Source organism: Colletotrichum fructicola (assembly GCF_000319635.2).
Source record: "Colletotrichum fructicola Nara gc5 chromosome Unknown KSG_Nara_v1_contig06, whole genome shotgun sequence".
Taxonomy (NCBI): Eukaryota; Fungi; Ascomycota; class Sordariomycetes; order Glomerellales; family Glomerellaceae; genus Colletotrichum; species Colletotrichum fructicola.
The window spans coordinates 3,894,756-4,153,587 of NW_027094056.1; the positions used below are offsets into that span (position 1 = coordinate 3,894,756).

Below are 258,832 nucleotides of genomic sequence, written 5' to 3' on the forward strand. Positions count from 1 at the left end.
TGGTGAGCCGGCGAAGCGGTTCTCAGTCGGAATTGGATCGCATTCACGACGTTTGGAGAAGACTGGTGATGTTTGAGTCGGAGTGTTTTTGGCAGACGCGGTCGCAGCGGCGAGACGTGGCGACGGATGCTGGCAAGAAAAGGGTGTGTTGCTTTGGCGGGAGGCAGGTACAAGATATTGAAAGAAGTTGCAGGGGGGCCTGTGATGTTCAAGAATTCCCCCAAACCGGCGGCAGACCCGATGGCAAGGATGAGCGCCCAGATATCCGCAAGGCGGTTCGCACCTGCAGTCTGCAGTGGTCAATCGTAGTCAAAGTCAATCGCGGGAAGGAGGAGCGGCCTTCAGCAGGTCAGGGTTCATTCACCTCTCCCGGTCTGGTCAGGCAGTCTGGGGAAGAGGGAAGGATGAGGCAGGCCTGGCAGGAAGGACATGCATGGTGGAAGTCAGGTATTGGCAGGCACGGGTTGGCTGGAAAGCTCGTATTCTTAAGATGATTCTACGGCGGCAACACTGGGCGGGCTTCCTGGTTGGAATGCCCATTGCCATGTCATGGGCCTGTGGACAGCACTGCGGACGACTGTGGATGTGGACTGACATGGGTGGGTTTGGCCGTTTTCCCTCTGCACCATCACTTGCCCGAAACTGGTCGAAACCAGGATGCGAGCAGGGATAGCCCTCCAAAAGGGGACAAGACGGTAGGCGTTTAGCGGTGTTTTTGTGCACATATCTCGGCCTATCGAGCAGCCAGGCAAGGAATCTTATTACTGCGTAAGTGCAAATCAAATGGACCTGGAAGTGATGGGCATCGGGAGCACGGAGTGAGCAAGCGACCGAGTGGTGCAGTGTACTGCGGTAGGCAGTACGGCATCCGTACCTGACAGGCAGTTGGCAGCTGCAGCGGCGCGCAGAGCTCGGGAAGGAAGCGCAAAGAAAGAATTGATTAGAGAAATAAAAGAAGGTTGGCGCCATCTTCGCACGTGTAAACAGACTAATTCTGACCTGGCTATCTAGCTTGTCAAAGAGATACGAACCGATGGCGTTCAGAATTCCTGCTTTGGCTGCATAACTAGCTAGTGCCTACCTTACTTAGGTACTCGTACTCAAGCAACCACCTCAACACTACCTATGTATTCATACCTACCTTATGTAAGAAGGTAAGCCGCCTGAGTCTGGACCTGATTTGCACCGCTCTGCTGCAGATACGCGGACACACACCTAGGTACCCGACGAGCCATCGCCCGGCGATGGCACCCTGTGCGGTGCCCGTCGGTCGGTCGATTCCAGGCACTCAGCGTTTGCTGCGTTGCCCTGTACAAAACCCCCAGCGGATCGGTCGGACCGCAACGCGACGAGGGTGTGGTGATTGCCATTGCCACCACCATCTCTGCCCGCTTTTAAGCTTGCTGCTGGCGCTTCCTTCAAGGTACCTACGGATACGTACCTATCGAAGAGGTACGTATCCATTCTCTGAGTTGTCGCTGGCCCATGCGCCATCGTGGCCGCACAGGTGCATCTTTCGTCCATCTTTCAACCTTTCAACGTTATCTTATCTTTCCTTCCGCTAACGCAGCTGCCTCCTGCCAGAATCATGGGATGGGATGGGCCAGTCTGGAGCCCAGCCCTGGCTATTCCCCTCCACTGGCGGTGCTGATTGGCGCTTTCAGCTTCGAGATAACCTCATCGCACCCTCTACTGCGGATACAGCAGACGAATTCGCCATCGGACCTGCGAGCCTGGAATTCGACACCTCTGTCATGTCTCGATTCGCATGCACAAATTCAAAGACCGTTGACCGGACTGAAACCAGCCACCTGACGACTGCGGTCCACTTGTCGCCAAGCTGGAACACCATTGCCATAGCGCAGTTTGCGGCATCAAAAAAGACACCCGTCGAGAAAGCAGCGGCCAGTCCATGGTCCATCAACGGATGCTCTTGTCTCACAGTTAGTGTTACGCGCGCTACTCCAAGCTCACCGCGGCTCTGGTGTTGCTCGAGTGCCAACCAAACGCACTCGGGGCCCCCAATCCTTCTGCAAGTCCGGCAACGTCGGGCTTCACTCTTGTCCGCCGTTCCAATCCAAGACACAAAACCCCTCGCACCCCTCACCCCACCACGGCGGGAAACCAGCATTGTCGTTCCACCCAAGGCCCATTCCCAACCACCCGGAAGCTTGCCAACAAACGTCCACCGCCCAATCTGACCGTTTTCTCTGTCCAGCAATACCAAGCCGGGATAGCCTATCCATCGCCTCTGCCAAAGACGGTCTCTTGGATCTTGGCTCCATCCAACTCCTCACCGCAGATCTTCGTGTCCATCTCCCGACCACTCGTCTGCACCGTCGCCCCGAATCCTACCTTGAAAAGCTCCGTTTCCCTCGTTGCGCCTCGCCATTGGCTGAGCGACCTTTTACCACGAGGTCTGGAAGTCTTGTGGCTCCTTCCCTGGTCTCGACGCCGCTTGCCCTAGAACCGCCGCCACCGTTCCACGAATGGTAGTGGCGGCTGTGTTTGAGAGGTGCACAATGGATGCATTTTACCTAGGAATAGGGCGAGTCAGATCATGTCCATTCCTCAAAAGCGATGCTGATGACGGAATCAAGCAGGTCTCAATATTTGCATTCGACATCTTCAGAAATGCATCGGCCGCAAATACCCGTGCTTCGTGGCTGCGCTAGTCGGCGTTAGTCTCACCATCAAGCATGCCAAATCGTGATTACGCAGAGACGGTTTCCCAAACATGACTTCACCATTTTGAACAACGCACAACCCGTGGAACTGTTCTTTTCAGTCTGGTTTCGGCTACACATGAGGCTATCAATAGTTTGATGACCATGATGTTGACACATGCTGCGCAAGACGACGTTGCTCGATCCGGCGGACGTATAGCCGATCTCGTCGAACAAACACATGGACAACCGCGTTGAACTCGTTGAAATGCAATGTTACTTGCCATCCCTCTTGCCGTCCTCATTGTCGTCTCTGTTACCCCATCCATTTTGGATCATCAGACGTATCTGCGCGAATAACAAGACTCTGCCAGTTTATCTAGGATAACCACATGTAGAGGCAGAGGCAACCTGGAACCGAGAGCTGCCAGTGGTCATCGAACAGAGCCCCGTTCGCAAACAAGAAAGCGAGTTGAAAGATTGATGAGTCGTCGGAACCGTGAAATCAGCTCTGTCCTCGCCCGTGGGTAAACATCCGGTGTGGTCATACTTACACAAGACTTCTACCAACAGCAACTCAACATCCTTCTCAAGTAAACTGAAGTCGTGTTTGAGAATCACTCCGAAGTCCTTGCTCGAGTCTTCTTTGCCTGGAGCCAAGTTTCACCGCATTATCTTGCTAATCCTTACAAGCACCGTTCCATCTGTGATCTGCTCAATCATGTCGATCAAGTGCACGAATTCGTACCCCCTCCTAAGCCAACCCAGACGCCTAGGAAGCCCTCACAGAAACTGCCCTCGCAGCCAAGGAGCGCCCTTCTAAGCACCTCTCCTAGCTAGAGGAAGTCCTCAAGCCTAAGCCCCGGCTGAAGACGTCTTTGCCTGGATTACGCCTGACGACCTAGTCCAGCTCCCCGAAGTACACCAAGTGGTACCGGCTGATGCGTCCCAAGGACATGGCTTTGTGCTTCTCCGCTTCCTCGCTGCAAAGTGCGAAGCAGATGAAGCAAAGTCTCTCGATAAGGTTACCGGCTCTGAGGTACTTGAGCTTCTCGCCCTGGGAGCGAGGTTCATGGCCTTGCATGGTACAGTTGCCAGACTCCGTCTCTCTTCTCTCGCTGATAGATCGATTCAGGGGCCTGGGAGTGTAATCTCAACTGTTGCGCAAGGCTCGAACCTCTTCGAGGTGCACCCCAGGTGACAGCGGAACCGTTTTCTGCCGCACAGAGCTTGGTCGTAAGATACCATATGCTTGGGCCTGACATTTGCGTGGCTGGAGCATCGCCGTCTCGGGGATATTTCTCAGTTGGCAGTCATCAGCAACCCCTGGGGCTCGGTCTCATTGGCATTGTGGCTTGAGGACATATCTGGCCCGGTTTGGCGAGCATGGCTTCGGTTGGTCTTATCCCGGCGTCCTATGTCACAGCCAGTTCGAAGCGTCCATCTGGATCTACAAGACTCAAGGGATTTGGGTCAATGTTGAATCGTGTGAATAGGAACCAGCCGGGATGGCGCCCTCTTCTAGAATCAGCCTCCATGCTCGAATACAGACTCGTACCGTCATGGACGTGCCGTGATTATTTTCGGTGAGGGAGAAGATGCGCTTCAGCATGGTTCCTGGTCTCCAGGTTGGACGAAGCTGACGAACGTGGGGCCACGGTTGTAGATGTCGATGGTCGATGGCTATATTTGCTGAACTCGTATTCATCAGCCCACGGATAGTAATCGCCAAGTTAGAACAAAGATGTACGCAAGAGAGAGAGGAAGTAGATCCAAGGGGATGGCGCGGAGCGACATGGACTCGGCTGCAGCGATGAAGGGACGGGTCAGGCTGGATGAGAATACCAGATGGTTGCATATGACGTTAGCCGAGGAAGATGGACAGGCAGATATAATTATATGCCCCAACGGCGCCATGTAACCCGCTTTTGTGCTCCCTATTCCAACCTGCTTTTAGCTCCTGCCTATTAACCCAAGAGTCAGGCTACGGCTGAGACCATCACCAGTGTAGCGCTGTCGGTTGACTCGCCTCCAGGAGGCCAAAGCCAGGGAGAAGGAGTAGTCTGAGAAGATGGGGCGCGATGGTAGCTCGGATACGGCCTCTCCTGAGAGCGATGTAGCACATGTAGCACAGTCTCTATCATTTTCGCTTCAAGCGGAGACGCCTGACCAAGTTCATGCCATCTAAATAGCAGGCAGTTTCTTTGGGGATTGATACCACCAGCCAGACGCCGTGGAGTCGAAGCCACTCTCAGACTGCGTAGAGGGTACGACAAGGCTGGCGACAAGAGGGATATCGGATATGACAGAAGCATGGCCCTGATTCGCGGTGCAGACGTCGCTGGGTGTGATGGGCTCGTTGATGGTGTGTCCATTGAGGATCGGGCGCTTGGCGGCCTGTCACATAGAACGTCTTTTTGATTCGTGCATGCTGTCAGCGCAACGATGGTCGGCGTGTAGCTATATGAGTTGGGCTTCAACCGTATTGAGAGGTTTGACAGCTGTTTGACCACCTTGCACCGCTCCCTCGCGTCACCGTCCCAGATAACCAAGCTCCTTACAACGCATCCTCGAAGGCGCCCGTTTACTGCAGGCTCTGACCCTATGACTGCTAGTCATCTGGTCGCCGGCTATTTATGGGTTGAGGCTGAAGCTCAGGAAGTTCCTGTGCAGGGGTTATGGGTGGTCTCCTCTCCTTGGCTGCTGCCGTGATGGCGTAGGCCGAGGACATCAAGTCCGCGGTTTCCGAACAGCGGGATTTGCTTTCAAAAGACAATGCATGGGGTACCGTAACCGCCTGGACTCCACATGAGTCTATTGCAGATAAGGTGTGTGCCAGGTGTAACCCGAGATCAGGCGCTGCTTCACCGATGCTTGATTCGTTGCCACCGTTCTCGTGGTAACGTCTTGTGGAGATTGCGAAGGGCCATATCGCGACATCCATACCGGTTCCAGCAAGATACGGATGATTACACCAATAAATAAGTGTTACATCCCTCCTTCAAAACGGTATCTCGCTACGTGGGGATACACGCAGGGGGGGCCGGGGTGGCACGATAGAGAATCAGGCTGCGCGGGTTTTAACATAGATCAGGCTGTGTCTTTTCAGTGTATAAAGCTCGTTACCCCCACCATCAAAATCTGAGGCTTTTTCACAGCAATTCTGACAGCCTTCTTTCACCGATTCCCCCACGCCATCGTTCTCCAAAATGAGCGGCTCTAGCCTCAGCCGTTGGCGCCAGCGTTGGCTGGTCGCTCCTATCATCCTCGCCAACGTGCCTTCAACACTCGCTCAGGGGCAATTCGAAAACTTCTTCCAAGGATGGGATAGCATCATAAAAGAGTCTCTCGATGAAAATTGCTCCAGTCAATTGAACAATTACAAAAAGAACCCTGATACGAAATGGTTCGTCGTCGACTATATACTCGACGATTTCTCAGAATCTCGAAAAGCAGAAGGAGCCGCCGCTGCACTCACGTTCGGCATGGCGCCGGTGGTTCTCCAGAGCATCGGGCCCAACACCTCCGAGACGAGCCTCTTGTTCATGCGTCGGCCTCTGCTTGCTTTGCTCCTCGCCATCTCGTCACCCTGGCCGCGCAACCCAAAAAGCAAAATCCACGACAAGATATATGCAGGAGAACAATCGACGGCGACGACACCGTCTGTGAAACAGTCAGAAGATCAGCCCGACGAGTGGCCAATCTGGCCTGACAAGGAGAGCAAGGGCATGGCAATGATGGTGTTATTCGTCGAGTACGCGCTGGCGCTGGGAGCGGCAGCCAATGTGGCGTTGCTGTCATACCAGCTCGGTCATTTGGCGTTCTTCGCGTCGGCGAACAACACATATGACCCCGTCCTATTCACGTACTGTTCGCTACTCATTCATCTCGTTGGTATATTCAGCATCTTTCTGAACTTCCGGGTGGACGATGACGATGAGGACATGAATTGGTTTGAACGGTGGCTTTTTAATGAGTTCCAGCTATCTGCTTACAACGCCCCGTTGCGACTCAGAAAACCGAAATCGGAAGTTTGGAAACCTTTGCGGTTGTTCATAAAATGGATTCTGTCAATTGCGCCAACCTTACAGGTGCTCATGGGAACAATCATGTTGTCTGGCTCGCTCCTTACCGCCCAAGGCGATGCCCGTACCTGCCTGTTCAGGTACATTGGCAGTACAATCGTTGCTCGCGGTCTGGTCGAATACGAACTCTGGTGTTTGATGCGCAAAGACGATGATACGAATGGCAAGCCGGGCACCCATGAGAAGACCGAGACGGGATTCTCAAATGCTCCTCTCATCCGCAAATTAAGCTGAGAACAGTTTTTGGTCCAAAAAGACGTTTCTTACTTCTAGAAAGAGTTCGGGAATACTGTAGGAACAATGGAATTCGGCGGACGGCTGGGTGGGTGGGTTAGGTCTTGGAGCGACCTGAGGGGATTCGGAAGCTTCTTCACCAGCTTCTTGAGACAGCCTGCGGTCGTCGGCGTATAAATGAGATTCACGTACGCTGGATTCAACTTGCGGCAGCAGGAACATATGTCGTGGATAGCTATCATGATATTGATGGCCGGGGGGACGCATCGTTGCGATTAATAGAGACTAAAAGATGTCGAACAATACAAAGCTGCCGATGCACCTCAACCAGCCTCACACCGTCCTCTACCCGCCCTGTCGGTGAACTAGCTCTGGAGGATAACCTTTACCTTGCGACTCGAGAATCATCGACATCTCCTTAGCCATCCTCGAGACCGAGGATCCGCTAGCCATAATCCGCGACGCTTCTTTATATAAACGAGGCACGCTGCGGCCGCTGTGCAGGAGACCGACCCCAGTGATATGAGGTCTTCTATGGTTTCTGACCTCCAACCAGCCGTTCAAAAGATCCGCGTCAACGACTTGGTCGAGCCGGATGATCTCCGTGCTCGAAGTTCCGACGCTGACCCCGCTTCCGGCGGAACTGGGATCTTGCTCAAAGATATCTGCGTACACCACCATGTAGAGCACGCATATCAAGACGCTTAGAATGTCAAGTATTGTCGCAACTCTGGTAGTGCGGAAGTACTGAAGAACCTGCGCTGCATAGTACAAGCAGTGCCTGGCTCTGCCGACGTTCTGCGGTATGATGTCCAACAGTTCGGACCGGGCGTTGCTGTGGCCTGCATCTGTCGTCTGCCATTTGCTGTAGGAGTTGAGTAGCCGCAACGGTGTAAACGAGCAGATGGAAAGAACTCGAGACAGCAAGGCGAAGTCGTTCGAGTTGGTACCGGCGTCCGTTCCACGCAGTACCTGAGAGCACCCTACTTGAGACAACGCATCGAAAGCTTTCTGGGAGAGCATTGTCCCCATTCCTAGAGCTAGACCGGGTTGACTGGCAGTACTGCCGACAGAGCCAAGTCCCATCGCTCGTAGCAAATCGCTCTCGGCAGCTTGCTGCACGATGGCCGAGAGCAGGATTGTAGACTTGGCCGGTTGGTCCAGACTTGTCGGCACTACATCGCCGAGACCAACGCGTGCAATTAGAGCACAGATAGTTGATGAAGGCTGCGGTGGCGGGTGAAGGTGCCACTGCTCGTAACTCGATGACCAGTGCGCATCAGCTGTGGGCACCGGAGTTTGCAGCTCGGCAATTGAGAGCAAAGGAGGAAGCATGAAGAATGTTGCCTGGAGGCATTCCCACCCTTTTTGTGTAAGTCAAGTCGCCGAGGGTGGGTTTAATGAAGATGACTTACTCCAAGTAAAGTGTATGATCCGACGTTTGGCTTCGGCTTGAATCCACTGGGACCATGCGTGGTTCGCGTCTTCAGCGGATGTATGCGTGTGCATCAAAGTGCCCTCTCGAGACAGAAGTTGGCGACACAAGGTGACGAGGATATTCCGGTGGAATTGCACCTCCATGACAATGTTCCACTCGCCCGAGAGCCACTGGCTCTGATGAAACAGCAATAGAGATTGTGCGCATGTCAGAACGTCATGGCTCGAAAGCTCTCGAATCTGCAACAAATTGAATGTCGCATCAGTACGATATCATGAGGAATAGTTTGATGATGGGCCTTACGTCTCTTTTCAGCATGTGCTGGGCAATTCGCTGCAGTAGTAGAACATGATCTTGATGGTGGTGCGCTAAGGAGTATCGACTGCCGAGACACACCACACTGAGCACCAGCTGCCACATCTCAGACGACGCCTGGAATGTCGGTTTGTGTAACAAAGGCATGCGTGGATGAAAGTGCTCAAAATACAATTGCATATAGGTATCAAGGTATCGCAAGGATGGGAAGTTGGCGTCAAGTCCCTGGGCTTCGTGCTGTGGTAGTCGGGCTTTGATGGCTTGGATCATGTGTGCTCGCGTTTCTGCTGTCATAGGAGGTACATGAGGAATGTGCTCGGCGATCAGGATGTCTTCTTCTTCTGCTGTCAGGTTGTCTGGTACATTAAAGACCTCAACGACCTCTACGCCTACTCTTGGTGTTGCTTTGGCTCCGAAGCTGTTCTGCACACTCTGGTCATCCGCAGATTGACCGATGGCAGCCAAGGCGGCGTCTCCGAAGCAGAAGTCTGTCGATGTCCCAGGCCCAAGAGAGGGCACCGGCGAGAAAGGAAACAGGAATTGCGCCGGGGTCAAGAGGGCATCCCAAAGAAGGTCTGGCTCGAGCGAAAGCTGGTCTGAGACGCAAGATTGCGAAATGATGGGCTGCAGGTGCTGGCGAGGCGGAGAGAGGGCGGCGGATACGTCGTCATCGGCTGCAGGTTGCGCAACGAGGATAGTCTCGTTGTCAACACAAGCTGGTTGGTACAAGCAGCGACGACCTTTGTTTGTACAATTGGTACAAGGTGCCGGCCTGCGACCATCGCAGCGTTGTTTAGCTTTGGCGCAGGCTTCGCACGCGCGACGTTGGTCTCGTGAGGAATTATCATCATTGGTTTGCGTCCATTCAGCGAGGACTGCAGTGCCATGTGTGCGGACATGCCGTTTCAAGGTGTCCCTTTTCCCGCCGAAAGTCAGTCACAGACACACGAGACATACAACATGTTGAATACGGGCTGTCTAAGGCACGGAGAATACATACCTCCGGGAGAAGGCTCTCTTGCAGATGTTGCATGTGTGAGAAAGACGGCCGGAGTGGCGGTCCAGATGCCGACTTAGATGTTCGCGTCGACGGAAGGTCTGCCCGCATTCGGGACACGGCAGTGATGCGGAGGCGGAGGAGGAGGGGGAGGATGGGGGGCCATTGTCGTCACCGATGCCATCGGCAGCGCCATCGTTATCGGTGTTACCGCCTCTATTGGCAACTGCGGAGGCACGCGATCGCATGTTGAACGATGTAGTGAAGTGTGAAATTGCGGTATGTCTGCGGAGCAATAGGGGAAATGTTGGGGTTCCGAAATCTCGGGGCGGCGGCGGGGGTGGGGGAGCCCGAAATATGTGGAGAATGCGGCGGGGCCGCGGGGGTGGAGGGACGCCGAGAAGCGACTCCCGTCTTGCACTCTACCGACCGCCACCGCAACTCGTTAGTGTTGAGGAGACGAGGCACACTCTGTCTCCTCAATCAATCTCGGTAACACTTGCATCAGTAGGTCAGATTGCCTCACATGTGAAAGAAGCCGGCACAGCTGAAACGTTATGAAAGACATCGTATTGCTCTGAAGCCGTCAGTTGAATCCTTTGTATTTTAATCATGTTGCAATTTTCAGAAGAGTATATCCAATGTACCTAGATGCAGTGCAGTCACCTTGGAACCCGTCTTCCTCTCGACCGCTTGCGTAGCTGGGCTTACATCCACCGTCCACGGCTTGATCGGCGCCTCATCGTGCAAGCACCAGATCACCTTCTTGGGCTCTCCCAGAAGCTTCGACACTTGTACCGCGAACTGCGCCGCCGACCCATCAAACGGCCGCCCGTTCAAGTTTGCCCGCCCAGCAATCGCCTGAATGAGCACGTCTGGCTGTGGCTGCACCGTCTTCAATATTCCATCGTATGCGCCCAGATGCCCGTTCCACAGCAGTGTCTTGCCCTCTCCAAACAGGAAGTTGTACATAAGCTGCCCTCCGTCAAAGTGAGACATACATGCCCTCGCCGGACCGTTGACGTAGTCGACGAATGAGCGCATGCCCGAGTCCACAGCGTCACGAGGGTATGTGGTCGCCGATCTTGAGGAGGCCGTATTTCATACCGAATGTGATATCCAGTGTACATGCGTACTGGCTTGCTCCTCCAATGTATTCCTTGCCCGTATCCATGATCGCAGGCACATCTGCATGCGAGCCACCAGGCATCAGACAGTGCAACGAAGGCCAGACATGGACGGAAGCCGCGGCCAGTTTACCATCTGGAGCCGCAGGTGCGCCTGGTGGCCCAGGAGCGATGTCAACTTCACCACGAGCCGCGGCGCGGCGACACTCAAGAGGGAAAAGAGGAATGCGCTCGCCACCAGATACCGGGATCAATTGGTCCTCGGGCACTCCAGCTGACCGAAGGACGTTAATAGCTTCGCCGTTGGCAATTACATGCGCTCCGGTTTTGATTGCGATCTTGTCGGCTCCGGGAAGACTGAGAGACACCTAGTGAGCCGGTTTTGTGTGTGCGAACTGATATGATTACAATGCTAGCGTGACACTCACTGGTCAAAATGTGCGTGGGAGATGAAAATGTAATCCGCTTCAGTCACATCGTCGATAGCCAACACTTTGGGCAGGACATCTGGTCGCTCAAGCCATGTGTCCAAGAAGATGACGAGGCCGTTGGCTTTCACGCGAAACGTGGTGGCACCTGTATAATTAATGAGCCTCATGAATCCCGGCTGGGCAGTCAACAGACACTGAATGTGGTGGCAACTTACCGAACCACTCGATTGTTGCATCCATGCTGTGAAGTTGTTGCCGGTCAGCACCGCGGAGTGGCGAACGAAGCAAGTTACAGTTCAGATTGAAATGGCTTCGTCTGGATTGAATCTTATGCATCCACCTAAATATAGCCAGGTTGGAATCGGAGACCCTCCGGTGACCAGGCCCGGGGACCCCCGCAACTCCGCACCGCAAGACGAACTTGTCCCACACTTTCGGGTTTGCTGAAACTATCCCGTCCAACGCAGCCTTTGTGACTACTAAACGACTTTCAGAATCCTGTTGACAAGCCGTGTCCAGCCATCATTTCTGGCTTGTGTCAATGATCCTCGCCAAGCGACAATCCCGTCGGGCCTCACAAGCACACCGCCAGACCCGTCTACACCGCGGTACTTCTCCCATTGCCCAGTCTCATCTTGCCATTCATCTTGTCCAAAAACCACCACTTTCACCCTGTCGTCGTCGATCCTCTCCTCTAGCGCATTCTCTACGAATAGGGTTAGTGCGTCCAAGTCCAAGAGATCACGCAATGCCACTGTCCTGTCGTCGCGCGTCACCCACGCATGGGGCAGATGATGCCCTGGAATCGTCGACATATAGTACGTGTGATGTACTAGTGTGCCGTCTGCAAGCTGTTGTCCTCCATGTGTCGCTCCACCTTCAGAGTTGATGTCTGCGCTTGGGTAGAACCAGCCTACTTCGTACCCTGGTGCCTTGAACTCGGTATTCAATGCTTGCGATGCCAACTGGATAAGACGCTGCTTTTCTGCATATTCGGGGTGTACTTTGTCGAAGAATGCCGTGCCTGCCGCGAGGTTCTCAGCCTGACTCTGCGACGCGCTGACGCCCATGACACGGTCAATCTGGCCTGAGTGAGAGCGCATGTTGTTGAGACTGGTCTGTCCAACGCGTTTTCCGACCTCTGAGCGCTCCTCGTAATAAGTGTCAAGGAGACTGTCATAATGCCTGCTTGAATCCTTGAGAGCCATGGACAGTTTCCACACAAGATTATTTGCGTCTTGTATGCCAGAGTTCATTCCCAAGGCTTTTCCAGAATCAGCATTGTTCGAAGATCATGTCATATGTGACATCAAATGCGTGTGGTTTACTTACCGCCCCATGGTGGAATGCGATGAGCGCTGTCGCCCACCAGGAAATGACGTCCGACACGCCATTGCGATGCGTAAAGAGCATTCACCGTCCACTCGCTTAGGGAGATCAGCTCCATGTTGAGGTCCGGTATGCCGATGGTCTTCCTCGCTCGAGCCAGTGCCGTCTCGGCATCAAACTTGGTTGGGTCGTCTGCTGCCTGGGCGCAGACAAACATCCATTCCTCTATTTCTGGACTGGTCATCGCTTCTGGCCAGGGTCCCAGCTGATAAAGGTAGCCGGTGAGCGTGCTGCCCCCCATCGCTGGGTTCGTGAACCAAGTTATGAAGTTGCGGTTATCGGGATGTAGTGCTCTGATCGGAGAGCGAATATGTGCGCTTATCATGGTCAAGAGGTCGCCCTCGCCGCTCCACTCGAATCCCAGCTGGGTTGTGAACTGACGACCGCCGTCCGCAACAATCACGTACGTCCCTCTGTGCCGGGAAACGTCACCCGTGCTGCGGTTCTTCACAGTAACTTCCGCGAAATCGCCATGATCCTCTGTCGTCAACACCTCATGGCCGTAGAAGATTTGATGAGGATTCAACTCCACGGCGCGTCGTTTCAAGATCGGTTCCAATTTTATCTGCGGCAGAATGCAGTATCTCGACGGGCTGTGCTGGGCGTATTCCGCTGCGTATTGGCCGCCTCCCCACGCATCTCTGGAGAACACTTCTTTCCCCTCTTCTCCAAGCGACGTATACCAGGCGGTTCGTCCGGCTATCTCGGCCGGTGCTGCAATGGCGTAGACGTCCTCTTCAACTCCCATGACACGAAGAATCTCGGTCGTACGCTGGTTGATGCCGCACGCTTTTGGATGGATTGAAGTTGACGGATGGCGTTCGAAAAGCATATTTGATATGCCTCGCAAAGACAGTAGTATGGAACATGTCAGGCCAACTGGGCCGCCACCAATGATGACAACAGGAACGACTCTATTATCTCCTTCACTGGCCATGGTTGCAAGTCTCACTGATCAATTAGCTGAAACATGTAGCGAGAGCATGCTAACGATATATCAGATGTACGAAGAAAGCGAAGGTTAAAAGAAGTAGCGCAGGTGTTCCGTGGCACACCCCGCACGAGAGAACTTGCCTCACTACACAATACGACGCTGCAAGGAGATTACGAAAGCACCGTGTCATTGCTTCTGTTGATGAAGCGGCGGGGTTCCCCGTTTGCTGCGGAGAATATTCCGTTGCGGAAAATGTGCAACAACACATGAAGCGGGTGTTCGTTCCTAGGACATCCGTCGCAACATGGTGTCGGTAAAGCAAATCCCTCGTCATGCTACACTCACAGCATCCTTCGCGTTTATGTACACATTGACTCAATTGCTAGATACAGATCTCTTACGTGCACTACTTCTCATGCGATACATAGTCTACCTTCACCACGGTTTTCAAGCCAACAGTCTCCAAGGCTGAAACAAACCATCCCATCGCGGTCAATGCCATTCCAATGAAACCTATGATCATCTTGCCCGACACCGTCGTCAAGTCCAGCGAGGTTACACTCTCACTGGCCTTCACCATCTTGAATGCGCGTGGGTACATCTCCGCGTCGAATGTGCGCACCAAGGCGGCAAGCTCTCCATCAGACAGCACGTCCTTCTCGAATGTTGCTTGGTGAAAAAGCTCGACAAGATTTCCAGCATCAGTCAGTGCCTGGTTTGCACCCATACCTCGGCCCGGCGTCATTGGATGCACCGCGTCGCCGAGGAGGATCACCCGCGAATTCTTGTCGATACCATTCCGCCAATCCGTCTTAGGCTTGAAGGAGCTGGTCACAAGACCTGTCCGGATAGCCTCGGTCGCCGATCGTATGATAATTTCCAAAGGTTCGCCGTAGCCCAGGTCGTTTCGGAAGTAATCTATAAGGAGAGGAATTATTTTTTGAGGGTTCGAGCCGGCCTTCGCTATCAGCTCGTCTCCCCGAGCTCTGGGTATACCGACTGACCAGAACAACGTGTATGACTCTGTATCACCGGTATTTAGGTCCCTCTTGGCGTCGTAGACAGATGAAAATCCAGCAACGTCTTTGCCGCCCAAGAACATCACCGAGCCAGATTCGACGAGCGACTCGGGCAGCTCATCCAGTACGGATCGTGAAATGGTGCCGCGAGACTGAATCAAGGTCATGGCCTCCAGCTTAATCTTGTTATTTAGGCCAACCTGCCGGTTGACTTGGCTGCCGCTACCGTCTGATGCGATAAGAATGTCGGCCTCCTGTGAAGCTTGGCCATCGAAGTACAGCAGCACGCCGCATTGCTCGCCCGGCATGAGCTCAAAGCGAGTGAAGGTATGGCTGAAGTGAACCCGCCCTTGAACGAGTAACGGCTGCAGGAGAGCACCACGCAGTCCCGTTCTGGGTATAGGCTGACTCTTGGGATACAACTTGAGATCGCCTAAGCGTAGGCGAGCCGCGAAAGTCTTGGGGTCAACAATCGTGGGCGCTTCCGCCTGATCACCGGCCCAAACCTCGCGGATCAAGGACCAAAGTTCAGGGTCGGAGACTGTCTTCAGAGCGTTCAAGCCATTGGCGCTGATGCGGAGCTGATACCCGCCACGCTCTGAGTTGAAGGCAATGGTATCACGTTCGAAGACCTGGACATCGAATTTTCCAGCTGGGTCTTTCAGCAAGCCGTTGGCGACGGCAAGTCCAGAGATGCCTGCGCCAATGATGGCGACTCGAATTCTGCGATGATTTCCTTCGTGAGGAAGAAACTTGGACGAGGCCATGGTGACTAATATGGTTAAAGTGAATGAAAAGGCTATCTGCGTAACAACCAACCGCGGTAGTTAGAATGAAGAGACATTTCCCATCTCGGAAGCCACGAGGTCTATCTAAAGTAATTATCGCCTGTGCCAAGAGGCCCGCATTGTGGTCTTGTTGATTGCTCTGGAGGTACGGCACAACACCACATCGGAATACCCCACAATGCGGAGGCATCCGTATGAAGCACGGAACCTTGGACGACGGCGTCATGTTCCTCTCCTCACCGTAAAAGCATCCACCCACCGTACGAGGGCTTCTTGTGTGCTGCCAACACCCAACGCATCTGACGTCTGGAGACACGGAACAGCCATGGCAACAATCAACATTTCAGGAATAGCCGTACCCCGCCTATGCTTCGGAGTGGGAACCCTCATGAAGTGGGCACCCGGCCACACTCACCCACTTCCTACGGACAGCAGCGTCGAAATTCAACAAGCGATTTACGCGGGCTTCCGCCACTTCAATACTGGCGATATCTACACCAACAACGACAGCTTTGCGAAAGTCCTCCGCCACAGCAATCTCAAACGCTCCGAGATCTTCCTATCCCTAAAGATCAACACCTACGCATTGTTAGGATGTCAAGGGCGCGATCACATGATCCAAGCCGTAAAGCAGGAGGTTGAGCGGTTTGGGATATTAGAAGGTTATGTCGACATTCTGCAGTTGCACTTCCCGCCCCGCGGTTACGCTGGGAACATGACAAATCGCGAGGCATGGCGTGTGCTGGAAGATCTCAAGGATCAGGGAATTGCTCGCATTGTTGGCGTGTCGAATTGGTATGTTGTCAATAACACGACCATGTGATGTAGGAAGATCAAGGCTCACGAGCGCGACTTTTAGGACCTTGCCCGATTACCATGACATCTTCAACGCCAGAGACCTTAAGCACCCTCCGCAGCTGAACGAGTACGAACTCAATCCATTCTTGCTGTCTGACCCCAAATTTCGGCAACTCCGCGAGTTCGAAGTCAAGCACAATGTTGTCGCAATGAGTATGAACACCATCCAGCCAAGTCTTTGGGGAATGAATCTCCCAAGCTGACAGCCGCGCAGACTACGGGATTTTGACAGCCGTTAACGGTCGCTTGGCTAGTCAAGATAGCACAGCATTGTTACAGAAGTTGGAAGAGCAGTCAAAGCAGACGAAGCTGTCCACAGCTGATCTGCTGCTCAGCTGGGCATACTACCGTCTTGGCGGCATTCTCGTGACATCTACATCGAAGGCAGATCGCGCTAAAAAGACCATCGAGCTTCTTTCGGCTAAAGATGCGCCAGTCGATGGTCAGATCTACGAGGAGATTGAGAAGGCAGCAGCACTGGATGGCCCCGAAGGTAAGGTATCCTATGGCCATCCTCACATGGAGAAAGCTCGCCAGGAGCATATGAGCGCTCAGAAGTAGGATAAGCAAGTAGTAATATCAATATCTACACCTATTAACTCAAGATGGCCTGGACACCCTATCCTTCCTATCCTTCATAGTCATTGAATCACACGTGAGCCTTCAAAGCATGTGCGCCATTAATCGACACGTTTCGCTATCGTTGTGTCTCCTACTGTTTTAACGTAGGCTATGGAATTTTCATGATATGACTTCAACCCCGCGTTAATATTCTCTTCTACAAGAGAGTTCAACTACCCCACCGCCACTTGCCTTGAGAGTTTCGGCACCCCACCACATCCTGCGACGTCACTAGTGTTTCCCCGCGCACTCATTTCTCAGGAACCATACGTTATAAGCTTTGCCTACACTACGAATTTCCAAACAAAGCATCTCCAGGCGAAAATTGCCATGTCTTATCTTGTGCTCTTTGGTTCCCTCGCGCTCCTTGCCATCAGCTGGCTGCTCAGCCACATCCGTTCATGTCTTTCACTCCCTGGAGCGTACGGACCTGCACTCGCCAAATGGACTGACGCATGGTACATCTGGAAAATATGGCAGGGCAAGTATGAGGCATACGACATCGAAGCACATAGGGAAGGCTGTAAGTGACTACTACTCACTTCCTGGCCCGTTACTCATGACCACCAAAGCCAGGAAAATCGTTCGCATCGGGCCTCGCATGTACAGCCTCGATGATCCGGCCATGGCCCGTGTAATCTATGGCATCTCATCTCCTTTACCAAAAAGCAAATGGTACGATGCCTGGGGAGATCCTAGCATCCCGAATCACAACCTATTCAGCGCGCGCGATCACGCCGTGCATGGCCTCATGCGCCGCAAAGTCGCCAGCATGTACTCCATGTCGACAATCAAGTCCTACGAGCCCTATGTGGACAGCTGTGTTGCGCTTCTTCTGAAGCGTTTCGATGAGTTCGCCGAAAGCGGAGAGACGTTCGACCTGCAGCAGTGGATGCAGTGCTATGCATTCGATGTGATCGGTGAGATCACGGTGAGTTTGGTGTTGGCTTGTTTGCCCGATTGCATCAATTTTCTAAATTTCATAACAGTTCGGCAGACGAGTGGGTTTCTTGGAATCTGGCGGACAAGATGTCGACGGCATCATGCGAGGTCTAGAAAACGCCAATGCCTTTTCCACACTTTCGGGCGTCAACGCTGTCCTACTGCCAATACTTTTTATCCTTTACGGTAACCCTGTTCGTGGTATCGCAAGTTTTGCGCGAAAGCTCCAATCTGAGAGCGATGAAATTGACATCAAGGAAAAGCATGGCGGAGAGACCTTCCTGGCAAAAGTTCAACGACTGCAAAAGGAAGACCCGGAGGAATACGAAAAGTTTCGTATTCGAACGATTACTCTGACAGGAAACGTCGCAGCCGGTAGTGACACCACAAGCATCTCTCTAACAAGTGCGCTATATTACCTCCTCACCACCAATGGTGTCGCAGAGCGCTTGTACGAAGAGCTCGATTCTCACGGCTTCTGCTCTAGTCTCGACGAACATATCACTTTTGACCAAGCCCAGCAACTTTCGTACCTCCAGATGGTCATCAAAGAAGCCCTGCGACTCCATCCAGCCGTCGGCTTGCCCATGTGGCGCGAAGTCGTAGGGTCAGGTCTGGACGTCGATGGAACCCATTTTCCACCTGGGGTACGTCTTTACAACATGGCACAGCCGCATGAAAATTTACTGACAGCTTTTGACAGGCACTCATCGGTGTCAATCCATGGGTAGCGCACCGGAACACAGATGTCTTTGGCACGAACGCCGCAGACTTCGTACCAGAACGGTGGGATCCCAATTACACCTCCTCGGAGACATTGGCGGCCATGGAGCAGTACTACCTGCCTTTCGGAGCGGGCGCAAGGACCTGCATAGGGAAGCATATATCCCACCTGGAGATGGTGAAGTTGATTCCAGAGCTGGTCAGACGGTATGAGTTCAAGTGTATTAGTGGGGGGTTGAAGACAATGAATAGGTGGTTTGTTAAACCGCAGAAAGTGCTCTTCAGCGTCAGGAGGAGAGGAACCAGAGCTTGAGTTTGAATAGCACAGTAAGGTATCTACAGCTTGTCTAATAGTCAAAGCGAAGTTAAGAAGTCCCCATCCATTATTGCGGGTGGTATGCTACTGTCTTAGACAACTTCCGCGTGGCCTTCTACTATTCCAGTGTTGTAACTGAACATAAGTTAAGCTCACAAGCTAATTCTAGTTTCTCTAGGTCAAGATTCAAATGGCTCGATGTCTGGAGAGCGCCTAAAGTGTACGTCTTATTAGTTTGTTGTGCGATTTAAGCGAGCTGTTTGGCCAATCTGGAAAACCAAGCCACCTCACATCAAAGACGACAACGGGACAACGCTCGCTCTCCGTCTCTCCCCACCGGGGGCTCCCCCCATCGCAAGTCAAAGAGTTCAGCACATCCTTGCTCATCCCGGTTTCTGACCTGGATGCGGCGCGTCTCCGATTGCGGGGGTGGGGGGCCCGTCTTTGGAGTATCGCAAAACCAATCTGGGGATTGCGGAGTTCTCAGTAAGTAGTATACTTTATAATACGTGGAAAATTGTTTACATCTCAAAACTTCAGATATTTTCATTATCATTGTATGTTGAACTACGAAGAACTTAACACCATGGCACAAACTGCACAGCCGTTCTCTGTACCCGTCTTGTTTACCGAGCTCGACCATGAGCCAAAGAATACCTGGATTGCCTATGGCTCTTCTGAGAGGCGAATCATCTCCAAAGGATGGACCAAAGACGAGGGTCGTAAGGCTTTTGCCGTCGATACGGTCTGGGAGAAGGATGTCCGCATTCCGCTCCGAGATGGTGTCGAGCTGTTGGCTGACGTTTTTCGTCCGCTGACATCTGACGACAAGCCTGTCCCAGCCATCATGCCCTGGAGCCCATACGGCAAGACTGGAACCGGTATGCAGCAGCTCGACATGTTCCCGTGGAGAGTCGGCGTGCCTCGCTCTGCGACGAGTGGTCTTGAAAAGTGGGAGGCTCCTGACCCTGCTGAGTGGGTCGCCCGCGGTTACGCTGTTGTCAATATCGACGCTCGAGGGTCTTTCAAATCCGGCGGGGATCTTCACGTGTACGGAACCCAAGAAGGCCGTGACGGATATGACTGTATTGAGTGGATTGCGCAGCAACCATGGTGCAACAAGAGGGTCGCCATGGCCGGGAACTCATGGCTTGCGACAACGCAGTGGTTCATCGCTGCTGAGCAGCCTCCTCATCTGACTTGCATGGCGCCTTGGGAAGGGCTTGGAGACTACTACAGAGAGTCTATATGTCGTGGTGGCATTCCTGACCATGCTTTCTGGGACGTGTTGATGGGGTGGGCATGCGGTAAGCGTTGGGTGCTTCTCATGTGGGTGTTATTTGCGAGCCTTTTCTAACGTAAAATTTGTCATAGGACCTGGGATGCGCGAGGACGTTGGCGCGATGGTGGAAAAGTATGGTACTTGGAACGACTATTGGGAAGACAAGAAGCCGAAGCTCCGCAACATTACTGTTCCGATGTATGCCACTGCCAGCTTCTCAACTGGGCTACATACCGAGGGATCAGTCAGAGGATTCCAGCTCTCTCGATCATCTGAGAAATGGTACGTCTACCGTCGGGGTGAGGCGCATTAATATCCACTCTAACTGCTGAAACGCCGAAATAGGTTGCGCTGGACGGCAACCCAGGAATGGCACGACATCTACAAGCAAGAGAATCTTGACGACTTACAGCGATTCTTCGACAAGTACATGCTCGACAAGGACAATGGCTGGGAGACTACGCCCAGGGTCCGATACTCACTGCTGGGCTACAATCGGCCAAGCATAGTCAACGAACCGGCTTCGCAGTTTCCGCCGGCCAAATTCAGGTACGAAACCTTGTTCCTTGATGCTACAGGCGGAGCTCTAGGACACCGCAATCCCCCAACTGAGAGCGCGTTTGAATATCAAGCGGATTCGCCTTCTGACGATGGATGCTCGTTCATCCACACCTTCGAGGAATACACTGAGCTGTCTGGTGTCTCGAAGGCTAAAGTGTACATGTCAACGATTGATCATGACGATATGGTAAGTTTTCCGCTCAGGGGGGCCATTTGCGTGCGTAAATCGTAATGCTTACATCTGAACGAACTTCTACAGGATGTCTACGTTGTGCTACGCAAGCTGGATAAGAACGGCAAAGCACTGTGGCACCAGAACATTCCCATGGAAGACCTCCCAAAGGGCACAACAGTTGACGATATTCCGAACGAGAACATCTGGTAAGTTACAACCGTGCTTGAGTTTATCATCATAGTCAGAAACCATACGCCTCAGAACCCTCTAACACAGGCAAATTCTCTGCAGGCGCTACATTGGACCCAACGGCCGGCTTCGTGCGTCGCATCGCGCCATCGCAAATGAGTCGCTTGAGGGCCTTGATCAAGATGCATACATGGAACTAATGGGACCCGCGTACGTGTACCATCCACATACCGCACCACAAGCATTACGCCGCGGCGAAGTTGTCGAGCTTGAGATTAGTCTCTGGTCTGGTGGTATGATCTTCGATGCTGGAGAATCTATGAGGCTCGAGGTCAGGGGTCGTCTTCCAATTGTGCCCGAGTTTGAAGGTTTGGACAAGCGCATGGTGAATTACAATGTTGGGCGGCATAGGCTGCACACAGGTGGAAAGTATGAGTCTCAGTTCTTGGTGAACCTATGGAGGAGCGGCAAGTAAGGGCCAGACAGATTCGGTGTTTTGCGTAGCTTATTTTGAGTAAACATTGCTTAGATCTAGCTATTCAAGACATCTTTATACTGACTTGCATCTCTGTGTTTTCCAAGAAGGCGGAATACACCGATGCCGTCGGCCATCAGGTTGCTGAAGGGTATCGGCATAATTCTACCCGACTCACGGACGCATGACAAGATCTCAGAGAAGCTCCTATTATCTTTTCGTAATTTAAGTGATGCTCTACGCTAGTCATCCCGAACGATGGCTCGGCGGGCATTTGCCACAACCTTTCGACACCATATTCTTCGGCTGTTCATAATCCTATCTTGATTATCGCACCGGAACCCAACTATTCTGTGTCAGTACTCAGGGCCGACATAATGCGTGGTCCTTGGAGAAATTCACTCCAAAGGTACTTGGTTTCGGCATGGGCATATGGGCCGGAATGAACGACATTACGGCGGCTTGGCATGCCGGTGGCATAAGATGTCTAAATCGCCTACAGCAACAGTGCCATGGACTCTGTAAAGACGATTTCTTCCCATCTTTGAACTAACACATTGGCGTCTTTCACTGGAACATTCATGAACCTAATGGGGGCGGCATTAGCGGCGACGATCAATTCAGTCACCATTCATAGTCAACTCCAACATAGATATCCGCCACATATGACCATACCCATTGGAAAACTCGGGATCCCGTCCGCTCTCCCATAGATAAGCCAATGAGGGCTGGAGTAGTAGTCGGGTCGGTGACGACCGGCGAATGCCCGGTGTTGTATGTCTTTTTGCTGCGTACGTTAGGTACTCAACTGAGTGAAGGTACTTCAGGTGTCAGTGCCTTCTTTTCGATTCATGTCACAACCCGGTTAAACTTTTGTCTTGGATATGATGTCTTTTGAAATAGATCTCAGCTATATTTACTCAGAGGTTGTGGTTGTAGGTTTCAGCATCCCTTGTGGACAAGGAACTTGGCTGGCCACGATCACAGGGAACCCTAACCCCCTTAGTGACGTGTCACTCTTTTCTCAGAGAACCTCGAGACTTGACCGCTATCACATACACGACTGAATTAGGGTAAATAGATGTAGATGAGCAAATTGCTGCTACTCGCGTCTACGAATCCTAGCAAAGTGGATAATTTCCCGGGCCACACAGCCCTTCACTCGGCTTATCAGCACACCCAGAACGACTTGCTTACGTTCCCAAGGTCACATCTACAATTATGGGAACAAAGTGAGAATGACTGAATGATGCAATTTTGGCTAGAACGAAGATGGTATATAGGTGACTTGAAAAAAACAAATGAATGCATTTAGCAGGTTTGGCAAACGTTGCCAGCGCAGACCTGCCCCTTGTCCGCGCACGACTCAAACTGTTTATAAATGGTCAGCTTGACTGGCTCTGTCACTCCACGCCATATGAGTTGATGGACTTACATAGTTCCATGTCATTTTGTCCCTGCCTGGGAAGACATTGCACTGTACAATGTTGTTCCCAGAGCACCCAAAGGCGTCCTTGTACACGCAGTCTTTGCCCTGATCGGCCTGCATCGCAACCGTTTGGCAGTTTCCGGTGTTGCAGACTTGTCCTTGATCGGGGCATGATGTCTCCTGCGTAGAAGGGTCAGCTTTGGTTGTTCTTGTTGGAGGGCGGCTCGAAGCAGGGAGCTTACAAAGTTCCAAGTCATCCCAGTGTTGCCTGCGAAAACATAGCACTTTACCACATTGTCGCCTGAACAGTCTATGGCATCCTGAACATCGCAGCCTTTGCCTTGATCTGCTGCCAATGCGGCCGTGGCGAATAGTGGGAGGAGGAAGGAGAAGCGCATTGCGAAAGTACGATGTGAAAGAGGGCAACTGTTCAATCAAGAATGACGAAGTGCAGTAATGACGATGTAGTTGAGGTGATTACGTCTGATCTTTGTGAATGCGGAAAGTCGGGCCCACGCACCTGGGCAGGCCATGTTCTTTAACTCTCTTGACCGGTACCATCAGAGCAACTCCCGTAAACTAGAGTTTGCACAATTTTCGACAACACATCGAATTTGTCTTGGCATTCAGGTACAATCCCATTAGTCGGATAAGCCGACGAGCATAATTGAAATTTTTATGCATAAGCGAGTCAGGAACCGTCAACTGCCTCGCATTTTTAATAGGGGAAAACGAAGATCATAGGTGCATTGACATAATTTTCTAAGGCCTTTCACAGCCACGTTGATTAATTCGAGACTCGAGTCAGTTATGAAAATGTCTATTAGATTGATCTCCTGACAATACACGGCTCTAAATGGGTTCCCCGAGTTTATTCTACCTCAGCGAGCCTAAATTACAGGCTAAACTTACCTCTACCAGTGCTTCAGACAGAGCACATAAAGTCTACAGCTCAGAACCCTCCGTTTGTGCTGAATCATGTTGCTGTCGAGAACCGATACCGAGTCTTTGGGATAAAGACATAACAACTGGCACAGCACATCACCAGGTCTTTCAGCGCACATCTTGTCTCTCCACAATTCAATCCATCTTCTACTTCTAAGAAACATGAAGCGCCATATCGAACTCAACAGCTTGCGAGCCACTGCCGCAGCCTTCCTTCTTGTTCAAGGCGCCAACGCCGGCAAGGTCTACTGCGCCAATGCAGAGGAGAAAGTCGTAGCCGAATCAAATTGCGACGGCACCGCACCACCAGGAACCTTCTACATGTTCAACAGCGAAGAAGAGCTCGGCATCGGCTCCAAAGTTTCACTAAAGAACGCCGAAGTATACGACAGCAACGAAGCGTTCGAGAAGCGACACGAACTATTCCCGGCCGACGAGCCCATGCAAGATCTCGAGGACAATGGTTTTGGGAAAAGAGCCTGTGGAACCGGAGCTGGAGGTGGTTATCGTGGGGGTGTATTTGTTCCTATTATTGTTCCCGTTATTATTGGCGGTTGAATAGGCTCGTTGCGCGCCTGTCCAACACACAAACTTGTCCCCTCGCGCTTCAGCTGAGGATGGTCAACCGAGCGATACCCCTGAGTTGAAAAAGCAATACATCTGATTCTTTTTTATCTTCAAAGTTCAGTGCCACAAGGACAGAACGTGACTACCTTCGCGGTGATATCGTATGATTAGTTAGAGACAACCCCCGTTTACGCTGTTCTGTTCTTAGCTAGACCGTTGAACGCCATTTCCGTATGCTGCCGGTCGTAACGCATTCAAGAGGGCATTTTACTACGTAAGGCCGTTTGTCTCCGGCCGTTCGTCTCATATTCGTCTCATGTTCGCAACTTTGATGGCACACTGATCACCCTGCTGCCCTGCACTGCTGCGGTTGCAGGGCCCAAACGGCCCCCACGACATGAGCACATTTAAGCATTTAAATGCCCACTTGCTGCAACTTTTTTGAAAATAGTCTATTTTAAGGGTCTATCAGAAGCTGAGCTGAGCTGAGTCGCTCGTGAGTGGATCGAGTTGTGAATAGTGTCGCGATTACTCGTCGCCCACCCGCAGTAGCCCTGAGGAACTGTCAAGAAGGAGCTTAAGGACAAGCGACGCTTTTGTCTCAACAACTCCACAACTTTGTGAGGTATACGAGCCAGTCTTCAAAACCCTTAAGTGAGACCAATGTCTGCCTGTAACCACCAAAGGGTAAGGCTACATCATCAGCATCGACGGAGAGGGCAGGCCAACTTGGATCGACATAACTGTCAACACCACTGACTCTGCTCCGGCCGCTATTCCAAAGCGCGACGCTGCCAGCAACAACTTCCGCGCCAACAAGCGGTACAACTGGCCTTCTGGAACCTACCCGTGGTGCCCCGTTGGGTACTGGTTCTTGGAGAACGACTTCTACCAGCACGGCTGGGACGCGTTCTATGCTCAGTGGCAAGTGCAAGGCGAACGGCGATCACAAGTTTCCGAAGAACACCGTCTTCGCGAATTACCAGGGAACCTCCGTCTCGTACATGTGCGCGTACACTGCGAACCCGTGCAACGTCAATGAGTGGGCTGATGCTGTCGGCTGGGCGGCTTCCAACTGCAAGGGCCGCAGCAATGGTTGGATGGAGCCTGGTATGTTTTCTAGTCAATGGTTCAACACGGAATCATGAACATTGAACTGACCATTGAATACAGGATATCTCCATGTCCCTGGATGGAACAAGGTACGAGATGATGAGATCTGGAAGAAGTTCAAAAGTCAAGAGAAGCTGATTACGGTTACAGAGATACGGTTATGCCAAGTCGGGAGCTTCAATCTGCTAAAGGGGGTTTCCGCCGTAATAAACCCCCTTTAAAGTAAGAATAAGGCAACCAACGCCCGTTCTAACGACATTGTCAGTCGGTACAGATGATTATCGTTCACGTTGGTGCTTGTTCCGCACATTTGGAAGGGGTTGGATGGATTCAAATATGTGACTACGCCGAGCCTTTAGGGTATGTGTTTCTTGGCAGAATTGGCACTACGCCCGAGACAACTAGTCGCTAATCGTGTTAACTGCTGAATGTCATACAAATATGCATGCTCTCACCCAAGCTAGAACTCCTGTGACCATTAGAACACTACCTGTCTTTCGGGTTGATATGTACTGGATGTGATGAACATCAGAAGCGGCCTTCCAAACTATACACACCGACGTATCCCAGGCCTTGTTTCAGTCGACACAAATCCCTAGTACTTCTTCTCAAACTTCAAATCAACAACATCTTGAGGCTTGATAGCCTTGACCCTGCTCCCTCGGATATCCGTCCTGTTGAGCAACTTCTCAAATACAGGGGCGAACTCCCTGCTAGTGGTGATCGGGAAACCGTGAAAGTTCGTCACGCCCGGGTCAACCTCGAGCTGAACCCGATATGCGAGGTAGACTTCGTTAAAGCGGATGTTGGTATCCTCGTTTTCGCGAGCCGCGGCGACGGCAAAGCTGAACAGGGCGCCCTGGGTCACGGCCGGGGCGACGCGAAGGCCCCACTCGCCCTGGGCGCCGGTGCACATCGTCCAGGTGGTCCCAGGAAAGCCTTGATCGAGCAGGTAGGGCACAGTCGCGCGGTAAGCAACTGTATCTCGCGTGAATTAGTTTCTGGTATACTTCTTCAAGAATTGGGCTTTTGAGGGTGTACTGACTGATGTACGTCTCAAAGTTCGCGGTCATACTCGCGCGGAATGCGGCCACGTCAAGATCCAGAATCTTCGCGTCGGCATAAACCCAGCCAGCTAATGGATATGTTTCAGCTCTATGGTTTAGCAGTTGAGAAATCCGTGTCAAGACTCACGCGAGGCCCAGACATGTTGGAAAGGAGGCAGCTTTCCCTCCCGCACTTGGTCGATCACCCCCTTAATCGAGTCTTCTGAAGTTGTGTCGGCCTCGACTGTCGTGATACTCTCGCGAGTGCCGACGTATTTGAAGATCTTCTCTGCGCTTGCCACGTTACGTACTATGGCAATAACATTGTGCTTGGCGTTAAGGGCGCCGATAATGGCGGCGATGCCCATGTTGCCCGAGGCGCCAAAGACGAGAACTGTTTCGGTCATGTTGTCCTTTATTTGAATGCGGTGATGGTAGAGTGTGTGCTACTGTGTGCCTGATGATTTGAAGTCCATCTCAGCGATCTCGATGAACTCCAGGCCTTTATATGACCTCACTCCCGCTCACTATCACCATCGCTCAACCGAGTCTCTCGCAAATCCGGACGAGCCGCCGGATACGACTCAACTGAATACTAAGCAGCTTACACAGCAGACGGCGCAACTCGGAAATTCGTCGATGGTGAGTTGGTAGGTTTTAATTTTGCAAAGTATTCCTCGGTCTTTTCGCGTGTTAGCAATGGCCGAAAAGGCCGTACGGTGGTGATTTGAGTGCTCGTAGACCGAAATGTCCGTGCTGCATAGGTTGACGCGGTTCGCAAACACGCGGGGTTCCGTGATTAATAATGAGTCATCTTACTCCGGAGGCAGCGGTATAAGACGGCGCAACCCTACCCAAGCATGAACAGTTGTAAAGTCAGAGTACAATCGTGTACCGGCAAGCGTTTGAGGGCCGTGACGAGGTCTGCCGGAAAATTGAACAGTCCCCCGGCCATGCTCAGACGAAATCTGGTTGAATATCCTTGCGGAAGGGTACAAGTTCATTCGACAAAGCTTTCAGAACGCGTATGGAATCAGAATGGCGCGTTGTCGGTAACTCTGTGTACAGTTTCGAGTTCGGCATCCCACTCCGTTAGTAGGGCCCGGTTCATTTCCCCCGGTGTGAACGGATCGGCACCCGCTATAAAGCCCCACAGGGACCGACGCAGCTCCGCCGGCCGGGCAGGCAGCCAAAGACATGCTGACCTTGGCTAGCTCTAAGGAATGAGCAACAACAATGTATCTGATCGTTTCTCCCTAAAAAGCCATGGAAAGACGCTGTGGTAGTATTCGTGGGAAATAAATAAAAATTCAATCCACAATGTCAGAGCCCTTTGAGCCTGAGGTGTGAATAGCGTCTGTGAGTGTTCCAACAAAATGTGATATCAGTTTCTGGGGGTACACCTAATAATATTCAAAACTACTAGTCAATCGGCTAACTTTACTCAAGTCCGGGGCATATCATCTACGTGTGACGTTACATACTTTCAATCCTACGACCGATCATATGTCTCCTTTTTCCATTTCTCGACCAGTGCCTGTTTCTTCTCTTCGCTCAGTCCGGTAATTCTACTGAAGTCGTAGCCCTCTCGGGGCCAGTAGCCGTCAGCACCTGCCAACCAGAGGTCGGCTCTCTGTCTTTCAGATCGTTGGACATCCTCGTCGGTCCAAGAGGCTCCCAGCCGTTGGGTGGAAGGCCCTTCTCGTCTAATCGCCGAGGATCTGCCTCGCAACCGTATCTCGGGCAGCTCATCGACATCCCACATAACGTAACCACATTCCCAGAAGCCTTGGTCCAAGGCGTTGAAATTTGTGCTCCAGATTCCATCGGTCCAGTGCATGGCCAACCACACGCGGAATGGAGTCGAGGAGAGTGAATCTTGTGGACCATCCATTGGCCGGGCTACTAGATCTAGTTTGCCCGCTTGATAGATTTGAGACAGCTCCGCATCCTCTACTATATTAAGAGCAAACAGCATTTCCTGATCGTAATAGTCGTCTGCAACTACCGTCTGACACAGCTGTTGGAAAGGCTGGTAGTCGCCATCTACCATCTCAAAGTCGAGTAGATCTAGCAGTTTAAGTCTTTGTTCGTAAGTTTTTGCGTTCATGACCGACACCAGAAATGGAAGACCATTGCAAAGCTGCAACTCAGACGTAAGCTAAGATGTCTATAACTAGTCTCTGGGAGATTGAAGACACGGAAGAACTTGGTGCATAACTCACATAGCTCTGGACTCGGTCCAACTCCTGAGGGTCACGCCGCCATTGCACGGGAAGTTCGCCCCACACGACGTCATGTGCAGCAAGCTCATCGTATGCTCGGGTGCTAGTTAGTGATATTGAAAGCTGAAACAATACCTTCTACACATACCAGTAATGACCTTGTTCTCAAGATAATGGTACACGCAGATGAGTTGCTCGTTGACCCATGGCGAGAATTCTGTGAAGAAAGGATGTCTATGGCCGAAGTTATAGCCGAAGTACGGGATTAAATCCCTTTTAGAACCCTTCCTCCCGCAGTATAGGTTACACATGATTTGGTAACGATAGAAGGCCCTGTCCAGACGGAACGTTTCCCGCGGGTTTAGGTGTCCCGCATGCTCCAGCTCGAATCTTTCGACAAACGCGGGAATCGTCTCTCTGGCAAAGCCATCACGGAGAGACTCAACGGCCGCATGGTTCCTGCTAAGGAATGCGTAGTCGTCTAGAGACAGATCGATGAGAGCTGCTGCGGCACGGCGAGGCTCAGATATGCCCCGGGTGAGATCTCTCAGCAAACTATCGATGTCATCTTCAGCATCGCCGATGAGCTTTGTTGACCCGAGAAGTGCAAGAGCGAATGGCAGTGTGATGTCAGGAATCTGATTTGCGATGATGCCGCGAACTACGGAGTGAATGTTGTCTTTCAGAGCATCGTGGAATATGCGATGGCTTAGGATGGCGAGCCCGAGCTGTTGGATAGAGGGCAGGTGGGTGAGAATGATGGCTACCACATGCAACGGTACCCGTTGAAGTGGACTCGATGCCATTTTCAATAGATGAGGCCCCGTGAATTTTGCCAAGGGAACGAGCAATGAAAAAGAGACGAAGGATGAAAGCGGCAAACAAGATGGGCTGGGTACGAGTACAGAAAGCGGCAGGCTGTCTGAGTCAATGCCGACACAGGCAGCAGGCAACCATGCCAAGAGCGGGGAGGTGTTTTTACTGCCGGCGAGGTATTCACTGTTTGGTTTAAGTGAGGCTTAGAACAAACAGAAACTGGATAGCTGATTGGCTGCACCCCGGCCATAAACGCTTCTGTCTCACAGCGATCTTGAAGTCGTCCGACATTTTTCAGCTTCTTGCCCGCTCAAACTGTAAAGTCCAAAGATAGGCCGAGTTTGATATATGAGTAAGAAATCTAGCGATTAGCTTGCTGCTGATATTTGGAATATACTTCTAAACAATCTGAATAACTTCTATATATAAACGGTTGATTCGCATGAGAACTCAGGGAGTGGGACGAGTGACTCAAGAGATGAGACCCGCGATAAAATTCACCAAGGGGATTGCCTACAGTCTCGGTTGGCGTTGTGAAGGCCTAATTCTGTCAGTGAAGGGGACGGGGTTATGTGGTGACCGGTGAGAACTGGCCGCAGCCCCACTCCGACTGGCGGCTGGTAGATGTACGGCATTGAACCATCATTCCGAAGCCCCGGGCGAGGAAAAGGATCGTTGAATTTGAGGACTGCTTCTGCAAACCACCAAGACCCATTATGGAAGAACCATATTAATGAGAATCGAGACGGAGATAACGACGACGACAACGACTGTAGAGATACAAAAGAAGCGGAGTAAACGTTTCCACCATAGCACAGTGAGAACAGATGGACACGCCCTCCTGGATAACCATCACCTTCAGCTTTAGGGTAGTGAGGTCAGTGTTTGCGTCCGATCTAGTTTCAGCTCTTTGCCATGGACAGGCGGCTAGGTCATTCCAATCGGCCACGTCTTTCTACGACCGGTTCTTAGCGGGTCATCTTCGACCAGTAGCAAAAGTTCTCGCTCCGGCCGACGACGCTGGTCTCCGAGTCGCGGCTTTCTGGGAGATCCGCCCGTGTTCGGGTGAGATCTGCTACCCGCCGAGCCAAGATCCGAGTGATCTCGAGAGATTGGGGTGTCAAACCCCGGTTGATGCGACGTTCGAGGGCGGATGCATTGCTCCGACCACTAGTGAGTACTACGCGGCAAGAAGACAGGAGCTTCCCCTCGCGATAAGCCATATGGATCGACTCGAGACGACGGAAGATACTTGCGAATATCCGCAATGAAATGAAATGACCAGGCAACTAGCTTATGTTTGCGAACAGCAACTTCATGTTCACTTGCGAAGCCGAAGACATCTGCCGTCATTACTGGGTTTGTCGTCAAAGTCTTCAACAACCAAGCTAGGCAGAGCCCCAGTTAACTCTGCATAAAGCCCGATTCGACCTCTACTATGTACACAACCTTGGGGGGTTTCCATCGTCTTTGTCATCGTTTCCGCGCAGCGCCAAAGGCGGGCAAATGTTCCGCAGCAAGCCCAGTCCGTTTCCTGTGGCTGGGAGAAAACGGCAGCCAGCCATCTCCAGTCGACTGGCCAATTGCGTCAGCGGATCGTCAGGAACTGGATCTAGCGTTTAGAATGTTGGCGACGGGTGGGTGTCACGGTGGAGAATCACGGAGCCGAAAAGTGGACATGGAATGTCATCGTTGACCAGGCAAAATGTGCGGCGTGCCATCGTTTGCCCATCTCCGCGCAGCAGCTCAAAAACTGGAGATGATGGCTCTCGGTGTACCGCTAGCGATATCGGGTCCGACCCCGCAGGCCCCGGCAACCGCGAACCGACAGCCGCTAAGCCGATCGACGCGGACGTCGGGGGGGTCTATCCGTACCCCACCAGTCCTGACCGAGCTGACCGACGACGTTTGTCCATGCTTTCGCGGGAGCGATGGGAGGCAGATTTGGGGTCAAGGTTAAGCGGGCATGATCTGCGAGCTGTCAAACTTGCTGCTGTCGAGGATCCTGATCCAGAATATTGGGTTCATGTTGGTTGGAATGAAGCGCGGCTTTGTAAGACACGCAAACGCCACATGTGACTGCGCCAAGCAGGACGTTGGACGCGGTGGGATCACGACATTGTCACCACCGCAGACAAGTCTGTTGGAGCCAGATATCTCCCACTGCTTCCCTGTATGATACAGAGCGGTTTGCTTCTTGGTATGTCTTGCCAAGGCGAGTAGCTCCTCGGTGCTCTTAGCCCATCCCGCGAGATGGGCGGGAGGAGGTTGAGTTGAACGGGTGGTTAGCCCGCAGCCAAGAGACTCGGCACCAGCACGCCAGACGAGGCTGGGATTGCAACTTTGACGAATTCGCTGCATGTCTCTTCCAACAAACGTGGTCATGCTTCGCAATTGGCTTTTGGGCTAAGGGAAGACAGCGTGGCGCGGGGACCCTGAAGGACGAGTTCGGTGAACAAGCCACATTTGGCGGGGTAATTATCTCGCTCTATCAACGCACCGCAAACCAGACCCCGGCAGGACACCACGTCGTTGTCTCGTCGTCTGATCGCAGCTGGCGCCTGTTAAGGTTGTTTCTCTTGCAGCTGGCTAGGCGTAGCTCAGAACACAAGGCACAAGCAACCACAAGGTGTCGTCTCTCTCGCGGCGGGCTTACAAACCTTTGCACCCATTACCAATCCGTCGTGTCTCCGGTGTGCAACGGATGGATGCCGGAAGACCGAGCCGCCGCTCACGAAGACTTGCGACACAACAACGGAAAGGGACCCCACGGCTCCATGGATCTCCCATGGGTCGTCATCGGGGTTCATTGTGTCAGCCATGCGTGGGTTCAGACTTTTTTATCCCTCCCGCGGCTGCACCACGAAAATGGCCATCTCCATTGGGACGGGGAGGATGGATCTTACGGGCACTTATCGTGGCGATACATGACTTATGCGTCGCTACAGAGTGCTAAACACGCCGCCAAGGGGGGGTACATCTGCAAGGTAGCGATCACGTCATTTGAGCTAAACAGCCTCCATTTTTACCTTGGACAATGGGCATGCAGCACCAGCAACCGCAGACGACAGCAACGCCGATTTCACGCCGGGGGACACTTGAGGGACGATTTTTTTTTTTTCTCTTTACGTGTTGAGCCCGCATTTCGCATTGAGGAAATAAAAAGACACCGTTGCGCCCCTCTGCTCTGCCGCATTGTCTCTTCCTCCTGCTGGTTCTCTCCTGTGTCTCTGTCCTCTTCCTCCTCTGCAACTCTCTCTCGACCAAGCCAATTGGTTGTACTGTGTCTCTTCTGAGCTTTTCAGGAGCTTCGTATACCCCCTCTAGCGTCTTTGTTTCTGCTCGATCCCGAGTCTTGTCTTTGCCCCGCGCAACTACTCTCAACACTTCACATTCACAATGGCCAACTCTCCCCACGGCGGTGTCCTCAAGGACCTCTTCGCGCGCGATGCGCCGCGTTCCGCTGAGCTGCTCGCCGAGTCCGAGAAGCTCCCCTCGCTCGTCCTGACCGAGCGCCACCTCTGCGATCTCGAGCTCCTGCTCAACGGTGGCTTCTCTCCCCTTGAAGGTGCGTTGTGTTTTGCTGCTGCTGCTGCTGCTTCCTTGCTTGTCTGCGATGGTGGGGTTGTTGCTACCTGCTGCGGCTGCCACTGGTGCTGCTGCTGGACGGAGACGACCCCGCCATGATTTTTTGGAGGGGCAATTTGTGCCCCACGATTACGTTGCGCTGTGGAAAAAAAACAGTGGGAACTGTGAACTGACCGAGGCACTCCCGCATCGCAGGCTTCATGACCGAGAAGGACTACAACGGCGTCGTCAAGAACAACCGCCTCGCCGATGGCAACCTCTTCTCCATGCCCATCACGCTCGATGTGTCCCAGAAGACCATTGACGAGCTCTCCATCAAGCCCGGCGCCCGCATCACGCTGCGCGACCTGAGAGACGACCGCAACCTGGCCATCCTCACCGTCGAGGATGTCTACAAGCCCGACCGCACCGTCGAGGCCATTGAGGTCTTTGGCAGCGACGACGACACCCACCCCGGCGTCAAGCACCTCTTCTCCAACACGGAGGACTTCTACGTCGGCGGCAAGCTCGAGGCCATCCAGCGCCTCGCCCACTACGACTTCCTCGACCTGCGCTACACCCCCGCCGAGCTGAGGCTTCACTTTGAGAAGCTCGGCTGGAACAAGGTCGTCGCCTTCCAGACCCGCAACCCCATGCACCGCGCCCACCGCGAGCTGACCGTCCGCGCCGCCCGCTCCCAACAAGCCAACGTCCTCATCCACCCCGTCGTCGGCATGACCAAGCCCGGCGACATTGACCACTTCACTCGCGTCCGCGTCTACAAGGCCCTGCTGCCCAGATACCCCAACGGCATGGCCGCCCTCGCCCTGCTGCCCCTCGCCATGCGCATGGGCGGCCCCCGCGAGGCCATCTGGCACGCCATCATCCGCAAGAACCACGGCGCCACCCACTTCATCGTCGGCCGCGACCACGCCGGCCCCGGCAAGAACAAGAACGGCAAGGACCACTACGGCCCCTACGACGCCCAGCACGCCGTCCAGAAGTACTCGGACGAGCTCGGCATCCAGATGGTCGAGTTCCAGGAGATGATCTACATCCCCGACCGCGACGAGTACCAGCCCGCCAACGAGATCGCCGCCGGCACCCACACCGCCAACATCTCGGGCACCGAGCTGCGCAACCGCCTCAAGACCGGCAAGGAGATCCCCGCCTGGTTCTCCTACCCGGAGGTCGTCAAGGTCCTGCGCGAGCAGAACCCCCTCCCCGCCCAGAAGGGTTTCACCATCTTCCTGACGGGCTACACCAACTCGGGCAAGGACCAGATCGCCAAGGCGCTGCAGGTCACGCTCAACCAGGGCGGCGGCCGCTCCGTGTCGCTGCTCCTCGGCGAGACGGTGCGCTCCGAGCTGTCGTCGGAGCTGGGCTTCAGCCGCGAGGACCGCTTCCGCAACGTGCAGCGCATCGCCTTCGTCGCGTCGGAGCTGACCCGCGCGGGTGCCGCCGTCATCGCGGCGCCCATCGCGCCGTACGAGGACGCGCGCAGGCAGGCGCGCGAGCTCGTCGAGAAGAGCGGGCCCTTCTTCCTCGTCCACGTCGCGACTTCGCTCGAGTACGCCGAGAAGACGGACAAGCGCGGCATCTACGCCAAGGCGCGCGCCGGCGAGATCAAGGGCTTCACAGGTGTTGACGACACCTACGAGACCCCCTCCAAGCCCGACCTCGTCGTCGACGTTGAGAAGCAGACTGTGCGCTCGATTGTCCACCAGATCGTCCTGCTCCTCGAGAGCCAGGGTCTGCTTGACAGATTGTAAAGGGAAAGCGCATTCGTTTTTGGGAGGGGCATAGCGTATCAGAGATGAAATGAACACACACCGGGTGGGCAGAGACTTTTGTTCACGGAGTTGATGAGAAAAAAGACTTACATGGATATGGGTTTTTAGAAAAAGCCGTTGGGTTTTGTGTTTTTGGAATTTTTCATATATAACATACACTTGAGATGAATATCATGGATATGGATATGGATGGCATTTGGCATCTAGGTCAGAGTCTCGTCCTTTTCCGCCTGGAGGTGAGAAGAGGGAAGAGATTTGAATTGACGAATATGATTGAGCAATTGTTAGTATTCACGTCTCTTGCTGCATGGCGATGATATTTTAGAGTTCCTTATCGCGATCGTCTTGTTTAGCCTCGCATTCGAGTTCCGATTGTCGCGGCGATCAGATTTGGTAAGCATGGACGACACGGCGTTGCAGGGCGGACGGACGGACCCTCGCAGGACAGGAACCCGAACGATCGCAAACGGCCGAGCTCAAGTGCATGATGCATTCCCGCCGACGGGGGTTCAGAGACGTGAGTTCAGAGACGTGAGTTCAGACTTGGTGGAGGGTGGAAGTTGGTTCGGTTTGAGGTGTTGGTGTCTGTACTGCTGCCGTGTGCGTGTGGTGGTTCAAGGTTAGAGTGATGGTGGTGATGGTGATGGTGGTGATGGTGATGGTGGTGATGGTGATGGTGGTGATGGTGATGGTGGTGATGGTGATGGTGGTGATGGTGATGGTGATGGTGGTGGTGGTGGTGTTGTGGTACGGCCTGGCTGCAGTGGTGGAGTGGGGGAGACACACGGTTGGGCGCTTAGCTTGACGCGGGTATTGGGCGGGAAGGGCCATTCTTGGTGCCCGACGATGGGGTTGGCGCATTCGTTGGCGGGTAGCAACACATGGAGAGGTGGTATTGATGGGATGGGCATGCAACCGATGTGAACTGGTGAGGGGTTTAGTTAAGGTGTGCTTTATTTTAGGAAGCGGCCTTCTTTTCGGCGTTGAGGGGTAGTTCCGATCTTGGTGATCATGGGTGGTGGTGGCCTGCTGTGCTCTTTGAAATGATGGGTTTACAGAGACAGAGAAGATTAAGACTGCAAGACAGGTGCTACTGTCGGTGAAGCGAGACGAGTGCTTCGGGATGGCAGGTGAGAGAGCTGTGTGAGGCAGATATCTGATGGTGTTTGCCGGATTAATACCATGGTACCAGAAAGAAGCTACGAGAGCTGTCTCGCGGGGTGTCAGACCCGTGGCTCGTTTGCCTTGGGCCGAGACATGGCATCGCGACCATTGACTCAGCTGCCACTTACCTACCTACCTTAGACCTGTGGCTTCGATCAGGAACAGATAGTCATCTGCTACCTTACCCAGAGACGTTCATGGTGTAAAGCAGAGTAGCCGACAGCTCCGCGTACCTGACGTGGGGCCCAAGACCAGTTGGTTTGCAGCAAAGCGATGCGATGTACGGGCCAATGATTTGCAGATGCGATCCAATGGGCGGTGTCCTGCTTGCCTGCCTGTCTTACCTTGGCCGTAGTGTAAAGCATCTGTGCCTGAAGCTTCTCACCCGTCTCCAGGTGTGTCTTTCTTGCCTTGACCAGCAGCTCAGACGGGGCTCAGGAACGCAAACCCACGGGCCTTTTCCGCCATCCCCGGAGGCTTCTTCAGATTCAGCCAATGTTATGCCTTTCGGAAACATGCGGAAAATGCGCCACTCGCTGGGCTTCCTTGGTCGCCTTTTTTTTGCCGGCGACCGTCCACTACCTGCCAGCCACGCCCGTCGGATGAAGGATTACAGTGTGCAGTTTGCAGTGCGTATGACGATGCGGTGGTTCAGTGCCTGAATTGATTGACCTTTTTGCCGGGTGACTTGGATCTGGGCCAGGCCCGAGCTTCTGGCAGTGACCGTTGTGGGGCTCAAGGGACCTCACCACTTGAACCACTTCACCTCTCACACACACCACCACTCAGCCCAGTACGGATGCACTAAACCTGCGACTCTGCCGAATGCTCAGCCCGGGAAGTTGGATGCGCCCGCCACGTCAGGATCTGGCCACTGTGCAAGTCAGCTGTTCTGTGTCTGTCTTATGGTTTGTTTCTGGCGGGAGTAAAGAAAAGAGGGAAGGAAAGCAGTTTGCAGCCAACAGCCAGCAGCAAAGTGAGTGACTTGTGTCACCGCCCCAGCCCTTTCACATCCTGACGGGAGGGACAAGTTCCCACTCGCCCCCACAGCCCAGCCCGTCGACGGCCAGGTTGCCAGCGTCTAGTGTGCAGCATCTTCCCACCGCCCACCGCCCTCCGCGTCCACCCCCTTCCCAAGTGCATTCCCAAAGTGCGTTCCCTTCCCTCTTCAGTGACGGGTGATCCACAGTTGCCGGCCCTGCCCAGCCTGTCCAGCCTACCAGATCCGTCCCAGGCATCGAAGCCCGCAGCACCAACGCTGGCAACGCAGCAGGCGACAGGGGTTGTTGCCTTTGCCTTTGCAGACCACTTACCACAAGAGAAAGGACACTCACTCGTGGAAGGTACGCCAGTACGGATACAGTACAGAGTAAGGTACTCTGCTGTGTGCTGTTCCATTCTCATTTTTTTTGGTCGAATCACACCCGCCCAAGCTGCCTTGTGTCAACGAACACCTCCTCCCTCGCAACCGCCCACCGCCCATCGTACGTACGGCTCCTTCTCTCCTCCGTCTTCCTCTGGCCGCTCTTGCCTCGTTCTTGAAGCTCTGCTACCTCACCATACATCATCCCGACAGCTGAAACCAGCCTCGACGGCGAACGTCACTGACGACGGGACAGACACTAAATCTTCCAGAACCCTGAACCCTCGACCAACGCTCGCTCGCTCAAAACAGGGGGGCTAAGGAAAAAAGTCACCGCAATCCCCGGTTTTTAACGACTGCCGAGTCGCCTTCAACCTCTTTTGATCGGTGAACCCCAGACCAGGTCCTGCCTGCTTCCTACCCGCACCTCTTCACAAACTCGTCCAAAACCTTGACCTCGACGACGGATCGCCCGCCGACGGGCCCCAAAACCTTCCCACCCACCACCTCCTCCCTCGACAAACAGGTTTATTCAATCCCTCCTCACCCGTCGCCCGACGACGCCCACGCCCACGCCTAAGCCTCGCCGCGCAGCTACCTGAGCTTCCGGGCTCGCATCCATGCGCCAGCCACCATGTCTTCCGTAAACCGTGACGTCGATACCGTCGTCGACGACGTTGACAAGCTCCCCCGCGAGAAGAAGTCCTCCCGCAGCAAGTCGGAGCGCAGCCTCAGATCCGACAAGGGCGACAAGGAACACCGCTCCTCCCGTGTGAGCTCACGATCCTCGAAATCGAAAATGGTCGACGGCAGCGGCCTCGGAAGCGATACCCACTCGCGTTCCCACTCTCACCGCCGCCACCGCACCCGCGAGGAACGAGACCGCGATCGCGACCGCAGAGACCGAGACCGAGACAGAGACAGAGAACGCGGCCACGACCGCTCCTCCTCCATGACCGACCTCGTCCCCGAGCTGGCCAGAACCTCCCTGACCAACTCTACCGATCGCGTCTCCGTCCCCTACCCGACCTTCAGCAAGGCGCACAGCAAGGAGGCTGTCCGCAGCAAAGATGACGTCTCGGCCGTCGCCGAAAAAGAAAAGCAGAGAGACCCCTTCACCCCCGAGGCGACCGACCTCGGACAGAGCGATGTCCACCGATCCAAGAGCGCGAACGATGCCTCGCGCAAGGTGTCGACCAAAGAGAGGCCTCCCAGCCCGCCCGAGACAGACTTGTCCGACAAGAGACGATCTGAGACGCCCGAGTCGTCGCGCAAGGAGCGTTCAAGCTCAAGATTAACCGAGAAGAGGGATAGGGATGACCGACCGATCTCGCGACTGAGCGGCCTTTCGATCTCGCGGTCCGGATCTAGAGCCGACGAAAGATCCCGGGTGAGCTTCAAGTCCAAGAGTAGCAGTCAGGCGACCTACGTGAAGTCGCCCTCCTTCCCTCCCGGCGTGCAGGAGAGCCTCAACATCAAGCCGAACAGGTCTTCCTCCAAGCGCAGTTCGTCGAGCAAAAAGAGCCGACGATCCGATATCCAAGATGGCGACTCGTCCCCGGAGAGCGTTATGGATTCGTCCCCCAAGACCCCGACGCAATGCCCGAACTACCCCCCGCCCTTGCCGCCGGATCAGAAGCCGCACCCTGGATTGGCTCAAGTGTATGCCGAAGAGATCACGCCCTCGGGCACCCCGGCGACCGACCTCCCTGGACCTCCTCCCCCGCCGCCACCTCCTCCGCCTCTGGACGTCCACGAGGCGCCTAGAGTCGACTACCTCTTGCAGAACGGCGGACTGCTCCAACCTCTACCAAAGACGTTTTTGTCTGTTCTTCCTCGTCAGAATGGCGCCAGGCCTTCCAACCCCCCTCTTGTTGGCGCACAAACGCTGTTTGCGCCATTTTTCAACTTGCTGGATCAGTACAACTCGGTGCTCAACAGAAATGGCTCAGTAGCTGTTGCCACCGGTCACCGATCGGTTGCTCGCAGACTCCTCGACCGCCTTGAGAATGTTTTCTCTCGGGAGCTGCCCGAGTATGGATGCACCTGCGTTTTGTGCGAGAGAGGGCCCGATATCCAGCACCGCGGCCTGGGTTGGGGCGAGGTTCTTGAGTGGGTTAGCGGTCGCATCGAGCTCCCACAATGGCCTCCCTTTGACTTGGCGACCTTGGGGTCTGCCGCTGCGGACATTGCCGCGGATCTGCCCCCTCGTCCCGACTCGCCCATCCAGATCGACCCCGATATCGCCGAGGAGTTCCGCGAGCACTACCTCCAACGGTCTAAGAAGGTCAGGGGAGCTGTGGACAAGTGGTTGAACAAATGCGGTGACTCGACCGCCCCGACGCCACAAGACGTTGACGACGACACACTCACGTTCGCCATGCTTACGAACCTGGACCCTGAGGATCAGCCGTACTTCAACGCCATTCTCACCGGCTCTAGCCAGCTCAAGCCCACGACGAGAGCCCCTACACCCTCTCACTCTCACCGTCCCCGCCCCGACTTCGTCATCAAGGCTGGTCTTTCCCTCCAGCGTCTGTATCGCTTGCAACAAACACCCCGCGATGCCGAAGTCGCAATGTACCTCGTCAAGAACCCTCATACCCACGATCTTGTCGTGACAATGTCCGATATCAATACCCAGGAGTGGGAGATCTTGACTTCGGGAAGATTCGATGGCTTCTTGTGGTCTGGCGCCGACGGAGACGACGTCAACACCCCGATCGCCGACTCCCGGGGCGCCACTCCCGCGAGCGGCTACTTCCCCTCTCGACCTTCGACTGGAGGGCCTTCTCGCAACGCCACCCCGTACTCTCGTGGAGCCACTCCAGCTTCCTTCGTGAGCGGTATGTCAGCCGCCGCGAACCGTCAGGCAGTGTCCCGTGACGAGGAGATGGAGATGGCCGTCTTGGCGGAAGTGGAGCGTGAGATCTACCAGGGTATGGAGGTGCTGGAGGATGCCTTCGAGGCACTTCACCTCAGGGCGGAAGTTGTCCGGACGGCGCTGCGCAACAGAGGCGCAGGCCTCGCGCACAGCTTACAGAGCCGCCGGCGTATCGATGTGCTGCCCGGCTCCGGCAACTCCCAGTCTTCAGGCTACGAGCGTCCGGGATGGGCCCAGGGCGATCTGGACAACAGCGATGACGACTGGATGGGCGGCGACGACTTCGAGCTCGCTCCCGACGATTCGGCCAGCAACATCAGCAGCTCGAGACACCGCCGACCCAAGCGCCGGACGGAACGGCGCACACCTGCCCCGATCGAGGAGGACGACGAGGAAAACTGAACTCGAGGATAATGAAATGCGATTGTTACTGCTCAACTTGTTTTGAAGTCAAAGTGAGCGGGCGTCATGAAAAGCTGCATGTGCGGGGAATACCAAGGATTGATGAGTAAGGACGCCTGGACATGATGGGATGAAGTGGGAAGTCATGCGATGAAAGTTTCTGTTGGAATCTGCTTTGTTTTTTTTTTGGTCACGAAGTGTTCATCCCAGTGTTTTGCGCCGGGGAAGATTCGAGATGCCTCCCGGTTGGATGGGATGATGACATAACGATGGTGGTGGAGGTCTGAACGAAAACGTTTGAAATTGGAGGTTTGAATTTTCAGCGAGATTGAACATCTCGCGTTGCGTGGCATCCGTCTGCGTTTGGATTTCTCCCGCTCCCCTCTCACAAACACAACACTACACACATACACACCTTGTTCGTAAAGCTGAGCTCGGCTATGCCGGGTCTTGGTGGTAGCTGCATGGTCTTGGAGTCTAGGTTCATTACTGCCCATCCTGGGCCGGATTCTGTTGGATTTTTAATGACAAAGTGTTTTGAGATGAAGAATGCTTGCTTGCTTTGATGATTGGATTCGTGATTGTGAAATGTCCATGGGTTGAGTAAGGGGCGGGCGGACGGACGGACGGGCGGATGGCCTTACTTGGGTGCCGATGCTGCCTTGGTTGCCAACTCCCGGCGAGAAGAACAAGATGGCCCAGTGGTCGGGACAAGCGCAACCGCAGCGCCCTGGTGTTGCCATATCTGATCGGTGGGAGGTTAAGGGTTCAAGTGGATTCTTTTTGGCTTTTTTTGGTGGTGTTTTTAGTTCTTTGCTTGTGGTTCGTCTTGCCGCCGCGATATGCACAGAAAGATAAGCATAATCATGAAGACAAGTTACCAAGATGAGGATGGATTTGGATGGCAAGCACTTTGAAGTAGGAAAAAGCAATACGCGGTATGGACTAAGCTTCTAAAATATATTTGCCCCTGTTATTTGAAAGCTGTCGTAATCTTCTTGGGGAGGGGCTGCGCCGTATATCCACGATCACACCTGCCCCTTGTGTTCAACGCCAAATCAACGCCGAACTCCAAATTGTAACTGTGCCTCCTAGCGTAGCCATATTGCATCGTTCTAAGTGGATGCTGAAGGGTAAAAAACCGAAACCTGATACATGAGAAATGAAAGCTGCAAGATGGAATGAAAACGCGCGGGAATTGCTACCCTGGGTATCGAAATGAAGCAATACTGTCGAACGCTGGTGTGAAGTATGTTGTGAATCGCTAGATATTTTCATCGGACCTTTCGAAGATATTTGAAGAAATTGAAGCATCCCTGCGTGAGGAAGTAGCCGAGAAGAATGAACGTGTGGGCGACATGTAGAACCATAAAAATGCTGAAATTCGAAAGCGTACCGAAGAGCTGCGGGAGGCAAGACTCTCGCTCGCGCGTAGGAACCTCGGGTTCGCCATGACTGGTTAGGAAACTGTGAGCTGCTGAGAAACGAATGACTGTGAGACTGGCGCTCTTACTGTACCGGCTGCATCTCAACTCCATCGGCGTCCAGTAGTGTCTTCAGCGCCGCGATGGTGATGTTCTGCTGCTCGAGGGCCATGTCTAGGTCGCGGCGTGCAATGTCGAAGGCATTGCCGGCACGTCCGACTTCGCGCGAGGCGTGCTCGACAGCGAGGAAGGCGCGGCGGAGGCGGTCTTGGTGGTGGTGGTGCTCCTCGTCGCGGAGCTGGACCTGTGCGGTGACGGCGGCGCTCATATCTGCCATTTTGGACATCATGTCGTGGAAGATGGGGGGGAAGGACTGGTCTGAGGTGAGAGATTGGGATCGCATTGGCGTGCTGGGGATGGCGGCGGAATGGGGAGTGTGCGTCTCTGGGATAGTTTGGTCTGCCGAGGGAGTGGTGATGGGTCTGGCGAAGTTTGCTGAAGGGAACCGCGTAGGATGCGGTGGTCTGGTGAGGTTGTTGAGGGAAGACGCTCGGTTGTTTGTGTTCCGAGTTGCAGGTGAGGAGGTGAAGAAGTTCTGGCGCGGAGTGATGCCTTCGCGCCTTTGGGTGGTGCTGGAAGGGAAGGTCTGGTAGTTGCTCCTTCCTCCAGGAGTGAAGCACCCACCTACATTGAGAGGATCGCCTGACAACATGCCTGTTCTCTGTCTCTTTGGTTGCTGATTCAGTTCTCCGTGGTCGTCAGCCGAATTACGCTTGGAGGCTTTCATCTTTGGAGGGGGCATTTCTTCCTGCCCGTCTTCAGTCCTCGGTCCCGGGGTTGATCTCCAGAGCATGTCCAAGCGTGGACAGTCACCTGGGTCGAATTGATGGTTGGACAAAGGCGCAGAGCTCGACGGTTGGGATGGTGTTGGCGAGCCACTCGCACAGCTCTTGAGGCAACTTGCCGTTGTTCATGATCCTCGTTGCCTCGAGGTCGATGACGGACGGCACGTCATCCAACCCGCGTTCTCCATCAGGACTCCAGCGTCCCATGAGAAAAATGAACGGCTGCTGGAGCTTATAGCACTTTGGGGTTTTGGCATTCCATCTCACGGCTTCGAGGTTGTCTTCGAGCTCCGCCCGCTCAGGGGCGTCATCGAATGCCGGATTCTTCTGGCGCTTGGCCCATTCCATCCAAGGTATCGGCTCCTTTGGAGCAAGATCTTCCTTCTCTTGCTCTGGTGGAGGTGGAGGCGGAGGACGCAAGACTCTTTCTATCGCAATCAGCAACGGATCGGTGCATGCGCTGGGCTCCCAGCCTGCGTTCCTCAGAAGGCTTGAGATGATGTCGGGGAATTCGCCGCCATTCATGATTCTCACTGCCTCACAGTCCACCGGCGAAGGTGGGCGCAGTCTGTGGTTCTGAGAATTGCCTAGGAAAGCCAGAAGTCGCTTGTATGACGGCTCCTGAGCGACGAGCACTCTCTTGCGTATCTTGTCCCAGGAAATGGTGTTGATGATTCGGCGGAGTTGGAAGTCCAAGTCATGTACTTCGGCGTACTTTGGGTGCATTTGGGCCTTGGCCCATTTCAGCCAGCCTTTCTTGCATCTTGGGGGATCCTGAGCAGAGGTTGCGGGCATGGTTATGGATGTGCTGTCAGCAAGGGCCTTGGAAAGAAGCTAGAGAGAGGAATTGTGCTGTCAAAGAACTTCGAAACGAAACGTAAGAGGAGTTCCGGTAAGCTCCAAAGGCATAAAACTGAAAAGTAAGATCTGTCTTGGATGGTACTGGAGACGGAGGTTTTGCTGCGCAGGTAGAAGACGATGTATGAGTAATCAAAATGGCATGTTTGTGTTAAAGAAAAGACTCAACGGTGGTAAGAAAGTGGATGATGAGAAAGGGAACTTTGTTGAGATGCGGCTTATGTTTCAAGATGCTCGGTCGATAGATATGTAAGGAGTGACTTGAGTTAGAATGTTTGTTGTCGTGGAAGGAACTGGAAGAAGGAGTGGTTTGAAAGACGGAAGAGCACGCCTCTCCTTATGATGAGGACGGTTCGCACCTGCTCATGTGGTGATGAGTGACCGAATAGGTCGGAAACATACGTCTCGTGTGATTTGATGCAAATGTAATGAAGTAGATGTAGTCCATAAGGATAGGTTATTTCCTTGGAAGTAGAATGATGCGTGGAAGAAGCTGGTGGGCGAGAGTTGGGAGATAGGCCGGTGTTTGGAGGATGTGTGATGGCGTAAGCTGCATGAGTCTCTCGGCCTCCTGCCACTTTTATATCATTCTTCCGGACGGACTCACGGGGCAGGCTCGAGGACGACGACGACAACGACCGGCAGTCATGAGTGACGGTACCGCCTGCCTCCTGGTGAGAGAAATGGCTGCCAGCCCTGTTGATCTTGTTCCTGTTAAAATTCTTGACGCTCTTCATATCATCACCAATGCTTTAGTAATGGCTATACTTTGGCTCCTGGTCGACTCTACTATCATGCAAGTCACAGGCAAAGAAGTTAGCACTATCTGTCCTTTAATACCCAGAGTTCACAAGCAGTTTGCTATCCTATTGGAATTCCTGGGAAGGTACCTACACCGTGTCATCCTGTTGAAATGAGAGTCAGCTTTCAAGAGTAGTGTTGCTAGATCCACGGGCCTTCTTCTGTTATACAAGCGTCCACAGATTGTGTCACCGGTAGAGGCGCTGGTATACTGGGCATAGGTTCCAGGGAGTAGATACCTGTTTGCAATTGATCCGTGCCTCATCTGCATTCACCGATGCTGAAAGTATAAGAACCTCTGCCTATTACGGAGGGTTTGACCTGCTTTGTCAACTGGATATGGCTCTGTCACCTCTGAATTTGAATACTCTGGAGGATGCATAATGTGCCATGAAGGCTACCACGCGAGACCCCGGCTCACTCATGTGTTCATTTTCATCCGTCGGGTTCGTCCCACTTAATCTAAGAGCTATGAGAACCAGAATAAGCCCATGACAATCGCAGACTGTCCAACGCGCTAACATTAAATCACCATCTACAAATAGATAGATACAGCACTTAGACGGGCAGAATTTGGGATATAGTTAGCGCCGTTCTTGATTCCGGTGGATCGCGATGATTGTCTTCATGTATTGTCCCTACTTGAATAACAGCGGTTGCTAGATGGGCTATACATGACCTTTCTCTATGCTTCGTAAATACTTTTAGTTTACTTAGAGATTTCCTCATATGCTTCAGTCGTCTAATTATCACTGATATTTGATAAGTGAGGCAGGATTGTTGCTGTCTTCGACCTCTTAAGTATGCTAATACGATGAAGGTAAGTAACTCTGAGGACAGGGTATAAATATAGAACAATTCAAGAGATTCTGGAGGGACCAAACCGGCCAATTGATCGGACGCATCTTTATTGGTGTCAATCGACCCTAAAATTAACGCTGTCTATTGGAAGTCTGTCCCTCTCCATCAAAATCAGAATCTCTCCAAGTGTGTCTAAGCATGGGTTGGCATCCTCGATCGTCTTTGTCACTCACTTGGCGTCGGGTATTGTCAACGCATTCAGACGAACATTATCATTATTCGTCTGGTGCCCCACGCTCAGGTCATAACGGGGAAAGAGAAGGCCCGCATGTGGTGCGTAGCGCATCAGAGCAGCTGCAAGGCTGGCAAGGGCAAGACAACATGCCCAATTGCGTTTGTCGCCTAAACACTTGCAATGTCAAGTTGACGTGGATTTATATACCATGTCAGGGCCACAGAGTGACATTCAGCCAGCGCCTGGCGATCCGCTTGAGATTCTTTTCCGGCACCTACGGGGTCTCGCTAGGGATATAATCAGGATGTGTCAACCACCTCAGAGTGCGTCTCCAGGTCAAAATGAAATTGTCTCTTTCAGCCTGGGCGAGTCGCTGCTTTGTGCCTTGGTCCGAAGATGTCCAAGGCCAGTTGCGTAAATCCCAACTGCTATGGACCTGTACCCTCGGTTTGACCTTTCATGGTCTATCATCGGCGTCTCTTGAGATGTATTCAGATAGTTTTAGTTAAAGGCCGAAAGGTCGAAGGTTAGTTCACACGAAATGAGGAAGACCAGTCGGTACCTCGAATTTCAACAGTAAGCGAAGGCAGCAAAGGTCTTTTGATTATCTACACAAATAATCCGATTCCGCTGGTTCAACAATGCATTCGCCTCCAAGTCGTACCGCCACTTTGCCGTCCTGGCCGACGGAGGAGGCGTTCTTCCTGGCGACATCCCAGTCGACGCCGAGACTCTCCAGGAGATGCGCAACGCCTACAAGGCAGAGCAAGACCCCTACCAGGTGATTGGAAAGTCTTCCAACATCAGACTCCAGGTGATAGCGGCATTTATACGAAGTTATCGTCGGCACTCGTGTCCGTCAACGTCGTGGACTTCGGCAACGGCAAAAGCAAGCTCTATAAAACAACCGGGCCTGACCGATCTGACTGATTCCACAACGCAATTAGTTCATTGTAGACTGGTCATGACCAGTTCTAAATACCAACTGGATTCAAACACATCGTAATTCTTGCGATTGCGCTCACCCTTACTAGCCTCAGATGCAAGATGCGGTTGGACCCTATCCATCGTCACCATCCAGACAGTATTCGTCCCACACATTCCACGAACACTCCAGCCGTGAAGCTTGTCGCTCAAAACAGGCACAACCACACGGTACCAGGGCCCATATCCGACTCCGTGTCTTACACCGATGTTTTCCCACAATCATTTGGTGCGATGAAGAATCTAAACAGAGTATCCCCCGCTAGCTCTCTATATATGACGCTGTTGCTCGAATACCCACGAAGCGTCAGTTGTTTAAAAGGCAGCGATGCGCTCCCTACCCAATGCTTTATTCGTAGACGCAATGGCGTCAACCCAAGTCTTTCTTGCAGCCTATGGCAGATGGTGAATTCCTCAAGTGTCTGAGCGACATATACATGACCTCGTTCGTATTTGTGTCTGAGCACTCGGCAATGAGCCGCCCGTATCGTTCGTGACTTTCGTTGGGCTGTTCATCAACGCATACTCGGTTGATCCCAATGCAGAAGTCGAATGCTTGAGGCAGTATCTCGCGTATCACGAAGCGAAACGTCATCAGCTTGATGGTGAGGTAAAAGCCAGTGGAAAGTAGACGCCAAATTCGAAGAAGAAAAAAGCATTCCCTTGTCCAGCTCGTGCAGAGAATGCACCGCCAGGCACGCCTTTATACAAAATGTAGGTAACCAAACCATTACCATCTCATGATAGACAGCAGCAGAACTCTGATCGTGGCCCGCAGCAGGACCAATCAGCGGAGTCCTGTATAGGTATCCGACACAACGTACCCTTCCAGACACGAGCAGAAATATGTGGTTATCACGAAATCGAGTTCTGCGGCTCATCATACGGGAGAACATGATCCAGCTGTCACAACTTCTATTCTTGAAAAGATCCGCCGCTACATAACAGCATGCCCGCAGTCTCTTACTGATTATCCATCGAGAATACAGCCACGGCGATGACTTCTAGCAGTCTAAAACCGGAAACCCAACTATCTAGGTTGGTAGGCATCGGTACTCGGCCCTTTCCTCGTGATTTGGAAATCTAGGCAGTTCCGATGTAGCAAAAAAATACAGCCCAAAACATCGTTTTGCTGAGTCCAATCCATGCGCAAGAAAGGAATAATCTATACTCAAAGGCATGCCTGCCACTGTTTTCAAAACAAAGGGGGAGGTGGTGAGAGATTAACAAATCCGAAGAAGGCGTGCGAGGAGAAAAACCAAAAATGAAATCGAGCACGAGGATTCGAACCTGGGCTCTCGAGGGGATAAGCACGATCTCTGTGTTCAGCTGGCATACTAGTTCTACCATACTGGGCATATTCACGGCCATTTATTCCAGCTCGGTTGTTGGGAACTCTCGGGCACTAACCTCCTGAAGTACCTAGTAGCGCTCCAAGGTGAAGTCCGAGGTGAACTTTGGGGCCGGCTGCCTCAGCCTCCAGGCTGCAATACCTCGGGAGTTAAGAGGAACTCATTCACCCTGCGTCTACTGTTACCTGGCTTCTGTCGTATTTTCCTCACATTCGCTCCGAAGATGAAGTTTTGGCCTACGCCCCAGTCACACCACGGACCCTTCACACATCACACAGACAATCATCATGAACGGCAGCAAGGATTGGCTATAAAAGGAGGACGCAACGCTGTGCTGCAGAAAGCCTACGGTGGTATCCCTGAAAATAAAAAGACGACCGATCGAAGACGGCGAGAAAACAAATACAGAAGACCATGTCCACCCACCTCCCCAACGCCGCCGCCCCCTCAGTTTACGCTCAATGACCGTGAATAAGGGAAAACAAGGTGAGAGTAGAATAAAAAGCCAATGGTCCGAATATTCTCGCATCCTGCTCGCTAGATACCTGAAGAGTGGGAAGTAGAAAGGGGGAGCGTTCCAGCCGCACGAGGACGCAAGCTATATATGTGCCCAGGATATGCGCGGTTCATATGTACGGTCCGACCAGGGTGGCAAGAATGTACAGAGCGAGAGATGGAAGATCCGCCAACGCCATGATGCTTTTTTGCTTTTGGAAACACGCTAAAGCGAAGAACTACGACGGCGGGCCGTCTACTCGTCGTCGAAGATCTCGTAGCAGTTCTGCAAGATTGTGTCGACAACCTTGATTTGCCAGCCGGCGTCGGCAATGCTCGTGCTCGGGTCGGTGCCCATGACGGTGGGACCAAAGATGACGGCGAGATTGTGCGAGTTCATGCGGTTGACGTGGGAGTTGTCCATGACGCGGTGGAGGTGGAGGGTGAGAGAGCGCAGGGTGGCGTAGTTGGGGTCGGGCAGGCTGTTGATGATTGCGTGCAGCGAGTCGCGGCGGACAATGTCATCGTCGTGTTCTGGCAGTGTTAGAAAGGGAAGACTTGGTGACATTGGTGAAACTTACTGGCTGCCTCAATCAACTCGCTGTGATGCTCCGTAGTAAGCAAGGGGTCAGGAAGATCGCGGCAGAACTGCTTCAACAGGCCCGTAACACTATTGACGTCGTGGTAAAAGTTCTCTGGATTCCTGAAATCAAGCGCAGGGTTGCTGGAGTCGGTATCGAACATGGTCTTGAGCTTGTTGATGTGCGTCAACGAACCAGACTGGCGGTAGATACCCTCAACGCCAAGACCGTAGAGGTCCACTGCCTGGATACACTGATAGACGACCATAGGCACGGGCAGACCGTCCCGCTCATACAGGCGGGACAAGGTGAGCCCGAATACGGGCCTCGCGGGGTTGGGCGTTGGTGCCGAGTTGTTGCCGGCAAGAGGAGGAGACTGCCTGTTGTACGCTTGGTATTGAGGAGCTCCGGGAGGCGGCCCTTGGGCAGGGTGTTGCTGCAAGGGGTTACCCTGCTGCCGCTGCTGAGGTGGCTGCTGGTACTGGCTTTGAGCCGGCGGGGTGGGCTGCTGTTGCGGAGGGGGCGTTTGACTCTGCGAAGTCTGGAAGGGCAAAGCCCCGAGCTGTGGCGGGCCCTGAGAGGCAACGGTGCTGCCGCCGCCATTGTACCGCGATTGCAGAACTCCAGAGTTGCGGTTGGCCTGGAATTGCTGCTGCTGGCTGGGCTGCTGGTTCAGCATGTTGCTGGTGCTGAAGCTACGGCCATGCTGCTGCGGCTGAGGGGCGGACTGCTGCTGAGACGAAGGACGCTGCTGTTGAGCTGCCGGCATGCTAGGCGGTTGGAAGCTCGACGGGGACTCGGCGGGCGGTTGAAAGTTGTTTGGCCTGGCGGGAGGCGGCATTTGCTGCTGCTGCTGGTTCTGCGCAGGCGGCGGACCGCTCGGCGTCATTTTCGGCACGTTGGAGACCGAGGCATTTGGTTGGTGGCTCATGTTGGGATTGCGAGGTATCGCCAAGATGGGATTCTTCTCGTACTTGATCTCGTTGTTCGCCGGTAGCTTGGAGTGGTGGCTCATCAGAACGTCGCTCAGGTCCTTCTCGTTGTTGATGGCCATGACGGCCTCGCGGAGACTGCGCGGTCCTCCTCCAGAACCCTGTCCCTTGATTGGGCTAATACTAAGGCCGTTGCTCAAGAGGAGCTTCTCGCTGAAGGACGCTGCCAAGATGTTAGCTCAAATCGGCCAAGATGATCAGCATCACCTACCGAATTTCTGCATCTGAAGTGCCAGCCCGGCATCTGTGTCCCTAACCAGATCCTGGAGCGCAGCAATAGCCTCGGGTCTTGTCCTCGCAATCAACTCGGCCTTCTCGCTCTGCAATGTCTGAACCTTGGCCTGGTAGTCCTGGTCGGCAGCTTGTGCCTTTCTCAAGAGATCCTCCTCGTGTTGCGGTCCCGACTTGGCCTTCAAACTGAACATCTTTCCGCTGTTCCTGCTGGTGTCGCCGGTACGGGCGCGGTCGTATTCCTCCGCCAGACTGTCGTACTTGGCCTTTGACTTGCGCATAGCGGCCTCGAGGTCTGCCACGCGATGCTCCGCCGCCAAGCCGTTCGCCTTCCATCCTTTCCGGCTGCGCTCGGCCATGGCGGCCATCTCGATGAGGTCGTCGTGCATTTGGTGCAGTGAAACGGCAAACTGGATGCCGTTCTCGGCCATGCGCTCGTGGATGTACATCATTTCGGTGTAAGCCTGGGCAAAGGAGCCTTGCTTGTGTTCGGGCTGGTGCATAGTCTCCTGGCTCATGCGGGACAGCTTCTTCATCGCGGACGCGTGTGTTTCTTCGATGTGTGATCGCTTCTTGAGGAAGAGGGCGAATTCCTGGCGGAGTATGCGTCAGCGGCCGCAGCGACTCGCGAATGGACCAGCGTTGCTCACCTTTGCAGACGCGATGCTCGCCTTGAGTTGGTTCAACATGGTTGACACGCCAATCTGCATGCTTGTCAGCGTCCGGATTGTGGGAACATCGCATGCGGCCGCCTTACATCGGACGACAGGACTTCTTGGACCTGGCGCGAGATTTCTGGGTTGGGCGCCGAGGGTGTCTCGGCACTGGCGGCGGCGGCGGCAGCGGAGGCGCCGTTCGCGGTGCCATTTGCGCCATTCTGTGGTGGTGTTTCTGTGTTTCCGAGCGACATGCTGCTCGTTCTATCGCGCTGCTCTTCGTTGGTTGCAGGCAGGTTGTCGTCGGAGGGGGAGCGGACGTCGGCCATTTTGAGGGATCGGGAGAGTTTGGCAACTCGGCGCAAGTGTCACGGAGTGGTAATACGAGGATTCGGGGCTCCAGTGGCGACGGCGGGAGGCTTGAATCGGGGGGTTGGACGAGGAAGTTCCAAGAGGTCGATGGTTTCGAGCGTCGGACGTGTGATTGCTCAATATGCTGTGTGGTGGTGTAGTCTGTGTTCGCCGAGGTGGCAGTCTCTGGTCGAGGCAGGTTCCCGGGCGCTGGCTCTTTGGGAATCTGATCAGGTGGAGAGGCAGGGGGTGAAACGGGGGAGATTCATGCGAGAAGGGAAGCTCGAAGACGGGAAGGATGGGTCGTCCAATGTGACTCGTGAGTACGGGGAAGTGATGGGTATCGTGTGGAAGAAATGTGGCCTCGAACGGTGCACACGGATGAGCGCGGCGAGAGGTGGTGGTGGTGGTGGTGGTGTGCTGTGTGTGTCGAGCTGCAGTGACCGGGGAGCACGGAGGACGGAATAACGTGGGACGAGAGCGACGAGGATGAGGACGAGGACGAGGGGGATAAAGGCCGCTAAGCAGCTCGAAGGCAGCCGGGGCGACGGGGGTGGCGCCTGAGGGGAGCTGTGGGTGATGGCGAGTGGGCTGGACGAGGGTTGCTCTGCTTGGTACCTTACCTGGAGCCTGGAGGCAAGGCAAGGTACGTCAGGGTCCAGCGACCACCAGATAAGAGTCCAGACAAAAAGTCTACAGAGACGGACGGACGGACGGACGGAGAGCGGGAAAAAAACAGAGAAAAAAGAGAAGTTGATCTGGAAGCAGCATGGAATCTGCAATGGAATGTCTCGGGTTCGGAAGACGAGACGAGACCAGACTACTGTGCCTTAACCTTAGCGCAGCCAAACTCCTACCGCAGTACTACTAAACTTTGAAAGAGAGAAAGCTGCTTCCGCTGTTCCCTCTGCACGTCGCACGGACAAGAACGTTCAAGGACAGTCAAATAGGTAGGTCTGGCAGATTGACATTGGACGCTGCTGCAGTCAGCCCAGCTGTATGTAGCTGTTGCAGCTGCAGTTGGGCAACCGTGGTGCTTTCGTCCTGTTTGCTCGGCAGATGCAAACGGAACCTGCAGCCAGCCTTGCGAGACAAGACAACACATTGAAGCGAGCTGTGTTGGTTAGCTAAGATATGTCTAGCAGTTTGCGACGCGCGGATTCGGAGGCGAAGCACCACCGAAGAATGCTGATATGCGCCGCCGGAGCTGCGACACAATCCAACACGTAAGATGAAGTACATGGTTCATACAAAAACAGAATCATAGACGAATATCATTGTGTGTGTGTGCAGGAGGGCATAACCAATTGCTTCCTTCATCGGGCACCAACCTCATGAGCCCGCATCTATGAATAGCGACAGATAAACATCCATGATCCAGCAGACCGCGCGCCCTCATTCCAATTCCTCCACTCTCCAGGCTAAAACAACTCATCGAACATTTTAGAGTGGTTCCCATCCGCCAACACCACAGACCTCGCACCACCACCGCTGCCAATCGCGGGTGTCCTACTCCCCTTCGAGTCTAGCCCCTTTCAGTTGAGAGCTGAGCACAGCCACCGCTGAAGAATTCGGGGCCCGCGTGGGATGGCCCGTCATCATCTGCATTGCTGAACGACACACACGCACACAAACCTGAAGCAAGCCGCACGGAACGGGGGAACCAAGCAAGATGGTAGACCAGCGCAACACAGACTGCAGCAGTGTCGCAACAACGAACCAAAGCTTCTCCAACTTGATGATCCTCTTCAGCCCAGTGACACCTCGCTTACTCCGGGAAGCCAAGTCCAACATAATAAAGTTCGCAAATCTCACTCACGGTCCTGTTCGCTCCCGGCCGCAGTTTAATTGCCATCAGGACGACCCTGAGTGGGACCGTACTCCAGCTTCAGCCTGCCTTCAGGGCTCGTATTCCGCGACTTTTGAGTTGCAGCGCTCGCAGTTGTTATCTGATCAACTCGGCTCAGGCTGCCATTGCAACCCGCTCAACTATCATCGTGTGCTCAGTCCTCTCACTCAACACACCTCAACCCACCAAGTTCTACAGGCGTCACACATGCATCATGTTCAGGCACCCCGTCACGTTGCTCAACGCTAGCAACCTCCCGCGCCTCGCCAACCTACCTTACATAGGTTCCTTCATGCAGGCCTCCGTCAACTCGGCAGAGCGAACCGCTGCATCTTCACAAATCTCCAAACCGGCGCCGTCCTCTTCCTCTTCGTCCCAAAACCGTCCCCTCGACGTCGATCTTGGTTAAACTGTATCAGCCCCCTTGTCCCAGAACCCCGGCACCACCACCACAACCACCAGCAGACAAGCACTAAACCCCCGTCTTTCTCAGACCACAGAACCACAACGTTCAGACCACTGCAACCGAACAGCTTAAACGGTTCGAATCCTCCTCACTTACAACCCACCCCCACTTGCTCGGCACTTTTTTTTTTTAACTTCTCGAACAACCAAACACTCGCCTCACTTAACCATGTTAGCTCGCAGTCCCGTTCGTCTAGACTAACCGCATAAAAAAAGTGACAGCTCACGGCCCCCAAGTGGCGGTCGCAGATCCAAGCACCCTGCAGCAGTCGCTAGAGAATGAGAGCAGAGCCTCAAGAGCCACTAAGGAATAACCCTATGGTCATACAGATGGATTAGGGGGTTATAACCTGCGTGAAGTGTCTTGATTAATCTATCTACGAGCGCCGGGCGTGCCTGGCTACAAAAACGCGTAGGCGATCCCTTACGTGACATTGGCCAAGGGCCGACTTCCGTCTCGCGAGAGCGGCTGGAACCAAAAGATAACATCCGTCAATCAACATCCGAGTCAACCTTGTGTTCTTTGGCCATACAAAAACTCCGTAGGCTCGCGTCGGGCGGCGGTGAAGCATCACTCTCTGAGCGAAACGTTGGTAGAAAGGTCTGATCTGTGTCGGGACGAGATGTTTTTTTTTTTGTTTCTCCGAGGCAAGTTCGATATCCCAGTGACGGCCTCGAGCATGAGCCGTGCCTGCCTTCGCGTCGATGGACAACAAGCGTGGCCCGTCGCCGACTTCGTGAGCTATCAGCTTTCCGATACTATCATCTCGTGTTTGTGGACGACCTTTTCGGGACGTTTTGGAATTGTTTTGAATTTCTTGACAATGAAGGCTATGCTTTGCATCTCTCGTAGCTTGAGTATCCCATATCATCCGACCATTGAGTGAAAGAGGCGACCAGCGAAGGACTGATCCCTCGGTTCGTTTTGAGAAAAATCGTCTCGTACGGATGTACGCTGAAGCCGAAGTATGCTCCTTCTCTAAGAGTATCTTGAACATTCGGCATAATGGAAGCGCAGTATGTCTCGGGATCGATGTCTTTGTGGAAGGACGTCAGCATGGCGTCTGCCTTGTAGCCAGCCTTCGTGATGATCGAGGTGCTTCCTATCTCGGCGTGGACAGCCTGGTTATATTCGTTGTAGCAGCCGCTCAGCCCAACACCGTCGTCTGGAGTGCCCCAGTAATCTGATTCGGAAGGCTTGCTCAATTCCGGGTCAAGGAGTAGCCCCATGCCGATCGTGTCTGTCGCCCAGATCATGGATTGAACATGATATCGAGGGGAACAGTTGACAGTCATTCCAACAAGCTACGTGCCACGTCAATTACGCTGGGATTCAGATGGAAACAGCGGACCAATCAAATCGATTACCTTGACTTCATCTGTAATAAGATCAAGATACAAGTCGGACCAACAACTCTTACTCCAGTATGGAAGGAAGGGACCCCGTATGCTGGCGTTCATGGTGATGAACCGGTCGTACTTTTTCCATAGATTGTGTGATCGCAGAACCTCTCCCATGGCTCCCAAGTCGAAGCAAGTGTTGTTCCTACTGACGACCCGAATATTTGGTTCTGTGCGTGGCACCATCTCGCTCGCATCCGTCTCGCCATTGAAAATGAAGACGAAATCAGCAGCTGAGTGCAAGCCATGCTCGATAAAAAAGCGGATGTTCTCTCGTGCTTCGTCGGATTCGTAATACGTATAAAGTACCAAAAGTCGATTCGGCGATTTCGTTGTGTCCGGTGTCTTTGGGGGTACGGGAGCCTCCCCATGAGGGTCCTGGTAAACTTGCTGAAGCGATCCATACTAGGAGAAGTCAGTGGTGAATTATGAGCCACGTACTCAAGACCGTGAACATACTAATGACTCTGTCGGCAAGGTAAGAAATAGCAGGGCTGCGGCAATCATCAAAATCATGATTGCGCGGTAGGCAGCAACTCGATAACCTATGTTCGAGAACATTGGAAAGACCAGATAGCCTATGCTATTTCCCCGGAAAGTAAAAAAAAAAAAAAAAAAAGAGCCTCGACAAAAAGAAGTATATCACATGCGGCGAGGGTGCAGAAACGCAGCCTACATATGAGCCTTCGATCTAAAAGATCCCCGACCATACCACGTTACGTATCGCTAGCGGGCATTCTTTCCTCGCCTCCTTTTTTTGTCCTTCCTTTTTTCTTGAACAAACTCACTCAAGCGACTAGCCACGCCCTGAGGAAAGTGCGCTCACTAATCTTGACATCAAAAAGGGGGCATTCTTTTGCCCCAACTTTCGAGACGATACATAGCTTGAGTTGCCCTTGAAAGGGGCGTGTGGCTTGCGGCGGAATGGATGATGTCCGATCCAGCCATCAAGAATCGTACAATACAAACCTTGAATTTTTGTTAGCGCGGTACTTCGTTAGAAGACTGTCTCTCTTTAGCGCCTACTTCAGTCTGTAGGAAACATTCTTTTGTCTTGGAGATAACGAGGCGATTCAGATAGAGAGTGTAATCAACTTTCGAGGATCGTATTATCCTCTTCCCTTCTAACTTTTGCTTCGCAGTTTGTCGCCTGGAGGCGCACCTTGTTGACTGCCTTATGACTCTCACGGGGAAATACTCGAGGGCCAGGATGGGTCACAGAGAAACCTCTATGGTCACTTATGGGGTATATGAAATCCAGTTTATGCGAGAAAGACGGTGTCAACTGGTTTGCCAGGAGAAGAAGGGTCAGCATACCACCGTCTACTATCACCCAACACATACACAGAGGAGCCAGAGAAACAAGGGGAACAAAATCCGATAACTCTTGTGCTGTCGTTGATCAAGGGAGGGATAGACTCCACCAATTGACTGCCAAGGGAGCTTTTAGTGAACCCCGGCCGCCCTGGATTCTTTCCGCACCAACAAGGCGTAAATCGAGGCGTAAATAAGCACGCGATTCCCATTCCGAATCAGTAAATTGATTCTAGATTCATTAGTGGCCATGCCGGGAGACAGGTGAGGAATGGCAGCACGACAGCCTCATGCCAAATGCGTGTGTGTGGAAAAGCCCGACAAGGGAGCTGAAAAAGAGAGGACTTAGGAGACGGCTGATAGCACAAAGAGGCGCGTCCTCCGTCGCGCCATCTGATTACAGTGCTGGCTTCAAATAACAAGAAGAGACACACACAAGAAGTATAAGAGAAGTGGGCTTAAAGCTCGACTGGGATCGTCGAAAATCCATGATTTGATTGCATAAAGTATCAATCCCATTATTGCTGACACATTCGCCCGGTTACAGTCCATTCTCTTTACAGTTCACTTGTTCTTACCATGGTCTCCATCGTGGGGTTCAAGTTAACCAGTAAGCATCCTTTTTGGGACCATGGCAAGTTTAAGCGGAAGCATCGCACTCAGTTGATAACATCGTCGTTTTCATTTTGCTACTGACAATCTGGAAGATATTCAAGGTACGACTTTGTTGGATCGACCGGTCCTTCTTTTGCAATCCACTGACATGGTTTAATCCAGGAAAACACCTCGGAGCACAGCGGCTACCTTGCAAGGCGTGGTGGTGTTCAGAATGTCCTCGTCGGAGACGATTTCTACACCTCAGATGCTCTGAGTGCACGTCAACCCCGAGAAAGCAGCAACGTCGCCGTCATCATCGAGACGGACATCACAAAAGTGCCTAATCTGGTGCCCATCGTACTTCATTTTGCCATGGTGCTGGGACCTACCTGGCCGGTAGTTCTCATGACACTTGAAGCAAATTGGAACCCTCCCGACTCTCCCGCCTTCAAACGCCTGATGGACGACAACCAGATACGGGTGATATTCCTTCCATCAGAGACAAGCTTGTCAGAGCACCACTCGGTTTCTGTGTTCCTCACATCACCTTGGCTTTGGGAACAACTGTATTCCTTCAATCGGGTGCTGTTGTTTCAAGCGGACAGCATAATATGCTCCAAATCTCCAATGAAAATCGAGGACTTCTTCGAGTGGGATTTGATTGGGGCTCCCATCGCTCCTCAATTCGGCCACGGTTACAACGGCGGCTTGTCGTTGCGTAACCCGAAGTTGATGTTCAATATTACCAGTGATCCAGACGTTGCTCTCGGTGCAAACGAATTTGAGGATCAATGGTTTGACGCAAAAGTCAGGGAACGCAGTGGGAAGTTGCCAACCCCGGAACAGGCCATGAAGTTTGCGGTGGAGACCATGTACCACGAGAAGCCTTTGGGATACCATCAACCACACCGATGGCAACAGGGAAATCTGGACGAAATAGCTGAGTGGTGCCCAGAGATTAGCTTATTGCAAGGAGGTGGTCATTTCTTCCGGTAGTCAATAAGTCGGGTTGCAATAATAAAGTTAAGTTAGTTAACAGGATGAAATATGTCGTGACATTTTAAATCAGTTCTCTGGTTGCTACCTTGCACAGGATCGGGCACGGAGTGGTGAGAACATCACGATTTGGAGCAACTTCTGCTCCCCACTCCGACACACCCTTTTTTCTTTTTCTTTTTTATCTCTTCCTTCCAGAACCGCGCTGTTTGTGCAGCGTTCTATTTCCTGCTCAATTTTCACAATGTCTGGTATCCAGACCTGAACCTATGAGCATCAAAACATGCATCTATTGAATGAACAGGGAACCTAAAACCTTAAAACTACCGTGGGCAATAAAGGGATAGAAATCATCCGTGCATCCTCAAGATACTGCATAGTAACTGACACAACCAGTATCAATCATGCCGAAGATGCATTCCAGCAACCATCCAACCCCGTACTCGTCGGCATTTGGCCCCATCCAAGGAACCCCTTCGTTCGCTCCTCGACTCCTCTCCCAGGGAAGAACGAATCCAAGTCGGTTGCGTGGGAATCCACCCGCCTCACCTCATCAGTACTCGAACGTGAGATGGTCTCTGCTACCAAAAGCATCATGCTCCCAGACCGATGTGCCGCGGATTAACAGAGATCTGATATAACACACCATCGCCGTCGCCAAACCACCTTCAGGCGAGCGGGTGCATGATCCCCCAAGGAAGCATATGCGCATAGGGTACACCGCAGACGCCAGCCAATGCAAGCAAGCAAGCCCTGGCTCTCCCCCTCACTTGCGAAAACCTTCGAGGGTTCAGGGCGCAGTCAGTCAGCGAAACAGCAGCTTCGCAAATCGTGAACCACCCGAAAAAACGCCCGTCATCTAGCAGCGGCGGCCCACTACATGCCGAGCGTGACAGCCGTCACCGTCTCATGTCTCTCACATCGTGCGGTACTCCACGCACAGGCATTACATTCAGCAGTGAGATGTTAGCGATCACGTCTGAACAACAACCCGGCTCCCGCCTCATCTTCCGATTCGTCTTCTATGCCAGTGCCATAAGATGGTCGGCCTCTCCCAGTATTACGCCGTTCCGGATTCCCACGGGACTTCACCGCCAGTATTCCTCAAAAGCTTCGCGCCATTCAGACCTTCTGCATCAGCAAATGCCTTCTCCCCCTTACCAAGTATCCTCCCAAGATGACCAACCCTTCCCACACCCTCAGAAAAACACCAGGTCCAAATGCCTCTTGTCGTCCGTGTACCTCTCCTTCAGCTCCTTGCGCGACAGCCACCTCGCAAGCGGCATCATCGTGTCCTTCATGTCCATCACCCCGCGCTTCTTCGAGTCGATGTGCGACGCGTCGACGACCACGCGCTGCACCTTGTCCAGGCACAGCGCGCCGTTGTCCGCGAGCTCCATCAGCCGCGCCGGCGTGCCGACCGCGATGCCCGTCCTCGTGCCCTGGAGGAACTTGACCTGCTCCTCGACCTTCATGTGTTTTGCAAACTGTGATAGCCGTTAGTGAAACCGTCGTGATTAACAAAACAAGGAGAGGGCAAGACTGACCAGCTTCGCCACGGTGCTCTTCTTCGTCTGGAACCCCCTCACGGCCCTCACAATGTCCGCCGCCCTCAGCCCCGCGCCCGCGACGATGATGGTGTGCGGCGTGCCCTTCTTCTCCGGCGCCGTGGGCAGCTTCTCCGGCTTCTCGGCGAACTTTTCCAGGAACGCCGCCAGCTTGTCCGTGGACCGGGGTTCCGTCCATGACGTGGTGTCCTTGATCGCATTTGCTGCGTGTGTGTGTAAGCGTTGGTACATTCTCTACCTCTCCTCGCGTGAGAGGAACATGAAGTGAGTGAGATGCGACGGAGAGAAAAACTCACCTGAGAGGGACAGATCGGAAATCTCGACGGGGCTGAGGTCCGTCGCGAACCGCGCGAGCTTCTGCGCGGTGTAGTCCGCCAGCAGCTGGTTGTCCATGACGGCGAAGGACTCGTTGATGCCCAGCTCCTCGTTGAGCAGCGTCTCGTCGACGGTGTAGGCCGACTTCTTCTTCTTCTTCTTGCGCTCGCCGTCCTGGTCGGGGGCCGCCGCTCTCTTCTTGGAGTTGGACATGGTTTTGTTTATTCGGGGAGGACTTTCTTGCTGTTGTGGTTTGGTTCAGTGGCGAGGTGAAGTGGAAAATTGCAGGTCAATGATGGATATCAAGATCTTGGTGAAGGTTGTTGAATGAGACTGAAGGTGTCGCCGCTGAGACGAAAAATTCAGACCCATGTCGGGGAAAAATCAGTTTCGCACTGTGGGACCACGCATCTGGGGGGTTGGAGCGTGGACCAGGCCGCTGGACTTGACCGCTAAAAGGTGCACAGTGCGGCAGGTAGGAAGGCTAAAGCGGCCGGTGACATGCCGTGGCAACTCGACTTCGTGGACTCGACTTCATGTTGGCGACCCCAAAATCAGGCAACACCTCAGACTGAGGTTTCGGAAAATGACACTGAGTCCGTTTAAAATGTGATTCTACAGATAAGATAGTTTTCGAAATTTGAAAAAAGCCCGAGTACCTTGAACAATGAGTGGTCTACGTAGACACAGCCAGCCGGCCATCGTCTAAGCCAGTCAAATGAGGTATAGAAACACAGATATCCCGAACGTATGAGCAGCATGCCCGAGGAAATTTCGGCCTGCTCTTTTCATCTGAGGTTATGAACACATGGCTCTCATAAAAGCATTAGATATTTCATGGGTTACCTTTCACATTTTCTGCGTATACGTAGCTGTACCATGCAGTATTCTTCACGTTTGCAACCAGCCTAAAGCCAGGAGAAGTAGTGGGAAGAAAAGAAGCAACAAGTGACTTAATGAGAGCCGATGCGAGGCAATGATAGCTATGAAGACCATGGAGAATACAACAGAGCCATATGATATAAAGCTCATATAGCACAATCAAAATGCGTAGTCTCTCCACTGCAACCAAGTTCACATACTAGACCTTCGTACTCGCTCCACTGTCTTCTAGCACTCGCAACGACAGCCTCAATTCTCACCAGATAACCGCAGAATGTATAACACCGGCAGGTATCAGTACCTCCTCATTTGCCAACAGTACTACCCATGCAATGCAACCACCTCCAAAAAAGCCATGCATCACCACAAAACCCCCGCCGCCGCCGCCGCCGCCGCCCATCCTCCGGCGCGAAATCCCTACCGGAACCGCTGGTCCCCACACCCAGGCCGCCGAACAGGCCGCATCCACCACCCCCCTTTCCATCTGGTGCAGCGTGCCTCCGACCGCCTCGGCGGCCCCCCACAAAATTTTCACGCGCGCTGGGCTGCTGGGGCTCCCTTATCCCCCCACTCCGACGACTCAGATAAGAGATTTTTTTGCCCAGCGCCGTCTCGTCGTCCGCCGGCCTGCCTACCTTCGTTGCGTCCCTCAACCCAAACCATTTTTCCTTACCAAAATTTCCGGGGCGGCATTCGCGTTTCTATACTCCACCAAGTCGGCCGAACACGTCCTCTCGCAGACCCAATTCGTCTCTGAACCGATTGAATCACCCGCCGCCGGTTAAGACACCACAATGGCCTCCGCCGAGCTCTCCAAGAAGCGCAAGCGCGCCGACGACGACGCCGCCACCGCGAAGAAGTCCAAGTCCGACAAGAAGGACAAGAAGGAGAAGAAGGAAAAGAAGGCCAAGGCTGTTTCCACCGAAGACGAGACCACCGCCCCTGCGACCGACGAGTTCATCGCGCTCGAGGAGTCCAAGAAGGACAAGAAGGAGCGCAAGCGCAAGGAGAAGGAGGCCCGCAAGGCCGCCGCCGCTGCCGAGGAGCAAGAGGAGCCGGTAGACGTCTCGGCCATGGACGTCGATCCGCCCGCCGACGGCGAGAAGAAGAAGAAGAAGGACAAGAAGAGTAAAAAGGCCAAGACGGAGGAGGAGGAGGCTGCTCCCGCGGAAGAGGAGGTGAAGGAGGAGAAGAAGAGCAAGAAGGAGAAGAAGGACAAGAAGAAGGAGGCCAAGGCCAAGGAGGAGACCAAGCCCGAGACGAACGGCGAGGAAAAGTCCAAGAAGAAGGACAAGAAGAGCAAAAAGACCAAGGAGGAGCCAACTGCCCCGGCACCGGCGCCGGCTGCCGAGGAGCAGGCGGCGGAGGAAGAGCCCGCCGAGGGCGGCAAGAGGGAGAAGTACATCGTCTTCGTCGGTGAGTCTCTCCCCTTTCCAAGACACCTGCGAGCACTTCCCAAATACTAACCACACCGTCCCCAGGAAACCTGCCCTACACCGCGAACAAGGAATCCATCCGCGCGCACTTCTCCGCCTACAACCCCTCCGCCGTCCGCTGCCTCAACAAGGACAACAACCCCAACGTCTGCCGCGGCATCGCCTTCCTCGAGTTCTCCAACGGCTCCAACATGCGCACCTGCCTCGACAAGATGCACCACACCGAGTTCGACGACGGGCTGTCGCCCGCGCGCAGGATCAACCTCGAGCTTTCGTATGTACTCCCGTCTCCCGTCTCCCGTCTCCCCTCTCTGTCTCTGCCACAACGGAACCCCTATGCTAACCATGACTCCTTTCGCACAGCGCCGGCGGTGGCGGCAAGAGCAAGTTCCGACGCGAAAAGATCAAGTCCCGCAACGTGCAGCTCGACGAGAACCGCGTGAAGCGCATGCAGAAGGAGGAGGAGTACAAGAAGCAGAGGGTGTCGGAGGGTGGTAGCAACACCCAGCAGGATAGCATCCACCCGAGCCGTCTCGCCTTGATGCACCAGTAATTAGTTGGGAGTTTTCCGCAAAATGTATGATTCATAATTAGCAGCAGGTGTCTGGGCAGAGACAGAGAGAGAGCTCTTGTATACACTCTTGACAGCTTCAGGCAGGATCAGGATTAGGACTCAGAAAAGTTTTTTTTGTTTCAACGGCACGCAGGGCAATTCACACACGTTGGTCTCTAAGCCCTTTTTGTTTTGTTGCAATAGCTGCAGGTTCCAGTCTAGATACCAAAGGGCACTTGCAATGACAATCAATTCTCAAGGCGAAGCTCGTATCCCGTCCCGACCCCAATATCTAGTTCCTCCATGAAAAAAGAAGTGTGTGTGTGTTTGTGACTGTGTGTGCTATCTACAGAAAAGCTTGGGATATCCTTTGTGTGATGAGATGCAAAGCTTGCCTGCTACCAACGAACCCCCTCCCTGACATTTGCAGCAACTCTCTTTGATCTTTTCCGATGATAAGGAGGGAAAAAAGAGCGACAACAAAAAACCACCACCATTCCTGACACCGCCACACCTATCTGAAAGATACTCTCATGTCCAGCACACACAAGCGCGGGCTGAGCAAGTGTGTAATAATCGGGGGTCGTTGCCGTCATTGCAGGCTATGCTTAGCTCGGCCGTCATGTGGGGTGCTTCCGAAAAGTATTGGTTGTTTCCTCCAGGATAAGCGCAAGGCGCGGGTCGAGCAACATGGTTGAGCCCTGACGGTCAGGTAGTGAAGATCGGTTCATGTAATCCACCCCGATACGCCGTTTCCAATGTTTAACCCGCAACGCTCAAGTTCAATTGACGTGTTCACAAAATCGTGCACTTGGACTTCTTCTTCTGCTGAGGAACAGGCCTGGGGTTGAGGACAGCACTGGGAGGAATTAGCAGGTTGGTGGTGGTAGGCTGTAATTATTGAGACGTACCGGATAGCCTCGTCGAAAACACTCTTGAGATTTCTCTGCGTCAGGGCAGAGCACTCCAGGTACTTGTGTGCCTTGATTTCCTTGGCGCAGATCAGAGCTTGATCGTACGACACTGGCTCCATGCGCTTCTGGCGAAGAGACTCGAGGGTGTTGGGGTCTTCTCTCAGATCCAGCTTGGTGCCGACGAGGATGATGGGGATGTTGGGCGCGTGATGGTCGATCTCGGGGTACCACTGCGCATGATTAGTGCTGATCTCCACGCGGTGAGGCTGCAGGATGTCATACCTTGGCCTTGACGTTGTCAAAGGATGGCGGGCTGACGATGGAGAAGCAGATGAGGAAAACGTCGGTCTGGGGGTAGGAGAGCGGGCGCAGTCTGTCGTAATCCTCCTGACCGGCAGTATCCCACAATCCCAAGCTAATTGGCTTTCCATCGACCATGACACTCGCAGAGTAGTTGTCGAAGCTGTTCCGGTTGTTAGATTGAGTCTTGCCGTCGATCGAGGACGCGAGGCTTACACAGTGGGGATGTACTCGCCGGGGAAGGCGTTCGTTGTGTAGGAAATGAGCAAACATGTCTTTCCGCATCGTTAGCTGGCAGTCGGAAGACGCGATGCTGGTCGAGACTCACCTTTCCGACGGCACCGTCACCCGTCACCACACACTGAGATGATCATTAGCCTTTTACTGCCACCGGGCGCTGTCGAGATGGCGATCGCGACGAACCTTCAGCGACTGAACTCCTGGCTGAGCCATTTCTGTGATATTTTGAAGAATGCGTGATTCGATTCTACGACAGTATCTAGCGCGAATAGAGTTCGCGGGTTAGGAAGGGCGGCGTCGAATTGGGGACCGATCCGAAAGGGGAGACGGCGAGATCAAGTGTGACGCAAGGTTGCTGAGTTGGAGGGACAAGGGAAAATGGCTGGATGTTTCTCGGCAGCAGCCCTCGGACCTTGGTGCTAGGAGCTCGCAATTATTGGTGTGAGGTATAGGATGGTCTGGTATAGTAAGGTGCGGGATGGCACGATGTGGGCGGCGACGAACGTTGTGTCGAACAAACGGAGCGGAATGCGTTGCAGATGGTAGGGTGTCGATTGAGCGAGTCTCGAGCGGTCGGTCAGCGACGGGAAACGATGGCTCTGTGGGCGGTCGGCGGGAATGGTGTGTGATGTAAGGTAAGGTGAGGTAGGCAGAGCAAGGAGAGAGGCAAGATGCAGAACAGAGCAGAGCAGACACAAACTGCGCGGCAGCAGCCTCAGCAAAAGACAGTTGCGGAGTCTAAGCTCTGGTGGGTTCCCTGGGCTGCATAAAAAGTCGAGGTCAGAAATGTTTTGACACAGCGGAAGGAATTAGTGCCGCAGGAGGTGAAGCTGGAAGGGTGATAACGGTACCCTGTATATCTAACCTTCTTCTCAGGCAAAGAAAGTGGGGATGGGGGCAATTGGGAAACCTGAGGGAAGGGAAGTGGAGGGGGTCGGGGTGGGAATCGGTTTAGGTAGAGTCGCAGCGCGGTAGGGTCGTCGTATGGTCCAGTCTGGTCTGGTCTGGTCCCCGTCTGCTTTGGGTGCTGACCTGGTGCGCGGGTGGTGCGGTGCTGTGCTGGGTGTTGGTGGTGCTGGTTGGTGCTGATGCTTGGTGTTTGGCGCTGGTGGTGGCACTCGCTGCACAGTACCTGCTGCTGCTGTCTGAAGTAGTGGCCGGGGCAGGCAGGCACAACCAGGCAGTCGATTGGGGGTGGGAGGAGGAGCGGACGGGCAGGAAGGGGACAGGCAGGCGGGTAGGCCAGGGGGGAGGAGAGGCGAGGGTCACGAAGGATAATGGCTGGAGGAGAGAGAGAGAGAGGCAGAGGTGAGGTGGGATAGCTTACCGTTTGGCAAGAGGGAGAGAATGACTCTGTTGTCGTGCGCAAGTCAGTTGGATGTTGGAGTTTGGCCGTTGTTGGAAAAAAGGACGACGGGCGAGATGGATAGGTAGATGTCGAGGAGACAAAGGCGACGAAGCAGAAACAAAAGGCGAGAACAGACGCTTCGAGTGTGGAGGGGGAAAGGATGGGAGGGTGCTGCAGCAGTTGGTGGTGGTGGTAGTGGTAGTGGTGGTGGTTAGAGACGGCGACAGCGAGCAGACGGACGGCGGTACAGCCAGATGGAGTGTGGACCAGGTACAGAGGGCAAGGGGAGCACAGCGATAGGTACCCGGGACTGAAGGGAAACAGCCGTACAGACTGCTACCCAGGCAAAGTACACCCAGCAGAACTGCGTAGTACTTGCGGACCCAGGCAGGTTCGGGTTCAGGATGGCACGTACCGGTGTGCGGTCTGCGATGCGATGCGATGCGATGCGCTGCAGCGTGTGGTGCGGTGCGGGCAGCAAGGAGCTCCTGGCTGCAACAGTTTCGGCGTCAAGGCGCTTTATCCCAATGGGAAGACGAGAGGAGACGGTGGCGGCGAAACGATGATGGTGGTGGGCAGACAAACAGAGCAGCAGAGCAGCAGACGGATTGCAGTGCAGTCTGGTAAGGCAACGCAAGCAAGGCAAGGTATTGTATGGCAAGGTACCTAAGGTAGGTATGGGGAAAAGGGGACCGGACGAATGATGCAGATGCAGCCCGGCGGCAGAGGTAATTAGGTACTTTGGGACAGTGTACCGTACTTCGTAGTGGATGAGGGATGCAGCAGATGCGGATTGTGGTGCACAAGGCGAGACGAGGCGAGGCGAAGATGAGACCAGCGGCGCGCTGATGACTGTTGCTGCACGGCACTGGCCTTTTGGTAAGGCAAGGCAGGGCACGTAGCCACCATCCAAGGTACCTTATTACGCGGGCAGGTGAAGAACGGCGCTGGTTGATGATGCTTGGTTTGGTTGCTTGGGTGCTCGAAACCACCTTACGCAGTAGTAGTAAGTATTGGTCGGGACTTGGTATGACTTGGGATTGGATGCTGCGCTGGACTGGAAAAGGAGAATTGTCTCGATTGGTGATAAAGATCCGGCAGGCGGGCACGGTGCCGGAGCCAGTGTGCCAGGAGCAGGACGGGAGGGTGTGGAAGTGGATTTCAGGATGGGAATTGAATCTTTACGTACATCACATCCCACACTACTGCTGCAACCTGAGTGGATGTCGATTGTGCTTCTGTGGCCCTGTGGATGCCGATAGTCTTAAGTGTGGATGATGTTGAAGACGTTGAGGCCTGGCTGGTGGTACGAGGACCGAAGCATGCGCCGACGTTCTGACAGCCTTGCAGAGTCTGCCAATTGCAAGACATCTACGGATAAGGTATCTCACCTGTGGAAGACGAGAGGCTGGTTGTGGTCCATGTGAATCAAATCAAAACCGGTGGTTGGAAGTCGCGGTGGAGGCCGTTCCTTCCTTCCAGTCGGTTAGGAGAACCGTAAGGCATCTCGAGGCGCATCCAGGCACAGACGCCGATGCTGGCCACTCAAAGCCGACAATGATGCTGACGATGCTGCAAGGAACTAACTAACCTTACCTTACCTCGCTTTGGTTCGATAGTGTAGCCTCTTAGCACCGGATATCAGAGACGGGCGACTGGAATTGGCAGCACACTGGCGGAGAAAAAAACAGCAACAAATCACGGCATGAAGCTGCATTCTTGCCGGTTCACTGGCTGGCAGTCTCAGGCTTCTTGCTGGGAAAAGTGTTCTACAAAACACCCCGCTACTGCCGCTGCCACTGCCGCCCGTTCTGGGTCTGACTGCACTTGCAGTTGAGACTCGATCAAGATTTTGTCGCTTTGATTGGCTACAGTTCAACGACAGCCATCTTGGAATGGACAAATGACGGTATCAAGTCTGACGGCGCGCGATTCGGGGATACTCAGCAACGAACCATGGAACAATATTGACGTTGACATTGGTGCAGTGCGTCTGTGTGGCCTACGGCAATCTACCACGACGGCTTCCACTTCTCGAAAGCTGTCCGATGATGGCCGCCCAAGAGAACTCTGCTGTTCATCAGACCAAAGTGTGTTCAAGGTTAGCCTCTCGCAATGTGTTTCGCGCCAACCAGCTGTCATGAGATTTATAGGCCATGTGCGATGATGCAAGCCGACAGTGACACTGACAGACGCGATCCAGGAACGCAACGACCTGAATGGGTGACAGTCCACGTACGGCGGCAGCGAGGTGGTGTAAGGCAACACCAAGCAACAGGAGGCAAGTGCTGGTTGCAACATCCAGCATTCTGCCTGTGAGCTGCCACTAACTGGACTGGTGGTCGCCGCCACTCGTCGGCCACGAGATCGGATGTGTGTTCCATGCGCACTGGTGAATGAGAGCCTCGATACTTGATCCCTGAAGGCCCCCCATCGATCAATCTTCACTCCTCCCGTTTGTCTGCCAATGGCCGGTTTCTCACTTGAATCGGGGCGGACCACCGTTTCTGGGAGGCATGGGAGGGGGTTCTTTCCCTTCGCAGTGTTCTTGCTGGACATCCATGGCAGGGAGGCCAGCACCAGATAAGCGGGTCTGTGGCCCAAAGGGGCATGGCTCCGGCCCGTCCATCCAACTGGGAGACTTTGCGAGACTTGCGAGGGGTTGGTCGTGGTAACTGCCAGTCGCGCCAACCGCACCAGAAACATGTTAGCACCTGCCATGTGCTGCCTCCGGCTCGACGTCGCTTCAATGTTTCGACGACTCGTCGCCTCTGCTCTCCTCCTCTCTGCTCCTCTCCCAAGCCTCCTTTGTTTCTTGTCCGTCTCCATCGCTGTCTCCAGTCCACCACGGTCCATGGCCATCACCACCACCATTACTACCACCATGAGGACGGCCAACGAAAAAATGTGCCATGTCTCCAGCCCTTCTTTGCTGCTGGTTTGGGGGGCTTCTACCAAGAGGGTGAGGAGGAGGCGACGAACAAAAAAAAAACCCAGACCAACAACAAGAGGTCCGTCCCCCTCGCCGCCCGCCCCAGACTCTCTTTGAGTGAGTTCAAGCGCCACTTGACGCATCTCTTGTTACAATCTGCAGTCTCTGATGGAACACCCGAGGAACGTTTTGAAGCTCCTTCTTTCCGCCTTCCAGCCCGTGTCCACCATGCCTGCTTTCAAGGGGTGCCCAGTCACTGGCCACACCATACCTTACCACAACCACTTACACACCCGCCCATCTTCATATTTCACCTTTGCACGCGAAAGACGAGGCTCCGCAGCAGTGAGATTGACGAGCCCAAGGCGGAAGGACCGCTGGTCTGATTTGCTGGGAATTGCAACGGTCCATGGCTCTATTGATTCCAACCGCCGACCAGCCCACATACCCGACCGGCCATGCCTCGTCGTTCGTCCGCCAGGCACGGATATTGAGTCGGCTCCATCCATCATCCTAGTCGCAATCCCCCTTCGCGCCACCTCTTCGCCGTCCACTCCAGTCATTCGCTGTGGGGGCCCTGTCCGCCGCTGTTCCGGCCGTCCACACCAGCCGCCTTCGGAGTCCATCCGGCTGCCATCAAGCACACCTTGTTGCTGACTTTCTCTGATCCCGCCAGCCCGTCCTATGTCTTCCTTGCCCAGCAACTCCTGTCAAGTTGAAAGAAACAATCGTCAGATCATCCGTTTGCTTGGCGGCTACATTCCCGGCCATCACGACGTTTCCCTGGCTCTCGAGAGCACCGCCCTTGGGGCCTGCTCAGGGCTGTCATGGAACGTCAAGAACCAGGGCATGTGTTTCCTCGAAACATTCAGAGGTCTCATCCGTACCTCGTCTTCGAACCGACCCAACTTGTTGCGTGCCGCACAGATCACTTTCTCACATGTAACCGCACCTGTTTCCTCATGCGCCTGATTACGCACTACAGCACCACGGACGTCGTCACATCGCCGTGGCTTGCATGCGAAATGCACAGCATCGTCGGCCTTGCAGTCAGTTCGTTATCTGCAACGATTATCGAGATGAGCTTCGCAATGCTGCATTCGCCAATGCAACCTGACGGTGGGCATCCGGTTTGAGAATCGGAAAACGACTGGCATTTCTTCCAAACGGGTTCTAGTGGCCTTCTATGGATGCAAGGTGGTTGCATTACACTTTGCGAGCTAGACGAGCTGTCTTGCTTTGCTTTTTCTCAACTTCTTTGCTCAGCGAGCTTCACGTACTGCGCCGCAACTTCCTTTACTACCTCCTCAGCAGTTGCAAACCTGCGTCCAAGTAGCTTCTCGCCGTCGGAGGCATCCGTCGGAATGCTCACAGTTGGCTGCACGCCGCTGTCACTGAGAATGCCCTTTTCAAACGCCTCGGGGAACGCCTTCTTCGCGATTTCCCTTCCCTCTTCGAAATCGAGATGTTGAGAGAGGATGACAGACTGGCCGCCCGAAACAGACGGGGACAGCGCAATGACATGCGCGTCTGCTAGATCACCAACCGAGATGTAACCCGTGTTAATGGGGTAGTCGCGCGTGCCGCCTACTAAGAAGTAAAGCAAGGCATTGTTGGAGCCTGACAGAATAGCTTCTGTCGACGTGGCAAGTTCCTCGTGGCCCAAGACCCAGCCGGGCATAATCGATATGAGGTCAAATGACGGACGGTGCTCCTTTATCCAATTCTCAGAGGCTTCGAGGGCGGCAGTCTTGCTGGCGCTGTACGGGTCCTCGTACGGAGGAATGGGCCACGGAAGTCGGGATTGTCCGGTGAAAGCTGGTCGATCCAAACCCTCGCCCCGGAAGCATGACCTCGGCATGATGGCCACAATGGAGCTTGTCACAACGATCCGCTTTACTGTGTCGTTGGCATGCGATAATGCGCTCTGAAGCATGCCTAGGACGCCTTGCACGGCAGGTTCGACGTAGATCTCGTCTTCTCTTCCCAGGCCGCCGTCAGGTTGGAACTTGACCACGGGAGACGCACAATGGATGATGTATTTGGCGCCCTTGACTGCCTCATCGAAGGCGCCCACTGTGGTAAAGTCCGGGACGACAGCCCATTGTAGCTGTGAGTCTGACGGTTCGAGGTCACGCAGACTTGGCGCTGCTAGAATCTTCTTGATGCCTGACTGGGACCGAACGGCACATCGAACGCGATATCCAGCTCTCAAGGTTGACAGAAGTGTTCTGAAGCCCACAAAGCCGGTTGCACCGGTCAAGAGTACGAGATCGCCTGACATTGTGTAGAAAGAGGGCGTTGAACAAGATTGTTCAACACGTAGGTCTGGTAAGTTTCTGGCTGCTGTATGCGTCCATATGGTCAAGAAACGCCCCCTCAACTAATAGTCAAATATTGTTTAGGGTTACAAGAGAGGTAAGTAAGATATGAGATCTGGGCATCTGTAATTCACTACACTGGCCAAAGAGCGGACATACCGTAAATACGGCATAGATGAAGACAACGTTATGGTATCAGTCTACTGGATTCCTCATCCTCACACAGAAGTCCATTTTACTCCAGCTGAATTTGCCTGGAGGAGATGTCGTCGTATTTGTAAGACACTGGCTTCATTGGCTAGTGAGACCCCGACCTGCAGCCGAAAATTTACGGGCTCCTACACTGTTGATGCAACATGCCAAAGTCCGGATTGAACTGCGTGAGAACAGACGGCTTTACTGCTAAGTCCGAGATTGAAGACCATATCTTGATTTTGTAAGCGAGGATGCTTGGTGTAAGCACTTATGGTGGTCTACGCTGATGGGATTGAGGACCGACCCGTGTTGGATGGCATGGAAGTTGGGGGCGATTTGCACCAAGGTTTCGGGAGTTTAATCTTGACTGAAAAGATCCTCCTAGCAGGGCTGAGTGTTCTTTTTTTGGAGTTCAGCGCACTGAATATGTTCGCAATGCTGATTTTCTCGAGAACGAGAACGAGATGTGGGGAGTGAAAGACGAGGTGGTGTGGTGTGGCATGATAAAGGCCGCGAGGTAATCAGTCTTAAGCTTAGTTGAGACCTATCCCACTAAAGTTTGACAGGTCGGCGGTGGAAACCGCAAGGTCTGTAGCGACCTCGGGCTGGAGGTGCGACGAAACGATGCCGAATCGATATCATCGGAATGTTTCTCCTCAATGAAGCACATGTCGTCCTCGGAATCATCTGCCCAGCTTAGCTCCATCGTCAAGACCTCAACGACTCAAGAATCGCCCCTCGTTTTCGGGTTCCAGAAGCTGTACGGTCGAAGAAGAAAACAAGAAGCCGCAGGTTATTCCAGAAGCACAACCCTTGCCTCCGATTGACTTTCTGCTGCACGAACTTCAGTCAACCCTTAGTAATGGATAGAGTTCTCGGCGCGCCGGACAACTGAAGCCCGGCCGGAAGAGATCCATGTTGATGGAGGTGAGGCGTGCCGGTGGGTGGGGCCGAGAGAAAACATGGCCCGTGCGCACCCTGCTTGTTTGACGACATCCCGTCGAAGCTGGGCGCGTCGATTCAGTCGCGTCTGTGTCTGGCCGCGGGGGATGTGAGTGAACTACCAGTATTGCAATCCACACACCGACGACCAACACAACTCCACCGGCACGCTGACTCCGTATCGCGGCCGTGATGCCACGGATTGAATCAGTTTTTCAGCTCTAGGCCTCACACACATCCCCCTCCTACAAAGCTAAACCGACGACGAAAGCGAGGGTGTAGCACCCCATCGCAACACACACACCGCGACAATGTCGTTCAACACACCCACCACCGGCCGCGACGGCGCCTCCTTCCTCTCTGACGACGATGACCCCCTCTTCTCCTCCGCGATCATGGACACGCACACAGGCCGCCTCAACGCAGCAGCACGCACCCCGACGGCCCGCGGCCGCGCCTTCAGCCTGGACCCGCCCTCCAGCCGCGCATCCCTGCAGACGCCCTCGAACCCGCCCCCGCTGCGCTCCTCGCTGCGTAGCTCGGCGTACCGCGGCGTCCCCGGCACGCCGGGCCTCTCGGCCTCGGGGCGGCGCAGTTTGGCAGCCACGCCGCATGCGCGGGCGGCGTACCGCACGATCGACCAGCGGCGCGCGGCGGCGCTCACGCCCGGCGGGAAGAAGCGAAGGGAAAGCATACGCCCGAGGCGGGAGAGCATGTTTGATGTGCTGAGGGGTCTTAGTAGGGTGGCGAAGCACGATACGCAGGCGATCGCGTCGAGTTCGTCGCCGAGCGAGAATGGGGCGACGGGGCGCGCGACGAGTTTGCCGATTCGGAACCGGAGTTTTGCGTATGACGAGGAGGATGATGATGACGACGAGCTGCCGATTGATCGGCCGAGGTTGTCGCTGCCGCTGGATGTGGACGAGGATGATGATGAGGATTTGGTGCCGCCGCGGCTGAGCGATGTGAATGACGAGAATGCGACTATCGAGTTCTCGCGACGGGCGTACACGGAGCAGAATAGCCGGCTGTCGATGGGGGATGTGAGGGAGTACCGGGACTATGGGGATTTGGACGATGACGATGATGGGGGCGGGTTTGACCCGGGCTTTGTTGATTTTGACGAGGACGGCAGGGAGAGGGAGCGGAGTCTTGAGAGGTGAGAGCCCAACGATTATTCCAAGAGGAGGAAGAAGACGGTGATGCTGACGATTATGTCTAGGATCGAGGAGGACGCGACGAGGCGGGAGACGCTGATCCCGGCGCGGGAGAGCGACTTCGGGTTCCAGGTGCCCGTGGACGCGGACGCGGACCAGACGACGTTCATGATGGCCGTCGAGGGGCAGAGCTCGCCGGCGCGGCCGCTGCCCGAGATCACGGACGAGCAGCCGTCCATTAACATCGGCCCGCTGCCCGGCGACCAGCCGCCGCCTGCGTTCGGGGACTTTGAGGACTACGGGCCGGCGTACGATCTGCGCAGCTCGAGCCCGGAGGACTACGGACCGCCGGCGCCGGAGGAGGACGGGATGGACCTCACTGGCGTGGACGCGGATGCGACGGAGGAGGAGGGCGGCGAGACGAGTGTGCATCTCGAGCAGAGGCGGAAGCAGCTGTCGAAGAAGGGGCTCAAGCTGTCTAGGTATGGTGTGGAGTACCCCTCGCTGCCGCCTGCGGTGGTGAAGAGGCTGGCGGGGACGTTTGCCAAGTCGAGCGGCATCACGAAGACGAAGATCAGCCCGGAGGCGCTGGCGGAGATTCAGCGGGCCTCGGACTGGTTTTTTGAGCAGCTTGGGGACGATCTTTCTGCGTACGCGAAGCACGCGAAGAGGAAGACGATTGACGAGAGTGATATGCTTACACTCATGCGAAGGTATGTTGCCCCTGAGGAGAAACATGGTGGCCCCCGTTTTGGGTATCTACTTTTTTTCTTCGTCACAGATTTTACATGTGTGGTTCTGATATTTTACATTTACAGACAACGCCAGACCAACTCGACGACCACGCCCTTCTCCCTGGCACAGAGACATCTGCCCCGGGAGCTGTTGCAGGAGTTGAGAATGCCCAAACCATTACCGCCCGCTGAGCCTAGGAAGAAGCGGCGCTCCACAAAAGGCGGCGGCGAGGATGGGAGCTGAGACTGATTGAGTCTAAATCTACCAGTGCTTGTTCATGCGAACCCGGCGGGAGATGTCGGAAGCAGGCTTCTTGACGACCATCCACAACATGATGGACGTCGCAAAGGCGAGGCCATACCTATGATTAATGTCAGCATATACCTATGGAAATCAGGAACGGAAAGGGAGGAATACCATGTAAATATGTACTGGGCATGGTTGTTCCGCAGGTTCACTTCTGCGGCTCTGCCGATGGGAATGCCCCTGGACTTGAGGTCGACGATACGGAAGAACTCGTGCTCTGCGCGAGCGTAAGCATGCTGTACAAAAGAACGAATCACAACAAAAACATACCCATAGTAGCCTCAATCCATACCGGTTGACTGCCCGTGAGCTCCGCCATCTGGTGAACGTCGGGGAAGAAGAACTCCCACCTATCCGGCCTGTTCTCGGGCGTGAACATGTTCTTCGTCCACGGCTCCCGCAGCAGGCCCTCGACGGTGACCTCCCCCCGCGGCAGCCCGTACGGCCGCTTGCCCTGCTCCGCCATGGCCTTGCTGATCCACCCGCGGTTCACCAGCACCGTCGTGCCGTCGCCCTCGCGCTCGAGCGGCGTGACGACCATGTAGCCCTGCTCGCCCTCCCACATGCGCGGGCCGATGAGCATCTCCTTGTCGTGGCGGAAGCGGCCGGTGGCGTAGACGCGGCGGTAGTCGAACTCGCTGACGGCGTCCGGGTCGATGCGCGGCGGGAGGGGCAGCGGGTCGCGGACGAGGCGGTCCTCGTACTTTGCGATCAGCTTCGTCTTCCAGTCCAGGCGCTGGACCTGCCATGTGCCGAGGACGAAGGCCGTCACGGGGATGAGGGCGAGGATGATGAGTCCCGGCCCGTGGCGCCGGCCGGTGCGGACGAGGTCGGGGGGGTTGTCTACTATCGAGTGGAAGTCGGGGCCCGGTTGGACGTCGGCGCGGCGGGGGGTTGTGTGGAATGGGCGGCGGGAGGAGGGTGCTGGTTGAGATGGTGGTTTTTGGCGTGATGATGCGCGGAGGGCGATTGACTTTAGGCATAGGTTTGTCGTGGGCATTGGCGCCCGGAGGAGAGCTCGTGGTATTGGCGGCGGCATTGTGACTGTTGTTGGCGGGAGGACGACCGCTGTGTTGGCCAAAAGTGAAGCTTTCCGCAAAGCTCTGAATGAGGTCAGGACGATTTGGATTTTTGGGGTCTCGATGTGCCCCCCTGTAAGGTACCTCCAGCAGTTGCCCCGAGAGGAGCTGCAGCGCGGGAGGTTCGGTGGCGTGGCGTTGGGTGTGGGGTTCCCTTGGGGTGGTGTGTGTGGTGTAGGCCTTGCCGGATTGGTGCTGTCTCGGACGGAAAGCGGAAAGGGAGGACGCAACGGACGACACCTTGTCCCTTGTCATCATTGCATGTGCGTTTTTGATATCTCGTCTGCGGGATCACATTCACTATTACAGTGTTTGACTCAAACTGACAGACGAAAACTTGCGGTGAATTTCGAAGCTTCAACGGATCATTGCGACTCTGGAAGCGTTTGGAGAAGCTCTATTAAAGGCAGCACAGAGCTGTTCACATCTCAAGCTTCAGATTCTCCAGTCTTCTACGCCCCAACATTTGCGCCAACAGCTTCGATATCGCGCCATGTTCTTCACGGGAAGCTTGCAAGAGGGCATCGCCTCTGCGCTTCAGCAGAGCAAATGCGTATTTTGCTTCGTGACAGGTGAGCTCAACCACGCCGACGACGCAGCGACCACTCACTCACATACCCACAGATGAGCAGGAAGAGAGCCAGCGCTGGGAGACCGAGTATCTCACCGAGGACTCTGTAAGTCTCTCATCTCAACCCATTTCAGCCATGATCTCACACATACCAGGTCGCTACTCTGCTCCAAGATGAAGCAGTCGCCCTGCGTCTGAAGCAGGGCTCAGAGGAGGCAGGCTTCCTGGCCGCCATCTTCCCCCTACCCAATACGCCTACCGTGGTGGTCATCAAGAACGGCGACTTGAAGGAGTACATCGTCGCAGGCACCACCAAAGACGAGTTTGTCCGACGTCTGACGACTGCGTTCCGCGGCGCTCAGGGCCAGCCCGCCGCAGCGCAACCTGCCCAGCCGGCTCCCGCCCCGGCGCCGGCAGCTCAGCCGGCCGACGACCTGTACGACGAGGAGCCATATTCCGCCCCTCAAACTACCACCCAGACCCAACCGCAGACCACTGAACCCACCTCGGCAGCAAACGCCCAGACAGACCGCGAGCGCGAAAACGCCCGCGCCCTCCAAGCCGTCCTCGCCGAGCGCGCCGTCCGTCTCGAGGCAGAGCGCGCCGAGAACGAGCGCAAGGCCAAGGAGGCCCGCGCCGCGAGGGCGGAGGCCGACAACTCCAAGCAGGCGGCGGACACCCGCAATCACAAGGAGGCCCTCAAGAAGGCGCGCCAGGAGGCGGCCGAGGAAAAGGCGCGTATCCTCAAGAAGATCGAGGACGACCGTGCCGAGCGCCGGGCCAAGGCCGCCCAGCGGGCCGCGCTGCGGGAGAAGGAGGCCGAGCCGAAGCTGGGGGACGTCGCTGCGGCGCTGACGAGGTCTGAGTCGAGCTCCCTGGCGCCGGGGAAGTCTGCCTCGAGCGGTATGACTGCCCTGCAGGTGAGGCTCCTGGACGGGTCGACGATCCGCAACCGGTTCCCGAGCGGGAAGAAGATGGCCGAGGTCAGGAAGTGGGTGGACGAGGCGCGGACGGATGGGAGCAAGGAGCCTTACCGGTTCAAGGTTGTGCTTGCGCCGCTGCCTAGCCGGAAGATTGACGACACCGAGGAGGGCAAGAGTCTTGCGGACTTGGGGCTCTCGCCTTCGTCCACGCTGGTCCTGGCGCCTGTCGGGGCGCATGTTAGTGCGTACGAGGACGAGGGCTTGGGAGGCATGCTGGTCACGTTCTTGATGATGCCGCTGTCGTTGCTGCAATGGCTCTGGGGACTGATTACCGGTGTGTTTTCTGGTCTCGGCAGGAGGAACGAAGAGGGGGCGGCGGAGCCGGTCACGGTTAGAGAGCAGCGGAAGGGCAGGTTCTCGCAGTTTGAGAATGCGGATGATCGGAGGGGGGACCAACAGTTCTACAACGGCAACTCGGTAAGTGCAAATTTCCACCGTTGGGAGGGCACGAGGCGGATGCTAATCCTTGCAGACCAACTTTGAGCCACGACCTGACGAGAAGAAGGATGAGTGAGTGGGCGAGGTCACGACGAGCAACAACTTGGATGAGGTAAAAACACAGGTTGGCGAGTGGGAATTTCCATCTATTGTACACCTAGGAGATGTAATATACTTTCGAGAAAGCCCCTCATTCTGAAAATGCTTCCGCCAATGCAAAATGCCCGTGATGAATCAACCCCATTGGAGCAGGCCTTGAGCCCACACGCTCCTTTGTTGATATTTTGGTTCCCATTTCCGTTGTGTTACATTAAGTACATAAAAACATCCGACGTTAACTCGGCATCACCCAAGTCGCCCACATGTCCACCACAGAGAGCGGACCGCAGATCAGCACCTGAGCAGGAGAAGCTTAGTATTGGCTGGCGGCAGCCTGGCAAGCCTTGAGCTGCTCGAGGTACCAGTTGCAGATCTGCATGTTGCCGTTCTGCTCGTCCATGCACTTTGTGAACTGCTGGGTGGCGCCGGCGCAGTTGTTGCCCCATTGGGAGGTCGTCTGGGACTCGGCGACGGGGGAGGCGGACTGGGCCTGGGCGGGGGCCTCGGAGGAGCCGCCGGAGAAGAGGCCGCCGATGGCGTGGCCGACGGAGGAGCCGATGGCGACACCGCTGGAGGGGTTGTTAGCATTCTGTCATTTTCTTTATGGCTTTGGGGCGGGGTGAGGTTCTGGTTTCGAGGTTTGGGCAGGAGGATCTCGAAGGACGGGACGGGACGTACGCAGCGGTGCTAGCCATCTGGCCAAAGAGACCGGGGCCCTGAGAAGGGGCGGCGGCGGCCGGGGGAGCGGCGGGGGGAGCGGCGTGTTGAGGGGGAGCGGCCATCGTGGTTGCAGGGCGAGCTTGGGTGGGAGCGGGCTTGGAGGCCGGGGCGGTAGGGCGCGAGGGGGCGCGGCCGACGGAGCGTTGACGAGGCATCTTGGATGTGTGTGTGGTGGTGGTTTGTGTGGTAGAGACGGGTGTGGTTCGTTTACGGCGGGCGACGGTTGTTGATGTCTTGGGGATACGTAGATTTTGGCGTGGATTGGGAGGGAAGTCGGCAGAAGTTATGCGCCGGAAGGGTATGCGAAAGGTGGTTTGGAGCTCGGCTTTTTTTCTGGGCTTTCGGCCGGGGGTGGCGAGGTGTGGCCAATCAGCAGAGGGCGAATTCGGTCGTGGTCCAGAGCGTGGAGAAGGGTCTTGTTTTCTTGTGATTGGTGGGTATGCTTCAGAGGGACATATCGTTAAAAAGGGGTGCATTGAGATGCGGTTCTGTCTTTGGCGATTTCATTAAGTGATTCCGTGTCTATCTGAGGGTATAAACTTTTAATATCGATGCGTGAATGATTCCTTCCCCCCTTGCAATGTGCTGATTCCCTCTGCCTGAAGCCGAGACTAAAGCTCGTATGTCCGTGTTGCGGCCGCCTGCTTGCCACCTGTTCAGCCGCAGGATCCGGCGAGCAGTCTCCCACGCAGGCACCCCTCGTGACCCTGAGTCACATTCTGGATCCAGTCCAACCGAGTGCAATTCCTTTGCCGCAAATTTCGCCAAATAATCCTAAAGCTGCTCTCAAGACTTGTTCTTCTTGCCGGAGCTCTTTCTCCTCGAGTTCCTCTGCTTCTTCTCTGGGCCGGAGGAGCTGGCTGACGGCGAGTCTGGCGCCGGTCTCTTTGTCTTCTGCATGGAGTTGAGAAGCGCCTTAGCGCGCTCCTCGGCCAGCTTCTCCTCTAGCTTCTTCTTCAGAACCTTGTCGTCGCCCTGGTATAGTCAGTATGGCTCGCCGAGCACATGTGATGGAAACAGCTCACCAGATCCGCCTTGAGGATTCTCGTCGCCGCTTCCGTGTTGACAGTCATAGTCCGCTGGGAGGGGTTCTGTGCTTCCTCAACCTGCTTGATCTTGCCAAAGTACTGCTGCACGCGCTTCAGTTCCGTCATGACATTGTGATCCTTGGCGTCGACGCCTTGAAGGCGGAGGGAAGCTGTGAGGTGGTTAATTGATGGCCTGGGAGAAATGAGGTGCGTACTGACAGAAGAGGAGGGACTCGATGGCGTAGGCGGTAAGGGCGAACATTTTCGCTTTGTCGAGAAGGGGCAGCTCGCTGGACATTTGAGGCAGGTCGGAGACTAGGGGCTTAAGAGCATCCTCGAGAGAGTCGATGTGAGTCTCGAGCTTGTCGAGCTCATTTGACATATCCTTCATTGCCATCTTGAAATTGTGTCCTTTCAGATTGAATGATGGCGGTATTTCTCTGATGAGTTAAAGAAAGCACCAAGAAGAGTGAGCAGCGACGCGTTGATACGGAATGTCACCCTGATTGAGACCGCGATGAGATTGACGTTGAAAATTCAGAAATCCGGTTATGGAAGGATGATCATGCATCTAACGAGGCGCTGGGGTACCTGCAGGGCCAGTGGGCCGGGCCTGAGAGCCGGGAATCCACGGCTCCCACGTTGAGCGCCAAATTTTTGAGGTCAATGTCCCCGTCATTAGTCTTCGCCGCCTTCCAAACCCGATAACAACCCTCGGTCTTAAAGTAACGAATTGGCCGCCCCTCGCGCTCCGGGGCTCCTCGATATACACGACAAAATATCTTGGTGGCACACGCAAGAATCACGCTCCTTTTTCACCTTGCGAATCCGACGTACATCGCGCAGCGCATGCGCCGAACCCACCAACCCGTCACCGTGGCAGTCACTTTGGCAAGCCTTCCGAGACCGCGGCTCTCCGCGCGGATACCTAAAGCACAGTCAATATGGAAAGCAGGTAGCACTTGCGCCGGCCGGGGAGCCAGATGCGTCTCGACAGACACCTCGAACAAACTCGGCCTGGGGAGACCAACCCATGGCATTGCCCCCGGGAAGGTGGCGCCCAACGAGATGATGGCCACGGTACCTGGTTCCTCGACACTGGGTGTGCCAGAAGCGACGAAGGAGAAGTTTAATAAAGTCTTGGGTCTGCAACCAGAGCAGCATGAGAAGGAGCTCTACGCCATTTTCAAGGCGGATTCTTTGTCGAGGTTCTACGTGCCTGCCGTAATGATGGGGCACGACTCACCGCCGCCGCCATCGTCGAGGATGGTACACATTCTGGGGGCAGACGAAAAGATAAAATTCATATCGCATGCGCTACACGGTGTTTACGACTCGGTACAGACGCTCGATATACCGAAGGACACACGCTATGTGAACGTCACTGGTAATGTGAGCAGAGATTCTAAATGGAAGGAAAAAGCACCCTGGAGTGATCGCAACCATGCGTTTGCAGAGCGTTCGGAGTCTGTCGAGGACGACGGCCATATCAGCAATCTTATCGTGGGCGGACGACCTGGCCAGGTACTCGAGGCGCTGGGCAAGGTCCGGCACCGCGTGGACGACCGGACCGCCATCTGCTACATGTCAGACGGGCTTGGAGTTGCCGAGGCCGCGAATAACAAGTATTTCAAAGATGAGGAAAAGAGGCCTTCCATTGTTCTCGGGCATTTCAGCAGCCCAGTCGCATACAACAGGAATTCCAAGTCGGTGCGGGTTATGCATCCAGACTACGCCACATCACTCACGGGGGTGCGACCGCTCGTGGAGGGTAGAGACGAATACCTCTCGGAAACGGCATGGCTTAGGACGCAGTCTATGCTGCAGAAGTTCGCGACGGCGGACTTGCTCAAGGCCCAGGGGATGCAGCTCGAAAACTGGATGAAGGTCAAGATCCCGGCGCTGATGTTCTCGGCTGTCGCAGAGCCGATCTGTGTGCTTCTGGATAGGCCGTACAAGGACCTGACTAGAAACCGCCACGCCAACTTGCTGATGGACCAGCTTTTGGAAGAGATCGCGGATGTGGTGGCGATTATGCCGGAGGTAAAGCGGTCGCCGGAGCTGCAAAACATGCTACGGAGAGGGTACATGAAGAAGATGATCATGAGCCAACTCTGGGGGAAGAAGGATGCACCAAGCAGGATGGCATTGCAGATCCGCAGGGGGGCGCTTACGGACATCGACTATCTGAATGGATTCTTCATCCAGAGGGGTGAGATGGCGGGCCTGAAGCTGCCTGCGAACAAAATGGCCGTCAGTATGGTCAAGGCGAAGCATAAGACCGTCTGGAGAAAAACTCAGTCGTATGTTCATGTGGAAGAGACTTCAAGGCGGTAGATCACTCATAGGCATTTGGGCATTTTAATAGCGACATGATTTGTATGATTTTATTGGAAGCAGACGAGACCAATTCTGTTAATCTGACGAAGAACGCTATGTTGGATATGTCCTGCCAGTGATATGTCACTGCGTCGGCTGGCGGTCAGACCACCCACGACCCCCCAAGCAAATTGGCTGTGAAATTTGTAAGGCGCCAGTTGAGCAAGGTAACCCCGCCAAAAAACTGCCGTCAGGCAGGGCGGCCCCGCGTTTCCTTGAACCAAACATCAACACCGGCGCAACCCACGCATCACTCCCCAGGAAAATGGACGACTCCGAGCTTGACCAGGTGAGCGCACCCCCCACCATTCCGCAGCTGCTGTTGTGACGGGGCAAAATAAATGCTAACACCACATGCGCGCCACAGATTCGTAAGGCCCGCCTCGAGCAGCTCAAGGCGCAGGCCGGGGCTGGAGGAGGTTCCGGCGGCGGCGGCGGCGGTTCCCAGCAGAAGCAGGCCGAGCAGAGGCAGTACGTCATTCCGTCATTTGCTTCCCCTTCATTCTCTTTCGCACAAACATTGGCTGACTTTACGGACGCATGATGTAGACAACAAGAAGCCGAAGCGAGACAACAGATCCTCAACCAGATCCTCCACCCCGAGGCCGCGGACCGGCTGGGCCGCATCCGCCTCGTCAAGGAGCAGCGCGCGCAGGACGTCGAGAACAGGCTCATCATGCTCGCGCAGTCGGGGCAGCTGCGCAGCAAGGTCACCGAGGCGCAGCTCAAGGAGCTGTTGGCTGCCGTCGCGGAGAACAAGGAGGAGGAGAAGATTGTGGTCAGCCGGAGGAAGGGATGGGACGACGACGACGACGACTTGCTGGATTTGTGAGGGGGGCACACGAGGAAATTCTTCAGGCACGACGTTCTCTTTGGGGACAAGGGCGCCATACAAAAGTCAGGCATCTGTCATGCAACTTGCCGCACACGAGATGGATGTGCCGGCGATGGAATGGCGTTATTAGCATGCTGCAACCGCAGATTGGTTTGCGACTATTGCAGTGCACCGCGAAAACTACAATTTTAACCTACACTACAAATACATTGCTCGTCGCGATTCCCGAGAGGGAAAGCTATGGACTCGCAGCCGCCTTCTCCATGGCCTTCTTCCTCTCCTCTCGCTCCTTCTTCCGTATCGCCCTCATGTTAGGCGGCCTCTCAATCCCCAGCTCCGCCCTCAACTCGTCCACGTCCCGCTCCATCTGCTCCTCCCAGTAGACATTAATAACCTCCTTCGCCCTCAACCCGTTCCTCACCGCCCACGGCCCGTAAATCTCCCTGAATCGCCTGCGCTCCCCCTTCTTCATCGTGACGTAGCTCATCGTCGCCAGGCCCGTCATGGGGATCAGCGTGTTCGCGAACTCGAACGCCTTGAGCGCGACCTCGCCCTCCCTCACCACCGGCAGGCCCGTCAGCGCGTGGTAGAAGTCGTGGCACTCGCGGTAGCGCTGCATGACGTACGCGCACTCCGGGTCGTCGATGAAGCGCACGCTCGTGCGCATGTCAGGGCTGACGCCCTCGGCGTCGAGCCAGCCGACGTAGGCGCGGCCGACGCTGTTGTCCGGCAACTGCCGCAGGCGATCGAGGTTGAGCGTGGTGGAGGTCATGCGGGGCCGGTCGCGGAGGATGCGGCGGCCGGTTGGGTCGGCGAGCATGGCGTCGCGGAGGCGGTAGATGAAGTAGGGTGTTGCGGTGGCCTCGCCGACGGCGGCGATGAGGTCGGCGCGGTACGGGGAGAGGAGGGACCAGATGCCTGCGCCGATGGCGAGGGAGGCCTTTTCGATGCGGTTTAGGGGGACGTGGCCTTCGTAGTTTGGCGGCGGGCGGTTGAGGACGGAGAAGGGGCGGGAGGATGGTGTTGTCGTTGTCGTGGCGGCGTAGAGGGCGGGGAGGGCGCCATTTGCGCGGGGGAGGGTGCGGAGAGCTTTCATTTTGGGGGTGAGAAGTAATTGAAGCCGAATATGATGTGCAGAAGAAGCGTTTCACGGCAAGAAGGTGGGATTGGAGCTTTTTGGAGCTGTGAGCTCAGCTCGGCGTGGTGGTGGTTCGATCACGACGTGCAACTTTTGGGAGCTCGGAAGATGTCAATTACCTCACAAAGTACCCCCGAATGGCGTTGCAGAGGGGCCGAGGGGTCGGGGCATCGGCGGGGTTTAGCACCGACCTGAAATGGTGGGTGGTAGTGGCATTCCAGGGTACCTATTTTCCGATAAATTCAGACTGCGTCGAGAAGAAGCCAAAAGTTCGGATTTGGCAAGCTTTCCTGGGGCGGCAGGGCCCCGCAAGCGAGGTATGATTGGCCAGTCTGGTTTTTGACGGGTGACCGTCTCATCTTGAGCTTGAGTCTCTTTCAACACTCCATCCATAACTTGCAAGCTTGAATGACTCTATTCTTGAACACCGTTTTGATTGCGAAGCTGTGATTTTGATCTTATCAGCCAGCCATGTTATGAACGATACTCCGAAGCATTGTTCGTGTTGATATACGGTTGCCGTGTACGCTCATTTCAGAGACCGGCCGGTGTAACTGGAACTCATCCAGACCGTTTAAGAGTCTTAGTTACACGATTGAAGTTGGCGGCTTGGTGGGCGTTTATCCTCACTTCTGGGGTGTTTCATTCAATTCAGGGTATCCCGTTGAGGACCATCTGTCACGGACGACGGACAGGAGTGGTTCCAGCTATATTTCAACACTCGTCCACTCATCATGGACGCCATCGAGAACCTCTTGGCCTGGGCAAAGACCCAAGGCATCGCGATAAACAACGTCGGGCCTCGAGCTCTACCCGGCCGCGGCATAGGCATCGTCGCAACCTCACCCATCAAAGTCAGCCTCCCCTCATCCTCGCCCGCACCGTCACTAACACAACTCCCCAGAAAGACGACGCCGTCCTCGACGTGCCCATCCCCTGCCTAAAAACAATCGCCACAGTCCCCAAATCCGTATCCCGCCTCTTCCCAAAAGACACCGCCGTCCACGCCCTCCTCGCCGCCGACATCGCCCTCGACACCTCCCCATCCTTCAAAACCTGGTCCGCCGTCTTCCCGACGCCCGCAGACCTCGCCTCCTGCCCGCTCACCTGGCCCGCCGCCCTCACAGCCCACCTGCCCCCGACAGCGGCCGCCCTCCTCGCGGCACAGTCCGAAAAGTTCGAGGCCCACTGGTCCCTCGCCGCCGCCGCCCTCCCGGACCTGACCTACGCCGCCTACCGCCACGCCTGGCTGCTCGTCAACTCGCGCACCTTCTACCACGTCACCCCGCGCACGGCCAAGCGCAGCCGCGACGACCACATGATCCTGCAGCCCGTCGCGGACCTGCTCAACCACGCCTCGCGCGGGTGCAACGTCGCCTTCGACACCGAGTCCTTCACCATCCGCGCGGACAGGGATTATAGTCCCGGGGAGGAGATCCACATCTGCTACGGGCGGCACAGCAACGACTTTTTGCTGGTGGAGTACGGCTTCGTGATGGGGGAGGGGGAGAACGAGTGGGACGAGGCGTGTCTTGACGAGGCGCTGCTTCCGAGGTTAAGCGCCGCGCAGAGGAAGAGGCTCGAGGAGAGGGGGTTCCTGGGGAAGTGGATGGTCGATGCGGAGACGGTGTGTTATCGGACGCAGGTTGCGTTGAGGAGTATGGTGCTGCCGGCGAGGAGGTGGGCGAGGTTCGTTGATGGATTCGAGGACGGGGAAGCGGAGCAAGCTGAGGTTGATGAGATTTTGAAAGAGGTGCTCGTGGCGTATGACGGGGAGATCTCCCGCAAGGTTGAGCTGATAAGTAAGCTGGAGGAGGGCGAGGGGTTTCAGCGGGAAATGCTTGTGATGCGGTGGGGGCAGATACAAGAGCTCGTCCGCACGACGATAGAAGAACTCAAGACGAGATGAAAAATGTGAATACAGTAACTTTGATAAGCAAACGCAGCCTGGATGTGTGTACAAGGTGCGGTTTGTTCAAACAACTCTAACGCCAGGACCGAGCTGCCGGAAACCATTCTTCCCATGCAATCAAAATTCTAATAGTACACTTTGTATCCGATCCTGTGACTTAGCAAACGAGCAGACAGCATTGGTCTCATTTTATCCAGCTGTACATTGTGCTGGGACTGGTGACCTGTTCGCGAGCAACACTCCATTATTCGTTGAAACTCTCCCATTGAGGTCCAAGACACTAATTCGAGGTGGGGCGTGGGTGAGTTGCCGAAGAGCCTTTTCTCCAGGAGCCCTACTCCGGCCGAGGTCTCTTTGCACCGTGAGGGTTACCCCAGTCGTTGCCTCCGCCCTGGTTTCCTCCAAAGAATGCTGGGTTGAACTGTTGGGGCATGCCATGGAAGCCTGTTTCGTCGTTAGCGAGCGGCTCCCCACCGTCGAAATGACTGTAACTGAAAACAAAACAAAAGTAGGTTTAAAGAAAGCTTGAGCTCGTCCAGGAGGTTGCCTGGAGCCTGAAAAAGGCATGGCTGTCATGGCTCAGGAGAGATTCTGGCCAGCCAGTCTTTCAGACGTCGGTTCCTCAGGTCTGGTAACTCCGCTATTACTTCCGCTGCACGTTTGCTCCTCAGGTCTGACGTCTCCGCTACTACGTCCGGTGAACGCTTCCGTTTTGCAGGTTGCCAAGGATTGGGATGAGACGCAGAGAGAACGGATTGCCCGGGAGCGGAAGAAGAAAATAACGAAAATGGCCAAACGCTCGGTTCGGATGGAAAAGGGGATTGGCCAAGGGGAAGAGCAATTGAAGGTGAAGGACGAAGCTGAAATCCAAAGGGAAGGGGAGTCGTACCAGGCATTCCGCCGCCCATCATGTTCATGTTGGGCATACCTCCCATCGGCATACCGCCCATTGGTCCCATACTCATACCACCCATTGGGTTGTTCATGCCGCCTCCACGGCCGCCGCGCATTCCAGGACCGCCGCGCATACCTCCACCGAAGCCGCCGCCCCGGTTAAAGCCGCCGCCGCCGCCGAAGTTTCCGCCCATGCCGTTGTTGAAGCCACCGCCCATGTTGTTGTTGAATCCGCCTCCCATGCCGCCGCCGCCTGAGAAGTTGCGGTTGAAGCCCTGGTTCATACCCGCGCGAGGTCCGTTAAAACCTCCTCGGCCGCGGTAGCCGCCGCGGAACTCGCCTCCCATCGAGGAGCCTTGGTTGTTGTAGCCGCCGCGAGAGGATCCCTGGTCCTTACCCGCGCGGTTTGGTGCATCCTTAGGCAGCGTACGGAACGGGTTGACGTTGGGGTTCGAGTAGGTGACGTTGTGCTTCTTTGGGACACCGTTGACGCCATCTGTTGATTCAATCGCATGCTTGGCTGCTGTTGCTGCTTGTTGAGTGGTAAACTCGACGTATACTTGCCTTTGGGAGAGTTAGCCAGCCGACACCCCCTAAAGGACCTCTGCAACCTACCCTTTGCTCTTGCCGTTGACCTTGTGCTCACTAAACGTTATGTCCTTCAGCTCGTCTTCGCAATGGCCTTCTCTACACCATCCCCTAATGTCATCATCGGTGTTCCACCAGTTGAGGTCAGAAATCATGATGGCCGTCGTCGCACCAGGGTCGATAGGCCGGTCGTCGCCCTTTCTCTTGACGCCCTGCTGAGGGGCAGGTGCGTCCTGCTGGTCCTGCTCGTTCTGGTCGTGATACTCTTCGTGGCTGTCGTGCTTCTGCTCCGTGTGGTGATCGTCGGCGTGTCCGTTGGTGGCACCTCCATCGTAGGCCTCAGCGTTGCCGTCGTGGTTATCTTGGGGCGCGTCGCCGTAGATGTCGATCTCGAATTCCTCTTCAGCCATGGTGCCGGTGGTATCTGGTAGCCGTGAGTTGAAGTAGAGAGCTTGGTTGTGGTTGTAAAATGGTTGTTATTAGTCTGCGAAGATACAGGGACCGTCTGCAGTCTTTGAACGGGATCATCAGCCGCTGCCAGGTACAGGGTCATTGCCAGAAGAAATCTTGAGCCAAATGGAACTCGAGCAAAGAACAGGATGGAAGCAGAGAACAACTGATACGTACACTCCTCGTTCCGCAGACAGGACAGGATGGGAAGAGGTTGGATTGAATGCCCCAAGCCAGGAGTCCTCTCCCTTTTCTTTCAGCCAAGTAAAAATTGAAGACGAAGCTCTGTGCCTCGGTCTTCCGTCTTCCCAGAAGGCGTGATAATTTGTCTTTCCTTGTTTTTCCGGCCCCAGAAAGGCTTAGGTACAGGCAAAAGATAGAAGTTGGACGAGGGAGAGAGGTGGAAACAGGATCCCGAGATTCCAGAGTCCGTTTGCCCGTTCTGCCACCGCCTTTTGGCCGTCGCCTCCTTGCGCGTGCCTGCCCGTTCAACGTGCGGCCGAAGCTGTCAGCCGGGGTGGTTAGTAAGGGATCTAGGAAGCCAGTTAAGGTTTCCGGGCGAGGTCAGCAGCCGCAGGTGCGTTGCTGGCGACTCCGTCTGGTATTTTCAAGGGCGTCAAAGCGACGCGTCGGATTCGATAACGTGTGCTGGATCGGTATCGGCCAGCGGATGGAGGTAAAGTCGTCTTGGTGTTGACGCGATGAAGAAATGCAGTTGAGGATGGAAGCCGGAGGAGCGTTTGGAAAGAGAAGAAAACTGGGGGAAGCTCCTGAGAGAGCTGAGGTCGCATCCTGAACCAGGCGGAACAAGGCAAGGGCCACGGCTGCCAGGCTGCGGCAGGCACAGACGCCGCCGGTGGATGCCCAAGTGGAGCCCGTGTCCAGCTTTGAGGTGCTTAGCAGTAGCGGTACGTACCGCAGTCACTAAAGCACCTTATCATGTGCTGAAGACGCGGGACTCTTTGGCTGGACCAGGCCCAGTCCAGCACTCCACTTGTCCACTGGCGGGGGAAATCCAGGGGCTCACGAGCACCACTCCACTGAAGGAGGCTCCATTCGCGCAATCAACCTTGCGACACCTTAGATAAGCAGCCCGTGGCGTGTGCATCGGGGCCCGGCGCATCATTCCTCCACGCCTCCTTTATGGCAATCTGGCTTCCTGCCATAGCGGGAGCTTAGCCCGAAATTTTGGGACCCTTGGTGACAGCGCGTGCTCTCTCTCAATTTAACACATCTCCCTTCGCCATCGACCTCTCGAATCTTCCACCCATCCGACCTGCACGTCTTAAACACTCGACGTCGCGCCCTCCTTTAGTCCACTCGACAGTTTCCCTTCTATATCGCGACCCATTGGGATTCTACTGCGACCTTTACCCCGTCTTCTCTTCTCGATACCCACGCGCTTCTATCCACAATGGCCGACCAGGTTAAGGAGATCCTTGAGGTTCCCTCCGAGTTCGCTCAGGACGGTGTTCAGTTCATGAGGAGGTGCACCAAGCGTACGTAGCGCATCACAGTCGCCATCTCGTGCGCCAATTGCTAACGTGTCACTAGCCGACAAGGTCGAGTTCCTGAAGCTCTGCCAGGCTGTTGGTGTCGGTTTCCTCATCATGGGTGCTGTCGGCTACATCGTCAAGCTGATCCACATCCCCGTCAACAACATCCTCGTCGGAGGCGCATAAACGGCGGAACGTTTCGTCAAGCGGAGGCACCAGTAAAGTGGACCAGCTTCTCAAACCAAAACCGCGTCGACAATTGTTGTCGGCCAAGATGAACACGTTATACGAATAGCAAGGGGTTCAAAAGCATCGCACGGCTAGATTGCAATACAGCAACTTCGAGAGGCGGAAGACGCATGCAGCGTCAGGAGATACCCCGGACCCAGAGGCTTCATCGATCATGTATCATTGCCAAAAGAGGGGTTGACATTTGTGGAGGATGTACAAATAATCGAAAATAATCATCCCATGCCGCCTTCTACGCCAGTGATGTGTGCTGCAGGAGATCTACATGTGGAATCCGACGTCGCCTACCGGACGCAGCTTCTCGTCCAGACTACGACCCATCTCGGGCTCGGCCTCGTCGTCCTCGGTTTCGTTGTATGAATGCAAGGTGCACGTTCCATGAGCCATATTGAAGCCGTTCCAGGCGGAAGCTGCCATTGTTAGCTTCTAGGCTGTGAGCGTGGGTGTACCGTTACTTACCAACGAGTACTGGCGCATTGGGGTGCCAGCTTACGTCGCGCACGCATGTGTTCCACCCTGGGAAGTCATCCCCGTGGTAGATGCGATATCTACGCTCGAGAGGCCGCGAGTTTTTAGTCGCCTTTCTTACATCAATCGTGCCCGCCAAAGTAGCATCCAAGTTCCAGATGTACACCTTTCCGTCCTGACTGCCAGAGTAAACGTATCGCGAGTTTGTGCTGGACGGTGGCGAGAAGTGACAGCGGATCAGTGTGCGCATCACTCGATGGCCCCTGAACGTGACAAGGGAGTTATCGTTGGGATGGGGGAACCAGTCCTCGTCCCTGTACGTTCCCCATCTGTAGTCGAAATCGCTATTGCCGGTTACCCTGGTGGGGTTGACTTCGTCGTACTTGGACATGGACATGACCATTCTCAGATCCCAGAGCTTCATCGTTTGATCTTTTCCGTTGCTGAGAATGTATCGGCCGTCGCCCTTGCTGTCGATATATGTGAGACCCTCGACGTGTCCAACGAACGCTCCGGCAGGTCTTTGGTCTCCCATACTGCGTCTGTCCCAAACCTTGATGGTTGCGTCGTCTGAGCCGGAGTAGAGAATATGCGGGGAGGATTTATCTGCAAAGCAGACAGCGTTGACGTCGTCCTCATGGCCAACGACGTTGTGCAGTACCGTGCGTGACTCAATGTCGTAGACGACAATAGATTGCGTATTGGTACCCGCCACAAGCTCTCGACCGTCACCTGAGAATCTGACCGACCAGATTCCAAAGGCGTGTCTCGTGCGCCATCCCTGGGCGCGCTGTTGCTCTACACTTTGTTGGGCAAGGTCAAGCGTGTACGGATCGCCGGTATCGTTAGGATCCGTAGGCGCAAGACATACGTTACTTTGAATGGATGTGTAAGCCAGCCAGCGGTTGTCAGGGCTGAGAGAAGCGTCTGTCAAAGTCCATTGGCCCCAGGGGTAGGTGACCGTCTTATAATACTTCCAATCGTACGGATTCGAGGTGTCATACATGCGGACCTTGAAATCATGACCGCATGCGTAGAAGAAGTTGCCGTCGTCAGAAAACTGGCCAGAGTAGACCGGGTCGTCGTAGTGTACAATCATCTCGGGTGTTGTTGATGGAATCATACCCTGGGCCATGAGGTCTTGGTTTTGTTGTCGGTCCCGTCTGCCACCGAGTCCCAGCTCGCGATCAAGCATCCGCCTTGCCAGTTGCTTCTTGGACACGCGGTACTTGTTTGAACCAAATGCGCCAGAGTGCATCAGCTTCGTGCCCTCGTCGCTCGGCACCTTGGGAAATTTGACCGGCTCCCGAGGCCTCCTCCTGCGTCTTCCGGCGCCCCACGGGTTCACATCGTCGTCCTCGTCGTCTTCATCAACACCGCGCAACGTCACTTCCCCCCTCTCAATCAGACCAAGCAATTGGGCCCTTGTTAGAAAGCCCGTTCCGGTGCGCGCACCCGCTGTTGTGTCATGTCAATCAAGGTGCCAAGAACTGGTCATGGGAGCAAGACATACTCAAGAGAGCCATAATTCTTGAAATCGTATTGTCAGGTCCAGTTTCGTCATCGGCATCGTCTTCTTCCTCGTCATTCTCGCCTGCGTTCAAAAGCATTTCGACCTCGACGTTGCCGTCGCCACCGTCGTCGGCATCTGCGGGGTGTAAGCGACCAGGCCAACGAAGCTCGCAGCATCTCAACGCAGGTGGCAATCTGGCTCACCATGATATTCACTTTCATCGTCGTCCTCTTCATTAGGCTCGTCTTGGAAATCAGGGTCATATTCGTCATCGTCATTGTCCATCTCGTCAGCCTCCTCGGGATCGAAGAACAGCCTCCACGTGGGTTCACCGTCATCGCTGGACGGCGCCATATTTGGAGGAGAAGGCGACCGCGAGTCACCACCGAATCGAGGCATTTCGAGCCAATAGTGTTCACGGAAGCTCGGATTACAGCGGATGATACAACGGAGCTCGGATATGAGACTGCCGATGTGTGATGGGGGTTGACAGCGAGAGCGTATGTGACAGCTTCGCTATCGTCTGGCGCGCGAGAGGTCCTATGGTGAAATTCAGGTGCAAGTGGACGGTTGTTAGGTGAATCACGTTGAGAAGCGATGCTCGGTTTATGTTTCACGAAGAGGCGGTCGTTGACGACATCCATAAAGAGTCCCGGGGTAGGTGGGGTTCCCTAGCAAGTCGCCGGTCGGCGGAGATAAGATAGCGAAGCTGCTGTAAGCTCCGGCACTCAGTGCACCAGCAGCTGGAGCTTCTGCGACAACCCACAACGATGATGCTGATCCGGTACGTATCCTGGAGCCCGTTGTGGCCAAGCAAGCTCTCGGAATTCTGCGAGCAAATCTGGGGTTGGTTCAATGGATGCAACCCGGTCCACGGCTGCATCCACCTGTCAGGAAACACGATGAACAGCAATACCTTATTTTCTCAGTTAACTGTGTCCCTGTCCATAAGGCATTGGCAGTCCGAAGTGAAGGCAGTCCTGTACCTCTTGCGCGTCGCAGCGGGCCAACAGCAGCAGCATGATTTGCAACGCCACTGATGAAGCTCCGTCCAGTATCTGGGACGTGGATGACCGTGTCCTCTACCGAGTTATCCCATATAGGCCCCCTCAGTGGAATGGAACGACTCACCCGCTGCAAGAGGCGTGTTCTAGGGGGCCGCCGGGGCCCGCCAACACTGGACAGGTTCACAGTTGAACCTAAGACTGAAGTCGCCCCTTGTGGGGCACGTTTAGCCCGTCGGAACATGGGGGCACCGCGCGGCGCGTCCTCCAAATGGCTCCCCCGTGGCCGTGCAGCAGAAAGATACGTAACAATTTTAGAAAACCCGTGGCTTAGCTGCAGTCGCATTGGCACAGTAAATCAGAAACCCGTTGCCCTTTTCTTGCTATTGCCCCTGGCGAGGACAGAAGAATTTCTGGGCATTCACCACACTTTCTTTCACATCCCACCCTATTGCTCCCTGCTGCTGCTGCTGCTACTTCGAGGCACGATCCCTCGAGAACCACTTCACCATGAGGCGACCCTCTCCTCTGCTCCTGCTCCTGATCCCTGGTCTTGTTGCAGGCCTCTCCGTCGACACCGCGGATAAGAATGTCGCCAAAGCCGTAGCTTCCACCGACAAGTCTACAGACAAGTCCGCCGATGCGCCCGTTGGCTCGGCCAAGAAGACACGATACGGCACCGAACACGCACCCGTCGACGGCAAGGATGGCATGCCCCATCAGGGTCCTTGGGTCGACAAGAGCGACGGCGACAAGAAGTCCGCCGACGCCGATTCGAAGAAGGGCCTTCCTCCCTTGAAGGGACGCCCATCGGACCCTACTGTTATCGACGGACAGAAGATTCCCGAGTCCAACGATGGAGTCATGGACGATAAGACCCGTCAGAAGCCCAAGGAGGGCACCACCGGCACCGAAGGAGGTGTCAGCGAGAAGGACAAGGCGCGCAAGGCCGCGGAGGGAAGGACAGGCGGAAAGGTTGACACAAAGCCAGTAGCTCCGAAAGAGCAGCCTCCTCTGCCACACAGCGAGCAGGAGAAGGTTCTGAGCGACAAGACCGCCAACAAGGATACTACCAAGGACAAGGAACATGAAGACCGCTACACGCCTGAGCACGTCGCCGGCCTTGAAGTAAGCTTGTGGTAGCTCAGCTATCTTAAGCGCAATGCTGACACGTCCAAGAAACCCGCAGATCTCCCCAACAAGCTCGACGACAAGCCCAACCCGATCCCGAACTCGGCCCACAAGGATCATCTGGATCTGCCGAAATCCAAGGGCAAGTCTTCCACCTCCGCCGGTGAGGCCGAAGAGGGTGTGATCCAGCCCTTCCACTCCTTCGTTCTGTCCTTGACCATGATTCTGGTCTCCGAGGTTGGCGACAAGACCTTCCTTGTTGCTGCCCTCATGGCGATGAAGCACGACCGTATGGTGGTTTTCTCAGCTGCTTTTGGCGCTCTGCTGGTCATGACCGTCCTTTCTGCCGTCCTCGGCCACGCGGTTCCGACTTTGATTCCCAAGCACATCACGAGCTTCCTCGCCGCTGCTCTGTTCTTCGTCTTTGGCGCAAAGATGCTGCGTGAGGGTCTCGGCATGGATCCTAACGAGGGTGTCACGGCCGAGCTTCACGAGGTCGAGCGAGAGCTTGCTGAGAAGGAGAAGGAGGGCAAGCGTCGCGGCTCTGCCGTGTCCCCCTACGCTCTGGAGATGGGCCTGAACGATAGGAAGTCGAGATCTAAGAGCCGGTTCCCCTCGCCTCCTCGCTCACCGTCTACCTCTCCCGCTCGAAGCCTGTCTCCGGGTCCTGGTGGCCTCCGGGGCTCCCTGCAGGGCTTGAACAACCTCCTCTCTCTTCTTCTCAGCCCTGCGTGGGTTCAGACGTTTGTCATGACTTTCCTCGGCGAGTGGGGTGATCGCAGCCAGATCGCCACGATCGCCATGGCCGCCGGCCAGGATTACTGGTGGGTCATTCTCGGTGCCATGGTCGGTCACTGCATCTGCACTGGCGCTGCCGTTATTGGTGGTCGTGCTATCGCAGGTCGCGTCTCTCTGAAAGTTGGTAAGTTTTGGTGTCTTTCTCTTGTAATGTTTCCTGCTAACATTCTCAGTCACCGTTGGCGGCGCCGTTGCTTTCCTCATTTTCGGCTTCATCTACTTCATCGAGGCCTTCTACGCATGATTCGTCCTGCACCCAATTTCGACTCCTAAAATTCCTTCTTGTATAGAATACGCATTCCACACGTTCCATCAGCCTTACTCTTAGTGTAGTCCATACAAACGACGCACTCCACATTCGCTGCGTACCAACTTTTAATCAGAAAGGTCCTCGGTTGATTTCTACTATTCGGCGCGGGAAAGGTACGAATCACATGGCTGAAAGATCACACGAGACGTCGAGTCTGCCTTATTGTTCTGGATCATACATATGAAAGCAAACGGTTAAGGGGAGGGGGCATCTCCTTGGGAAATCAGCGTTCGGCTGCCACGGAAAGCAAAAAACAGAAAGAGGTGTGAGAGAGGGATCATGTATAATAGCGACAGTGCTGGCCATAGGGGCATAGGTTGGGAGTTATCAGGAAGAGGAGCCATTGGTGTCGTGGCCTCGGAGGCTCCAACTCTACACAATGTATTGACGTTATCTGCACAACTCTGGCTTATTTCTGTGAGCTGTTCTTGAATTTGGATCATTGTGGCTTGGATGGTATGAAGACCTATGTAACAGGGACTGCAGTATCCAGGCAACGAAACGACGGGAGAGACGAATAACCACGAGCGACGACTGTTTTCATTGACTTCACAGAGAATACACCATGACGCACTATCCGGAGCTTGTCAGGAGTAGCTCGAAGCCATGCGACACTAGAGTCGTAGTCCAAGGATCCGGTTCCTGGAACGTACCAACATGCTGACAACCATGTTGGTTCCCTTTCTCCCCCACCTTTTTTCGACGTTCATCCATGGCAATTGAGTCTTTCGGATTACAGCACAAAGACGACACAACCAACCGTGGGCTTCCTTTTAGCGAAATCAACCTACTTCTGCATATCTAAGTTGGAAACTACATCACCAATTACCCACTTTTATTTTCCCCAGACTGTGACCTCACCTCTCTCAAACCAAAGCCCGCAACTCAAACTCCACCAAGGACCCGAATGCTCGGGCGGACATATTTCTTCCGCGCAGACATCGACTTCCCAAAAGGCGGCGCCCCGTCGACGAAGCACTACACCAGAGACCTCGCCGCGCGCCGCCCCGACGATCCGAGCCCGCGGCTCTGCGCGCGGTGCCAGGACTGGGACGTCCCCGAGTTCGCCGCGGGGCGCGGAGCTAAGGCGCATTACTATCTCCCGCTCGCTGCGGTTCTCCGGGCCGGGAGCGAATGTCTTGTTTGTGCCGCTGTCGGGGCGGCTGTGGAGGCGAGGAGGAGGGCCGGGTCCGGGTGTGAGAGGGAAGAGTGGTTGAGGGCGGCGAAGGTGGAGGAAGTGTATGTGGCTGTGCAGGGGCCGTTTTTCCTGGACTCGGGGTATAAGGTCGACCAGGAGAAGAGGCTGGCGGACGGGGAGGTGAGGTTGTTTTTGGAGGTGACGGTGAGTCTTGTAAGGGACGGGGGAGGCGAGGTGCCGGTGCCGTTTGCTGTGACGCCGCAGTTCCGGATGAAGTATTCTGCGGGAGGGGACGAGGTGCCGCGGCTGGTTGGGGTTGAGGAGTGGGAGGTTGAGAAGTTCAAGATCGGGACGTTGAAGGGATGGATTCAGCATTGTGAGAGGTGGCATGATGCTTGCGGTGCTGAGTATGCGTCTACATGTGAGTTGTTCCCTGACTTCGGGAGGGAGCATGGATGGCTAGCTGATCATGGGGGGTATAGCTGAGTTGCCGCGCGGGTTTCGCGTGATTGATATGCGGGACATGAGGATCGTACAGCCGTTTGAGCCGGTGCGGTTCGTCGCGCTGAGCTACATGTGGGAAGCCAGCGAGGGCGCCGGGCACGCGCAGCTTGTGAATGCCAACGCGGAGGATCTCGGGGCGGAAGGCAGTCTCTCGGCGGTCTCGCTGCCTCGGATCATCACGGACACGATCTCGCTGTGCAGGGACCTCGGGGAGCGGTATCTGTGGGTGGACCGGCTGTGCATCGTGCAGGACGACGAGCGGTCGAAGCCGGACCAGATTGACGGCATGGATCGGATTTACAGGTCTGCGGCGTTCGCCATCATGGCCGCGTTAGACGACCGCACGGGGAAGGGGCTGCCGGGGTACATTGACGAGAGGAGGCCGCGGGCTTCGCTTTGGGGACCGCCGAGGAATCGGAACAGTCGTCGCGGGATCGATCCGAACGGCGTTCAGGCTATCGTCGACCCGTCGCTATGGAACAGGCGGGGATGGACGTTCCAGGAGAGGCTATTCACGAAGCGACGGTTGTTCATCACGGAGTATCAGGTCTTGTTCGAGTGTTGTCGCGCGCAGGCTGCGGAGGAGCTCACGTGGGGGCCGCTTTTGAAGGATGATCCGTATTACTCGCCCGTCGAAGAGGCCGGCCACGAGGATGATCATGATTGTGGCGATGCCGATGCAGATGCCGGGGTCAGTCACGATGGCGAGAAACGGAAGAAGAACAGACACTCGTTCGGAACGGGGTTCTACTGCAAGCCGAGGTTCGGCAAGTCCACCACGATCCAACTCCAAGACCACATCATGCTGGCGGATTACTGTCTCTGGGTGGAAAACTACACGCCGCGCGAGCTCTCGCACGGGGACGACGTCCTCAACGCCTTCGCCGGAGTCGACAATGCGGTGAAGAAGGCCATGAAGACGGAGGTCATGTACGGGTTGCCTGCGACGTGTCTGCCGCAGGCTTTGATGTGGAGTCACACGGGCAGGGCGGCGCGCCGCGAGGAGACGGCCTGGATCCCGAGCTGGAGCTGGGCGGGATGGGTCGGGAAGGCGGGATACAGATGGATTCACGGGGAGGAGAAGCTGAACGACTCCAAGCTCGTCCGCGTCGTGACGCTGGTCGCGTTCCACTTCCAGGATCCGGGCCGCGGCCTGGGGAGGGTGGGCGTCAGGGAGCGATGGCTGGGCATGGAGATGCGTAAGATGAACATCCTCAGCCCGGACAAGCTGCCCAAGCTGCAGCGGCGGATGAGCGGCGGCAGGATCAGCGTGTCGGAGGAGACGGACCGGATGTACGAGGAGATGTGGAACCGGTGTCCTCACAGCCCGTGGGAAGCCCTCGCGCGCCCGGAGCTGGATCCCGCGGCTGTAGAGATTGCGGGCGACTTTCCCGGGTGCTTGGTGTTCAATACCACCGTCGCGTCGTTGCGGATTGGGCGTGATCGAAGGTCAGGCATGCGGACGGCGGGCGAGTTCGAGGACGCGGAGATTCTGGACGTGATGGGGCGGCAGGTTGGGTACCTTGACAAGATGGACCCGGAGTGGATTGCCGGGCGGAAAGGTAAAAGAGATCGCAGGAGAATGCTCGATTTCATCGTCATCAGCGCCGGGCTGCAGGAGGCTACCAGCGAGAGAGGCCAGTGGGCGTTTATCGAGGGGCAGTTTCATGAATTGTGGCAGTTTAATGTCATGCTTGTTGAGCGGCTGCCGTACGAGCAGTTTGTCGCGAGGAGGATCGGAGTTGGGTGTGTGAGGGTGAGTCGGTGGATGGAGTGTAATCCGCGCTGGGAAACTGTGGTGCTATGTTAGATTATGTGAAAATGACATCCCATTGTACGTTCAGATGCTCGGTGTGTTGTCGAGGTAAAATCCGCTGCGCTGACGATATTGGGCGTGTTGGACCGTTACCCTTGGTGATCGCGGCGCTAACCTCAGAACGGCGGATGCTGCCGTCTACTTGACGGCTTTCGAAGCAGCATCTCTGATCTGAGTGCTCAAGTTCTATCAACGTAGTCTGACATAGGCACGAGACGAAGTTGGACTCGTAGGCTGAGGGAGGTGGATGGCAATTGCGAGTGTCGGGAGTTCCTTCCTCAGACAGGGACGACACGGACTACGACGCCAGGGACGACAGACAGCAACAGCAGGTACGACAGCATGTTCCATTCATTCGACAAATCAACTACAATAACGCGTACTTGACATGGTCTCAAGCGAGGTAGAGGTTGTACACAACCACAACAACATCCACAGGTCAGGTCTCTTCTTCGTACCACTGCTCCAGGCAGTGCGCACAATGAAAAGGTTGTCTTGCGACAGGCAAAAATCAAAAATTGCACCCACGATGGCCCCGAAGGACAATCGAGAGAGGTCGACTCCGCGATGTGCAATGCAGGCCTCCCTCTCTGCCGCCCGGATTTCTTGATCCCCAAACGGCCAGATAAGGTAAGTATGGAGAAAAGAGAAAAGAGGAAAACAAGCAAAGACGCGCGAGGGGGCCACATATTTATAGACTTCGTGAGGACCCAGCTTCGGATATTGGATGCCTGGGTGGCCTGACTCGGGGCTGAACCACCACGTGACGCGATCGGAACCTTGCTGTGCGGGTGACGGTTTGGCCAATTGGGGAAGAGAGGGTGGGTCCAAGTCGTTGCTCATTTCACTTCGAGAATGCTGGGGCCTTATCGCCGATGGGCTTTCAGTTACTTCCACACAAGGTTCCCTCTGACCTCTCGTGGAGATGAGTCAACCGCCATCGTTGCAGGAGCTTTTGCCTTTTAACTTGAGGGGCTTGGATGTTATCGAGTTAGAGTTGCTCAGAGATGACTGACTGGGCCAAATGCAAAAGCTAGCTAGGCACCCAACTCGGAGGCAACAACTATTCAAGGGGCTCAGTTTGCACAACCTTCTTTCTATTTCATGATGGAATCAACCTTCACATTTTCTTTCTCTCATCGCCGTTAGAACGGTATCGTCTGGTACTGGTTTAACGAGACTTTGAGGATTGTTCATTGCGGCGTCGCTCACGAGCAGCGTGGGCGAGACCGACAGGCACACTGTTGTCAGCTTCTGTAAAGTGGCGAGTAAAAGGAAGGAGGGACTGACCATTCATCGCGCCATGAGGTCAGTTCCTTGAGCTCTTCGGTCAAGCCCCCAGCCCACTGGTCATGTAGCTCAAGTGCGCGGCGCAGGTTCTTGTCAAACTTGTCATTCTTTCCAAGGTAGCGTTTCAGCTTGCGCAGCTTTTTCCCGTTGTTCGCATGCCAGTGCAACATTTCGCGCGTCTCATTCATAACTTTGATAACTCGATCAACAATATTTTCTGCCGCTGTAGCCATATGCTCATATTGACGGACTGGCCGGTACGACGCCAACCATTCGGTGTTGGCTGAGATGGCTTCGGTGATCATTTTGTCGATGTCGGCGACGATAGCGTCAACATCATGATCGGATAGTTGAGACATGGATTTTGATGAATGTCTGTGTGTGTTACGGTCAGCTATCCGACAGTAGGGTCTGCTAACAGAAGCTGGGGATTGAGACGTAATAACAGTACACTTGGTCGTGGTCTGAGTCGTAGGTCGTAGGCTGATAGTAGATCGGTCGTCAGAGGCTAAGGTGATCAGTCTTAGGCTCAACAAGTAATTCGCAGTGAAGGTAAGCTGAGAGTATCCGTGAGGATGAATACTAAGTTGATTGCTGAAGAGCTATGGAAGTCTGACCATGAGCCAGGCTCAGGGTCATACTATATATATAAGTCTATATGAACAGTTCTGCTTGTTCATGAGCGCTGTGCCCCTTGTCACTATGAGCGCTCATTCTAGAGTGGGATGAGCGCTCATTCTAGTCTCCACTGAGCGCTCATTGTGGGTCCCTTATCTATGCTCATTCCTTATCATCACGTGACCTGTACCATAGTTCTTCCGTTCCTGAGTGAGTCCCTGTTGTTCCCGTGATCCTGCAGAGTACAAATGTCCTGTCCTAGCCGCCCGACGCCCGAGTGGGTCGCGGTTAACTGTTATCCATGCATAACGGGTCGTAACACTTAGCCTCTGACGACCGATCTACTATCAGCCTACGACCTACGACTCAGACCACGACCTCAGTGAACTGTTATAACGTGTCAATCCCCAGCTTCTGTTAGCAGACCCTACTGTCGGATAGCTGACCGTAACATGTGCCTGTCGAAAGTATAAGGAGTTGTGATATTGAGTTGTTCTAAAATAAAGCAGAAAGCTGCGGGTTATTAGTATAGGTACTAGTAATACCTTCTAACTAGTTAGTATAAGGGGCTATAAAGTATAAGTAAAAAAGTATTATATATTAAAGTTATAAATATAACTATAAAGGTAGTAATATAGCGTTAAGAGCTAAAAAGATCTCTATTTTCTTATTAATTAAATTTTACTATAACTATCTATATTAAATAGTAAGTATAGTATTATTTTAATATTAATAATCTTTTCTTTTTATTATATATTATATATTATATATAATATCTAGTTAAGATATAAGTAAAAAAGTATTATATATTAAAGTTATAGATATAGCTATAAGAGTAATAATATAGTATTAAGAACTAGAGAGATCTCTACCCTCTTATTAGCTAGATTCTACTATATCTATGCTGGGCGGTAAGTGTAGTATTATTCTAACATAGGTCTTTAGTAGAGCAAAGGAGACTTCTCAAGAGAACCCGAAAGTAGCAGAGTGGGGGCGGTTGTGGTCTAGAAGAAAAAGGTAGTTCTAAGCAATGACGCTAGGTTGAAGATCTCAATCAAGGATTGAAAATTTGCGAACCACTGTAATAGCCACGGGTCTTGGTGTCCGCGCAACTTTGTTTCAGCAGAGCAAGTAGGACCAGCAGCGGCGTTGGCGCTAACTTTGATCTGAAATGCCAACCATCCAGGTTGCAACACGAGGTGAGAGAAAACAAGAAAAGAGAAAAAGAAAAAGAAAAAAGCTTCCATTGTAGCCTAAAAGTTATAGCTACGAATTCTGTTTACACCCAGGCCACTCGAACTAAGGATCATCAGCTTTCATGAAATAATGGTACACTCTGACACGCTCATGTCATATTGATGGCAAACGTTGTTGAAATTATATTTTCTGGTTGATCTAAAGTAACATTAGCCGCATTTGCCTGTCAATCTAGTAGGCATCACGGGCTGCTCGTCAATGACAACTCCATTACAAAGCTGTTTCCATCAAATGAGTGTGTGATTTGAGACACAATACATCCCGTTTTCTGACATATGAGTATTCCACCTAAACGGCAATGAGTCCGCCCTCAATGACATCCACTAGAACGCCCTCAATTTCTGGAATGAGCCCCTCTTCCGCCGGAACTTCCGGGATGTTGACGGGATCAATCGGGGGCTCAATGACCGGAGGTTCGATAACTGGGTCACCAGCCGGTTCGATGTTCAAGTCTGGCTCAGGGCCTCCCTCCGCAGGGTCAACAGGTTTTCCTTCGACTGGCTCCCCACTCTCGACAGGCCCAGATGGCGATAGCTCGGTTTCTGCATCCGTCGGCTCAGGAGCGCTGCCTCGAAATTTCTGGATCAAGTTATTGACGCCCCTGAAGAGAGCTTTGAGGCCCCTCCAAAGAAGAGGAAGCCCCTTCTTGAGGAGCTCAATGACCGCCTCGCCCACTGCGGCAAGGTCGAGGCCTCAGTTGGCCCTTGGCTGGACGAGACAGCACTTGCACTTGCAGTGGGTTCTGGGAATTTCCCCAAGCGACCCCAGATATTGGCGTCGCTAGGCTGATGGCGGCCTTGGGCCCAGAAAAAGCCTTGGAATTGAGGGCCGATGTATGGGTTTGCGATTCCAGCGCTGGTATCGTCTTGGCCCTGAGTTGATTGGAGACTGGGAGAGGTTGGATCACTTTGCGGGTTGAGACCGACCATGCTGGCGAAGGTGATCTGGCCGTTGCTGGTGTTGGTGCTGTCCGTCCATGCGAGGGTGAAATTATTGAATGTGTAATTGTTTATCTGAGTCCCCAAAACTGTGACAACCCCGGCTTGGATGACAACTCTGGGGCCGGTGGAACCCTCGTCGATGAACTGGGTGTTGTAGTCGCCCTGCCAAAAAGACAGGTCGTTGGCGGAAACGCTTGCCAAAGCGGCATTCACATCAGCTAGATTGGTATCATAGCCTTGGCTTTGGATGAATTTCGTCACATCATCCGAGCTTGGAGGTGCGTCGTCGGAGCTAGACACGAACTCGTTCGTGTAGGCTTGATAAAGCGTTTCGTTGCTTCGCAAGGCTTGGACGAAGCTCGTAGCCACGGGGGTTGCGGTACCGGCAGTTGAAGACATGTTTTCAAAAGTCGATTTATGTTTATCTGAAAAATGTTTGTGATGGATAATGTAGTGTTGTTGATGAAGAGCTTGGGGAGAACAGACATGTTGGGCGCGACTCCATGCCCATCTTTATAGATCTGTCCCCCTCCATGCATGATTTCCTATACGGGCAACGTCGCATGGACAACGGTACCACCAGAAAGATCCCCATGAAGCCCAAGATCTGCCAGATCTCCATGTGAAGCATATCTGATTGCCGCCAGACTAGAGAGTTCGCAGTCTCACTTTCTTATTGCTTGTCTCGGTGACGGTGTGGGGCATCGCGTCACATAACGCATTCAGCCTCAGCAAGCACCAGTCTAATGAGAACTAACAGGGATTCCGAACGCCAAATTTCACTTGAACCGCATAAGGCTGGCATAACTAACTGATATTCTAACACAACTCGCCCCTGCAAGGAGTGTGCTCTGCGACCCCCTAGTTGAGGAGCTTCCAGGCGCAGCCGCACCAGACCCAGCTGATTGTGGTCGTACGACGACGCACCGAATACGGACAGTTAAGCAGCAAACAGGCTTCAGCTATGAGAACATTCTGTGATCGGGAGGGAGCTGAAAGCTCACGAGACCAGCGAACACAGTTACGCATGCAGATTCAGCTGCAGAATACGACACATTTGTTATCGACAAACGGTAGCAAGGTACACGCGTACACGTTGCGCCATTCAGTCTAGGGGATGGCACACCGCGGCAATTGAACCTCACCTGGTACTTTGTTTGGACCTAGAAGATGTTCTGATTCCTGCCTACGTTGAAGTACGGGGTACTCGTCTATAATCTTCCAAGGTGCTTCGGTTCTTACGAGTCCGGGTAAAATATTACGGAAATAGAACTAACATCACATGAAGTACGTGACGGACGGCGCTTGATCGGGCATTGCGCCCAAGTATAGAACGAACTTATTGAAGAAGTGGCGCCCCAGGAAGTGTAACTGGAAACAGAGACCTGGGGCGGTCGTAGCTTGCCGCTCATCACTCACATCAACAGAAGCAGGCATCTGCAGTTGTATTCATCTTCATTCTACAAGCAGACTGGAGGATGCATTACCTCCAGTAGTTGTCCAATTTGTTCACTGATGCGTTTTGCAATCACTGTTCGTTTTGAAAGCTTACATAGGGGATCAAAAGCTGAAGACATCTGATTCAAAAACAGCGAATGTCTGCCATTAGAATGAATATTTAGGAAGTGCCCCGGATGTTTCTATCAGGAGATTGCTTACACATTGCATGAAGGATCTAGACCGAATGGCCCTCATCACCTTCATTGAATTGTGCAGCTGAAAGACGTCTTGTCACACCCAAGGTATGAATCACAGCCGAAAATGGTATGTGATCAGAAATCACAACCCAGAACTCTGTTTGCATTCAGATCTTTCGGGTCAGGTACCTCATCATCCTCCCCGAAATGAGTGTACCAGGCCAGAAAGTCCGGGGTGGTCTCAAATATGTGCTCACCATCAACGGCTGTGCACAAAGTGTACCTCCACTGCCAAGCATCCTCGTCACATTGACGGCAGTACAGGATGCTGAAGTTGGCATCAGGTCCGGTTCCCGGCGTCCAGCCTCCTGCAATCTTCCAGGAGCTGCCGAGGCCCGCATACTCCTCCAGTTCCTCGGGCGTCATGACTGTTGAGGCATACTAGCCCAGGTACCGTCTACACCCCCACCAGAAAGCTGGCTGAGTTGTGTTGCGCCAGAAAGGTATGCCGTAACCGAGGACGCCGTCGACCAGCCCGGCCAGGGTGCGAAAATCTTCTGGGATAGAGATCGTCTCCCGTACGTCCTCTCTTGATTTCAGCTTGAGATTCTTCTCGATTTCGTCGAGGTACTCCCGTCGCTTAGCCTCACGCTCCTCGTGACTGCCCTCGTGCATTACGTAGGTGCCGTCAGCCCCGATCTTTGGAGCGAGCTCGTCGTAGCATGTTAGAACCTCATTTGGCTCTGAAACACCAAAGTCTGCGAGCGTTGTATCGAGAAGTGAGCCCAAAGCTTCCAGGCGGAGCTCATTGAGATCTTCGTCGTCTTCCAGCTCATCGGGTTCGGCTGTGGCGATGAAGGGTACGTAAACATCCAGAACGCGGCGGTTTTGTGCTGCGATGAACGATCGGTAGGCTGCAAGCGAGGCCGCGATATCTTCTTGAGATGAGGGCATGTTGTGAGGTGGATCAACGCCGATATCTCGTTCAGAAAAAGAAACAAGCTTCGATCGCGGTGATAGAGAACAAGTTCGGGCGCGTATGATGTTTGGTAACAAAAGAGCTAATGCAGATAATTTAATGACCCCACATCGGACGCTGATGCCTGCAACTGGTAATAGTCTTCCATCGTTGATGATAAGATCTCGGGCTTCATGCTTGCTGAGGTCGACAACGCGAGTTGCCTGGTCCTGTTAGGCTGTCTTCCACTGACGCGGCATGTTACTACTCCAAATTTTACAATGAAGCAGAAGTTGCTGATCGCTTCAACTTGATCGTATTTTCTATCTTTTCTGTGTTGCCTCAGGCTTGCTTCTGATTGCTGGAAACGAAATTGCGAATCAACTGGAAACCAACGAGAGTCGTCTCATAGCCGCCAGATGGGCCCTTGCCGCTGTGCCGCATCGAAACTGCATGATTTTACGAGTGGCTCGCTACCAAAGGTAAAAGAATGCGGGTTTCTGCAAGTGAATTGCAACAAATATGCATGGTGTCTTCAGCCGAGAAGAGGGGAACCTGGAACCAACAAGGCCGAGTCTCCCAATGTAGCCACATCGCCGGACGGCAGAATGAGTTATGATCTGACTTATATACGCTCGAAAGAATTCTTAGCCGCTTAAAAATCAAGATTCCTTAGTTTCTCTCTTGCCGACAACCGTGCTGTCTTTTCCCAATATGTCTGACCAAAACGTTACAGCCAGAGCTGGGCTCAGCAATGACGCTCTCAACAAGAAAGAACGACCAGCTCACGCTGTCAGTGACGATAGCAACGGTGTGCTTGCTGCCGACGAGGTCAAAAATCACATCACATGCTATTGAAGCGTAAAAATGCTGACTCGCTTGACGATTAGGTCGCGGTTGACGATGTCTCTTCAATCAGCGGAGTAAGCGATAGCATCTGACACATTATGAAAGCACGACGTTGAAAAGTATTTTACACAGGGAACCTTCGTCTCTTCAACAACTAGCGTAACTGGCTCCGTTCTCGAGTATCGACAAGAGAATGGACGGACTTATCACGCGTACAAGGAAGGGAGTAAGTCTCTGTTGGTCATCAGCTACAAGAACGAGGTCTGACCTACCGAATTCAGAGTACATGGCGCCAAATGACACCAAAGAGATCGATCGACTTGGTAAAAGCTTATGATGTTGCACACGTGGAGCGTTTGTAGCTAAGAAACCGTAGACTTACAACACAACCTGTTCATTCGCACCTTTGACGACCGACTTGGAACTGCGCCGCCCAGCCAGTCAGGCTCTAAAGTTGGGCGTGTATTGGATGTTGGTACAGGCTCAGGCTCTTGGGCCATTGATTTCGGTGATGAGCATCCTGAGGCTGAGGTTGCTGGATACCCGATACCCCCTTCTCCATGATGCGGAGTACTGATTTCTCACAGGTTCTCGGCATTGATCTGTCTGCCGTTCAAACGACATTGTATGGGATCCCCTGGGCCCTGAGGAACTTCTCCCGAGTTTCATTCCCAAATATTGACCCTTGTTCTAGCGTACCGCCAAACGTGACTTTCATAGTCGACGACATCGAGGAGCCGTGGACCTTTTCGCAGCGTTTCGATTACATACATAGTCGAACCATGACCGGAAGTATCTCTGACTGGAAGAGATACGTCCAGAGATGCTACGAGTAAGTCACATACCTAGGCCAGCATGCCACGCTAACAACACAAGCAACTTGAACCCCGGCGGCTACTTGGAGCTCAACGATATTGATGCTGCACCTGTCTCAGATGATGGGACCTTGACTCAAGACAGCGCGATTTTGAAGTGTGCAGACCTCTGCCTGAAAGCGATGGTCATCTTCGGATCGCCTTTCCAGGAGTTTGGTCGTCTCGAAGGGGTCCTGAAAGAGATTGGGTTCACCGACGTGCAGGTTCATCGCTTTAAGTGGCCGACCAATAGCTGGCCTAAAGATCGGAAGCACAAGGAGATTGGTGCCTGGAACTATGAGAATATTGCGCCCAACTTTGACGGGTTCATCATGGCTCCCCTGACACGAGCCCTCGGCTGGACGAAAGACGACGTTGTCGCCCTTGCCGCTGAAGTTTGCAAGGAACTTGGCGACAAGAGCATCCACGCCTACTATAACATGTGAGTGGCAGTCGTTGTTGAAGGGAAAGACATGCTGCTAATTCGGGTAGTTGGTCCATTCACGGAAGAAAGCCTCTGTGAGCCAAAGGAAGTTGGTTCATAACCGAAGTTGGGAATTTGACCAAATGATGATTTACCGAGAGGCCAATGGGTTCGGAGAAGCAAGCTGCTTGTCAATCAAAACATGTCAAATGTATTTCACTTGGATTCGGACCAGATGTGCGTATCAAAACAAAACGTCGAGAAATGACAGCGATTATTGCGGACCAATGTCCTCCAGGGAGATGATGTAAGTCTACCTACTTCAGAGTACTGATAATCAGGCAGACGAGTCTAATTAGTCAGCCGAAGGAAATGCTATCTCATCACTGTAATTACAGTATTTCTCTCCGTCCTCGTCATCTGTTGTCTCATACGCCAGCATAGCAGAGTTCCTACCTAAAGGAATCCCCTTCATACTACGAAAGGCAACTTACGCAGAGTAGGCTGCAATCATCTTCTATCAGAATGCTCCGCAGCTCGGCTTTCACCCCTGACTTTGACCCCAATCCTCATCCGTTCACGTCGTCCTACACCACAACGCCATGTCTCACCTCAGCTCCAAGCAACCAATCCCCATTCCTGACACCTCACGATATTTCCGCCATAATCTCAACGCATCTATTCTTCTCCAATGGTACACGGGCGATTGGTTTAGTGGTATAACGATCCCTTCGCATGGGATAGGTCCTAGGTTCGATTCCTAGATTGTCCATTCTTTTGCCCCTCGTGACGGGGCTTTTTGCTGCCGTGCTCCCTGAGAACGCCACAACGCTGTTCTCGACTTCCGACTGGACCAGAGCTCCCCGAATGCCCTCTCCGGAGCATTCCTGCGCATATGAGAAGCCGAAAAGCATTCTCTTTCATCAAATGGGCGATTGGTTTAGTGGTATAATGACCCCTTCGCATGGGGTAGGTCCTATGTTCGATTCATAGATTGTCCACGCATTGCTTTTTGCTGTGTTTTACCCGTGCCTGGTGGTATCTCGCTGAGAATGTCAACCATTTGAAGCGGCTAGGCACGTGGTATGAGGCTTTTGTTTCCAACAACGAATCATCCGGCGATCGGGCCTCCTTACCGGAATCGCATTTGGGTCTAAACCAGGTAAGGATACATAGAGCAATCAACAGATGACGGTGAAGGAGCTGCGAGTGCTGTACTCAACCTTTACCATATAGTTCTCGAACCATCATTCTTTTTCTCATAGCATTCATCAGGATAAACGAACAGCACACGTCAGGTCTGTGGCAATGGTAGTGACCGGTCTCCTGAAGACACGTACTTCACCAGCAACAATGACAGTCGTGCAGCAGCCTACGAATGCCGTGAACAGCTGAGGAGAACTTGAGCCCATGCGATTGGCTGTGCCAAAACACCGCGTTCCTCGCAAATAGCTAACCAGTATATACGTCTCCTAGAAAAGATCGCAAAAATGCCCAGGTTGCGTTGTTGAATCAGTGACTGAACCTGACCACTGTGGTGAGTTGGTAATGCAGATTCAGCCATAAAAGCGCATATGAGCTGCATCAGATCTGACAGCAAACCAAAATTGTTGTGATTGTTGTCGTTTTCTCTCTACATTCGCTGCATTCGACAAGGGAGCCGTGTATAAATTACGTGCACGTAACGTGCCAGTCGAGATCAAGATCCGATCTCATCTATCAGATTCAACTACCACTTCTTCGAAGGTTTGGGAAAGAATACGCTCCAGACGATGGCAGTGATCTATAATAGAAAAACGAGAATGCCTATGAAGCGGTGCGCGGCAGATATTTCATGAGAAGCACCTCCGTGGAAGTTTGAGGAAGGCTGCACTGCTGAAGTAACGTTGAGACTTCGTTTATAACATCGCATGCACTCGGTCTTTATCGAAGCTAAATCGTAAAAGGGAGATCCATAAGATACTAGACTACTACTACTTTAGCGTAGTCGCACAATGTTTGTAACGCGTATAGAGAGCTGCGATCCATGCCGAGGTTTTATCTCCAATAACGAAGGAAACAGATATCTCAGGTGCTGCATAGGGCTCTTCTGTTTAGCAAGACAGCGTTTCTAGAGCTGATTTGAGACGAACGCAATTTAGACCATGTCCCATCACACACGAGAACCTGTCACAAGAGTCATTCGGTTATACTTGAGTGAATAAACTGTAGAAAATACGGATACCAACCGGCAAGTCCGAACGGCACCCTCAGAGCGAAGTATCATATACCTAGGGGAGAGACTTGCCGGCTAGTAGTCACTGCTCACTTACCAACTACCCAGCAGATCGTGATTAAAAAGGGACCAGAGATGTGATAGCTGCTACCAACTCCATCGCAGAAGGCGATGCCTGGTTTTATATTACATCCCAGCTATCTAACGCAAATGGCACTCACGAACAATACACGCTTTCCTAGCTTATAAGACGCAACATCTCATCTATCAATCTCACTGAAACGCGCAATATCCTTTAGCCTGTGGATCTCAGAATATCGTGAGTGGGCTCTCCTGCCTGAAGTTGAAGCGGTAATTGACCTAAAATTGGCGACGGCAAGTGAGGAAGAGAATGGCTCATTCTATACCGCGGGGTTCGCAGATGTTGTCGTTCATCTGGACTTCAAGGCGAATAAACCACGAAATACAAGACAGGAAGACAGTACAATTGCCTCTGACAGAATATCGAATTGATCGAACAGACTCTACGCCTACATCATCCTGAGAAAAACCATCCTAAAAACGGAACTATTGAAATTCTCAAGCTCTAATACAGTTCCTGATGATACGCTGACACCTATTTTCTGTGTATCTTGCGTGGTATATATTTAGATACACATCTCCCTTCGAAGATGATTGAGCCCCAAGATGAGCTCGTTTACTTCGTTGTTGTGACTGGGATTTCATTTCTTCCCCATGGTAACGAAGATATTTTCAACGGCGGCAATCGCCAACGCACCCTTGGCAGAATAGCAGCTCGCGCTACTGGTGTCACGGAATGTGATCACAACACTATTCTATGCCGTTTTCCGTTCCGTATTCACCTCGAAATAACCTCACATTGCTACCGCATCGTGTCATCTATTCCTCTTAAGGTTCACGGATTCGGGAAATACTCGCTAAATACAACGGGTGGCTGGAGACTCTTGAGCAGCCTCCAGTGTACCGATCATTATCACAGATGTCGTGGTCACTGTGGATTTGTAATGAAAAGAAGAAAGAACGCAGACGAGCAATTCATAATTTATATTGGACAATGTGAGGTATGTTTCTTTTGCAACACGCGTGCCCCTGGATCCCTAGCGTTTAACCTCTGCCACCTTCACAACCCAACGTTCCAAGGCATCTACAGATGTGAGCACCTCCCTTCCTAAAGTGTCCTTGCAGCAAAGCAACAGGGAATGTTCTTCAGCCTGTACCAAGTTCCTAGAGGGCCGTTCTCGACAAGTCAGCTACACTAATCCACTCTAAAAGTGTGAGCAGTTGTGATCACGGCTCCCCCTAATCACAGGAGAGATACATCTTCATCCATTATGTTCTCTTTCGTATCCGCCTGAGGAATAATTCAACACTGCTACGACATCTTATCGCCTGTTTTCTTGACCCTCAGTGTTCGCAATCGGGGGATTCTCGCTGAAAACGATAGGTTGTTGGGATTTCCTACGCATTCACCAGCGCAGTGAAATTGTTGGGATGGGGAAAAAGCTAGAACGAGACGAAAATACCGTGATTTATACCCAAGAGTATCAGAATCAAGTGCCCTCCAGCGCAGACCGGCCCTTACTCATTCACCTCCTGTGGCTATATAATCCCACCACACTCTTATCTTTCCTGCTCCCAGACAATCAAATCCAGTCTTATCCTCATAAATGACACTAGTAATGAGAAACAGGTATCAATCAATCAAACCCTGGAGGCAATCACCCAAGTTCAAACAAGCAGAACGCCATCCAACCACACCTCTCTCTGTTCCGTAGTCATCCCCATCCTCCGGTGCGTATCCCATCCATAATACGACAAAGTCGACGACACCAGCTCATGATTGCATTGCCACGATAGCTCGTCGCTTGTTGATTCTCGCTGTACATAAGAGGCTGTGAACAGTTTTGAGCAGAAAGCAATGAGGCTATCATGCAATTCAAGAGAGGAGAAAGCATACGGGCAAGTCACATTTTATACCCGAGAGCGTCAGGCATATTTCCTCCTTCACATGCCCACTCTCCTCCCATATGTCTTCCCCTTCACAACCACATCTTGACAGGCTTCATTATCAAACTGCGGGTACACAGTATGCCTTCTATTGCGAGAATGCTACTCTCACGAACACAAATGCAACTCGTTCTTCACTCGATTCTTTGATGAAGAGAAGTATACAACCTAGCGCTCAACGGCGCGAAGCTCTGCCGGGGCAACGAGCCCCAATCCAAATTAATCAACGTTCCCTACAATCACATCTTGGCCTGCTTCTCCCACTCATCGCCGTCCTTGGTTGCGTATCCCCGTCAGCTATTGCTTGCTCTTCAAATCCATCCATCCCAGCTTCAAGACTTCACGCAGCCTCGGTTACCAGGCGACAGCTTGTTGAGCACAACGCGCAAGTCCTCAATTACCATTCGAGCAAGACTCAAGGCAAATTGACCCTCAACGCAACAAGTCAGAAACCTCCCAATTTATACAAACACCCAACACCGAAGCTCAGCTTCCCTTTAACACAACCATAAGGAACATCAGATTCTCCCGCCGAGTATTAATACCAGCTAGACCCCGTGCTTGATTTGAGCTAGCCAGGAATCATTCCTTGGTGTTCGGAGGGATTCTTGGGGACCGAGCTCCATTGAAACCTAACAAAGTACATAAGCTCTCCAAGCCCCTTGGTATCTGATTCAGGGCGCAGAGGGCTGACAGGCCTCCTTGAATCGCGCCTTCTAACCCGTAGCCATCCCCGTTCTCGGTCACGTATTCCATCCGCAACCTGCTACGACGCTGACACCCGTCCACTCGCGAAGATGACCGTGAGACCCTCACACCAGTTCTTAGCCGCCACATACTATTGTGCTCAAGGAACTTTCCCGCTCTCTGTACAGGAGACCCATGATTGCGTCAGTCCCAAACAGAAACATACAACACTTCCTCATTTATACAAACACAACGCCTCAGAAGACTAAACTATCCCGCAACGCAACCACGGGAACACCAGACTGACCCGCCAAGTATAAAAGACCAATCGACGCCCATTATTGTCTCCCAACAACCAGCAACGAGCCGAAATAGAAGCGGTTGTAGCATAAGGACTTGCCCGGTTTCAACGGACTCCCACGAAACTTTCTACACGTAGAGAGGATCACAACTCACTCCCTCCAACATCCCTTCAGTTGCTTCCTCATCCCCCCCTATCCATCATTCATACCCTCATATCTGCCCGCGAATACTCCAAGACCAGCGCCTGGGTCACGCAAGACACCCACTCACCACCCCTTCCCAAGGACCGTAGCCGTACGCAGGATGGTGTCTGCATGTTTTCTACGACACTTGAAACCCGACTTGGGACAACCACCCCGCATTTTGGCTGTCTTGCCCATGGCTGTACGCAAACTCAAGGGCATTTATACACCCACCTACTCCCTCATTCACCTCACACCCTCAAGTCCCAAGTCTTCATTACCATCAAGCATCATCAAACACAAGCAACTCATACTGGAACGCCATCAACACCAGCACCAAGCCAATCTCCCAACCTACAAAAGCCTAAACCAGCCCGCTCTCCCCTTTCCAAGCACCCAGCAATGTCCGTCCAAGACATACGTGTTGATCGCCAGTGAAACCTGAACTCCTCGATCCCGCGGGCTAGCCAAAGAGCACAGCCATGACCTCAGGGCGCTAGAACAACATGTAACCGCATCTTCACCTTCCACCATCCACACCCTCGTATCCGCCAAGGAATACTCCAACGATGAAGCATCGTTCACAAGAACTACCCACCATCGTCCCTTACCCAAATGACCACATCCTAGATGACGATGTCTGGTCCACGACACTTTCAACCAGCATCTTCCAAAGGAGACAGTAGAACCGACCCATCGTCTTGCCCACTGCTTCACAAAGACCTGAGGGCTCTTATAACAACTACCTCGGCCCCTACTGATTCTCACTACAAGACCTCCCGGAAACATTCACAGTCATCACCAAGTAATTCATCTAAGGACCATAGAATACCCATGAAATATGCTGGAGTCAAGCTTTTTGAAAAGAGGAACAAAGAAAGGATACAACTCGCTCGCCCGCCTCCGCAAGAGCATCAGAACACAACAAGAAGCCACATCTTCACCTTCCATCATCCATGCCCTCGTGTATCTGGCGATGAATCCTTGAACAGCGAAGCAGAGTCCACAGGAACCCATCTCACCATCCAACTCCTAAAGGAACGTAACTATAGGCAGCATGGCGTCTGGCGAACCGCTCCCATCAACAACCTCAATGTCTACGATCCCAAGACAGGCCGATTGCTTTGCCAATTTCTGCATCTAGACTAGAGGGCTTGTATACCCCGACCGCCTCAACCCTACGTCGTAACTTTCACTCTCATCCCTCTCAATGCCATACCTTGTGGAAACATTCACAGTCGTCACAAAATAAGTCATCATTACGATCATAGAATAGTCATGAAATATGCTGGAATTGAGTCGTTAAAAGTGAGGAAAAAAACAAAAGGAACCAACTCATGCTCGCCCGCCTGTGCGTCACTGATACAAATGAATTCCCAACCACCCCTTGCTCGCTCGACCACTCATCTCAAGCCAACCCCAGTCGACGCCGGCCATTTTGCCCATCCTGGTATCAAAAGCAGCCTTTCTCTCTCGTCAATGTTTCGCAACCACCCTAGTCGTGGTATGGGTTTCTAGGACCGCGAAACAGCGGAACCCCGGTATTGGATGGTATCTATGATGAATGAAATTTCCTCCTCGTCCTCCCTAATAACATAAAAGATGATGATGCAATGATAATGTAATGTTGTATGCGTGTGTTTCTTCCTCCATTCTCGTTTACTGAATCTTGATGGCCTCGAATAAGGTGAGGCTCAACGCCGTGTCGTTTTCTCCAATGTTGGGGGTCGGCTCGCTCAGCATCTCCCATCTGCGGTAGGTGAACGGCGTGAGCTTGTCGGTTCCCTGCATGGAGATGGGAACCTTGAGTCGCGGTGGACCGGCTTGCTGCGTGGTGGGTTGCTGACGGTGGGCGAGCACGAACTGGTCCGTCGGCGGTGCCATCTGGCTGAAGAGGTATCGCAGGCGGGCGTCGGAGGACGCAGGATTCTGCGGCGTGCCGTTCGTCAGCAGGACACGTACGCACTGCAGGCGTGTGTCGTCGGGCAGGCAGTCGACAAGCAGCAGGGCCAGGTCGAAGACTTGCTGGCTCAGGGGCCGGCCGGTCTGGGGCTCTTCGAGGGCAAGTCCGTCCAGCTCGAGAGTGAGGCCAGCCAGGACGATAAGAATCCGTCCGCGGATTTCAAAGGCGGTGGTGCTGGTTGGAGGCTTCATGTTCGCCCCCTGGGCCGGGACAGGTGCTGCTTCGTTGGCGTTTGTGTGAAGAGTGATGAACTTAAGCAGCGCCGGAAGCCAATGCCTGAGGATAGAAGCGCGTAGCTCCCGCTTGCCGTCACCGCCAGCTGCCAGGATCTCCCAAAGTTCCGATAGCTTCTCGACCATGCCGGAGGTAAGTTGGGAAGTCCTGGGTGCCGGGCGGCCGCGGACAATCGCCTCGACCACAGACAACAGACTGCCAGCAAGCTGGATGCTGTCCTGGGAGAGAGGGTCGGAAGCCGAAGGGTTCTTCTGAGACGGGAAGAGACCTAGGAACCGCAGATGAGCCTGCCTCTTGAGGTGCTCCGTAACCTCCTCGTTGAGATAAGGCAACATGCTCGTCCACATGACGTTGTTCGCAGACACAGCCCGGTCCATAGCGCGGGAAAACATGTCGAACTGCGACATCGCCTGCTCTCCACCTCCCGGGCTTGTAGTGGTGTCTGCGGGCAGGCCGATGGACAACTTTAGCTGGCAGAACGGGAGGGTGAATTCATTGGCGAGTTCAAGCACAGTCTCGAAGCTAAGTGGTGTTCCGTCTTGAGCTCCCGGCATCAGCAGCTTGGTCGTGATCTGCGCGAATAAACCGCTCAGGGCAGGGTCGGCTGTCTTGGTTCCCAGCGACTGAACCACGGACGGCGCATCCAGCAAGACTAGGAGCTTCAGAAGCTCTAGCATGTTGTCTCCACACGCCGAGTTCGACAAGGGCAACGAGATCCCGGGTTGACTTTGCAGGCGTGCGTATTCGACAAGGGCGTTTCGAACGAGGATCACCATGTCCTTGTGGTTCTGACGAGGCGCAACCTTCTGTTGAATATAAAACCGATACGTCTCTTCCGGAGTCAAGGCCGTCTTGAGTGTAAGCGGCATGACGCATAGGCTGAGTACCTCCTGCATGTACGTCGTCGTGCTGTTGACGGGCGCTGCAGGGTTGCGGGCGACGCTGCTCGAATCGACGGTCGTCGTGGTGAGGAGGATCGGCAGCGTCAAGCAACCTATGCTGATGAGCAGCGGGTAGATGTCCGCAAGGCCAGGCCGGCTCTTGAGCGCGCTGACGTGATGAACCCAGTCGGTCATTCGCAAGTCGAAATGCTGGGTGTCGAAGATGCGCAGTCGGCCGAGGAGTGCGCTATAAGCACGCTGCCGTTCTGGTGAGTTGGACCATGAAGATTCCAATCGGCTGACAACAGTCTGGAAGAGACGGTCCATAGTCGGTCGGTCCACGCTCGTCCCGCTTGTCAACAGTTTCTCGATCTCTTCGTGCAGTTCCCCTTCAGTGTCCTGAAGCCTGCCAGCCATGTTATCGGACACGGGCGAACAAGCGTCGATGGCAGTGTTGCGGTCACACTGGTGGAGTTCCTTGCGCAGATGCGTAGCCGTGTTCGTCAGGCCTGGCAGACGAGCCGCGAGGTTCGCCAAAGACGCCAAGAGAGGCCGAGCGGCGACACCCTGCTCTTCTCCCACCACTTTCAGTCTTTCCAACAGCACATCGAAAAGCTCCTTGCCCACGCCCAGAGCAGCGAAGATCGGCAGGTGTACATTAACGGTATCGGCGCAGGAAGCGAGAATCTCGGGGTTCGACACACGAATAACGACCTTGACAATTTCAGCCAGTACGGAAAAGTCCGAAGCAGCCTCCAGAACCGCGCGGGCAAAGTTAAACATGGGCACAGAAACCTGGGGGCCGTTCTTGGTCATGACCGTCTCGGTCGTGAAGATCTGCAAAAGTCGAGCTCCAACCTCGGTCTGAAGAGCACGGTTACTGTTAGAAATTAGACGGCAAAGTTTGCCCAGAGAGACGGGCTTTCGCTGGAGGATCGGATCCCCAGGCGGAAGGGGGAGGCCCATGGCATGTTGAATGCATTTCAGGGCCGTGTTGATATCTTCTGCTTCGTCGTTGACATCGTACGTCGCTCTTCGAAGCAAGCTCGCTCGCGTTGCCAGAGACGCTGGGTCCAAGGCGTGAAGCGGCAGGTCCACCAGCAGCCTCGTTGCGCATGAGCCCTCTCGTTCCGTGTCGGAAGGTTCCCGAAGACCACCTCGCGCAATCAACCAGAAGACATATCCTTGAAACTGAAAGTCCCCGCTGCGCGCGATTTCTGATACCAACATGTGGAACGTCTTCTTCGCGTTCGGCTCGGTCGGCGGGCATTTGCTCAGAAATTCTAGGATTGCCGTTGTCACGTCTAGTCCGGTCGGAATCCAGGCTCGCAAGAGGCTGGCAGTTATGTAAACCTTGGCAGCGCCGGGTCTGTGAGGCGAGGTGCACCATTCCAAAAGCGTGCGCACAATCATGCTCTTGTCCTCGCTGACGATCCAGCACTGCGTAGCCAGGTCGGCTGTGTATATCGTTTGAAAAGTTGTATCAAGTTGTTTGACAAGTATCTGGCGGTTCGCCGGCTGGGAGTTGTTCGCCGACGCAACCAGCTGTTCGTTTCTCGAGTTGATCGATTTGAATGCGGTCTGCGCAAAGTCGTTGTCGATCGGGATAGAGGCGAGGAGTGCGTCCCTGTACTTGAACCAAGTCGCAGGCGCAACAAAGTTGTCTGGATGAGATGATACAAGGGGGATAAGTAATGATGTTAACCTCATGGTCAATTGGATAAGAATGTCTCGGTCAGGGTCGTTATGAATCTGTATCCGTTAGATATGCGCGCGGGTCCATGAACGAGCAACTTACCGTGTTGAGATGGCCGAGGAGCGCATTGACTAGTCTCCGGCCATATCTTCTCAAACGAAGCAAATCTTTCCAGTAAATCTGTGTGATCAAAATCCACATCGGCAGCTTCGCCTGCGTAGAGTTTTCCAAACCAGACACGAGCCAGTCCATGTAGTGGTCGCGCTCGAGTAATTGCTCGGCATATAAATGTGTCGCGAGTCGAATGCTGCAGCTTCGTTAGCTTCGCCAGCCAGGGCCACCAAGAATAAACTTACGCATATTGAACCTTGGCCTTCCAGTCGTTATCGCCAAAGGCCGTAGATACTCCCTCGACAAACTGCTCGACAAAAACCGTCCAATCTCTTAGCCACTTTGCCTCGCCAGTGACGACGAAAGGGCCGTTGGGGCCGGTTCCTTTCCTCTTGACTGATCGGATCTCGTTCGCGCCAACGCACTTGACCAGCCACACAGCCCTCTCCGTCGGCACATTCTTGTTGAGGCAGTGGTCCAGTAGGACCTTGCCCCTGATGCCGTGGGGGATAGTTCGGCTGAGGCGGCGCAACGATATGGAGGGGTTCGCCAAGTCTCTCAGCCACATTTCTCGCTTCGTATCGGTAAGTGTGACACGCGGTGGCGGCTTGAAGGTCGAGGGCGACGAAATCTGGCCATTCAGTTTCCGCTGGTTCAGAATGCCGGTGAAGATGTTGGAGAGCAAGTTAAGCCCAGTCTTGTGCTTCAGGGCAGGGAACAGGGCGGCCTTGGCGGACGTGGTCTCGGCCGTGGTCGCGGGAGGCTTATCGAAGTAGCCGTTCTTGATAATGGTCTCGGACCACTGGTCCTCCGGATGGTTGCCGGTCCACGGGAAGAAGTCGGCATGGCCCAGGTCTTGGGAGTCGCGCGCACCGCCGCCGGCGCCAAAACCTTGTTTCGCCGTCGCGTCGGATCGAGGCTTGCCAAAAGGCGCGTATCGGGGGGCGGCGGCGGGAGTCTCGAGGTGGTAGGGCTTCGGGCGGCCGTCTTTCTTGACTGCGACGACGGGCGCAGGGGAGTCTATGATGGGTGTGGGGACGACGAATCGCGGTCGGCGTTTCGGCATGGGCATCGGCGGGTTATCGACGTCGATGGGTTGGCCTTTTGCGGAGGCCGGCGAGCTCGTGTCGGTGAGGTTTGAGGGCTCGTTCTTGGGCATCAGGCGGTTGGGGGTGAGGATGTTTGGCGAGTCGCTGGGGTGGTGCTGAGGGAGCATGGCGTCGTTGGACAACTCGAGCTTGAGGCGGGAGCCTCCCCTCCGCGGCAGGGTGCCATATCTGTTCTGGGCGACGGCGGCATCGTTGTCGGCGCCGGTCAGGTCGATCAGGTTCTCCTTGCGAACGGGCGACTGAGGCAGATACTGTTGGGATAGGGTGCGCTGGTGGGTTGGCCGTTGGACCGACAAGCCGGAGCTGCTGAGGGTTCGCTGCTGGGGCGGTCGCGGCTGGACGCCCATTGGGGTCCGGGAGGTCATCGCAGGCGGATGGACTTGAGCGACATTGCTGATGATTCGGAAGAAGTCTTTTGGTGGATTTGGGGGGGCTCAAGGCGGGATGGATGGTTGGCAGGCTGGGATGGGATTGTGTGCGGCGATGAAGGGTTGTCGTCGTGATAGGAAAAGGGAAGGGGGGATATCGGTCGATGGGTTTGGGTGATGTCGGGGATCTGACGGCGTCAGCCGCGCTATCTGTGCAGGGCCTTGGGTCTGGTAGGGAAGGCACAGGTACCGTACCGTCCAGTGGTAAGCAGGTGCGTGCGTGCGGTGCGGCCAGAGCCCGAGATGCGCGCGGATATTCCACGCCTGGCACGCTGTGAATTGAGTACGGTACGGATACGGGGGTTCGGTTCGGGGAGCAGTGCGGCGTTACAGTGGGCCTCTGGTGTTAACCTGGGAGGTGACTTGGTGAGTGCCCCAGCACAGTGGGCGAGGGAAGTTCAGGCGCAGTATCTCCGAAGGTTCCCGCGCGTGCCAGGTTCGGCTTGTCAGATGACTCGCGACGGCCCGCTCGAAATCTTGTTGCGCTCAACGTCGCGTGGCGATGGCGGAGGTGGTGATGTGAGGGGAAGAGGAGATGTCTTGATGCAAGAGAGATGGAGAGGATAGATGGTGTGTGAATGTGACGAGCTGTAAGTGATGATGGCGGCCGGCTGAATACCAAGTTGGGCAACTAATAGAAAGAGACAAGTTGGATCATCAATCGTGAGGGAAGGTAGCTTCAGCCTTCAGTCAGCCCAGCGCAATCAAGTCCGAACCCAGGGTTTGGTTGGTGGTGGGTGGAAGATGGGAATGCGATTGGGATTGTGATTGTGATTGGGGTTGGGAAATGTATGGCAAAGGGGGCACACCACAGTGGCAGCAGCAGTAGACAACAGCAGCAGTCTCCATCGGCGTTAACCCGTGTTGGTGGTGTGTCGGGGTACCAAAGTAAAAATCGCTAGCCGTGGGGCGCCACCGATGCGATCTGCAGTTCCAGCGGGACGACGTCGCGGTTTGGGACACGGCCTGGGGGGAAAAGATTCCGAGCTCACGGACGATTCCTCACATTACGGAGCATCCGTAGCTTTGAGTCTTTGGTTGACGGGGTTGAGTTGGGAGGCGTTATTTAGTCTATTGGGCTATTTCTGCGTCATGTACCTTCACCTCATCACCTTCAGTCAGCAACTCGTGTTTACTGCATAGTGGTCTCTCTGTCGTTCGGCTACTGATACCGCAGAGTGTATTACCGAATACCGATACGCAACCTGCAAAAACAACTCGGTGGCAGGAACGAACTCCACGTCCTCAGTCACCTCAGACTCAGCATCCGCTAGCAGGCCGTGGTCGCGCCAAGCCCGTGTGGGCAGGTTCCTCCTCCTGGGCCGCCGTGCCTTTACCACGGATCCCATTGGCTCCTCCGCCAAATGTCGTACAGCTGATTCGCCCGCCGCACCGCACCGCAGTCTGCCAGTGGCAGTCCCTGACTTTTGCCGGGCCCTGGCTGGCTGTCGCGAATCCACTCCACTGCCTCTCCAGTCTCCACGCCGGCCAACTTACCAAGTCTCGCTGCTCCGAACATTGCCCGGACCAAGACACCAGGTCTCGGAGCATGCAAGTCACAGTCACAGTCGAATCGAGAATCAAACACATCTTCATCGTCATCCTCATTGTTCTCCAAGCAATCTGTCATCCTCACCAGACACAACCTACATTAGGTAGCTCCTGCTTAGATCCAAACTCTTCCCAACGTTAAAATTGGAAGCTGACAGAGCGTACCCCAGGCTTAGTCAAACCATGCCTTACTTACCTAGGTATCTGTATCCAGGTAAACTGCTGCTGCCGCCGGCCGGGAACCCAGGAACACCCCCCAAGCCCCCGGGCCCCCCTTCAAACCCTCTCTCTCGGCAAACCGTACCGCTGGAATGGGACTGGGAAACCAGAAACCGCAGAGAGCACGCTCGCGGAACCCGGAGAGGGAAAGCCGCCAACGAGAGAAAACTTACCTACCTTACTCTGTAAACACTACACCTACCAAAACGCCTCAAGGCCTGGCCCGCGCCCATGACTTCAAGCTTCCCCTTTCGGGACGCCATCCCTCGCCTTCTTGTCCCCAGCAGACGCCACCAAAGCCCACAGCCAGCCAACCACTCGCTCCCAACACCGCATCGATCACCAGTCACCAGTCACCACCCATCGCTGGCTGTCTCTGTTCATCTGCATCCGATTTGCCCTGCAAACCTCCGCTGTCGTTTTGTCTTTGCCTCCTCCTGGGTGGGCAACATACGACGAGCAGCAACATAGCAAGGCCCCCCCAAAGACGAAAACATCTGAGCGGCGCACCGCCGTCAGGGAAACGTTGACGGCACAGCCAACAACCACACACAAACACCCGGCCTTCCTTTTCCCGCGTTTCGTCCAGAGAATCCAAAATCCCACCGGTGCCCAGCCAATGCGGACGTCGCTATATTACCCTCGGCTTATACGATCCCCATCCTAGTTGTTGTCCCAGGTCTGCTTGCCCCCCTCCACGAATGCCTACCACGAATGGCAAGTTCGGTTTCTTTTCCCCAGGTACCTACGTACGGAATCCTCTAAACTGCTGGCGCGAACGAACCAGCCATTGACAGCCCACCCGTCGGGGGGGCCTGTAAACGCAAAATCGGACAAGACCAGACCAGACCAGGCACCGGGCCGCCATGGGATGGGGTGGTGCGCCGCCGTCTGTCTCTGCGTGTATCGTGCTAAGTTGGTGCTTGGGGCCCTGTCTCGATATGGCCGAATCGTCGCCAGGTGTCACGCAATCTGCCATAGTACTGCATGCGATCCGCCGCCAATGAAGTGCCTCTCCCACGACGCTTGCCGAGCCGGTCCAGTGCCAAACAAACCACTGATGCACACAACGATTGCGCATCGGGGATCCCTTCAGCTGACACCCGCCGTGTGACCCCATCACCACATCGCACTTGGCAGCGTGCCTGGACTTACTGTCCAACATCGTGGAAGCCGGTGTGAGGTTCACTAAAGGCGAGACGGTGCCAGCTGGATGCTCTTCGTCCCACCACGGCCATGTCCATGTGGCATGCCGCGCTGCCCGACTGGGACAATGTCTCGCTTGCTACCTGATTTAGCCAGCGGGTATTTGGCCCAAAAACACATGAGTGAAGTGGCGGCATACCCGTTCAAAACCACAGCAAGTGGTCGACGTTGACGATGATGATGCCCAAGACAGTGACAGACAGCTCGGCAGTCCAGCTGGCCCACTCGTCGTGTCGCTGCAACCAGAACCTGTCCCGGTACGCGCACCATACAACGCAAACACACCGCATCTCTGGCCGACGCACTTCGACGGGATCACCTTCCATCCGGCTGAAGGGACCTGCAGGGCCCGTGTGGGGGCGGCCTGGAAGCAAGCACCTCAAGCAAAGCAAATGCTCCTGTAGGCTGTAGGTCGGCCGCGGCGTGCCTGCAGCAGCAGCAGCAGCAGCAGCAGCAAGGCGGCCTGCGTACCTATCTTTTCCCTGGGCATGCAAGTCTGCCTGCCTGCCTTCGCCAGCCTGCAGAAAAGGTGGCCCGCAGATGACGAGACTTTCCGCCCAAGATAACAAGACCATCGTAAGAGCTGGGCATGCAGGCCGCTCAAACGACACCAGGCCCCCGAGAGAAAACCCCCGGTGGGCAATCTCGGAGAATGCGGAGGAGTGGCCGCTGACCAACGACTACATGTTTTTGCTGATTTTGTGTTTTTGGCCTGCAATATGTAATCAACGCTCTCGAAACCCAGCTTTCCGAAAGATGCAAGTTCCGTAATGTCCATAGTCCGCGCCCCTCCGCAGGCCGCATCTCCCGAAGCAAAAGGCCCCGCAAAACCGGCCCCCAAGATTTCTGACACTGTTGGATTTCGCGAAGCCAGACTCGCACCTCGTCGTATCTCGCACCGCTCCATCTTCACAGCCGCAATTTATCCAACTCTCGCACCGCGGCAAAAAGCAACGAACGAGAACAACCGCATCCTCGTGAAAACCCCCTCTCGCAAAGCAAACCGGGTTACGCCCGGCCCGCGGCACAGCTCAGGCGGTGCTCCCCGTCCGGTCTCAGGCCAAGATGACGCCAGAATCTCAGAGTGGTGTCCCTTCGTTATCGGAACCTCACCCGCGCAAAGTATCGTAATCTTGTCAGATCGGGTTGAGCAGCGCGGCGGACGGAGGCCCCGCCCGACGGCTCGCGCGGCCAATTGCAACTGCAGCGACCACGCCCGGGGTGTGGCTGTATCCGAGAACGTGGTCGGCTGAGCGGGGGAGGCCAGCCGGCCGCCGGGCTGCTTCCCCAGCTTGGGAGGAACGATGCCTAACTTATCAGGCGTGAGGTTTGTGTGATTGCGCCTGGGGAGCTGGGGAAAGCTTCACCTCGCAAGGTAGCAGCACGTGAACATCGCGACGACGTGCAGCAAAGCTTCCCTCCTCGTTCCATAACCACCCATTTCCGCACCAAATCCGCAACAATGGCAAGCAAGAGGGATATGCGCCGGCCGGACCTGAGTGAGCACTTTCCGCACGGCTCAATTGGGAGATATCGCGATGGTTAACCTGTGATGCGTACAGTCGTCCCCTACCAGGAGCCCCGTGCCAAGGGCGAGAACGCCGAGTTCTCGTCGACGCTGTCGTCCACGCTGCCCATGGCTGCGATGCTCACGCGCAACAAGTTCATCGGATGGTACGCGAAAATACACCTTTGATTCGCTTGCCGGCCCCTATTCGATATGTGGCAGGTCGGGATGTCTGGACAAGTAGCTGACACGATACAAAAATGCAGGGCCTCCGTCGTCTTTTCCGTGCAGACCTGGCTCGGCGAGAGCGAGGAAACGAAGAAGAGCTCCGCGACGCCGGGATACTTCTCCGTCGGCATGTCAGGTACGTTCCCCTCGCGAAGCAACGGCCCGGATGACGGATAGCTAACGGGCGCGCGACAGTCATGGCCCTGGCCGTCACCTACCTCCCCATGTTCCTCCCCCCGCCCGTCCAGCGCGGCGCCGCCACCGGTACTGGGCCCGCTGCCCCCGTGCCCCCCGCGTAGACGACGGGTTGTGTATGATTATCACTCCGGACGGGTAGTGCGAGATGCAGACGGATGAGGCTTTATACGGTGATACGGCGGTACGATATCATGGGAGGGCTTTTTGTCACGGAAAAAGCATATAGCAAGTGCGGATGACGAGATGCCGGCACGCGAGAGGGAGGGAGTCCGGCGGACGATTTGTAGCATAACACCTCACCGGGCCCACGCACCGCGTGGCGCCGTTCTTTTGGTACAGAATATCTTAATAGCAGCAAGCAAGCATTGAAGCCATACATTTCTGTCAAGCGGATTCCCCGATTGCGCATGTGAAAGTGCTCGCGGTGGTATGGTTTTGGGTGGTTTCAAGGGAGGATGTATCTTATGTCGTCATACCCTTCGCCGTCAGAGAACAAGGCGCAGCCTTGCCTCAGCTGCGACGTTGCAGGTTCAACCACCAGATCTGCCCAGCACAACAACAAAATTTCGGAATTTGCGATAAAGATCCGTGAAAGATGGGATCCCAGGTCATAGTCGAGGCCTCCGTCCTCGCGCAATTCGACGCCCTCGTGCGCAAGGGGACGGTCCTCTACAGCGACGACCTCAAAAAGATTCACCACCAACATGGCGGCTTCGAGGTAATCCATCACTCCCCATCTCACGTACACCAACCTAACCAAGGCAGTTCGAATTTCGCCTCACATCAGCCCTGAAAACCAAGCCCGCAGCCGTCTTCGACAACTCGGAGCTCGACGCCGCTACCACGCCGCCCAAATCGCCCTCACCCTCACTCGCCACCGACACCAACGCCATGGAGCTCGACTCCGAGGGCCAGATCCCCGGCGGCGACATCTCCGTCGCGGGCTTCGTCATTTCCCCCGTCAACAACACGCACGTGCTCATGTTCAACAAGTTCTGCGCGTACAGGCCGCATTTGATCCTCCTCACGGCAAACGGCTACCGGCGGCAGTTCGAGCCGTTGGGGAGGGAGGATTTAGAAGCTGCGAGGGATGTTCTGCGCGGGCTGAATTCGAAGGGGGGAAGTGAGTATCTTGTGATTTTCAACTGCGGGAAGGACGGCGGGTGTTCAAGGCTGCATAAGCATATGCAAGTCATACCCGCCCCGTCAGATTTCCGGCTGTGGCCTGATGAGGAGACGTTGGAGGCCGCGGTGCCGTATGAGTACCTCCTCAAACGGTTCGAGAACGGGGTTCCCGGGGGGGAGGAGGTAGCTGGGATGTATGGCGAGATGCTCCGCGCGGCAACGGCGCTGGTGCCTGGGCGGGAGGAGGTTGTGGAGGAGGACGGGGTTGCGGTGCCGCATAATGTGGTGCTGAGCGAGCGGTGGATGGTGGTTGTGCCGCGGACGAAGATGGATGTGGACGGGGGCGGGGTGAATGCGGCGGGGATGCTGGGAATGGTGTGGGCTTCGGGGGAGGAGACGTATGAGCGGTGGATGGGGCTGGGGCCGAGGGAGGTGCTGGCGGAGGTTGGGGTGAGGAAGAGGTAGAGTGTGGAATGATGATAGAGGGCGGAACTCGTACAAGATACAGGATGTAAGCGATATTAGAGCAAGTAGACGATAGAATGGTTTGGATTAGTTTCTCAGCAGCGAAGATATATGTGTCGTTATAGAATTGCTTCCGTCAGCTCTAATCCTTCTCGGTATATCTCAAAACCCAGCTTTACAAACTCCCGCCCTCATCGACAGCAAGAGACCACTCTCACGACACCCTCCCTCTCAAATAAACCCCAACCCTCACCCTCTACAACTTCCCCTTCCTCCCCTTCTTCTCCAACACAACATACCCCGCCTCCGCCCTCGCTAGCACTACCCCCTCCTCATCCACCATCTCCATCTCAACCACGAACGTCCTCTCCTCAACCTTGACCAGCCTGGCAACAACACCAACCACCGCCCCCACCGGCACCGCCCTCCGATACTCCAGCTCCAACGTCCGCGTCACATGAGGTAGCATCTCCATCCTCCCATACATCTTATTCACGAACCCTACCGCGCCAGCGCACTCGTCGAAGATGGAGGCCACGACGCCGCCGTGCACGCGCTCGCGCTCGAGGGTGCTTAGCCCGTGGGAGAGCTTGAGGAAGAAGCGGACGTGGGCGATGTACCGCTCCTCAAGGGGTGCGGAATCGGAGGGCGTGGAAGAGGGAGGGGGGTGGAAGCAGCCGATGAAGTAGGGGATGGTGGCTTTGCTATGCAGGGTGACGCCCCAGAACTCGGAGGCGCGGAGGGAGGGGTCGAAGTGCCGGGTGATGGGCGGCATGGAGATCAGGCCTGGCTCGGAGAGGGTGGCGGAGACCCAGGGGATGGTGTTGAAGTAGGCGATTTGGTCGGCGTAGGCTGGGTCGGACATTGTGGTGGTGATGGTGGTATGTGGGTGATGCCGTGGGCGTTTCTGGAGAGAGGGAACTAGGTTCGTCTTATGTTTCTTGAGATAAAAGTGAGATACCGTAAAGGAATGGACGGTCTGGCGAGGATATGTTCCCGGGTCTGCCGTTCTCAAGTATCTACGGCTGAGGTAGCCCGGCGAACCGGCAGTTGGCCGTCGGGTTCGCGGAGTACGGCAAAAGCCCTATCGGTGGGTAACGGCAATTGAAGAATTGCATGACGTGGAGAATCGCGATATCAGAGTTTATCCTTGGCAAGAACTCTGATATATCATATTCGGGGGTGTTCAGTAATCTGGTGGTTTGAGTTGTGGAAGTTGGGATGGCATGTCTTGAGATGCGAATTCGACAACTCAGGTGTGATGAAAGACTTTGGAAAAACATCTCGGCTTCGATCTCATCGAATATTGGCGATTGCAGCTTGTATTCCACGAGATGATAGTTACCGTCTGGCTAGTTGCTCCAGCCCATGTGCTAGAGTAATGTGTTGCAATTATACCTATCATCTCTATTATCATGAGTAGCTTTACTCATGGTTATTGCTTTTATTGATGTTACTGCCGTCCTTGTCACCCTCGTCCTCCTCGTTGTCCCCGCGGTCTCTTCCCATGCCGTCTTAGTAGTGCCCACGGTTGTTGACATTATTTTTCCTTTCCACTCGAATATCAAGAAGCATCTGCCTGGATATGAGCAATGAACGTGAATGAGGCAGTTTTCAATATCAGGCACAATACGCTGCCACCGCTATCAATATTTTCATAATTATAACTAGGTTGTTATAAATCAAAGCCTTCAAGGCCTCACGAAAGCATCTGTCTTCCTCCAAAACTCCTCCGGCGCCTCGATCCAAGGAAAATGTCCAGCTCCTGCAAGAACCTTGATCTCAGAATGTTTGATACCATCAGCAACGGCCTGCGCTCCCTCTCCGCTACAGACTGAATCTTCCTCTCCTTGAAGAATCAGCGTCTCGGCCTTGACCAATCCAGCATCCTTGATATGAGGCAGCTTATTATCCTCAGATATATCATTACGGTTTGTCTGCCACGCTGACGCAGTCGCGGGGTTCTTGCTCGCCACAGGCCCAGCCATGTCCCATCTCAGGATGTCAGCGTTCTTCACATCAGCGAACCACCAGACCAACATCGTGTCGAGAGACTCTCTGAAGTGCTCATCGTCCCTGGGTCCACCGGCCTTCGCGATTTCAATCAGCTTCTTCTCGGAAGGAGCATACGCCTCATCATCCTTGCGCTTCTCCATCCACGCCCTCACATGTCCCGGAGCGCAATCCATCACCTGCGGTGCGATAACAAGAAGTTTTTGGACATTGTCTGGATATCGCTGGGCATATCGCAACGCGATGGCACCGCCGTGCGAGTGTCCGATGAGAAGCGGGAACGCTTTGAGGCCGAGGTGAGAGCGGAGGTGTTCCAGATCCTCGACCATGGTCCTCGCGTTCATTGTGGATGGATCTGCTTTGCTTGAGTCGCCATTGCCGCGGGGTTCGAAGTACAACACGGTGCGGTTGGCTTCGAGGCGTGGGCCGAGGCCGTTAAAGAGGTAGGATGCGGAGAGACCCCAGCCGACGGACTGGATGACTGCGAGGGGGCCGGCGCCGCGGACGAGGTAGCTGAAGCGGATGCCGGTGGCTTGGAAGAAGTGTTGGCTGAGGGAGAGTGGCAGGGGTGTCATTGTAATTGTTTGCTGCGATATTTCCCAGTGGAGAAGCAGAGTTTGCAGTTCTTCTTGGCTTTGCGTGGTCACTCGGCCTTCTTTTTACCTGTGATCCATGGCCACGAGGTGCTGAAAAAAGAGCGGTACTCTTATTTTAGCTTCTGGAGAGGGGGCTTGCCTGTGGCAAGTTGTATGGCTACGCTAAAATCTGACAATGTCTTTTTACAACGTGGGAGACCTATCCCAATGGGATTTGACGTTTATTTGTCACGAATGTGACAAAACTATGTACGATGTAGGAACACAGAGTCCAACGTGATGTATGTATATTCAATACGAAGAGCGAAAGACTAGAAGAAACTGAATAGTAGTGCCCGAAAGATTGAGTAAGATCTGAATGGAACCCTCGAGATAAGATTAACTCAGATCGTTGACCCTACGAATGACATCCTCCAGAGCCTCCTTGCAAAATATATTCCAGGTCAAAGGAAGATCCTCTGTCCTCCTCGACTCATTGTCCTCTGCCCTTGCTAAGACATCCTTGAATCGCTGTTCCAGGCGCTCGTAAACGCGGGGATACTTGGTATCCGCTGCCAAATTCTTGAAAGCCACCTTCATGTTGTTAGAGTTATTCAAATGGTTATCCGCTTTATTCAAGAGCCAACTGGAGAACATCAGCAAGCCAGCCAGACCCGATGCGGCGGCGGTGGCGACCGAGCTGCCAGACTCGTGCCAGACAATCTTCCCCTCGTTATTTGAGAATGGGACGTTAGATCCCGGAGTAAGGAAATCAACCTTTTCCACATTTACCCACGCCATTGCGTCACCTGTGTTGGTAGCACTGCCAATTTTAATGCAGCCTCCAAAGTCACCTGGGTAGCAATAGTCCTTGGTCAGGCTTCCCTGGTCACTGGTAGAACAGAGCATGACAATGTTCTTGCTCTCAGCAGCCTTCACCGCATCCTCGAGGCTTTTCATCTCGGCATTCCCTGGGACCGGAGTTTCGATCGTCCAGCTCATTGAGATGATGTCGACATCGCAGTCTGTAGCCCATCGAATTGCCTGTATGAAATTGTCAGCACTTCGAGTCGAATTTCGCCTGTGTTCCAATAACACTTTACCTCTGCAGCCGATTTGGCAGTAACATGCCGCTGGTTGCTCCCCAATGTTTGCCGCTGATCAAGCCGTGCGACATACAGACGTGCCATGGGGCACAACCTGCATATGAGAGTAGCCATACACGTTCCATGGTTGCTAGAAGAGACGAAATACGGGCTCATCAACTCAGAAGAGTTGGCATACGGGCAGAAAGATTTTCCAATGGCAATCTTGCCGTCGAGACTCAAGACGGATGCATCTACACCGTCATCGATGACAGCAATCTTCACGGGGCGCACCTTGGATGACCAGGGACAGTTCTCCATCAGCTTAGAAAACTTCACCAAGCATTCAATCCATGGATTTTCGCTACTACTCGGTAAGCAAGGGGCTGACCGATGCGGAAAGTACTTACGGCTGGAGGTATTCTGCGCTACTCTGAAACTCGGACGCATGGCTCACATCATTGTTATCCAGAATGTGTCCTACGGTGATTCGACCATCGCTCATTGTTTGTACCTTGGCTTTGAAATTGTTTATGTTCTCCATCAAGCGTTTGTGATCTTCGTAGCCCTAGACAAGACTTGCGGTTAACGAAGTATAAGCAAGCAATTGGGGTTCATCTTGGTTTTACCTCTCGGATACACAAGTTCACCTTTTTGAGCTTACGATACTTTTGTTAAAACATGTGAGGGTGACTGGAGCTGGCCGACAAACTAACCTCCGGAAAGTGCTCCTTGTTTGGTAGACCCTCAAGGCTTGCCCACCCCATCAGAACAGCGTTGTTTCCTGTGGAGTATAGAGATATTTCTCTTACGACTTTAGTCGATTTTCGGATGACTTCAGTACTAAGATCCAGCCTCTTCCAGTCCCATATCTCAACCTCAAAGCCGTTCAGAGCTTCCTCAATACTGGAGTCAGCGTGGCAAGGGTCTTGATCGTCTAGCACGATGACTTTGACAATTTTCTTGACGTGCCCGTACATGCGTAGCCACTGAAACACAGGAACTAGATCAGAGCGCCCGCGTTTGAGGGAAACTTGCTTCCTGAGAGAAAAAAGATATTTTGTTAAGCGTAGTGTTCATTATCATGGATTAAAATAACCTACTCTGACTTCTTCTGCCTCGGTGGAGCCTCCATGGCGAGTTTGGGAAGAGCAACATACTTCAATATGCTCTCGAATTGCAAATGCTTCGACAGCTGGTTAAGATAGTCTCTTGTGATGGTATCACGCCCCAGCCCCCCCAGATCGAATTCAATGTGCTTTTCTAAAGAAGCGGTCAGCCGATTGGGACCTAGCCCAGCGTTTTGGCTGGTAGAAGCGGGCGAGACGAACCTTTGCCAGTGGTATAGAGACACTTCATAACGTCGTCTCGCGCAAAGTTTTTGACACAATAAGAACGAATGTACGAAGCAATTTGGTCTTCAGCTATAGCTTTTTGAAGGCCACTCAAGTCAACAGCGGTTTCGTCCTGGCCAGATCCTGGCTTTGAAGTCTGTTGAGAACCTTTTTCAGTGGCGTTTGCCTTCTGGAGCTGATAAAGCCGTTCCTGGTAGGGTGTCCGATTTTGCAAGTTGTAGCTGAACAAAACTCTGTGATGGCTGTCGATGAGCTTTTTAACGGCTGAGAGGACTTTATCGGTAGGAGAAAGACCTTCTAGGATCTTGGTTGATTGCCCCCCCCTTTGATTCAAACTCCCCCGAACCATCAGACGCAGCGTTGACTTGTTGATCTCATCTTCGTCATCAGAAGGCCCCGAGCTCTGATCTTGTGAGGCCACGCTGCTGCCATCCTCATCGCCATCTTCAGATTCGGAGTCACCATCGTTGATCTCTGCGTCCAAGTCTACCGACATACAGGCATGGAGAGGCGTGTTGCCAGTGCCTGGATGTTTACAGGTGAACATGGTAACGGATTGAGCGCACTTCTGTACCAGGCGCTCCAGTGAGGAGGAGGTCTTGTCGACAGCAATATGGAGGGCGTTTCCCTGCTGGCCTTTCTCAATCAAAACTTGATTGATGTTCATCAGCTTTGGAAAGCTCAGCACTGCCTCGATGAAGGCAGTGTGATCTTGCATCAAAGCTAGGTGAAGTGGTGACATCTGGTACGTCTTCTCCTTCACTTCAAGAAGTGTGTGGTAGCTTTTCAGTATCCAGGCAAGGAATTCCCCGGTTTTCTCGTCGGTCCACTTGAAGCTTCTGTCCTTCTCCCACTCGTCCTTTCTCGCTAGAACGCATAGAATGTTACTGGCAGACTTCTTCTCCCACTTGCTCTTGTACTTGCTCTCGAAAGCTCCAGCCTGCTCTTCGTCGTTGAAGTCCGTTTTCAATGCAGCCGTCAGGATCTCCTTTGCATCTGTTCTTTTCTTCCTGACTCTTTCCGGCTCACCCCTACGAGTCGTTCCGGCGGACTTACTGTCCTTGTTCTTGCCTTCCAAGAGTCCAGCTGGTGCCATGGTGTCGATAAGTAGGGAGACGAGTGATTTCAATTTGGGATCGTTGCATGTGGCCTCTTTGGTAGGTGATAATTTCATGAACACCGGAAGCCTCGCCGACGGCGATGGCGTGGAGGGAATGATTGATGGGCGAGCGCCATGAATGGATCAGGCGGCCGGGTCCCCTAGACGCATGAGACACCGATACCAACGCACTTGAATACAGTCTGTACATCACTAACGCCCCCGCACCGAACCTGGATGCCAATACTGTCCTATTTTAAGACAACGAAAAGAAGGCGACCAACGAGTTCAACAATACAGCCGCCGAGTCCACCATGACTGCATACACCTGCGCATAATCCCTGTCAGGCATCCTCGTAATTTCTCTTGTGGGATGTGTGGAGACTCCCAAGACCTTTCCAGTTTGTCTGCTCTGGGGTTTTGTAGTCTCGTACCGGTTCGCGAAAGCAAAAGAGTGACGCATATATATTGACAGGCAGACTAGAGCCACTTGCGTTCCAGTTCCTCCCTTATCGAGTAAGCCTTGGTCAAACATACTATGGAGCCTTTCAACATTGTCCTTCTCGAAGAGGGAGATTCTTCATCTGCCCTCCGCACCCGAAATGCGAATGGCGAACAAGCTCGGAACCTCCTTATCGACCGTGGTAATTCCTTGATCCTGCAGGCTTCTCTGGCCACTGTCAACCATGGTGACTTCACTCCTGATGGCGATGCGGCCTTTGGCAAGGAAAAGCACATCGAAACGTGGTTCAAACTCTACCAGAGGCATACAGATTTCTCCACTGAAAGATACCCAAAGCTGGACAGTGGTCTGAAAATAGCTTGCTGGTTTGGACTCGTTGACCTTGCGAAGGAAACAATTCAGCAAACGAAAGCTACGGAAGGCTGCGATGAAAATCTGACCCAGGCTCTTGACTTGGCTGCTGGTAACGGCCAAAAGGATACCGTCGATATACTTCTTGAAGCTGGTGCGTTGTGTGGAGATGCGATGTGTTGGGCAGCCGACGGCGGCTTCCTCAACATCATTGAGACACTTTACGAAGCCAACAAAGACACGGTCAAAATGAACGATAGATTTGAAAGACCACCGTTCTTACTGGCAGCGCTAAGCGGCAACGAGAAGATCGCAGCGTATCTTCTCGAAAAGGGGGCAGATTATGACGTCGTTGTTGGGTTCAACCTCACAGCACTTCATTTAGCCGCCACTACTGGGCAGATGGCGATTGTACGCCCATTGATCAAACTTGGCGTGGACGTCAAGGCAGTCTCCGGCATCGGCGATAATGCTCTACATATGGCTGCTGCAGGAGGCTTCGACGAAATTGTGACGCTTTTGTTGGAGAAGGAGGTTGACAAGAATGGGCAGAATAACGCTGGAAAGACTGCCCTCCACCTAGCCGTTTAGCACGGGCATTATTCGACATGTGAGGTTTTGTTCAAAGCTGGGGCAGACTTGAAGATCACAACCTGCAACGGGCTTACACCAATTCATGTGGCAGCCGAAGAGGGGTTTCTCGACATATTGCATTGGCTGCTGGTATCCGAGTCAAAGAGTCTCGACAAAGTTGACGTCGTCCCAAGCGAAAAGAATGAAGAAGTGGAAAAGAGTCAAGAGACGGACGAGAAGCGAGACGAAGACGAAAATAAAGAGGGAAGCGACGTAGCTTCCGTAGTCGATCATTTCGACGAGGAAATTGGCGTGCTTTCTCCTTTGCAACTAGCGGCTTCCAAGGGCAACATGGACGTTGTGCGTGAGCTACTCACGCACACGAGATACAACTCAGGGTGGGATGTATCAACTTCACTTCTTCTTGCGGCTAAACAGGGCTTTGTCGAGCTTGTTGAGGAGTTTCTGAAGTCCGAAAACATAACTGCAGTTCGAACCCCCAAAGGTGAAACAGCGCTACACTTGGCGGCTCATCAACAGCATCACGAAGTTGTGTTGCGCCTCATATCAGACGCACCCAAAGTATTCGGAGTAAACGAGAAAGATGCTTCCGGATTGACCCCATTAAATTTTGCGGCAATGTCTGGCAGACTTGTGACGGTTCAGACACTGCTCAAGCGAGGCGCCGGAATAGACGACGAGGCCATATCTGGCCAGACAGCCCTCCATAAAGCCGCTTTGCATGGCCACACACTCGTCATCCAAGAGCTTTTGCAGCATTTTGGCAAAGACAATGTCAGAAGACAAGATGTCGTTCTTGCCCAAGACGAAGAAGGCAATACCGCCTTCACGCTTGCGGTAAGCCAGGACCACTTGGACATCACAAAAGCTTTACTCGAAAGCTTTTCTTCGTCAAATAGCAAGGCCACCAAATTACAAGGAAAAAGTAAGAACGCCTTGAACATTGCTGCCAGAAATAATCACGAGAAGGTCGCTCAATTGTTGCTGGACCATGGCTGGGATATCAGTGATAAAGACGAGGGGGGGCTTACAGCGCTGCACCACGCTGCTGCCGCAGGTGGTGTTGAATTGATCAAGCTCCTCCTTGAGAAGGGTGCTGACCCAAACACCGCGAGTAATCGCGGCGAGAGGCCACTTCATGGAGCAGCGGCGCCGACTCCGGGTGCTGTGATGGCTCTTCTCGATAATGAGGGCACCGATATAAATATATCGGACGACGAGAATGTGACTCCACTCTGGCGTGCATCATGGAATGGCAAGCTTGAATGCGTCAAGGCACTTCTTATGAGGTCACCATATTTGGATCTTCGAGATGACAGTTATGGATATACCGCACTCCATGCAGCCTATGACAACCCGGATATCACGAAGCTTCTTCTCGATGCAGGGGCAAATCCAACACTACCCACTGCCACAGGAGAGCCTCCGCTTGTGTTTGTCGCAGACCAGACAAACGGGCTCAAGACCGTGGAATATTACCTTGACGCCGAAGTAGACCCCAACATTCGAAACACTAAAGGACTGACGGCTCTTCACGTCGCAGCAGAAGCAGGCCAGCTTGAGACTTTGAAGCTTTTGGAAGCCAGGGGAACTGACATAAACGCTACCGGCATCAAGGGAGAAACCGCGCTTCACCTTGCTGCGTATGAAGGCCACTTGAACGTTGTGGAATATCTTCTGCAGAGCGGTGTCAACATAAATCAACTCAGCGAGAGCCTCGGAACACCGCTTATCGCCGCAGCAGATGGAGGCGGTGCTTGGGTCGAAGTCGTCACAACATTGCTAGGGAAAGGAGCGGAGCCCAATTTGACTAGCATGAACTTCAAGCATCACACAGCCTTACAGGCTGTCGCTGGACGGTCTTCTGACGCAATGCGAGCATTGTTAGACGCTGGCGCCGATGTAAACGTGGTGGGAGGGCACTACGGTAGCCCTCTTTGTACCGCCGTCGCTGCTGGGAATAAGGACAATGCACTCCTTTTGCTCGAGGCCGGCGCGATGGTCGATTACTGTGGAGGACCCAAAGGAACAGCTCTGGAGTACGCCCTTTCGCGCGGCTTTTGGGATGTTGCAGATCTTTGTCTGGAATGGGATGCGGGGGTAAATATTCTCAGCCGCGGAAAGCATGGCACCGCTCTCATCGCCGCTATACATGGTGAAAGTGTGGATAAAGTCAAGCAACTGTTGCAGCGTGGGGCTGACCCAAACCTATGTGCCAGCTCTGGCGAGTCACCAATTCAAGCAGCCATCCGCAAAGGTCGGGACGACATTTTCGAGGCAATCCTGGAGGGAGGAGGGCAGATCTCCTCCAGAGATCAACATGGGATGGGCCCAGTTTCTAATGTCATCATCCACAAGAGCCTCGGGCTTCTTTCGTACTTGTGGGGGATAGAGGGCATCGACACCAACGAGACTGATGCTGTCGGCCGGACACCCCTTATGCTGGCAGTGCTGCAAGGTATCGACGTTGTCCAACAATTGCTTAGCAACGGTGCAAACCTCGATCTTCAAGACCAATGGGGAAAGACAGCGTTGATGTACGCCATCACTCGAGACTACCCGACCTTGGTCTCAGAACTGATAGTGTGCGGCGCAGACCTCTTCAAAAAGGATGCTCGAGGGCGTGACGCACTGTACTGGGCATGCTGGTTGAGCAGTCACGACACGTTCAGTCAAGTGCTGCAGGAAATGAAGACGCTTGATCCACTTGAAAGCAGCTTTCAACGAGCGATCAATGCCGCAGTGGCCTCCGGTAAACCTGAAGTTGTCAAGAGGCTGCTTGAAAACATGCGGAACATCCGGACGCAGACTGACGATGACGGTTGGATGATTAGCCATGCCGTCTTGAGATATGACAACGACGACATTGGAAAGACCGTTAAGGAGGCTGTGATTGAAGCAGGAGAGCGGATGGCCGAACCCTTGTCTCCTACGAAGCTACCACGGGAATGGCACGAGATTGATCTGTCTGCGGCACTGTTCCGAGGTGAAGATGCTCGAACCATCATGGTCTCCAAAACATGTACGTTGAGGACTAGTTCTATTCATTTCTCGCAGCAAGTTTTGAATTGAATGCTGATAATTTGTCACAGATCGTCCGCTCAAGTCAGACACACTGAAGGGCATAGCACGAGCTGACCACCCTATGTGGCCTCAACAAGACGGGGTCTACTACTTCGAAGTTTCAATTGAAAACGGAGGGAACAACAACAAAGGGTGAGTCAACTCTTTAACACATAATGTGTTGTATATTTGGAAACAGCCTTACTAACAAGTGCTCGGCGTGAAGGCGTTTCGCGGTTGGCTTCTGCAATGAGAACGAATCATTAGAGAACGGATTGGGAGAGACGTACGGATCATGGGGCTACTTTGGCGACGATGGCGAAGCTGTCTGCACTGACAGCACCACTCAGTACGGTCCTCTGTTCGGCGAGGGCGACGTGATTGGGTGTGGCGTCAACTTTGAGCAGAACTTTGCTTTTTACACGAAAAATGGTGAAATAATTGGTACGTATCATTGACTTTCTCCTTCTCACCCATCCAATCCGCAAGGTGCATCTTTACTAAAATACCCACAAGGTCAAGCATTCGCCAATGTCTTTGGCAAGCTGTATCCTGCCATCAGTGTTGACGTGAGATTGACGGAATGTGCTTTTTCGGCGAGGTTTTGGGAGGGTGGAGAATTTGGAAATGAAGATTTCAAGTTCAAGGGCCCCTTCAACGACCAAAGCACCTTCCAAAAATCCGCAAGACCTGTTACAGAAGCCAATACTACCAATAGCCCTGAGTCTGACGCAGATTCTACCAGTTCGGAAAGCTTTATGTCGGATGATGAATGATGAGGAATCCATCGGGATACACTGTCGTGCAATACGTTTCTAAGCCATATGAATAGTAATAGGACAGGCCGATGAAGAAATTGGGGCTTCGAACTGAGTTACCACTCCCACAGAATTTCCGTTCAAACAGCACTTATTAAGTTTATAACCATCCATATAAATCTACAATTCATTGTCTTTTGCTTTCGTCCACATAGAGCTGAAAAGATGACACGAAGCGGGTTGCTCCTCAGCTAGTCATTCATGCAGGTTAGATGCTCCAATCCTACTAATACCTGACATCAAATTGGCGAAAAGTTGACACAAGATGTCAAGTGAAAAAATCGACAGAGAAATGTATCGAACTCTCTAACCGCGCACTTGCTGAACAAAGGCTATACTATCAATGTTCATGACCCGTTTGCAAGCCTCTCGTGTCTCTTGGAAACCTTGGGGCACCGATTTCTCTGGCCGTGGGATGCCGTCCCACTGAAGCCGTCAAGGATTTAGAGGCGGCGAATTGCATTCTGGCGGGACTTGCAATGAGTTCAAGGAGCGATGATACGCCGAACACGCCAAAGCTTACATTTACCTCAGGACCAAAGTTGCACATGCAAGTAGGCAGTTGAAGCCCGCTGTCCACTACCAAATAGACACGGCACTTCAGCAATCTATGATCCAGTAAATGGCTTCCATAGAAGATGAGATCAGGCATTCGGAAGGCTTTGAGCAGGTCCAGTTGCCCCTCAGCGCTGTTCAGATGACGCAACTGGTGACAGGTGGTCCCATTGTAACGATCAACGCGTCCGAAGTCCGCATCGATGCCATGATTGCTACAGTAAAAGTAATCCAATCCCTTACCCTGCGAGTTCTGACGCCTGTCGCTCTCCAGAACCATGCCTCAGTCTTCAGCGGCCATGGGAACCCAGCCAGGAGGGATATACGAAGACCTCCGTTCTCTCCAAACGTTTCCACCGCGGCCGGCTTTCGTTGGCTATGGAACGTGGTAGTTCTTTCAATCCTGGAGGTCACTGAACTCAAATCTTCGGGCTGTTTGTGGTGGATCACATGTGGTTTGGCGGGAAGAATGCCGTTCCATGCGGCGTGCAACTCCAGGTGGGCCCGAAGAAAACGCGCCGAGTCGGATAATTTGTTCCTATATATTATGATTCAAGGCCCTCACGTACGGCCGAGACAAGAATGCCAGTCATTTACAATCAGAATATGCTTCTGGTCACGATGTCCACCAATCCGCCGCGGCACCGCCGTCTGAACACCAACTACGAGCAAGATGCTATTGGAGCAGTTTTTGGAGCAGTTGTTGGAGCAGACAGGTTGCTTCGCCTAGCCCAACCTGACCTGGAAACTGTTCTCAAAAAGATACGGGACTTTTCGTTTGTGCACTTCAGCTGGCATGGCGCCTTGATCAACAACGACCCGAACAGAAGCGGGCTTCTACTCGTTAAGAACGAAAAACCTGCAGATCTGACGAGTGCCAATCTTGAGGAGATTGAGCTCAAAGAGGGCTCTGTAGCTTATCTTTCAGCATGCTCTATAGCCCAGCAGACAGACAGCAAGCTTGCCGGTGAAGCCATACTTCTGGCTTACTCTTTCCAGAGGTTGGGCTTCCAGCACGTCACAGGGACCATGTGGGGAGCAGACGACGCTGCAGCCAGGGAGGTAGCGAGGAGGTTCTACAAGAAACTCATGTCCCCCACTGAAAATAGAATGGGCGACGGACAGCTAAGTGCGGCGACTGCGCTGCACGAAGCCGTTAAGGAGTATAGGTTGGCATCTCCGGGGCAGAACTGCGTGCTTAAGTGAGGTCCTTTCATTCATGTTGGTATCTAGGAAAGCATGCTATGTAAGGTATGTGTATGCAACGAATCGTCGTATAGTCGATGGTAGAACCGCTGTTCATGAACGCTTGACTCCATAATCCAATCAATTGTCACCCTTTCCATGCTTGATAATGCTCCCTGAGAGTAGTCTCCAGAGGTCGATACTCAATTCCGAGTTCCTTGATACTCCGGCTGTTATCCACGGCGAACTTGGTACCCAGGTTCATTGATATCCACTTCCTCGTTAAGCCAAAAAAAGGTCCTATGACGCGAACTAGAAAGTCAGGAAGAAGGTGGTCTGAAATGAGCATTGATTTACTCAGCCTCCGGAACAGCTTTGACATCTCCAGAAAATTGGCCATGTCTCGTGACGCCACGATATATCGACCACTTGCTGTGGGTGTTGATGCAACTTTGATATGTGCTGTAACAACCTCACGCACGTCTACTGTCGCAAAATTGAGGTTGGGTACGCCGAAGAACAGCTTGCCACTGAGAAGCTCGTCGATCAGAAACAAGCTGCCTGAGTCTGATCCGGCAGACAATGGCGGTCCAAGGACTAGTCCTGGGCAAACCACAACAAGATCCCATCGGCTTTCTTCTTTGGCAATTTCCCAGGCTTCCTTTTCTGCGAGTACTTTGGAGTAGTGGTATGGGTTGTGCGTTACGGTGCTGGTCTCGTTGAAGTACTTTTCGGATAAGGTGCCTCCCATCTTGTCGTTGACGTCCTCGTAGTCCCCAAATATGGCCCCGACTGCAAACACAACTTCGAAGTCAGCAGCCTGTTCTTACCGAAACGACGTTGCTTTCGTCGTAGAAAAGTGGAATGCGCGGACATACTTGTAGATGTTAGAACAACACGTTTTACTGACGTTGTCTCTTTGACGCTTGCGAGTACATTTCGGGTACCTTCCAACGCCGGTTCGACACATTCCTTCTGCCCGTCCTTGATCATCTCCGCCATCATAAATGGTGATGCAACATGATGGACCACCGAGCACCCCTGCATCGCCTCCTTGAAAGATCCAGGCTTGAGGAGGTCGGCCTCGAAGAGCTGCAATCGCCCTGCATGCTTTTCTTGAAGACCCTTGAGAGAGGCTACCTTTTTGGCATTTCGGAGGCTTCGTACTGTCGCGTTTACGCGGATACCCTGCGATAAAAGTTCGTTGACGAGATGTTGTGCGATGAAGCCGCTGCCGCCGGTGACAAGGTGCGTTTCGGCAACTTCCATGCTGTATCAAAGAAGACAACAAAATAGCACTTTATTTCTTGGTGGCTGGCCTTTGCGTAATGGTAAACTTTGGATGAATTCTCACATCATCCTATTTTGCACAGAATAGCCTTGTCTTTTGTTTGTCGGACGAGCGAAGTGTCTTTGTTCTGGTTGAGAACCACTAATTCCTCGGCGCCCGCGGATAGCCGATCCCAGGGCGTTGCCATCACAGGGAGGCATTCTTTGGTGGAACTGAACGCCTCTTCCGCATAATACGATATGCTCGGGTTGCTCTGTAAGATCCGCGGGTTGACGCCGCGATTATGAATAGAACTGCCATTGTCTCGTTGCGTTTTTACTTGTGCGTGTCATCGCATCAGTCGTCGCGTCTCGCTGAATGATGCGGTTGTCTCCGGCATTGTGACACACATCTGCTTTCTCGAGGACTGTGGGAGGATTGTACTAGCTGGCCGCGGAACACCGAGCGTCATTTCAGATGGCAGTAAGTCGGCAATTCGTTGAGAGGTTTGAGGGGCCGAGTACCCGAACCCCTAACCGCGTACTACATCGGCCGAGAAAACTTTTCAAGCGCAGCCATTTTTATTTATAAATCAAGAGTATTTACCGCTAGAAGTTTCCGCCATCCCAGATTACCATCAAAGGCCATCTTGTGGCATCGATCAGTCGTCAAACCAAGATGACCGGGCTCCATTGTGGATTCGCACTCGTCCAAGTCTCGGGGCTAACTCTCCCGAGAGCCAGCCTTGAGTACAATGAACCTTGTCTGGATCCCACCATGACAATAATCGCCCAGGGTTCAAAAAGTTGAAAGTATGGATACTTCCCTGAGAAAAAGACACGTTCTCTGTCAGCACTTTTAAACATGTGACCAGCAGCAAGAGCGAAAACAGGGTATGTTTCCTCAACGAACTGCCTCTGAGCCAACCCCCTGTCCATTAACGCAGTTTCTCCAATGACTAAGCCCTCTTCGGTGTATATACCCATTCGAATGGCTGAAGTCTCTTGACTCTCTCCATCGTCCCCGGGCAGGGCTCTGAGTCTAAGTAGAGCCACAGTAGTGTTGAAGACCAGACAATGAGGGTGCTCTTCAGCCATTCTCCGGGTGTTATCATCGATATCAATGTGTTCGAGGGCATTCAAAGGGCCATGCACGCAATTGTTCCAGGCACCGATCGGATCCTTCCCAGGTCTGCTTTTGCTGATGGTGTCGCCAAGTATTTGCTGTGAGACGTTGGCCTGCTTCCCCATCTAAGTGGCTTTGAGTTGAACCAGGTTCGGTCTTCTTCTAGCAGCCGCAAGCGCGCAACCCCGTTGACTTGGTCGCAATAGAACAGCGAAACCAGATTGCCGAAATGGAACCGACTGAGGGGACGCAAAAACCTCAATGGGTGATCATCGAATAGGGCTTGGCCTGCCCACGCCGCCCATGTCCAGGTGGGCAATCCGGGGGGCTCGGCCGCTAAGCCTTGCGTGCCTTCGTAGCCCCAGAGAATGGCCTGCAACATGAAACGTTCAGGGATCCCGAAGAGAATGGGAGTGTTGCTCAAGAAACCGAAAACCTTCAGCACTCCTTCAAAAGCGTTCAGAATATCGCTCCTGTAAGTCATTGTTCGGCGAGTATAGCTTTCAGTCAGCCGCCCATACATTTCGGCAAAATCTCCATGATGTGATACGCTCCGGCGAAGACCGGTCTCGAATCCTTGGCCATGCGACTGGCGACCTATCTGCTGGAGGTCGCTTGGGATGGCCTCTTTTTCGCCAAGTCTTAAGTTGTCGTGGAAGCAACTGAAGAAAACGTCCGAAGCACCAAAAAAGATATGCCGACGGCTAAGCAACCTTTCTTGGTAAGTCCACGCCCTTGTAGCCCACTCAGACTTCTCGACAGCCTCAGATGTAATGATCATGCTGGCTCCAACGCAGTGTCCGTCAATACTTAAATGCCAGCATCGATTGTCAAGGTTTCGTTGTCGTGGTCTGTCAACAAGACCAGGCAACCCAGTGCCGACACCATCAGCGCAGGCAACGATGGTAGCAAAAGCCTGCTGATATATCGTGTCCATGGCCTGTATTTGTGAGAGTTTGAGATGGTCATCATCTTGAACAATGCACAGTCGATCTACCCATAGGTACCGGCGACCCATGTTCCTACACAGCAGCATCGCGTCACTGATCACCTCGGGTATCAGTGACTCCTTCAAAGAATGAGGTACTTCAAGCTCATCCATGTTGTTCTTTGTCAATTGAAGATCTGCCTCTGGGTAGGCCGTCGCGGTTCGCCATTGAGAACTCAGAGCCATGTAATCCATCCCCTGTTGAGCCCGGATGATACATCGAAGAGCGGCATCGATGAGTCGGAAGCCAGCCGGGACCGGCGTTTGAGATATCGGAACATTGCATTTGTGGCCATGATAGTTGGCGCAGTTTTCAAGGTACTGCTTGAGCTTTGCTATATTGCTGTATGATCGATCCCAGCGATTAATAGCCTGTAATCTTTGGCCCCATAACTCATATTGAAGTTCGAGCTCCAATACGAGAGGCTCAAATTGAACTATACCATTGGACTCTATTCGCAAGCATATGGGAAGAATGCATTCCTCAACCATAGCTCGAGCTTGTTCGTCGGCAGAAATCCCTTCAGTGGGTTGACGGTGGTGCACCGGGAAAGGTCTCCAAATAGCAAGTTCAGCATTCCCCTCGCCGAAGACAGCGAGTTCCTTGCCTACGTGAGAGCAGAGAACACATCTTTTCTGTTGGGAATAGAGCTGGAATGGATAGAATTTGAGGTCCGAAATGCCCTGGTCAAAATGATCATCTGTCTGCGGGTGGTCCTGCGAACCGTCGGCCCCAACATCGAAAGATTGCGGGTTAACCGGCGCGTACACGTCATCTTGACAGAATACCACGTGTGTGAAACCATCCCATGGCTGGAAAACTTCGCAGAGAAGTGGGTTATCGGGTCGCTCGAAAGGTGTGGCCTCGCAGAAAGAACATGTCCAATCATGCTTCCAATGATCTGGGCACCAACGGCACTTTCTGATCCGCAGGGTGTCTTCTCGCTTGGGTTCAGCCGGTGGAATCTCTAATGTCGGTAAGTCCATCTTCGTGAATAACTACAACTGAAAATATGTCGAGACAAGTCAGTTTGGCTCCAAAACTGATTGACATTTCAAACAGCAGAGTGCTTTCGTGAAGCCCCCTCTCGAACGTGAGCATATTGATCAGGCAGCAGCGTGACGTCTTATGTAACGCGGTACAGATCGGCGTGCAGCAGCGAAAGATGGGGCTGCCAGATTTCGGGCGAATAGAAGCTGACTATCTGTTGCACATTCTTATGAAGAAGTACATGGTCAGTCGGGAACACGTCAAAAGGGAGAAAAAGAAAGGCCTCCCAAATATGATCATGGACTGACTAGTGAGGAAACATTAGACTTGCTAATCAAATACCAAATGTCGTTCGAAAGGAATGTCGACAAGATATGGCACACGTCTGATTGCTCACAAGGCTGGGCGTAATTATTACAGGCAATGCGGGTCAGCGACTCAGCGAGGCCTGGCACGTCGAAGTTCAAGAAAGGTGTTGACGGCCTGTCATTTAGCTCTGAGACGACTGCAGACGCAACTCGGAGTCGACGCTTTGCACTGGTATCAACGTCCAATCTAATCTCCAAAGACTTTATTACTAAACATCTGGGAAAGGAAACTTTCGCCTCTGTGAGGACCATCTGGAAGACAAGGAGAACTCGAAGTCGGCATGGCTCGGTATACTTGGACCTACTGCCGTGACCAGGCGACTCCACAGACCACCAGCGAGAAAGCACATCTTATCTGGGAGGCTTGTCGTCAGACGATAAATAGCTGTTGGTCCGACTTAAGTTTAACAAAGGGTCATGAGATCTTATCGTTGATATTGAACTGCCGCAGATGTTTATCGTCGTCTCTGCGGGCCGTTCAGACTAGCTCACTGACTCGGTAGATCGGCAACAAAAGCTTAGCCAAAGCTTGAATCGTGTCCCAGGCACTGTCCATGCTCCAGAGACCTCTCCTTCCTTTTCGGGCAGGAGACCATTCTTTCCCCCCAGCGCTTATCAATAACACGAGCAACGGAGAAATTGAGAATTCGGCTATTCGGCCAACATCAAATGGGTCCATGTAGTGGAACTGTGATCGCGAATTCCTGTGTACGAACGCGCACTTAAGGGATGGGTATAAAATCATGGCGCCTGGTCGCCAAGCCATAGAGCATCTTGCGGAGATGACTGCACAAGGTGTATAGACTCGCAAGACTTTATTCATTTTCACCAACCTCTTACGCTCATTATGAAGTCCGTTGCCGCTATCGCATCGGCGGCAAGCCTAATTGGCTCCGCTGCGGCCGCATCCCGCGTGCCTCTCCAGTTCGACATCGCCGAGGTCGACTTGTCGTCTCTGCAGAAGCGCAGCGTCAACAGCGAGCCGTTGGAAGTGTCTCCTCACGTCCTCCAGCTGAACAGAGTTGCTGGTACCTCCCCTGCTCAGACATGGATTCAGTCCATTCGAAACGGACCTAGTGCGAACGGTCTGTACAAGACAGGTCATGTCACCAACATGACCGACTTGAATGGCTTCGAGTACATCGCCAGCATTGGCTTTGGCGATGAGACGCTGCAAGTAATCGTTGACTCTGGATCCAGCGATACGTGGGCTGTGCAGAAGGACTTTATTTGCCAAGACTCCGACGGCACGAGATTGAACGATGTGAGTAATGCATTTTGGTAGAGCACCCGACGCAGGGGCGAATTTGCATTGAGACGATCTGACTTGGAACCGTGGTGAGCAGACATCATTGTGCGACTTCGGGCCCACGTACAACGGTACCTTCCAGCATGGCTCCATTCCCGGCGTGCACTTCAACATCACCTACGGTGACGGCGAATTCGCCACAGGGCTGATGGGCTACCAGGACATCACCCTAGCTGGTCTTGAGGTGCCCCACCAAGAGGTCGCCTTGGTGAACAAGTCTTACTGGAACGGCGACAACGTCGCCAGCGGTTTACTCGGCCTCGCCTATGATCTGCTCACCAGCGAATATGACGACGCCACTGGTGCGTCTAAGCCTTACGACTCTATCTTTACCACCATGTCCAAGAAGGGCATCGTCAAGCCCGATCTCTTCAGCATGGCCATGGACAGCAAGTCTCAGACTGGTCAATTGGCTTTCGGCGGTTTGCCTCCTGTCAAGACCAAGGGCGAGTTCATTAGCACGCCCATCCGAATGGTGAGTTGTCCAAGTAGTTGACGAGCGGAAAGGTGACGCTGATTTGAAACTAGATCGCCCTCTCCTCCCGTATGCCCAAGGCGAAGACCGAGTATTCTTTTTACACTATCCTTCCCGACGGCTACGTCATCAAGAATGTGACCATGGCTCCTACTACCAACGAGACCCTGGCTTCGAGCAAGTGGAATACCGCGGTTTCCAAGCCCGCTGGTTCTCACAACAGCACTACTCCTACCATCGTCGACAGTGGCACTACTCTGATGTACGTGCCTTCTGGTAAGTGATCAAGTGACCTTTTGATGTCCTAGCTCTAGTGAACGACGGTTGGCTCACCCATGTATCCAGACATCTCCGATGCTTTCGCAGCTGCGATTCCCGGTTCTTTGTACAACTTCTTCTCAGGCGCGTACTACGCTCCTTGCAACGCTACGGTGCCAGACTTCGGAGTTGTGATCAATGGGCACACCTTCTACGCCGACAAGGTCGACCTGATCCAGACCAGCGACCCCGTCGACAATGGCGATGGCACCTTTGTCTGTCTGCTTGGTGTCAGCGACGGCGGCGAGGGACCTTACATCTTGGGTGACACCATGATGAACAGCTTGGTGACCGTATTTGACGTCGGAGCCGGTATGATGCGCTTCGCTAGCCGCGAGTAAGCTGGAGACAGCAAATGAGAACGCACATGCGGTCCAGCCTTAAATACTACAGTTCGCAAGTGCTGGTGCGCATGACTTATGGAAGCTTTTATATAGTAATTGTACATATTGAAGTTAAAGCAATGAGATAGTGAATTGGGAACATTAGTAGGACATATTAGGAAATACACAGCATGTAAATTCCAAACAGAGGTGCTGTGAAACATACCATTCGTTTGGTGCTGGGTATTCCCTAACCGGCAGCGCAGCATACTAATCAAAGAAGTCAAGCCTGGGGGGCAGGCTTGGCTCTTTGACTGAATTTTCACCGAAACCTTGCTTGACTTGACATACTTGATCCAATTTGACTACTGTTACCTATTCGGGAAGTCAGTGAAGCCCTCACGATGTCTCGATGGGTCTTGAACTCACATTCTACCCTCCGTTAACCCTTCCGCTTGAAGTAATGCCCACCGACGGCAACGCTGCTTCCTCGAACCAACCGTTCTAGTTATTGTTATTCAAGTACGCTTGTCTTGGTTGCCTACTGCTCTTGATAAGACCTCTTGGGCGCATTACAGGAACCAAGTTACGTGACTAGCCTTACAGCAATATCGCCCTGCCTAATGTTTTTTAATGTTCGAGGCAGAGCAGCCTCCTAGCTGATCTTCTAAGGACCTGGCGAGAAGGATGGCTCTGCAATATCACATGCAGACGCAGTAGTAACCGTGGCTGCATGACCTCTGATGTGCATTCGTACCTGCTCTTGGGCAAAAGATTCTACAGTCCCTCAAGTTTCAAGGCATGCTTGATGAAATATTTCAAATTTTCAAATTGACTGTTGTCAAAGCCCGTAGACATTGCGAGCGTCTTATTAACATGAATTGAAGTCCCGACCCTCGAAGCCTTAGATCTCCACACATCCAGGGAAACCGCTTCCAGTTCCCGCACCCTGTCTGTCGCAGCAGTTCTGGTAGGTCTGTTGCCTCGTTAGCAAAAGTAATTCCTTTCCTGGCGCAAGGGGCCTTGAAAGGTCTCCGCGTCAAGGTTTGCGTTTGAGTTTGACGTACACCAGGGTCAGGACCATTGTAGCTGCAGCAAAGGAACCATTCTCCCCAGACGAGCTCGTGGGGGAAGGGGGCAGAAGTGCCGTTGTTGTAGGGTTCGCAGTTGGGGGATTGGCGCTCAACGACCGCGGCAGCGCTCGTGCCCACAATGAGGGGAAGAGCAACGGCGATGATGGAGAACTTCATTTTTGTTCCTGTGAATTTGAGATGACTGAGCAGAATGAAGGAGGTTGAGACGAATGATTCGGAGGTGACGAGAGTTGCTTCGAGGACTGGAAATATGTTCGTATTATAAACGCAAAGCACATGGCCTGGGTTGTCTTGGCTCAGGGGTTGTCATCATTACGGATGAACACTGTAAGGCGGTAAAGGCGGGGGATAGCCCACTCGCCCGCGCGCTGTGTCGAATGATTTGACGCGATCACCTCGGTCGGCTCGGTTGTTACTTTTTAAGTTGACCAACTTTTCGGTTTGCTTTTCACTTTAATTGCCTAGATATTAGCCAAGATGTTATCGATGTGGCTAAGCGAAGCGTTGATCCTTGCACAGCCTGACAGGACAACTAACGATCAGCGTCTAGGTGACACTCTTGGCCAGACTTCCAATCCGCACGTAGAGTAATATGAGTTCCAAAATTTTACTCTGTCCATTCAAGCCTGACGTTTTGGTGCAATTGCAACTCGCCGCAAGATACAGAGCCTCCGATTGGGGCCGAAGAATGCGACGGAACGCTGTAACTCTGCGATTGCTTGAAAGAGAAACAGTGAAGGCCGCCAAGGCGGCTTTATGAGATGCCCAGTCTGATTGCATCATAGCTAAACTCGATTGCAACTTCATATCTTGAATATCTGAAAATGAATGCCCATTCCTTGTGACAGTCGGGGCAACAATTCACCCGTGTTCACATCTGCACGGAGGACTCCAGTGCCTGATTTAGAAGGCGGAACGTCCCACGGCGCTGTGTGACAGAATTCGCGGGGGGCCAAGGACCAGCCATACAAGCGATGGGGCCCTGGGCGGGAATATCACCCCGATTGGGGAAGGATCTGAGACGAGCCATCACGGACACACAAGGATGGCTTGTTACCCAAGCAATAACACAATACCCAAATGTAGGAATGCACTTGTAGTTATTGAAGTTTTGAGACTAGGTACGCAATAAGCTTTGAGCCGACTTTTAGGTTCCTCCCACATTCGGCTGATATTGGACGGAGAGCAAAGAAGAAAATGGAACTACTGGACCTGGTAAGAAGATCAAGCGAGCACGCGCGCAGAGCATCCACTCTGCCGTGTCCCGATGCACGTTAAGTATTGCTCCAAGCCTTTCAATCATTCGTCTAAGATGAAGTTACAATGTAGCTGACGCATGTAGTCTAACCATGGAAAAGTGCATCTTGACAGGTTATGTGCATGATCCCGGGTCTGTTTCCCTGCATTCCGACGTCTTGCCAATGATCTCGTTAAGAAGCACTCAGGACATCAAATCTAAGCGGGGTTGAAGTTGATGGCGTTCTTGCCGCTGTTGGAACAGCACGAAGACATATAGGAAATAGCCGCAGAGTCAGAAGTTGTGCAGCACTAAACTTCTAGTTAGCTATGTTCCTGTTCAGATAATGAAACCAGCGGAGAACGAACAAATGTTCCAGGGCCATCGTGATAGGTCGTTCCATGGGGAGACTGACAGCAGCTCTGGGTGAGTGCGTCATGACGAGCTCCTGGGGCGTGAACGTCCTGGCAAACGCCAGCGTAGAAGCTTCCCTTGCAGTCGGCAGTAGACGCAAGCGAGCCGGCCGCGAATGCGCTGTGATCGAGAGGTAAGCGCGAGTCGGCAGATGAATCATGTCTGAATACTTACGCGATAAGGACAAAGATGTGTTGGGAAAGCATTTTTAAGACGTGCCAATGCCAATAGTTGATCGGATGAACACCTGGCTAGTTGAGATAAGGTTTGAATGGTTGAATTTGTGGTTGTGTGTGAGATAGTGACATCAGTTGGAGCTGCGACACTACGACTCTTTTGTATTCTAGCGTCACCTCTCTTACCTCGCACGGAATGCGAGAAGAACGAGATACTGACTCAATCTGCAATTTAAATCCTACCCGTATCAGAAAAAGGTTTGGACTAATTGAAGCATTCAAAGTTCACCGCCTTCACGAAACCCGAGGAAGTCGGAACAGTCGGGTTGATAGTACGATATGGTCTGTGGATTTCCAGATTTCAAGAAAGCGTGACATTCAAGTTTTCAGACGTGCTGACATGACGTCCGTGTTGGTGCTGCCATTATTCTTTTCAGCTCTTGAATCCGGCCGAGTTAATTATGACCTGACATGTTAGAGAATGGATCTCTTATTTCTTCTGTGCTAGTTACAGAGATTGCGTTCTTGCGAATTGACGTATTCTCTGTATTACTGTGACGGTGGTCCTCGTCGTCTCTACCTTTACAATTGCTGTTACTACTGTTATTCGCACGGGCTGCCATTGCCTTTACTTCTGTTGTCCTCGTTCGGAGTAATCTGAGTAGACAGCAAACGAAGCCGCACAGGCACAAAAAAATTCGCAAGCCTCAACGGTTTAATCCGCTAGCTTAGATAGTACAAAGTTGAATATGTATGCCGTTCGTTGCATATGTGTAAATGTTTTGCAAACGACCCTGGGCTAATGTGTTCGTCCAAAGATACAGGAACTGCATCACAACATGGAGATGCTACGTTGGTCACCCAACCCAACGACTCACATTAACTTGGTTCAGTAACCATAACGGTGCGTTTTGAGATACGTTGTTTACTTCATCACATCCCAACTTGTCTGCCTAGTCCATGACGTTCGCCAAAGTGAAATGTGACTAGCCTCCACTTTGTGAGAATCCGGGGCAAGCCGCCTCATTCAACAAAATAGATCTGCATCACATGTAACTCCTAAAACCTTATTACGGACTTCAACTCACTAAAAAAAGAAAAAGGAAAAAACATCGGATCTTGCAGCCCATCGGCTCTACTCCGAAAGTTCCCCACATCGACGGCTGCGACAATGCCGGCCGCAGGACCCGGCGCGGGGTATGCTCCACCGTGCTAGACTACTCCGTCAGGGAGCACCGTCTCGCAACAGCGTTTCCTTTTTCAGCCTCAAATTTTTCTCTGTGTTCTTTCATACTGTTTCCATTGCGATTTCTCAACATGGACGAAGACGACGAGTTGCCTACGGTGCAGAAGGCCGCTATTATTCGACACCCAGGACCGAACGCCAGCATCGTCGTCCAGCACAATGTGCCTGTCGGAACTCCCGGGCCTCATGAGGTTCTTGTGCGCATCAGGGCCACTGGTGTTTGGTACATCTTCTCACGATCATCATATGGATTATTAACGACTGACTGGAACTCTGCATAGCGGATCGGAGACTCGAGCTTTCCGGGGTTGGGGTGTTTACGACCCCATCGTAGGCCATGAGGGCGTTGGGAGAATCGTCAAACTGGGCTCCGGTGTTTCCGAAGAACTTCTTGGTCAAAAGGTCGGAGTCAAATGGCTTTACAGTGCCTGTGGGACCTGCTCGGTCTGCATCCGCGGACACCAGAATAATTGCCCGAAGCAGCTCAACACCGGCAAACATCGCCCCGGAACGCTCCAGCAATATGTCGTGGCTGATTCAAGATATGTCACAAAAATCCCTGACGGGTTGCCCGACGCTGAAGTTGCGCCCTTGCTGTGTGCCGGTCTGACCATGATGGGTGCGGTTTCGAAGTTGGAAGGCGACCTTTCTCCTGGCGATTGGGTCGTTATCCAAGGGGCAGCGGGCGGTCTGGGGCATCTAGGTGTGCAAATTGCCTCGCGAATGAGAGGTTACCGAGTCATTGCAGTTGACTCTAGTGGTCACGATCAGTTTTGCCGTGACAACGGAGCCGAGGTTTTCATTGACTACACGAGGGAGGACATCGATAAGAAGGTCATGGAGTTGACAGGGGAGGGAGCTCACGCCGTCCTCGTGGTGCCTGAGTCGGAAGACGCTTACATCACGGCGCCCAAGTTGGTCAGGTCTATGGGAACAATTATTTGCGTCGGGTTGCCTCGTAACGATTTCGATATTCCCATACCAGTCACCTTGTGTGCTCTCAAGGGTAAGTCTCCATCACATTCTAACTGGTACTCAGGCTGACATGGCTGCTCTTACATAGCTCTCAATGTCAAAGGCGCCATGGTCGGGACCGAGAAGGAGATGTCTGAGCTATTGAGGGAGGCTGTCAAAGGTCGCATTCGAGCATCCGTCGAATACTTCCATATTAATGACACGGAGGAAATCGTCGGGCAGTTGATGAACCAGGAGATGTATGGAAGGGCTGTTATCACTGGTATTTGATAGATGTAGACAAGTCGAGGCACAGGATAGGTAGATCTTACGTTGCCAAGCTTCTGATACCATTGAAAGGCTTCAGTACTCTGGAGAAGAAAAGCATTGCCTCTGACCAAATGAACTTTAATAAATGTAAGTTTAGTAGTCTTTCGCTGTGGAACCAAACAGATGAACCCCAGTTTCTAGCACCTCGATTTCATCACCAACCTCAACATACAGGCCCGCCCTCTGCTCCTTGGCTTCTTCTAAATCCTGATCCTCCGGTACGCAATGCATACCAATATACCCTAGCGCAGATGGATTCCCCTTCTCGACCGTCCGGTGTTCTATCAAAGTCGCACTCGGCTGCGGTTTGCCCTTCTTCTTTCCCTCGACTGGTTTATCTGCTTCAAAGGTACCTGTTTCAAGGTTGACGTTCGGCATCGTGCACCGTGACGTACGGCAAACAACCGACAACTTTGGCGCAACCTCCGCCCTTTTCTCATCTGAAACAGCCTTTGGTAAGATTCGATAGCGTTTCCAGGACTCTTCGGCAAAGGCCGGAGCACCCGTGATCCAGATATTTGCGCGGAAACGTAGTGCATCCAAGGGCTGGTTTTCTGGTGGTAACAGTGCAGAGACGGCATGCACTGAGGAGAGGGAGTTGAGGTTGACGGGTTGTTGGTCCGTATAGCCGTGAACTGAAGGTGTTCCGATGGACTTTAGCGGTGCGAGGTTTCTGTCGCAACGGGTCAAGGTATCCGGAGTGCATCGCATCAGTGTAAGGCCGCGCTTCTCCGGGATTTGGAGGTATTTCTTGAGCTTGGGTAGCGCGGCTGCGACGGACGGGATGTCGCCCAGATCCAGTCCGCTAGCCTCACGAGCGTGGATGCCGAACTTTTTAATCCTGATATTCAGCTTTTCCACTTCTGTCGATGTAGGCTGAAGAGGTGCCACCAAGAAGACCTCCGGCACGGCGGAAGGATCCCAGGTATGAAGAAGGGTCTCCAACTTTTGAGTCCAAGATGGAGGATCCGGATCTTTGAATGATAGCATAACACAGCCCCCAGCCTGCACAAGAGGGTCGCTGGGATCACTATCCTTGTGAGGAAGCCATATCTCCGTGTTGATGTGGCACATGTTGGGTTTGGTACGTTGACTGATGAACTTCCACGTTATTGAGCCATTGTCTGGGTCGACGACTTCGGTGGAAATGGCGAAGCATCTGTCGTACAGAAATCCGGTCTTGGTGAGCAATGCGCGGTTGACCTCGATGAAGCCGCATGACTTCACAGGGTGGATGTAGAGAGACTTGATGCGGATCGGCCCGTTGGTTTCGGTGTCCTCCGGAGCGGCGTATTTGGCGTCGAACTGATCCGTCATGTTGCTTGTTGATACGCCGAGTCTCCGGAGATGGCGGAGCTCTCTCCGTACCCTGTTGATGTTGCCATTCTGAAGAACAACAGTTGCTGTGAAGGCCAATAGGAGGACGAGACCGGCAACCAGCTTCACAAGTGGGAAAGCCCCCAATTGACCAAGGAGGTCAATTAGTAGACTGGCAAGCATCTTTTGACCGGTCTTCAACTTGAGTGTTGGTAAGGACCCAATGAGAGATGCTACTCTGCAAGAGACCTTTGTGATGCGCTTCCGATCGGAAGCTGATAGAGTTGCCGATTCTCGGATGTCGTCATATTGCGGAAAGACTCCCGCCAATCATTCGGTATCCCGCAGCACACGTCCCCACCAAAGGTCAATTCAAGGCGCGATTGACGTTGCCGATGCGCGTTGAGCCGAAGCCGAGGCCGGGGGCCAATTTTAAGGCGAAACTTTCCCAATCCGACTCGAAGATGTTGGTCAAAGGAAGGACACACTCAACGATTGGTAGGATGGATCTCTTTGTTTTAGTTTTGGGCCATTAGCGGGTCTGGCCAATTGTCCCTCTCTAGTTCATTTCCAATTTCAGCGGGACATGTCATTGTAGGGCGTGTTACCAAATAAAAACATGAGCGAGCGAAGAGTTTGAGCGGACAGGTTGGGGGCTGACTGAGAGACATTAATTGGAGAGGGGATGAATTATTTGATGACCCTATGATTGAAATAAAAGCGATTGACTTTCGGGCTTGATATAATGCCCCTTGGGTTCTTGGCTGCTCAGCACTGTGCTGTGTGATGTTTTGTATCTTGACTACATCCCACTTCCAGCTATGGCATCGCGATCTTCAACTTCAAGGCCCACGCCTGACCCAGAGCTCGCAACTCAAAATGGCCATGTTACCCAAGAACGAGAACAGCACGAGAAGTCTCAACAACCACCTAGTGTGACAACCGACGCGGTACTGGCACCTTCAGAGCATAACTATCCAGAAGGAGGACTTCGAGCTTGGTCCGTCGTCCTAGGTTCCTGGTTTGCCTCCTTCTCAGCCCTCGGCATATCCAACACCATCGCAACACTCCATGCCTACGTCGGCACCCACCAACTCGCCGGCTACAGCGAGGGCACCATCGGATGGATCTTCTCAACGTATATGTTTCTAGTCTTCTTCTGCGGCATCTATGTCGGGCCTCTCTTCGACAAGTACGGACCCAAGTGGCTCATCCTGGCTGGCACAATTGGCGTGGTAGCCGCGCAGATGCTGTTGAGTTTCTCGACAAGTCCGTTTTTGGCCCCTAAGACCATGTATTCACCGCATCCGCTAACCTTGGATACTAGAATACTGGCAATTCATGCTCGTCTTCGGCGTTCTCAACGGCTGCAGCGCTTCCCTCCTCTTCACACCTTCGTTCGCTGCCATCGGTCACTGGTTCTACCACCGCAGGGGACTGGCCACGGGCATCGCCTCGACGGGCGGTTGCTTCGGCGGGATCGTGTATCCCATCATCCTGCGTTACCTCTTTGAACGCGAAGGATGGGGCTGGGCTATTCGGACCATCGGGTTCATCGTGCTCGTCTGTTGCGGCACGGCGACCCTCCTCATCGACACGCGTCTGCCTCCCGCCCCTAATGCGTCGCCTCATCCAGACCTGCGAATCTTGCGTGAGCCAGCCGTCGCGATGACGACCATCGGTCTCTTCCTCTTCGAGTGGTCCCTTTTTATACCCCTCACCTACATCTCAAGCTATGCAATCAGCAAAGGCTTCGACACCGACTTCGCATACCAGATCCCGACGATCCTCAACGCAGGCAGTGTGGTAGGTCGTGTCCTAGCCGGCTGGTGGGGAGATTACGCCGGGCCCTTCAACTCGCATATCGCAGCGCTGTTCCTGAGCTGCGTTGCGTGCCTGGCAATCTGGCTACCTGCTGGCTCTTCCATGGCAGGCATCCTGGTATTCGTGATTCTGTTTGGGTTTGCTAGCGGTAACAACATTAGCATCAGCCCCGTCTGCATCGGACGGCTGTGCAAGACGGAGAACTATGGCCGCTACTACGCGACGTCGTACACGGCCGCCTCTTTCTCTTGTTTGTTCGGGGTGCCTATAGCAGGAGAGATTATTGCGGCGCAGGGAGGAAGCTATCAGGCCTTAATCGTATTCACTGGCGTCATGTATGCTGCTTCAGTTGTGGCCTTTGCAGCGGTGAAGATTATGCGAGTAGGGTGGAAGCCGCTAGCTATCTTCTAGTGTTGGGATCTTCAAGAAAAATCCCCTCGTATCATGGCGATTGACCATTATCTCTTCCGTGCTGGTTTAATGCGAATAACGCTGGTGAAAAGTATGCGCTTTCCTTCAATGCATGGTCCATTTGAGCCATATTCCTTACCGATTGACGGCGCCTCCTCGCTCAGTATCCTCCAATTGCTCAACAACCTTAGCGTCAGCTTTTCCTCCCTCCAGCACAGCAAGATCATGACTGAGACCATCCGTCTGGAACTTGTGGAACTGCCAAGCGGGGATATTGGCTTCGAATAGCTGGTCAATTTCTTCCAGGTTTCGGCCCTGTTGCATGATCAGCTATCAACCTCAAGACATCTAAGTCTACCCACTGTACTCACCTTAAGCTCAGGCATACAGAACCATGCCCAAATCGACGTCAAGAAGGCGAAGCCACCCCAGATGTAGCCCAGCCCGGCCCCAATCTCGGCGAGGAGGTACGGGGTCACGAAGACCACGATGAACCCGACGACAACATTGAGCGCCGTCTGAGGACCAAGTCAGCAACCATCTCAGGAGTCACGGGTGGTCATGGAGATTGGAGAACTTACCGACAAAGCCATCGTCTTCTCACGCAGAGTCTGCGTCCCCACCTCCGCGGCAGTGATGTACGCACCCGGACCCAGCGTCATGTGGAGGATACACGTATACAGCTGCATGCCCGCGACGATGCCGTTGCTCTCGTGGACGTTGGGGCTGGCCTTGCGACCGAGCGCGCCGATGGCGATCAGGAACGCGCCCTGGGACCAGCCGCCGTGGAAGACGAGAGTGCGGCGGCCGAACATGTCGAGGAAGACCATGGCCATCATGGCTGTGACTACGGAGGTTGCGTTGTTGACGACCTATGATTGAAGATTAGTGATGAGATGGACTTGACGTGGGTGAGGAGGGCTTACGGCATAGACGAAGGCCTTGTCTGCTAAGCCAACAGATCTGTAAAACGTCGGGCCGTAGGAGCTCGAGAAGGTCACTCCAGTAAGCTGCTGAAGAGCCATGATGGAGCACGCGATCCTGTTTTCCTCAGCAATTAGGCCGGATCTTCCAGAGTAGAGGACACGGATCATGCAACTCACCCAGTCCTCCTCCTATTCTTCTCACTAAACAGATCCCTCCAAGGCCCCTTCTCCCGCTTGCCGATCTGGCCCTCGTCCCGCATGGCCGCAATCTCCATCTCAGGCCTGCCGTTATCCACATCCTCCAGCCTCCTGACCTTCCTCAGAACGGCGATGGCCTCGTCTGATCGGTCGTTGAAGACGAGCCACCGGGGCGAGTTGGGCGTGAACCACAGCCCGCACATGATGAGCACGGCGGGCAGAGCCTGGATCGCCGTCGCGATCTGCCAGCCTGAGCTGTCTGTCCGGCGGGACATGGACTCGTTGACGATGCCGGCGATGAGGGAGCCGAAGGTGAGGCAGAGCTGGATTGAGCCGACGAAGAAGCCGCGCAGGGGGGCGGGGGCGATTTCGGATTGGTATGTCGGGACGACCTGGTAGTGATACACGTCAGAAATCGAGGCGCGGTTGAGCTACTCTTTGGACTTTTGCCAGCTTACGTTCTCGACCAGGCCGACGGCCGTGTACACCAAAAACCGGCCCGTGACGAACTGCGCGGCGTGGTTACTCGTAACCTGGACTTCACCCCCTCTTCAGCATCTCTTTCTCACCACTCTCAAGCGTATGTACTCACTGATGGCTCCCACAATCTGCACCAAACATGTCACTCCCATCGCTCTCCGGTGTCCGATCCTCTCAATAATAGGCCCCACGACCACCGTCCCCGTGAACTTCCCCAGCAACGGCAGACTGTTCATCAAGCTCGCCGTGCGGCTGGGGAGATAGTACGCCTTCTTGGTCGCGCTGTAAGAGCCGAACTTGTTCATGAAGGGAGTCATGGCCTGCACTCCGCCGAAGGAGGCGCCGTCGCTGGTTGCAGACACATATCAGAACTTGACATCTTGGGGGAGAAGTATAAAAGCGAGACCCACTAGCCGAAGAAGACGCTTCCCATGGCGTAGATGAGGCAGTAGAGCATCAGCCGTGGCGTGGCGTTGGCGAAGGCCGCCTTGCCTGCGAAGATGCCGCGGCCCATCTTTGGTGATTGAGTCAACGCGAATTGGGCGGTTTGTGGAGGACCAGGATTGAATATCGAAACTTTTTCAGATTTCACTGTAATATCTGGGATGTAACGCCTTTTGAGCCATCAAAACAACCGGCTACCAACCCATGCAGCCGAGCTTTCAAGAATTGGCCGATGACCGGAACCCCAACAACAGCCCTTTTTCCGCCCTTCATCTACCCCCGCAGTAGAGAACTTGGGGTTTGGGGGTGGGTTCTGTGGGGGAGCGAGAGCATGGAAGCGAGGATCATCTGACCGACATTCTTGCCAACTTCCTAAACCCGGGGTTTAAGGCGGGGGTAATAGTCAGAAAGGCAAGTCGGGACTTGTCCGACTTGAGGAGGACTACCGCGGAGTCGGGCATCTGCGCGGTCAACTTCCTCGATCCTAGGCATGCCTGGTTCTAAGGCTAGCTAAAGGTCTGCCGGTATTTTGTGCAGCATTCGACCTCGGCTTTGTTCAGCCAAAATCATCATCCAGAGCCGCCTTGTATCATCAGCTTTGCTTTTGATCGGCATGCGGCTATCATCATGTGCATTAGAGATTTCGCATCTCAATCCCCCGAAAGACCGATGGAAACCCCACTACGCAGCAGAATCTGAATTGCCATATTCATTCAAGAACGGCAACATTCTGGATCGCACCAATATCCAGGGCGGAGCTCGAGTTAGTGAAGACCCATGACGAATCCTTCGTCGGAGTCTCCCCGCTTCAGCCATCGACTGTGTTGCTTGACGGCGCTTCGGTTTGCCCAAACGGCCGCTTTCCAGTTTTCTTCTGCCGCCCAAATATTTCTACTAATTAGACCTCATAAAACATTTGCTTTCAACGTCTTGTCATTTATGGTGGGGTCAAGCGTAACCTCAAAATCCGGTGCTGTCCCGGTTCTCCGCGTGCAAAATCCGGGATGCGGGGTCGGTCCCGCTTGTGCCCCTCCTCCGGCGGATGCTCAAGAACACTCGTGGGCTAGGCGCGGGATCAGAGTCTGGTAGGGAAGGTAATGAAAAGAATGGGCGTGGCAGGATTCGTAGAGAGCACGGCATGTTGCTCAAGCATTGGCTGCATACTCGATGGATGTGAGTCAAACGAGGGTGGATAAACATTCATCATCGCAGCGTATGACGCCAGTCCTCCCGCTGCGTCAGATGCGAGGGGAACAGGGAACTCTAATAGGGAATCGCACGCGCCCGACCTCGGACACCTCTCCGCGGCGATGCCATCGCTTCTGAGTCAACCTTGAGGTACACTTTCACCAGTAGATTATATACGCAAATTGCGACGAATCAGGTCCCAGCAAAAGCCGACACCAGTTCGGGTGCCATTGCTGTCGAGCGTCCTCGTGGCTCTCATCACTCGATGTTTGCCTCATTCCTGAACCTCTTTCGTGCGCCACGCCCAACCATGTCGCAGCTTGAAACATACGACATTGTAGTCTACGGCTCGACGTCCGGTGCCGTCGCGACGGCCATCCAAGCCTCACGGCTCGGGAGGTCAGTCGCGTTGGTCTCACCGCAGGAACACATCGGTACCGACAATCTTCTTCACACGAGACTTCACGCGTCGAACTGACGATGTCGCCAGGCGGAATCCAGATTAATGGCCTGGGAGCCACAGACATCGACAACCAGGCCGAGTTCCAGAACAGCACCACGTTAGGTGGCTTGAATCTCGAGCTTCACCAGAGGATCAGTCGTCACTATGGCCGCCTAGACAGGCTGAACGAGGTCGTTGAAAAAAAGCTCAAGGATCCTGATGTCTGGAGGTTTGAGGCTAGGGTTGCGAAGCAGGTGATCAAGGACTGGCTCGCTGAGAACCCGTCGATTATCATCGTCAAGGTGAGCTGTTGTTGACGCGCTTCCGTCAAGAGTGCTTGCTGATAGGCACCAGTCGAGGCTCATCGAGAAAGATGCCGTTGAGAAGGATGGGACGACCATTCGAGCAATCCGTCTCGAGAATGGCCAGACGATAACTGGAAAGGTAGGGTCACCCTCAGATGCTGAATGTCGCCCTTCTCACAGACCCAGATCTTCGTCGAGGCAAGCTATGAGGGCGACCTTGTCGCCGCCGCCTCGATATCCTGGACCCACGGCCGCGAGTCCTCGGCGACGTACGAAGAATCCCTGGCCGGCGTCCGCGCGGAGACGCTCTACCGCCAAATCGACGTCGACATCGACCCGTACATCGCACCCGGTGACCCCTCCAGTGGCCTGCTCTATGGCATCTCCCCGGAAGCCTTTGGCAACCCCGGCGACGGAGACTTGCATCTTCAATCGTACTCGTACCGCATGCCGCTGACCGACGACCCAGAAAACCGCGTGCCCTTCACCAAGCCGGAGGGGTATGATCCTGCATGGTATGAATTGCACAGACGGTTCCTGAAGGCTGGAGGGGAGATGTATGTGCCAAAGAACAGGTTGCCAGGAGAAAAGACGGACTTGATCGGAAGCGAGGGGGCATTATCGACGGACTTGCTTGGTATGAACGACGAGTGGCCTGTGGCAGGGTATGAAGGGCGAAAGAGGATACTGAAGGACACAGCGGACTTCACGAAGGGATTCTTTTGGTTCTTGGCGACGGACGAGTCAGTCCCGGTAGGTTTGGCTGTCCTCCTGAAGTAATGGTGCTAACGGCAGCAGGAACCGATTCGCAAAGAGTGGTCGCGGTTTGGATACTGCCGCGATGAGTTCCATGACAATGGGCACTTCCCACACGAGCTCTATGTGCGAGACGCCAGGCGAATGATATCAGACTACATCGTCACGGAAGCGACGGCTTCTCAGAACGGTGCGCCGGAGGTTCCAGACCCGGTCGCCGTAGCGTACTGGCCGACAGATACGCATAGCGTGCGGCGCATACTCCGGGACGGGCGGGTCCACAACGAAGGCTTCATCTTCAAGGACGGACACCGTTGGCGGCCCTTCGGTATCGCTTACCGTGCGATGGTGCCGCGGAGGGAGGAGGCGGGCAATTTCGTCAGTGTTACTTGTCCCAGCTCGTCGCACGTCGGATATGGTAAGTGTTGCATCCTCGGTGATTTGTGAATCCGTGGTGAAACTTGGCTGACGGGTGGTTAGGGGCTGTGAGGCTGGAACATCAGTTTTACGCGCTTGGCCAGGCTTGTGCCAACGCGTGTGACATCGCTTTGGAGAAGGACGCCTCGGTGCAGGATGTGCCGTATGGGCCTCTGAGAGCGAGGTTATTGAAGCAGGGAGTTGTTTTGGATGCCTCTACCGTTGGCGTCCCGTCGTTTGGTGACGAATGAGGCAGTCTTAGAAATTGGCATTGAGGCATTGCCAAACCAGCTGGAATAATGCCGTCAATGAGGCTTATTCAGGGCTCAGAAGTATTTGATCTAGTTAGTCTGGAGCCTGATTTGTATCATGATACAATTCGACTGTTACGCTACACCAGCCGATGGCTGGTGGCTGATTCAACCGTGTCTTCAGTGGCGGGGTACGCTTTATTGCGGACTTTTCGCTTTCGCAAACGAGTATCGACAGACATGACAGCTCCGTAGGGCTGGATACCGATGGATTCTAGGAAGAATGCTGCAACTGATACAAAGCCTGAAAGGAATCATCCGACTTGGCCTATGGATTACCTTGGCGCTTACTGCTTGGGCGCATGGCATTCCTTTTGGCCCAGGCAGCCGAGGCGGGTTGGCGGGAAGGATGCGGTAGCACGACCAATCAATTGCAGAGAGATTGAAGACGCTTTGGCACGAATAGACGCAGCGGGCAGTTGGGGTTGTCCAAATCTATCTCTGGCAGGTTGGCAGGGATATCAAGGCAGATCTTGAACTCTGTGTCGGCAACTGCGTTTCCTCAGATAGAGTTGCCTGCTATCCGCTGGAACAGGATTCCATGACTTGTTTTCCGATGACGTGAAGCATGTGGCAGCGTTACTGAGCGGCAAGCAGCCAACCATTGAAACAGATACTGGAGTCGAGTGGTGTTCCATTGACCGCGATTATGTCAGGATGCGAGAGCAAAGTCAAGGCAAGGACAGCGGTGAGCCAAATGCTGAGAGGTGACAACCTCGCCTCTCGAGCCGCAGCTCATCCCCGCGACGTGACTCGAAGCTTGCATGAGGAGCAGCGTGGCCATTCGAATACCGCCTCCTCGACTGACTAAAATCTCAGCTGGCTGCGAAAATGCGGCTCCGTTAACATTTGCGTCGGAGCTGAGCTTGCAGGTATCCATCCGGGCACATGTGTAGTTCAGGGCTGAGAACAAAAGTCTCGCAGATTACGCCCGAAGCAGGTGAGCGGGGAAACTAAGCGTTGGAACAGGGCGGATTTTGGGTTAAATGGCAGGCAGCAAGCTGGCGGCGCAGTCATTAATCCACTCAGCAGGTATCCACACGGGAAAAGATGCATAATTTCGTCAGCTGCGGACCCCGAAAACTCCAGAAGGCTGGAAAGATTCCCTGTTTGGACGTCACGGTGCCAGATCAGCGAGACGGGGCGGTAACGGTGGCTCGAGCTGGGAAATTCGGCAACTATTTCCCCACCGCTGGACCCAGATCTGCAATCCTGCGCATCCACAGGGGATTCCAATGGCTGCTGTTTGTCACTGGGAGCCGGTTATCACGCGGTTCGTGGTAGTGAACACGCTCGACGGCCGAAATCAAGTGGAATGGGAGCCTGCGAAAGTTCCAATCCGCGAGCCGATGCCAAGGGTCCGGGACGGTGTCGGGGATGGCAAAGATCAATAGCGTAGGCAGACCCGGAGAGATTTTCCTTCTTTTTCAGCGTCATCGATTCTTTTGGTCGTTGGGGGCTGGGCGGCAGCGCTAGTCAGAGACATGCCTGGTCTTGGGACGAACGAAGCCTCCCCGACTCGCGGCGGCAACTCCAATGGAATCCGGTCTGACAATGACAGAATGGTTGCTTTCTAACCGCACACAATCCGGGAATGCCGTCGGACGATGGTTCGCCATGGCAGCTAGAGCAGAGCGGTCGAAAGATTCATACGTCAAGACTTCCAACCGGCCGAGGCGGAAAGTCGGAGACTAAGGCCAAGTGCCCAGTTGCCATGGCTGCCGTTGCGTCCCGTTCGAGACAGGATGCCAAGACCCCTCCAAATTCTCACCAGCATGGGCCCAGCGGCGAGAGATGAGTTGATGGGCGCGAACGGGCTCCTTCCTGGCCCTCGTTAGAACGGGCAGCAAACAGGGTCGCCACAAAAGGGCAGCGAGACAGCGAAGCCTCTTGGCCGTTGCGAAAGGCCACCACGTCTGGTCAGGTCTGAGATGGAGGGCGATAGTCGTCGTAATGCACTTGCCGTGTGGTCCAGTCAGGATGCGGCTGGGCGAGAGCAGGTGGACTGTTTGGCGACCACAGGTGCATTCAATTCCGCCGACAGCCAATGGTGTTTGGTGACTCTGGCTCTGACCGACTCGACCGTCTGATGAGAACGGGAGTGACAACAGCTCAGCGATTCAAGGTTGTGCAGTGCATCACCCCAGGCTGAGAGGGGGCCCCGGGTGCCAGCACCAACTGTGCCGAATGGCCGCTGCCTATGACTTGGGAGGCTGTGCACGGCCGTCGCTTCCGACGCCACGTTTGGCCTCTGTGTTGGCGACGGTAGTTCCTCATCTCGGGCGCCGCTTCGATCCTTCTCGTCCGTCGGTCGTTTTGGCCGCTGGTTGATTGAAGGATTCCATTTGTGAAATACCCTGTATTGTGCTATGAAAGAAAAGCGGCAGTGGCGCGAAGGGTAGACTCGGCGTTGTTTGATGGAGGAATTCGAGTCAAAGAAACGGGTAGCTTCGCGGAAAGCTTGACGGGAAGAAGATGCTGACAAAAGACATTCCTTTGGGCAGAGCGGAAAATAGCTTGCGTGTCTCTCAGTCGGGAGGCGCAATTCCCCAGCCTCCAATCACGGGCTGGCTGCTCAACCAAGGCCATTAGCTCCCGTCTGCGCTGCGACGACACAAACGAGTGTCTGCATTGGGCTTGGTGATGTTGATCGACTGGAGCTGAGGGCCCAGAGACAGAGAAGAGGCCCGGGAGTGGCTGCAGGTGTCGCACCGCGTTGCTGGCAGGAGAAGCAGGTCCCCGCAGTTCTCAGGGACGGGCCAATCGAATTGCACCCACACCAGGTGGCTGCTGTGTTTGCATGGTCCATGCTTGCTGAGACAGAGGGAAAGTTCGATGAGCTCAGCCTCAGGGAGGTGTGTTCCTTCCCTCCAATGCGTGGGGCCTTCGTGCCTTCCTTCTCCTGCTCACTGCTCAGCACAGCATGCACAGCGAGCGCAGCCACGCTAGAGATGCTGATGCTGATGCTGAAGTGATTCGGTGAATGCCCGCCTCCCCACTGCCTGCCTGCTTGCTCTGCCCACCCTGCCCCGGTACGTTACCTAGCGAAGGATGGAGGGAAGGAAGGTACCTGCCTGCGGGCTGCCTTCCTGAGGTGCCATTACACTACGGATACCCAGATTTCCATGGATTCCCCATATGCTAAATCAGCGAGTGAGGTCACTCGTCCTTTCCCCTTTGGTGCTGCAGGTGAGCATTTGGAGCTGCAGGGCGCCTAGACATTTGCTCCACGCATTTTTCTTGGCCTGGTCACTCTCGACCACCAAATCCACCTCGCCGTTCGCTTCGGATTGACGCTACGAGCCTGGGCGTCCACTTCGCCAAGGCAACACTCAGGCCGGCTGCTTAAAAGCATTACTATCCCACTCTTTTTCCTTGGACACCCCCAGTCGCTTGCCTCCTCCGTCCCCCGATCTCAATTTTGGGATCCCCTATCGAGCTTCGCTTTTGATTTCTAGATTTTGCATCTATTTCTCAAGAGCAGCATAGCATCGCGTCCCTGATCTCTGTGGTTATACATCTCCAGCGCGCACCTTCGAACCGGCCCGATCTCGAGAACCTCCGACACCCGCATCACTATGGTTGCCCGTTACGCCTCGATCGCCGCTGCCCTCGCGGCAGGCGCAACCGCCCTCTTGGTTCCCCGCGACGAGTCCAGCTTCGGTTCGACTCCCGGCGTCCTCTCGTTGCCCGTGTACCAGGATATCAGACTGCACCCGCTCGAGAAGCTTCGGAGGAGAGCCGTTTCGGACACGGATGTTCCAGTTATTAACGTTACCTCGACGACGTACTTGATTGAGCGTAGGTGGAACCGGACCACCGTCCGAATTGTCGCATCCGACTAACATGCGCAACAGTGGACATTGGAACTCCCGGGCAGGACACCAAGGTCGCCCTCGACACTGGCTCCTCGGAGCTGTGGGTGAACCCCAACTGCCAAAAGGCCGGCAGCACCCAGCAGGCTCAGTCGTGCCGCGCCAACGGTCAATACGATCCCGACAACTCCAGAACCTCGGTTGTCTACCAGAACACCGGCCGCATCAAGTACGGCAAGGGAGAAGTCGCGCTGCAATATGTCGCCGATAACATCACTCTGCCTGGCAGTGGTATGTCTCAAAATACTCATGAGCCTCACCAACAACTAACAAATCCCAGACATCGACCTTTCTCAGGTCATCTTCGGCTATGCTACCGACAGTGTCGACCTTAACAGGGGTATTCTCGGTCTCAGCTTCGGAGAGAACAAGAACAACACCGGCTACCCTACCGTTGTGGAGGAGATGAAGGCTCAGAACGTTATCGAGTCTTTGACTATGGGTATTGCGCTCGGAACCAAGGATGAGCCCACCGGCAGCGGTCTCATCTCCTTCGGCGGTGTCGACACCAAGAAGTTCAGCGGCAACTTGCACTCCGCCCCCATCCTGGGCCCCCAGAACGGCGAGAGCTTGTGGAGATACTGGGTCCAGCTCGACAGTATTGCGCTGAGCAAGTCTGGCAGCAGCAAGACGACCTACTCCAACTCGCAGTTCCCCGTCTTCTTCGACACCGGTGCTACGCTCAGCTACTTCCCCTCGGCTGTCGTCGACTCCCTTGGTTCGGATCTCGGTGGTCGCCTCGACTCCTCTGTCAATATGTATGTCGTTCCGTGTAGCACCTCGGGTACGATCGACTTCACCTTCGGCGGCTTCACCCTCCAGGTGCCTATTTCCGAGTTCATCTGGGAAGTTTCCGACAACGCCTGTGTCCTCGGAGCCGACAAGGCCAGCGATGGCTCTTACCTTCTGGGTGATTCATTCCTGCGCTCCGCATACGTCGTCTTCGACCAGGAGACGCCAGCCCTGCACTTTGCTCCCTACGTCAACTGCGGCACCAACCTGCAGAAGATTCCCCTTGGCGCCAACGCCGCGGCCAAGTTCAGTGGAGAGTGCTCGGCTAGCAACAGCAGCAGTGGCAGCGGCAACAGCAAGAACACAGCCGGCCGTGCCTCGGTCAGCAGCCTCTGGCTTGTGGCTGGCGCGCTGATGGCTGTGCAGGTCTTCATGTCTTTCCTTTAAGCATAATGTAATTCAACGGCTGGCTTTTCATGCATGAGTTTGGAGTTGGGGTTGGACAAACAAACAGGGTTTGCATCAGCAATAGAGACGACGATTTGGGCCTCCTGTACATGGCGGATTGCTTATACCCTACTCCCCTGGCCTGGGGCTACATAGTATTTGCTTAGTGAACACACAAGATGGTTATCTTGCATCTTCTGCTCATGACGTCACATGCGTGAATTCAAGCTGCTTTGTGATTGATACTTGAGTTATTGGGTCTTTGGGAAAAGGTTGGCTTTGTGGATGTCAAGCTATCGGCAGTTGTGTTGTGATTAAACAAGGAAGTCAGGCATCGCGCCTTCCCACTGGTTCATCCAGAGTTGTGAGGGAGGTGCGGGAAGTGCAGCATGGATCCCTGCTGTATCTACGCCTTCCATATTGGGATATGCCAGAAAGCCTCTTTCCCCAGCTTTGCTGTTGCTTCTTGACGTTGACGGCCACACGGCACCTACCTAGGTGTGGAGAGAACCTTTTCCCTACCTTTGTTTCTGATGTTGCTCGACTTCTCAACGTCGGCCCTTTGCATCTCCACCACATCCACCTCATCTCAACCTCGATTCCTAAGACCGCATCATCTACGACAGATCATTTGATAATCTTTCCTTTTGCTCAAACCCTAGAACCTATCAAACTGTCGCTCACAAAGGACTTCAAAAAGAAAACCGGCCACCGCCATGCGTCTCGCGGCAGCCTTTCCAGCCGTATTGGTCATGGCACCCGGTCTCGCCGCAGCCACCGGAGCCCTGGGCTTCGCTCTGGGAGCGAAGCAGCCGAACGGGCAATGCAAGTACCAAGCCGACTACGAAGCAGACTTCAGAGCGATTCGAGACGCCTCCGGAAGTACTATCGTAAGAATCTACGCCGCTGACCAGTGCAACACTGCCAAGGAGATCCTTCCCGCTGCGAAGAAGGAAGATTTCCAAGTCATTTTAGGCGTTTGGTAAGTTTCCCGAGTTTCCCAGTGCACCAATCACGGCCACCCTGTCAGCCAAACTTTGCCGCAAACTGTAAACTCAGATGCCGACTGACTCGGATGTAGGCCCGACACGGAGGAGTCCTACGCCGCCGACAAGGCCGCAATTCTGGAACACATCTCCGGCTTTGAGGACCAAGTGTACGCCGTGACGGTCGGCTCCGAGTCCCTCTACCGCGGCAACTTCACCGGCCCCGAGCTGGCCGACAAGATCAAGGACATGCAAAAGTCCCTTCCCACTATTCGTATCGGCACCGCGGACAGCTGGAACAAGTTCCAAGACGGTACCGCCGATGCTGTCATCAAGACAGCCGACATCTTACTCACCAATGCCTTCTCGTATTGGCAGGGCCAGACTCGCGACAACGCCACCGCGTCGTTCTTCGACTCCATCATGCAGGCGTTTGGTCACATCCAGCACGTCAGTGGGTCACTCAACAAGCCTGAGCTATAGGTTGGCGAGACAGGTACGCTGACTGTTCCGTTCCCCTATTCACTTCTCGTGATCTGCGCCTTGATCTGATCTTCGGTCAACGGTGGCTAACCAATCCGTCCGAGCTTAGGCTGGCCCAGCGAGGGTGCGAAGTACCAGAAGGCCGAGCCTGGCAACGACAATGCCGCGGCCTTCTACAGAGAGGGCGTCTGCGGGATGGTCTACTGGGGCTTCAACGTGTTCTTCTTCGAGGCCTTTGACGAGCCCTGGAAGCCACATGCCATTGGCGAGGACGGCAACGCAGCCCCCGAAGTGCACTGGGGCGGAATGAAGGCCGACCGCACTCCCAAGTATTCCCTCCGATGCTGAAATCGCAGCCTGATGTGAGGAAGCTCGCGTGAACACCTCGTGTTTTGGGTCAGCAATCAGATGGCATGGGCGGTGTTTTGGCCGTTGCTACGAGTTATGACGTCGAGATGGTAGATACCCTATGAGAAGCTAGACAGAAGAGATTAGTCTTTTTACACTCTGATGCCTTTTTGGGAAATCGATGAAGAGGCGTGAAAACTGGCGGCCCAAAAGACCCACGATCCAGCCGACATGTTCTATTTTCTGAGCATCTGACGCGTCGTCCCAAGGTCAGGATGTCTCGGGACCGAACATGGTTCTCGAGGCCCGCCCAGGCACTGCGTCTGCCAATCTTGCTGCAGCGAGGAGTGTGTGCGCCGGTACGTCCTCAGTGGCCCATTCTCCGTGTCCGTCAGTGAGCGCGAGCGTGCGAGGTGGGCGCGGTGGCTCACTACCTTACTGGCACGACTGGCTGGGCCTTCGCCTTTCGCACTCCAGTCTGCACCTAGGGTCAGTGTTAAGGTTATGGGATTAGAGTTTCGTGCGGCTCGCGGTGTTACAGTTTACAGAGGATAAAAGTCCCGTAGCCGCGAGGTGGGGAAATCCCGCCCCCCCATTCACGGCTGGGCTGGAAGTCACTTGGCCAGGCACGCTGCGCTGAGTGGTGGGAAGACTGGGGACGCGGGAGGGAGCGCCTTGCCTGCGCTGCTGCAGCACACAAACTCACGGACCCCTAACCCCGCGCCGCGCGGATGCAGGCTGAGAATCTGAGGCACGTCGGGCATCACATTCAAAACACGTTCCTGACGGGGCGCGACCACCGCCACGGCACCACCAAGGAAGACATGGCACCTAACCCTGGTCTTTTTCTGGGTGGTGTTGTTTTTGCTGTGTATGATTTGCAGTCGGATGTGAGTGTCACCGTTCTTAGCGAGCGGGGGGCTTGTTCAATATTTTCATTTTTTGTAGTTATCTGAGGTTTGTGGTTTTGGGGGTGATATGTCTAGTATATGGTAAAAATTGGGGAGTGGAGAAGAGAAATGGAAGTGCCGAGGTTTCTTGATCTCCGTCTATCCGCTCAGTTGCGCTGGGTGATATAATCATTTGCGGGAGGCCCGGGTCGGACGTCCGGCAGAGTGACCATCACCACACCGAGGTGAGGGAAGGTAGAGGGAAGGAAGAAAGCCTCGGATGCTCATTAGATTCTCATAGCAGACCATACCCAAATGGTCGCCGTAAACCGCTTGAAAAAAAGTAGTCCTCCCCCCGTGGACTGGATGAAAATGCCGTTTGTAAGGAGCCGCTGATGCTGATGCTTGGTTGTGTGTCGTGAACCCGTCACGGGATGTTGGGAAATATTTGGTCGTGGATCGCTTGCTTGATGTGGTAGTTGGCGACGTTGGGAAAGGTGGACGGATCATCGGTGTTGTGTGTCATTGCCCAGTGATGCTTGGCTGCAGAAGGTGTCTCCTGTGAGAATGGCTTCTGAGGGCTGACGTGCCGGCCTGTCACGCTTTTCCCGGTCGCGATGCGATTACGGTGTTGAGGTGGATTTCATGATCTTCTCAAAGGACTGCGGGTCGTGTTAGTAAATTGAACAGTTTCTGATGTGGACTGTAGACTTACGCGCAACCCTGCGGTGTCGTGACGCCGAAGAAGCAGTCGCCAGAGTTGGCTGGTACCACCTGGTTCTGCTTGACGGGCGTGATGACGACGCCGGCGGAGACCATGGCCGCGCACAGCGTCGTCAGGAGAGCGATTGAGACCTTCATCTTTGCTGGTTTTCTGTGGTGGAGGTCGTGGGAAAGAATAGGCTGCTCAGGATAGCTGCCTTGCGTGCGTTGCGGGTCGGACTGGAGCGCTGCTCTCAATATTTGTCCCCTTCTAATCCCTCTCTCTTTCTGGTCGAGATGTTTCCCGTTTTTCCTGAGATTTCCTTAAAAGAGTGATCGTAGAGTTGTCGTCGTCGGACTAGCGACGAGTCGAACGGGTCGGGTTGGTTGGAGGTGTGGGTGAGGGAGCGTGGAGCGTGAAGAAACGGGAAGTGTGGGAGTTGGGTAATTTGGGAATATGTATGCAGAATAAGATTTGTTCAGACCAGCTGGTATGCACGGTTATTGAAAGAGAGTGTGTGTTTGGGTAGAGACTGCGTTGCGTGATGCAGGTGACTTTTCGCTTCCTTTCGCGGGTCTGAGGTACGAAAGATGGAAGTACTAGACTTTTGAGGGAGGAAGGCAAAATGGACGAGAGGACGGGGTGGTGGGTGTGGTTAAGAGGCGGCGGAAGGTGGTGTGCAGCGTGCAGATCTCTTGGCGTGCGTGCGGTGCCGTGCGTTTGCGTCGAGAGGCGTTTTGGTGGTTTGGGGGTTGGTGGTGGTAGTGTGGTGAGACGAGGTGAGGCAAAGCGAGTGGAGGGATGGATGATGGGATGGTTTTGCGTGGTGGTTTAGCAGAGCACATAGGGAAGAAGAGAGAGGGAAGTGGGAAGAGGGAATGGGACGATGATGGGCTGTGACGAAACTCGTCTCGACAGGGGTAGAGGGGGCACACTACACGGTACGGTAGATACGGTAGGTACTACTGGGACTGGACTGGACCTCGGAGGGACGAAGCGAGGAGAGGGGCGGACGTGAGTGGTCACTGGCCAGTGGTCAGCGGTGAGCGGACTCCTCGTTCAGGTACGACGAGTCCAGTGCCCTGCCCTGCGGGTTAAGAAATTTTGACTATGCCGCTATCGATGCTAAGCATTTGGCGACCAGGGGGAGGCCATCGCGGGCAGCAGGGCATGGGTTTCCTGAAGGGGAGGAGGACCGAGATGAGCGGGTGGAGTTTCAGGGTTGAAACCCAGCGCTGCGCGGTGCGCGATTACGGTGAGAGTTGGTGGGAGTCTTGGGATCATTTGCCATTATTGCAAGTGCAGGTTGAAAAATGAAGCCGAATCTTGGCCCGTACGATGGCTCACGAGAGGCCATCACCAGACTCAGAAGCTGGTTGACTCCAAGGTCGAGGGCGAGGCGCTTGTGGCGACGGCGGGTGCAGCGTCCTCGGAGAAAAAGAGGGCGTCAAGAGGACTCCCGCGACGATCGTTAGAGGCTCGTCCTCCTCTTCTTCCAGCGCCCCAAGGGATTAAGGTTGTACGGACGGTACGTATCTCGCAGCGATTGGGCACAAGGACGGTTTATGGCAGATTGGCGGTGGCCAATGAGCGCCGTGCTGGCCAGGGGGCTCCAGATGTTCTGGAACGGCAGCCAGCAGGATGGGCGGCAATTCGGTGCCTGAACCCCTGGGACGTCGGGTGGGGCGCCTGGTTGGACGCGCCAGGGACACCACGGGACATGCGACACCTGGGATTCTAGCGATTTCAAGCCCGCGCCACAACCTGCGGATTTCCCGGGCTGGTGGGTCGATGGTGGTGCTTTTACACTACGACTGCCTAGGAAGTAGTCACACTAGGCTGTACTACGCACTAAGTGTCTTTTGCCTTTTTTGACGGTTCAGGTACGCGGGCAGATTTGGGATTGTGGTTGGTCGTCTGCGTTAATCGGGACAGGGATGGAAGCCCTTTCTTACTCCAACGAGGGCCAGAAGCTGGAGAAGCTGAGAGAACACGCGCAGGAGGGCGCGGACGCAGGGACCGCGGGAGGGCGGGGAATTCAAGGGGCAAAAGCCAAATAGACCATACAAAGAAGGCTGCACTCTGCAGAAGAGTGCCAGAACGAAGTTTTGTTAGTTGATGCTTATGGCATGGACAGAGACTACGGCGCAAACTCTACGACTCCAAGGGGGTGAGGGGGAAGGGCTCACGACAGGGCGAAACCTGGCTGGCGAGTCTCTCACGCACATGGCGCAGCAGAGGCGTGCCTGGCTGAGACAGGGGCTCCGCTGTCAGCCTGTCACTCGACAAAACCTTGGTGCCTCTGCGGATACGCAGGACTGTGAGGAATGCGGGCCACATCCTGGGGTGACAGATTTCGGATTCAGAACAACCTCGACGACGACCCAAAATCCCAAATCCCTCCCTTCCCCCTTTGTCATTGGTGGCTTGTGTTCGATATCCACTGCATTGACAGTCATCAGTCCACAATCACACCCCGTCAGTGTTTAATCGGCGGGATCCCTGGCGCTGATCTGGGAGATTTCCCTCCTGTCTCCCTTTGGGGGCCAATGCTGTCGTTCGTGGATCTCTGGGCGACACCTTCAGACTGAGGGAGGCGGCGGGCGTGACGGCTGGGCATATGATCTTCCAAAACTTGACGGGGGGCTCGGCGGGCTTGGGAGGATGATGGACGCGTGGGCGTGGGCTGTGGCTTGTCTCGACGAGGAGGATCTTCGTGATCCAAGGGCGTAATGTGTCGTTCGCGATCATGCTCTCGCGACGCATCACCACGGCTATCGAAACCTCGTTTCTCGCCCATATGCACACACTCAAGGGATGGCACGTCTCTACTTTCCCTCCCTCCCGCACCTCCCTCCACAAATCACCAACAACCCACACAGCTAGAACCTGCTACAGTACTCCAGTAGCGTGTGGTCGGAAACCTGCACGCGCAGAGGCTGTCGCTTCCATGTCCCAATCGGTATCGCTGACGAGCCCAACTCTCCCTCAATCACCGGCAGAAACTTTGCCGGGTCCCACCCTGAGCCTCCGCGGGTGCCAACCTCTGCAATGCCGTCGAGCCCGTAGGGACGAAGGCCGCCCATGAAAGGGGGCAGAAACAGCCATGCAGCAGTGGGAGAGGGGCCGCGGTGCAGAAGGGAGCACGAGCCAGGCACGGCGCGTTCTCCGCTGACTTATTCGTTCTTGCGGCTCTGCCGTTCCGTTCCCGGGGGAGACGGGACCTGATGCGCTGACGCACCTCCCGCGGGTGTTCGCTGATCTTTTGATACGCCTCGGGAGAAACGTGATGCTACCTTACCCTTCCCGCCCGGATTTTCATGCTGCACTCACCAAGCGATGTTCTGGATCGCGTCCGTGGGTTGTGGAAACAGCGTGTTTGCCATCTTCCGGTTTTGCAAAACATTGAACGATTCCATCTGTGAGGCACGTCTGTCCTGACTGGTGCTACCGGGCTCGATCGAGACACTGTCTCGGTGCTACTCGACTGTTGTTGGCCCGGAGTGACACAGGAGGGTCTCACGACCACCAAAATGTTGAACATGCAAAACGGGCCGTTGGCATCGGAGGAATGCGTCCGAGTCATTGGACGCTTACGCGCCCAACGGGCAAGCGGCACGAGGACCGTTGAAAAAATCTTCGTCATTCGTCATTCGTCATTCCTGGGCCGTGCTTGGGGTTTCGCAGACATCAAATCCGCGTCGACGTCATCGCCCGTGCCCTCGATTTCAGACTGGCAATGTGATACTCGTTGATGAGGGAGGCCCACCTGCATTTTCGTAAGCTTCCAGAAGCCGTCTTCCCGTCCGTGGAAGGCGCATGTTTTGTCTGTGAATGACTAAGTAGGTTATTGACTAAGGTATCGGCGATTCATGGGATCTCGTCGGTGTTAGACGCAGATCTCGCTAGGATGGACCAGACGAACCGCTTTCGCCACCTTCGATCTGGGTACGAGAGTTTGGGAGCACCCGCGATCACTCATGCATCATTGGCTCACTGGTCGTGGCTGCTGGATGAGGCTGTCAGCCATCACGCTCAAGGCTGCAGTCGAATTTTGCAGCCATTAGAGGAACATTCTGTCACTTTCGTTACGTCGAAAGAAGCTCCTGAACTCAAAGGCGAGGTGTGCTCATTGTGTAACGTGAACCTAGAATCATGTCCCCGTCACCACGTTCCCGTCATGCTATTTTGTTCTCATGTTTCATACGGAATGGCATAGCTTATTCAGGTATCGAGAAGGTTATTGGAAAGCCTCTGATACGGGCTGCCAAGCGATTCTTTTCGAGGCGATTGGACGTCTTGTGATGAAGTTGATTGCTCCCATTCGAGGTCCCAGTAGCCGTGTTTGCAGAGGCTTCTGGTTTTTAAATACGTCCAACCGTACCTCATCGATCGGTGATGGACATCTAGAAAATTCTACGCGAGATCTGAGTAATACCTTGCTGGAGCCTGGTGTGAAAGTTCACCTTATTTCAAGATCATCGAATGGTTCTATGTACGGAAGATAGAGCGCCATAGAAAGCAGAAACCAGCATGGCGAGGGTTAAAGTTAGCTAACATGCTGTTAAAGATGCTAGAGTGGAAAGTTTTACTATTCAGCGGATGGCGGTTATATCTCAAATGACAATGGGCAGACAACGAGAGAGGACGCTAGTAATAACAATATATCCAGTTTAAGACGATTTAACAAAATTGGACATGCTTAGCACTTCCCCCAATCGTCGACTATTCAGACGTTAGACGCCAGGTGAAATGTCTTTTCTTTCCAATCATCTTAGCCACCCTGATTTGAAAAAGCATGGCTTAGGCAACAAACAACCATTATTCCAATCAAAATTATTACAGGCCTTTTATATCATGCTGAGCCAATACGGACGATTATCTTCCCCGTCGTTCTTCCCAGCCTTAGCTTCGCGTAGGCTTTCGGCGCGTCGGGCCACTCAAACTTCTCATCAATCAACACCTTCACCTCCCCCTCGACTACCCAGCGACCGACCTGTTCCAAGTCCTCTCGACTGGGGCTGACCCTCACAGTCTGGAACCGTCTCTTTCCACCGCCCAGGAAACCTGGTAGCATGTTCCTGCGCAGCATGCTGATCATGGATTTCTGCATGGCAACTTGGACAAAGACGCCATCGGGCTTGAGGAAATGCGGACTACTCTCATACAGACACTCCGGGTTACCGACGTTGTCGATGGCTACGTCGAAGATGGACCCCTTCGCCTTCAGTTCGGCCAGGACATCAGATGTTCGGTAGTCGATCACCTCATCCGCTCCGAGGCTCTTGCAGAGGTCGACATTTGCCGTGGAACAGGTCGCAACGACGTATGCACCGACGGCTTTGGCGAACTGGATCGTGAAGGAGCCAACGCCGCCGCTCCCGCCGTTGATGAACACCTTTGAGCCAGGTTCCAAATGCTCTTTGGGGAGTGATTGAAATGCAGTCAACCCAGCCGTGCCCAAAGCAGCCGCATCATCGGGGTTGACGCCCGTTGGAAGAGGCGCGATATGGGAACACGGAGCAACCATGAGCTGACCCAGGCTGCCGAACTTGGGAAGCTTGGTCCCGATGCTCAGTGCGCCAAAGACGAGCTGGCCCTCGGACAAGTCGTCGGCGCCATTTTTGGCCTTGATACGGCCGCAAAAGTCCAGGCCTGGACTTGATCGGGGCTGTATCATGAGCTTTCCGAATACGGGGATCTCTGGGAGTTTGTACTCGACGGGGTTGATGCCCGCTGTGATGACTTCGATGAGGACATGGTCCTTAGGGAGAGAGGATGCGTCTGGTGGAGTGGCGATTTTATTGAGTGATAGGGAGTTCTCGAGGGTTTTGGTGATGGTGGTGTATTGCCAGGCTTGCATTTTGCTGGTTGAGACGCAATTAGTTGCGTCAGGGTTCTGGCGGTGGTATGGATCCTTTCAGCGAGAAGGACTACGATGGAACCGGGCGGATAAGCTACAAATATAAGGCAAACGAGGTCGCAGCGTACGCTCAACAACATCGCTTCAATTCATCTACAATTACTCTCAAGTCAAAGTCCGCATCCTAGTTGTCGAGTTGCAGGGGTAGCTTAAGGTTATCTCGGGTTCGGAATGATCCTGGTCCATGTTGCGGAGTTTGCACCCTCAACTTGCTTCCAATCTTTGGAGATAGCGAATGTTGAATTTTCTTTCGTCTAAGGACAGTCAAATTTGGGGAAGAAATAAATTGGTGGCTAGCTGGATTGGATGGTGTGCGGCTAGTTTCCTCCGTAGCTCATGCGCGCCCGCTGATCCCAACGAGCGAAAAGGGGCGGCGGCGTTTGATCCGATTACCACTTGAACGAGCCAGGATGCAAGACCTCCATGTTATCAACGATTCCAAAGTCACGAATGCCACCGCCAGGCGTGTAAATGCTCCCGTTGAACGCAACCGCCGCCATGCCGTGGCGGGGTGTGTTCATCGGCCGGAGCTTCTCCCAGCAGTCGCCGCGGATGTCGTACACCTCCGTCTCGTTGAATACAAACCCAGCCTCCGGATCCATATTTCCTTCGCCTCCAAAGGTGTAGATGCGCTGCCCGAGAATAGCCACGGAAACTCCTCCCCTGGGCGTGGGCATGCGCGCGGGCTCGCTCCACTGCAGCGTCTTGAGGTCGAGGACGTAGACCGTGTCGCGGACTGCGGTTTGGCTTCGGAAGCGGCCTCCGACTACGTAGAAGCTGTTGCCGACGACGCCGCCCCCGGCATGCTCGCGGCCTTCGGGGAGATTGGGCAGAGTTTCCCATTCCTGGGTTTTGATGTTGTAGGATGATACGGTGTCGACGGTCTCTTGGAGCCCGTCGGCTCCCAGCTCGAGCAAACTGATGCCGCCGGCGACGATGATCTTGTCACCATACGCGCCGAGGATGGAGCTGCCTCTCTCTGTACCCTCGGGCATTGACGGGAGCTCAGTCCACTTGTTGGTGACAGGGTCGTATTCGTAGCAGTTCGGAAGCGCCCGGAAGGCGGCGCCGCCGGAGAGCCCGCCGAGAACGTAGATCTTTCCGTTGGTAGAGATGGCGTTGGCGTGGTTCATGGGAATGGGCAGGGGAGCAACGAAGGACCACTCGTCCTTCGGGACGTTGTATTTCTCCACCGAGTCAATGGTTGAGACCCCAGTAGGCTGACTTGCATCAGGCTCGATTCCCGCGATGACGTAGATGTCTTCACAGAGAGCCACGGCGGCGTGTTCTTGACGCGGGCCCCCGACGAGTGGGTTGAGAACTTCCCAGGTTTCGCTGGCGGAAGGGGTGCATCGTGAAGGCGGCGGTGCGGCTTCCGACTGTCCACTGAGCAACTGTAGCAAGGCAAGAGAGAACGTAAGTTGTTTGAACATATTTGCATGCGAAAGAGGGGTCCGGGTTCGGTGTTGTTAGAGGTTATTGGGCTAGTTGGTGTAGTGTTGTGTGATGATGAACAAACAACAAACCACATTCGACGCTGACGATCTGCCTCTTTAATAGGAGTCACTGGCCATTCGCGAAAGTGCAACTTCTCCTGATGTCTATATTGCTAATACGAACGCCAAGGGATTGCCCGGCCTGTAAACTTTGATTATCAACTACCCGCGCCAACATTTGCGGTACGAAGGTGACAGCCAATATTGACAATTCTTCAACTTCGTGAAGCTCCGTATCATCAAGTCACTGAAAGAGAAAATAAGACGAACGAAGCACTGCCTCTCGCGGCCCATGTGAATGACACAGCATTTCGGGTACGGTCCGCCTCTATTCTTGGTGCTGCGCCCATTAGCAGCTGGAAATTCCGCGGAGAGAAGTCATAACCAACACAATGGTAGTTTCTCGACGGGCTCTCAGGTCTCAACCAAGCATCACATACGTAAATGTGTTACGCACGTATTGCCATTGCCAGCGGAGTTAGGCTTCTCCAATGAAATTCAGCGCACTAGTCAAACCCAAGGCATCATCATGAATGGCCAGATTCTGATCATCATTCTCTGTGGTACGGTCAAACCCATCTGAAATTACCCTGTGCAGCATCCTCGTTATAGTTAGGGGTGTCCGCATTGATGTAGTTCACAGGCCAATCAACCAGCTCTTGCCACTTCGAAGTAAGCGATCTCAAGATGGTGTTCATGAGATGACTTCCCCAATCTTTCATGAACCAGAAATGAAGACCCCCTTCATGAAGAACAGTGCAGTAGTGTACGAGCACAACTAAAGCTGCTGGGTGCTGGGCTTCTAACAAGGCCATAAATCCACTGCTGAGGACCATTGGCCAAGACACGGCAACATTCAACGCCAGAGTTGACGCAGATGCTATTCCGACGCTATCTCGCAACCCAGAAACTGCGCCCTCAACAAGACTTTTGGCCTCGGGACTCACATCGTCTGGATCCATTTTATCAACAGCACCCGTAACGCTCCGCAGTAAAGATTCCAATAGCTTACTACCTCCAGAATAACGATCGCATTGCATGAAATCCCTTAATATGCCATACCGCACGTTTTCCTTGGCTGAAGTCAGGACACCGCTAACCCCTCGGATAAGGGTAAAAATCTCTAGGATGTGGTCCACTCCCAGCCGGAGAGGGCTGTGCAATGCCGGGCTAGACGCGGCGAATGAACCGATGAATAACATTGATGATGCGGCAAAGAGGGCGTGGCAATTCTGTGGAGTGACGTTGGAAATCTCGGCGTAAACTCCGCGAATCGCGTGCTGTTGGTGTTGTAAGCCCAGTGAAAGATTTTCCTGTCGCTTCTGCGGCTCGAGGGTTGCAAGATGGAATGCGGAGACTGCGAGGACCTGATGCATGAGAAATGGATAGTCCGCCGCCACCTGGGGTATCTTATTTCTCCATGTATGTAGATTGGCGCCGGGCAGGGTAGCGGAGGTCACAGACGTAAAGTGGTTCATCAACCCGAGGTCCGCCGTCCAGCTAGACCACCGCTCGCATGCGGCTTCGGCGGCGGACTCAGCCGCCAAGGAGCATGGCGTTGTCAAAGAGGCTCCGGATGCGCCGCTGGACACCAGGGTTGGCGAGAATTTCCGACTTTCCAGGTCCGAACCCGAATGGCCTTGTGTCGTCGGCAAGGCCCCATCAAAGGGGAATGGGGCCAGGCTGCAGGAGATTTGTTGTCTAACGCAGGCGCCACATGGTTTCCTCTCATCGCACTGGAGCAGCATTAGCTCCCGAACCCTTGAACTTGAGTGGTTCACAGTTCGTTTGACGTACCTTAACTTTCCTTTGCTTGCAAGTGGAGCAACCGTTTCGCGACTTCTTGTGTCCGAGTCTTGCCATGTCGAGGAATCTAGCCGAGAAAGGTGAGCGAGAACGCAGATCCAAAGAAGATGATTGAGGTTCAATTTTGAGAGAGGTCCGCAAAAAGTAGGCTTGTGAATCCGAATCCGACCGGCCGTTCTTATATCAGATAGAGTTGCGGAGTTTAGTTGAGATGAGCGGACTTTGCCAGCCATTCGAAAGTCATCCCGCTTAGATAAAGGCGTAGGTAATCTGGAGCTACCGGGAGGAACAGGGGTACCCCAGAAGGACGCCCGCATAAGAATTCAACCATATTTTGGGCGGGATGTAAACACCAAGACATCAATATCGCCAAAGGCACGAGCATAGCCTCAGTCTAGATACGAAGGATCCGCGGATGAAAAGTATTTACAGATTTTGTATACGAAATGAAATCTCCGGGTTACTACTGTTTGAGTAATGTTGAAAGAAATAAGAATCTCGAGGCATCACCTTTCCTTCGGCGTCAACTAGACTATCGCAACTCCAACTCGTCAACAGGAGGTTATAATACCATATTATTTGTATTTGAAAATCTCTTTTCCGTAATCTCTACTTAAAGCCATGGCTTCATCAACGCCGACTCCTGGAGAATTCGTCTTCTACCACTATGATCCGTCTCTTCCAGCAGCATGCGTATTCGTCGCTCTATTCGGCATCTCGTTTGCCCTGCATGTTTTTCAGATGTTCAAGTTCCGGGCCTGGTACTTTGTGTCATTTCTGATCGGCTGCTGCTGTGAATCTGTTCTGCCCTCCTTTGTCTTTTGACTTTGCTGACATCTGGTGCCTTTCCTAGTTGAGATTGTAGGCTACATAGGTCGAGCGCTATCTGCAGCTGAGACCCCGAATTGGACCACGACATCATACACCATTCAGAGCCTGACGCTTCTTCTCGGGCCCGCACTCCTCGCTGCATCCATCTACATGGTTTTGGGCCGTCTGATCCGGTTTCTGGAAGCCGAACATCTGGCTTTAATTCGCACGAAGTGGCTGACAAAGATCTTTGTCCTGGGCGATGTCATCTCATTCGTCACCCAAGGCGCAGGTTCGCTTCCTACACATTTTGAAGTGCGTTTGATCTTAACTGACTTTTACAGGTGGCGCAATACTTTCCCGCGCCAAGTCGCTGAGTGATGTTGATCTCGGCGAGAACATCATCATCGCCGGCCTCGCTGTACAGATTGCCTTTTTCGGGGTCTTCATCATCGTCATATGCCTCTTCCATTACCGAATCAACAGATCGCCCACATGCCCCTACAACTCGGTCATACTAAGATGGAGACCCTTTATCTGGATCTTGTACGGAGCAAGCATCTTGATTATGGTTCGATCTGTGTTCAGAGTGGCCGAGTATGTCACAGGCAGCAACGGACCGCTGATGGCAAGCGAAGTCTACATCTATGTTTTCGACGCGGCCCTCATGTTCATGGTCGCTGCCATGTTCAACCTCTTCCACCCTGGGAAAATCATCCGGATGGACCATAAGTTGACGGCGATCTCTGAAAGTAGCATGAGAGTTGGTCTGCAAATCTTGCCCTAGTAAGGGATGACTCGTCGTTGGTCTGGAGACTGATAACTAAAGTAGCAATCAACAGCGCTGCTAGGCGAGTTGTTGATGAGAGGTGTGTGGAGATTTCTCCTCTGTACCAGACTACTATTTGAGTCAGTTTCAAGGAAAGAAACATGGCACCGAATGAGAGGCTTGAGCTAGGGAGTCCTGCCCGTATGTATTCAGCTTTCGTAGGCAATGTGAGATCTAGAATATGCCCTGAAATGAGTTGTTAGTATTTATTACATGTCCATGGTATAAGGCTTTGACGTATTGTTATTGCAAAAACAACCCATGAAAAAAAATCAAGTATTACCTGGCAATCGGAAAAATCTTGACAAGAGACGATCTTACAAGATTGAAGTTGAAACGCTCGATTTTCAGAACAATCAAGGGGCACATTGTGCGACGTCCAAGCTTGTCTTGCTCTTTCGAAGCGGGATCAAGGACTTAAGTCGGTCTTGCGTGTTCGAGCCTCGCACACAATTGGCGATATATAGACAAGAAAGGGGTATGGCATCCTTGTGTTTTGAAGCCAGGGACACCCTTCAGTTCCTAGATAGCTTCCTGGTTATGTTTGCTTTTGCAACGCACTCGGACATAAGACACAACTTTTAGGAATGGTCATATTGGTCTTCTCAACATACAATCCGTTCCTATGGGCAGATCATTTAGTTGAATGGCTTCGGCAAAGTCGGCTCGGAGCAACCTGGAGAGAGTCACGCATATGGCCTAGCCTACTCATAGCACACAAAAGTGTGGAAAAAAGGTCAGAACAGAAGTAGCAAATCCAAAGATACTAAGAAAGACTGGTACTTGGATTCATGTATGCGATCGCAAGCGGTCACCGATGAAGTTGGTACGACAACCCTTCGACAGGACAGCAACCCTCGGAGTTTTGTTGAGGAAATCTTGGCCCTCGTCGGGGGGTTCGCAGCAGGGGAAACGCTCGGAGTCTTATGTGAGATGAACTGTCAATATCCGAAGCCAATCATAGTTTTCATGAACGAAATTGATCTTCGATTATCCTGGAAATGTTTCATTGAGAGACTGCTTTGGTATACAAGTTCTACCCGGAAACATGTTGATATGTAACCCCCCAATTTCTGGTTACATCTTTTACACGAGACCTTTGAAGACGTTGCATTCAATCTACATAACAGTGTGATTTGCGAGACTTTTCAAGCTCACCATGAAGCTTGATTGGAGGACTTAATCAAAGAAGCCTTGAGAACGAATGAGTGGTATGCTCAGCCATGAGTCAGTTAGAACTCCAGAGACTGCGTTGAGATTCCTCTTTTGCCCTGTAACTGCTGCGCTGCAAGTTTCTGGAACACGCGCTAATCTCTCTGAGGACACCAAAACCAACTTCCCCAGAGAATACAGTTGTCTCTTATGAGACCTGCGCCACTTGTAATAAGGGAGCCCGCCGGCCGGCCGCACGTTTGAAGGCCGGGCAGCGCGTGACCCCACACGGACTTTACGCCGTTTTCCGCTGCCCGTTGACCGCAAGGCACGAATGGCAGTATGTCCACCAGCGGTGAGCAGGTTCGGACAATTATCAGATCTCAACTCTTTACTTGAAACCAGGGTAGTTACTGTTGGTAATAGATCATGGGGTAGGATGCCGGAGTTCAGCCTTGGTGTTACGCGTTCTAGAATGCTTCAAACTCTATTTCCGCTGAAACCGCCAGTACGGCGGTAGGTATGCACCGTTTGCAAGAGTTGCAGGAGCCCTACCGGACACACCGGACGCAAATATTTCAGATGGCGAGTAATGAATGTATCGGATGAGTTCCACTTCGGCATGGTGCTCCCACGTTCGGTCACTTATGCCGAGCCAAAATAGGTTGCATCAGATGAACCGGCGCCGGTCCACAGCCCCTGGTCCTTGAATCCGATACCGAGCGTGTGGAATGCTGGTACGTAGAGCAAGTTTACGTGGAACATAGCTTCGCAGAGGATAAACGAAAGCAAATAATATATAAAGCGCAGACATTTCAGTAATCCGAAATATGTTGCTGCCCATCTTCATTACGATAGCTCAACTCACTACAAGCAACTGACCCAATTCTTTCTTTTTAATTCTCCGAAGAAACATTTTGCAACAGAGATACCCCCACTCCAGAAATCAAAATGTTGTTCAAGTCAGCCATCGCCGTCGCCACTCTCTTGCAGTTCGCGCTCCCCGCATCAGCAGCATTCATTTTCTGCGCGGGAGCTCCCGCCGATGGTAGCTGCCCAGCTGATAAGGGAACTAAGTCTAAGGTTGGTTAATCGATAGATCTCTCCGTGCGAAACCCCTCAGGCCTGTGCTAACTCGTATATTCATAGTGCCAGGATGTTTGCGGCAACTGCCAGCCCAGGTGCTTCGGAGGCGGTGTGAAAGATCTGGGCGCAACATGCTGCACTCAGTCTGATGGAACCATCAACATCTTCTGCTTCAGAACAGGAAAGAACACCTGCTAGTGTAAGGTACGATGAAAGGCGGTAAATGGTTATGAGATAAAAGAGCAAATGAATCACGCCGTAAGCAGCGCTTGCGGCTTTTCTTCAGCGCAGTTTTGATAGCTCACATGCATTCATGTTTGAAGCCTGCTATTCAATAGTGACCAAAACCCACCTTGCGAATTAACCTGGCCAGGCCGACATTTGGGGAGCATATCCCAAGGGATATGAATAGTATTGCAACTTCGCATGTATATCTGCAATAGTAGGTGGCTTCACACACGTATTGAGAAAAGCCGGGATTCGAGCCCTCAGTTGGGGAAAGCGGGGTGCACAAGCAAAGACGGGGAAATCGGCACGATGCAGAAGACCACTACCCCAGGTTAGTTAAGTCCATCGCCAGGGTTTGGTTCATCATTTCCTTTTCTGGCCTGAACTGAGGCCTTCTGGCTGCTTCCCCGCGACTTGCTCCGCCGAAGCCATGATCGCCGCGGGCTGCTGCTCGCTTGCAAATAGCACGACAACCGACAACCCACGGACTAATCACTCGCGATGTTGCATCAACAAACCAGCAGTGCTTCTATGCAGTCATATAATATGAAGTTCACCCTTACTATGCAGGTTACCCGTCGTCGCATCTAGATCACCAGAAGACGGGGGGATCTCAAACGCCCCAGGCCCCTCTCAAATCTTCTACCAAGATGCTTTTGTCTCATGGGACATGGCAATTCTTTGCCGTCATCGCCTTCTTTGCGCCTGGCTCATCAGCAGAATGCTGGAGAACGACTACCTGCGATGGACCAGACTCGGCAGCATTCCCGGGAGATTGGGACAAGTACAATTATGCCCCCAGCTCTCGCAATGTAAAGCCCAAGTTCATTCTTTCCCTTCCTTCCGGCGAAAAGATATCAGATTTCAATTCCTCAGTTGTGCTTTCACCGGACGGTGAAGCATTAGTGTTCGACTTTGGCATTGAAGTCGGCGGCATAGTCACTGTTGACTACGAGCTCTCTGGTTATAGTAACGCTACTCTGGGACTCGCCTTCACGGAGGCCAAGGACTACATCGGTCAAAAATCAGACAACTCCAACGGCGGAACTGGCCAGGACGGTGCCCTTACATACAACATCACATCCGAAGGTCCTGGGACCTACGTCATGCCCGACGCCAAATTGCGCGGCGGCTTTCGATACCTCACGGTATTTCTCACAAATATTCAGTCGAACGCAGCGTTGGAGATCCGTAACATAACTCTTGAGATCAGCTTTCAGCCAACCTGGTCGGATCTTCGGGCATACCAGGGGTATTTTCACTCCAGTGAGGAGCTTCTGAACAAAATTTGGTACAGCGGCGCGTACACACTGCAGACAAATTCTGTCCCCGGTAAGACTGGACGTGTCGGCACAAGTACCTTGAAGTCCGGGTGGCAGAATGACGCATATATCGGCCCAGGAAACACTGTCCTTCTCGATGGAGCAAAGAGGGATCGCTGGGTTTGGATTGGAGACATGGGTACAGCAGTGCCAAGTGCGTTTGTGAGCACTGGCGATATGGAGAGTACCAAGAACGCATTGCAGGCAATCTATGACAATCAAGTCAGTACTTTTCGCCTCGTTCAAAGCCATTATCTGACTTTGGACAGGGATCAGATGGTACGTTACCAAAAGCTGGACCTCCTTATCCCTCAAAGGACAGCGATAGTAAGTCAGCCGTATCTGAGTGCAAACATTAAGAGCGGAGAGTTAACGAAACATTGCCAGCTTATCATCTATGGGCGCTCGTTGGCACATACAACTACTTCTTGTATACCGGAGACGAAGAGTTCATGGTTTCCATTTGGGCCAAGTATCTGAAAGCTATTGCCAACAGCAGGGCAAAGGTCAACTCCAGAGGTATCATGGCTGTTATCGGAGAGAAGGACTGGGGACGTTGGACATACTCGAATGAGCGAAGCTCGGCAAGTATGCTGTGAGTAAGCCCCTCGTTCGGGAAAGTACTGGCCATGCTAATGGACTTAGCTTGTACCGTGCACTCAAGACTGGTGCCGACATCGCGTCGTGGGCACCCGAGCTCACCAATGCGTCCACTTACAAACAAGAATGGCTGGATGCTGCAGCTACGCTTCAGCGTTCCGTCATGGCAAACCTGTGGGATAGTGGCAAAGGTGCTTTCAAGGAAAGCCCCAACGACACATCACTATACCCTCAAGATGCTAACAGCATGGCTGTGGCCTTTGGCGTGGTGTCAGCTAACAGCACCGAGGCACAGCAAATATCGGACTATCTCGAGTCGAATTGGACGCCTATTGGGCCTCGCTGCCCCGAGCTCGCAAACAACATCTCTCCATTCATCTCTAGCATTGAGCTTTCAACTCATTTCCGCGCCGGGCGAGCTGACCGAGCTCTGAATCTGATCAGGGATGCATGGGGGTGGTACCTGAACCATCCCAACGGCACTCAATCCACCGTCCCGGAGGGATATCTAGTGAACGGTACATGGGGCTATCGGGGAGATCGAGGTTATAGGAATGATCCTACGTACATGTCTCACGCCCATGGATGGAGCAGTGGACCAACCTCAACCATGACTGAGTATCTCGTCGGCTTGAGAGTCATCAAGCCTGGGGGCAGCGAATGGCAGTTGAAGCCCGTGCTGAGCGAGATTTCCGAGGCAGAGGCTGGATTTACTACTAGCTTGGGGAAGTTTTCCGCGAAGTTCACGGCGGGCGACAATGGTACAGCAGTCGTAGAATGGAGCACGCCGGCGAACACGAAGGGTAATTTGGTGTTACCAGGGAAAGAGTTGCTTAGGGTCAAAGGTGGAGCGGGTTCTACTACCATCAGTATTTGAGCTAGAATACTTTTCGACGCATAATACGCCGCTCATGCGTTCATAGCCAAGAAGCTGATGGCGCTGAGTGGGCGTTGTTGACTGCCCACCCAGCTGAACAAGAGTATCTGTCCTGTTCATATATGAACCTATCTCTGCCATCATCGAAAAGAATTCTTGACTAAAGATCAAACCAGAACCGATCAGGCTTCCCTAGTCGTTACTAAGACACTCCTCCACCAGGTTTTCATGGCTTCCGTGCACTCCCCACCGTCTTTGAAATTGCCTTCCATGACGAGAAAGTCGTGAGCATACTTCGGCTGCAGGTCCAACTGCACAGGCAGCCCAGGATTACCACGGCGCACCTTATCCACGAACTCAACGTCCTGGTCTAGGAAGACTTCTTGCTCGCCGGCGGTGACATACAAACTTTTGACAACCTTGCTGAGCCCACCATCCCAGATGTCATGCTTGTGCAGTGAAAAGACGCGGCTTCTGGGGTTCGTAGGGTTTTCTGACGGCCCAGTCTCTTCCAGGATATCTCCCGCAGCTTTTTGAATAGGCCACGACGATAGCAAATCGACATTGGAGTTTTCAGCGAAGGAACGATCTTTTGTGCGGTCGCTTAGCCATGGAGACACAAGGCATGCGCCACCTAAAGGCTCGGCGAGCTGAACCTGCGCAACCATAGGGTGGGGTTGAACCAGATGCCCTAAGACCTGTGCCACCAGGTTCCCACCCGCCGAGTCCCCAGCGATAGCAATATCGCCGGGCTGGAATCCGGACTTGATGAGATGGGAGAGGGCGCTCGCAGCTTGGGTGAGCTGACTGGGATACTTCACTTCAGGGCAAAGTGTGTACTCGAGCACGGCTACGGCAGTTTCGACGCCTTCTTCAATGCCGGCGGTAACGTAGGCTCGCCAGCTCCAATCCAGATGCCCATCTAGCAAAGGGATGACGTAGCCACCACCATGGAGAAAAAGGACAACCTTTTTAGCCCTGCGTTTGTCTCCTACCCAAAGCATAAAAGACTTGCCATCCTCGAGGGTCTCGACATCGTGGCTCAGTCTGTCAAGGACGACACGATCGTTGATGTTCTTGGCTTTTTGTATCTTGCGGCGTACCCAGCCGTCATACGTCTTTCTGGTTGCAGGTGTGACGAACTGGATTTGACGGGCGCGGAGACTGTACATATAGGTTTTCGCGAAAGCGGCAAGAACATAAAACCGCAGGGGTAGCCCTCTGAACCAAGCGACGGAGACAACAGTCACTAGGTTCACAAGCAGCTGCAGGGGAACTAACGAGCACGGTTAGTAATGTCTCACATTGGAGCCGCTGAACCTACAGATGAAGATCAGGCGCAAGGCCAGGCGCAGCTTTTCCTGTAGAGAAAATTCTGGATTCATGATTGCAATGGCTGAACTTCTCTCGAGTGACAAAAGAGAAACTTTCGAGCAAAATTTAAGAAGACGCATTGTGAGGGGGGCTGGGTGGATTGATTTATCAGCCACCAATGAAACATGCAGCTATTTCCAGCCGAGGCTCCCCACTTCAGCTGTTCAGATGAACCGCCGCCGACATGTCACAGCTTGGCATATGTAGCCAACCGTAGACTCAAAATAGTCGAGCAGAAGATGATTGCTCAAAAGAATGCGCCAAGCACCTTACGTAAATCGAGCAGAAATCATGAAAAAGCAACTTTGGCGCATCCACACAGCTTCCGAAGTTCCGAGGCATAAATGTTCAACCGGTAGTAGTGTTGGGTGTGGTTTCATTTACGACGGACGAAATAAGTAGACTGAAGCGGCCGGCATAACTGATGAAGCATAATTGTATAACACTAACCTGGTCATTCGCTATCGATCACTGCACTATGTGCACACCTCATTGAGTCGTGCGTAACATTTCCAATGTATCAATGACTTTAGTCCTTTAAGCCGAGAGCCGACCAAGTCCTCTGACAGCTCTGCTCCAGGAGGAAGCGGTTCCACCTATGCGGGTAGCGACGAATCATGGCTTCCTCAAGCTTCTCAGAATTTCCAGCCTTCTCCAGCTCTTCTTCGAATGCCAGTATATAAGCCCTTGTGGCCTCAATCAGATATGATCCATCGATCTGGGAGGCTCGTTTGTGGCCAGGCACGACAATATGAGGATCCAAGACTGCAATTTGGTCTAAAGACTGAAGCCACGTCTGTCTCTTCTCGGGAGTATTGGCTTCGCCAAGGAACTGATAACAATCCCCGTACACAATGTCTCCGCACACGACGAGTTTCAGGTCGGGAACGTGAAGAAATGACGAAGCATCTGTATCCGAGTGTGATACGTCGATGCCTTGGAGTAGATGACCGTCGATATGAAACTTTCCGTCGGCAGGCAAAGCGTTGGGAATATGCTGGTCGCCAGCGATCTGCCCCTCGGGAAAGAGCTTGTCCCAGAACGCCAGACTGCCAGGCCATTGCTTCCGGATGCCATCAACAACGGAGGCAGTGGCAACGCATTTTGCCTCTGGGAAATGACGGAGAAGAACGGGGTTGCCGAGAAAGTGGTCTCCGTGTAGATGCGTGGTGTAGATATACAGCAGCTTCTTTTCAGGGGCTGTTTTCTTGATCCAGGTAGCGAGGCCTTCGGAAAGCTCAATGGTGGCCGGCGTGTCTACCAAAACTGCTAATGTTGGCCCTTGGATGAGGGTGCAGGATATCGGCAAGAACCATCTTTTAGACGGATCTGGGTGGCCGGTGGCTATGGGCGCAGCCGGTGCAACATACACGTCGACCTGAAGATTGCTGACTATGACTGAGTACGTGAGGAATTAAGAGGAAGTTGCTCAAGGCTTGAAAGACGATACTGCGACCACCTCAATGTTCCTCGGCGGCTTCTTATATGTAGGTTTCTCGTTGAGTACTACCAGTAATGGCAAGGATATCTCGGTAATCATCAAATCCAGCAAGACAACTTGAAAGCAGTCATCTCCAGCTACGGAATACGAGTACGAGACGGCGGACATACCTCTCGTCCTGGGTCCGAGAGAGGATTGCTAATCAGAACCATGATCAGGACGGAGATCGTGCCATAGATCAATACACTTTGCCAAGCCGTGCTCTATCCCATCGGCAGCAACTAATTTGACAAGATCAAGATCACATATTGGCCAGTGGGCCGGTTTGCAGTGTCGTAGTTATCGCCGATGTGGGGTTGATGCGAATAATTGGTCCACTAAGAGCAAGCCAAATTGATTACTGAACAGAACCGCGGTCGTCAACTCCCGGTGCGCGGTCAGTCTGACAGGGATTAGTAAGGTGTTGCAGGTCAGGAATGGATGTTGTAGATGGTCAAAATTTCTTGAAAAAGCCTACTGAGGCTTTTACAAGTTGGTATCATCACTATCTAAAGCATGGTATTTGTAAGCCGTTGGACAAGTTGAGGACGAGAACTCTGCCTATGGCGCCATCACCGCCATCAGCTTCAATCAATTTGACTCCTGGTGACTTGCTGACGTGCAAAGTAAACTTCATGTGGATCAGTCGAGCTGGAAAGTCTCGAGGCCGAGTTCAGAGATATAAATTGGGCCAGAAGGGTCGTGTTTAGATCAATCTTAAAACCGAGAGCACCATCATCCTATTCCCCAAATCTTTTAACTGTGTACCTTTGCTCTAACCTACGTCAACATGAACTCGACTTCTATTCAAAAAGTGCTCGTCATTGGCGCAAGCGGTAATGTTGCAACTTCCGCCATCAAGGCACTCTTGGAGGACGGGTTCCAGGTCAATGGACTTACTCGAGAAACTTCGGTAGCATCGCTGCCGGAGGGCGTTACACATGTGAAGAGTGACTTTTCTGAGGCCTCGCTGTCGAATTTTTTCAAGGGCCAAGACGCAGTTGTCAGCACCCTGTCAAGCATCTCCCCAGCCGGTGCTCTGGCCTCTCAGAACTCCCTCATAGATGCGGCCATAGTTGCAGGAGTCAAGGTCTTCATCCCCTCGGAGTATGGGGTCGACACATCTGATCCATCGGCCCCGGAGATCATTCCTTTTCTTACCGACAAGACTGCCACTCTCGACTATCTCAAAAAGAACCAGGACAAGATTTCATGGACTGCCATCGTCTCCGGGGCCATGTTCGATTGGGGCCTTGCGATCCCTGGTTTCGGGGGCTGGGACGTGGCAGCTCGAACTGTCACAATTTACGACGGCGGAGACATTCCCTTCGACGCCACCAACCTCGACCAAGTTGGCAGAGCCATCTCCAAGTCCTTGAAGAATCCGGAGCTCACCAAGAACCAACATGTCTATGTCAATAGCTTCACCATCACCCAGAATCAGGTTCTCCGAGCCTTGGAGAAAGTCACCGGAGAGAAGTTTGATATTTCTCATGGTTCTGTTGAAGAACTTTGGCAAACCGGTGCTGCTCAAGTCCGAGACGGGCAGCCGCTAGGTGCTCTGGGCCTGATTGCAGGTGCTGTGTATGGGAAAGGGGGGCTGGCGCAATACTCCGCCAAAAGGGGCATTTGGAATCAGAAACTGGGATTGCCAGAGGAGGATCTTGAAGAGTTCTTGAAGCGCTATGTTACAGGCAAATAGTGACACTCAGCTAGTGCCATCGCCAACGATGGCATACAGTACCTCATAGTCAAGAGATGCACTATACAGATCCAGATTCAAGCAAGCAAGCCATATCAATCTAATAGATGGACTCGAAGTGGCAAGTGATAATACCGCAGTTAGAATTCCAATGCCATTCAGTGGCAATGCCCGTTGAAGCCGCTGTCGCAGTGACGATTAGGTACCCAGCTCCAGAGCCGAGTCAAAGATTGGCCTCCTGAAGTGCGGGGGTTCCCCACCGACAATCAGCGGAAATAGAAGGGGACTATGAGCCACGGCACGGGACGTCCGTCAGTGGAGAGGGTACTTGGTAACTAACTGGAAGTCACTGGGACTCTAGATAGTGCTGGCGCATCAAGGCAAAATGGTGCAAGGGCCGAGTCAACTGTGCCTTCAACCCGTGTAAGCCAAGCCAGTGTCAGAACTAACTCTGTTGACAAGTCGCATAAATAAGCCTCAATTCCAGACGAGAATGGAAATAAGCCGTCGTTTCTTGCTGCATTTTCTTGTCTATCTCTGGAAGAATTAAAGCATTCAAAATGAGCTCCAAAGACTTCCTCCTTATCCTGATGCCCTGGACACCGGACCCGGCCTGGGTTGCCAGTCTCGGAATGCCGGTTGAGTCCCGCAAGATCGGTATGTACCAAACAGAACTACCGAGCGACATCAGCCCGGAGACATGGGCCAAGGTGACTATCCTTTTCACGTGGAAGTCATTCCCAACCAAAGAGATGGTGCCGAATTTGAAGTACTGCCAGCTTCTCAGCGCTGGGTGCAACCAGATCCTGGGACTGCCGCTCTTTGAAGAGACAGCCATCGACTTTTGCACGTCAAATGGAACGCACCCGTAAGCAACCGACGCACAGCCACGACGCTGTTTCTACTTGCACCGTAGCTTACATGAAACAGACCTCAGATTGCGGAATGGGTCTTCTCGACTTTCCTGGCTTTCCAACATCACAGTAGGCCTACTAAGAAGCTATTCATGCCGACAGCTGCTAATTCGTTCCAAGTTCCGGAATACCTTGACAACCAAAAAGAGTCTAAATTGATCGACCCTCCGTCGGATGAAGACACCGAGGATTCGGTGGGTCTGCGAGTGTATGCCAAACCCCGATACCACCACCCAGAGTTTCAACTAACAGGACCTAGAGGAATCCTCGGCTACGGCTGCGTCGGTCGCCAAGTCGCCCATGTAGCCAAAGCTTTCGGGATGAGCGTCCACGCTTACACCCTGCATCCACGCCTCACGCCCGAGTCCCGCAAAGACGACTCCTTCACGGAGCCAGGCCTGGGAGACCCTAATGGCGAGTATCCATCAAAGTGGTTCTATGGCAAAGATCAGCTAGACGATTTTCTCGCCTCGGATCTTGATCTGCTGGTCATCACGCTGCCCTTGACGGACCAGACCAAGGGGATGATCTCTCGCGAGCAGTTCCAATTGTTGAGCAAGAAGAAGACTTACGTTTCTAATGCCGGAAGAGGCGCCGTGATCAACACCGAAGATCTTGTTCATGCGCTTGATGAGGGTCTCATCAGAGGCGCAGCGCTGGATGTCACTGATCCGGAGCCGCTTCCTGCTGAGCATAAGTTGTGGACGTACAAGAATGTCATCATCACACCTCACTGTGCTGGGAACTCGAATCATTACTATGAGAGAGTGCGAAAGATACTCGTCTACAACCTGGAGAGACGCGCCAAGGGCCAGAAGCTTGTCAACATTGTGAGCCGGTCAGAGAGATACTAGATTAGAAGATTGTGGCGTCGGTGGTGAATACATGGTATTTGTCTACTAAATTTTGAGAGTGATATCAACGAAGTAATATTTGGTTGTTACGTGGTGATTCATTCTTCACAGCAAGCTTTCTATCATTCGAGAGTTCGCAACGGGGAGCTTTCTGGTAGGGTTGGGATCATACATGATGGGGTGGCAGACTTTAGTGAAGAGTTTTGCTATCCGGGCGGATAGTATATGCGACAGTAGGGACGATCGACAACGATAGTAATAGGGATAGAGATAGAAATAAGGATAGCGACGATAGTAGTAAAAGTAAATTACGATAAATTAAACACTAGATCTAATATACTTTAGGGAGTTAATCATAATTATCTGCCTAGTTAGCTAGAAGTATCCGCCCGGATAGCACGACTTTTAGTGAATTCACGAAAACTGAGGTGTGAAACTGAATGCTTCAACCTTGTCCCTACGCTCACATCACGATGCTCATAGATTATGTCATCCCAGCCAGCTTTCAAGGTTGGCCATCAGGGATAACTCTGAGTAATTTGTGAACTCTTCAGCCAACAAGCTTCTTCAACTTATGAATACCGTTCTTTTGTCGCACTTCCTCTATCGCGACTCCTCCTATCGCCGTCTCTAGCTTTGCCTACACTATTCCTAACTGCTCAGACAGCACGACTTTCTGCGTTTCTTGTGAGCATTCAACGACCACATAAAGCGAATTAAATCATCGAGAGTGGAAGATGCTATTTTTGAACTACATATGGACCGTTCAAGTGAATGCAGCTCTATGAATAGCATACATGTTATTCGAGGTTTCAGCGAAAAGCTGCCACGCGAAATGCTCGACTCGCAACCTCGCTCTTGTGAGTGAATTCCTCCAGCTCACAACTTTGCCAAGACTCCATTGGCTTGAAGGAGTGATAGATGTCCTTTGTTGATGTCTTTGACAGTTTTGCATCTGAAACTGGTCAGTGTTGCTTCTCATCAACTTCGTCTAGGTCACCTACCCAGCAAGACACATGGCTAGTCTCAACTCATCATGAAGCAGATTGACAGCCAACTGCACACCTTCAGATCCGTTGTACTAATCCCGGAGAAATCAGCTTCTTTGAGAACAGCCATGGTGGCGTCTGGGTCGCACTTACTGCCAGCCCCCAGATGGGAACTCGTCCTGCGAAGCAAAAGTCCGCGCCAAGGGCAAGAGCCTTGAAGATGTCAGTGCCTCGTCGGATCCCACCGTCGACTGCAATTTTGATCTTCCCCTTTGCGATAGGGGCACATTCTCGCAGGGCATCGAGCGTAGCTGGAACGCCATCAAGTTGTCGGCCGCCATGGTTCGAAATGAGCACGCCGTCAATACCATGCTCGATGGCCAGTGCAACATCGTCCGCGGTGTAAACTGTTAAACTCGGTCAGACAGCTTCTTTGCGACCTTAACCAGTGGCTGTGTTACCTCCTTTGAGCCATACATCCAGCTTGGTGTTCTCCCGTATCCAGCTCAAGGCCTGCTCCCAATTCATGCCGTCCTCTAGTGGTCATCAGCATCTCCATAGAATGTGGGTACCAGCATTATTACCATATGTCAAGTCAAGACCTTGATCGACGAGGTTTCTCATGTCCATGCCTGGGGCAATGTTGGGATACCCCATCCCTTCGGGCAGACCAAAGGCATTTCTGTACTCGTTCAAGCGACGACCAAGCATCGGCGCGTCCACCGTCATCATGACGGCCTTGTATCCTGCCTCTGTCCACAGGCCGAGTCAGCAAGCATCATCGCAGCTATTTCACCCATTTGACTTACGCTCCGCCCGCTGGAGGATCTGCCTAGTGATGTCTCGATTCTTCAAGATACTAAATTGCATGATGTAGGGGTTCCCCTGGCCTTGCGCGATGACATCTTCGAGAGAACAAGTGGCATATGCAGAGAGTGCCATCGGGATGCCAGCCGCAGCGGCAGCTCGGGACGTGGCTACCTCGCCCTCCGGATGCGCCAACTTGTGAGTTGCTGCAGGCGAGAACCCAAAAGGCAGCGCCACCTTCACGCCGAAGATGGTGGTAGATGTGTCAATGTTGGACACATCTCTGAGGACCCGAGGCCTAATCTTGTAGCGGTTATAGGCGTCCTCATTGTCCTGGACTCTGTATCCTCGTGTCAGCTAATGATAAAAGACTCATCCGACTGCAAAACTCACGTAATCATGTCCATAGCACCTTCATTGAAGAATTCTGTTCCAGGGATGAGTCTCAGTCTCAACGTTTGCCTTAGGGCTCTAACCTTTGTAAGCCCGAGGAAGCTTCTTGGAGGCTTCTTCCTTCAGGTCTTTGATACTAAAGACCTTCTCATCGAGAGTCTTTCCGCGATTGGCCATGTTGGAGATCGTGTTCAAATTCAACCCAGGAGTAGTGAAATAAGGTAATGTGCGTATACAAGACTTGGGACCTTTACGAGCGTAAACCGGCCATCGCGATTAATGATGCAATACTGCTGCGCATATAAAAGCCATTTCGAACGCGGAAGCGGACTGGCTTGACTTGTTCCGCGTCCCCGGCCGAGTTGGTTCCTTGGGCGGTGGGGGGGCGGAGCGGCGGTTGAGCCGAGTCATATCTGACTCGGCCCGCAGCTCAACCCCGCGATCCTCCCCCGACCACTGCAATCGCAGCCAACTTCGGTTCGTGTGAAGAATTTCCTAACTGAGTTTTTTTGAGAAGGAGTGGTACAGTACCTGTTACTGCGGGACAATAACCCCGTTGACTTCTCCTCAGACGGGCTGCAGCCCTGTGGGGGACCGGGGTGGACGGGAGCCATGTGTATTGGATGCTAGCGCAGGAGGAGCTCCAACATATGGCCTATCTCTCGCGACCATCATACTTCTCTAGAATTCACCGTACTGTTCGTCGGTGCACCCCTTATCGGATGACAGTTGACAAGGGTGGTGACAATCACGCACACAATGCACCCTCTTCTCGCACATCAAGCCAGGAAGCCTGTTAGTTGGTTGAAACATGAGCCCTTTTGGGTAATAGAACGCGCAGCCTTTCAACGACTCCTGTATACTCGATAAGCAATGGCCTTGGTTGATTTGACTCGGCTCAACATTGACCTCACAGCTGTGTCGGAACGTCGAGTATCGCAGGAGTCGCGATGTCACTCGTCGGAGAAGGCATGGTGTTGACATGTATCACAGAGAGATAGGGGAGAGGGAGAGGGAGATATGTAGCTTTCGGGCAATATTTAAGATGCAAACAGGTCCAATGGATACAAAGAGTCTAGTCCTTGAAATCATGAAAGACGAACCTTCATGAGGTGCATCTCTCAGCTGCTGTGACTTCCAGGCAACACCCAAACATTGACCAAGTTTCGCCATGACGCACTCCACAACTTTACGAGGCTCTGTAAAGAGCTTCTTCCACAATTATCGAGTCTACCTGCTAGCAACAGTGTCTTACATGGGCTCCCTCCTCTTCGGTTCGGCCCCATCACCCCAAACATCCCATACACCCCATCCTAACTCTCCCAGGCTACGACGTCGGCGTGATGGGCGGCCTCCTCCCCTTCGAAAGTTTCAAACGCGACTTCAGCCTCCCGTCCGGCTCATCAGGCTTCGCCGACGAGAAAGTCGCCGAAGTCTCCTCCAACGTCGTCTCGCTCCTGACAGCCGGCTGCTTCTTCGGCGCCCTCTCTGCTGCCCTCGCCAACGAGCGGTACGGACGGCGCTACTCCCTCATGGCGTACTCCGTCGTCTTCCTCCTCGGCGCCTCGCTCCAGGTGGGCTCCCCGAAGAGTCTGCAGTACGTCTACGCGGGCAGGGTCATCGCCGGCCTGGGCATCGGGGGCATGAGCTCCATCACGCCCGTCTTCGTCGCTGAAACCGCCCCGCCTGAGGTCCGCGGCCGTATCACCGGGTTGTTCCAGGAGTTTTTGGTGCTGGGGAGTAGTATTGCGTACTGGCTTAACTACGGCGTGGAGAGGAACATGCCGTCTACAACAACACAGTGGAGGATCCCCTTGGGCGTGCAGCTGATTCCCGCAGGCCTGCTGCTTATCGGATTGATCCCGTTGAAGGAGTCCCCGCGATGGCTGGCTAAGCACGGCCGGAACGAGGAGGCGTTGGCTTCTCTAGCTTACTTGCGTAATCAGCCGATCAATGACCCCAGCGTTGTCAGCGAGTTCAACGAGATCACCGTGTCATGTGGCGCCGACGCCGAGGCAGCGCGCCAGTCGACTTGGAAGGAGTGCCTCAAGCCGGGCGTGCGGAACAGATTCCTGCTCATCTTCGCACTCATGGTGTGGCAGCAACTCACCGGCACGAACTCCATCGGCTACTACGCCCCTCAGATCTTCCAAACTGTTGGTGTCTCGAGCGCCGATGCGTCGTTGTTCGCGACGGGTATTTACGGCATCGTCAAGCTCATCTTCACTGCTGTTTCTCTTCTCTTCGTCATTGACAAGATTGGCAGGCGTTGGGCCCATACACTCGGTGGGTTATGGATGTAAGTTGCGTACTCCCAGGATAGCTAGGTCATCGTACTGACGTGCTCCAGGTCCGCCATGATGTTCATCCTCGCCGCCGTACTAGCCACTCATCCCCCTGAGGGTGGTAAGGCGGTGTCCTCGGCATCAATCGCCATGTGCGTCCTGATCTATCTATATGTGATCGCCTACACAGGCTCCTGGGGTCCAGGGTGAGTTGCCTCCATGAGCTAGGAGGTGCGAGTTGCGGCGACTGACAAATACAGGCCATGGATCTATGCAGGAGAGATCTTTCCGACACATCTCAGATCATACGGGGTCGCATTTGCCGGTAGGCTTCCCACAAAGACACAATCATAAACCGCAGCTAAGCTAACAGATTATCAGCCGCCACTCAGTGGCTATTCAACTTCATAGTCACCCGCGTCACACCGCAGATCATCTACGGAATCGGCTGGAAGACGTTCATCATCTTCGCCGTCTTCTGCCTTGCCATGAGTATCTTCACGTTCTTCTTCATGAAGGAGACGAAGGGGATGAGTCTTGAGCAGGTCGATGTCCTGTTTGGGGCAGCCGAGCAGCGAGGTGGTCACCTCGAAGCCGGTGAGGAGGAGGTAGTGCACGGTGTGGAGATAGAGGAGCAAGTGAAAGGCAAATCGCAACCCAAGAGCGAAGATGATTGAGGGGGCAACTGTCTACGATAGAAACACGCCACTTCTGAATCTGGTGATTGTTGTCGTTGGCAAACACGTGAAGATGGAGGGGGTTCGGGTCATGAGGTAATGGATGGCTGATCGAGTGAATGTAAGTTTAGTTCATAAGGATTAGTTCACAGTACCGCAAAGAGGGCACCTCAGGACATCTGGAGAGTGGAAATAGAGATCTTTCATCCGAATCCTAAGCCCCATCAGGAGCATCGTCTTTGGCCCCCTCTCGTCTTTAGAAGCGCAACTTGCGCTTTCGACCCCGAACTTTCGGGTTTGAACAATACTAAAAGGCGCACTCCGAGCCATTGGCAGTAGCCTATTTGAGGGGCCTTGTTACCAGATTGAACAAGATCTGAGCAACCCGGCTCCCAGAGGATGGGATATCGGCGCGATAGGCTCCTGAAGGATGGCGTGCCAACGAGGTATTGCTGTCATGTCGAACATTTGGAAGACGTCTTGTGTCCGTGTTGATAAAAGATATTCAAAGTGTTCCGGAGGCTTCAGCTGCAAAGTGCTTCGTCAGTCAGCGATCTCGCCAGCCGATCTCCAAGTGCGCCAAGATCCGCCGGACCTCCAACCACGGCGCGCTGTTGTCAGCCTGTGGACGGCGAAACTTGCACGTCGAAACTGAGAGAAATCCCAATCATTCAAACAAAACCAACACGGCCCATCAAGCGTCATGTCCACCGCCGCAGGATCAAACAACTCGGCACAGCGCCATAGCAGCATCCAAACATCTCCATCAGACAAGACTTCCAACATGCTACATCACAGGCGCAGTCGCGTTTGCGTCAGACCCATCGACGCAGACTCGCTTCGTCATCTTCAACACCTCGCCAGCTTCAACCCTCCAGGCCTCATCTTGGCAAACCCGCCAAGACCGCTCTCGAGAATGCAGCCCCAAACCATCGCCGACCGAACACCTATCTCAGCCCTCCAAGACTTCCGTTCATCGCCAAGCCGACCGGAGACTTTCCCGTCGACGCAACTCAAAACATACGCCGCCGAAAAGGAAAACACTGGTTTTCCCGACTCTGGAGCGCGCGCTTCGGCGAGCGGCGAAGCAGCGCCCGAGGAAGAAGAACGGATGACGATGCGGAAATGTAACCGGAGAAGAGTCCCTAAACTCAAAATTCGTTTGCGCGTCGGGTTCCCACGATAACGGCCGGAAATGCCCTCACTCTAAGGTTTTCCCACCATGGAACTTGAGGAGGGAAAGCCCACTCACACCATCGCGACGCAGCCCAAAATAAAACTCTGAAATACAGATGCAGAAGTGGCCGAATAGCGAGGGTTCTCTTATCGTGCACTTGCCACATGCGAAGAAGGCATAGCATAACAATCGTCGCATGGCAAGCGAAGCAAGAAGAGACAGACGCAGAAAGAGAGAGTCATGAAAATAAACCTTTCCACATCAAAACACCTCCCACTTTCCACCCATCCAGCGGCGCGACCCAAGAAAGATGAGATAAGGCCATATTTAAACATCAATCAATCTGAAGAAAAGGGGAATGGGGACCCAAGGACGCTAAGCATGCCCTCTAAAGAAAATTCTCCTAATTAAATCTAGACCCCCGGCACAGCGTGACATCACACCCAAACAGCAAACCACCTAAACCCCCCTGTCAACAGCTGCCCCCTAAGCCCCAACGTCACAGACCACCGCTTCTCCGTCCCAACTCCGGACCACAGAAAAATCACATGAAACGCCGTCTCGACAACGCACAAACCACCTCGTGTTTCGGACCAAGGTCCGCGACCTCCCCCCCTCGTCCCCCGACACCTGCCAAGACCTAGATTGCTGGCACGGATTTCTTCAATTGCGCGGGATGGCAGGCTGACATAATCGGAGTGCATGAATGTGCCAGCCAGAAAAGAGAGGGAGACGAGACGAGAGGGCGATGATCAGACGCCGCAGCTTGGACTGGGGCATCCCACACCATCACCACACTTTCTGTCGTTGCTTTCGGTATACCTCCTGCCACCCCAAGATTCGCTGGCCTGAAGGTGAGTGTTCAACCCAAGTGAGATTAAGGTTGTCAGGCTGTTGGCGGAAGCTAGCCCACCACCCACTCGGAGTTTGTCACGTCGAAGTTAGTAGCAATGAAATCACACGAGCTGCGCATCTGAAGAGAACATGACCGAAGAAAAAAGTGAACAAAAGATTATGTGCACTCTACTGGAATTGTGTCTTCCATTTCTTTCCAAGCCATGCTGCGTATCCTGTCAACGGAAAAGAAAACAACTCCCTCTAAATGTACAGAAAGGTTTCGATCATGAAAACGGTTTGGGTGGTCGTCGAGGAGGAGGTAGGAGGAGGGGGGGACATTAGAACAATAATACGGGGAGGTGTGTTGAGGGTTGCTCTGCCAATGTTGTGTGTGGTATCGGGGGGTAAACGGTTTTTCATGATCCAGGAGTAAACAACAAAAATAAAGAAAAACCACCAACACGGTGCCCACGACCCATTGGCAACCAAGATTCGTCTAGTAATAAAACCATCATTGTGTGTAGACCCATTCGTCGTCGAAAAAAGTTGGACGACTCTCACAAAGAGAAAAAACAAAAGAACACCAGAACATTTTTGTCGTAAACCCATCATCGGGGGGTAATAGTAATTGTCGGTAGGGTAGCCCCGTTGGGTGAGCGGTGCCGTCAAATATTCCAATCCTCGGGGTCATCGTCGTCGTCGTTCGTCGCAGAAGAAATGGGGGAAAACACTCAAGAGGGGATTCGATTACGAGAGCTCCTGGATGCAGGCCTGGACCTGGGCATCGCATTCGGATGTGGAAGCCCCGTTACCCTGTCCACCGTTGATAGCATTGAAGCAGGAATTCCGTTGAATGTCGCAGGCACGCTGCACGGCGTTGGCCTTGGAGATGAAAGAGTTGCCGTTGACGGAGAAGGGTCGGCTGCTATCGCCCGAGTCCGTGACCGCCGGGGCCGCGAGCCCGAGGATTGCGTTCGACGTTGCGCCTCCCTTGCCACCAGCGGATCCGGAAGAGTTACCGTTGGCGTTGTTGTTGGAGTTGCCGGAGGCGCCTCCGGTCTGGGTCGGCACCGCTGCCGACGAGGCTACCGAAGAAGTTGCCGACGAGGCGGGTTTACTGGCGGCGTCCCCGTCCTGAGCGGACGTGTTAGCATCTGCGGAACCTTGTGCATTCTGTCCGGACTGGGTTTGTGAAGTGGCCGCACCAGGGTTACCGAATCCAGGGAATTGGCCTTGCCCGAACGGGTTTCCACCGTTCTGGCCGCCAGGGAAGCCTCCTCCATTCTGAGCACCAGGGAATCCTCCAGGAAAGGCTTGGGTATGGGTATTAGCGCGAGGGCGAGGGAGAGAGGGGGGAGAGAAGGGGGAAAAGAAAATGAAAATGCCTTGGGTTCAGTGTGCGAAATGCAAAGGGGGGTTCTAAGGTGTTATGCGTTGTTGGCATTACCTCCTTGACCGGCGCCTCGTTGTCCCGCACCAGCAGCGCGGTTGCCGCCTTGAGCCCTCTTTCCGGCGTTCTGCTTACCTCCGCGGTTGCCGCCGTCTGTCCCAGTGGTTAGCTTCAGAATCATGAAGTCTGAGGGGTTACTCACTCTGGCCGTTGTTGGCGTTCTGGCCGTTGTTGCCTCCAGCGTTGGCGTTGTTGTTGTTGTTGTTGTTGTTGCCACCGTTGTTGCCGCCGTTGTTACCGCCGTTGTTGCCGCCGTTTCCGCCAACGGTGAACTTGTTGCAGTCGTCCTGGGCACCACGCTGAGCGACGGGCATCAGAACAGGCTGGTGGTTGGAGGCGGAAGACATAGTGCAGACGCGGTAGTTTCCGGCGGGGAGACCACCAGTGACGGTGGCCTTCAGGTTGCCGTTGCCGTCACCGGCATCGTTGATACCCTTGAAGAACACGAACTTGGACGCATCCAGAGGCTGGTTGGGAGTGAGGGAGTTGCCCATGTCCTGGATGGTGACGTGAACGTGACCGACAATCTGGCCCTGGCCGTTGACGTTCTGAGGAGCGGAGTAGTAGGTGGCCTGGGCATCAGTGAAGGAACCGGCAGCCAGGTTGTTGACCTTGAGTTGAACGTCAAAGTCCTGGTTGGCCGCAATGTTGCCGTTGTGAGGGGGGTTCTGCAGGACGGTGGAAACCATCTTGGTGTTGGAGGGAATCTTGCCCATGACGATACCGTTGCAAGATCCAGCGGTGATCTGCTTGCCATCGGTGAGAGTGGAGCCGGAGCAGAAGTTGATGAAGTTGGCGTTGTCACTGGCCAGAGTGGTTAGTACTTTCCCGGGCTTTGATGGGCTCCGTATACTCACGTAGCGGACTGGGCCTGCTGGGCAGCGGGCGTTCCGGCAGACTGAGAACCCTTCTGGACGGCGTTGGTCTGCAAGCAGAGCTGGCCGTTGTTGGCGTTGTTGTTGCCTCCGTTGTTGTTGTTGTTCTGGCCGTTGTTGCCCTGGTTTCCACCACGGTTTCCACCACGCTGCTGACGCTTAGCCAAGGCGGCGCTCAGAGGAGAGTCGATGTCCATGAAGGTGACGCCGGCCTCGGCGACGACGGCCATGCCCGCAAGGGCTGCGACGAGGTTCTTGATCTGCATCTTGATCTCGGGTACAAAAGTTGTCGAATCGAGGGAGTTCGAAGGGTGCTGTCGACCGAGTCGCTCTCAATAAAATACTATAGTTGTCGTTCGAAGGGGTGGTTCCAGACCGAGGAGCGAACAGAGTAGAGTACGAAAGGAACGGTCACAGACACCGGATACGCAGCTGAAATTGAAATGAATGAATGAATGTGAAGACACACTCCCAGCGTGAGGCAACAGGAAGAATGGAAAATAAAGGTTGGAGGGTCGAAAGGAATGATCGAAGCTGAGTGACTGCGGATTAAGAAGGGGAGGGCGGGAACAAAATAGTCTGAAATGCCAAGATATGGAGTCTTATATGCGCAGGGCTGTGGTTGCAGGCTGCTGCCGGTATGGACAGGGGACCGGGGGGTCGTGGGGACGGAGACAGGCACCCATGGCTTGCTTGGGAGGAGGAATCGTCTCCACGAGTCCAAAACGCGGCGCAGGGGAGGTTTGGGAGGAGAGGGCAGCGGGCGAGGAGAGGAGACTAGGGCTCACTGACAGGAGGAGGAGCGGTAGCAGCAGCAGCAGCAGCAGCAGGAGGAGGAGGCAGAGGGAGCAACAGAGTGTGCGCCTCAAACGAAGGACTGGGGGGTGAACACATGGATGCTGCTTAGCATCCGATCCCCGTGCAGACCCATGGGCTGCGGTATGCGAACCCGCAGCGGATGACGAGCAAGGGGCGTGGGAGACGGTTTTGGGGGCTCTGGATAGCAGACTGCTGTACCCAGCAAGACGAGAACGAGGGCGGCAGAGTGGAAGAACGGCAGCGGGATGGAGTCGAAAGCGAGGCAGAGACGGAGAGGCAGAGACTAGCACGGGGGTGGCATCTGTCTGATGAGATGCGATGCGACAGCTAGCTGACAGGGGAGGACGCCTCCGGGGAGAACTAAGAACTAGAGGATTCGGGATCGAGGCGACGAGGGAAGAGAGAGATCTGAGCTTCGCCTGTGGCAGGGGTTGATGGGAGTGGCATGGGATGGGAACGGCGACAAAGTTGTTAGTAAGACAGCGGTTGTGTGTAGAAAGTGTGTAGAAAGTAGGCCCGTTGGTAGGACAAGCTACGTCGGAGCAGGGGTGACCGCTGCCAATGACGGTGGCCGTCCAGGACGGACAGTTCCCGACTCAACAGGATGGCAGGTAACGGGACAGGAACTTGAGTCGAACCTGACGGGCAGGGCAAGTTCAGGCCGTTCCGTATAGTTTGGGGGAGAAGATGGGTTGGCAGCAGCCTGGCGGCCTGGTGAGTAGCAGCGAAGTGGGAATTGGTGTTGGAGAGAGACGGCACAGAGGTGGAAATGGAAAAGTCGTCATGTCTGATGCGGCTCCTTTCGTCGCAGAATGGGGTCATGGAGGCTCCACATGGCCCCGGCGCGGCTTAGCGAGCCAATAAGGAGGTGGGGCGGCCGGGACATCAGGCAAATGGCGTTTCGCCCGAGGCGTCGATGAAGCGAAACGAGACACTGGACGACATTTTCGACCTCCTTAAGCGCGCTTGACAAGACCTTGGGTCTCTACCTACGATACCTACCTTACCTTGGGTAGATGCCTTAGTACCTACAGAGTAAGGCAAGGTAAGGTTTGACCGTCTGAGCGGCGCCTCCTCCGTTGCAATCTCCCTCCTTCACAGCATTAGGAATAGCAATAGCAGCAGCCAGCGAGACACCCTTCAGCGCTCATGACAGCCTGTCAGCCCCCCTGCTTAGGGCGTTGAGACGGATGGCACGCTGTAGTTTTTGGCTCCGTCGACAGCCAACTTTAACCTCAGTGCCCACCCCAACGGTGCGGATGACCTTAATTCCTGAGTCGCGAATTATGGTTAGCACCTCATGCTAAGCCTTGAGGGATCGCCCATGATTTGCTTCCGGACACCGGCTGCCCTTCAGTCTGGATTGACGCCCAGACGAGTGACGCGCACGCTACAAACGTTGGCTGCCGTCCGTCCAGCGCCTGCACGGTACCACGGCATCACGGCGCCAGCAATCCGTTCTGAGGAACACGCACGCACACCAGGCATCGTGATGAACGCGATGGGTTTTTCTGATTGCCGTCGCCAGTTCGGCGATCTTCCTTCGAGCCGCGCTGTTTCTCGTTTTCGAGTTCGTCCGACTCCCCCTTTCTTTTCCGTGGCTCGGTTTTCTGTGGTGCTTTGCGGGCACCCGCGACACGCAGCGGTCTCAGTCTTGGCCGGAGAGGAGCGGCAAATGGATGATTGGCAGCGGAACGGTCTGAACGGTTCGGGGCTCCTCAACGGGGCGAGACACACATAATGTGGTACAATGTTAGTGCGACGGCCCGTCAGTCGCACCAAGACGATAACAGCCGCTGTCTTGTCCTGCCCTGCCCTGCCCGATTGCATTACCATCGAAGCGCCGGCCTAAATCCGGGACGGCGGCTTCAGCAAGCTGGACTGGACTGGACGGGATCGCTGTAACCAGGCGCATCGCATCGCATCGTACCGCATATCAGCATGGCATCATAGGTGCCTGCCAAATCCATCTCAAATCTCCACCGCATTTTGTTCCACCCAAAAGCTTGCTCCTAAGGGCTCCTCCGCACCGTGGCACTCGAGGTATCGTGTGCCTCGCTTGCATCGTGAGCGAGTGCCTCGTATTGCTTGGCGAGGAGGGCACGGGTGGGCGGCTCCTCGGCGCCGGTCGTGGGGGGCCGCGGAGTTGACTCGCAGGTTGACGGCAGCAGCAACGACGCCGCGGTGTTCTTCTTGCTGTGTTGGGTCGGAATGTGGAGTTTCGAGGAGGAGGCGGCACAGAAGCAAACAGCAAAAGTGCCCGCAAGGAGGCCAGTATGGGGATGCGAGAGAAGCGACGACGAGGGCTGCGATGCGATGCCCTGCGCGCGCAACGGTGATGGCATCAAACATCCAATAAACCTAATCTTCCACTCGGCAACTTCGGATGACGGCCAGGGCCCTGGGACGAGTGGCTGCGGCGCCCCTCTGTCTGACGGTTAGAGAAAAGAGGGCGAGCCACTCTCACCAGAAGACGAGGCACGCAAATGCAGGGAATGCGCTTTTTGGTGTGGTTGGTGTTGGTGTCAGGAAGGAGACGTGCCTCCTCCTGCTTCTCTGGGCTTCTCCTCTGCCCAAACGGTGAGAAGGAGCTGTGCACTGAGAGTTGCGTCGAGAAGGTAGGAAGGAGGACGGTACGTACCGCTGTGCCTTATCTCTCCCATCTCCCTCAGTCCCTACCACCAGCACTCGGTACCTGCAGCGGCCCCGTCGCGGAGATCCCAAGAACCCACAACGGCCGTCCAAATGAGGAATGGTCAGGTTCACCCCTTCCCTTAACACACTTTTAAGGTTGCCTCTAGCATCCCGTCCGCTAAGACCCGCCCCGCCTTTTCAACCCTGGGAAGCTCACACTCGACGTGGGACCGGCAGGGGCAAGACGTGGAGTCCCTGGCCATCGGCGCTGCTTCACCCCGTGTCTCCCATCTCCCCTTCCGCCGCTCTTCCATGGCTGCCCATGCCGCCTTTGCCATTCTTCCTCTGTTCGTCTCTCTCGAACGGCCTGCCTGTCAGTCCGTCGCTGACTGGACGACGCCTCCTCAGTCGGGCTGCGATTGGACCGTCGGCGTCGCCCTGCATGAGCCATCCGAGAAAAGTCAATCTGATCTTCCTCATGGCCAACCCCTGGACGACAAGATGCTTATCCATGGGATGACGGTTTCGATTTGCATTTCGTCTGTTATTTTGCAGTGTCAACACGTCGTATACGACTCGACAAGTTGCCCATTTTGGCTCACAAGAGGTCTATTCTGGATTCTGGGATGTCGGGCAATTTTTAAACGTTCCTGAGTTTAATGCTATTGATCGCCCACACCCAATTTACGAGCAATCTAAACTGACAGATAGTAGCGCCAACGCTTTTTTCCGTTTCGGTGGATGACATGGAAGTCCGCCAACACCCATACTAGCACGTTTGGCTCGCCTGCCGGCGTCGTCGTGGGCTGCTGGAGAACCGGCATGGGGGACGGGCAGTCTTTCTGACCGATGGCAATTCTGTGCCGCTCACGATATCAATACGAGCCGTGTTTTCCTCCTCCTTCCCAAAGAAACGGGTCGTCGGCTCGCTTGAGGTCATTCGTCCCCAAAAGATCTCCTCGCGAAACCATAAAATTTGCACCAACACGTCCAGCACACCAAGCCCTCGGCACACGGCAAGCTGGTGCCCCCCATCTTGGTCTCATCATCAGCCCCTCGAGATGCAGGAACAATCAATTAAAGGGCTGGTCTATCAAGTGAATCCTTCCTTCGCCAGTGGCCCACAGATCCGGTTTGCCTGCTCGATGCGACTCCGGACGGCAATCCCTGCACAGACAAGCGAGAAAAAGTCGAGAGAGAGGCCCACCGCACCTCCGCCAAGGGGGCGCACCATTCTGCGACACGAGGCTGAGTTTGAAGCCTGTGCCAAAAAACCAATGGTGAAACAGGTTCACCTCAACTTTCTTGCCCGTCTTGTCACTCGTGTCAACCGGTCCAACCTCGCTTCCGCCACACTTCCCGTCGAACCTCGCTGCAGGCATTCTCCTCGAACCCGGGCCGCATGCCTGCCTTTCATCCCAGCTCGGGACGACCATGTTGAAACTCGACGACCGTCGGAAGAGGCAAACACCACCCTCGCCAAAGGAAGGAACAAAGCATGGACCGCCCGTCGCCGCAATATTGCGCTGAGAGATGCGCAGAAGCCGTGCCAATCCCGTCCAGCAATCCTGCCATGCGCTTCCAACGGCATCCAATCCCCTTTGCGCCTCTTGCTGGGACTCGGACCCTCGGCAAGGGCATCGAGAACGATGGCAGCCCTCCACCTTGCCAGACGTCACCTATCATCCCAAATGCCACGCCCCGCCGCTGTCACGGCTGGACTTGAAAGGTGACGCTCCAAGGACAGATGGCGGATTCCAAATCCCCCCACCCAGGACGTCGACATCACGCCACTTTCCCTAGGCCAGGAAACGTTTGCCGAGTGTCGCTCTGGGAAACATTCTTCCCTTGCTAATCAAACCTGCGCCGTCATCAGAGAGACATTCTGCCGCTGTTGGGCCGTTGAACGCCCGGCCAAGGCTACAACGCCCCCGGCGTGATCACCTTCTTCCGCAACGCCGGTCCGTCAAGCACTCTCCGGGTCCGTGAGCTGCCGATCCAGAGGCTTCGGTACCGATCAGACTTATCAAAGGTCACGTTGGCAAAGCTGTCAAAAGCCCTTGGCAAGCCGCCCATCGGCCATCGTCAGATGGCCCGCATTGTGGTTGGCCTCAGCCCGATGCTGCACCTGAGCGGAAATACCATCGCGCGGAGATAAGCAGAATTCAAATTACGCAGTATGAGCCCCCAATCACAGTCGGCGAGGCAAGCCAAGCTTTCGCTGCCTCAAAACACGTTTTGCCCTGCGGGAGAAACGAGGGGATCTACTTGTAAGGAAACTGGAACGGGGGTCATAATCGACGGAACATGCTTGGCGTCTCATCTCCATCACAATTCCTCCGAGCCCATGTCGGCGCCGCCCACATCGGTGTTGCCGTCCTTGTTACCCTCGGCGCTGTCCATCTTCGTCGTCCCCGTCGTCGCCTGCGTATACGCTGCTGCAATAAGGTCGAGCCAAGCCGCCATTCGCACGCCTGCCTTGGCGACCTGGAGCTCGATGACTGGCGCCGCCTTCTGGAAGTATTCACCCCCGAGCTCCTGTCCGGCGATCGCACGCGGGCCTTCGGGGAACACTTTCAAGCTTAAGTCAGTTTAAACGTCACCACGCGGGTTGTGGGGAGCCGTCCTCGGGCGATCGACATACCGTGGGTGCAGACGAATGCGTTTCCCTCTCCTGCCCACGCAAGGGCAGTCGCCTTGACGTCGTTGAAGTCGAGCGTCTCCAGCCAATCCGCCTTTTGCGCGGCGAACTTGCCCGTCTTGATCTCATCCGCGAGCTCGTCCGCCCAGCGCTTCGCGTTGTCGTACGGACGACGACGAGCGCCACCGATCAGTTTCTCAGCGATGGAGCTATCCCATACGTGGTGCAGGTTGAAGTCGGTGCCATACCACTTCACGTGGATTCCGTTGCCCCCTCGAGCGACGTCTTCGTTGTGAAGTGGCTGGTGGATATCGCCGATGAAGTGGACGACGAAGCGAGCCGCTTGATTGCGCTCCCAACCGCTGAGCTTCGTATCCAGCGACCTGGTGGTGTAGTTTGCTAACGCAGTGACAACACAGCCCTCCGCCTTGCAGTCCATTTCAAAGTCGATGCCGCAATAGTCAGGCGGGCTGTCGTGGGCATCGATGAAGTGGAAGGGACCCGTGAAATGACCCCATCTGGTGTAGCGAATGGTATCGGCCCACGTTGCCACACCTGCCAGGTAATGTTCGGTGTCGTTCCGCAAGAGGTCCTGGAAGAAGGTCTCTGTGGTGTTGGCAACGAAGTGGCTTGCGATGTATGCGGTTGTGATGTGGCCCAAGCCTGCAGCGATGACGGTCAGCGGCAGTGACAACACTGGCGATACCGGAGACCAGCGCCTCCACCGGAGACGACTCCGGGGACGGCAGACGGGGCTGGGCGAAAGAGACACTTACTTCCCCACGCCACAGCACCAGGCAGGGACGCGCCAAGCAGCGCGACGGTGCTAGACAGCTTCATGGCTGCGTACAACGAAATCACGGGTGGTATCGGGGTCGGATTTGGTGGCACAGTGCAAGCGACAAGTCCAAACTATCGCGAGATTGAGTACGCAAGATACGCTAGAAAACAAGACAGCAAGCGACGGAGACCTTTCAACCAAATACACCGTCCAAAGACAAGGCCGGACGACGCGAGCTTAAATGGCGACGCGTGGTCGGGTCACCAGCGCATCTGCTCTGCATCCCCCACGTCAACAGGCCGCAGTGCAGGCCGGCAAGTTGGCCGAGGAACGGACCTCACCCAAGCATCTGCAGCACGCCTACCCACCATCAAGACTGCATCAGCCACAGCGAATCATGGCGGTGCAGGTGAGGGCAGCCACGTGCCCCTGATCTGGCATCGGAAAAAGATGACGCCCGACGGATGTCCGGTGACCAACGAGTGGTGCCATTGAATGCAAGTTCCTCTGACAGTCTTCGATTGGTCACCGCCATCAGCAGGATCAACGGGCTTTTAAACTTCGGATGATGGGCGCCCATCGCATATGCATCAAGACAGCCAATCTGTGCAAATCTGGGCTGAGCTAGCCGGTTCATCTCGATGCTGATGCAAGGCAACAAGTAAGCTTGCCTACGCAGTAATGCTCTTTTCAGTGAGGCTTCTTCATCTCAGCTCTGGCTTGCAGCTCTCAGCTGCGATGACCAAATAACCTCGTCTCATTGGCGTGCTGAGCTCAGCTTCTTCCCACAGCACCCACATCAGAGAAAAAGTGGCGGTAAGCCCGCCTTTCCATCAGGTTTTGCGGGAGACTGGAGTCATGCCACACCGCCGTGACCCCCACTAATTCCCCTCTTGAGCGTGTCGCCCAGGTTTTTTCAACCCATTGGCTATGTCATGCAGGGTCCCGTCTCTTATCGCCGCGCTTGACCGCAACCGATAGCAAGATAACGGCGAGCAAGGTGGATGGTTGGACGACGGGTGGCTATCCGTAGCCGGCCTATCAATTCCTGCTGCGTGACTCTGCTTCCAACCATCCCACTTGATCTTCCCCCAACCCACCTGACCACCGCCAGACACACGACAAAAGGCGGCTCTGCTTCTTCCTCTCCCCTTGCTTCAGCAGACGTTACGCCAGTCCTGCACTGTTCAATCGCGTCTTCGGAGGAAATCAGACACCATGGCTTCATTCGCCGTTACGGCCTACGCCGCCTTATCGCAGACACCCAAAGTTGAAGATGCGTTATCCGGCATCTTTGGTAGCATCAGCTTGACCGCCTGGATCTGCCTTCTCGTGCGTCTTCCTAGAGAGTCTCCGAAGCACGTGAGCTTCCTTTTCGAGCTCTCAGATTGCTAACATTTGAACAGCTTCCCCAGCTTATCGCCAACTACAAGGCGCAAAGCGCAGATGGCCTCTCCATGGCCTTCCTTATCGTCTGGCTCCTCGGTGACGTGACGAACCTGCTAGGTAGGAAGAACACGACCCCGCGATACTTTTGACGCCTCCTAAACACCACGCGCCCCAATTCTCTGTCTGCCAAACTTGTCGTTACGACCCCCAACAACACCGAAAATTTCTCCCACTAAGAGAAGCACGCACTGACTCGAAAAACCTCCGAACAGGCGCCCTCTTCACCCACCTCGCGCCCACAGCAGTCGCCCTCGCCTCCTACTTCTGCGTCGCCGACCTCGTTCTCATCTCGCAATGCGTCTACTACAACACCAAGAACGCCCGCCGCGCCTCCCGCCGCCGCTCCTCCGCCCACGTCACTGCGACCGGCGCGGAGCCCACCGAAGACGAGCCGCTCCTCGCGCGCCGACGCTCCTCCTCCGCGGGCCTGCCCGGCTCCCACCGCCGCCACGCCGTGCACAACGAGAGCTCACTCGACCCCCTCCGCAAGATGGTCACCGGCGAGGACGAGACCCCCGACAGCAACCCGTGGCTGCACAACACGCTGAGCATCTTCGCCGTGTACCTCGTCGGCGCATTGGGCTGGTTCGTCAGCTACAAGGCCGGCGCGTGGAACTCGCCTGACATTGACGTCGGCGCGCCCGAGGAGGTCAAGGGCACCATGGAGAAGGTCGGCTTGTTTCTGGGATACGTCTCCGCCGTGTGCTACCTGTGCGCGCGCATCCCGCAGATCATCAAGAACTGGCAGGAGAAGTCTTGCGAAGGTACGTCTCTTTGGGTATCTGCTTTTCGAAAGTGCAACGCGTGCTAACGCAGTATTGAACAGGTCTCGCGCTGCTCTTCTTCCTCCTCTCCCTCACCGGAAACTTCACCTACGGCGCCAGCCTGCTCGCCTTCAAGCAGGACAAGGACTACCTCCTCAACGCGCTCCCCTGGCTCCTGGGGTCGTTCGGCACCATCGCCGAAGACTGCATCATCTTTGTGCAGTTCCACCTCTACTCGGGGCGCCGCGAGGCCAAGGACGGAGACCAGGCGTGATTGTGGAATGCATACGCAAGTTGTCACGGAAACCTGCATGTGCGCGCTTGCGAGGCCACGCAAATATGCATCTTGTCTCGGTCGGATCTAGAGACATGATTCATCTTGCATTGGCCGGCAGCAGCTGAAGAATGTCGTGGATTTTTAATTTTTGCATGCTTGGGAGGCTCGGGTGGTGGTGGGGGTGTTTGTACCAATTACGACTTTGCTGCATTTCCGGCGTTATGGGTTTGATGGTTTTTAATGATGGGTCACGTCAGGTGTCTGCATTTTCGGTCACAATGGTCTTGTCGCCTCTGACCATGAAGCATAGCTGCATATATATAATGAATGCCGAATTTACGCTCTGATTTCTCTCAAGATCTATATTTAGTGCGTCAGATATCGAGTGAAAAGTTCTTGCGATGATTACCGACTATTGAACAGAATCTGATTTACTCAATTCGATGACCTACTATCTGAGTTGTGCTGGCTGAGAGACCTTGGGGGCAGGTGGGGCGTGTCGCGTGCCGCGCATCATGGGTCACGTGAGCAATGTCGAAGAGCAACAAGATCGCTCTTTTGATAACGTTAGGCGAGTAAGAATGTGAATCCGAGTCTTCGACTGGTTCAATACGGTTTTATCAACTATTCCAAGAGGTTTGGAGGTGATTGGAGGGTATTGGGGGGGTTCTAGGTAAACCATTATCATCGTCTTCTTTTGCCGTGAGTTTTGACATAAAAACTACACAAAAAACACGCAACAAAATTGGCAAATGTCGCCACTACTGGTAGGTGATTACGAAAAACACCATATTGGTAGAGAAATGGCATTTGATTTCCCATATAACTTTATTTCATCACAGAGAGTTGGTTATGCGGCCGGAACCGAGTCATCTATCACGTTGTCGCGTGAGGAACACCTGGATCTCCTCGGAGCGAGCTGCGTAGCGTGCCGCGCTCCCGACGGACACTTCAACCGATTAAACATTCAAGTTACGACGGAGATGCATGGGGGATGGAACTTAAATCTCGCGAGCACGTTTTCGGTTCTTTGTAGATGCTGTCGTCGCGGGCTGCCGGTCCCGACGGAGATGCTGAAAGGTGTAGGTAACGTGCGTATGCACATGCATATGCACACGTGTAAGAGGACAAACTCAATCTCATCAAGTCTTATCAGTAGTCTGGAGTGTTGCTGTGAGCTGCGCCCCTGAGGGCTGGTCAGTTGTAGTCAACGACGCGACGCGATGAGATGGAGGGATGGAGAGAGGGAGAGAGTCAGGCGCGGAAAGTTAAGCGGGATCTTATCTCTGGACATGAGTCGGTTGATGGGCTGCTTGGATGATGCTGGAGGGGAGGAAGGTGAGGGTGAGGTTTACCTCGTGCTCGGGTCCCGAGGGGGAGGGGTGACGGCGGTTATCCCTGTTGCGGGGGAGGGGGAGGGGGAGGGGGATGGGGAGGATGTGGTTTGGTAAGTGCATTGAGAATGCCATGTCGCGTGAGATGTCATTTGGTAATGGTGAGAGGATGCAGGTTTCATGGAACGGGGGGCATGTCATTTAGGCTCTGGTTGGTGGTCATGAGGGACTGAGACAGCTCCCAGGCTGTGACTTTGAGAGGCTTCGGACTTGTAAGGCGAGATGGGGCCTCTCGGGTTATTTGAACGAGCTGGCCGCTATTCAGAACGGCCATAGGTATGATATTGGTGTTAAAAGCAGTGGTGGGGATGAGCAAGTGAACGTTGGTCTTTGGGATAGGTCACGATGTCTGAGGGAGCTGTGATAGAACGTAGAAGCCGCGAAGTAAGATCCGGGATAACACACGGGGAACTCCCACGAGGTCTACTGTAATTGAAAGCTCCTCCGTAAACGTCTCTGCAACTAATTGCAATCCATAGACGATGTTTTATTGGTCGTGTAACGCCTTGCCGCAATTGAGGGGAAACCGTTCAGTCGGCGGGAGAGGCCGAAGCGAGACCGTAAAGATCCAGTGGAATGCCCCACTATAGACACTCATGCGCCGATAACGACCCACCCTTCGGATCCGATCGGGCACAATAGGTGGAGACCATCAGCGCCGATGTACCGAGCCGTCACTGACGGCTGGAGAATAGACCAGATAGTTATGAGAGTATAAGTCTGCCTTTATGTTCCAGACAGGCTGCGGCAACCTGGTCGCGAAGACTTCAATGCTGATTGTTACACTAAACCACTCCACATTAGATAGCCTCAATCCAATAGGTTTCTGTTTTCTGCTGACAGCAACTGTCAGTTCATTCTGCCAGGTCTCAGAGTAACCCATGCCTGACAATTGATGCAGGCTGCAGTTCAGGCTCTAATCAGGCTGCGTTGGGCTACGTAAGCCGACATTCCCTCCATGCCCGAGAGATCTCCAAATTTCTCGACTTTGTCATTTCTTCTAACAGAAGGTGTCTTTTATGTGTGTTGTGAGTTAAATTGGCTTGTTTATCTGGATCAACAGCCAGAAATGAAGTGGCTTTCCTCTAGATTTCGAAATGCGGACCGAAATCGCCCCCAAAAACCACCATCAGGACTTCCCGAGCCGCTACCCGATCAGTTTCCATCAGGCATCAAATTGCTCCACAGCCCGGATGGTGATGTTCTGGTTGAGTATGCTTGCTAGAAGTGATCAGAAGCTCATGCGAACAACCCACTGATAATGTGTCTCCAGCATTGTCTTCGTTCATGGCCTGACAGGCAACAGGGAAAAGACCTGGACTGCCCACGGCGCGACTGAACCGTGGCCGAAGATGCTTCTGCCTGCCGAAATACCCGATGCGCGCATACTCACATTTGGATACGACGCAGACGTTGTGAATCTGAAAGGTGTCGTGTCAACGAACCGCATCGCCAATCATTCCTGGAAATTGTTAACGGATCTTGCTCGCGTCCGCGAGAATGACGAGACGGTTCGTCTGTGCCAAGCCTTAGACGCGTAAGACCATCACCGCTGATAAAAACACGCAGAACAACCGACCCATCATATTTGTCTGTCATAGTCTAGGTGGGCTTGTATGTGAAGATGTAAGTACGCAGCCCTTACAAAGAGCGGAAGACCGTTCTGAGCTCTCTCGCGGCTACAGGCTCTCGTGACTTCTAGATACCGACCAAACGGGCACCTCCAAGCCATAGTCAACTCCACCAGGGGAATTGTATTCCTTGGAACTCCCCACCATGGGGCAGGCCTCGCAATATGGGCTGATCACTTTCTCAAGTGGATTAGCATATTCAAACAAACTAACAAGAGTATTGTGAAGACTTTGCGACGTGATTCGGAAGTTCTTGCCAGGATTCAGGACAGTTTCCATACAATAATTCAGTCTCGCAATAGGGACACAAATACTTCCATAGAAATCACGTGTTTCTTCGAGGAACTCCCGATACCGGGAGTAGGTCTGGTTATTACCCCTGAGACACCGTATGATACTCGTCTAGAACTGCGCTGAATCTATCCTAGGTTGTACCACAAGATTCCGCAGTCATACCTGGATATATTCCCATTGGAATACATAGCAATCATCAAGATATGGCGAGATTTGCTAATGGTGATGACTCCGGCTTCAAATCGGTCTGTGCCGAACTTCAGCGATGGATGAAAGGGCTTAGATCGCGAAGAAATGAGGCTGCACCAGCGACTCTATCTCACAGACCGAATATGATGACAGAATTGAGTCATGTGGAATTGCAAGCTGGAAGAGGGGCGCATTGTATGTTATGAATTGATTCACGGAGATCGTGCAGATCCAACTGATCCAATGCATACAGTCATGGTGCGTGGTCCCAAGAACTGCAACTTTGTAGGCCGTTCGCAGATCTTAGATCGTTTGAAAGAAGAGTTCGGCCATGGAGCGAGATGTAAGGTGTTTGGGGGTCGATCACGAGCTTGCCTGTACGGTTTGGGTGGCGTTGGGTCAGTAACAATGATCAATTCAACGCGAAGAGAATTACTCGGCTAACATGATCAAAGAAAGACACAGATTGCACTCCAATATGTGTACTGGCTTCATGAAACACGTCCAGACTTCTCGATATTCTGGGTACATGCCAGTAGTGAAGCTCGCTTTCGACAATCTTTCGAAGACATCGCCGAAGAATGCGACATTCCTGGGCGACACGCCCCGTCCGTAAACGTTTTATCGCTAGTCCAGACATGGCTTCGGCAGCAATTACGACACCCGTGGCTCTTGGTTCTAGATAATGCAGATGACGAATTTCTGTTCTATCCAAAAAGTCCATCTTCGGCTGGAAGTTTTGCTACCAAGTATGAGAACGGCAACGGCAAGCAGGGGCTCGGCCACTTCATACCAGAGTGTGGCCAGGGTTGCGTTTTAGTAACCACCCGCAACAAACAAGCTGGTCTGGACTTGGTCTTCGGTCAGCCTATCATTGAAGTGGAAAGAATGGATGACGAAGAATCTGCTCGGATGATCAGCGCCATGACTGGAGCTAAAGACTTGCTATTTTCCAAGTCTTCAACATTGTCCAATCGTCTGGAAAACCTTCCATTGGCGCTGGCACAGGCGTCTGCCTTTATCTCAAGAAACAGCATCACGGTTGACAGATACCTAGAGCTTCTAGATGAGAGCGACCGCAACTTTGTGAGCTTGCTCTGTCAGGATTTCACGGCTGTAGGAAGGGATTCTGAAATTCCACCAGCTGTTATGCTGACTTGGGTCGTGTCTTTTGAGCAAATTGACTTGCAGTACCCAGATTATTGAAGTTCCAATATTTCGAAGGGAATAGCTATTGCTGAAGGACTTCATGACGAGGAAAAGGAATCCGATACTGAGATCGGTCCACCGGAGGTTGCGGATGGAAGGCAAGCTACTAGTAAGCGTACACACGGATTACTGCATCATTTGCGGGGCATAGTGAAAATTCAAGCAGCGCAAAGCATTACTGAGAAAACAGAGGAAAAGCATCAAGAATCGGCAGATTGGTATCCAAGTTCCAAATCTGGTACTTCGGAGACGACATCAAATTCCAGGTCTGGAGATATATCTGAAAATCTTGCTTCGGAAGAACTTCATAATCGAGAGGAAGCCGACTCCGTGGAAATCGAAAAAGCGCTGGGGGTTCTGAAGGCATTTTCGTTCATCAGAGAAACGAACGATCATCATTTCGACATGCATCGACTCGTCCAGCTAGCTACCAGGAAGTGGCTGGTCGGGAAAGGATGCAGCGGAGCTTTTGCAAGCAAAGCTCTTGGTACCATTTCCCGAATCTTCCCTGGAGCAACATATGAAAATGCGGAGATCTGCAAGAAGCTTCTTCCACACGCGCACGCGGTATTAGCAACCAGTTTGATGAGAATTATCAGAATGCTTTGTCGTTGGCAATGCTTCTGTCCAACTTGTCAACATTCTTTCTCAATACAGGCCAGATTAACTTTGCGGTCAAAGCATCACGGCGAGCCTTGGTTTCAACAAAGAAAAGTCTAGGAGATACGCATCCTGTACTGCTTAAAGTGATGAGGCGACTGGTAGAGGCGCTGAGTGCCCAGGGATGCCAAGCCCAATCAGGAGAGATGCTGCGAAATGTAGCAGCTCTTCAGCTCGAAGTCTATCCAGGTGACCATCCCGAGATTCTTCACTCTATTCGAATGCTGGCAAAAGAGTATCGTTCAACGAGGCGATTCGAAGAGGCCAAGGTCTTGTTGGACTCAGCCCTGAGACAATGTAACAGCAACAAGCACCAGAAGACCTCAACGATAAAGATCAAGCTCATGCTAGAAATTGGGATGCACCTGATGAGAACGGACCAACTGTGTAAAGCAGAAGAACACTTGATTCAAACCGAAGCCGAGATCAAAAGGACATTCGGCCCGGAGGGTCCTTTGGCACTGCAAAACATCTGGCTGCTTTACCAGGTAATGAGGCGACAAGGACAAGCCCAGAAAGCTGAAATCACTTGCCGACAGACTCTCGAGAATCGCAACATCTCATCAGATAACGCAAAGATACACTTAGTTGCCATTCTCAGTGTATTAGGTCTGGCTCTTCACGACCAAGGCAAATATGATGCAGCTGGAGATACTCACATCGAGGTGCTTGAAATTGCTACGAGTACTTATGGAAGAAATCATCCTGCGATGCTGAATTTCATGAATGCCTTGGTTATGACACGGGAAGCCCAGAACCGCCTGGGTGAGGCTGAGGCATTGAAATCAAAAGTGCTCGAACTATCTGCAACGCTGTTTGAGTCTTCACATCCGACGGTTCTTCGAGATATGCATCATCTTACTCTTCTGAGAAGAAAGATGGGCCAACACGATCGCGCAGGGCAGTTGGACGCGGTTGCAAATCAGAGACACATACAGCCCTACAAGTCCGATGAACTCGAAAGTATTTGTGATGAGACGATGGAGGAAGTAGCAGATACGGAATGTGAAGGGAATCTACAGGTTCGTTCTGGAATGCATGTTGATTATGCCACAGAGGACATCACCCCAGTGTGGCATTCATTCATCACAACAGCAGTACCGCAGTCTGGAGTTGATCTTATTAGTGAGGTAACTGGTCTTGCAACTCTCAGGACGTCAATGGCTTCGTGATTGTGTCCATAGAGTGGTGTATACATTTTGCGTAGCATAGTCGTAGTCAAAAAGGCAGATAGTCATGTGCGACTGATGGATATAGCCGGCATCATATTGCTTTCGTGTATCGTATTTATTGAACTACAAAACACAAGACAGAGATGCGCGCTAGAAATGTCAGCTGGCCTGGCTGAAGTCATGCGTTGCCTGTGACGTTCTATTCCAGCCCAAGCTGAGTAGTTCCGAAGGTGACGCTTCCCACACAACGAAGTCTCAGGAAGAATTAAGCCAGATTGCTTGCATGAAGCTCACGCGCGACGACCAAAAAGGCTTAGAGACTGTGTTCCTGGCAGCTGAAATGACACAACGCACCCTCAGGGGTTTGAATCCACCGCAAACAGGCTGCGAGATCGCTTAATTCTCTTCCAATCAGACCACCAAACCAACCCATGTCGCCGCCAATATTTCCAGCTTCTTGCAGACAATCGTTCCATTATTGGTGAATGTCCCGCTATCGTAAATGCCGGTTGCCGCCCTACCTCCTAGCCAAGATGCGCTGATCAGGCTGCAGCAATTGTGCCATAAGTTTTCTCGATTCCCCAACGGCTGCACTCCCGAGCTGTTTGGTTTCTTCAGATTCAATATTTGCCATATTTGCCAACCTTTGCATGGAACACTCTTCCAACAGCATCGTCGGCCAGACACACACACACTGCAGCAATGACGGATACTTCGGCCAAGAAAAGAAAGAACGACGAAGAGGACGACCAACGCGGCCATCCAAAGAACCGGCGAGTTGAAGCTACGCATACCCATCGCTCATACACTGTCGGTTGGGTATGTGCGCTTCCAAAGGAGCAGACCGCAGCGGTAGCGATGCTTGACGAGGAGCACCCTTCTCTTCCGAACCCGTCTGGAGACCCAAATGCATACACCCTCGGATCCATCGGGGGCCATAATGTTGTCGTTGCATGCTTGCCCATGGGACAAATTGGTACCGTGTCGGCTGCAACAGTTGCAACCCACATGGTGCAGACTTTTCCGTCCATGAAGTTTGGTTTGATGGTTGGCATCGGTGGAGGTGTCCCATACAAAGAGAATGATGTTCGTCTGGGAGACGTAGTGATCAGCAGTCCATCCGGGCAATTCCCTGGAGTTGTCCAATGGGATATGGGAAAGACTAAGGAAGGGGGAAAGTTCGAACGAACGGGATCCCTGAACAACCCGCCAGCATCCCTTCTTTCGGCTCTTTCAAAGATCAAGACTCGGCATTCCATGAAAGAACCTAGGATTCAAGAGTTTCTTGATGAAATGGCAACCAGATGGCCAATGTTGGCGGCGCAATACTTGAAGTCTGAGGAAATGGTCGATGTCTTGTTCAAGTCATCTTACGGCCACGAAGAAAAACCTGTCGATACCGAGTCGGGCTCCGACGATAGCTCTGATGAGGACGATGAGGAGTGCCAGTATTGCGACAAGAGCAAGGTTAAGTCTCGCAAACCCGCCTCCAGAGGTCTCAAAGTTCATTACGGGCTTATCGCATCGGGAAACCAGGTCATAAAGGACGCCAAGTTTCGGGACGCAATGAACAAGGGCCTTGGGGGTCAATTATTGTGTGTCGAGATGGAGGCGGCTGGCCTGATGACCAACTTTCCGTGTCTGGTCATTCGAGGTATCTGTGACTATGCCGACAGCCACAAGAACAAGGTGTGGCAGGAGCACGCTGCCGCTGTCGCCGCTGCATATGCGAAGGAGTTGCTTCTAGACCATGTGCAACCGGCCGAGGTTGAAAGAGAACGCAGTGCTCGGGAGCAGCTATCAGCTCAGCTAACAGAGGGTTAGTCTCGGATCATTCTTTCCTGTCCATAGCTCATGTAATCTAAACCTAACTCCGATCTTAGTTGAAAACGCAGTCACTGCAGTCGGTGAAGATGTCAAACAGGTCCATGTCAAGTTAACTACGGCGGAAGACAAGAAACTCTTCAAAGACATTTTGGAGTGGCTCAGTCCAATCAACTACGGCTCCATGCAAAGTGACCATTTCACAATGAGGCACGAGGGAACGGGTCAGTGGTTTTTGAGCTCGCCTCAATACCAAGAGTGGAACGAATCAACCGGCAAGACGCTATATTGTCCTGGCATACCCGGCGCCGGCAAAACGATTCTCACATCTATCGTCATCAACGACCTCGTCTCGAAAGCTGAAAGCAACACAGAAGTTGGGATAGCTTATGTGTATTGCAGCTTTCAGAGAGCGACTGAACAAAACATCGAGCACATGTTGTCAAGCCTATTGAAGCAGCTAGCTGAGAGAGCACCAGATCCGTCGGAAAGCCTGCGCAGCCTCTTTGAAAAACACAAACACTGGCAGACCAGACCCTCCGTTGCGGAGCTCTCAAAGACACTGGAGTTGGTATGCAAGACGTTCGCAAGAGTCTACATTCTTATTGATGCTCTTGACGAGTGCCAAGCCGTTGGTTGCCGATCATCACTACTGAAGACTCTATTCAAACAGAGAACAGGGACAGGAGCTCCAGTGCACCTATTCGCGACCTCGAGATTCATCCCCGAGATTGAGGAGGAATTCGAAGACCCCCTGAGATGCGAAATCAAGGCATCGGAAAAAGACGTACGTGACTATGTGTCACACCATATGTCCGATTTCCGTGTGCGAATCGCCAAAAACCCGGGTCTCGAAACAGAAATTATCGATGGGGTTGCCCAGGCAGTTCGTGGGATGTAAGGCAATACTTGCCCATCTTGGCATACAAAAACACTAACATGACGTTTTTAGGTTCCTTCTAGCACGGCTCCATCTTGGATCCTTAACAAACACAACCTCGGTAAGGGAGATTTTGTCAGCTCTCGACAAGTTCAAACAACAAAGCGCAAATGAGTCCTCAGACCACCAAGTCTATGACGGAGCATACGATGATGCTTTTGCGAGAATAAACGGGCAGGAGTCTAATCTGCGTCATCTGGGAAGAAACGTCCTGTCATGGATCGTCCACGCAGTGCGGCCTCTGACCACCACCGAGCTGAATCACGCTCTTGCGGTGGACACAAACAGGTCAGACACGGATCTTGACCGTCACAACTTGAGAGATACTGATACTATCGTCTCTGTCTGCGCTGGGCTCGTTACCTTCGACAAGACAAGCGATAACATTCGACTTGTTCACTACACAACACAAGAGTACTTTCAGAGGACCAAAGAGAAATACTTTCCAACGGCCCATTTCGAGATGACGAAAGTATGTACGAGGTATCTAAAGTTCGCCATCGAAAGCGATTTGATGCGTTCATACCTTCGTCAACTTAGTTTATCCAGGGCCTCAAGTAATGTGGACGAGCCGTATCCTTTCTTCCGCCATGCTACCTACGCATGGGTATATCATGCATCAAAATGTTCCCCCTTGGGGCAGGATGTAAAAGACTTCCTCTTGGACGATACAAAGATGCAGGCTTTGTCAGAAATATCGGTGTCTAATGAGTTTCCCAACTCTGGTCTTGGGTGGGCAGCATCCTATGGTTTACAGGAAGCCATCGAGATATTCCGTGATCTGGGGCATGACCTCAATGCTCCAGACTCATTCGGAAGAACACCGTTGTTTTACGCGGCACGATATGGACGACTTGAAGCAATCAAGCAGCTGTGCGACCTTGGTGCATGCCCGGGGAACCCGCCACCAAACGGGGATGAGAAGGCTTTCCCATTGGTGGTTGCAGAATTCCACGACCACCCAGAAGCAATTCGGCTTTTGCTAGAGAAAGGAGCTCTCATTGATGCACAGGGAGAGCATCGACGGACTTCTCTAGCTCTTGCAGCATATAGTGGCAACCTGAGTCTGATGGAGCTACTTCTAGACCGTCGCGCTTCCATTGACGCTGTGGACGACCAAAAATGCACACCGTTAATAATTGCTGCCGAAGCAGGACATATATCATGTGTCCGGCTTCTACTCGAGAAAGGAGCTCGTGTAGATACTCTGGACGAAGATGGTTGCACAGCATTGGCGTACACGGCACGCCTCGGTGACCTCGATCTGGTTAAGATGATGCTTGACAAAGGAGCTCCCATCGATGCTGCAGAGGGAGAGGGCAGCACTCCTTTACAGTACGCCGCAGAGGAGGGCCGAACTGACGTTATCAAGCTCCTCATTCAGAAAGGAGCAGACATCGAAATTAAAGGCCACGCCGACAAGAATGCCTTAGCTCTCAGTGCCACGGGGGGACATAGTGAGATTGTCAAGGCTCTACTTGACGCTCGTGCCTCTATCGAGGTCAAAGACAGCGCAAGCCAAAGTCCTCTATCGCTCGCAGCACGGAGCGGACGTCCAGAGGCTACGCAGATCCTTCTTGAAAGGGGTGCTGACGTCAATTCGACCGACTTCCATGAGCGAGCCCCATTGTCCTGGGCTTGTAGACACGCCCGCATTGCCCCGCCACGATTTCTCAAGACGATTCAGTTGCTTCTTGAACATGGTGCGCAAGTTAATGCGAAAGATAAATACGGCCGCACTGCCGTCTCCTTTGCATCCTCCGGAGAAGGAACCGATGATGCAGTCAAGCTTTTGATTGAGAGGGGCGCAGAAGTCAATATCGAAGACAAATGGGGGCGGACTGCACTCACAATGGCTCGCAGATACGGGCGTGAGGAGGCTGCACGAATATTAGTTGAAGCGGGAACTGTGGACAATTACATTCAAACGGATGAAAGCATCGGGCCAAAGACGAAGGAATTCTTGCGCAGATACCAGTCGTAAGATGAATGCTATGGCACAGTCCATTAGTAGTCGATAGGATACCACGGATTAAGTCACGTTTGCACAAAATGGAGTTAGATGTTGTTACTGCCCAGGAAGCTAGGTAATTTAATTTCATTTGTCTGACCAGTACTATGCAAGGCGAAAACTTTCGATCCTAGTACACATTTCGGCGGCCCAAATCTCGTCACCTCCCAGGCCATGAACGTAACTAACTACCTGTTAGCATGCTATTCTGAAGCAAAATTTCACCGAGCTGTACTTACCACTCACCAACAACAGACCATGTGCGATCTTCTGCAACTCCGCATTCGCGGAGAACGAAGGGCAGAGTTCCACCGCTGAGCATGACGATTGCATCGCCAGAAACTAATTCGCGCGGGCCGAGTCCCAAGTAACCTTCTTCTGTCAAGAACAGGCACCGCCCAGTGTTGAAAACCAACTTTTCTGAAACCCCAGGCTCCATAAGAAGCCGTTCAGAGAGCCTTAACGTCACAGGAGGAATCGCCAGCCCTCTGTATGTATCCGTCCACAACTTGACGCCATCAGGCCACTGATTTGCCAATAGCGTTCTCCATACCACCTCAGTTGCTGTCTGATCTGGAGGCAGCTTGAGCTTGTCTGAGAAGCATTTAGCAGCACGACGTGCTCTTTCTGGCACTCTGTGATCACGCCAGCTAAATCCAGTGAGCTGGGCTGCGAGGGTCCGGAAGGAGTCGCGCCAATCTTCGCCGCAAGACTTGGAAAAGTCAAGCGGTGAAAACACGGTATTAACGCGAGTGAAAAAGACCCCTGCTAGCTCAAGAGTAGCATCCGATATGCGCGGGGCACCCACAAGTTCAAATTTGAGCATCCGTCGCAGCAAATCAGTCGTAAAGTTTGCATCGTAGTCGCATCCTTTGAAACCACCAGCCGACAGAGGGGTTGTTCCAGGTATCCGCGTGCTGAAATCAGGAACCCATGAAGGCAAGGTACAACCGAAGGCAACTGATCGAAATGTGATAGCGTCCAAGCTTTTCGTCTGCATCAGCAGGTTGTAGGTCGTCTCCGTATACAATTCCGCGACAGTAAGCGTGTAGTCTATCCTTATGGCTGATGGTCGTTGCGATATCCAAGTGAGCGCATAAATTTTATCGCGGGGATTGCGGCATAGCAGCTGACTGAACCGATAGAGAAGCTGTGGAAGAGGCGTTTTCTCCCCAAGGTGATAATCTTTTCAAATTTTGCTGATGCTTGATGCCACGTTCCATCCATCAGTAGCCTTAATGAGTTGGCGCGCTGACGGACCATACTCCTCTTCCTCCAGATTCAAGTAGATGTCGTCTATGACACTGAACACTTGCTCTGCAACACCGAAGGGCACCGGGAGCGTCCCATACATCAATCTTGGGTTCATGCTCACGACCAATTCCTGTAGGGCCCACATCCTAGTCCACCAAGGAGCAACGAACAGGCCAAGCAAACGACATAACTTGTCGTCTTTACATAACTCGGCTAGCAGTCGTGCAGCTCCTACGGTGTTCCCAGAAGAAGCGAGAGATGCTAGGCGATAGAGGTACTCGATGCCGTCTTGGTCTCCCTCTTCCAGTTGCTCATGAACTTGAACAAAAGTAGCGCTTGCCCTATGATAGATTTGCTCCATGAGCTGCACTTGTCCGGCGTGTTCGACATGGTCCATCATATTGATACTGATTTGGTCAATCCAAAATGCCGGTGGCATTTCTGTGGTGTGAAATAATGCATAGGGGAGAGTGTAAAGTATAGAAATAAGGCTCCGTGTTAGGCGTTTGTCAAAACCGATAAGGCAAGACCTCTCCGATAACATTGGATTTCCCCATGCATATGAAATTGCCGTGTACGATGGAGCTTTTTCTATGGGGCAGCAGATAAAGCGCCAGTCCAGAGGCTCTGTGGGGTCCACATGAGGAAGGATGTCGATCAGTCTGATTGTATCCCGAGAAGAGCTCAGCATAGATGCTGAATAGATGTCTTTCATAGACACGCTCATTTTGCCAGCATACTCCCGATATGATTGGGTGAAGAATGCGGTATTAAGAGCCTCATAGAAGAAGGGCCTTTGCTTGGCGGGAATCCATTTAATCCAGTCGTCGAAGTTTGCCTTGCTTGTCAAGTTCCCAGCAATTGCACTTGTTGGACGCTTCCTCAGAAAGGAAAATACCCCGTGGCTCTTGAGTTCTGTTTTAAGAATTCTCAATAGGTGTGCTGCCAAAGCTCGCGGTGCAGCATGTCGATCGTCGACATTGTAATCTTTGAGATGTTTTTCCCAGTTGAACCACGCATATGATGACAATGGGTGCGTGCCTGGATTTGGGTTGACATCGTATCGGTTGTAGTGATATAGATATAAGTCAGAGTACCCACTTTTGGAACACCCCCTCATTTGGAACACCCGGAAATGAGGCCATCTCAACACCACCACCTATTTCAATTACAAACTACAGAGGCCTAGATGCAACTACAATACAGCTTTCAGCCTCACTAGGGTAACCAGAGACGCTGGATTCATCTGTACTATCCTCAGCTTCGCCAGCCTCTATCTGAGCCTGCCGTATGTCTTTAATGTTGGCGAACTTGGTATTAGGGTTGGTAGGAACAGCCTTCCTCTTCCTTATAGTATTGTTGTTGACTTTAGCCTGGAGGAGCTGGATTTCATGCTGGGCAGTGACTAACTGGAAAGCCTGGTCTTGGAAGCCTTTTTTGACTTTTCTGAATAACTGGCGTCGTGTGGCGATGTTTTGATCCAGTTGATCCAGTTTGCTGAATAAGTCCAGTTGACTGTTGAGATCCTTCACCTTCTTAGGTGTAGACCATGCGACTGCAGACGAGGCAGATGCCCATTTATCTCCTTTACGGATCTTGTTGAGTGGTGTTGAGGTTGTTGTTGAGGTTGTTGTTGAGGTTGTTGTTGAGGTTGTTAGTGCTTCAGATGCAGTTGGGAGCAGTAGGGAGCTCATAAGGGGTCTGGCTATAGAGACAGGCCATAGTCCAGTCCACTTCCAGCCACTCTTGATATTCTGGGCTGTCAGCCCTGCTAGACGAGCCTTCTGATAACAGCCTAGGAAGTTCCTTTTACCTATAATAGTAGAGTCGTTCCATTGACTGAGGTATCCAAGCTCCTTCCTAAAGGCTGCCTTCACAGGGCTGAAGACTGACTGGTCAAGTGGCTGGAGGACATGGGAACTGTGTGGCGGTAGAAACAATAGGTAGATGTTATGAGTATAACACTGCCACATGAATTCTGTTGTAGTATGACTACCATGCCTATCTAGGATAAGCAGTCTAGCCTCGTCCTGGCCCTCTGGCTTAGACTGAGGGATGAAGACCCTCTTCAGCCATTCAACAGCAGTCTTATCCGTCGTCCAGCCATTCTCTGTTGCTGTGAACTCCCAGCCAGCATAGAGGCTGAGATCTAAGGGGAACCACTGCTGCTGGACTGTCTTGCCCTTATATATAACAAGGGGATAGAGGGGGATGTCCTCAGCTGAGATACATTCGATTTTTGATACCCAGGCTCGAGACCCAGGCTGTTTTTTGCGAACAGACTTCGTCTCAGACCTTCCAAGTACCAGCCCATTAGATCCCTTGCCTTCTAAGATACCTGTCTCATCCATGTTGTATCGGTTGGCTGGTTTGACGGCCATTATCTCTGGGATGGCGAGATACTTGAACCAGTCCCTGATGACTTCAGTAGATGCCCCATTAACGCGTCTGGAATCAATAGATCGACTTCTCTGGACCTTGACAGATGGGTTCCTTCTAATAAAGGCGTTTATCCATCTCTTTCCTAGAGGTTGGGTATCCCCTATTGCATTAAGAATGCGTTGGGCAAACTCCCTCACTTGTTCATGTGTTGGTGCAAGCCCAAGATCAGCCTGGATGCGTACCCAGCTGGCCAACTTGGCCTCCTGACTAACAGAAAGCCTCTGTAGGTCAGAAAAGGCTGTTGTTCTTGCTTGGGTTCCTTGGAGTCGATTATGAAGGGTAGTGATTGGGACCCCATATTGACGGGATGCCTGCCGCAAACTCTTGCCGTTGACAATAGCCTCAAGGGCTTGGTTAACCTCATATTCAGTATACTGGCCCATTAGGACTTCAGGAAGGTATATGCAAAAAATGAGGTTGTTTGGATGAGAACTGTAAATATTGTGATAGTTGGAAGTGGGAGGTTAGTGTTGAGGATGAGGCATTTTCGGGTGTTCCAAATTAGGGGGTGTTCCAAAAGTGGGTACTCTGACTTATAATGCATCCTCTTCCAATGGCGTCATTCGCCGCATCGATGCTAAACGCAAACGATTTCGCCCTTGTGTTGCCAATTTCCGTGCCAGTTAGAAACTCCTGAACCGAGTTATGAGACAGCATTATCGTGTGATGTTTTGCAGGAATATTCTCGTAATCTTTTACGCGTGGCTCAACTGTCGCAAGTGCCCGAAGGACTTGGACGAGATCGGAGGCAGGGCAGCGATTGTCGTGTTGTTTTTCTGATAGTGGGCTGCTAGTACGGATGTAAGCCGCGTCTAGCACCTCTTCAATGAAGAGTGGCCTTTTCGCGGCGACCATCCATTTCAAAGCAGAGAGAGCAACCTTCTGGATAGTATCTGGGATGTTTAAAAGCATATGAGTGTATGTCTCGTGGAGGGTTGCTGGTAAAGTAGACAAGGCCTGGGCCACGTCCTCTCGTCCTCTCAGAGGCAGTTCTTTGAGAATGCCAACTTTGAGAGCGGCTAGACGAAACCTAAGTTGAACCTATGAGAATCTTTGGAGAAAACTGCGGTAGAAATATCATGGGCTCACTGACATTCCCACTCCTTGCCGAGCAGCGCCCTCGACAATGTCGATCTTCACCTGCTGACTCAATGACCTCAACCGCGACGAACTCAGAGCTTTCAAGACGAATCTCTCGATATCCTGCGCGATGCATGATTTTTTCATATCTTGTTGCTGCCATCTGACGGGCTTTGAAAGAGCCAAGTCGATATCTGGTTGATATCGGCTGGTGCATAGAATTCGAAGGCTCGGCAATCCTAGCTGGTTGAGGTCTTGCAGGAGGGCGGTGACCGAATCTGTCTGATTCTGGGGTACTTCATCTAGTGCATCAATGAGAATGAACACGTCTTTTGCGACTTCCGATTCCATGGAGACCGTCTTGGTGCAGTTGATCCTGAGTGTTTCGATGAGAGTTTCTCGAAGTTCTTCTTCTGAGGGTTCGTCGGGAGGATACATTTCCTGGCAACGCTCATACAAGCTTTCCAAGGGTTTGGGAATCAGTGATGGTTTGCAAAGTTGTCCCAAAATAACTTTGAGTAGTTGCAGGAGTGACTGTCTCGTATTGTCCTGGAATGAGAAGAAGAAGAAGCATATGAAAACATCGGAGGATGAAAAGTGGCCTTCCTTAGTGGCAATTATCAAGCTGCTAATGACCGACGAACAGAGAACTGTTTTGCCAGTACCGACTATCACCGTGAGTACATATCGCTTCAGGTCTCAAGACGGGCAACTCACCTCCTCCGATAAGCCAGAGCGAAGGCTCTGACCCCGAAAGCCATTTGAGATACTTGCCAGACTCAAAGAACCATGCACCAGTGCCATCTAGCCGTTTTGAAAGTTCACTTTTGAGTGTTGTTCGGTGATCATGTGGTCGTGGTGAGAGCCATTCCAAAATATGACGATACTTTTGCCTCTGGAGGTCTTCAACACTGGGCTGAGACCAACTACTTGCGTAGTTGTTGGTCACACTCTGAATTGGGCCTGTGAAGGTCGTGTCAACAGACCCGACTATCTGCCTCGAGTTATCTTTGGCGATTGCTACGTTCGTAGCATCGAGTTTCTTGGGTCTCGCATGGGCGAGATCGGGCGTCCCGCCCATAAACGACGTTATGAAATCTTCGTCGGCCCCATCAATCAGAGGCATGGAGCGCCTGTCCCATGTGCGAGGGTTCATGTCGTGGCAGTAGCGCACTAAGAACCAGACTCCTTAGGAGTGCCAGACGGAGACCGTTATCCTTCGGCCAGGTATTGTGAGAAGCAAAAATTACAACGAGTGATTTGCTGCCGAGTGGAGTGCGGCACCCGACCTTCTCGTGGATCGGTAACCGCTCTGAAATCAGGCTGCATGGGTAGGGGTACCAGCCAATAAGGTGATCACACAATTGTTGGGCTGTCGGCAAGCGACGTAAGCGGCGCATGGTTGCAATCAGGCTGTGCCCACTACTTTTGATGTTCACAAATATTCAAGGTTACTGAATCCCACCTCCCAACTTGACCTCTGCGAATACTTGGGACTAAGTGATCTTGCACCCTTGATATGGCTGATCCCTTAAGCATCGTCGCCAGCGTCATAGGTGTGGTGACCGCCGCCGTTCAAGTTACCCAGGCGCTCCACGACTTTATCGGGGGAATCCGTGATGCTCCCCAAAATCTTTACGATACATCAGATCACCTCAAAGCATTGACAGATATTCTTGACAAGTTCGAAGTTGAGCTGAGGAAGCATAATGAGACTCCGGGAAGTCTGAGTACATTGCTTTCACAAGCCAAACCAACGATCGAGGCGTGTCAGACCGCGTGCAATGAGTTCCATGCTTGGTTGAAAAGGGCTACACGGCATTCAGACGCGAGTCATATCAGCTGGCGGGACCGCATCGGTCTTCAGTATGAAGACAAAACCATCAACGCATTCAAGTCTCGTTTGCAGAGCTACGAGTCTACAATCAACCTTGCTCTTGGTTTTACATCCCTGTAAGTACCACTGCTATCGATAAGCCACAAGTTTATGAAAAGGATACGGGTATTGATACGTTGAGATACTGACCTCTTTACATAGTAATCTGATGAGCCAGAACGCTGGAGACCTCCGGAGCATCGGAGACACTGCCACGAAGACTCTAGAAACAGTAACGAGTCAGATACAGGGACTTTCCATCGGGATGCAGGCTGTGATTGAGTTCGGAGCGGAGAAGAATGAGCTCATGAGTGCATTGGAAGAACAAACCAAGATGCTCACGCAGTGCGCGCGTGTTTGCATGCCTGTTCTCGAGGCAGCCGCGAAGACTGAAGGCAACACGGTGAGATACGCGGTTGCTCTGGGAGAAGCTCGACAGCTCGTTGGTGTCATCGGTGATGTGAAAGCTGAAGGAGCTGCTGTGGCGATTGATCAGTTGATCGCGAAGGACAAGGCCAGGCAGATGGGAGGCACGATCTCTGGGGATGTTGCACTTGCGTTCATGAAGTAGAAGCATGATCTCCGAGTCACAAGTAACGTCAGGTGGGATCTCCATGATCTGGCACCATCCCCAAAATCGATTATGTAAATCGTGGCATCGTTGCAGTCGCCCAGAACTACGATTATGCTGTTTATTCTGTTGGTGTTTTCAAGAAGTCTGTTCAAACACACGTTAAACGGGGCTCCGGAGAATTGTGCAAGCTCACTCATCTCCACCGTCGTCATTTCGCCACCCCCGTCTATTCCCTCTTTCTTTCTTCATCTTTATGCTAACTTGTAGGTTCCCCGGTATTATACTACTGTCCAACACTTTCCTCCTTATCCATATCGAAACCGTAGCTTACGATAATGCTACTTTCCGTCCTTCAAGATGTTTTGCCCCAGCGTGAAACCTCATGACAAGGTTAAGAGAGGCCAGTCTTCGAATGAGGTATCAATGATACCTTGCCCATCCATCAAACCATGAACAATGCTATCTCCGATGAGTTCATACAGTTTTCCATTCTCTTTCTTTCTTAGTACCACAGGAACGCTGCAGCCTTGTATCAGAAACAGCTCGTCTCCAGGCTGACAAGAGCTGGCCGCCCATCCGAGATGGTCCTGGTCCGTCATAAATAGCCGCATCCCCATTCGGACGGAGGAGTAGCATCGCATCGCCTTTTTCACGGTGCCGGGGCGGGGTTTGTCGGAGGCAGCGCAAAGCCAGTTGGCAAGGGGAACGTCGCCAATCTTGAACTCCAGATTCTGTTTGCAAAACAGCCACTTATAAAACTCTGGTGCTTCTTTCTGAACAGACTCTCGCACGGACTCGGTCAAAAGATGGTGAAAGTCTCTGACGTTGGTGTTTTTGGGTTTGGGTAACTTGTTTTTCGGGATGAGATCGTACAACAGCCAGCAAAGTGATATGAGGCGTTCAAACTTGAGAGGGCCATACTTTCTCACGACGCTGACCTCACCGACCTCGGCAGTGCTGGCTTCACGATTTGTTGCTGAGCACTGTTCCACGCGGCCCAGCCTCTTGTATCGCACTTGCAGCCGTTTTCGGCCAGGTTCGATGCTCCAATAAGCCTCGGACCCCTTGGTGGCTCTCCATTTGCGGACAATTTTGCTTGACCCAGACTCGCGATCAGTTCGCTCTGCCACGAAATTGCTCTTTCCCAGCAAATAATTGTTGATTCGTTCCTCGCCCCAAGTTGCCGGATCGTTCCACTGAGGGACCCAGGTTTCCCAGAAGTGGCACGGGAGCATGATGATGTCGGCATCCTTGTAAAAGTGGAGGAGCAGGGTAGCAGTCTTGCGATTCAGGTCGTCCAGAGACGCCTCGTAATCGGGGAACGGCACGCTGTCTGGCCCGTCTATGGCCAGGTGCTTCAACGCGTACAGCTTGTCCTTGGGATCGGAGGACTTTGCCCGCCGGGAAAGGATGAGCGCTTCGACGAGGCGGATCGGCGACTCTCGAAAGTTGCGGAATCGGATAAGCCGTTCGACGTGCTCGAATACGGTGAGTGATGTCAAGGCATTTGCTTCGCTGCTTGTGGAAGCCAAGGCCTTGCATCCAGCAACTGCCTTTTGCAGATCTGACATCGAGACGGACTGGCCGTTCCAGAAGAACTCAACCTGCATAGACACGGCGACTTCCTGTATGATCCACGCACGACTCCAGTAGTCTCGCTGGAACATACTCGTGAGCCCTGTCCAATGCATCAGGCTTTTGAGTGGATACGAAGATCCCGACACTGGGCTGGCTGCAGTGTCCTTATTTTGGGCCTTGGGGACATCGTCTTGGCTCGTCGAGGCGGCGATTAATGCTTCAATGAGGGCGCATGCCTTTCCGAAAAGCGCGGTGTCGGATGATCTGAAATGCCCAAGCCATGCCATCGTGACGGACGCATATCTGTAGATGTCGCCCATACGATCTACCTGCTGGGCCCGCTCTTCGAAGTTGTATTGGTTGATACAGATTTGGTCTGCCCACACTCGGTAGTGCTTTCTTCGGCGCAGCTCCTGGAGGGCATGCGCGAGAGTTTTCCGCACCCGACGACGCGTCCCCGAGACCGTTATTTCCACCATACCGTCATTCTGGTCGCCCCAACAATACGACAGAGCCACATATTTCTCAGCTGCTCCCAGAGACACCTGCTCAAGGTGGCATTCAACGGGGCTGGACGGGTCCTCGTGAGGGGTCAGAATGATGAGCCGGATCTCCGCCCTCGCAACGCTGAGATTCCAGTACGGGTAGTTGGGCACTTCGTTTGCTTTGGCGTACCCTGCTGCTCCACTGATATTATAGCGATACCAGGTTCTTCGGTCGCTGGAGTAATAAACCGCGTTGCTGTAGGAATACCAGTGTATCCTGCTGTATGGGTCGAAATGATAGCCGGGTGCCATGTCGGCAGAACGAGCCTTAGTCGCACGACGAACTTGGAATAGTTGACGAGCTCAGGCGACCGAGGATCTGATCAGTTCGAAGCAAGCCTTTTGCCCTTGAAGGGAAACGACGGATGCGGAAACCATAAGTTTGGGAAAAGAGAGAAGGTGTTGGTGGGTTAACTTGACCCATTTGAATGTGGCCTGGTGCTGAGTGTGCAGTGTTGCATTCAATGAACGATCGAGTGTGTCTTGCATGCTGCATTAATCACGCGTTCATCAGAATCTGCCTACCATATGTCAATACGCACTCATTGGTCAAGTACTTGGGAATGAAGTAAAAAGCTGTGCTGACTGCAGGAAGCAAGCGGGGGACGCCTCTGCCCAGCCGCAACGGCGCCTTTCGACAAGCAGGCTGTGGCCCACACACTGGTGACACTGCATTCACTGACGGTTCTGTTTATCCCAGGTCTGCGAGATGCAGTCTTACGTGGCAGCGCCTCGAATGTTTCTGCATCCCCAACGTCCAATGGACTTCGGGCCTAGACCATGCATATGTACACTGCAATTCCTCACTAGCTTCTCTACTGGGCTTACATCACTGTTTATCCTCCGATAAGGTAGGCTGCGAAATTCATTTAACCTGCGAAATGGACGCCTTACGGCGCCTTCCCGTTTGGGACGCGAACTAACCGCCCGGAAGCTAACCTCGGAGGCAGACCCCACTTCCCCGGCCATCCTCCCGAATCAAAAGTGGACCCTCGGGAACGTGGTCCGGGAAGCACGGAGTCCTCTGCATACGCAGCGCCCAAAAATAACCACGGTCCCTCAAATGACCTCATTTCAGAGGCGAGACATCTCCCACGAAGGTTCATATTCCCGTGGAAATTTTACAAAACCATCATCACCACACTTGCTTCCCAAAAATAACCTCGAGTCATGCCGTCGTAGCCAGACCGCGGATCGGACATTGACCCTCAACCCCCGACGCCCTTCCCTCCCCTACATCCCGTACCTACACAGTAAATCAAACGTCGCCGCCGCCAAGTGCCCACGAAACTCCTGCCCAAATCTCCCCGGAACCAAACAAACCCATTCTCGCGGGAGGACCCTGCACACACCACCCATAATCTTCAAGATTAAAGGTCCAAGCTCCCTTTTATGCCTGGACCTCTTCAACGCCGGCAGTCGGCGGTCTCGCCGCTCGGTGGATCTACGACGTCCCATGCCAGGGGTATCCCCGGCTCCGCGGCCATCGCGGGAGACAGGTCGATCTGATGTTCGCTTCCCCCAAGGGGAAAATGCGAAAGCGGGTGCTTCCCTAAGTTTAAGCTCCGCTTCCGCTCCCACACCTTTCTTCAAACGCAGTCCTTATCCACTTTAAGCTACTTTGCCTTTCTTCGAGCTGGCCGTACGTCGCCACACTTGCAACCTCATTCTACGACGACGGCATATCCACGATGGCGTCGCCGGAGCCGGGACAGCAGCCTCTGGTGAGCTCGATTCGCTTCTGCAAGATGCTTTTGGGTTGATGCTGATGAAAGTTGGTGAACAGGCTCCTGATGACTTTGATTCCGACTCTGTCATTTCCCAGGTGAGTTGCGCGATCCCCACATTTCTGTCTTTCCTTCCCCCCTTTTGATGGACCACGCGTCTGAGTTTCATGTCGGCGGTTGGTAATGTTGTTAACTGACTGCGAATGCGAAATAAGCCGCCCGAGAGCTTAGAGTCGATCCGGAGCAGCGTGTTGAGATTCCATGTTGAGAATGGGCGGACGTACCATGCGATGAGCTCGGGGAGTAAGTTGCGGTGAAGCTGGTCGTCGGGATGTGACAGAGCGACTAATGCGGTTGGGCTGGTAGAGTACTCGTTCCCCAACGACGAGAGGGAAGCCGAGCGGTTGGGTATGAGAGTTCACTGAGAGTGAGGCGTTGGTTCGTCAGCTGATGCGAGACAGATTTGCAACACCACATGTGGATATTGACGCTCCGCGGAAAGCTGTGTCTGTGTCCCAAGGGCGAGGAAGAGAACAAGCGTGTCTTGGACTGCGGCACCGGGACGGGAATCTGGGCGATGGAATACGGTACGGCTCCCTTCCCTCGCCAGCATGAGATGGCATTAATGTTCTTTTAGCCGACGCACACCCCGAAGCTGAAGTCAAACACTCACCTTCCCCGTCTCACTCTCACTAACACCCACCAAGGTCATCGGCGTCGACCTAAGCCCCATGCAACCATCATGGGTCCCCCCAAACCTCTCCTTCGAGCTCGACGACCTCGAAAAGGACTGGACCTGGTCCAAGCCCTTCGACTTCATCTTCGGCCGCGTCCTCGCGGGCTCCATCTCCTCCTACCCCGACTTCTTCGCCAAAGCCTTCGCGCACCTCGAGCCCGGCGGCTACCTCGAGATGCAGGACTTCGCCCTCCCCTACCGCTGCGACGACGGCACGCTCCCGCCCTCATCCCCGCTGCACCGGCTGTCGACGCTCTTCCGCGAGGGCACCGCCAAGGCCGGGCGGCGGATGGACCTCGCGCCGGCGTACGCGCGCATGATGGAGGCGGCGGGCTTCGAGGGGGTCACGGAGTGGACGAGCAAGTGGCCGATGAATAGGTGGCCGAGGGATCCGCATTACAAGGAGATCGGGATGTGGACGCACGCGAATCTGGATACCGGGCTGGAGGGGCTTACGCTGGCGCTGTTTACGCGGTTTCTGGGCTGGAGCCGGGACGAGACGTTGGCGTTCTGCGCGGAGGTGAGGATGGCGTTGCGGGATTGTCGGACGCATGCGTATTTGCCGATGTGAGTTTTCCCCGTGTGAGGTGGTGGGAGGTTGCTGATTGGGGGCAGATATGTTGTGTATGGACGGAAGCCGGTGGGGAAGACGGCGGCGAGGGCGGGGGAGGGCGGGACGGAGGGTGAAGGGTCGGTGCCGGCGGGGATTCAGTAGGCTTGGGAGTTACGTGTTGGTTGAGGATGGTTTGCGAGGGCGGCGTGTCGCCGTTGGAGTTGGCGGGCGGGTCATTGTGGTTTTTGCAAGTGCTGGGTCGGTTGCATGTGTGGTTTCGGGAAGAGAGGTCGTTGCATACCCGTTGATCAGAAGAAAACACATAAGCATTTCATTTTGTTACTCCGTAATCCCGGATGATTGCGCGAATGGCATGTTGGTGTTTGCCATTGCAGAACCCGTTTCCCATTCGCATGTATTGGCAGGTGAGAGAACGAAGAAGTCTATGAAGGCAAACCATAAACGGGAAATCACGGCGAAGTTAAGACCCGGAGATACACCCCCGGCCCCGTTAATCCGTAAATCCACGCTGCCTCGCCGACCGCCCTCCCCCCTTCGCCGCTTACACATCCAACCTCCCTCCCGAGCCCTCCGCTTCTCAAGTCCCGAATCAAGACCCGGGGAGAGACTCCCTCAGGGCCCGTGCTCGCCTCCACCTTTCCGCGACTGACGTGGGGGCGGGGCAAGAGCGACGCTAAAACCCCGCAGAGCATTCTCGTCCACTATGCTGTTTCCCCCTCCTCCCCTGGAGTGCTGTGCTGTAGAAGGAGGGGTAAGGGAACTGCCGCCAGCTACGAGACGGCGTTGACTTTTCGCATTCTTGGGGCATTTTGAAACGTACCTGACGTAGGGCTCTTTTTGTATTCAGCCGCTTTGAAGTCATTATTAAATATCGACTCATAGCCCGCGCAAAGTGGTTCGAAAGAGAGGCCATAACCATCGGCTAAGAAATCACCCGCGACGTCAACGACTCGGTAAAGTATCATTGTTAGAGGATCACCGAGCACCAAAGTAAGGTGACGCGGGGCACATCAGGTACGGGACGGGATACGCTGCCGGGAAGTGAAAAGTCCACTCGGAGCTTGGTGATTACCGAGCATTACATAAAGAGGGTCCCCCCTAGCATTGGAGCTTCGACGACGCAACTTACACAGACGGGCGGGAGACATACTTAACCGTTCAATTCCGGACGACCTTTAAGGATTAGGATTACGGTCGAGGAACTTTTGCAATTGGACCAGGAAAAACAACAGCAAACATGGCGGACAAGACACCGGAGCTGCTGGATCTGACGATCGACAACATCACGCCCAACACGATCCGCATCAACTCGCAGAGCCAGAATGCGCGCCTCAAGTACCTCATGGAGCGGCTCGTCACGCACCTGCACGACTTTGCGCGCGAGACGAGGTTGAGCACCGACGAGTGGATGGCGGCGCTCAACTTCCTCGTGGGGTGCGGGCAGATTAGCAGCGACGTGCGGCATGTAAGTGGTCCTCTGTGATCCTTGAAGAAAAGAGACGAACCGGCTGACTGGGCTAGGAATTCATTCTCCTGTCCGATATCCTCGGCCTTTCCCTGCTCGTCGACAGCATCAACCACCCCAAGCCGTCCGACTCGACCGAGGGCTCCGTCCTGGGCCCGTTCCACACGCACGATGCGCCGACACTGGAGAACGGGGCCAACATGTCGGGAGATCCCGAGGGCGAGCCATTGCTGGTGGTTTGCACAGTCAAGGACGGCCAGGGAAACCCGGTGTCTGGGGTCAAGATCGACATCTGGGAGACGGACAGCAGCGGGCATTATGACGTGCAGCACGAGGGACGGACGGAGGCGAGCGAGCGGTGCGTCATGGTGTCTGACGACAATGGGCGATTCTGGTTCCAGGGAATCAAGCCCGTCAGCTATCCCATTCCGCACGACGGACCTGTAGGAAAGCTGCTGGACCATTTGGGCCGACACTGCTGGCGTCCTGCGCATCTGCATTTCATGTTTGAGAAGAAGGGCTGGGATCACTTGATCACGTAAGTTCTCCCGATGGCATGCGGAGATTGAGAGATAAGCTGACGACAAGTAAGTGCGCTGTACATCCGGGGAGACCCGTACGAGAAGTCGGACGCGGTGTTTGGTGTCAAGAAGAGCCTCGTGGTGGACCTCGACAAGGTTGACAAAGCGACGGCGGAGAAGTACGAGGTCAAGGAGGGAAGCTGGCTGTTGGAGCAGGACTTTGTGCTGGTGACGCAGAAGGAGACGGAGGAGCTGAGGGATCGCAACGCGGTTGAGGCTCTGAAGAAACTTGGGCTGACGCATCTGAAGCTCGTGGACCATCTGCCCGTACCGGAGCTGGACTGAGGGCGCCCGTCTGTATGGAATTTGCCGTAGGTATTATGTCATAATTGGAAGGCCGGTTTGACCACCAGATTGCTGCACGGCCCAGATCGAGGCTCTATCGGCGCAAAGCCCGGATGCGGATGATCCGTAGGGCTGGGCGCAGCGCTGGATGCGGCAGGACGGAAACGCCGGGCTGGCCACTTTATTGTCTGGACCGGCTGGCGGCAGGTGGGGACGGGACGGTGGGATGGGTCACTCGTCCGGCGGGATGGATGCAAGGGGGATCCGGACTCTTCTTTGGTGCGACTGCAACGCAGTAAAGAAGTCGAGTCGAGTCGCATGGCATCGCCGACCGCGCGCCTTCCCTGCTAGACCAAGGTACAATGCGAGGTTTGGTTGATGGTCGTGTTTGTTTCCCCGTCAGATGATGGCCATTGTCTCAGCCCGAGTTGGGCGGAAGGTAGCGGGATCTGATGGGATACCTGGGCGGAGGGTACGAGAGGGCCGCGGTAGCGCAGGGGCTCGGCCGGTGGTCGCGGGTGGCTGTACGTGGGCGATGGGTATCTCTAGTTGCTGAGATACGAAGTACGCAGCAGGAACAGTTCGTGCTACTGCGTACGGCCCACGGTGCATGTATTGCTGCTTTCCCCAGCACTAGGCCGCAACTAGCCATGGTTCGCAGGCGACCTTGAGAAGGGCCGGCCTTAGCTGGGTGCTGGGTGGGGGCCGTGCTGGCGTGACTGCACTGACTGTGACTCTAGCTATCTTATCTGGTGCTGCTTGACTGGGTGAGCTGGTCCAAAGGATGGATGTGTTGTGAGTTGTGAGCGAGAGTCACTGCGAAAAGCAACCTTGAGATGATGGCTGCTGTCTGTGACTGATGTCGGTGATGAAGCGAGAGTGTGTGTGTGTGTGTGTGTGTTCAGCTTGGTGCAGTGCAGCGAGGTGCGGTGAGTGGTGGTGGGCTTGGTGGATCCTCCGTGGGCTGCCTCAGGGCGGTGCTCATTGGCCAGAACGATCGGAGCCTGCCTTATCTGCCAATCACCACCAGGCACAGGGTAAGCGCTCTCCCAGGCGGTGGTTCTGGGCAGGCATCGGCCACGGCGGTCAGCACTCAGTCCAGTGCCTTCCCACACCTCTCAGGCGCTGAGGAGGTGCTGGATGGGCGACGGGGGCCCGTGCGCCTTGCCCCTCGTCACCCGTGCCTCCCACCTGCGCCCCTCTCTGGCCTTTCCGAAGCCCACACTGATGCAGCTGGCAGTGAGCCACCCCCCCTTTCACTGAGCAAGCCCCCCCGTACCCGACCGAGTCCGTCATTTCTCCCAACTTCCACAAACATCAGTCATCGATCTGCAGACCACCCACCCCCATAAATCTTCCGACGTACAAAACCCAACAGGCCTCGCCAACTCTCGACTCCGACTGACTTCGCCACCTTCTCGTCACGTATATCACCGCCAGCCTTCCCGCCAGCTTTAGCTACCAGACATCCATCCGCGCTACTCAGCTACGAACCAACTACCACTCATCTAAACGCCCGCTGCAGCGAGACCGCTTACCGCAAGCCGTCTGTCGCTGACCTTTCATCCCTTCAACCAAACCCATTTCCCACAGTCACCCCCGAACAGACGAGTTTATGTCAATTGAAAATCTCAAGACCTACGGTACGTCTGCCTCTCCGACGTCTGCTCCACGTGTCGCCCCGTCGTCGTCGCGTCTCCGCGATGTCGTCGGTCACATCACGCCCGGACACGTCGCCTCTCCTTGACCGCCATGTCCAAAGACAGATCCGCTGACATCCACCTCCGTAGACCCCTTCGCCGAAGCCGACGAAGACACCGGAGAGACCAAACAGGCTCAAAATTATATTCATATACGAATCCAACGTACGTCTCATCCCCGACACCCCCGACCGTCGCTGCCGACGACAAATCCCGCACGTGCCATGCTCAGCCGTGCGCAAACTCGGATGAGGACAACCGCTGACATTTCGACGCAGAACGCAATGGACGAAAGACTCTGACCACCGTTCAGGGTCTTCCAAAGAAATTCGACCAGAAGAAGATTCTCAAGGTCATCAAGAAGCAATTCGGTAAGCTAGCTACCCCGCCTTCTCACTCCGCAATCAAGCTAACCCAACCTAGCTTGCAATGGCACCATCGTAGCGGACAGCGAGATGGGCGAGGTCATCCAGCTCCAGGGTGACCAGCGCAAGGTCGTCCAGGAATTCCTCATCAACAAGAAGGAGGGTCTCGGACTTGATGCCAAGACCATTAAGGTCCACGGCTTCTAAGCCCGCCGCAGGTCGCCGCCGCTCCTGCACAGCACCACAGCATGTGTTTGCGGAGCTGACGTCCGGGTTCGAGGAGTGTCAGGCATGAATAACCTGGCAGTCTCCCGCCGCGCAGTGTGGCGCCCGTTATCGACGTAGTAGGACGGTATACCATCTCCCCGACGGAAGAGGTTATCGGCGTGATGGTTTAGGGCGACTTGCGTCTTCTCCGACGCGATGATGATAAGTCAGATATCGAGATATCTTTTGGGGCTTGCCGTACTTTCATTGATAGTCGGGCAGCCCAGAGATTATAGTCTTAGAAATTGACACCTTCGTCACACCTGCTGCAGAATTTGCATTTTCAGTGGCCCTACGGCTAACCCGGATAACCCAACGCGCTGCATCGTTCCAGAAGCCTGCAAGGTTTAGATAACGTTGCGTATGACTGCACCCAATGCAAACTCAATTTGCCCAACCGTGACTCGCGGATACTTTTTGGAGATCATCAGAAAAGACGTCAGTCACCACCGGAATCGCGCTAAATGCCCACACACGAGAACGTAGGTACTGTCAAGCTCATGCGCCCACCACAATTTTAACATTTCCCATCATTAACCAGCCCAATTATTCCTTGATCGTGGGTATCTATGTTTCTCAAACCAAAAAGGGCATCCATCCATACAAAAAGACGAAAACATTCAAAAACATCGCTGTTCCCATGCCCCCGTATCTTTTGACCACTCCCCAACATCCGAATGTGATGATTGTATGATTCTGTATTCTTATGTGCCTTCCCCTCGTGCTTTTTCGCCTGCTTTAGCCGGTCGTCACAGCTCCGTCCTCGCGGTGGTGGAGGATGAGTCAAAAGACGCCGGTATGATACCGTCGCCCACGACGTTCCGCGCGAGCTCGAGCAGCAGGCGGGCGAGCGACTCGAAGGGCTTCTCGGGATAGTCTGATCCGTTGTAGTGGAGGTGCGCGAGCAGGGAGACCATGCTGATGAAGCTTGCGATGGAGAAGATGTTTATCGAGGTGGAGGTTTCCTTTTTGATGTTTATGCTGCGCTGGGTGATGTGGTAGGCTATCGTCAGGGTCTGGCCGTGGAGATGTGTGTTAGTGAGGAAGGGTAAACAGAAAGAGGGGTGGTACTGACTGTTGCGATTGTGACCCATCCCGGGAGTAAGAGCCTCGGGTCCTCGAAGCCGCCTGAGAAGGTGAGTATTCGCTCCGTGAGGAAGGCGTTTGTGGCGTTCATTGTGAGGATGCGGATTATGGTTGCTGAGGGGGTGTAGTTGATCAACCTGTCGAGCGCGTGGTTAGCTATTATAGCTCCCTCAAGCTGGAGAAGGGTACGGACCAGCGGGACATGAGGCAGTCGATGAAGAAGAAGGAGAGATAGGCCGATGCGCCGCACTACCAAGCTGTCAGCTAGCTTTCCCTAACTTAGAGGGCTGATCTGGTGTACTACGCACCCACATTAGACCCAGGGACATCTCCGTCCAGGGGAACGGTATCGCGGGGTGCGCCGGAGGCCAATTGCTCGGCGGACACGCCCCGGCCCCTCCAGCAACTCCTCCTCCGGCATAGCTCAGCCCTCCCGTGGCCGCGGCCCCGGCAGCAGCAGCAGCTGCGGCGGCATTCGCGAGTCCCGCGGCGGCGAGGTTCGCAGCGGCCTTCTTCCCGCCGGGGACGGCGACGGGGATGATCTGGACGAGGAGGGTGACGGCGGGGGAGAGGGCCCAGAAGATGTGCGGGCCGATGGAGAGCAGGCGGCAGGCGAAGAGCCAGGGGCGCCAGGCCTTGGGGACGTTGAGGACGACGGCGATGCGGGGCTCGAGGAGGGAGGAGGAGATGTGGTCTGCGTTGTGGGTGTTCGCGTAGGGCGGCGGGAGGTCGATGTCGTCGGTGCCGCTGGGGTAGGAGGGGGCGTCGCGGTGGTGGTGAGGAGGGTGGCCGTTTTGGGAGGAGGTCGTGGAGGGGCGTCGGGGGCCGGGAGGGGCCATTTAGGTTTGTCGTCGGGGGCTGGTGGCCATATGGGAGGAGGTTTCTCAGGAGTGTGGCATGTGGCGATTTGGGGGATTGGTGGTTTGTTTTGTATGGATAAGGATACTGATGGAGACGAGGAGAGGAGGAGGAGGAAGAAGAGGTTATCGTGGCTGGGGGGGTTTGAGCTTGGAAGAAGGAAGGAGGGGACGGCGGACTTGGCCGCGGTGCGTTTGTCTGACGGATGGTTGTTCGGGTGCCGGCTTGGCGGTGGTGGTGGTGGTACCGTTAGGGTAGGTGATAGAGCTCCCGGGAGCTTTGACTTTCTTCGAAATTGGGTAGCTGTCCTTTTCGTTTTTTCTCGGACCTGACGACGACGGCGCCCGGGGGGTTTTGGGCGGCGGACGGATTGACGTTTTGGAGATTTGGGGCAGCCAGCAGGCGGGCACTTTTTTTCCTGCGGGAAAGCGAAGTGATGACAGGAACCCTGGATGGGGACGGGGGTCGCGTGCCCGCAATTGCGTCTGTGGTTTCAGTTGCGGAAATACCCAGGCACCGTCGATACGATACGACGGGATACTGCTGCAGAACCTTGAAAGATTATTTGTGTGTGCGTGTGGGATTATTGCTATTTTGCCAGCGGGCGTTCTTTGCAAATTGTGTCATTGGCTGCGGATGGAACCTTGGGATGCCTGCACCACCTTCTGCATTGGGCCCGTCTTTGTTATCAATTGACTGGATACGGTGTGTCTGGATAGTCTTTTGGGGATGGTGTCAGAGGAGAGAGAGTAAGGGTACGGTGGTTGATGGCAATTGGATGGTTTAAGCTGTGGACGGACAGGTTCGTGGAGTTCTGGAAGCGCCACATCCGCATGAGTGCCCAATCTCTCAAACACGTAAACGGTCAGCCCAAACGCAGCTTCACTGGCAGTGCGAGGGGGCAGATAGTTCCCGTGATGCAAGCGAGAATGTCGGTTGCCGTCTTGCGAGTAACACGAGCTTGGCCGAGTTATCCGCAGAGCTGTAACTTTCGTGTATGGAAACAACGAAGCTTCTTATCAATATTCCATGAAATTGGGGCATGGCAGAACAGCAGCCTTCCTGGAGGCTTTCACCAAGTCAACCAACGTTTACATTCGGGCCTCGTGTAGGTAGTCAAGATACCCTAGCTGTCGCGTATCACACCTGAGGGCGCAAAGCACGAAAAGCATCAACTTGACACAGCATCTCATTCAACCCCAAGTCCCTGAGCTGAAGCAATTAATGTCGACCACAGCCCAGCAGGGTCCCTACAGCCGGTCCCGCCTTGGATGCCCCGTTCCTTACGTTGGCGGCGGATCCCCTAACCCACCTTCCACGTCTTCCGTCGTCATTTCCAGTCATTCCCTCCAAGAGAAACAGAAATACCCGGGGGCGTTAGTCAGCCACGTTAAGCGCAAAACTCCCCCTACTCACGTAAGGGGCGAAAAAACAGGGTTTCCACGCAAAAAAGGGGGTTTCTAGCTAGTCGTATAAAAGTTATATTTTCTTATTTTACTACTAAAAAACGTCCTTTCTAAAACTATACTATAACTTAAAACTATGTTTTTTTTAATTATTTCTTTTAATTCTAACTACTAAGATACCTTATTAAAGTAATACTTACTTAATACTTACTAAATAAGCTATATAAGTATTATATATTATATAATATTAAACTTTCTATTTTAGCTTTTTTAATAAACCTCTATTTATAATATTATTAATTTAAGCTATTACTAAGGACTATAAAGTATCCTATATAGTAGTAAGAAAGTATCTAAAACTCTCTAAGCTAATTATAATATCTCTATATTACTTAAAGAAAATAGCTAGTTAAAGTTATTAATAGAGATTAAAAACTTAGTTTTAGTAGTATTTATTATATAGTTTAATACTATTAGCTTCCTAGCTACTTTATTTATTATTAAAGAGATAGCTAATATTTTTTTAAACTAATTAAAGTATAAGTTCTATTTCAGAGTACTTTATAAAATTCTAAAAAGCTAATTACTTAAAGTTCTAAAAAAGATTAAGAATTAAACTTATTAAGGTTTACTAAAAAAGTACTAAATTTAATTTAATATTAACTAATTTAAAACTTCTTTAATTAATAAATAGAGTATTTTTATATAAGGTTTTATACCTTAAATGTTATTAGTTTATTTTATATAGAATGTTAAAGTAAGTTAAGCGTTATTATTATTATTATTATTATAAAAGAATGTTATATGTTCACAGAAATAAAAATATATTGTTAATAATATAGAAAATAATAATTTAGTTATTATTTATAACTTATTAATATCTATACTAAGTATATAGGTATTATATATATAGCTAGATAGCTTTACTTAAGATTAATATAGTAATACTACTTTTATTACTATATAATATAGTTAAAGCTAAAAATTATATTATAAAAAGTTATTAATCTAGTAAGCTAATACTAAAAAATACTACTTTTAGTAATATAAGTAGAAACCCTCTGTTTTACGTAGAAACCCTATTCTTTCGCCCCCTATGTGAGTAGGGGGTCTAGCGTTAGCCTGCGCCGCTTGGACCCCCGGGTAACGATAAAACGGCCCACAACCGCGAGCACGTCCATTGAAGCTGTGCTCATTGGCCGACACACGCCACACCTGTGGCGTTCATTCACGCCGCAAGCTGCCTGCGCCACACCGATGGGCCGTTCGAGAAAAAACGACGTCCCGAAAGCTTGGACCAATCTTTTTTTCGTCAATTGGAGATTTTTGGTGATCGCCAGCCGCAGTGTTCTGCCCCGGGAACGTCAGGCCATCGCTTTCGCCCGCACGACAACGATGAGCAGCAGCACAGTATACCGCGCCGTGAGGCCGTTACTCGGCTTGGGCCGACCAGCTGCCATGCGTCCACAGACCTTGTTCCGCGCTTCGTTCCCGACCACGGCGAGGAGGATACCTGCGACGACGAGGGGCTACGCCGGCGCCAAACCCCCCTCCGCCGACATGCGAATGATGAGCAAGGCCATGTCCGCCCAGGACAAAAAGGCCTCTGCTCAGTTCTCCGCCAGGAACATGGAGAAGCAGCAGCAACAGCAGAACATGGCGAACATGCTGCTCCCTGGTACGTCACCGTACGCTCCGGTATAACACTGCATTCCCCAGCTAACCACCATGGGTCGACAGGCACCTTCGTCCCCCTCCCCCTCGCCAGCACCCCGAAGCCCTACTACCCATACCTCCTCGCCCGCTTCAAGCAACTCGCCAAGGACCTCATGGTCTTCGCCGGCCTGAAGCTCCAATCGATGCCCAAGTTCTGGAAACGGCCCCGCGCGCAGTTCCAGGCCTCCTCCATCGTGCCGACCGCCAAGGCCCTACACCAGCAGCTCGCCGAGGCCATCGCCGCCGGCGACAAGACCACGCTGCGCCAGATCTGCGTGCCGCACCTCTACGAGACGCTTTCGGCCACCATCTCGCGCCGCAAGACCACGCACAAGCTCACCTGGGAGCTGCTCGCCTACGACGGCCGCCCGAAGCTGCTCAGCCACCGCCTCGCGATGCTGCCGCCCGTGGGCAAGTCGCCGCTGCTGCAGCAGGCCGTCGTCGGCATCGTCAGCAGCCAGAGGCTGGGCCGCGTCGACAAGCAGACGGGCGAGCCCGTGCCGAGCAGCACGCGCGTGGAGAAGCTGAACGAATACCTCGTGCTGTCGCGCAGCCTGGATCCCCAGACGTACAAGCCCGGCAAGTGGATTGTGTGGGGCAACACGAAGGTCACGACGATGGAGCGCTGGAAGGCTGAGGAGACGCAGGTCGCGGCGATGGAGGCGGCGGAGTTTGAGAGGAGGCGCGGCTTCAAGGCGTAAGATGGGTGTCACGGCGGGAGGGAATGTGTGGATGAGGAGCAAAAAACATGTAATGAGTGTATTATATGTGTCTGATTATCTTGGCTGGAAAATGGCCGCGGTTGCATTGGAGCGGAATGAACTCCTCCAACCACGAAATACAGAATTAAAATCTCCCCCTACTTCGTCACCCTATGTATGTTTTCGTCCAAGACGACCTGTTTGCTGGCTTGGGTCAAACGTTTAGAAGAATTTGCCAGCAGGCTTGACAATCTCAACATCGGACGTGACGTCGGTATACTCCTCACGGGAGTTGACAGTATGCGGCACGCCATCCGCGTCGGGGGTGAAGCCAGGGCCGACAGGCCCGTCAAGCGCGTCGAAGCGGCGGCCGCTCTTCTTGGCCATCACGTACTGGAAACCAAGCCGCACGCCGAGCGCGCCGAAGCCCCAGAGGAAACTGCCCACGGGGGCGGCGACGAAGGCGCCAAACACGCTCCAGTCGTCAGCATACAAACCCTCTGAAATAATCAGCAAATTCGCCGCCTTCTGCGCGTCGCCCTCGTAAAACACCAGACCGAACAGGAAGACGGTGAGAATACCGCCCAGGCCGCCGACGACGACCTCGAAGCCGCGCCACCAATAGAAGCGGTCGACGAGCCCGAAGACGAGGACGGGGATGACGGAGGCGGAGACGAGGTCGGAGATGAGGTAGATCTGCAGGACCGAGGGCGCCTTGAGGGCGATGACGACGGTGGGGACGATGATGAGCACGACGCCGGCGCGGATCCACCAGATGTTGAGGCGGTTGCGGAAGAGGTCGTTGGAGGCGGAGGAGACCATGGCGGACTGGAGCGAGTCGAAGGCGGCGGTGGAGAGGGTGCAGACCATAACAAGAACAATGCCGACGACCCAGGCGGGGAGCTGCTGCAGCAGCAGGAAGAAGGCGACGGAGCCCGAGTCGGCGATCTGGTCGAGGGGCAGGGCGCCGGACCAGGCGGCGACGAGGCCGGTGACGCCGACCATTGTGAGGACGCAGAGGATGACGGCGACGGCGATGGAGACGCCGATGCGCAGGTCGCGGTCGGTCTTGGAGGCGAAGGTGCGCAGCCAGAAGCCGGAGAGGAAGAAGTCGTTTGTGAGGATGCAGATGGGCAGGATGTAGAGGAGCTGCCAGCCGAGGAGGGTGGGCTTGAGCAGGCCGGAGGTGTCGATGAGGGAGGTGTCGATCTCGGTCTTGACGCCCATTGTGATTGCGACGATGATGATGAGGCAGACGACCATTGCGCCCTGGAGGTTGTCTGTGATGAAGGAGATTTTGAAGCCGCCGAGTGCTGAGGGATGTTAGTGAAAGGATGGGAGATTGAGAGGATGGGGGGTAAGTACAGGTGTAGATGGTGGTGATGACGCATTGGACAATCATGACGGGGAGGCCGTCGAGGCTCGTCAGGGCGTTGACGACCTGGCCAATGGCGGAGAGCTCAGCGACCATGTAGAGGAACAGCGTGACGAGGGTCATGAAGCTGAGGTACAGCATGGCGATGGTGCCGTAGCGCTGGCGGGTCCAGGCCGTCAGGACGAAGCCCTCGGGGGTCTTGCGGCGGATGATGGGGCCGAGGACGGCGAAGATGAGCAGCGGGAGGGAGGAGGAGAGGGCGTAGACGACGACGCCCTGGACGCCGGTGATGGTGGCGAGCTCCGGGTAGGAGAAGAGGATGCCGGAGCCGAGGGCTGGGGTGGTTAGTTTACCAACACACACACAAGAAGGGGGGAGGAGGGGGGAGAGATATTGGAGCGGCAGCACGTTTCCCACGCAAGCATTAACTTGATCGAGTAATTACGGTACAATCTCAGCTTCATTTCCCCGGGGACGGGCATCTCCTCTCGGAGTGAGAGGGTGGATGCCGGCGCCGCCTGGTTCAAATCCGCGCCCGTAGTGAGCCGCATCCTCGGGGTCCCGCCCGCTCTTCGGCCGGTCTGGGGACTTGGTTCCTCTGCTGCCGTGTTCCAGGTCGGGGTGGACGGGGCAGACGGGGCAGACGGGGACAAGTCCGCCAGGCCAAACCGAAGAGAGGGAGGTGCCCGCGAGGACTGTTGTTGATCTTTGGGTTACGAACCTGCCTGTCAGTTTCGTCGGATGTGGCACCCTGGATCTTGCTCGTCTCATGAATACTCTGGGGCATGAGGAGCGATGTCGCGCCCTCTCATGTCAAGTCTGTCGTCTCTGCGCGCATGGCTTTTGCTGGGTTGGATTCGTGGTTCTTGCTGCTGCTGCTGCCGTTCTGCCGCTCTCTTGTTCTCAAGAGAATGATTCGGGCCGGAGAAGCGCTCTCGCGTCTTCCTCACTCACCAGAGGCGATGAAGTTGAGGGCCAAGGGGAAGGCTGCGGGGAGGAAGAGGTTAGTCGGGTGGTGTCCAGTTAGACGACTAGCAAGGTGAAGGAACAGTGGCGCTCCAAGATGGATGGAGCCTCGCGGTTGTGGTCGCGATCGCAAGAACGTGAGGGGATTTCTGACCCGTCTGAGTCCTGTTACCAGACAGGAACTCTCCCTTGGACTGGTTGCGGAACTTCCACGCAATGGCAGTTCCCGTGATCCTGTGCGCATGGTCAGCGAAAGGTCCTTTCCCGATGAGAGCGTTCGCAAGGAAGGGGTCATGAAAAGGTTCCCAATGTGGGGGACTTTGATTCGTACAGGAAGAGTCCATAAGTGACGTAGATGATGGCATTCGATGCCGCGAAGGATGGCTGTCCCATGATTGCTGTTCGTCGCAAAGAATGCGTATCGTCCGATTTGCTAAACAGGTTGGAATTTGCAGAAATGACGCAAATGATGCGATTCGTCCGTGACGGAGAGTTGGAAAAAGCAATGCGACGAGAGCGAAATTTTAAGGACGGCTCGGTTCGTGGCGTGAGCGAGGACAGAGGCGAGATTTGCGCGCGAAAAAAAAAATCCTTGCGCCGGGCGACGTTCAACCGCGACGGCGACAGCAAAATGAACCTGGGAACCTTGGCCGAGGCCCTCAGCTAATCAGATTCGGGCAGCGTGATTTGACAGGACAAGAGCATGCTCATCCTTGATTAGTTAATGGTCTGCTAAAAGTGTGGATACGGCTAGGTTACTTTTCTGCGTGGGGGAGAAAGAGGTTTGGTCACTTTGGTGGTGTCGCGATTGAGTAGCCGACTGCGGCGATGGGCCATTCAGAAGGGCAGGTGGTGCCGTCGAAGTGGAGGACTCAGCGGGTGGTGGGGAGTTGCGCCGTTTTTGGGCCGCCGGTGTCATGCACTCCGGAGCCTTGGTCCGGTTTTTGCCAAATCGATTGATGAAAGACGGTCTACTCGAGACATTAGTTCGTCTTTGAGAACTTGATTTTGTGGTTAATAAATAATCAATGGAATAGAGCACTGGCGACTGTTTGGCGGCAGTTGTTGCAAGTGCATGTCGCTGTTGCTGTATTGGTTCCTGTATGCGTGTGGTCAAAACTGATGCCAACTCAAATCATGCTTCAAAAAGAAGCCAATGCCTATTCTCACGTTCTGGTTAGAGCTGAGAGCAATAACCTTCCATGAATCTCGAGAGGGCTGTCTCTCTTTGAACAGAGGTCAAGTGGATGTCGACTCAGATTGACCTCGAGAGAGCCGAGTATTGCCAAGAAACGGCTTCTTTATAACGAAAGTCTTCCATCCAGCAAGTCAACCATGTGGACTTGAGACCTACAGAGCTGGCCCTCAAATGCCGTTGTAATATGCGGAGGCCACGCAGGGCACCCGAAACCTTCTCCCTTCCGGAAGAGGGGCCGCCGCCATGTGTCCGGAGCCCGGAGCTGACCTCCGGCATCGTCCGTGCACCCCCGACGTCAAGCCAACATCCCGTCCCGCCTCGACCAGACGTCAACATCTCCGGAGAGGCCAGTCCAGCCGCAGCTACCTCAACTCCAACGCACCCTATCGTAACCTGAGATTCTGTTCCAGCCCGCTGCCCCGCCAGGAACCAAACGGGTCCCTCGACGGCCCAGCAACGCCAGCCACCGATACTCCCATCCCGAAGAACGTGAAGCCCGATCACAACAAACGCCCCTCGCCTTCAGCTATCAAGCCTTCCGCCATGTGTGTCTCAGCTAGACTTGTCTCTGCTCGCGCGGGCACCATCGTGCATCGCGGCTCACGTCAATCTTGTCTCACCTCCTAGCCGCTCCCACAAACGGCCTAGCATCGTGCCTGTGCCGTGTCCTTCCCGCCGACGCACATGCACATGATGCAGCTGGACCATCGCGCGTGAGATCCACGCATCTCGACCCCGCCCCAGGTGGAACGGAAAGCTCGTCATGGGATGTCATCTGACCTTCCCCGGCTCGGTATGGGATGCGAGTGGCTGAGTGTCGAGCTCCGGCAGGCTCGTGTCTGAGATCCCACACCGGCGCATTCCTCGCTGTATCACGGCGTTGATCGACCCTGGAAACACGAGGGGGCAGACACAGCATACCGCCGATGTCGGAAACACAGATAGATACGAGAGCCTCAGCGAGTTCACCAAGACCTGAAGGAGCAAGTTGACAAGGCAGTAGAACACTGGCTTCCATTGAGTGTGTGGTCGGTTCAACCGATCCGAGGGGTAAATCATCAACAGACTGGTAAAGTACACTTTTTTTTTGGTGCGAAGACCCCGCTTCCAATACTCCAAAATTCCGAATGGGAAACCGAGAAGACAGAAAAATAACAGACTGTTGTGAAAATCAAAGCAAAAAACAGAAACGCAGACTGACTCCTCAACAGGAACCGAAAAATCAAATGGGTATAAGGTGCGCCGAACCCTGATGCTCTAGTAAGCCATGTCCGCGGCTACCTACACGATACCGATGCGTTTTGCCCAACGCCGCTGCGGGGAGAATATCCGTCTCGCCCATGATGAGAAAAAAAAGAGAACCCACGCCGTTTGAGGGCGATTCATTAAGGAGGGGGCATTGTTTTGGTGTGCCTGATTCCTGTCCGTGTCAGGGCTTTCTTGCCGCTTGGTACCGTCATTACGGCGGTTGCTGGGTATTCCGTTGTCGTTCAAAATGTTGTCGTTGTTGCATATACCACCAATCCCCAACAGGTCGTCAATGAAGAGAAAGCTGAGGGCCCTTCATCTTCACTCGTCCCGGCTGGGATCGTACTTGGTCCGGTCAATCATGTGCTCCCACGGCACCTCCGTCTTGTGGCCTTTCTTCATGCAGCTCTTGCAGACCGACGCGTCGTAGTCGACCTGCGTCACGACGACCTTGCAACGCTTCTGCGTCTGGCTGTAGCGGTAGCACCACTCGGAGGCGCCCGTGAAGTGGTGCCCGCAGGCGTAGTTGCGGCGGTACCACTCGCACATGTTGGGTTGGAGCTGGTTTGGAGGGCGGGTTGACGCGGGCTTGCAAGAAAACCTGGGTTTCCGTTCTGTTTGGATACCGCACGAGGGAGGGGCCGCTAGACGAAATAATGGAGACGGCGGATGGCGGGATAAACGGGTTTGTTTGCTATGGGGTTTCTTGTCAGCAACAGACTCCCAACCCAACGTCGGGCTTGTCAGACGTACAGCAACAGGTGTGTCGTTGTGTGTGATTGTGTGTGAAGTCGATTTAGACTGGGAAAAGATGGGGACTTGGCATGACAACTCGGTCAAGGCAAGTGCAAGGGGCGACAGATACCGGTGAGAGGAGTAGCCTGTCAGAAGACGTCCGACATCCCGAGGTGCTGGTTCGACGAGCGGGTATATGTAAGATCTTAAGCCTAAGTGGCTGCAGCACCGACCTTCTTTTTACAATGGGGACACTTGCGAGCGAGGGCCGACGACATGGGGGGTTGATGGGGATGGGTAGTGTAGTGCCGTGTGAGAGATGATCCCCACGCACGTTTCTATCCCTTCCCTCTCTCATCCCACCCCCGGCTGAGTCTCGATGCGCCCGCCAAGGCGTTTCCCAGATAGAAAGACCGGGGTGGGTGTAGGGGAAGGGGGGTGGGAAGGTACCTAGGATGTGGACTTTGGGCATATCCGGAATGGTTTCTTTTGGAAAGGTAAGATGTTGTGTTGTTTTTCCTTGTAATTATGTGTGTGTGAATAACCGAACGGAACAGATTATCAAGGGAACAGAGGGTGGATTTTTCGTGTGGAAGCCAGCCCTGTTTCAAGCCAAAAGAAAATGGGAATAATATTACCTATGTCATTTGGCGGTGGGCGGGAGAGAAGAGACGAAGAAAAAAAACGAAGGTCTGCCAAAAGAAATCAGCGTTGCCCTGGCCCAGGCTCGTCTTCGAGCGCGGTCTCGCTCATTCGTGGCCGCCGTCTATCGTTTGGTCACCGAGAGACGACGGGGGCTGGAATGGAGAATGGAACAGCAGAAAGCAGAGGCCGAGTCAGAAGTGCCCTCTTCTTTCTCGACACCCCCGACTCTAGGCGGCCCCTTTGCTAAGTGGCTTTTGGGAAAAAAGAAAGAATTTTTGCTGCTCACGAGTGACGCTTGGAGGGGAGGGGGATACGATGAGCATTTTGAACTCCAAGCCGGGACCAGCCTTGTTGGCCGAGGCCGTCGTCTACCCCTGCACGCAACTCGGCGCTATGCTTTCTCGGAAGACGGACATCCCAGCGAATATCAGACCAGCGATGACAGTGCGGTGCGGTGTTTGGTCGCGCGACGGGTTACCAATCAATCAATCAATCCAGTCTGAGGAAATCAGCCGGGAGGAGTTGTTGTTCTGCCTGCATGGTAATATTCCCGAAGATAGAATGCTGCTCCTCGAAGGTCTAGACAGATCGTACTGCGAGATGAAGGGATGAGGGGCAGTTTCGCTTCGACTAGCCAGACGGAGGTTGCCATTTGATGGCCCTCCATCTCACTGAGTCGAGACACACACACAGTGAGAGAGACAGAGAAAGAGGTGCAGCAAGAGACGGGCGACCAGCAGCAGCAGAACGCGCTGCGGGAAATCCTGGCGTGGCGCTGTCATGCGTCGTGCGTTCTGAGATGTGATAGCGCCATTGCGTCCGCAGATGGGGTTCCGCGCGATTGGGGCGGGCGATCGCCCGGGTATGCCACCCCGGTCTCTTCTCTGACTTCGAACCCGGGATGGCAGCTCGAGCAGACTAAGAAGAAGCCTGGGAGAGTGACATTGGCACACAATTGTCGCTTTCTCTCTACTTTTTTTTTATTCTCGTAAATGGGTGTCCACAGAGACGGGGCGGAAAAAGAAAGCATTCCGTGGCAACGATAGCATGAAGCGAGGGGACGACACCACCACCACCACCCGGCTCCTTGCTCTCTCCGATTTTTCATTTTTTTCTGGCTCTCTCTCTCTGTCTGGTTCCTCGGCTCTTGCTACAAAGTCTTCAAGACACGCATGCCACCCTCCTTCATCATTATGACGGCTCAGGGGAAGAAAGAATAAAGCCACCCAGATGAGGGACTGCATCATTGCGGGCCCCGCCAGAGGAACCAGGGCCTCGCTGCCAAGGCGAGTGAGACATCATGGGGAAGCAAGGCATGCAGAGCCAGAGCTGGGGTAACGAGAATAGCCATAGGGAGAAGCAAAAAGAGGCCCCTATAAATGAACAATTGACTTGGGCTTCCCGATCCTTGCATGGGAAAGCATGGGTCCCGTCCCTCCGACCTTAGCCTCGCCCATCCGCCGCCGTCCGTCCTCTCCCTTTGGATCAAAGACAACAAACCACATCCAGCTTCTCCCCTCGTGTCAAGGATTCGCTCCTCCCGTCGCGCTTCCGCTGCAAGGCCAGCCCTAGCACCGCAGCCCAGCTCAGAGCGAAGCAGCAATCAGGATCCTCGCGTGGTCGAGATTTGGGATTGGGATCGGAGCCCGTCAGGCCTGAAGGGGGAAAGGGAAAGCAACGAGAGGGACGGGAGAAAGGAAAAAGAACAAACCGGTCTTGGATTGGACACTTCGAGATACATTCGCTCGCTCGCGTGTTCTGTACCGCAGTACACAGTATCCGTACCCCTTTGCCAAGTTCACGGACGAATCTGGATACGATCGTGTTGATGACGCCAGACCATCGACAACACCCTCGTGAGCCTTGCCTTTTCCTACACCGCATACTCTGATATCCCACAATCATCCCACCGTCGTCGACGCAGGCAGCCGGCCAGACTAACGATGCCGCCTCCCGCAGCTCCTCCAAGCCATCGTCCACGGCGGCAACGCCAACAGTAGCATCGCATCGCATCGCATCGCATCGCATCGCATCACCAGCAGCACCACCAACGGCGCAGCAGCAACCATGCAGCTCCACCCTCGGACCAGCACCCCCAAAGCCTCGACCGTGCTCCGCGACTTCCTCGCGCAGGCCAAGTGCATCTGCTGCACGGTGCGCGTGGTCTCGCTGACGGGCTCCCGCGCCGTGGTGGAGTGGGGCTCGGTGCCCTACTTCACCGCGCGCGGGCGCCGGGCCGAGTTCGTCTACCACACGGCCGAGCGCGCCGCGGATCTCCGCCCGGAGGTGCTCCGCACGTACGCCGGCCGCGAGGAGAAGTCGGCCGAGTGGGTCCGCGACCGCCTGCGCGACAGCTGGCTGGTCGAGCGGCTCGTCTACTGGGCTGAGTTCCTCGAGGAGTGGAAGTTTTATCGCGAGTGGTACGTCTACCGCGCCGAGTTGTTCAAGAGGCTGCCCGACGTGTTCAGTCCTGGGTGCGAGGGGTGCGTCAAGACGCATCGGCCTGACGGCATGCGGCGACGGGCTTCGTCTGTGTCTTGAGGGGAAGGCAATCGGGACTGTGTGGGGAAGGGGGGAGACAACCGGGAATGGTGCACGGCATCGGAGAACATCTTGTTTAGGAAAATGCATCAAGAGGAGGATGTAATCTTTTGGGCTGGGACCAGCGCGGGTACCCGTTGCGGTATCTTGGGAGGATCTGGCTTGCTTTCCCTTCTTTACCCGGTGGAAAGGTTTTAATCGCTCGGCTAGTGCGCGAGGCTCTCACTTACAAGGTTTAATCATCGTATCTGATATCGTTTTTTCGGCAAAGGGGATGGTTTGGGGAAGGTGGTGTTGTGGAGGAGGGGCTGGTCGGTTGGAGTCTGCGGGTGGTTGCATAGGAGATGTCCCGGTTAACAGGTCTTGGTGTAAGCCGTCCGTAGGTCGCCCATAGCCATAGCTTAGGTAGGTAGTTAGATAGAATAATCAAAAAATGGTGGCGGTCTCTTGGCCGCATGGATGTGAGGTGCTCACCGGTTTCCTCTTGACCTCATGGTGGGTGTCACTGACCGAAGCCGGGCATGAAGCATCACCACCTCTCAATCTACATCGTTCTCCGGCTCATCCCACACTCCGTCACCCTCAAGCGATGATTCCTCCCAGGCTTTCTCATCTCTCGATATCTCTCATCCTCCGTCTCAAACAGGCAAGCGATTCGGCAAGGGGGAAACACGATGGCGAACACCGCCAAGAGCAGCAAGGGTCCTCGGGAGCAAGGATGGCCATTCCGCGGACATCCCATGATCCCTCCCCCGGCGATAAGTCAAAGATTCGTCTCTGCCAAAACGCCTTCCAAGACGCAAGGAAGGCCGTCAATGGCGGCCCATTGCGACATAGTGCTGGATTCCTCGCCAGAAAACGAAGCCTGCGCTGCCCTACCGCCAAACACGTGTACCACTGCCGACCACGACCCCATGCTCCGCGTCCTTCCCCGTGAACCCCGGCCCCTGAGCAGAGAGCAAGCGGACCCTTCAACACTTCCAAACACAGCAAATCTCGATTCCTCTCGTTCTTCCACAGAAAGAAAATCTGGAAGCGGTACTCTATTCATCCTTCGCACCCTCGCCTCGGTTTCACCGCTTCTCGATTCACCCTTCCGTGTCATCCCGTGTGGTCCATGTGGATCGTTCCCGGGACAGGTGGGCGTGCCGTTGCGTTACGTACGACTCGAACATGTCAGTCAAGAAATGCCACGCCTTCAACGTCTTTTGAGTTCCTGCCATCAGTCAAAGTCTTTGTTTCTTTCTCCCCCTTCCCCTTCCCTCACTTCAACCCCCCCGGCCGTTTGCTTATTCCACCTCTCGTAAGCCGGACGGGATCAACCGCATGCAACCTCGAACCCGCGGGTTTCGCCCACAGACATCAAGTCCTCGCCGTAGATGATCCTGTCGACAAAAAACACGCAACAAACACGCGCCATCTACGGACGTACCCGCTCCCGGAATACCCGGTTTTCCCATCCATGACTCCTGGCTGCTGTCACCGCCAGATGCCATCTCAACCATCGAACGGGCGGGCGGCGCGGCCCCTAACGCAATCTACCCGGCTGCAACTACCCGTCCACGGGCTGCGATCCCAAACTTCGATCTGCCTCTCTCCATCGTTTCTTATCACAAACTCTAACCACCTCGCCTGGCCTCCCCGATCCTTGTGGTACATCCCCCCGTCTATCCCTACATGCCTCTAGCAGTGACGCCGTCGACGGGAGTCGCCGGCCGCGAGAAAGGGCCCACAGCGGCTTCTCAACCCTCTTTGCCCTGACTCCTGTTCGAGTCGTGATCTCCGCATGGCTGGGACACTTTCGGGCACTATCAGACGCCCCGCCCCTCGACGCCATTTCATAGAGCCTCATCATCCCTTGCCTGCCTCAAGCCCAGACATGGCGCTTGCAAAAGCACTCGAGAAGCGAGAATGTCTCAAAGGTTAAAAGTCTCGGATGGCGCTATTTGCCGCCCCCCTTCTACGATGGAGCAGGATGATCGTCCCGGGCTCAGGTCACGGGATAGCAGACATGTGTGAGCCCAGACATCTCGTTCAGCCCCAGGTCGCCCAAGATCCGAAACGGTGACCCTGTTTGGGTAAGAGAGAAATCCCTCCCTCTGAAGGAGTCTGTGAGTTGCCCACGCTGTGTCAAAAGGGAAAATCCTCCAAGCCAAAGAGAAGAAGAGAAGATTTGTGTTCGCAAAAGCGAAAGGAAAAAGCAATGTATGCGTGCTGCGGTTGGGTACATTCAAGAATCGGAGTCCACCTCTCGATCTGCCCCCCTCCCTTTCGCCGGGATGCCATCCCTGTCGTTTGACAAGGGTCTGCCGATTACTTTCCCCCCAAAGAACAAGAACCCCATCCCCGAGGGAGAGACAGATCACTTTTCCTGCATCTGTGCGTTCGTGTGTGTGGCTCTCTCGTCTCGCTGATGCACTGGGTGCTGGGTGGGCGTCCCACCACCAAACTCCTCCTCTTCGCATCTTGCGATCTCGCGATCTTCACGCGGCCGGCAATACCCACCGCGGGCACGATGCTCCGTCCATCCATCACGTCCATCCCACCCGTGTGCCGGGGGTGTCCTCAACCTCGTCACTTCTCACGGAGGAATTCGCTACCGCCGATGGGAAAACTTCTTCCCACGTCGGAGGTTTTTCTCGATCGGAAACCCCGGGCGCGTGCCGCATTGTTTGTCGACGACGAGCCGGGAATATGACCAGATGAGAGACGATGTGAGATTTCATCACTTCCAACCCAGCAAATCTACAACCGGAGATTTACAACGCGCGTGGTAGCCTGCCCCCAAACGTGGCTTTCGGCGGCTTGCATTGGGGCGACTGCACTGTGTAAGATCGTGTGGTTGGTTAGAAGCCTCGTCTCTCTGCAGCCCGTCAGCACGCCGCATGAAAGTCCGCGCGGCGCCCACACAGAGAAAAAGACCCCCCATGTCGATCTGGACCACAAGATCAACCACACCAGCTGCGCATGAAATACCGCCGGTTACCTGCATTCGCAATATCTCTGAAGACTCGGCTAGCAAAACGACACCCAAGACGAAAGGATGAGGATGCCACTTGGGGTAGAATGCTACCGTAGCTGTGTAAGTAGACGAAGAGGGGAAAAGACGAGACCGGGCAGCGCGTATTCTTCGGAACGGCGTTCCCAACCAACATCGGATGAACTGAAGATCAAACCAAGACAGCCATTCAGGCCCGCTGTAACATCAGACGGCACGCCGAGAGAAAAGTGTGTGTCCTGTCCGTAAGTAGGTATTGCTCGTTCGCCTCCAGAGCCCAGTCTGTATCGATCCTCCGCTGCATCTACCCGTCTGACGACATCGCATGCGTCAGAAACCTGTCTTCATTCAATTCCACCGGCCGTTGTCCCCTTCTCACAGTGCTTCGGTCTTCAAGCCATGACGGAACCTACACCCTTCAGTCCTGACTCTCTCTTTCTCTCTGGTTCCCTCTCCAGAAGAGGAACAGGAAAAAGCAATGGTTAAGGCAGACATCAATTCAGGCCCCAATCCCGATGTAACCCCGTCCCATCGAGAAGGTTTCCAGAAAAGCAACGAGCACGTGGTCCCCTCTCCGTTGGGGGGCGTGTCATCTGCGCTGCCAACTCGTACCTGTATCTGTCCCTCAATCTCTCGTCCACCTTGGCCCGCTTGCCGCGCGCGCGCAAGGCCGGAGTCCGTAATCTTCACGGCGACGACGGCTGCTGGCGGCAATACCGGGCGGCAAGTCGCAACAAACGACGACACCCTTCACCCCCCTTTTCAATGAGGAAAACACACATCAAGTCAAAATGGGAAAGAAAAGATTAGATTTGATGGGCTTGTTCTCGCAGGGCCGAGACTGACTTGACGGGTTGATGGTCCAGGGTGTGTTCTGCATGCCCAAAGATTCCACCGAAGAAGAGACCGACATGAGCATGAACGAAGACGAAAATATCCCTTCGCTTGTTCTTTTTTTTTTTTTTTTTTCCCTATCCTTGTCGGCTGTGCCTGAATTGTATGACCACACACATCACAATCGGCTCACCTCCACAGAGGTGATAGTCCAGCCTCGTCAATAGTTTCCTTTTCGCCACCATCTTTCGGCCGTCGAATCTCTCGCTGTTGGGACTTTCCGGCCGAAGCCGCCCCGGCGGCGGTTGGCAAGGCGAGGCGAGCGAGAGACAGTCGCGCCGCCTTCTCCCAGCCTGCTCGAAAAGAAACGATAGCCCCTGTCCCCCCGTTACACAGAACCCTTTCCTCCCCTTTGGTCCGTCCAACGCGGATTAGTCTTGACCATTTCAGCCTGATCCTGCCCAAAGGCACCCCACAGCCTTGTTCCAGACCCAAACGAAAGCCGTCATGAACCCCTAGAGAACTTCTGTCGTTAAAGCCGTTGGCTCCTTGCTTCTTGATGGCTGCCCTGTCTTGGTGGATGTGTCTTGCGGAAACATCAGATGACATTGCCGGCCGTACCGGAAGGTAAGGAAGGTCGTAATGGCGCTTAGACTTCTTCGGAGGGCGAAAGGCGCGCATGCATTGCGACGCACCCGAAACGTGATCGGCGGGCTTGAAGATATTGCTTGTGGTTGTCGTAGACATCATGACACGACGATTATGTGTCATGTCTTGGCATTTGTTTTGCTGTGGAGTCTGCGGGTGAGGCTTTCCGTCAGCAGCGGGAGTAGGCCCTACCGGGATTGAATGTGAAATCGGTCTGGTGATGGTTGAATTCTTACGATGCGGCCGCTGCTGTACTCTCAGCAGACACCTAGGGAGATGGCAACTCTGATGAGCTTGAAATGTTGCCTAAGGATTTGACTATTGCGCAAGGGAAGTCAAGTCTGATTCAACCAAGGTCATGGAGTCAGCAATTCGGCATCGTTTTAGTCCCGCAAATTTGTGCTGTAGACTGCCATAATGTGTCCAAACATGGCCTTCACTTGGAGTACTCGGGCTGTAGCAGCGTCGCTCGGGCGGCATACTAAGAAATTGACGAAACTGCAAGTGAGCAAAGCTTGTTAGGGAGGCGAGTATTGTCATTGAATCGTGCGTATTGCCTCAGGGAGCCCACGGGTACTACAAATATCAAGTACAACACAGGGCAGAAATTGAGGTAAGTTTGTACAATGCGGATGACAGAGACAAACAGTCCTCCCCACGAGTCCCATGTCCGCCCATACAGTACAAGCAAGCAAGAATGGCAAGACAATCCTTAGTTCATAGAAACATAGTTTGAGAAGAAACTCAATGGGAGAGCCTTTGAAACAGTGCGGTGGAAAAGATAGACTTCAGAAATGCAGTGGTTCACAGCCCCTCCGGGTGACTTGATCGGCATTGATGGCCGCTAGCTTTCTCCTATTGATGAAAAGTAAACTGGAGACAACGTAGCAAAACTTCTCACAGAAATGAATTATCAAGACTCGTTAGTCTGTCGTTCATTTTAAACCCGACTCACGACACGCAACTATATCAAGGCATCAGTACATCATGGATGCGCAAGACGACTCTAGCCCGGAGGTGTTCTCAGAAGCGGAGACGATGAATGACCTCGTTGAGATAAAATGCGACCACCCACGGCTTAGCAAAGACTTCTTCGACCACGAAGACTCCAGAATGGTCCCGGCTTCTTGCCCCAAGTGCCACGACCGTATGGTGACGATGGCGACACTCTTTCTGCAAACCTGCCCTGGCAGCTGGGACAGAGGCTTCGGACCGCTCATGCGCGGAATGCTCCGGCGTGCGATACAGACGAATGAATCGTTAGGCACAATGGATATCGCAGACGCAATCACGTTCCGGTGGAAGGCCGCTCAGCTGGTTGATCGCATCGTCAGGGAACTCAACTTGCCTGCGCCAAGCAACAAAACCTGCATCATTTGGAGCAAGTATGATTGGACACTCTCGGACCGTGAAGAAGACCAGCGGCCATGTTTTGGACGTCAATACGGACGAATCTGGGCTGCATTTCGGGTTGGAGATCTGCCGGAGCCATCGCCCCAGCAGGGCCCGCCGTTCGTCCTTCTTCAGGAATACCTGGCGGCTGCTATCACTGAGGCGCGTCTTTCAGAGCAGGAGTCTTTGGCACTCGTTAAGTTAGTTCTTGAGCATGTTCATCATGCGCGGCAGTGTGACCCAGACTTGAATTATCAATATGAATTAGACGAAGCTTAAGCGGTGAGACGCAAGGGTGTGTGGTTTGCACAGAACTTCCAGGAGAGGATGCATCAACGAAAAGGAGGCTGAAGCAACATATCATCTCACTTACCCTACTATCCCCATGCTTGGTCCTACTATCAAATCACCTAGTTTAAAACAGAACACTCATTTTGGGCTCAATCTAAGACGGAAGGAGTTAATTGTTCATAAGGGTACGCGTTCATCCACGAAATGAGCGGGTTGGGTGCTAACAAGGGAGATAACGAAGGTGGAGCTTAACCTCAATTAGTTTGGAAGATGGACAGTAGGGTAGTCGCAAGCTGTGGT

General features: G+C 53.6%; 92 protein-coding genes across 92 annotated transcripts; 45 read left to right on the forward strand and 47 right to left on the reverse strand.

The window, feature by feature from the left end:
- Positions 1-5,875: 5,875 nt before the first annotated feature.
- CGGC5_v011313 (uncharacterized protein) lies at positions 5,876-6,985 on the forward strand (the record flags this gene model as incomplete). Its single annotated transcript, XM_032032849.1, has 1 exon — positions 5,876-6,985. The coding sequence occupies one exon, from the start codon at positions 5,876-5,878 to the stop codon at positions 6,983-6,985; it is 1,110 nt and encodes a 369-aa protein (XP_031888204.1).
- A 345-nt stretch (positions 6,986-7,330) lies between these two features.
- On the reverse strand, positions 7,331-9,983 carry zas1-0 (Zinc finger protein zas1; the record flags this gene model as incomplete). The annotated part of the gene is made up of 4 exons (XM_066152515.1): positions 7,331-8,349; positions 8,401-8,662; positions 8,727-9,412; positions 9,812-9,983. The coding sequence occupies 4 exons, from the start codon at positions 9,981-9,983 to the stop codon at positions 7,331-7,333; spliced, it is 2,139 nt and encodes a 712-aa protein (XP_066008277.1).
- Positions 9,984-10,359: 376 nt separating this feature from the next.
- On the reverse strand, positions 10,360-11,533 carry CGGC5_v011315 (UPF0173 metal-dependent hydrolase; the record flags this gene model as incomplete). The annotated part of the gene is made up of 4 exons (XM_032032846.1): positions 10,360-10,819; positions 10,872-11,219; positions 11,291-11,438; positions 11,509-11,533. The coding sequence occupies 4 exons, from the start codon at positions 11,531-11,533 to the stop codon at positions 10,360-10,362; spliced, it is 981 nt and encodes a 326-aa protein (XP_031888002.1).
- Positions 11,534-11,772: 239 nt separating this feature from the next.
- On the reverse strand, positions 11,773-13,514 carry pheA-0 (Phenol 2-monooxygenase; the record flags this gene model as incomplete). Its single annotated transcript, XM_032032845.1, has 2 exons — positions 11,773-12,557; positions 12,626-13,514. 2 exons carry the CDS (start codon positions 13,512-13,514, stop codon positions 11,773-11,775), a joined length of 1,674 nt encoding a protein of 557 aa, XP_031888125.1.
- Positions 13,515-14,022: 508 nt separating this feature from the next.
- cctM-1 (FAD-dependent monooxygenase cctM) lies at positions 14,023-15,402 on the reverse strand (the record flags this gene model as incomplete). Its single annotated transcript, XM_032032844.1, has 1 exon — positions 14,023-15,402. One exon carries the CDS (start codon positions 15,400-15,402, stop codon positions 14,023-14,025), a length of 1,380 nt encoding a protein of 459 aa, XP_031887826.1.
- Positions 15,403-15,748: 346 nt separating this feature from the next.
- CGGC5_v011318 (NAD/NADP-dependent indole-3-acetaldehyde reductase) lies at positions 15,749-16,842 on the forward strand (the record flags this gene model as incomplete). The annotated part of the gene is made up of 3 exons (XM_032032843.1): positions 15,749-16,218; positions 16,283-16,434; positions 16,496-16,842. The coding sequence occupies 3 exons, from the start codon at positions 15,749-15,751 to the stop codon at positions 16,840-16,842; spliced, it is 969 nt and encodes a 322-aa protein (XP_031888123.1).
- A 390-nt stretch (positions 16,843-17,232) lies between these two features.
- PDAT9-0 (Pisatin demethylase) lies at positions 17,233-19,100 on the forward strand (the record flags this gene model as incomplete). The annotated part of the gene is made up of 5 exons (XM_032032842.1): positions 17,233-17,425; positions 17,475-17,833; positions 17,892-18,491; positions 18,548-18,766; positions 19,062-19,100. 5 exons carry the CDS (start codon positions 17,233-17,235, stop codon positions 19,098-19,100), a joined length of 1,410 nt encoding a protein of 469 aa, XP_031888124.1.
- A 369-nt stretch (positions 19,101-19,469) lies between these two features.
- Positions 19,470-21,565, forward strand: cocE-0 (Cocaine esterase; the record flags this gene model as incomplete). Its single annotated transcript, XM_066152516.1, has 5 exons — positions 19,470-20,190; positions 20,258-20,447; positions 20,511-20,913; positions 20,986-21,107; positions 21,178-21,565. 5 exons carry the CDS (start codon positions 19,470-19,472, stop codon positions 21,563-21,565), a joined length of 1,824 nt encoding a protein of 607 aa, XP_066008308.1.
- Positions 21,566-22,876: 1,311 nt separating this feature from the next.
- On the reverse strand, positions 22,877-23,392 carry CGGC5_v011321 (uncharacterized protein; the record flags this gene model as incomplete). Its single annotated transcript, XM_032032840.1, has 3 exons — positions 22,877-22,936; positions 23,001-23,174; positions 23,237-23,392. 3 exons carry the CDS (start codon positions 23,390-23,392, stop codon positions 22,877-22,879), a joined length of 390 nt encoding a protein of 129 aa, XP_031888122.1.
- A 709-nt stretch (positions 23,393-24,101) lies between these two features.
- On the forward strand, positions 24,102-24,497 carry CGGC5_v011322 (uncharacterized protein; the record flags this gene model as incomplete). Its single annotated transcript, XM_032032839.1, has 1 exon — positions 24,102-24,497. One exon carries the CDS (start codon positions 24,102-24,104, stop codon positions 24,495-24,497), a length of 396 nt encoding a protein of 131 aa, XP_031887823.1.
- Positions 24,498-25,420: 923 nt separating this feature from the next.
- On the forward strand, positions 25,421-25,808 carry CGGC5_v011323 (uncharacterized protein; the record flags this gene model as incomplete). The annotated part of the gene is made up of 3 exons (XM_032032838.1): positions 25,421-25,616; positions 25,680-25,708; positions 25,770-25,808. The coding sequence occupies 3 exons, from the start codon at positions 25,421-25,423 to the stop codon at positions 25,806-25,808; spliced, it is 264 nt and encodes an 87-aa protein (XP_031887824.1).
- A 406-nt stretch (positions 25,809-26,214) lies between these two features.
- CGGC5_v011324 (uncharacterized protein) lies at positions 26,215-27,072 on the reverse strand (the record flags this gene model as incomplete). The annotated part of the gene is made up of 3 exons (XM_032032836.1): positions 26,215-26,597; positions 26,665-26,754; positions 26,814-27,072. The coding sequence occupies 3 exons, from the start codon at positions 27,070-27,072 to the stop codon at positions 26,215-26,217; spliced, it is 732 nt and encodes a 243-aa protein (XP_031887810.1).
- A 1,085-nt stretch (positions 27,073-28,157) lies between these two features.
- CGGC5_v011325 (uncharacterized protein) lies at positions 28,158-29,696 on the reverse strand (the record flags this gene model as incomplete). The annotated part of the gene is made up of 3 exons (XM_032032835.1): positions 28,158-28,808; positions 28,891-28,985; positions 29,039-29,696. 3 exons carry the CDS (start codon positions 29,694-29,696, stop codon positions 28,158-28,160), a joined length of 1,404 nt encoding a protein of 467 aa, XP_031887809.1.
- Positions 29,697-33,105: 3,409 nt separating this feature from the next.
- MET3 (Sulfate adenylyltransferase) lies at positions 33,106-35,045 on the forward strand (the record flags this gene model as incomplete). The annotated part of the gene is made up of 2 exons (XM_032032834.1): positions 33,106-33,274; positions 33,490-35,045. The coding sequence occupies 2 exons, from the start codon at positions 33,106-33,108 to the stop codon at positions 35,043-35,045; spliced, it is 1,725 nt and encodes a 574-aa protein (XP_031887808.1).
- Positions 35,046-35,603: 558 nt separating this feature from the next.
- CGGC5_v011327 (uncharacterized protein) lies at positions 35,604-35,897 on the reverse strand (the record flags this gene model as incomplete). The annotated part of the gene is made up of 1 exon (XM_032032833.1): positions 35,604-35,897. The coding sequence occupies one exon, from the start codon at positions 35,895-35,897 to the stop codon at positions 35,604-35,606; it is 294 nt and encodes a 97-aa protein (XP_031887807.1).
- A 2,330-nt stretch (positions 35,898-38,227) lies between these two features.
- CGGC5_v011328 (uncharacterized protein) lies at positions 38,228-40,879 on the forward strand (the record flags this gene model as incomplete). Its single annotated transcript, XM_032032832.1, has 1 exon — positions 38,228-40,879. One exon carries the CDS (start codon positions 38,228-38,230, stop codon positions 40,877-40,879), a length of 2,652 nt encoding a protein of 883 aa, XP_031887806.1.
- Positions 40,880-42,388: 1,509 nt separating this feature from the next.
- CGGC5_v011329 (uncharacterized protein) lies at positions 42,389-43,090 on the reverse strand (the record flags this gene model as incomplete). Its single annotated transcript, XM_032032831.1, has 1 exon — positions 42,389-43,090. The coding sequence occupies one exon, from the start codon at positions 43,088-43,090 to the stop codon at positions 42,389-42,391; it is 702 nt and encodes a 233-aa protein (XP_031887805.1).
- An 82-nt stretch (positions 43,091-43,172) lies between these two features.
- CGGC5_v011330 (uncharacterized protein) lies at positions 43,173-43,943 on the reverse strand (the record flags this gene model as incomplete). Its single annotated transcript, XM_032032830.1, has 1 exon — positions 43,173-43,943. The coding sequence occupies one exon, from the start codon at positions 43,941-43,943 to the stop codon at positions 43,173-43,175; it is 771 nt and encodes a 256-aa protein (XP_031887804.1).
- Positions 43,944-48,930: 4,987 nt separating this feature from the next.
- rga7 (putative Rho-GTPase-activating protein 7) lies at positions 48,931-51,463 on the reverse strand (the record flags this gene model as incomplete). The annotated part of the gene is made up of 5 exons (XM_032032829.1): positions 48,931-49,208; positions 49,256-50,410; positions 50,459-51,071; positions 51,129-51,182; positions 51,236-51,463. The coding sequence occupies 5 exons, from the start codon at positions 51,461-51,463 to the stop codon at positions 48,931-48,933; spliced, it is 2,328 nt and encodes a 775-aa protein (XP_031887803.1).
- Positions 51,464-54,630: 3,167 nt separating this feature from the next.
- CGGC5_v011332 (uncharacterized protein) lies at positions 54,631-55,716 on the reverse strand (the record flags this gene model as incomplete). The annotated part of the gene is made up of 3 exons (XM_032032828.2): positions 54,631-55,104; positions 55,168-55,605; positions 55,660-55,716. 3 exons carry the CDS (start codon positions 55,714-55,716, stop codon positions 54,631-54,633), a joined length of 969 nt encoding a protein of 322 aa, XP_031887802.2.
- A 1,377-nt stretch (positions 55,717-57,093) lies between these two features.
- CGGC5_v011333 (uncharacterized protein) lies at positions 57,094-58,107 on the forward strand (the record flags this gene model as incomplete). Its single annotated transcript, XM_066152517.1, has 4 exons — positions 57,094-57,124; positions 57,222-57,230; positions 57,292-57,336; positions 57,377-58,107. 4 exons carry the CDS (start codon positions 57,094-57,096, stop codon positions 58,105-58,107), a joined length of 816 nt encoding a protein of 271 aa, XP_066008166.1.
- A 1,199-nt stretch (positions 58,108-59,306) lies between these two features.
- CSM1 (Protein CMS1) lies at positions 59,307-60,203 on the reverse strand (the record flags this gene model as incomplete). The annotated part of the gene is made up of 3 exons (XM_032032825.1): positions 59,307-59,594; positions 59,655-59,878; positions 59,972-60,203. The coding sequence occupies 3 exons, from the start codon at positions 60,201-60,203 to the stop codon at positions 59,307-59,309; spliced, it is 744 nt and encodes a 247-aa protein (XP_031888028.1).
- A 1,463-nt stretch (positions 60,204-61,666) lies between these two features.
- CGGC5_v011335 (putative RNA-binding protein) lies at positions 61,667-62,861 on the forward strand (the record flags this gene model as incomplete). Its single annotated transcript, XM_032032823.1, has 3 exons — positions 61,667-62,288; positions 62,354-62,582; positions 62,672-62,861. The coding sequence occupies 3 exons, from the start codon at positions 61,667-61,669 to the stop codon at positions 62,859-62,861; spliced, it is 1,041 nt and encodes a 346-aa protein (XP_031887856.1).
- Positions 62,862-63,656: 795 nt separating this feature from the next.
- ced-10 (Ras-related protein ced-10) lies at positions 63,657-64,528 on the reverse strand (the record flags this gene model as incomplete). The annotated part of the gene is made up of 6 exons (XM_032032822.1): positions 63,657-63,720; positions 63,773-64,005; positions 64,058-64,238; positions 64,292-64,350; positions 64,404-64,436; positions 64,499-64,528. 6 exons carry the CDS (start codon positions 64,526-64,528, stop codon positions 63,657-63,659), a joined length of 600 nt encoding a protein of 199 aa, XP_031888021.1.
- A 206-nt stretch (positions 64,529-64,734) lies between these two features.
- CGGC5_v011337 (uncharacterized protein) lies at positions 64,735-66,572 on the reverse strand (the record flags this gene model as incomplete). The annotated part of the gene is made up of 4 exons (XM_066152518.1): positions 64,735-65,077; positions 65,643-65,668; positions 66,079-66,155; positions 66,419-66,572. The coding sequence occupies 4 exons, from the start codon at positions 66,570-66,572 to the stop codon at positions 64,735-64,737; spliced, it is 600 nt and encodes a 199-aa protein (XP_066008271.1).
- Positions 66,573-69,844: 3,272 nt separating this feature from the next.
- On the reverse strand, positions 69,845-70,879 carry CGGC5_v011338 (putative uncharacterized oxidoreductase; the record flags this gene model as incomplete). The annotated part of the gene is made up of 1 exon (XM_032032821.1): positions 69,845-70,879. One exon carries the CDS (start codon positions 70,877-70,879, stop codon positions 69,845-69,847), a length of 1,035 nt encoding a protein of 344 aa, XP_031888022.1.
- Positions 70,880-72,364: 1,485 nt separating this feature from the next.
- On the forward strand, positions 72,365-74,188 carry cnp20 (Inner kinetochore subunit cnp20; the record flags this gene model as incomplete). Its single annotated transcript, XM_032032820.1, has 3 exons — positions 72,365-73,212; positions 73,276-73,923; positions 74,029-74,188. The coding sequence occupies 3 exons, from the start codon at positions 72,365-72,367 to the stop codon at positions 74,186-74,188; spliced, it is 1,656 nt and encodes a 551-aa protein (XP_031888023.1).
- Positions 74,189-74,206: 18 nt separating this feature from the next.
- On the reverse strand, positions 74,207-75,290 carry shy1 (Cytochrome oxidase assembly protein shy1; the record flags this gene model as incomplete). The annotated part of the gene is made up of 3 exons (XM_032032819.1): positions 74,207-74,306; positions 74,363-74,468; positions 74,522-75,290. 3 exons carry the CDS (start codon positions 75,288-75,290, stop codon positions 74,207-74,209), a joined length of 975 nt encoding a protein of 324 aa, XP_031888024.1.
- A 533-nt stretch (positions 75,291-75,823) lies between these two features.
- Positions 75,824-77,398, forward strand: ubxn-4 (UBX domain-containing protein 4; the record flags this gene model as incomplete). Its single annotated transcript, XM_032032818.1, has 4 exons — positions 75,824-75,902; positions 75,955-76,007; positions 76,057-77,301; positions 77,357-77,398. The coding sequence occupies 4 exons, from the start codon at positions 75,824-75,826 to the stop codon at positions 77,396-77,398; spliced, it is 1,419 nt and encodes a 472-aa protein (XP_031888025.1).
- A 336-nt stretch (positions 77,399-77,734) lies between these two features.
- On the reverse strand, positions 77,735-78,296 carry MIX17 (Mitochondrial intermembrane space cysteine motif-containing protein MIX17; the record flags this gene model as incomplete). The annotated part of the gene is made up of 2 exons (XM_032032817.1): positions 77,735-77,990; positions 78,100-78,296. The coding sequence occupies 2 exons, from the start codon at positions 78,294-78,296 to the stop codon at positions 77,735-77,737; spliced, it is 453 nt and encodes a 150-aa protein (XP_031888026.1).
- Positions 78,297-78,927: 631 nt separating this feature from the next.
- On the reverse strand, positions 78,928-79,566 carry CGGC5_v011343 (Exosome complex protein; the record flags this gene model as incomplete). Its single annotated transcript, XM_032032816.1, has 3 exons — positions 78,928-79,116; positions 79,167-79,339; positions 79,389-79,566. The coding sequence occupies 3 exons, from the start codon at positions 79,564-79,566 to the stop codon at positions 78,928-78,930; spliced, it is 540 nt and encodes a 179-aa protein (XP_031888027.1).
- A 671-nt stretch (positions 79,567-80,237) lies between these two features.
- CGGC5_v011344 (putative 2-dehydropantoate 2-reductase) lies at positions 80,238-81,506 on the forward strand (the record flags this gene model as incomplete). The annotated part of the gene is made up of 1 exon (XM_066152519.1): positions 80,238-81,506. The coding sequence occupies one exon, from the start codon at positions 80,238-80,240 to the stop codon at positions 81,504-81,506; it is 1,269 nt and encodes a 422-aa protein (XP_066008203.1).
- A 307-nt stretch (positions 81,507-81,813) lies between these two features.
- Positions 81,814-82,380, forward strand: CGGC5_v011345 (Uncharacterized protein; the record flags this gene model as incomplete). The annotated part of the gene is made up of 3 exons (XM_032032814.2): positions 81,814-81,837; positions 81,916-82,019; positions 82,098-82,380. 3 exons carry the CDS (start codon positions 81,814-81,816, stop codon positions 82,378-82,380), a joined length of 411 nt encoding a protein of 136 aa, XP_031888178.2.
- Positions 82,381-82,621: 241 nt separating this feature from the next.
- Positions 82,622-83,479, reverse strand: CGGC5_v011346 (Ubiquinone biosynthesis protein coq4; the record flags this gene model as incomplete). The annotated part of the gene is made up of 1 exon (XM_032032813.1): positions 82,622-83,479. One exon carries the CDS (start codon positions 83,477-83,479, stop codon positions 82,622-82,624), a length of 858 nt encoding a protein of 285 aa, XP_031888177.1.
- Positions 83,480-84,255: 776 nt separating this feature from the next.
- set11 (Ribosomal lysine N-methyltransferase set11) lies at positions 84,256-85,430 on the forward strand (the record flags this gene model as incomplete). The annotated part of the gene is made up of 2 exons (XM_032032812.1): positions 84,256-84,375; positions 84,426-85,430. 2 exons carry the CDS (start codon positions 84,256-84,258, stop codon positions 85,428-85,430), a joined length of 1,125 nt encoding a protein of 374 aa, XP_031887963.1.
- A 337-nt stretch (positions 85,431-85,767) lies between these two features.
- CGGC5_v011348 (uncharacterized protein) lies at positions 85,768-87,325 on the reverse strand (the record flags this gene model as incomplete). The annotated part of the gene is made up of 3 exons (XM_032032811.1): positions 85,768-85,877; positions 86,323-86,891; positions 86,943-87,325. 3 exons carry the CDS (start codon positions 87,323-87,325, stop codon positions 85,768-85,770), a joined length of 1,062 nt encoding a protein of 353 aa, XP_031887962.1.
- A 1,454-nt stretch (positions 87,326-88,779) lies between these two features.
- Positions 88,780-89,047, forward strand: CGGC5_v011349 (putative protein transport protein Sec61 subunit gamma; the record flags this gene model as incomplete). Its single annotated transcript, XM_032032810.1, has 2 exons — positions 88,780-88,864; positions 88,920-89,047. 2 exons carry the CDS (start codon positions 88,780-88,782, stop codon positions 89,045-89,047), a joined length of 213 nt encoding a protein of 70 aa, XP_031887965.1.
- A 324-nt stretch (positions 89,048-89,371) lies between these two features.
- LE14B (LEC14B protein) lies at positions 89,372-91,445 on the reverse strand (the record flags this gene model as incomplete). Its single annotated transcript, XM_032032809.2, has 4 exons — positions 89,372-89,520; positions 89,570-91,036; positions 91,092-91,226; positions 91,295-91,445. 4 exons carry the CDS (start codon positions 91,443-91,445, stop codon positions 89,372-89,374), a joined length of 1,902 nt encoding a protein of 633 aa, XP_031887964.2.
- Positions 91,446-92,605: 1,160 nt separating this feature from the next.
- On the forward strand, positions 92,606-94,268 carry GDT1 (GCR1-dependent translation factor 1; the record flags this gene model as incomplete). The annotated part of the gene is made up of 3 exons (XM_032032808.1): positions 92,606-93,223; positions 93,275-94,148; positions 94,198-94,268. The coding sequence occupies 3 exons, from the start codon at positions 92,606-92,608 to the stop codon at positions 94,266-94,268; spliced, it is 1,563 nt and encodes a 520-aa protein (XP_031887967.1).
- A 973-nt stretch (positions 94,269-95,241) lies between these two features.
- On the forward strand, positions 95,242-97,967 carry CGGC5_v011352 (uncharacterized protein; the record flags this gene model as incomplete). The annotated part of the gene is made up of 3 exons (XM_066152520.1): positions 95,242-95,893; positions 95,955-97,722; positions 97,913-97,967. 3 exons carry the CDS (start codon positions 95,242-95,244, stop codon positions 97,965-97,967), a joined length of 2,475 nt encoding a protein of 824 aa, XP_066008175.1.
- A 1,072-nt stretch (positions 97,968-99,039) lies between these two features.
- CGGC5_v011353 (uncharacterized protein) lies at positions 99,040-99,893 on the reverse strand (the record flags this gene model as incomplete). Its single annotated transcript, XM_032032806.2, has 3 exons — positions 99,040-99,457; positions 99,534-99,565; positions 99,891-99,893. 3 exons carry the CDS (start codon positions 99,891-99,893, stop codon positions 99,040-99,042), a joined length of 453 nt encoding a protein of 150 aa, XP_031887968.2.
- A 1,352-nt stretch (positions 99,894-101,245) lies between these two features.
- CGGC5_v011354 (uncharacterized protein) lies at positions 101,246-102,297 on the reverse strand (the record flags this gene model as incomplete). The annotated part of the gene is made up of 2 exons (XM_032032805.1): positions 101,246-101,631; positions 101,688-102,297. 2 exons carry the CDS (start codon positions 102,295-102,297, stop codon positions 101,246-101,248), a joined length of 996 nt encoding a protein of 331 aa, XP_031888070.1.
- A 1,373-nt stretch (positions 102,298-103,670) lies between these two features.
- Positions 103,671-103,961, reverse strand: CGGC5_v011355 (uncharacterized protein; the record flags this gene model as incomplete). The annotated part of the gene is made up of 1 exon (XM_032032803.1): positions 103,671-103,961. The coding sequence occupies one exon, from the start codon at positions 103,959-103,961 to the stop codon at positions 103,671-103,673; it is 291 nt and encodes a 96-aa protein (XP_031887960.1).
- Positions 103,962-103,976: 15 nt separating this feature from the next.
- CGGC5_v011356 (uncharacterized protein) lies at positions 103,977-104,489 on the reverse strand (the record flags this gene model as incomplete). Its single annotated transcript, XM_032032802.1, has 1 exon — positions 103,977-104,489. The coding sequence occupies one exon, from the start codon at positions 104,487-104,489 to the stop codon at positions 103,977-103,979; it is 513 nt and encodes a 170-aa protein (XP_031887961.1).
- Positions 104,490-105,207: 718 nt separating this feature from the next.
- LAE1-6 (Secondary metabolism regulator LAE1) lies at positions 105,208-107,080 on the forward strand (the record flags this gene model as incomplete). The annotated part of the gene is made up of 11 exons (XM_032032801.2): positions 105,208-105,324; positions 105,384-105,416; positions 105,475-105,568; positions 105,624-105,665; positions 105,719-105,873; positions 105,930-105,967; positions 106,037-106,174; positions 106,219-106,638; positions 106,689-106,715; positions 106,919-106,927; positions 106,984-107,080. The coding sequence occupies 11 exons, from the start codon at positions 105,208-105,210 to the stop codon at positions 107,078-107,080; spliced, it is 1,170 nt and encodes a 389-aa protein (XP_031887930.2).
- A 6,614-nt stretch (positions 107,081-113,694) lies between these two features.
- On the reverse strand, positions 113,695-118,376 carry srb8 (Mediator of RNA polymerase II transcription subunit 12; the record flags this gene model as incomplete). Its single annotated transcript, XM_032032800.2, has 3 exons — positions 113,695-116,865; positions 116,912-117,116; positions 117,166-118,376. 3 exons carry the CDS (start codon positions 118,374-118,376, stop codon positions 113,695-113,697), a joined length of 4,587 nt encoding a protein of 1,528 aa, XP_031887931.2.
- A 14-nt stretch (positions 118,377-118,390) lies between these two features.
- On the reverse strand, positions 118,391-119,306 carry CGGC5_v011359 (uncharacterized protein; the record flags this gene model as incomplete). The annotated part of the gene is made up of 3 exons (XM_066152521.1): positions 118,391-118,585; positions 118,653-118,729; positions 119,267-119,306. The coding sequence occupies 3 exons, from the start codon at positions 119,304-119,306 to the stop codon at positions 118,391-118,393; spliced, it is 312 nt and encodes a 103-aa protein (XP_066008174.1).
- A 3,589-nt stretch (positions 119,307-122,895) lies between these two features.
- Positions 122,896-123,467, forward strand: CGGC5_v011360 (Uncharacterized protein; the record flags this gene model as incomplete). Its single annotated transcript, XM_032032799.1, has 4 exons — positions 122,896-122,932; positions 122,996-123,107; positions 123,207-123,304; positions 123,364-123,467. 4 exons carry the CDS (start codon positions 122,896-122,898, stop codon positions 123,465-123,467), a joined length of 351 nt encoding a protein of 116 aa, XP_031887928.1.
- A 494-nt stretch (positions 123,468-123,961) lies between these two features.
- On the forward strand, positions 123,962-124,956 carry APA2-0 (Diadenosine 5',5'''-P1,P4-tetraphosphate phosphorylase 2; the record flags this gene model as incomplete). Its single annotated transcript, XM_032032798.1, has 2 exons — positions 123,962-124,084; positions 124,132-124,956. The coding sequence occupies 2 exons, from the start codon at positions 123,962-123,964 to the stop codon at positions 124,954-124,956; spliced, it is 948 nt and encodes a 315-aa protein (XP_031887929.1).
- A 256-nt stretch (positions 124,957-125,212) lies between these two features.
- Positions 125,213-125,821, reverse strand: CGGC5_v011362 (uncharacterized protein; the record flags this gene model as incomplete). Its single annotated transcript, XM_032032797.1, has 1 exon — positions 125,213-125,821. One exon carries the CDS (start codon positions 125,819-125,821, stop codon positions 125,213-125,215), a length of 609 nt encoding a protein of 202 aa, XP_031887934.1.
- An 826-nt stretch (positions 125,822-126,647) lies between these two features.
- pip-0 (Proline iminopeptidase) lies at positions 126,648-127,544 on the reverse strand (the record flags this gene model as incomplete). Its single annotated transcript, XM_032032796.1, has 1 exon — positions 126,648-127,544. The coding sequence occupies one exon, from the start codon at positions 127,542-127,544 to the stop codon at positions 126,648-126,650; it is 897 nt and encodes a 298-aa protein (XP_031887935.1).
- A 399-nt stretch (positions 127,545-127,943) lies between these two features.
- On the reverse strand, positions 127,944-131,080 carry isp (Intracellular serine protease; the record flags this gene model as incomplete). Its single annotated transcript, XM_066152522.1, has 8 exons — positions 127,944-128,588; positions 128,648-128,993; positions 129,040-129,197; positions 129,259-129,288; positions 129,346-129,670; positions 129,733-129,892; positions 129,961-130,980; positions 131,041-131,080. The coding sequence occupies 8 exons, from the start codon at positions 131,078-131,080 to the stop codon at positions 127,944-127,946; spliced, it is 2,724 nt and encodes a 907-aa protein (XP_066008100.1).
- Positions 131,081-131,621: 541 nt separating this feature from the next.
- On the forward strand, positions 131,622-132,488 carry Ank2-0-0 (Ankyrin-2; the record flags this gene model as incomplete). Its single annotated transcript, XM_032032794.1, has 1 exon — positions 131,622-132,488. The coding sequence occupies one exon, from the start codon at positions 131,622-131,624 to the stop codon at positions 132,486-132,488; it is 867 nt and encodes a 288-aa protein (XP_031887933.1).
- Positions 132,489-133,109: 621 nt separating this feature from the next.
- Positions 133,110-136,330, forward strand: Ank1-0 (Ankyrin-1; the record flags this gene model as incomplete). The annotated part of the gene is made up of 4 exons (XM_032032791.1): positions 133,110-135,513; positions 135,584-135,707; positions 135,781-135,998; positions 136,071-136,330. 4 exons carry the CDS (start codon positions 133,110-133,112, stop codon positions 136,328-136,330), a joined length of 3,006 nt encoding a protein of 1,001 aa, XP_031888180.1.
- A 1,218-nt stretch (positions 136,331-137,548) lies between these two features.
- Positions 137,549-138,133, forward strand: CGGC5_v011367 (uncharacterized protein; the record flags this gene model as incomplete). Its single annotated transcript, XM_032032790.1, has 1 exon — positions 137,549-138,133. The coding sequence occupies one exon, from the start codon at positions 137,549-137,551 to the stop codon at positions 138,131-138,133; it is 585 nt and encodes a 194-aa protein (XP_031888185.1).
- A 127-nt stretch (positions 138,134-138,260) lies between these two features.
- TKPR2 (Tetraketide alpha-pyrone reductase 2) lies at positions 138,261-139,381 on the reverse strand (the record flags this gene model as incomplete). Its single annotated transcript, XM_066152523.1, has 2 exons — positions 138,261-138,916; positions 138,991-139,381. The coding sequence occupies 2 exons, from the start codon at positions 139,379-139,381 to the stop codon at positions 138,261-138,263; spliced, it is 1,047 nt and encodes a 348-aa protein (XP_066008318.1).
- A 4,320-nt stretch (positions 139,382-143,701) lies between these two features.
- Positions 143,702-145,297, forward strand: CGGC5_v011369 (putative aspartic-type endopeptidase; the record flags this gene model as incomplete). Its single annotated transcript, XM_032032788.1, has 4 exons — positions 143,702-144,118; positions 144,201-144,638; positions 144,692-144,914; positions 144,984-145,297. 4 exons carry the CDS (start codon positions 143,702-143,704, stop codon positions 145,295-145,297), a joined length of 1,392 nt encoding a protein of 463 aa, XP_031888183.1.
- Positions 145,298-146,183: 886 nt separating this feature from the next.
- On the reverse strand, positions 146,184-146,529 carry CGGC5_v011370 (uncharacterized protein; the record flags this gene model as incomplete). Its single annotated transcript, XM_032032787.1, has 2 exons — positions 146,184-146,255; positions 146,347-146,529. The coding sequence occupies 2 exons, from the start codon at positions 146,527-146,529 to the stop codon at positions 146,184-146,186; spliced, it is 255 nt and encodes an 84-aa protein (XP_031888182.1).
- Positions 146,530-149,517: 2,988 nt separating this feature from the next.
- Positions 149,518-150,691, forward strand: alcB-0 (Alcohol dehydrogenase 2; the record flags this gene model as incomplete). The annotated part of the gene is made up of 3 exons (XM_032032785.1): positions 149,518-149,669; positions 149,728-150,452; positions 150,510-150,691. The coding sequence occupies 3 exons, from the start codon at positions 149,518-149,520 to the stop codon at positions 150,689-150,691; spliced, it is 1,059 nt and encodes a 352-aa protein (XP_031888188.1).
- A 132-nt stretch (positions 150,692-150,823) lies between these two features.
- On the reverse strand, positions 150,824-152,047 carry CGGC5_v011372 (uncharacterized protein; the record flags this gene model as incomplete). The annotated part of the gene is made up of 1 exon (XM_032032784.2): positions 150,824-152,047. One exon carries the CDS (start codon positions 152,045-152,047, stop codon positions 150,824-150,826), a length of 1,224 nt encoding a protein of 407 aa, XP_031888187.2.
- Positions 152,048-152,868: 821 nt separating this feature from the next.
- Positions 152,869-154,282, forward strand: asaE-0 (MFS transporter asaE; the record flags this gene model as incomplete). The annotated part of the gene is made up of 2 exons (XM_032032783.1): positions 152,869-153,316; positions 153,375-154,282. The coding sequence occupies 2 exons, from the start codon at positions 152,869-152,871 to the stop codon at positions 154,280-154,282; spliced, it is 1,356 nt and encodes a 451-aa protein (XP_031888186.1).
- A 135-nt stretch (positions 154,283-154,417) lies between these two features.
- ecdD-1 (Major facilitator-type transporter ecdD) lies at positions 154,418-156,400 on the reverse strand (the record flags this gene model as incomplete). The annotated part of the gene is made up of 8 exons (XM_032032781.1): positions 154,418-154,597; positions 154,654-154,800; positions 154,864-155,154; positions 155,209-155,323; positions 155,386-155,798; positions 155,865-155,944; positions 155,999-156,234; positions 156,297-156,400. The coding sequence occupies 8 exons, from the start codon at positions 156,398-156,400 to the stop codon at positions 154,418-154,420; spliced, it is 1,566 nt and encodes a 521-aa protein (XP_031887987.1).
- Positions 156,401-157,828: 1,428 nt separating this feature from the next.
- CGGC5_v011375 (uncharacterized protein) lies at positions 157,829-159,689 on the forward strand (the record flags this gene model as incomplete). The annotated part of the gene is made up of 6 exons (XM_032032780.1): positions 157,829-157,952; positions 158,009-158,262; positions 158,315-158,404; positions 158,452-159,018; positions 159,064-159,439; positions 159,502-159,689. 6 exons carry the CDS (start codon positions 157,829-157,831, stop codon positions 159,687-159,689), a joined length of 1,599 nt encoding a protein of 532 aa, XP_031887988.1.
- Positions 159,690-163,327: 3,638 nt separating this feature from the next.
- SAP8 (Candidapepsin-8) lies at positions 163,328-164,803 on the forward strand (the record flags this gene model as incomplete). The annotated part of the gene is made up of 3 exons (XM_032032779.1): positions 163,328-163,550; positions 163,607-163,855; positions 163,905-164,803. The coding sequence occupies 3 exons, from the start codon at positions 163,328-163,330 to the stop codon at positions 164,801-164,803; spliced, it is 1,371 nt and encodes a 456-aa protein (XP_031887983.1).
- A 716-nt stretch (positions 164,804-165,519) lies between these two features.
- CGGC5_v011377 (Glucan 1,3-beta-glucosidase) lies at positions 165,520-166,620 on the forward strand (the record flags this gene model as incomplete). Its single annotated transcript, XM_066152524.1, has 4 exons — positions 165,520-165,785; positions 165,885-166,239; positions 166,273-166,285; positions 166,382-166,620. 4 exons carry the CDS (start codon positions 165,520-165,522, stop codon positions 166,618-166,620), a joined length of 873 nt encoding a protein of 290 aa, XP_066008184.1.
- Positions 166,621-173,068: 6,448 nt separating this feature from the next.
- Positions 173,069-174,076, reverse strand: CGGC5_v011378 (Zinc-type alcohol dehydrogenase-like protein; the record flags this gene model as incomplete). Its single annotated transcript, XM_032032775.1, has 1 exon — positions 173,069-174,076. One exon carries the CDS (start codon positions 174,074-174,076, stop codon positions 173,069-173,071), a length of 1,008 nt encoding a protein of 335 aa, XP_031887979.1.
- A 449-nt stretch (positions 174,077-174,525) lies between these two features.
- Positions 174,526-175,569, reverse strand: terF-0 (Kelch-like protein terF; the record flags this gene model as incomplete). Its single annotated transcript, XM_032032774.1, has 1 exon — positions 174,526-175,569. The coding sequence occupies one exon, from the start codon at positions 175,567-175,569 to the stop codon at positions 174,526-174,528; it is 1,044 nt and encodes a 347-aa protein (XP_031887980.1).
- Positions 175,570-178,059: 2,490 nt separating this feature from the next.
- RTM1-0 (Protein RTM1) lies at positions 178,060-179,035 on the forward strand (the record flags this gene model as incomplete). The annotated part of the gene is made up of 3 exons (XM_032032773.1): positions 178,060-178,231; positions 178,292-178,540; positions 178,593-179,035. The coding sequence occupies 3 exons, from the start codon at positions 178,060-178,062 to the stop codon at positions 179,033-179,035; spliced, it is 864 nt and encodes a 287-aa protein (XP_031887981.1).
- A 2,145-nt stretch (positions 179,036-181,180) lies between these two features.
- On the forward strand, positions 181,181-181,513 carry CGGC5_v011381 (uncharacterized protein; the record flags this gene model as incomplete). Its single annotated transcript, XM_032032772.1, has 2 exons — positions 181,181-181,312; positions 181,379-181,513. The coding sequence occupies 2 exons, from the start codon at positions 181,181-181,183 to the stop codon at positions 181,511-181,513; spliced, it is 267 nt and encodes an 88-aa protein (XP_031887982.1).
- A 680-nt stretch (positions 181,514-182,193) lies between these two features.
- CGGC5_v011382 (uncharacterized protein) lies at positions 182,194-184,342 on the forward strand (the record flags this gene model as incomplete). The annotated part of the gene is made up of 4 exons (XM_032032769.1): positions 182,194-183,087; positions 183,135-183,192; positions 183,253-183,460; positions 183,511-184,342. 4 exons carry the CDS (start codon positions 182,194-182,196, stop codon positions 184,340-184,342), a joined length of 1,992 nt encoding a protein of 663 aa, XP_031887853.1.
- Positions 184,343-184,524: 182 nt separating this feature from the next.
- On the reverse strand, positions 184,525-185,727 carry est-0 (Esterase; the record flags this gene model as incomplete). Its single annotated transcript, XM_032032768.1, has 2 exons — positions 184,525-185,618; positions 185,667-185,727. 2 exons carry the CDS (start codon positions 185,725-185,727, stop codon positions 184,525-184,527), a joined length of 1,155 nt encoding a protein of 384 aa, XP_031887854.1.
- Positions 185,728-186,245: 518 nt separating this feature from the next.
- CGGC5_v011384 (uncharacterized protein) lies at positions 186,246-187,369 on the reverse strand (the record flags this gene model as incomplete). Its single annotated transcript, XM_032032767.1, has 2 exons — positions 186,246-187,094; positions 187,328-187,369. 2 exons carry the CDS (start codon positions 187,367-187,369, stop codon positions 186,246-186,248), a joined length of 891 nt encoding a protein of 296 aa, XP_031887845.1.
- A 617-nt stretch (positions 187,370-187,986) lies between these two features.
- Positions 187,987-188,898, forward strand: CGGC5_v011385 (Isoflavone reductase-like protein P3; the record flags this gene model as incomplete). Its single annotated transcript, XM_032032766.1, has 1 exon — positions 187,987-188,898. One exon carries the CDS (start codon positions 187,987-187,989, stop codon positions 188,896-188,898), a length of 912 nt encoding a protein of 303 aa, XP_031887846.1.
- A 560-nt stretch (positions 188,899-189,458) lies between these two features.
- On the forward strand, positions 189,459-190,666 carry ddh-0 (D-2-hydroxyacid dehydrogenase; the record flags this gene model as incomplete). Its single annotated transcript, XM_032032765.1, has 4 exons — positions 189,459-189,766; positions 189,829-189,881; positions 189,933-190,020; positions 190,072-190,666. 4 exons carry the CDS (start codon positions 189,459-189,461, stop codon positions 190,664-190,666), a joined length of 1,044 nt encoding a protein of 347 aa, XP_031887847.1.
- An 879-nt stretch (positions 190,667-191,545) lies between these two features.
- On the reverse strand, positions 191,546-193,032 carry FUB8-2 (Oxidase FUB9; the record flags this gene model as incomplete). Its single annotated transcript, XM_032032764.1, has 8 exons — positions 191,546-191,621; positions 191,671-191,747; positions 191,809-192,062; positions 192,117-192,191; positions 192,240-192,407; positions 192,465-192,802; positions 192,856-192,889; positions 192,939-193,032. The coding sequence occupies 8 exons, from the start codon at positions 193,030-193,032 to the stop codon at positions 191,546-191,548; spliced, it is 1,116 nt and encodes a 371-aa protein (XP_031887848.1).
- A 994-nt stretch (positions 193,033-194,026) lies between these two features.
- Positions 194,027-195,817, forward strand: qa-y-0 (Quinate permease; the record flags this gene model as incomplete). Its single annotated transcript, XM_032032763.1, has 5 exons — positions 194,027-194,129; positions 194,182-195,154; positions 195,206-195,346; positions 195,401-195,465; positions 195,522-195,817. The coding sequence occupies 5 exons, from the start codon at positions 194,027-194,029 to the stop codon at positions 195,815-195,817; spliced, it is 1,578 nt and encodes a 525-aa protein (XP_031887849.1).
- A 2,761-nt stretch (positions 195,818-198,578) lies between these two features.
- On the reverse strand, positions 198,579-200,422 carry CGGC5_v011389 (uncharacterized protein; the record flags this gene model as incomplete). The annotated part of the gene is made up of 4 exons (XM_032032762.1): positions 198,579-199,144; positions 199,357-199,374; positions 199,424-200,085; positions 200,139-200,422. The coding sequence occupies 4 exons, from the start codon at positions 200,420-200,422 to the stop codon at positions 198,579-198,581; spliced, it is 1,530 nt and encodes a 509-aa protein (XP_031887850.1).
- Positions 200,423-205,937: 5,515 nt separating this feature from the next.
- On the reverse strand, positions 205,938-207,090 carry nucS-0 (Nuclease S1; the record flags this gene model as incomplete). The annotated part of the gene is made up of 3 exons (XM_032032760.1): positions 205,938-206,182; positions 206,254-206,913; positions 207,027-207,090. The coding sequence occupies 3 exons, from the start codon at positions 207,088-207,090 to the stop codon at positions 205,938-205,940; spliced, it is 969 nt and encodes a 322-aa protein (XP_031887852.1).
- Positions 207,091-208,249: 1,159 nt separating this feature from the next.
- CGGC5_v011391 (putative vacuolar amino acid transporter YPQ3) lies at positions 208,250-209,518 on the forward strand (the record flags this gene model as incomplete). The annotated part of the gene is made up of 4 exons (XM_032032758.1): positions 208,250-208,363; positions 208,438-208,537; positions 208,693-209,244; positions 209,307-209,518. The coding sequence occupies 4 exons, from the start codon at positions 208,250-208,252 to the stop codon at positions 209,516-209,518; spliced, it is 978 nt and encodes a 325-aa protein (XP_031888069.1).
- A 2,749-nt stretch (positions 209,519-212,267) lies between these two features.
- Positions 212,268-214,235, forward strand: CGGC5_v011392 (Protein SERAC1; the record flags this gene model as incomplete). Its single annotated transcript, XM_032032757.2, has 6 exons — positions 212,268-212,426; positions 212,485-212,541; positions 212,601-212,915; positions 212,975-213,224; positions 213,283-213,427; positions 213,485-214,235. 6 exons carry the CDS (start codon positions 212,268-212,270, stop codon positions 214,233-214,235), a joined length of 1,677 nt encoding a protein of 558 aa, XP_031888068.2.
- A 2,537-nt stretch (positions 214,236-216,772) lies between these two features.
- On the forward strand, positions 216,773-221,433 carry CGGC5_v011393 (Ankyrin repeat domain-containing protein 50; the record flags this gene model as incomplete). Its single annotated transcript, XM_066152525.1, has 8 exons — positions 216,773-217,537; positions 217,607-217,889; positions 217,954-218,791; positions 218,847-219,306; positions 219,478-220,814; positions 220,980-221,025; positions 221,317-221,335; positions 221,387-221,433. 8 exons carry the CDS (start codon positions 216,773-216,775, stop codon positions 221,431-221,433), a joined length of 3,795 nt encoding a protein of 1,264 aa, XP_066008121.1.
- A 4,185-nt stretch (positions 221,434-225,618) lies between these two features.
- CGGC5_v011394 (uncharacterized protein) lies at positions 225,619-226,777 on the reverse strand (the record flags this gene model as incomplete). The annotated part of the gene is made up of 2 exons (XM_032032755.2): positions 225,619-226,289; positions 226,339-226,777. The coding sequence occupies 2 exons, from the start codon at positions 226,775-226,777 to the stop codon at positions 225,619-225,621; spliced, it is 1,110 nt and encodes a 369-aa protein (XP_031888066.2).
- A 363-nt stretch (positions 226,778-227,140) lies between these two features.
- On the forward strand, positions 227,141-228,068 carry CGGC5_v011395 (uncharacterized protein; the record flags this gene model as incomplete). The annotated part of the gene is made up of 2 exons (XM_032032754.1): positions 227,141-227,574; positions 227,660-228,068. The coding sequence occupies 2 exons, from the start codon at positions 227,141-227,143 to the stop codon at positions 228,066-228,068; spliced, it is 843 nt and encodes a 280-aa protein (XP_031888065.1).
- A 383-nt stretch (positions 228,069-228,451) lies between these two features.
- Positions 228,452-230,446, reverse strand: het-6-2 (Heterokaryon incompatibility protein 6, OR allele; the record flags this gene model as incomplete). The annotated part of the gene is made up of 1 exon (XM_032032753.1): positions 228,452-230,446. One exon carries the CDS (start codon positions 230,444-230,446, stop codon positions 228,452-228,454), a length of 1,995 nt encoding a protein of 664 aa, XP_031888064.1.
- Positions 230,447-231,885: 1,439 nt separating this feature from the next.
- Positions 231,886-233,372, forward strand: LAE1-5 (Secondary metabolism regulator LAE1; the record flags this gene model as incomplete). Its single annotated transcript, XM_032032752.2, has 8 exons — positions 231,886-231,918; positions 231,981-232,019; positions 232,137-232,224; positions 232,288-232,329; positions 232,383-232,508; positions 232,559-232,581; positions 232,629-233,224; positions 233,273-233,372. The coding sequence occupies 8 exons, from the start codon at positions 231,886-231,888 to the stop codon at positions 233,370-233,372; spliced, it is 1,047 nt and encodes a 348-aa protein (XP_031888063.1).
- Positions 233,373-234,468: 1,096 nt separating this feature from the next.
- Positions 234,469-235,562, forward strand: npcC (Hydroxyquinol 1,2-dioxygenase; the record flags this gene model as incomplete). Its single annotated transcript, XM_032032751.1, has 3 exons — positions 234,469-234,696; positions 234,753-235,234; positions 235,289-235,562. 3 exons carry the CDS (start codon positions 234,469-234,471, stop codon positions 235,560-235,562), a joined length of 984 nt encoding a protein of 327 aa, XP_031888062.1.
- Positions 235,563-237,177: 1,615 nt separating this feature from the next.
- SUI1 (Eukaryotic translation initiation factor eIF-1) lies at positions 237,178-237,834 on the forward strand (the record flags this gene model as incomplete). Its single annotated transcript, XM_032032750.1, has 4 exons — positions 237,178-237,205; positions 237,353-237,427; positions 237,541-237,633; positions 237,686-237,834. 4 exons carry the CDS (start codon positions 237,178-237,180, stop codon positions 237,832-237,834), a joined length of 345 nt encoding a protein of 114 aa, XP_031888061.1.
- Positions 237,835-238,643: 809 nt separating this feature from the next.
- On the reverse strand, positions 238,644-239,819 carry eos1 (N-glycosylation protein eos1; the record flags this gene model as incomplete). Its single annotated transcript, XM_032032749.1, has 4 exons — positions 238,644-238,910; positions 238,970-239,117; positions 239,174-239,229; positions 239,289-239,819. The coding sequence occupies 4 exons, from the start codon at positions 239,817-239,819 to the stop codon at positions 238,644-238,646; spliced, it is 1,002 nt and encodes a 333-aa protein (XP_031888060.1).
- Positions 239,820-242,639: 2,820 nt separating this feature from the next.
- CGGC5_v011401 (uncharacterized protein) lies at positions 242,640-243,661 on the forward strand (the record flags this gene model as incomplete). Its single annotated transcript, XM_032032747.1, has 2 exons — positions 242,640-242,922; positions 242,985-243,661. 2 exons carry the CDS (start codon positions 242,640-242,642, stop codon positions 243,659-243,661), a joined length of 960 nt encoding a protein of 319 aa, XP_031887857.1.
- Positions 243,662-243,883: 222 nt separating this feature from the next.
- On the reverse strand, positions 243,884-246,395 carry dur3-1-0 (putative urea active transporter 1; the record flags this gene model as incomplete). The annotated part of the gene is made up of 5 exons (XM_032032746.1): positions 243,884-244,974; positions 245,027-245,371; positions 245,991-246,023; positions 246,157-246,236; positions 246,334-246,395. 5 exons carry the CDS (start codon positions 246,393-246,395, stop codon positions 243,884-243,886), a joined length of 1,611 nt encoding a protein of 536 aa, XP_031887858.1.
- Positions 246,396-248,769: 2,374 nt separating this feature from the next.
- CGGC5_v011403 (uncharacterized protein) lies at positions 248,770-249,461 on the reverse strand (the record flags this gene model as incomplete). Its single annotated transcript, XM_066152526.1, has 4 exons — positions 248,770-249,009; positions 249,080-249,142; positions 249,202-249,329; positions 249,428-249,461. 4 exons carry the CDS (start codon positions 249,459-249,461, stop codon positions 248,770-248,772), a joined length of 465 nt encoding a protein of 154 aa, XP_066008088.1.
- Positions 249,462-251,895: 2,434 nt separating this feature from the next.
- On the forward strand, positions 251,896-252,369 carry CGGC5_v011404 (uncharacterized protein; the record flags this gene model as incomplete). Its single annotated transcript, XM_032032744.1, has 1 exon — positions 251,896-252,369. One exon carries the CDS (start codon positions 251,896-251,898, stop codon positions 252,367-252,369), a length of 474 nt encoding a protein of 157 aa, XP_031887862.1.
- Between the last annotated feature and the right edge of the window lie 6,463 nt (positions 252,370-258,832).